Below are 282,368 nucleotides of genomic sequence, written 5' to 3'. Positions count from 1 at the left end.
CCTAATAAGGAAAAAAGAAAAAAGCTTCCACTATTTATCATCTAATTATGCCACCTTATGTCAACATTATTAAGCTGTTTTAGTACCACATAATATAAAAGCTATAAAAAATATATAAAACATGTCAGAATCCATTCTGTGGATGTTTTTTTTATTGTTTTGAGAATTTCCAGAAGCCACATACTGGAGGTTGTTTTAAAATTTGGAAAGACTTCTAGGCAACAGCATCAAAAGCTTTCTTTTGAAACTCAGTAGATATCTGTTGTTTGAGCTTCAACTCATGCTGTTGGTGTGCTCAAGATCTTCTATTGCAAATTAATTATTCCACATAGTCTGCTGAAACCTCACAGATCTGGCACGGTAGTCTCCAGTTCTCTTATGTCCCTGCTCATGCTTCATTTACAGCTGCACATCCCCATTATCATACCAAGATTAGTCCAAGACAATGGAAATCCAGAGCAAGAAAAACTGGGATAGATCATTTTAAAAAGGATATATCTTTATGCTTTGTTGTTCAGCAAAAGTCTTCAAGCTCTGATTTGTGTCAGCCCGCATCATTTAGCGCACTAGAACTGGCATAGCGATACCCAATCGATCAATTTGTTCTAAAGACATTTGATGTATTGTCTCTGTTTGATTAGATGCTGGGGGTGGATAGATGTGTTGCAGTGCCAGATTTACTAAGGCTTGCTAATGAGTTTGTATTCCCAAGTCACTTATCCCAGAAACACTAAGACCATTCAAACAAGTGAAGAGGTGGAAGGGGTGTTCATGTCTTTCTCTTAAGCAGAAGTATTAACATATCTATCTGAAATACAGATTTTTAAATAAAGGTCCTTTAAGTAAAGTCTATTATGAAAGATAAACAGGACTACGCAGGAGCCTATGACTCCCAGGGATGTGTTGGGGTGACCTTGGACTGGACAGGACTCCATACCTCTCGGTCTCCCAGGGTTTGGCGGTAATGTGCCCTCCCTGTCCCGGTCCCTCTGAGTTCTGGCTGCTTTAGTGGGTTAGTTTCTGCCGGCATGATGGAGGCTTCAGGCAGGAAGCAAGGAAAGAAGGCTTAGTTTGTAATTATTTGCTGTGTATTTAAATCCTATTACTGGATTGGTTGTGTAAGAATTTTGTCTTACGCTGTTAAAAAGATACACAGTTCCCAAATCATCAAATGTGGCAGATGGAGCAAAAGAAAACCAAAGAAGCCAAATTTGATGAAGTTGAATGAATGCTGGAATAAATATGATTTTTTCTTTTTTTTCACCAGAAAAGCACATGCTGGGTTATCCCAAATTGTATGATCAAATTGTTCAGTCCTGCAACAAGCTGTCATTTGTTTTTCCACACTATCATTATTGCAATCTGGAAACTTAGAACTTTTTTGTTCGGTAGTTGCAATAAATTCAAAATAATTGTTTATAATAATTACTTTTCCTGGGATTCATATAAGAGAATATGTCCTTGTGGGTTTATAATATTCTATAATGCTATGTCTGCTTTGCAAAACACTCACTAGATGTGACATAAAATAAAATACGATCATAGTGAGATCTGGCACTTGGTTAACATGTGGACGGATTAAATTGGTCATAGCTAAAGGAAGTGACTGAGTTTGATTATGTGCATACAGACCTAGATTTTCTTTTCACTGCTTACTCATACTGTAAGCTATCCTCACACTTCCCACATGCTCTGCTGGTCTACATTGTATAGAGATAACCAAACCATGGAGTACAAAGCCCATTTGGTCAGGGGGAATAACACTAAAGTCATTTCAGGATAAATAAATGGGATTGACAAAAACAGCAATTGTATTGGTTGTGATAAAGAATTTCTCTAGAAGAGAGAGGATACTGGAGGAGAGTCAGAGTGAGCACAATGTAGCAAGGGGGTTTCAATGGTGTGAGCAAACATTTGTAGGAGCCATTACATGCTTTGGGACGTCTCTGGGAGCCATTAGCTTAGGTAATTCTTCCATGTGGCTCTCTTCATTGATTTGCAGATAATCTGTTTTGCTCCTCATAGTTTTAGTAACTAAATGGAACTTGTTTGATCATGGAGTTAGTAGGTGTTCAAATGTAGCTAAAGGTGTCTTGAGCAGCTTTCATTTTGGTAAATTAGGTGCAATTGTTATGAATTTAAGAAATAAAGTTCTTGAACTGATGCAGCTGATTAATTTGTAGTATAAGCAGTGGCTAAATGTACCAGCACAGTGTTTAAAAATGTGAATATATAAAATATATTTTATGAATGTCAGTTGCTTTTCTCCAGTGATGCTATGACATCTTATATATTCTCTACTACACAAACACTCTGCATGGAGCCCATGTGCAACTTGTCATATAAACTATGCTACACTGTAATTTACCAGAAGCCTTTTCATCTATCTATGGTTTAAAAATCTGTAGAGACCAACTGAACATTAGAATCTATTGATAGCTAATGTAGCTTCCCAAAGGCTTCATTCTGATAGATTTAATTTAAGACCAAGAACTCTTCTGGATAAATCTTTATACTATGTGCACTCTGGGAACACACAGAGAATAACAACTTGTAGTTTTAATGGGCATAATATGGTATGTTATTTTTTGATCTTTCAACATGCTTCTGTGTTTTTTAACAAAACACAATTCTTACACACACACACATATCACATTTTTTTCTTTTATTAAATATTTTAATTCATCCTATAATTGACTCCCACCCAGTTCAATCCACAAAAAAATTTAGATATAGGTGTTTGTAGTACTTAGTAAGATCATTCTATATTTTCTCATTAGTGAAAGTCAACCGAACAGTTTAAGATATTTGGAAAAGTTATTATTAATATTGGCCTACATGGATACAAGGAGCAAGAAGGTTGGTATAGCAACTATTAATCCCATAATGAATTGTTTCAATCAACCTTCAGTTTAAGAAGGAATAGGAGTAGATTCATTGCATGAAAATGTTACTGTGTTAGCAAAGAGGAGCCACTGAAGGAAGTTGTTCTCTTTTGCAACCCGAGGCCACCATTGGGGACACGGCATGTAAATTTATTCGGCTTTGCTGGTGAAGGGAGGACTTTTCTGGATCCAGAATATATGTAGTCTTCTGTCTGCATATCCATTAACTCTATCCCAGGCTAGCCATATAAATAACTCAATATAAATTAGACCTCATTCACAAATTCCTTTTAAATAAACCTAATTTTTCCAAATTTACAGTTCATATTTAGCTATGACATCCTTGAATTATTTTATTGATCCCATTATTTTACTAGTATATTCTTACTGTTTGCCTTTTAGTAGCTTTAGTTTTCCTCATCCTCCACCTTTTACTTAGTTTATTTTAGTTGAGTGTTACTAAGCAATAATTGCTCTTTTTGGGACAACATTATTTACATATTGTTTGTGATTAACACCTAGTAAAAATTAGGTTAAAAAGAAAGAGCTCCTTTTACTCAATATGATCGATGTTGAAATTTGAGATTCACATGATTTCAGGTTCAGTCCAGAGCATATCAGAAATGTTCATTTTAGCAACCTCCAAACAATATATTAATTGTGTTTTGGTTTAAAAAAATGATTAGAACAGTTAATCCAAACTGTAAAACCCTCTACTAATCAGACAGAGAAAGAGACACAAATCCCCTTTCAGAGGCTTAGTCCCAGGTTAGCTCAATATTTCAAAAAAGAGAGTGAAAAAAAAAACACTGTCAGTTGATTCAGTTTAATGATTTGGTGTTTTATTTGCTGTACTTTCTTGTCTCGTGGTTTTTCCTTAATTACCAGATTTTATGTTCTAATTTGCTGGCTGACAGAAATGAGAAAATATATGAGAACAAATGGATGGTCTGGTGGTGGTTTTCTGTATCTCCCTCTGAGTCATTGTGACCCAGAGCAATCTGGATGGAAGGAAGAAATCAACATCTCTGCTGACATCACAAGGTTCAAGCTATCCCAGCATGAAGCTGCAGAAAAATACTGCATATGTATCCACCAATGAAAACGCAGACTACTAGATCTGAGAGTGTGCTTGGGTCAAAATCAAAACAAATTAAGTCTGTTTAATTAGAGACACTATTGTATATTACAAAGTTTTATACAAAGTTTATTCAAAAGTTTATTTTTTTTTTTTAGAAATGAAACAAAATATGCATAGTGTATTTTGAAAATTCTCTTTTTATATATTGATGGCTGAAATTAACATTTTTATTTCTAGAAATTGTTTTACATCAAATGGGGACATAATTTTTTAAAACGTTAACTGCAGTTTAATTTGTTTTGACCTGTAGTGTTAGATTAGGTCATTAATTCTAAAGTTTGACATTGACTGATCTCAACTTGAGCTTTTCATTTAAAGAAAACAACTGGCATTGTTTATTTTTTTATTTAAAAATAGTTACAGTTTATAAATGGAAGGTTAATCTCACGGAAGTTATGGAATTACTCTATCTCACTTGCTGGCAGAGATTTTTCTTAACACCAGGAATGACAAATCACCACTCACTGTAATGCATTAGATATGATGATGGTCCTTTTTTTCTTTGTGAAACAAATATTTCTCTAAATGCAATTACAGTAGCAGAGAATTGAATGTTTGAATCAGTAAACTTAATGTCTTTAATGTCTCTCTCAAAAATAATCATATTTCTGTCATGTTTTGTGTGTCTTCTACCATACTCGCATTTTTTTTGCAAATGTGCAAATGGGAGACAGCAAAGAAGATTTGTGGGGGACATGGGAGAGAGCTGGGACATTGGGCAGAATAACCATTGTCATTTTAAAATTAAGGATGCATTAGGTTGAGATAATGATCCATACCCTGTGGGAGATTATTACCAGTCTCCAAGCTGCAAACTTCACATATCAAAACCCCGACTCTGCCTCACTGACTGTAATTGTTTATAAAATGAAAAATGTTGAAGTCTACTCTGATGCAAACTGAGACAGTCTTCTTGCTTTAAGTCTTAGCAGGTCATAAATTGACAGTATTTCAATTGTACCAGAGGTCTATACATTTGTGAAAAAGAGACGTTGCAGGGATTGCCATCTTCTTGATTTTATAAACTCAAGGTTTATAGTTTTATGAAATCCAATATTTCCTATATGTTCATGCAAGGATGTGAAACAAAAACCATTGCTGTACCTGTGCTTCTGCTTCATTTAGGATTACCTTTTTTTTTTCATTTGGATTTTGTGAAACAGAGAAGTTTCACAAAATCTGTCCAAATTTGGTATGCTCTATATCATTGTCTGTCTCAGAAGGACTTTGTGATTTCGTCTGTGAAAATGACTATATTGATAATCGTACGTACTTATTAAAACTTGTATATAAATGAAATGAAAGAAATTACGTACACTCCAAAACAAACAAAGGTTTAGTTTTTATGGTTTTTGCTCCAGGTAACCCTAACCCTAACCCTACCCACTGCAGCAGATCTGCCTTGCCTTTCAGTGGCATCTGACACTGCAGCATGCATAACTTGATATGCAAGTAAGCGGGGCTCTCAGAAATATTTTTTGTATGGAAAAGAAAAAAAATCACTCACAATTTTGATATATCTTAAATACCACACATACACTTTGCTGCTTCAAAATCGACAGAAGTTCAACTGAAATCTTTAAGCAGTGACCCGACAATAACATTACTAAATCACATGTTATGCAATCTGATGAAAATTCAACTCACCATGGGGTGTTGAATGCTCCGTGTGATACATCCTGACCTACTTTCTGATTATTTCAGTTAATGATTATGTGGCCTCTTAGGGTATTCATAGACTGTGCATTGAGTAGGAAACTTTCATCTCCAGATCATTAATTATAAAAAAAACGAGGTAACATCTTAGCAAATATCACATGCCCCATCCAAGTGCAGTTGAACACCAAACCTGGACGTACAACACAAAATATCAAAGGTAACACTTCGAGACATGACAGGATTCTCCACCAAATGAGAATTTAGATGTATGCAAGACATGCTTTTAGACAAACAACATAAGAAAAAGTGTGACCAATTGAATGATTACTCATCTACTCACAGACATAATGGTATAATAACTTGGATCACGGTTGCTTTACCAAACTCTGGCAGCAAAAAAAAAAAAATCTGTGATTTTTCTAATGAATGCCAAAATATACAACTGTGGCATATGATGCCAACTCATTGTGGGCCACAATGTCTTGTTTAAGACGACCTAGGTTGAAATAAAAGAAAGAAAAAAAGCTAAAATAGAAATAGGATCAGAATTTGGGTTAGCACTGTGGTCTGTACCCAGTATATAAATATTAATGAATGTGTTCACAGACAGAGGAAACTCATTATAATATCACAGTATTGTGGAGGGACTCATTACATAATCACTGTATTTGTTTGAGTTGGTTTTTAAGCCACATATTAGAGCAACAAATGGGTCAGATGACCAGGCACCTCCACAGGGCAACTTAGTAGAGCTTAAGGAGTTTCAAATTCTCTCAAAATCTAAAAATGATACGATTCATTTTCTTATTTTCTTAACCTATTCTACTCTCTAAGGCAGTTCTTTAACATCTCAGTCATGCTTGTAATGGTTCCCTTTGCCATGTCTCCATTGCTTGTGAAGTGTGTAGGCTTTCCCCATGTGTGGTTGTGTTGGCATGGAAACAGGAAAGGGATTGTGATATGCATTTTTTTAACCCCTGTCCCTGGGGCTGCAACATGAGGAAAGCCTGACACTCTCACCCTTCACTTCACATATTCTGCCCTTCAAAAAGAGAGAAGGGCAGAATATGTCCAGAGAACACATATATAAATAAATAAATAAATAAATAACTTATCATTTCTGGTTGAAAATGCATTTTATTTTTAAGACAAAAATAGCTTTGAGAAGTCCTCACATTCTGCCACAGTCCTTTGTAAAAATTTAGCTGTCTAAAATATGTTTTATATTTCTTTACCTATGTTTTGGTTAAGCTCAATCTCCACATAAAAATGTATTAATAATACAGTTGATTTTTTTGGATCTGCAGAGGTATTAAAACTATAAAAATCCAAAAGAAAATCTTCATAAATTACTTAAAAACTTGTAAGAACATATGATATAGATTTTTTTTAAATGCATATGGAGTAGTAATTATTAGAAATATATTTTAGTAGATCAAATTCTCAAGCATTTTCCACATTTGTGTTAAGCAGAAAAGTTACAGAGGCTCAGGGCTACAAAATAATTCCACTGGATTGTTAAATTGTAGCCTGGTAAAATCAAAACTTTGCTTTGTGCAGAGGGTCTGGGCTCTCAGCTGTGAGAAACGATTGCTTCCTGGAGGCATGGACTGTGTTGAGGTTTTAAATTTTGAGTTTGAAGTTTTTGTTTTAATTACTGAAAAGATAAGATAGAAACTGGTCAGATACTTTGCTAAGAGGCTGAAAAAATATTCTTAAATATGTTGAATGTCTCACAGCCAAAGTAAATTAACTGGGGAAGTTTTTTTTTTTTTTTTTTTTTTTTTACCACATCTCAAAAGTGTGTCTGGCATAAAAAACACCAACATGAGAAAAGATGCAGTCGCAGTTTGAGAAAAATATGCCCAAAGAATATTTTCCCAATTTTCTTTGGACAAACATTTGTTCAATATTTACCAATATTGGGGGAAATATTGTGAAGTTATGATGTGATATGCTGACAGACTTCTTCCTAAGATATCTGAATGCAGAAATCGAATCAAAGTTTCACAGACTCTTAGTCTTGTGTAAACTTTATTATTTCTTCCTAACAGATATATTTCTTGCTTAGTTTTATTATTAGGTTATGGGGCAATATAATTATAATTTTTTTTATTTGTATGTATCAAAAACATATCATTTTTAAAGGGGTATGTACAGTTGAGCGGGAGTATATATTGTGTAAATATTTAACATAACTTCACATTGTTTTTTGCTAACCCAGGAATGTTTTTATGAAAGAAGGTAATAGGCCTCCTGTCACCATCTAGTGGCAGCATAAGCACAAAGAAAAAGAAAAAAAAAAACAGAATGTGCAATACATCTTAAACGTGTGAACAAAAAGACAGATCCATGTTGGCATGTTCTCAAGTTGTCACATTTAATTTTATTGTAAAGGTAATATTATTCCAAAATATTAATATGTTAGCAGAACAGAAATAATGGAAAAAAGGAAAAAAACACAACTAGAAAACACCTACACAACACTTTGGTAAGAATCTTGACACATTGTTATAAAAAAATACACTGCAAAACGATACATACTCTAAAGATGTTCCAAATTATACAGTCTTCAATCATGATGCATCTAAAAGAACAACCATCAAGCTGGGTAAAAATAAAAAGTCAACATGGCTTCATGGGTCCTAAAAAGCACTGAACAACTAAAAGTGCATAAAAATCACTGGAATGGCTGGACACCTGTGCTTCATTATCTACTAATTATTTTGGGATACCACAGGTTAAAGAAGTTTTTTTTTTAATTCTTATCAACAAGTAATTTTATAATCATTTTCTCAACATATATATACCACAATAAGTTTACAGTAATGCTGCAAAAGAGATATATGTGTATCAGAGCTAGTTTTTGAAGCACAGCAGATTGAACAAAGTTCAATCAACAAATTTCCAGAGAGATCATAAAGTTCATTTTCTCTTAATAACAAATGACCTGAGCTCTGGATTCACACGTACAGATTCAAGAAAGTTGTTGTTTCAGCCCTAAACAGAGTGCATTGGATCATGGTGCGACAGTGTGCTCTGTCTTCTTCTTCTCAGACCGCGTCTCTTCCTGTTTCAGCCTTCCTCCCATTGATACATCTTAGCAGGGTTGGACATTACATGCCCTGATCTCTTTTCTGTCCTTGCAACTGGACAGCTGGGTAGTCTTAAACTTCTGCTTCACAGTCATAAGTCGTTCCTGTATACCTCCACCACAGAGCTTGGTGCATTCTGTCCAGCTGGACCAGGGCCTCATTCTGCAACCTAAAGGTAGAAATCCAGAAAAGAAGGAACAGTGGTTCAAGCAAATTATCAATCCTTAAAAATACTTCTATTGTATTGCAACGACTAGAGGTCAAATGCTAACCTGGATGCTCAGCGGCACTCTCAACTCTACCCTGTTTGCTCCTCTGTTTTTCACGCTGCTCCTTGCGTCGTCTCTTCTCGTCACTGTTGGCTTGTCCTCGACTGCACTTCCTAATTTTACACTTCTTCCTCTGGATTGTTTCAGTACAGGAGTCTCCACCAAACTGGGGCTCCATGGTGACAATGCGAGTCCGGATAGTGTGACCTTTACCACAGGACTTGTTGCATTCTGACCACTCAGTCCAATCTGACATGATGCAGTCTATGGCTAAAGATAAAGACATAAGCACAGCAAAATGAGAGGAAGGAAGCATGGGGTGTGGAGATCTTTAAGAAGCTGTTCTGATGTACTGACCTCGAGATCAATACATATTTGAAGTTAGCTCTCCAATGCCATCATCATAGAATTTATATATATATTTTTTTTTATTTAAAAAGCAAAATAAATTTAACAAACTGGCACAATTTGCACAACATTTTTTACATGCTTTAGACTGCAATACTATCCTCTGCTAAAACAGCTCTGAGCAGTATACACATATATGTGTAATGTCCTTTTTAAAATGTGTAAGAAATTAACACACACAGAAGCTCAAACTACTTTTTCAAATCTCAATTTACAAACGAATGCAGCAGAACCCACATTTTCGGTGTTGCGTCCTATGAAGTAATACTGCAGCAATGATTGCAGTGTCTTACAAATGTATTTTGAAATTATGTCAAATATCCCATGTAAATCACTTGTCTGTTTAAAGTATCCCAGCTAAATCTCATTTTAAAGTAACTCTTTTTCTCTTTTTGATGTTTTTTCTCTGCAAAATTTCAAGAACACAAGTTTACAGCATCTTACACCCTCAAAAAGATATTACTCTTTGTTCTGCATTTCTTGCTCTGCAAACATTTTTGAAAATGTATAGACTGTTTTACCTGAACTCAATTGGATTTGTACCAGTGTTACAGCTGAAACAAATACAATGTCATTATATTTTCTTGTTTAATACACAAAGTCTTTCAAGCTTTTTTTTTTTATTGCACTTGAGCAATTAGTTCATCTTACCTTTAACATGTACCAGCAAATTCTATAACTCCAAGATAATTTGGCAGCAGATGATGGACTAGAAATGTGAACAACTTCATCATTAAAGTACATGTGTACACAAAGTTATCAGAACTTGTTTCTAACAGATTTTGCATAAGCTACTATGAACTGTGAATGCATAGGTTCAGTGTGTGTTGGTGTTCAAGCGAGGACATTTGATACTTACGACACTCTGGTAACATGCATTTCTCCACCTGTTCCAACTCCTCTGTACAATCTCCAAGTTCCACAGGGGATTTAAGCATACGTTGGCGTGTTCTCAAACCCTTCCCGCATGTAACGCTGCAGTCACTCCACTCAGACCACGGAGTCAACAAGCATGGTATTGTATCTAGTTATTACAAAAAATAAAATACAAAATCTTTAAGGCGCAATATACATCTTGGTAAGAACTGCAAATAAAGGCTAATCCCTAAGTTATAAGCGTTGGTGCCAAATGGAGACAGTTTTCAGCATGCTTATGGTTTGACAGGTTGGGAAAGATTTGCTACTACAACTTACGACATTCTGGCATCATGCACTTCTCAACCTCTAGAACCTCTGCACCACAAATGGAGCCATCTGCAGGAGGCATCTTCACCATGCGCTCTCTCCTCTTCATGCCAAGACCACAAGTTGCACTGCAGACATCCCATTCACCCCACTCAGTAACCAGGCAACTGCTGGGAGCTAAAGTTAAGAAGGTTAAGACAGGGAAAGTGAAATTTTTAGATTAGGTCTACAGTGTACATTAAAACAAAATATTACATTCCATGTGCTGAAGAATTTTTAGATATGCTGGAAAGAAAACCTTACAGCATTCTTCATTAACCACACAGTTCTCGTTCTCCTGTGTGGGCAAAGTGCACACTGAGCCGTCGTCAGGGAACTGTTTGACATAACGTTCTCGGGAGCGTGTGCCTGTCCCACAGGAAACACTACATGGAGACCATGTGATCCACTCAGACATCATACAGGTGGAGGCATCTGAACAGAACAGGGACAAAGCCAAAATGTCAGTCTTTGAAAGTGCCAATGACTCCGTGTAGGTGAAAAAGAGAAATTAAAAACTTATTTTAAAAATGTGTTTCATCAAATCCAAAGTCAGCACAGCTGTCTCCTAGGAATTTTACTGGACTTCATACTTCTATCTGCAGAAAATCTTTATAGATATGATTTTGTTTTCTAGCAGTCCTTATCCCTACTTCCAAAAGAATCAATGCCTTCATCAAAAATCATGAGTGAGTTTGATTGGCCAGTGAACAGTCCTGACTTAAACCCCACAGAAAATCTATGCCACGCTGCGCAGTTGAAGTAACTGATTCATAAACATACTTTCAGCAGGTCAACTGTTTTGGCTAAAATAAATGTTTGCCCTAATTGTTTTTCCATATAGTCACATTTTCTGAGGAATTACATTATGATTTTTATCAGCTATGAACCATAATCATCAAAGTGAACAAAATAAACATTTAAAATGCGATGCACTGAGTTGAATTGATCTATATATGAGTTTCATTATTTAATAAATCAATATTAACAATATTCTAAAACAGCTAAGATTTGATGTAACTCTGTTGTGGGCAATATTAAATGTATGTTTCTTTTATCTGCTAAAAAATCAGTTTTTTAGTTGCTCACTTTTTAGAAAACTATTATAAGACAGTGCATTGTGCATGCATTGCATATTTTTCTAGACAATTCACACTGACCTTCATCGCTGCATCCAGGCCCCATACACGGCTCAAAATCTTGAGTATGTGGGCAGGGGACACTCAGGTCCAGCTGGGCCTTCAGCATCCTCTGCCTCATCCGCTTCCCCTTCTCACAGGTGGCTGAGCTGCAGGCAGACCATGGAGACCAGTTGGAGTAGATACAGGTTTCTGGGGTATCATCTGCAACACAGAAAAATTAGAAAACATATTTACACATTTGTCTAACACAACTAAGTTTATTTCAGTGTGTGCTTGGAGGAGACGCAGAGGGGTGTAACAAAAGAGAGAGAGAAAAAAGGTATTAATACCTTCCTCTTTTTCCTCCTGGGCAATGTCTGCTACAATGTCATCAACATTGTCCGGAACAATGTTGCACTGCTCACCCTGGGGTAAAAAAACATATTACTACATAAGCAAACTGCTCTGTGAAATGTATAATGCTCTACACATTATTATGCATAAGGTGACCTGTAAAAGTCTCCCCTCCTGAAAAAAACAGGAATGCTTTCTGCATGTGTAATTTGTGTTGATGCCATAAATTACAAAGTAATGTCCCCACAGCTGCCTCTAGATGCCGCTAGAGGACAACAACTGTTGTGTCAGTTTCTGCAAAGCAGTTGGATTTTCTGGTAAAAATGAATTAACAACAAACCAAATTAAAATAGAATCATTTTTTTTTTTTTTTCCTGTGAGCATTTTAATTTAAATTCTTTAAAATAAAAGATTTAGGCAACCAATTAAATTATCTGAGATATGTTAGGAAATTTAAATATTTTATTCAGTGGTTTATTTATTTATTTTCCAAAGAAATAGGCACAAATAGTAAAAATACAGATGGTTTACAGTAAATAAATTGTTCCCTGCCGGATCTCTAAAATGTTACAATAGTTAAAAACCACAGTAAAGAAGAAACAGCTCATATTGTTTTGTATCTATTTTGGTCAATCACATCACGAGAGGAACAAGAATTGAACGGATCAGTTGGCCTTAGTAAACACAAAGCAACTTTTAACAGATATTGACAGATTCTGATGCATTTTAAATTCAATTGTACTCAGTTAATTTTAATAGAACCAATTCAGAACACATGTCTTTTCAAGGCACTTTACCAAAAATATTGAAAATATGTACAGAAATTTGAAGAAAATCAATCCATTTAAACAGGCTGGCAGAGCAGCTATATATGATTTGCAAACTTTCATGTCTTCATCTCAATTTAACATTAAATACCCCCAAGCCATTTATTTATCTTTTTTCTTCTTCTTCTTCTTCTTATTATTATTTTTATTTATTTATTTATTTATTTTTTGCATATTTGCCAGTCATGCGATCATTAATTTTTTGAGAAGGCGCTCTGGTTCTTTTCATATAAAACTTCCATGTATTTCATTGTTGCCTATTATTTTCTATAATCAAAGCATTTTACTGACAAAAGTCTCAAATGTCAAAAAAGTTTGAATGAGGAATCTGATTAAGGTTTTGCAAATCCATAGGGACAAGAACTAGAAAAATTAAAATATGCACTCAAAACAACTCTGATCATTAGTCGTTTATGAATTGTGTTGTCTCCAGAGGCATGTACTTGTTCTGAGATTTCATATGTCATCATATTTATATTACAAACAAAAAACACTGAGCCTGGCATATTTTCTATAGATGAGAAACCATTTCTGAAGTGAGTCTGATTTACCAAACAGTCTAGCTAGTAGCTTTAGCTGAACATGTTATAATAGTAATATTTTTGTTTTACTTTCAGCCTATATGTATTCAGTTGGAAAGTGGATATTAAAAATGTGCGGTGAAGAACTAAAGTTCTTCATTAAGTCTTCATAAATTACACAAAGACAAGTCAGTTGACATAAGAAGCATAAAGTATCACTTCTACATCTTCTATAGCTCAATAAAGTTTTTAATTTTATGCAGTTTATTACTTGGTGGATCTTACAAACTTGAGTGAAAAGAAAGAAAATTGCTGACCCAACATTTCTTTGTTGCCTGAAAGATGAGTAACTGCAGCCCAGCAAAGAACTCCTATAAAATGGAGTTTTCTCACAAAGCTGACATTGGGCGTGCCGTGGTGGCGTAGCGGTTAGCGTGACCCGTATTTGGAGGCCTTGAGTCCTCGACGCGGGTTCGACTCCCGGACCCGACAACATTTGCCGCATGTCTTCCCCCCTCTCCTTCCCCGTTTTCTGTCAGCCTACTATCATATAAGGGACACTAGAGCCCACAAAAATACCCCCTGGAGGGGTAAAAAAAAAAAAAGCTGACATTAAACATTACATTAGTCCAACAAAACTGGTTGACTGGATGAGTTAAAATACTGCTGCATAATCTGAGAAAATTGATTTAAATGCATTTATAGGTGATAGCAGAATCCATGCCAGTCTAGAAACTAGAGGATATCATTTTATTTTCAAATCATGCTGCTCTTTTTCTGTTTTTTAACTTTCAAATGCAAAACAAACCTAAAGGTTTTTACAAAAGATTTTTTTTTTTTTTACTGATTTACAGTGTCTTTCTTTAGAGGTGATATAGTAAAAAGAATAAAACTGCAGAGATTGTAATGCTGAATTTTCTGCCTGTTAAATCAACTTTGGCTCAACAAGAAAGTCTGATTTCGTTTTGATAATTTCAGTTGAAAATGTCAGTGCTAATGCACACTCTCTATCATAAAACATTCAACAATAGTTTTTCTGTCTTGACAATACTTCTATAGTTAGACCTACGAAATGAGCAACAGTGGAATGGACCAACCATAACATTTTCTAAGCCCAAGTCCAAGTCCCAAGCCCTAAATTCATGACTCATGACAAAACTGTGTCCAAAACTCTGTCTAGCCAAACATCAGGATGAAGAAAATCTGCATAAGAGGTGGTTGGGGTGAAGTAGTTCATTCTGCCCCGTGAAGTAAGCCGTGTTTAAAATAAAGAAACTCATGATGGAAAATTGGGCTGTTGCTATTTGGTATCATGGGAAAAACCATGAGATTTCAGGAAATATATCTATAGGGAAGGCAAAAAGACCTTTCTGGCGATACGCTCCACTATGACCCTTGCCACAGAAGTGATGGCACCTCCCTCAGGATCATAAAACGGGCTTTGAGGGTGATCCAGACTGGTAAGAGGGCGGATTTTGTCCGGGGGTGCAGTTGGATTGTTGGGAGCCTGAAACAAAAGGGGAAAAAAAACATTACATGGGCAACAAAGGATTTCTAAAATAACCCACTGTCAGGATTTTGAGAATAATAATAATAATAAAAAAACATTTGCACAAGTATAACAAGTACAGAGTTTCAAAGTGACACTAACAAAAGTCACCCAAAGTAAAAGTTTCAAAGTCAAAGAGCAGCAGCAGAAGAGCAGCATACTTTACAGGGGAGATTCTCTTATTAGTCAACAGTAAAGGTCTGCCAGCATGGGGTTGATAGAAGCAATGCCAGAGGCAGTCTGGAGGAATAAGACCAGCCCATTCCTCACCCCCCAACCGAGGCTACTCAGAGGGGGAAAAAAAAGAGAGCAGCTTTGTTTGGGTCAGTGAGAAGGAGAACGATGGGGGAAATGGTAGTGAGTGGCCACTGATTAAAAGATATAGTAAAAGTAATGACACAAAGGATAGATCTCATTACTCTGTCACAGGCCTGTGCCTTTAATGACTTTGTCCCAGATAGCCAAAGTCCCCACACTTTTTAATAGCCACAACTTCCCAATGCTCTGCTTCACTACGCATTTGTGGATATAGGACTTCTCTAGAATGATACAGCTATGTTTTGTGGTCACCCCGATAAAGGGGCTGCAGCTACAGTTGACATTTTATTTAATATGAAAAAATATAAAAATATTTGGGATGGAGGTTAATGTCACCTTATAGTACTGAGCATAACTCCTGCAATCTGAAAGCCTTGATAATTCTTTAAAGGTAACTGAGAATGTCGGAGTATCCTGAATTAAAACTACATTAATGATACCACAATCCTTTGACGAACTGCAACATCTCGCTCACAACAAACGTGCGAAAGAAAGGAAGGGTTTCAATTAATCAATTAAAAGTGGTGAAGAAAATTGACATAATTGTACGCTTAATTTATTAGAATTCTGAAAACAAATACTGGTTCACACACTTTTATTTATTTTGGATCTTTTCTATCTGAAAAGGGTTTACCACACATATTTTTATTAAACTTGCCTTAAGAAAGTTGCATCCTTACCAGTTGGTTTCCTTTTCATCATAGGAAACTTTTTTTATTTTTTTTTTTTAATTAGGGCTTTGGGAAGGTCAGTTGAGAAGCTTAATGTTAGCATGTTTTATTTATCCCAAAACCATTTGGATATGTACAGTATGTGGGTGTATTACTCTATTGGAAAATGAAACTGTATCAACATTTCAAAACGCCAAACAAAACTGGATCATGATTCCCAATCACAAATCAAAACTGTACTTTGAAGGATTAAGGCACATTAACAAGCATCTGCACCCAGTTTTGTTGGCTGTATGTTACATAACTGATTTTTCCTAGCAGTGAACATATAGCCCTAAAATTTGACTGTCCGTAAAAGCTGGCTCTCCGCCTATGGCAGTATTCCTGAAAGGTTCCTCAAAGCTGGAATGTATGATTTTTTATGTTCACAAAAAAATAGTTTAGCAGACCAAAGGAATGCAGACCAGCAGTGAAGGTGGACTGGGGGTATACATGGTGACAGGGGCAGTTAGGTACAAATCCACAGTTTTAAGAGGTAAGTGACTGTAACATGGAATCTGAAGTTAGACGTAAAATGTATCTGTGTTTTAGCAATTATTTTGTCCTTTACACCTGGATTGAAAATGACAGAATAAAGCAACAACACAGATGTTTCTTGTTGAAGTGACTGCATCACTTTTATGGACAAATTACTTCTTCTGGGGGCCTGAGTACTGGCAGTAAAAAGCAATATCAGTGGGTCAAGCTATAATATTTAACTGCAGGTTTTCAGAACACTTGTCTTTTATTATACATGTTTCACAAAGGCATAAAACATTTGAATTTAACAATCAGGACGTAAAAGGTTTTTAGATCCAAAACTGCTGCTCAAAGTAGTGTGAGTGTGTATGGGGTAGCTGGAGTTACATGTGTCTGCCTATGAGCCCCACGGGATCAGCCAGAGGCACACACATGTGGTCACAAAACCTACAGACTAATCTGTTAGTGCTGACTGGAGAGTACAGCTGAAAGCACCTCAGAGTGACTTCTGTGAGGGAGGAGGAGCAGTGCTTACGGCTGTTATGGGTAGACTGGATGGCGGAATAAACTATAATTTATTTTTTTATACCAGAAGTGAACAAACCTTTGCAAAACAACTGACTTTGAATGAGGTCGGACAGACTGATGAAGAAGTAGCGGTCGATATAATGGCAAGGTCAAAGTCAGACTTACTTTGTGATGTGAGAGAGGAGGGAGGTTATAAGAAGGGTAGAATAAATGTGAAAAACAGTTTGAGAAAGACTGAAAAGAAAGGAAAAATGATGGCTTTTAACCTAAGGTGAGCCACAAGTTTGATCACGAGAAATTATTGAAAAACAAACAGATAATTGTTCCCTTTTATTAAGGAAAGATCATAGTTATTTGTTAAAGTGAGTATAATCTCCTAGGTTGTTTGCTTATTTTTGCCAGACAGTGAATAGCCAAGGCTTTAAGTAATAAATGCTAATATTTTGACTGTATTTTTAAGTCAATTGGCTCAGGCTGTCCCTGAACAAGTGCAGCCTTTTGCACTGCAGACTGGAAAAAAAATCTGAGATCTGTAATTGTTTCAAATAACTTATGTCTCATATTTGATTTGTTGCAACTTTAGAAATTACAACTAAAAAAACTTTTCTTTTTTTTTTTTCATTTTGTGTTCACGGTAAGACCCCTTCAGCAATGCAATGCATCATTCTTGCAATTAACATTCACATAAACAAATGTTTGCACTGACCTCATATGACACACCGCTATCAGTGCCGGCATCCCATGGGATCAGATCCTGGACTACCCTCTGGGCCCAACCACACTCTTTGGTACAAAGGTCCTCAGCAGACAGTCCCACGTTCCAGTCTGGACTGGGTCCCATCATGGTTAGGAAAGACATAAGGTGGCGGCTTCGGTCCACAGAGAATTCAGCCGAGGGGGCAGCACGCCTGATTAAGAGAGTTAGCACTAAGTGAACCAGTGCAGTTTTTTGGATTTGAGTGGGGGGAAAAAGAAGCAGCAGCTGTTAGCTGCATCCTAACAGAGAGCTGAAATAATTCCAAAGGCATTGGCATAACAAATGCGGTGTCCCTCATGCATCCTGAGGCTATGCTGCACTGGAGCAACTAATGAGAGATGGTTGCCCCAAACAACCCAAATGATGCATTTAGTTAAACCTAATGCATTTTGAAAGGTACACATTTCCTATGTTTGTCACAATAAAGATTCCCTGACATAGACTGCTGGAGTTTTAGAAGTTCACAAATGTACAAATCAAGTAAACAGATAACACGTATTCATAGCCTAAATAATTTATAAATCAGCTTTTTTCACATAAAGGATAAATGAAAAACGCAATTAAGGAAAATTCCAGCTTAAATAACAGCAATTTTTAGAAGCACAACCTGACTCAAATGTAAAAAAGGCTAAATGACCAACAGAGGTACATGAGACAACATACAGTACGTTAAGGTGATCAATTAAATCAATCAAATTAGCTCAGTGGTTGTTATTTAATGTTAAACTTATAGGTTGTATGCATTTTTGAAACATCAGTAATAGTTAAAGTTGAGATCATTACAGTAAATATGAAACTAAACAATGCTCTCTTGCAATGTGGAACATTTCAAGACATCATATATTTAGATGCCATATTTTACACTCCCTGTACCAGACCGCATGAATCCCATTTTGTTCTGTTCCAGCACAAGAGCAAAATGCACACACACACACACACACGCACACACAGATGAGCACGCACACACATATCCTTGGCCATCTGTCTTGCTCAATGATTGACAGCTAAACTAATTACAAGACATTTCCCAGCCAATACAGGATTAATTAGAAATGGGAAGCTTCTTGTTGAAACATAGACAATTAGACAGTCACTCCTTGGCTTTCATCATGCCCATTTACATCCACGTGACCAGCTTAGCCCTGTCCTTGCATAGTCCATTAATGATTGTCTTGGAGGACGTGAAATGGGCATTACTGCCTAGAAACACACTTCTTTACTCCACTCTAGTGAACACTCAAGCTTTATGTCAATCTTAAAGATAAATGATAGAAAAGTAGACAAAAACTAAGCCCTGGAACAAACAAGTCTGTAACAAATAAGTGAGATAATTAGACAAGTGAGCCCAAATAAAATGGTTCTTAATTTTAAGATGTAATAACTTCAAAAGCTTGCTTAGACTTTTGTGGAGAGTGCTGATACAGAAATTAGAAACTATGATATTCCTATGTGAAAATACAGACAACTCTTGTGAGAATGTCAAAGCTATCTTTTCTTTTTACCATTAATAAAGACAACATTAACTGCATAGTGAAAGACTAATTCTGAGGACAACATACAGTATCAGGCAAGGTCACTAGTATTGACAATTCTTTATTTAAAAAGTATTTTTGCCATGGATTAAGGATTACCAAAGAACTGTCTTTTTTATGATAATTTTCAATTATAGCACTCACTGGAAAACTTTTCATTTTTTTCAAAAAGTGGAGCAGTGTTTGATGTACTACTCTGCACAGATAGGATCCACTGCTATCAACCCCAAAACGCTGAATGTTGCTCATTAAGGCTGCGTTCTGTTCTTCAAAGAAGATCTTTACTTTGCATTGTTGACAGCTTACTTCCTCTCCTTTTTAGCGGCTAACCACATATAAATCAGGGAACACCAAAGCAGTCTTTGGGTTATTAGGATGACGCCTGACATAGCAGAGTGGGAGAGAACAGGGAGTCAGCATGAGTGTCGGGAAGGCACTCAGGCTGTCAGGAAACTAGTTTAATCGTTAAAAACGGAGGAAGCTGTGGTGCACACAGAGGGTAGATAAATGAAAAAAGCTTCAGTGATGAAACTAAAAGAGGAAAATAATATTATGATGAGAGAGAAGATATGGGGCAAAAATGAAAGTGGTTGTCAGAGGCAGTGCTTTCTCAAGATTGAGTTTATCACTCCACTTTGACAAATTTCTGATTTTCACAGAACTGATAAAGAAAAGTAACAAACTGGCCAGATCATTTTTGAATCAACTGTGTAGTCAAGGGAGCTATTTCTGCACTGTATCTGCTACACAAGAATGTGCACAGGTCACAGTGCTAAAGATAATTTATTTAAAACTCAAATCGTTTGGACGATGACTGATCTGATCGACTATTCGGTCAGATTTATAGCTGTCGGTTGAATTTCTGCAGCACTAAAAAGACAAAATGTATTCAACGCTTTTTTCTGAAAGGAGTCAAATTAAGAAATCTATGACAAAGTTCAGGACAAGATTGAATTCTTCTGCTGTCAAGAAAAAAGGGGATGGATGGATGTATGGATGGATGTATGGATGGATGGATGGATGGATGGATGGATGGATGGATGGATGGATGGATGACAGGTGTTTACATGACAGTTATATATTTGACAAAAAACATTTTAGTAAATTATTAAGATTGTCTGCTAAACATAAAAATTTAAGAGTTCTTTCATTGTAACCTTTTTAATAGACATGTTGCTAAGAAGTAACTAATTAAATGTTGTTTTGGGGGGTTTTTTTGTTTCTAGACAGACTGCCGGGCAATAAAACTTTAACACTGTTTGGTTACATAATTTATTGCAATACATATTGTCATATTCACCGACATTAACACAAATCCCATGTTTTAATATGCACCCCTAATAACCCCCCCCCCCCACCCACCCCCCCTACACACACAAAAAATCATACATTTATTTGTGCTACTTACACTGTTATATACATAAGTATGTCCAGTTTTAGAGATTGCAGATATGAATATGAAACAGCAATTTTAAATGCAGGACAGACAAGAAGGTAATGGACTCAACTGCTTACGACTCAATTTTTTAACATGTTTTTCATTCAGGTAAACAAAATGTCAATTTGACCCGTTCCTCAGACGTTTGTTGGGGAAAGAAATCCTCCATTTAATTACAGACACGAAATATTCATACCTTTCCTTGTGTCTAACTAACCTTTCTCACACTACAATCACTTTTGTATGCTGCATACGGTCCCTGTGGAAAGTTATTATTGAAAGCATATGGACCACATCACATAGCTCACTTGTTAGCCCAGGTTTTTCTAATTAGGCTGTTTTCTTCAGATTGGAGACTGATCTCGTGGCCCTGACAGAGCCCCCTGCAGTTGAGGAAACAACGCTGTGCTCGCATTCTCAAACTTCTCCCCACAAACTGAGTCAGAAAAGGTTTTTGTTTTTCTCATGAATAAAAAATTAAATGGCTCCTATGAACCTGGGAGAAAATTAACGTGCACCCTGAAAACCAGCGTAGCTGGCAGTTTCAAGGCTCTACTGAGTTTTTACTAATCAGCAAACTTTGGAGGCAACTTTGAAAACAACTGCAGTTTTAAAAAGTGGATGTTATAGATATTTTTGAGGGGGAAAAACAAACTATACAGCCTCAAATTTACTTTTAAAAGTTAACTTATTATAGAGTTTTTCATAATAAGACCAATTCACTTAGTAGCATTCTAAAATGTTCTGTGGTTTACCCAGATTCAGTATAAATAACATACTTGTTTTGACCTCAAATCAATTCAAAGTAATCACCTGAAAATAGGCAAGATGTCAAATATATTTCTGAGATACACACCTCGATTAAAATCTGCATATATATCATTATCACTTTGTTTTATCAAGTTGTTAGATATTTCCAATCAAAGATATGTTATAAATAAGCTAAACATATCCAAAATACTGCTGGTCAGATAGGTAGAGAGAAAGAGGCTTGCAATTTTAATAAAACCTATAAAACTGGAAATAGAGTGAAAAGCAATTTACTTTCAAGGCCTAATTTTACTCACACATTAAGAGGCTGCCAGGCCGGCCACTGAGCCTTCATCTTGATGACTGTCAGGACTTCATCACCCTTTGACGAGAAAGAAATACAAGCTGGGTCAAGAACAAAGAAGTTATTTTTTGAACAAAAGTGACAGTGGAGGACTGGTCAATCAATGTTTACACTTCATAAGCTGATGGTGAAGTAACAATAGAGAAGGAGCAGATGAGGCATCTTAGCCATTCAAATATTGTGACATATTATTTAACAAACAAAACTGAACATTAACAGCCACCTGAAACCAGAGAACCATCATGCTGCAGGAAAATAAAAAAAGTCACACATCTGGTAGATGCATGTAGAACAGTTAAAATATGAACAGATTGTGTGGACAGTCACTGCAAAATCCCTGCAGGGGTCCCTACAATAAAGTATTCTGGAGCTTAACCATGGTTGTTGAAACTGGTGTTACACCTTCCTCCAATCCAAAAAGTTCACTTAACTTTTGTTAAGTGAACCATAAATGTGTGAACAACTGAAAAATAAAGCTGCAAAATGTAGAACATATGCCAAATATAAACATAAACTATGAGTTTTGTTTGTCGGTTTACAATGTTTCTATGAAGCCCCCTGGACTCAGTCGTGATATATGTTTAACTAGATCAAAGTAGCAGAAGAAGAAAAGTAAGAATTTTGAAAAACACCAATTAAATGAAGAAAACATTTTTTATGCACAAAGGTCTTACAACTAGATCAAGAAAATCCCTTAAAATGAAATGTGTTATTTTAATTCAGTAGAGGTTGTAATCCTGTGGGCTTCTGCTAGAATAAAATTTACAGGTTTGGGGGCTCCTTAAACTTATGAAGTATTCTCATTCAAACTGGACACTTCATGAAAGAAAAAGTGAAAAGAGCAAAACTCTGATGTATTAGAACAAATAGATTAATGCATTAGGAAGTGACTAAAGGATAAAAAAGTTAAGCAAACAAGAAAAAAATCCATCACTGTTTTGTAATAAGTATTAGCTGTAATGGCTGTAATTTTACATATTTACCACCATGATATGAATACATGCAACAGATCATTAAGCTTGTACAAAAGCGAAAACTCACAAATTGAAAAAGATAGCAATGGCATAACCATTATTTTCATCTGTCACTTTTCTTCTTGTCTTTTTCCAAATCTTCTGCACATATTAATTTTTTATTTTTGCTACAAATCTCAATGGAACAAGAGCCATTGTTGTGCTGGCTGCATATATTAATACTACTTCAGGCTTTTTAAAGTCTTCTAATACATTATGCTTAAATCTTGTCTACTACATTTTCTTTCAGGTATTTGTTCACTTAATCACTCAGTGTTGAGTTCGATAATTTTAACTGTCTAAAGTCCTACTTCTTTATCTCGTATCCAATGGACAGATTGGCTAAACTCTTTATTTAACAAAGTTACAGTTAGTTATATTTAATCGCTATCCTTACCATAACATTTGCTTTTAAGTAATAATATAAATGTCACTACTCACTAATTATACTGTAGAGGTTAAAACCTTTTCATCAGTTAAATGAATAAATTGTAAAGTGATTCATGTCTATTCTGACAATGAGAAGCAAATGTTTTGCCTTGTATACACAGATGTATTTAACTGGTTTTCAATTAAGGAATCAGGAACGAATTAAGTGATAAAAAATAGCTTTCTATTGTGTTGGTGCGTCTTGTAAAGTAGAACCGATGAGTCATTTTTCATTTTGCCATTGACAGCAGACAAACACTGCAGCTCAAATCATTATTTAAAATAGCATCCATATCAATTTTGTACACAAAAGTGATCATCTTGATATTGAAAGCCATTCGTCACCATCATAAAATGGTTTAATTCACCTTCTGGTTTTAGTGTTGCTTTTTCATTTAGGACAGTTATCTCCTGAACTGACTTCGTTTTGACAGGAAATACAAAATGTCTTCTATTGCAAATTAAACATCCAATCAGATTCCTAAAAATCACATCACCATAGATCAAAAGTGACTTAGAATTAGCATATCCAGATAGGAATACAACCCATGAAATCCTTCACAGAACTTGTGATTTTATTCCAGTTAAAAAATATTGTCTACGTAGAAATAGACATAAAAAGCTTGTTTTAGAATGTTTTAGCACTTTTGGAAAATATACACACCCGTCAGGGACCGAAGAATGAACCTTTACATTTATGTACATGTGTTTAGTTTAAATTATGCACAATTTTGATGCTGACCTTTTTAAATAGAAACACCATGAGCTGGAAGTGAACCTTTTGTCAGAGTCCCCCGAAGCCACAAGTCCAAATCTTTCCTGCTGGGGGAGAATTGACCTGTCGTACTCCCTCACACTGGGGATATCAGCCATGAAATTGGCTCACAGTGAGCTGAGGGTAAATTCTTTAAAGGTAATAGCCAAGTAGTGCATGGTTCTCCCTTTGGCACAGAAAACCTTAGCAACCCTCACATATTTTCTTTTTCTGTCATTACCAGGACAACTGTGCATGGTGGTCATACTTTAGTTCCGTCAAGAATCCCTCTGCATGGCCAATTCACATTCACCACTCATCTGGACTTTTTAAACTGCTTGTGTCGTAGTTGTGAGGTTTCCTCAGATGCTGCCAAAACATCATGAAAATGAATAAGACATCTGAGCTGCATTAGAACCACTAAAGTGGAATCGTTAGCTTTTCAGGACTGCAGTGTCAAGTGCAAGTCAACTTAATCCTACAAATGTTTGATCATACTAGAGATACTAGTAAGTCATAACAAAAGTGGAGTTCATTTTATTCTACAAGCTTGCAACTTGACCATCTCCTACCCTGTGATTGAGCTCCTCCAGATCTTTATGAAAAAGTGAAAGAACCGAATGGCTGTCAGGTAAATTTGGATTTGTTTTTACATCTTACAATCTTACAAATAAATTAGCTTGATCCTTTAACCTCTTTCAATTTAAAAATTATATTACAGGCTATGCATTTTACCTTCACTTAGAATCAACAGACATAAGTTACTGTAAGTGGAAGACTGTTGGGAAAACTTAAAATAAGAGCTTATTTTATCAAGAAACACCATAAAAAACATATTCAGACAGGGAAGGAAACCAGAATTGTTTCTCATAACAGTTGTTGGCATTATGCTGCCAATTTGACTGCAAAGCTTACTGTGGACAGACAGAAAGAAATCGTATAAGAACACATCACAATTTCAAACATTTAACAAACAAAAACAAATCTATCTTTTCTCATAGTTTGAGCATGTACACAAAGAGATTTTTGGTAGCTGAGTCATTTCCAGAATATAGAACTGCTTGAATCTATTAGTGAAGACACATCAAGCAGTGGAAATGGCATCATTTTGTAGGGAACAGATTCATATTGCATGAATAATTCCCATCTAATCTTGACAAGCGCAGTGAACCTTCATTTGTGATGCTTGATTTAGCATGTGTAATTCCCTGTTAGGCAAGAAACTACATTTAAACTGACATCATTGCAAATAAGAAACTGTTAGGGATAGAGTTGAAGTGCTGATATGGTTAATTTTGCCCTTTTGCACTAACTACAATTAGAGGTTTAATATGCATATGCCCTGATTAATATGAATAAAGTTTGTTTATACAGATTTAAACCACAAAATTTATGAGCTGAGCTGCAACTTTTCTATCACTGTGTCAACAATTTGTAATTCCCCTGTACAACAGCAACATGGATTTTGAAGTCACTTAAAATTTGGTAGCATCCTTTATGTTTAGTGGCAAGATGTGTGAAAAGCCTCAATATACATCAAACTTTCAAATTGATAAAATAAGAAAAATCCTCCTTTTTATTTCTATACACTTACTGGGTAAAAAACTGTGACACAATCAAACATATTTATGTTTGAAAAAAAATCACAGGTTACATTATTATTACAATACTCTCATTATTTTTTACCCACATTTTCCAGACTTTGTTTGGTTGTAGAAAATTTCAAAAAGTTTGAACTCACAGAGAAAGGGATTTTGACCATTCATCTGTGCAATCTCTCTAGATTATTAATTCACTCATGCGCTTTCTCCTATTCAGCTCATGGCACAAGTTTTCTATAGGATTTAGGTTTGAGCGCTGACATAGCCATGGAGGAAGGTTGATTTTATGTCTGGCTAAAAAGATTTTGTTATATGTTTTGAAAATGTTTTTTTTTTGTTGGTAGATCCAATAATGATCCATTTGTAACTGTCTGATAGAGATCACCAGAGGTCTAATTCACATATTATTTATGACCCATGCACTCTGACAGGGTCTGCAGTGCCTTTGGAAGAAAAACAAGAATACAGCAACACCAACCCATACTCAACAGGAAGCATTTGATTCCTTTCTACATATTCATAGTTGTTTTACATCAATCCACTCCATTGTTTCTTGCTGAAAAGCCCAACCTTAGTCTCATCTGAGCAAAGCACAGAGTTCCTGTTAAAGCATTAGAACTTGGAAAACTGCACGTTAAAACTATTGTAGGGACAATAGGACAGGAGTGTTTTTTTTACTAGCTCGGCGCCCAACCAACTGGTTTTTAATGTACATGGTGTCTATATTGGTTGCTAGAAAAATTTGGTGACCCAAGGAAGACACTGGAGATGGAATAAAATATCTTTCCACTGTATTCCAATATGCTTTTTCAACATACAACTGCATTATTGTAATTTTTCTAACATAACTGGCCCCTGACCTCTATGCTTTGTTGAGATCTGAGAAAAGTCCAATAATTTGATTGGTATTTTGCCTACAGCAATGTTCTTTCCAAGTGCTTTCACATGCATGGAATAATACAAAAGTACAAAACAGCTGAGATGTCATTCAGATGACTTCTTAACGACTCAGAGAGGATTTCTCATTTTTTCACTGAACACTTTCTGGGTGGAAATATCTGAAAAACAATATTACATTTTTCCAAAAAGAAAAAGAAAATCGCAGCCGATCTGTCACAACCATTCTAATGTGAAAACACCACCCAGCCCTCGAGCTGCTATCCCTGCCAGCAGTCTTCACTGTGGAAAACAAAAACGGCCACACATCCACATGTATGCTCTCTACTACTAAACTGTTAAACATCAAATAGCCATTAGTGTAAGAAATCATTCTAATTTTGCGTTATCAATCAATCAAATTTTATTTGTGTAGCACATTTCAGCAGCAAGGCATTTCAAAGTGCTTTACATCATATCAAACACAGAAACACAACGCAACATAGAATCAACAATCAAAACACGACATTAAGTCAAGTTTCATCAATAAATTTGTAATTGATTACGTTTCAAATACAATTCTATCGGGATTTTATTACTTATTTGCTTTCCATTGTGTCATTATGTTTGTATTACAACAAAAGATTTAAGGCAACCAATTTGCAAAACTGTCAAGCAACATAAAAGTGTAAGAGTTTGTACAGCTAAAGCTACTCCCATGAATGTTTACTTCTTGTGTATTGTATTTGGAGATGATGCATGCATCCATTTAATTTTTTTAATTAATTAATACTTTTTCCTCTGTCTATATTCGAGTCTCTTCTTTTTAGAGCTGAATTTTAATTCATTAAAATGTTAATTTTCTAGAAGCTTGCTTCAGAAAAGAGATGAAGCAGCAAGCTTCCCAATGCAAATAAAACCATATTAGCATCTTTCATGTCAGTGAAGCCCGACTGTCACTGAAGCAGAAGTAGGGAGGGTATTTCTGTGGAAATTGCTCATATTATTCACCCTGTCTCTGTGAAAAAATTATACTAATGGCCATTCCCAGTTCCTGGTGGCAGAGCTGAAATGAGGAAGGTGAAAGAAACCATGAAACAGTAGCAGCAAGAACTCAGACACGCTTGGGATATTAAATAAAATCACCCACTTGTGGAATTTGTTAAAATATAACAAAATAAAAATGTACAATTAAATTAGTAATGTTAACATTAAGCCGGTGTGACATGACCAGAGATTGTGGATTACTTTCACCTTTGTTTTTTACTAATACAAATTGGATAATTTTATAAAACCTTTATCAGCAAGAACAGCTATAAACCGAACAGCCTCTTCATTAGATACGCCATTCTATTAGCTGGTTGGATGGCCTTTTGCTCTTAGACCTGCCCAGACATTTTTGCAGCACAGATTCACCAGGGTTTCAGAAAGAGCCTAATGAGATATTAGTCCATATTTAAACAAATGTGTAGATATGTTACTTCTGAATTTAGAAAAGCCCCAAAAGACAGTGATCAAGTAAACACAATAGCAGATTTTGATGATGGAGGATTTGAGGCAGGCAGGGAGAGTAGAAAACTGCAGGGACAGATTAAAAATGCCTAAAAGGACAAATTGGTCAGCACATGAGCTCAGAGTCGTTCCCAACACTGTCAGGTCCTGTGGTTTTGTTGGGGTTAATCCTAATCAGAGAAGACGTCAACTGGTTGAGCTGAAGTGTAGAGACTGATACTGCTCCTGTAATCTGGAACAAACTTCCAGAAAATGGCAAAGCTGCTGAAAAACTGAGTTCATTTAAATCAAAGCTAAAAACAAATTTCTTTAGAGTTGCTTTTGGTTGATAGGATTAATTCTAGTCTGGACTGAAACTTTTCAGTATTTCTCTTTATTAAAATATGTTTTTTGGTTGTTTATTGTGTTATGTTTTTATTATGCAAAAGAATTGCCTTGTTGCTGAAATGTATACAGATAAACTTGGCTTGATTTATGACTGAGTAGTTGTGCCAAGAAAATATACCCCATGTCATTATACCACCAGGAGCAATCTAAAGCATTGATACAAGCCAAGATCGATCTATAATTCCTGTTTTTTGTGCCAAATTCTGGCCGTGCCATCTGACTGTCATAGCTGAAATTGAGACTCACATAACCAGGCAATATTTCTTCAGTCTTCAGTTTCCAATTTTGGTAACTTATCTGGTTCAATGTCCGACATATTGAAGCCTTGTTATAATCCAGGTATTCTATACACTGTGGTATAATGAGTAGGTTTCTTTTAGGTATTGTTACCTTTCAATCATCTCAAACCCGTCTTCACCTCAAACATCCGCAAGTTATTTTTGTCGATAAACTGCCACTCACTGTATATTTTCTCTTTTTTGAACGTTCTAGACGTTCTATGTACTAGAACGTCTACATGCCTAAATGCTTTGGGCCACTGCCATGTGATTGGGTGAGTCACTATTTGAGTTAATAAGCAGTGGAACAAGTGTGCCAAATGGAGTAGCTGGTTAGCATAAGGCGGGCAGCGAATAAATTTTGAACATGTCATTTTATAATAAAAAATAGTCAAACGAATCCCTGCAGCACAATCAGAAGCAATTATGTGAGTTGTTTCTGCCTGCGAGCCAAAGCCCCATTAAGCTTGAGAAAGCTTTTTCCTATGTTGCGATAGCAGCTTCTCTGATGTTGTAATCAATGTTCTGCTAAAGAATCTCTGATCTGTCTGTCCTTGCAAACACTTCACACTATTAATAGACATAGAAAATTGCTTCAAAATTCCAACTGGATGCAAGCTGGCTGTTATCAGCATGTGCTGTGAAAGGCTTACACAGCCTTCAGGTGTTAATTAAATCTCCACTGACATTCCCATATCCTGCTTGACAGAATGGGCTGCAGTTCAGATATTGTGTAGATGAAGTCTCTTCAGTCAGACCAATCTCGTGCAAAAATAGAAAGGAGAACATCCAACGGGCAGGGGAGACAGAGTGATGACAAGAGATTTGTCCATGCTAAAGGTAGATGGGTTTGCAAGCACTGAATACTTCTCTAGAGAGCCGTGAACTGATTTGCTGACCATGATTGTCCTCGGTGGCACACTCTTAGCCCCGCAGTGAAGCCTGGCAGATTCATTCATCAAGCAGCCTGAACCATCATACAGGCAACCAGTCCTGGGTCCACGGCTAGGAGGTATTATTAGAGATGAACTTAGATAACTGTTGTTGATGACCCAGTTCAGCATGACTGTTGCTCTAAAAGTATTTTTTCCCTCTTTCTATTATGATTCTTACTTTACAACAATGTCGATGAGGACTTGTTATTTTTTGAAATGCTTTGCAGTAGAATAGCTGATGATCCTAAAACTGCCCAGAAAATAACCTTAATCTCCATGTCTTCAGAAAGCAATGTAAGATCCTGGCATCACAAACAGCTTTCCATCAGGAGAAGAAATTAGTCTAAAACCAACTCGACATTAACTGAACTCTTTGTATGATAACTTTCAAAATTAATGAATAAAAACAATAAAGCAAAAGACAAAATGTCCTTAACAGACATACAGAGGATTTATAGAAACGGCAACTGTCAACAATCTAATGAACAATATGGCAGAACATAATGACCAGACAGTGCCAAACTCCACTACAACCAGGAAAGTACTAGCTTAACAGCATATCATTTAACTTCTGAAGTTTGTGAGGCAAGGCTTCAATGAATGGATATGACTCGTTTCTACAACTCATCTCACAATTGAGATTGAGAGACATCATTGCAATATGAAGATCCACTCAACACATCAAACTAAATGTCGTGTTCCTAAGAAACAGGCTTCCTCCATTGGCTTGCCTTCTTTCAACAGTTCAACATGTGGTGATACACCATGTGTCTGCTCACTGTAAGAAAACCAAGTTTCTTTATCATTACCCATCCACTCACTCTGTACATCTTAGAGGTCAGAACCTTAATCCAGGTGAAATTAGGAAGTGGAGGAGCAAACCATGGACCATTTGTCAGTTAACCAAATGACTAAAATGAGACAGCAAGCAATGCAAACTCAAAGTAAAGGACGAGGGAAAATGGAGCATGAAACTTAATCAGGCACATAGAGAATATGGTAACTGAACACGGCAGAAAACTTTCAGCTTCAGAACAGGTTGGACCAAACATGCTGCGCCACGCTCACGTTGAAAGTTTAGCATATATACTCATTTAACAATCATCATTCATAAATGCGCATGAAAGTTATTGCATAAATTAACAGACACAAGCAAAAGACAACAAGTTTTGAAAAAAAAAACTAGCTGCATGTTTTTCATCAGACATTACAATCCATCTAATAAAGGTATGAGCAAAACAGAAAACATAATGTTGTGTATTTGTAAGCTTTTTGTTGCAAAATATTGATGTACATTATGGTGTTTGACTATGTGATGTGCACATTAACACACTAAGAAAGAAGAGAAAAAGAGTAATGAGGTTTTTAATGCAGTTGTTGTAAAGCAACTCATTTTCATTAAAAATGAAAGATGTGATCCAAAAGTTAATAGAATGAGCCTTAACCTGGAATTAACTAATGTTACTGTCATACAAAAACAGTAAATCTGGACAATAAATCACAACCAAGTTCCAGCTTCTTGCAAAACTCTACTGTAGACTAATATTAGCGAAGAGCATAGATAAGAATGAAAATGTTTGCTTCTGACACTTGAAAATTTATTGTTATGTGTCTTTGGGCACAAAAACATAAACCCATAAAATACAAACCTAGTTTCATTTTTGTACACTTAGCTTCTTTTTTAAGCATAGCATTTAAAAAGAGGAAAGATCCCTAATAGGACACGGCAAACGCCTTATGACTTTCAAAGCCAGTGAAAGGTTCTGTTAAGATAAAACGTTGAGACTCACAGTGCTTCTGTAATATGATTTCATCTGACAGTGGTTCTCAGGAATAATAAATATAATTCACTTTTAATATCTCTGAAAAAAACTGCCCTCATCTCACTTATGAGCCAGAAGTCAACTCTAAGACCAAAAACAACTTGCTCACCAAGTGGCACTGAAAAGAAAAAGGACAAAAAAATAATAGAAATCAATAACATAGGAAAATTGAGATGAGGTGCAACTTTTTCTGGAAATATATTTTACATAACGAATACAGTGTATAATCTTATATACATGATATTGTGCAATTTGGTGTATTTTGATTTCAACCACACCTTTACTCTTAAAATAAAATGGTTTGATCCCTCAACCACGCTTCAGTCTCTTACAAACAGTAGATAAATGTATGCAGCACTTACTCATTTAGAAATAAAAAATAAAAATTTTGATGAATAAATTAACTAAATAATTTTATTTTATTGTTTAATGAAATAATATATATATATTTTTTTATATTCAGATGTTCTTGTAGGTTTGGGGAATGTGTCAGGACCTCACTTGTTAGAAGGTGGAGATTCTGGATTTCATTTTTCTCCCTCTTTTCTATTTCTACACCTGTAGTGTTTATGGTGGAAGGTCACATTTGGATTATGCTGTGAAACAAATAATGATGTGATGGGGGCACCACAACAAGATGGTTGGTTCCAGTCACTGTACTACAACATAGTTTGCATATTTACTGCAATACTCTGCGTAGACACATGACATATTTATGTCTATGAACGTACTAGTTTTGTGGCAGATGTAACGTTATCACTGTTTTAACATCAATTTTAATCAATAACTTTTTAGACAACCTATAAAATCTGTTTAATATAGAAAATTATTCATACATTATATACTATGATGTAAATATGAATTACACTTAGTTTTTGAGTCTATTACGAATATGTAAGAGGTTGCATCTGAATCCTTTGTCCTTATCCTACTCTATCAGACAGTGTCTCTTTCCATCTGTTTGACCCTCTCATGAGCCTCTAGTTCTGTAAGTTACCAAATGATATGAAGACTGTAGTGAATTTCAAGTAGCAGTGCTAGAGTGTTATTTACACTGAGCCAGAAAAACAAGTATCGCCATTTTTGAGAACAGATTTATCAGGTCATCTCATGAATCAAACATTAAAAATATTTATTAAGATGGCTCATTGCATTTAGAGAGCCAGATTAACTGCTCATGAAGATTTGAAAAGATGTTGCCTTATGGACAAGGAGTTTATTATTATTTGCAATTGACCATATTACACTTAGAATTTAAACCTAACAGACCAAATCACTGTTAATAAACAGTCTTGTCAGTGTTTGATTAGTCTTGCCACAGTCTGTGAAATAAAAATGAAGCAATTCACAGCTGAGTAATCATACAGCTGAATGAAAAGCAAATAGCTTCATTTAAATTTCAGTATCCATATATACTACACAGTTGCTTGGTGTTTAGATTCTGTAATATAGATTTCACTCAATCTGCTTCCCAACCTGTTACTGACTGTTTCTCATGGTTTGCACAGCAAAAGTAGGGGTGGGGGGACTCAAAATGTTGCAAATTCTTTCACACACACACTTTAATCTGCAAAATATAAATTTGCAAACTTGGATTCACCAATAAACATAGTCAAAAGCAATCATGCACATCAAAAGAAAAGCGATCCAGCCTTGATTATCGACTGATAAGAGGGGGAGTCACGATCCTGGAGAATACAGATCCAGAGCTTAGTAAAAACACTTTTTGATGTTTAGCATTAATCTTAATTTTAATTTCCATAAACTGTGTCATCTCAAGCTCATAGAGAATAACAATCATTCACCAAGAAGTTCTTACATACCCAAACAAGATAAACAGTTCTGGAGCTAACCTGTAACAAAACCAAAGAATATTTAGCCTGGAATTGGCCTCCTACACAATTCCGCTCAATTCTCATCTCCCCTCAGTGCTACATTTAGGATTTCTTCCATCAGCTTAACAGAATGAAGAGTTGTGAATTAAGATGCTGATTTTCTGCGCACTGCGAGATCTGGGCCACCAATAAACAAATAAATTAATATTACGGAGACATACATTCCAACAAAGATATTTTTCATTGTTTCTTTGGTGAATGAAGAAAATATATCAGGTTGTGATGTATTTAAGTACTTGGGACTTGTCATATTCTGTATGACTGAAAATCTACACCAATGCAACTTCCCATGGGTACACTTCATTGACTTTGATCTTAACCAGCACAACTGCATCATTGAGGATCAATACCCATTGTATCAGGTATTCTTGTTTGCTGTATAATCAATACATACCTACAAAAAACAAAAGAAATGCACAAGATGCAGCTGGATTAACACAAACAAGTATTTAAGTCATTCATATAAAACTGTTTGAATGGAAACACCCAACTGCATTGCAACCTGGGTGTTTAATAACAAAAAGATAATCAATTCAAAATCCACTCAGATAAATAAATTACCTGTGTTTAAAGGTATATGCACTTAAAAACTCACAGAAAGCACACACTAGGTTTCCTGTTGCATTTGAAATTCTACTTTCATCTGGCAGTTCTGATCACTTTAACCAGTTATAATAACAGTCCTATGAGCCAAGACAGGCATAAAGGTTTTTGAGAGCATTCTTTTCCAATACAGGAATAGCTCAGCAGTGCTCAAAGAGCTGACTTGACAGTCTGAGAGAAATCTGCCAGCTAAATTTAAAGAATGATTCTTTTTTCATATACACACATATAAGCTTTCATTAAAACTAAGAAAAAACAGCAAGTAAAACCATAGGCAAACAAAAGAGCAGTGCCATAAGAAAAGTTGTAATGCGAATCTCTGGTCACTTTTCAGACAATGTAGTGTTTATCTTATTGACCATCGTGGCTTGGGAAGCATGAATACAGAGCTAGGGTTAAGATGTCAGGCCTCATTTTAGCATATGGTATGTCTATGAAACTGAGATAAAAAAAAATGCAATAGACCCATGGGAAGTAAAAAAGAAATGCAAGGAACATGACAAAATGGTTTCTGAAAGAGAAGAGAGTGGTGACAACAGTGAAGCCTGTGAGATAAAAGCAGCCCGTCGCAGACGTGGGTACTATGCTGTTGACATGTTGTGCATCTAAGTGTTTTGTGTTTTGCGTCTAGAGGGCAGCATGAGGTAGAAAAAAAAATAGTCTTAAGAATCATATGTTGAGAAGTCCTACATGGCCCTGAGATGTGTGATTCATCACATTGATTTCTTGATTGACCAAATGATAGCAACATGTTAATGTGGAGATACAGACACAGAAATCTATGTTGCTAGTTTGGTGTGTGTTAGATTGCTAAATACACATTTAAATGTAAATATTTTTCTCTTACAAATAAAGGATATGACACTTAAAAAAACCCAAAAAACTAAAAGTGTACTGCCATTTTGAATTCAGATATTGATTAAACAATTTGACCCTTTTAAAAAAGCACTTGTCTTAGAGGCTTTATACAACAAATTTATAATCCAGTGTGAATAGCTAAATTTTTCTTAGTGGGTTTTAAAAGTATTTTACAGTATTTTTACTTCCTGCAAGTGAAAGCTAAGTTTACACCTCTTTGTTGTCAAAAGGAGGTCTATAAACTATGCCCTGCCTTGTATTTCACTTTTCAATCATAGACTGAAAACATTTCTGTCACACTGTGAAATATTTAGGTTGGAAAGTTGACAACATTTGTTATGACATTACCACTGCATAAACTTAGGTTCAAATGAATCAGCATTTTCTTCACTCATCAATAGGATGCTTCCAGCACTATGCGACCTTTAATATGTGGGGCACTGTGATCTGTTTCAGCTGTGAGCATTTACTGCAGCAACAGTCCATCCAACAGGATAGATATCATGTTTACATGCAAAACATGAGTTTGTGACCAAGAAAATTGTATCCAATAAATACTGCCTTCTAAAAGTGTGAGGTTATTGTTACAGACACTGATTAGTCATAATATTTTTGATTGACTATCAAATAGTATGAGGAACATAATAAAGCTAAGTACTGTAACTAAAGAACTGAAATAGGGTAAAACAGGGAAAAAATTATGAAATCAAAGAAAATCTTTTGAACACATAAATAATAAGCAAACAACACAATATCCTGACACTTATTTGGTCAAGGAAATTCAAAAGAAATTTTGTAATTTCTTTTTTAGCTCAGGGTAGCAATACCCTGCAATCATTCAAAATTAGCGCAGGGTACATTTGTTTGGCCATACAAATGTATGGCCAAACTATTAACTTGGTAATCCTGGTTTGCACTAATTTTGCTTGAGCAAATAGTTTTGTGAATGTGTTCCATTAAGAATATTTACAACAGTGAGCTAACTTCAATTTATGGCTCGTCAGCTTCATTTTGCATTATTTCTTATGTAAAATTGCTGTACATACATCTGCACCGGCAAGGAGTCAAGATGGGACTCTCCAATGTTCTTTACACTGGACTAAACCTATCTTTATTTTCTTAGAGTTTTAGTGATGCTCTGCAGCATCAACCACAAAAGCATAGGAAATAGTTGTGCTCATGATAACTATGTTTAAGTAATTTTTAATTTTGTATAGTCTTGTGTTTTTTCTTACTCGTCCTCCTACTACTTTCCATGCAAAGTAATATTTTCTTTTTACTTTATACAGACAATATAAGAATTAGCAAAATTCACATAATGTAGTGAAAGTTTTTCTTTAGATGTATTAAGGAAGAGCACAAGATGATGGCATCTAATAAGATAGCAGACAGCGCTGTTTATTAATGTAAGTGGTTATTTTTTTGTTCTTGTCTGTAAGGATATTTGATGGCTTAGAGTGGTGAGCTGCCAGTTTTTATAACTACTAAACAGTCACTACAAGAATTCTACTAAATAGATGTGGCAAATTTCTGCGTCATCTAATCTTCACAACAAAGCCAAAAAAATAGCATTTAATGGTCAAAACAACAAAATGTTTAGGAGTTCTCAAACATAAGACCAGGCCATTTTTAAAAACCAAAAGATGAGTCAAAGGGAAAAAATGTAAAACAGAAGTGTGTGTTTGTGTGTATTCTCAGGAACTATGTGAACCACATTTCCTCTTATAACATAAAAGAGCCTGAATTTCATTGATGTTTCATACATGCTTTCAGGCTATGCAGCATATAGTGCTCTCCTTAAACCAGTGCAAAAATAATTAGTTGGTCAAGAACTTTAATGAACTGTGAGTTGAAAATCTAAATTCTGAATGGCATCAAGGTGAGCAGCAATTCGATTTCTAATAGTGTGATGAGAGACTGAATCTTTTCATGAAATGAGAAATCTCTTGAAGAACATAAAAGTCAGTGTAAATTCCTTAGTTTGCATCTAACAGATGTTCATATACAGTGGGAGAAAACTATTTCCCTCTTAAAAAGCCTATTTACCAAAAAGTATTAAAACAGTGTGAGGTTGAAAGAATTCTTGTAATGTGCCTTTTGTTTATATTTTTTTTATTCACCTGACAACAACAGATTTGTACTGTAAAAACGTAACTTTTTAACATTAAAACATAAATTAGATCCATTTACACTCCTAGTCTATCACAGATTGGAATCTATAATCTAAAATAAAGTTGTAGTCACCTACCTTGTCCTGTGGGTGTAAAACAAGCCAAGCTAATCAACATCTCTACCTTCATGCTTGACAGTCAGTACAAGGGGTCTGTTCTTTTTGTGCTCCTAGAAACATTGTTTCACTGAGAAGTTAAATAACTGGCTTTAGTACTTGTCTGATCAAATGAGTTTTGCTGAAAGGCCGTTTTGCTTTTTCCAGTTTAACTTTATAAAACTGATGTGCACTGACGTGTCGTTTTTAGAGAGAATATCTTTCTCCTGGCTGCATGCCATACTTATTTCATTTAATCTATTTTTTCATTTTATGAACTTTAACATTTGAATACTAAACCAAGGTAGTTACAGTCTGGGATGTGGATGAGGAGATCACTTTTGTCTTCATATTTAAAATTAGCAGATAATTGTACAGAATTGCAATGTTGCAAAAAAAACTTGTTCAAAAATGTACTCAGAACTATTTATAGATATATCTGAAATATCAATCTTAAAAATTAGAATTAAGCAAAATACACATGACAATTAAATTTCAGAGCAACAATGTGAACTAATTCCACAGGTATAAGCTGAAACACATATATCTACCTGTTTACTCAGAGTTAAAGACTCAATGTAATCTTCTATTAGTTGTTTTCTGTTTGTGTTAACTGTTCTCCTATTTAAATATGGCAAAAATAATCACACTAATACTAACTGAGCTACACAAAAAGAACAGAATTACTAATTCCGCTCATGTTATTCTGGTATTTACATATAGTTCAACTTTTATCAGACTTTGAAAGACAAAAAACAGCATGAGGCTCAGAGCTGTATTAACGGGCATCCATATGTATTTCCTGCCTTTAATCTGCCATTCTGGCTATGACCTGAGGAGGGTTGGTTGTGCTCTCTAGTGCAGCTGTGTGGCTCATGATATTAGAGGATTCTGTGTGTGTTCGTACTGTGTAATAATGAAAAACACCCCACGCTGCGAGAGGAAATAGGAGATTTCATAATCCGTCTGAGGCCTTGGCCCTGGTTACTCGTCCATGGAGGGAGTCTCATTAAACTTCTCATTAGTGACACACTGAGCTTCTGTAATGACTAAATGCATATATAAATCACCTCAAACATGAAACGAGGGACGGCAACAATGAGCTCTGGCTGCATCCCGGTGCTGCCTACTACACTGATAAGAGCAATTGTACATGAACAATGGAATAATATTTGACATCTGTTTACTCTGCAAAGCCTTTTCAAAAAAATAGATGCGTTTCCTATTAACTTTGACAGCTAACCTACTCAAACTGTAGGCATGTAGCCTTTCGACATTTAAAAAGATGTTTCCTCTGCTTACAATTCAAATAAAAGCACCATTTTTTAAAATGTGAATGGTCACTTCATGATTCTTCTTATAAAGGAATCTGAAAAAGAAAGAAGGTTTTCTTATTAATTGTCTGTTTTATGACTTGGTACATCAGACATGAAACTGAATGACTGAATTGTCAGACATGAGATTAACTTCGAAAGAAAGGTCTAAAAAGTTTGTTTGGTCGACATGCAAGTCTACATATGATATAGGCATCATAAATCTACCCTACTATATCAAATATTCTTTCTTCTTATTACAATACAAATACATTTCAAGACAATATATATGTATATAGGTGACCCTATATACTCAATGTAATAAACCTCCAATTCTAAAAATATATTGAACCTTGGACATGTATATTTTTTTACGACACATCTGATGGAGGCACAGCAAGACAAATTGCCAAGCACAACCTGGTACCAGGTCTTAAAGAATGACAAATCCAAACACAAAATAAACCCATCACACTCTGAATTGACATAGGTAGGACTAAAAAAAGGCTGTGCTTGTAAGGGTGTGTGACAGCATGTGTGTGTGGTCTGCATGCCTGCTTGGCTTTACAAATGAAACTTTGTATGAACACTCAACAATCAGTGCACCCTGTGGCTGGAGAGAAGCTGGGCTATGAATATCAATTTTGCATTCATCACTAGCTGCTCCCCTTGACGCCTTCACAAAGCGAGTCATCTTTCTGTTTGTGTCAGCACTTCCTAAGCAGCGCTGCACGGCTCAAAGCAGGGACACTCTTTTGCCCAGTCTTCTTACCGCAAGGACAAGGACTATGTTTTACGAGTCAGAAAAAGTAGATAAAGTGAAAATGCAAGATGCTTGTTTTAGGAAATATAATTATCCATTTTTAGACAAATGTAAAGAAACTATAAACATGTTTTAAATTAAACTGATGTTAACAGATTCAAAAAAGGTTAAAGTGCTTTTAAGTGGGGTTTTTTTAGCATTTAAAAAGTACAGACAAGAGAAACACTGAAATTGAAATCAGTAATATGACAATGAAAATGTAATTTATTATTGATCAATCTTAATTTACTTCATCTGGTGGGAAGCCAAACCTGTATTCTGTGTTTACTTGTGTTGTCTTTGACTACTATAATTGTCTTCGAAAAGTGACAAACATGCAAAAATAGTTAATTAGGAGGGGCAAACACTTTTCACACCATTGCAAATGCCATGCTGTCTTTTTGGGGGATTGTCTCTTCTTGTAAGAAAATATTGAATTCCTCTGACAAAAATCTAAGCATTAATGGAAATTTTTAAAAACTTATCATAGTTTGTGAACTACTACAAGGTCACAAACACTGGAGATATTTGCAGAGGAATTCATAAGGGCCTTTTTGCTAAAATACATTACTTTTCATGGTTGTTACCAACTCGTTTTATTTATTTTTTTCTCTCATAATTAAGTATCAACTGACCATCTGGAAATGTAATTTAATGAACAATTAGTAGAGAAAGTGTGGACTCTGTTCAAAGATAATTCTAGTTCTTTTACTAATAAGCATCCCCCAGTCAAGAATCAACATGTAAGAAAATCGCATCAGCGCCTGGTTCCCCAAAGATCGAGCTTCTATTACAAATGAAACCATTCTTGTGCCAGTTACAGAGTACAAGCACTTTTATTCACAGTTCATTGTCCTTCATCACATTAACACGCTTCAAACTAAGGTCAAAGCAAAACTTGGCTTCCTGTACAGAAACCACTCATCTTTTACATTCTCAGCTAAAAGAGCCATTATTGAAATGTGTACTCTTTGATTATTCGATTATGCTGACAGAACTTATGCAAAAGAAGTCTTCCAAAAATTGGATACAATCTATTATTTCCCCATCCGATTTATTATCAATGACCCTTATAAAACACACCACTCACTGTTGTACTCTCAGGTTAATTGACATTCATTGCTGTCTCGTTGGAACATTCACTGTCTCTTGTTCATTTATAAAACTCTACTAGGTCTTTCACCTCCTTCTTTAAATCAGCTACTGCAGAAGATTCCTACTCAAGATACAATGCTCATTCATTCCAACTTATTAAACTGAAAATCCTTAAATGGTTTCTATTGGCCATTTGTCTTTTTGTTTTGCGACTGCAATGATTCAAACTTTTATCAAAATACACTACATCTTGACACTTTGATTTAATTTTCTGCTTTGAAAGACGGACTAAATTACTTTTTCAAGGAGTTATGTAATTGTTTTGCAGAATGAACGCATTGTCCTTTATATGTATGCATATATTGGTATCCTCTCCCCTTCGCTTCCCTTTTAGATGTTCTAACACTTTCAGGCTAATATTGTAAATGAGAAATTGTTCTTAATGTTTTGCCTGTTGAAGAAAAGGTTTTTGACCAGTACTACCAGTAATCATATACTTATTTCCCAAATTAATCAGACAGCAAATTATAGCTTTAATAAATCCACTGCAATTTCACTCTCATTTCTAAGGTTAGAGATAACTTGTATACCTTGTAATGATGTCGGCTTAGAGTTCAAGCCAAATATAAAAGAGTGCATTAACAGCAGTAGGGAAATAGAAACCAACCAAGAAATTCACAGCTTTTACTGTGCTCTCATTATGTACACTAGGTCTTTAGCATCAGCAAAGAATAAAAACTCTGTTGAACCATCTGCTCCTCCAGCAGGGGTTATTTTAAGACAAAGTGAGCAAGTCATAAAGAAAACGAAAAAAGAAAAATATGCCAAACTATTAGCTGGGATAATATAGACAGCGTAAGAAGTATGTGAAGGATGAGAGGTGGAAGGCCAGAACTTTAACAAAACTAAATACACTTTTTGTGTGTTTTTGAATCCATGGCACCTCACAGTTTCATACTAAATCAATCTGATAAAATATTAACCCAGCATGTAGAATTTTTAGGGCTCAATTTAATATTTTTTTAGCTGATTTTCATGTAGAATATTTTACTGTCCATAGCAGATCCAAAAGAGGTGGTAGTGATCCATATCCTTTGTCATTATTACTACTACTACTACTGTATTTATAAAGCACTTTAAAACAACAATAGCTGTGACAAAGTGCTATACAGATAATAATCAATAAACATTTAAAATGTGGAAAGGGCAGAAAACAACAATAGAAACAATAAAATGTGATAACAGAGGTAAGAACACAAGTCTCAACACGTGTTAAAAGCCAAATAATAAAAATGTTTCTTAAGATGAATTTTAAAACCAGACAATGAAGGGGCACTTCTATATGTCACGGCAAATCGTTCCATAATTTGGGAGCTGCAAGAGTAAAAGCTCTGCCTCCTCTGAGCTTCAGGTTTGACCGTGGTACCTCTAAGACCAGCTGATCAGCTCGAGGGTAGGGGTTAAGCAGCTCAGAGAGTTAAGACGGGACAAGCCTATGTAAACTTTTAAAAATATATAAAATAATCTTAAAATCTTCTATTTAAATCTAAATAGAAGATCTGTAGCTAAGATAACATAGATGCTTGAAATAACTCATAGGATGGGATGGGACACTAATCACTGAATAGTGAACTCATAGGGTTTATTTAGCACTTTTGCAAGACAGTCTCCTCTACAAACACATAATTCTTACCTTTTGCCTGATCTCTTCTTCCATTTTGACTGGTGAGCCCAGCTCAGCTACCTGTTTTACTCCTTCGCTGGCTAAGCCACCAAATTCCCAGAGCACATAATTCTTTGAGTGGGAGGCACCGATGATGGCTGACCAGTGATTGGTGCGACCTGTAGAGTCAGACAGTAAAATATCTCATTACCTGGATTTCTCAACCATTTGCTTTACATTATCTTCAGTTTTCCTCTTCCATTGTGTTTTACTTTAGGAACTCTGGTTAGTAGAGCTCTTTAAATGCCTCTTTTACTTTTAATTGACAGACATTCTGAAAAAAAATATTTGCTGCAATTCGCAATTTGCCGGGAGCCATTTGTTTCAATCAAAATATACTTAATTTTTACCTCCTACAGTTATATAATAAGTGTCACTCGTGCCTTTGATTGTCTTTTATCCAGGACAAAAGTATGTAGGCTTGAGAAACTGTAAAATGTTGGTTTTAGGATCTGTACATGCAGGCGTAGAGATTATGCAGCTGTGCTGGTATCAATACTAAGAAACAGTTAGTACTGACAGGATTAATATCACAACAATGGAAACTAAAAATCAGCTGCACCTTCTAAACCAGAACTTCACAAGATGTGGAGTATTGGTTACCATCTAAGGATTTATTGACATCTTTGTGATGTTTATGGATAAGTTTTGCATCATCCCTGCAGTCTCTGGGATTGAAAAGCAACCACAACTTTATTGCCCAATGCTTTTACGTTCTTTCATCATGCACTCTGCTTTCCTATTATGGCCTTTCCATACATGTGACATGTATGCTGTTTAACTGCTGCAACATCAAGCACTGGCTTGAGTGTGTGAATATAAATCTCGGAGATTTATATTCACACAAGACTGTAGGCTAGGGGGGCAGATCAAAGAAGAAATACTGGCTGAGCTATGTTTCCTTGGATTCATGAAAGAAATCAAACAAAAAAAAGTTACTAAAGTCCAACACTTAATTTAAATGTATTCTTTTGATCTTTTAAACGTAAGCCAATGACATAATAAAAACAAACCAAAACAGTATACCCCCTCCAAGGAACCACGCTAATACATGAAGTTAATACAAAGTTAGATGTTTAGCCAGCTGGGAGGGGGTAAGACTAGAGGTCTAACAAAAAGTGTTGCATGTCCGACAAACAATTTATAAATGTGGCCACAGGGTGGTGAATCTCAATAGTGCTGCTTTACAATGGGGTGACTGATAGACAGTTTATGAAGGTGGCCAGTGAGCAACCGAACAGGCATATTGCATATATGAGAACCACAGGAATGAGTCAGTCAGGTGACATGCATAGCAGGTTAAAACTATTTATAAGCAGTAACTTAAGGGGTCAGAGTTTACCTGAATGACTAGCACTTGGGCAGTTGATGACAAAAACAAACTTTAATGTTTGTTATGAAAATAATGTTAACAAGGTAATTGATCTAATGGATTTTCTGGTTAAATTGAAAATGTACAAAAATTAAAAACTTTTATTTAGTTTTCTGAACAGCAAAATATTTTTGGTTTTATATGTCAAATCCTTGTAAAATAATTCAAATCTACTTCTATTTACAGAGTACAGGGCAGCCTCAGCCTTATCAGCTTGGTATCACATACTAAACAGTTTGATGTGAACACCGTTTCCTGCCAAGTATCTTACTGTGTGACACTGAGTACAAATACCCGCCAATAAACATGTTCAATTAAGCAGACGTGTCCAGCAGGCGTCAGCTTTAAGTTCAAACTGAGTCCGCTTTGAGCACTCTTGGTCACTGGGCAACATAATCATGGGGAAGACTGCTGACTTGACAAGAGAGAGAGAAAAACTCCTCTTGCAACAAAAAATGCTAATTCAAGGTCAGGAGTTGGGAAAGAAAAGGTGCCAGAATGGCCATAAGTCTGTGTTTGGTACCACCGAATAACACTGTCCAGTGCAATATGTGCAGTGTTATAATAACTATTTACCAAGGAAATGACTTTGTGCAAGGAGAAATCAATCTGTAGAGCCCCAAGAGTCAGGATGAAACATAAGCCACACAGCTTGCCCTCTCTTCCACTAAGTTGATCCATCTATGAATTGTGTGAGTGCACGCCTACACTTGTGAGAGAGTGGATCATACACCAGCTACTTCCTGCCTAGGATAGTGAATTAGGGCTTTCTTCAATTCCAGGGTTTATCTCATTCCACTGTAATCAGTATATTGATCTGACTGGGGGAGAGGCAGATTTAGACAGGAGAGGCATTGTAAGCCGAAGGTCTATTCACATCCTGATAGTTTGGCTGAAGGTTATATGTGCATCACACCCAACTAGGTAGCAATAGCCTGCCACCCATATCACTATTGAAAGGGACGTGCAAAGTCTAAGTTACATGATTTAACCATCAAAATCCTTTCTTGTGTGGTTTTGGTTTCCACAGAATCATTATCCAGATCTGTTAAGATAAGCTCAGTAATAAAACAAGTTTGGAAAAAAGGCTACCATCTTTTTATTGTTTGGTACAACACAGATTGACAACTGACACTGTAATAGCTCCAATGTATGCCAATTAGTAGCAACAAAACAACATTAAATAAGATCAAATCCTGTGCAGCTTTTTATCAGAATACATTTCTTACTAGCTTAGATAATCGCAGGGTTTCCGCACTTGTACTGATGGGCTGCCAGGTTTTACCTGTTCCGCCGCCAGGCTAAGCGTTTCTTGTTCTTATTTTAAATAGATGTTTTTGTACACCAGCAGCTCTGACTTATATGACTCTTTGTTGCGCCCTGCTGCACACTTCACCAGCAGAGGGTGATTTTAACAACATTTTTCTTCTAACTACAATATTATTGTTTTGGAGTGACTCAGCCAGAGTCCTCAAAACAGATAGAAAATCTTTTTAGGGAGCTAACGAGTAGGTTGGAGAGCCTTCTAATCTCAAACCACTTGGAACTCATCAACAACAACAAATGGTCAAAATACCAGTGGAAAGATGCTGGTCAGTAGTTATAATAAGAGTTTAATTGCTGCCATACACATAATGATTTTCCCCTGAATGTAAAGAAGGATCTAAATATTTTTTCAAATGTTAATAAAAACAGATTAGCTACTTATTTTCTTCAATTTTAGATTATATTAAAATACCAGAAGTACAATTGTTCTTACGAGGAAAGTCTTTGGGGTGAATCTTCTCTGACCAGTTCCCATGGAAGGTGACTCTGTACTTTGCTGTTCCACAAGCACAACAATCAAGTAAAGGCTTATCTGTGCTATCTCCATACAAGGATTCTGTTCAGAAATGACAAAGCAGAGGACAATGAGATATAGATATCGCTCATAACTATAAAGAGAAGACAATGATGCCCACCATCTGGAAGATGAGTGGTTAAAAGAGTCGGAAGCAAGAGAAGGAGAAGAGGAACGTGGAAATAGCATAAATTGTACTGTACAGTTCTTTTTGAGGTGCTGCTGCATGCCAACCAATACCATGCAAAGCCAGGAGAATTATGTAGCTATTCATTATAGTATTTATAACAGCAAACAAAAAATCCCCTGCAATTAAATTAAAACAGAAAGAAAATACACACATAAATAGCACAGTGGGGAAAGATCACTACCAGTATGGTAATAAAAAGGAAACTAAATGTTCAGTAAACATTTATTCCATGCCAGTAAATTAAGCTTACCTTTCTCACACATTCGCTTCGTCAATGCACCTTCATCCTGAAAATAGATAATTCTCTTCTGTACAATGCTTGCCCTAAAAGCAATCACAAGAAGAAGAAGGAATTGAGACAAAATATTGTTAAGGTAGCTCCAACATTAAAATCCTCTTCTAGAAGAGTAAATAAGTTGACTTTTCCTACAGCATACACCTTTCTTTTTCTTTGCTGTGTATATAATTATGATAAATATGCTGGTAAGGTGGAAGCCTTACATTAAGTTCAATATAACACAGCTTGCATGTTAGTAAAAACACAAAAAGTGAAAGTAAAACTATGAAAATTCAGATGATAACAAAATAAGGAATAAGAGTAAATGTAAGATTGAGCTTAAAAAAGAAAGAATGCATCATATTGTGTGCCGGGAGTTGGAATGAGACGAATGAGAGGGCAAAAGCAATGCTCCTAAAAAATGAGGCCTGGCAAAGGGGAGGTTTCCCAAATTGAGCTGTCTCCGAATCTTGTTGCACTCTGTGGTGGGGAACGCAGGTTTAAGAGGGCTCTTGACATGTAAATTGGTCAAAAGAAATTCCCAGAGGCCATAGGACTTGAGAAAATAACAACAGAAAATAAGCCTCCGGAGACCTGAATTCTTTACAAACGCCAGTCTTGGCTGCAGGAAAGTTTCCATGGGGATAAACCCTGACAAGGTGGAGCTGATGATGGTACCATGGGAGCCAGATGGGCTGAGTCCAGCTGGAATCGTTCTTCGTGGAGACGAAGTTGAACTGTGCCACGGCGTGTAAAGCGTCTATCTATCTATCTATCTATCTATCTATCTATCTATCTATCTATCTATCTATCTATCTATCTATCTATCTATCTATCTATCTATCTATCTATCTATCTATCTATCTATCTATCTATCTATCTATCTATCTATCTATCTATCTGTTTACCATTCAAACAACATAAATAAAATACGTTTTTCATATGTTACAAAACTCTCATTTTAAATAATATATGAAAAATAAATCTATATTTACCCATATACAGTATGTCACCAGTCCGTCTCAACTGCGCTACTATAAAATATAGTATTGCCGCATGTTTCTATATGCAGTTTATGGTTAGGATGGCCTCTCACACTCTGGATGAAATGGTTAAAGGTAAGCATCACCCGCACCACATCTCTAATTGTTCACGCTTTAATTCAATCTCACTCCAATTTCTCATATCTCCATGAGGAGGAGGAGCAAGCTCTTCCTCACCGCGTGCCCACTTTCCTTGGCTGGTCAGACAATCAGGAAGAGTAATGCTTATTTAACATCCAATTTAAATTCTATCTCACTTTTTTTGGATCCACACTACCACCGATTGCAATCATCCCGAAAGAGTACTGATTTGCATGTGGGTGTGTGTGTGTGTGCAAGTGGTGTTGGGTCTTGTTCCAGAGAAAAAATAGACTAAAAATGAGTAAGAGAAGATAAAAAAGCAAGATACAGGTCGTCAAATTTGTGTATAAGAACTTGTTTTGTTGTATCTCCTCTAAATATAACCTTCAATCAAATTATTCTCTTAGCTCTTTCATCTTTTACAACAACCCAGGGGAACAAAATGGAATTATTTTGTTAGCTCAGTTAAGTTGAATGAAATAAGCATTTTGGGCATAAGAACACATTCAATTTCAATTTATATGTCCTTTTGATTATCATGTAATTTTATTACAATAAACAGACTATGACAACTGTATGTGCTTATAGAACTCGTGTAATCAATGATGCACGCAGACTGCCTATTAAAGTGCATCACACAAACATCCATGCTAGAGAAGAAAATTACAAATAAATTGCTTCTCACCTACAAAATGGAAATATAAAAGAACTTTTAATGGTGACAGCAATGTGCTTCATTCTGGTCGTGTGAAGCAACAAAGAGATAATTAACCACGGGGATTTAGTACCTCTTGACATGACTAGCTGGACATGCTCTTTATGCTCTTAATTAGATCTGCTTGATTTTATAGCGTACCAAAACAAAAACCCTATTAAGCACCTTGAGAAATGCTGTTCATCCAACGAGTTTGTTTTATTGTGAGGACATTGTCATTGCCTTAAAATGTTGTCTCTGCATTTGGTATTAATAGCCTGTCTCAACTCAAACCATGTTTTTAGCTGCTAAAACATATTGACATGTTGAAGAAAAGCATAAAAATTGAGAACTGATAATAACAGGGCGGGTAGCTTTAGAGCACTTGAGTCAACTAACAGTGGATTATGTCATGAACAAAAGTTCTATGTCATGTTTTAATTGATATCTCTAGCAACAAAATGCTGAAAAGGTTTCTTCAGTTTGCAAAAATGCACACTAGCCAAATATATAAAGTTTCCTTCTCATAAAAAAAGAAACAATATTTTTGACTGTGAATCATGTCCAGAGATATCTAGTCTCTTCACCTTGAACACTTGCAGTTTCCTTTCCCTCTCACACAAACACATTTTATACCAACTTTAGAAGCCTGCTGTTGGTAAAATTGAAAAACTCAAAAAATATTTTAAAACTGAAGGGAATTGAAAGAAATTGAAACTGCAACTTATGCACCCCAGAAGTGTTATTTTTAAAACATGAAAAGCCCAAAAAGGATAGGACTTTAAGTATGACTTTCAAAGACACTTGCTGCATTAAACTAACCAACATCTGTTCTGGGAACCTACAAAAGTCCTGGTCAAAAAATCCTTATGTAAAACAGAACACTCATCATTTTGCATAGCTGACATAGGTCTAACTGTACAATAGAAATATTTTCTCTTAGTCCAATTGCACTTCCATATATACTGTAGATGGCCAGCTTTGCACCATTTATATTTCCAGGTTACTATGAGTATGATGATTACTGTCACTCAAACAGGATAAGAAACCAACTGAAAAGAAAGAAACATTTTAGAAGCAAACAAGCTGTTTGCAAGGAAAAAGACATGAAGCTTAAAAAGGAGCTCATTTCTTACCAAAAGCTATCTGATCTTGCATTAGTACATATTATGTCCTATGTTTAAGTGCACAGGATGACAAATGCAACATATTCACACACATGCTGACAACTGTGATTACTCTTAATCTGTTTTATATTTTATGGACGGTGTGATCTTTCCCATTAGAGAAACACTTTTAAAAATGTGTATCTGCATGCACTGTTTTGTTATTTAGACAATAAAACATAAAGATTGAAATAAAAATAATAATAATTCTGAAATGTAATGTCAGTTTTTAGACAGTTACAAAAATATGATTTCTCAATATCTTTTTAATTTTAGCACTGGCATTTGTTTCATCCCTCTTTGGCAGTTTTAAGCTATGTTTAAACATCTTACTGTGGACATGCTCTCTGCCAGCTGGCGTTTCTACTGTTCTTACCCAAACTGTTTAGCCAAAAAGACCAGCGCCTTGTCTAACATTTCTGTTAAACTGTGACTGAACCCTGTGTTTTATGCCTTATCAAGAACAGAACAACACTAATAAAGTGTCAAAATACCCAGACAACTGTAACAGAAAAATTGAAGAAGTGTCCGTATAAATCAATATCTATAACATTGAAGAGCTAAAGATGATGGTATAGCTGGCACATGATGAAGAAAGGCTTGCCCCACCTTACTGCAACACATCAGAGATCTTAAAATAGATTTGAAACTTTTAGCGTCTATTCTCTGAGTTTATGATGTAGAATGTGCACCCAGGCCTGGCCCTATCATCATGGACAAAGTCATACCACAAGGCTCGTGTTTTTCCATCTGAAAGCGCAATAACAGCAATAATTATACTGTCAAACAGCAAAGTTTAGGGTACAACATGTCAGTCAGGGAAGCTTTTAGAAACACACAAACCTACTCATTGTGTAGACATTTGCAATTTTCAGTGCAGGTCTTCTGTTGATAACCAATAATATTCTAGAGGCAGGCACCCTGACTGGCATTGACAAAGTGCTTGAGATATGTGAAGTAAAATTAAAAACAAACATTTACATGAGTCTTATGTCCTTTTACTAATCTCAAGTCACTTTTTTTCCGATTTTTGTGTATATGTTGATCATAAGGTGTTTCTATACAGCTGATTGCTTTAGTCATATATATGCTGTATTTATGAGTCTGAAATACCCAGTTTTATTTAAAAACATCCTTCACTTTACAAACACAGAAGATGGACTTTTCTAATCAATGTCACTACTGAGATTTTTGAGCGGTTGCAATGCAGAGTCTTTGGAAAACTTTACTATCATCATAATTGTCTTGCAGGTAAGCGCTGAGACAAATAATTACTGCCAGCCTGTAATTATGATTGAGGCAAACTCTTTTTAATGCAGAGGCTTCTCTGTGTCTTTGTCCCCATTTCTCTCTGCACTCGTATTAAAGCTGAAGCTCTTCATGAGCTGAATGCAGTGTCACACTTCTGAACCATTTTCCCCTCTGTCCTTGCATTTTACTGAATCCATTGCCATCTCCCCACTGGTCTCTGTGTAAATGAGGTGAACACCACAGCAAAAAGGGGTGTGCATGAAAAATAAAGTAAGAGGACAGGAAAAAAGAGCAGCAAGCAAATTGAGGAAAAACTCAGAGGTTATTTATAGGGAGAAAGAAAAAAACAGAGAACAAAGAAAACTTGTCATACCACAACATTCAAATCATAGTATGCATTAGTAAAAGTGCAACATTGTTATTGTTCCTTTGTATCATCAGACAGCATAACAGAAAAACAGTATGCATTAGCACTTAAATAACGCATTGATCTCAGTCTTTGAGATCCCACGCTATCTTTCCACCACCTGCATTAGTTTTGCATCAGAAACCAAAGGAAAAAAAAAAAAAAACAGGATTTCTGTCATCCAGCTTTAAAGCAGCCAAGCCCATGAAGGTTTAAAGCTTCCAGATTATTTTATGACACTCAGTTTTGCAATGAAAAATGGCAATTAGTTAATTTTGCCAAAGAAATTAAATTTTGATTGAAAAGTTAGCATTTTTATGCGTTTTGCATTGGGAGGTGTCCGATTAAAACAGGATCAAAAGTGATAAAAAAAAAACTAAAGAACTAAAGGCCAGAAGTTTAGTAATATTTAGCAGATTTTATTTTACCTCTAAAAACTATTTTTATTTAATCATGAGAAAGATTTTAGAGTGTACAATTGTTATGAGAATGCATATTTTCATTTCCTCCACAAAACCTGAAAGCTGAAATTATAACATTTTTGATAACTTCAATGCATGCAGCACTGGGACAGCATTTTTCTTCTGCTGCCCATACCATTATCACTCAAAACATGTCCATTTGGTTGACAGAGTTTTATATATGCTGTTTTTTATCTTTTACAGTTATGATCCTTTAGAGTTAAATGTTTTTTGTTTTTGTTTTTTTTTTTGTGTGTCTATGTACCTTTTTCTGAAAATACTTTTTGTTAAATAGCTTGGAGTTATTCTGAAATTTCAGGAGCTTTAGTTATTATAATGTATTTGTTCTTGTTGTTTATTTAATTATCTGCTCCTAATGCCAGTAATGCAAGAGAGGCATTTTTCCTGCTTTCACAAAGAAAACCCTTGGTACGACATAATTGTGATTTCAATTATATCTGTCCAGTGTAGAATAATTCAGTTCAATTTTGATTCGCCAAAAAGTCAAAAATTTGAGAAAAATAATATCAAAAGCAACCCAGATTCCCACAGGAAATGTCTTAAACAGCGTTTAGGTATCAGCTTCAATGCCATTAACAACTTGATTTTTATTATTTTTTACACTACTTACTCTACGTTTAACCTGTCCACTGAGTGAACTTACAAAGAGAAAAACAACAAAAGATCCACTTTAGCTGGCAATGACGTCCCTCACAAAAAGGAACTCCTCTCAAGTTCATGAAGCCCTGGGTGGTAAGTCATGCACAACACAATATAGTGAAACCAGACACAGCCTCAACCTGAACGCTCAGTGGCTGTGGTTAACTCTCCGCTGATGTTTGCAGCGACACTCAGCGATGGAGAACCTCAAAGTTTTGGCTCTGATGCACTCAAATAAACCCATATATTTCATCTGGCCTCATAGAAATTCATTGTTGACCCAAAGATAATGACAAAGACTCAGATCAGCTGGTTATTTCACTGTACATATAAATATAATTGCATTCTGGCACTTTAACTTTAACTTTTTGAATTTAGGTAATGCAGTCAAAAGATGTAAATTGATGAACTTTATATATATTTTTGCAAATCTAAAGAAAAATTAAAATTCACATTACAAGCTAATATTATGTAGTTCCGATGTTTCACACTGTTGGCACAAAACTGCAGCTCTGACAGAACTCTGACCATAGCTGCATCGCTTCGCTCTTTTTTTATTGCTGTCCGTTCTTCTGAAAGACAAGCTGATAGCAGGTCTGCTAAATTATGGTCATTCTGCACCAAAACCTAAAGCATGTGTTCCTGGCGCTGGTCACGATTAAACACATAATTATGCTCCTCTGTACTAAGCAGCTCTCTAATAGCAGACGGCATGTCCACAGTCCAAGCTCCAAACTATAATATTGTATGGAGTTTGCCAGAGGTAATCACTAGCCAATGAGGTAATGTGGTCAACTGTCACTCAAATCACTATGGTGTCATACCTGGCTCGGTGAGGCTAGTACTACCCCTGAAGCAGGCACAAAAATCTGAGAACCGCCAGGCAGAGCCTCACCAGATCTGCTAATGGAAAATGGATCTGGCCAGGGTGGACCGGGTCCATACCGGTAAGAGGCGTTCTAGTGGAAAAGCGCCTCTAGAGTGCAATGTGTCTGTAAGTATTGGAGCTGAGGACTTGCCTCTGCTAGACAAGCTCAACATCCCCTGCTGTTTACATACTTTAGAAGAACACAGCCGGTGCCACTAGGGGGCGCAGTCCAAAACACCTGGATATTGCTCCGCCTACGAGGAGTGCTCTCTGTCACTGCAGGAGGGCAATTGGTCATGAACTGTGTTTCTTCCTCGTCAATTATCTGCAACACAACCAAACACAAATAAATCAGCAATCAACACAAATACACTCAGACAAGAATTCAACAACATCATGTCAGTGGATTTGGCCACTAGTCAGACAAAAACCCTTCTGACAAAAGGATTTGCTGCAGGAAAGGGAAAATAATATGGCAATCTGATCAAATAACATTCTAAAACATTGGGAATTTTTGTTTAGTATAGCATATTTCAGCAACAGGGCAAATGAGTGTTTTAAATGATTAAAAATAAAATGAAGTTACAAAAAAATAAAACATCATTGCCATGGCAAAATAAAGGAAAGCCTTGAAAAGTTGAAGAACAGACTACAATATATAATGTTTGAGTTATTAATAAACAATGACAACTATACAAATACATTTGAAGGAACTTGTTTTTTTCAGCATTTTTGCAGTTTTCAAGAAGTTTGTTCCCAATCAGAGTAGACCTGAACCAGAGGAATTGAGTGGTCTGGAAGGTTGATACAGCAAAAGACCTTTAATGTGTTATGAAGCCAGTGTAAATTCAAACTGGAGGACTCTCGTCATCTCACCTGGTCAGCCAATCACCTCCTCATGCACCTCCTTCATAGATTATTGAGGAGATGAGAAGGGTTAAGGTTAGCCCAACTTTGTACTTGTCATATGTCAGATAATAGTTCGCATATTTTCTGTCTTATTGTCATAAACATGGAAGACCAAAATATGTTTACGTTTAAGTGTTGTGAGAAATGAGAGAGTCTCAACTGGTCAGACTTGCATTTTCACCAGTTTCTACTAATGTTTCATCAATGTAATAGCATGGAAAATCTTGTGTTTTCAACAACAGTACTCAGATTTAGCCATCCTGTTTTCCTCTCATTTTACTTCTCCACGTGTTGAAGACTTGGGAATTTTCCTTTTAGAGAGCTTTATGGTCATCTTCTGACACTTTAATTATTGCTAATGGTCAAAGTGGATTACCCCTTACATCCCTAAACTGTGTTGTCTACATTGCATGTACTGAAATCATTTTGTCAAAGCTAGCACAAAGGTAGTCAAAATGTTGTGCTATGGCAGCTGCTCTTTGTGATCAGAATACTTTCCTTGCCTTTACTCCTCATGTGTATTAATTATGCTGCTGTGCTCTTGACCCTGCGCTGATTTATTGATTGACCCTGAACTGAGTAATTTCACAGATACTATCAATTAGATACCTGAAAACCCACAAAATATGTGCAGTGATCTACTCATTACAATGCAATCATCATCTATGACACCATACCACTGCCTTTTGGAGTATATTTGCATAAATTTCAGAAACAGATGCCAAGGCTATAGGCATACTTTAGCAATAGCAAATGAAAACCTCCTCTATCCTTGTATAAGTCAGTTGGGAGTATATATAAAAGGTCATGTCAAATCTCTCAATGCATGCCGTCCAGTTTACCCTACATTGCCATAGGCTATGAATTCACATTATGTTTTGTACTTCATGAAAGACATGAAAATGAAACAATTCTCTTTCTTTTCAGTTACATACTATATTTATTGGGAGCAATGTTTCCCTTGCAATCAAGACAGACATGCATTAATGTAAAAAAACAATGTAAAAAATTTATTAATTTGGCTAATATTTAATAGAAAGCACTTTTCTATTAAAAGCAGGTCTTTGTAATGGATCCATATTTTCCAAATATCCACTCCTTCCTTATGCATTGAGCAATATTGAGTTTGAGGCTTTTCTTCTACCCTGACTTGGAGAACTTGCAAGATTATTAGATACATTTTTCACTAAAACTAAGGCAGTGGTATTTACTAGAATAATTGTTCATTTTTATTTTGGTGCCAAAAGATACAAGTCAAATAAAAATAAATGTCATTGACCCAAGAGGCCAATTTCTTTTGCAGTTGGCAGGAAATAAAAACGTTTTTTTTTTCCTTTCTGGTTAATTAGAACTTCACACTTACAAATGTGCTCTTAGATTGTAATGACTCCTGGCTGAACAAGAAAAATGGAGCCCATGCTTTCAAAAGTCAAACCAAGATGGTCATACAAAAAATTAGGCGCGAGTCAACATAGTCACTGATATGGCAGGTATTTACCGACAGGTGGTCAGTACCAAACATACCATGAATGACATACAACATAAAAAAAACCAAAATGACAAAGGTGAGACACAGCAAAGGGGCAAAATGACTTGCATCCTCAGCAGCAGCTTTGTTTAACAAGGAAGACTGCTAATGGACTAAGAAAACACAGATAAGACTAAAAACTTGTTAAATTTAATATAAAACATAGAAATGGATTAAACAGACCAGTTTTCTATGCTAAATGATCTAATCCTTCACAGTTTAAAATCTACATATTGTTTATCCCTATCATTACCCTAGTCTTAAAGTCTTAAGTCATTTACTTTTGTTCAGCCCCAGGATAGTGAGGTATTTCAAGGCAGCCAACACATATACTGTCAGTTTTATCTTCTGAGTAAAATATAAAGAAGATATCTAAAAGGTTTTCAAGTCAGATGCTTGAAAACCTCTTCAAAGTGCTTCTGATGCTGCAGATGGCCAAAAACTCCATCTAAGTCACGCCAGGATGAATGACCTCCTCACCATATATCAATCTTTGAGTCCAGGAACCATTTTGAAAACTTTACTTTTAGTCATTGCATAAGCAACTTCATGAGGTCGCTCAGTACAGCTTGTAGTCATAGTACCATTAGATTTGCATCAGCTTTCCTTACCAGGTCAAAATAGTGCATCATCTAAAATTGCATCATAACAAGGGTTTCCATGATCTTTTTTTGTTTGTTTGCTTTTTATTTGCATGAGGGCTGAAAGGCGATGACAGAAAAACATCACCCAGCCAGGCAGACAAGCTTCAAAATGCATGATGGTCTCTCTTCTATGGCAACCGCTTTATGTGTTGAATTTCTTGCTGATTTTAACTGCACACAAAACTACATAAGCTGTGCCAGTGAGCTAATATTCACTCCCTAGAAACCAAATATGTGTTTGATAGGACAAGACATCAGGGCAGTAGAGATGAGGAACTTTCTCACTCCATAAAGCTGTCAGCAGAGAATTTCTTTTGTCATGCCAGGTTATGAACGAGTTCCCTTCAAAAGTTGGTGGGTGTGTGTCTGTGTGTTAGAATAAGTCAAAGGAAGAGTAAGTTTAGCAGTCTGTGAGCTGTGTGAGTGTGTGTGTGTGTGTGTCCATGCATTTTCTGTGTATTTAGCCTGTCTGGGTCTAACAGATTACACCCCCACTTCTGTGTATGTTCCCATGGTTTCAAAGAGGCATCCTCAACCAGTCTGGTAGAGCCACAACATATGTTAAAACCAGCAGAGTCTTATGGAAATGTATTGAACACCATCTTCACAAAGACCCAACTAATTTGCTGTAAAATGACCCATGACTCTTTTATTATTATTACTCTGTTTTAGAATATTCTTAGTTTTGCTGGTCAAGCCTTAGCAAAACTATCAAACCCAATACGAAAAACCAAATATGGTGAAGCAAAAAGCAGACTTTCAACCCAAGAGGCAAATCTTCTAAAGCCAGATCATGTCAATTATGTCATCCTTTTATGCAGTCACAAAACAATTTTCCTTTCCTTGTCGAATTTTGTCAGCCTGCTGAGAAGTAATGTCTCACCAGACATCGCCAACATTCCGTGCTGCTTTACAGTCTTGCCAAAAACCACACAGACACACACAGTGGCAACTGACCTCCCCAGAGAGCCCAATAAAAGTGCTTTTCATCAAGTCAGGAGCTGTTCAGAGATGGCTGGGATCGGGCACACCAGCAGATTTCAAATGAGCTGTATGTTAAATAAACCTTGACGTCTTCTGTTGAAGCATCTCTCTTCGTTCCTTTCTTTCCACAACTAAACCCCAGTCAACTCAACTTCTTTTGAAAATAATGAATTTGTGTTGTTTTGTTTTTTTTTGTATGGAATAAAGGACGTCAAACATGAAAGACTGATTGGCCAGTTGATAGAGAGATATGTTTTTTTATTTTATTTTTGAAGCTCTGTCCTATATTGACAGAAAAAAAGACAGGTTACTTTGAAGGAGGGCCGTAGCTTCTAAAATCCTGGCAGGAGTATAATCAAAAGCAGGTCCCAGCAATATCTTTTCATACTTGCATCTAAAAAGCTTTGGTCACACATCTGCTTATTTCATCTCACCTTCTCAACACTCCACACTCAAACATGTGTGCAGCAGTATGACTGTTTCAGCAGAGAAATCTACTCATTTTTAACCTGATGTTTCTGACATAAGGTTAGGAAGATGCACACTGAAAACTGCCACCACATATAAACAGCACAAAATCTGTTGCAAATAGTAATAAAAACTAGATTTTCTAACATTAGCACTGAATAATGAGAAATGATGTGTACATAAGACAAAAATAAAATATTCCTCTCCTTTAAGTCAAAGTTCACAGAAGCCACAGCACAGCAGTGAGTTTTACTACAGCTACTGGGGGACTGCTGTGCAAATTTCCACATGAATTATACTGCAGGTTCTTTTTAAAAGGATAGCAGCTAAAAATCTCAAAGCCCCACAAGCTTCAACATGTGATTTCTCCATTTCTCCACTGATAAAAACAATTGTTTTGTATCCGTGAGGGCTGAAAGGCAATGACGTTTTGATTTATCTGCACAATAATAAAATCTCAGGTCCCATTGCAATGCCAACAACATTACAACCACAAATGCATTCTTTGCTAGTTTATTGTATATATTTTTAAGTGCGACATATTCACATCCTAGAATTCAACAACATAAAAAGCTAATTGTATGGACTTTCACAACATTATTTCATAAACTGAGATTAAAGTGACTGAGATGCTGAAGCTTACAGCAGTGGTTATTCACAACCAGTACCATAAATACAATATTAATAAATAACAGTGCAGTTGCATTTTTCTGATATTGTACAGCCCTAAAAAAATAAATTAAAGTTCTATGTAGAGGTATACTAGATTGTAAATTTGATTTCATTTTTTTTTGCTCTATGTCTAGTAATTCTGTCACTTTTAGAATGATGCAGCCTAAAATACTGATTCAGTTCTCATCAAACCCTTGAAAATAACATCTTTATACGAATTTTTTTGTCTACCTAATGATCAAGCTGGAAACAGGAGGTTCTAAAGGTTGATTTACCAACCACCTGACAGATGGATAACCACTCCAAAACCTTGATCGGTATTGCAACACTGGGTCAGTGAAGTAAATTCGAGGAACAAGTCATTTTTGTCAAGCTGATTTGTCAGTTATCAAATTTTAATGTTGGAGATGAGCACTCTAGCCAAATAAGCTTATATTTGAAATGAAATCGACTACCTTAGCAATTTTATCTCTCATATAATTATACACAGGCAGCAAGAAGATATTTTCTAGACTACACACCACATCTTGCACTGCATTATAATTACAAAAGCCCCACGCATTTGTCCAGCAACACATTAGCATACGGTGGCGGCACCAGTTCTCTTCTAATTTTTTTCTTCTTTTTGAACTTCTGGCTCTCTCTGATGCCTGCCTCTTCCATTTATTACTCAGGCTGAACCTGGTTTCATAAAACTCTAATTATACTGTGGACAGTTCTAATTGTACACTACACCCAATACATCATCACATATCAAAAAAGAAAAGAAAAGATTTATTAGACTTTACACGCGTCAAGACCAACAGACCTGGCATATGAGAAGAGCCAGCTAAATCTAGCCTGTTGCAACATGTGAGGTGGAACCATCCAGATCAAACCATTTAAAAGCAAGACAACTGAAGTCAAACACAGTGCTTGCTTTGGAGCGCAGATGAAAGATGGTGCAATTTTCAGTTCCAACATGTGGGTAGCATTTTCAGCCACTGACAGTAAATGTAATATATTACACATATATCTTCCACAGAATACAGTATCATCCTTTAGTTGTGCAATATTTTTTTAAATAGATTCTTTTTTTTTTTTTTTTTTCTTGAGTACTGTCTATCAGCGTCTTTATTTTCAGCTTATCCCATACCTGGAAATTCCCAGCGTAGTCTTCATCCTTGTCTCCTTCTGCACCTTCCTTCAGGGCAATGAGGGTAAATCCTCTAAAGTAAGACGGGCTGGTTGCAGTCAGACTCACTTGATGAGAAAAAACAAGAGTAACAGCAACCATCAATTTACAGAGAATTGGGGTAAACGACAGTCTTGAATCCAAACAGAAACGGTGGGCTCAGTTAACAATCTATCTTCTAAGACTACAGAATAACACATTTCCATTATCTGGAGATTCAGATTTACTTTATTTTGGTAAGTTAACAACATTACAAAAAAGATTGTTACAAGTAGACTGGCAGCTATGCAAAGCCTTCATGACAAATCTTTGTGCATTTTAAATCAGGGGTAAGATTCTTATCCATTTAGATGTCACTTTCAAGAAATATATTATGGACACGTAGTAATTTTCATAGTAGGTGGTGATTTACATGACGCATTTTTTTTACAATTCAGGTATTCTCAGAATTAAAAGCTACAGAAATGATCACTTATGATACGTTTCTCAGAATGGCTTTAGTAACAGTCACAGAGCAGATGGCATATGTTTGCAGTGTGCACTTTGGCTGCAGACAAAAAACAAGTAGAACAGGTCAGATCTGGGGCTGTTAAAGTCACTCTCATAAGCACAGGAGTTTGGAGAGTGACATAATTTTACTAGCTATTAAGGATGCTCAAATTTAAAAGAAATCAACCGACGTTGATGCAACCGTATCCGTTTCGAGCCGACTTCTTTGTGAAACAGCATCTTGTTATGCACTGGAACTAAATCGCAAGTGAACTTGTTTCAAGTTTTGCAGACGGAGTTGTTCTCCGTTGATCACCCACCTCTGTATGTGCTGCCCGGCTGGTACCGCTCCGGCTCCCCCTCAACCTGGAGTTGAAACTCGTTGTTGGTCTCCTTCCGATTGCTCTGAGCCCGTAAAACCCGACTGCAGTAGCTGTCCGCCTTCACGGCTCTGTCGAAGGGCTCCTCGGTGAACGCGAACGTGTTGCAGGTGGCGGAAGAGATAAAGCAGAGCAGGAGGACAGCCCGTGGATATAGTCGGGCTACTATCATTTTCTTAATTTTACGACTCCGAAATTAAAGAGAAGACAAAAATGAATGTCTGAGATCCGAGTACAGGTCTGCTCGGGTACTCACTCAAACTTGCCACCTGCTGAAGTGGACTTGTGCGCTCTTAGCGGGGCAAATCCATCCTGATATGAATGAGCCCGAAGAGGAGGAGGACTGGCTGGGATGCGCTGTGCGCTCTCTCTACATGAGCGGCACACTGAGCAGGACAGCAGGGGCACGGGCAAGTGGCAGAGCGTAATGAACGTTGCGTGGCTGTCTCTAAGGCCACGGACACTTACAAACCTATCGGCGGTTCTCACCAACCAACAGGAGCGCCAAGACATCCACTGAGTTTGACTGACTCGAACGGTAGTCTGCATCACTTGATACCCTGAAGGATAGCATGGACGCACAAAGCCATAGAAAAGAAAAACTCTAGGTTGCTGCTTTCAGTGACTAAACAAGTCTTCATTTATTGGCTCTTCTGAACCGTCAGCAGGAGGACGGAGGTTTAAGCGAACTTTGCTGCCTCCTTTCCTGTCTCATTCCCACCTTATTTTACTAATGTTGACAAATGTCTCAGTTGTAGATAAAAGTTAAATGGGCAGCTGCTTTCAGAAGCTTCTTTTCCAACACTGCACCTTAAGAAAGTTATAACAACATTGCTACTCCATTTTAAAGCTTACAACCATTCTTAGGAGCATGGAACTAAGGTAGTTCACAATAAGCTCAGCAGATGTGCAGTTCCACCAGATGTTTGCTGATTCCTGCTGCCACTAATGTGATGGAGCTGTGTGGAAAAGCTGTGGGGGAGTAGCTTTCTGAGCTACGGAAGACTACATCTCCAAGCACGTCTTTAGGTACCTCCGAATGGTTCCCTTGGGAGACTTGTGGACTCCTCAAACATGCATGAAAGAATCAAAGCACCATCCCTTGTATGTTTTTGATGAAGGAATAACATAATAGCTTGATATTAAGCTCAACAAAGTCAAATTTTAGTTAAACCCCCTCAGCTTTTGTAATGTAACAGTGTTCTACTTCTAAATTAGGAATATTTATTTACAGTGTAGCATCTCATCCCTGGAAAGCAGCCAGCGAGGCTTCTGAAAAGATAATTTAGTCCAATAGAATTTCAAAACTGTTTGATCACCTTACTTGACATTTTGTGCAGAAATCTGCAGATGAAACCCACAAGACTTGTAATTTCCTGACATTTACTCTTCTGCAACCAGCAAATTGACATTTTACATGTAGATGAAAAGATGTTATAATGACTGAGTGCATTAAAACAAAAGTTAATGTTGCACCCATGGGTCCTGAAAATGTGACCAATGATTTTTAATGCTTTCGGTGAAAACAATGTTTGAAAATATTCATGTTATAGCTAACTTTTACCATATGGTCCAAACATTAAAATCACCTGCTTGGCTTCATTTAAACCCCTGCAGGATAGCATATACACACAAAAACACACTTTTTTTCATAAGAAATTACTTTTGAAATATTCTGTAGTTGACTTCTATTTAGTATCCACTTTTCCTTACTGCCCTTTTCCTCTACTATTTTAATTTTTCCTTGTCTAAAGCACATAAATAATAAATACTTTCTGTTAGACACTAGCTCTTCAATCACTAGAGTAGCCGTGCAGACAACAAACAAGACACTGTACACTCCCTGGAAGTGTAAGTGCTGAAGAACTTTCCCAGTTACTTTGGATCCTGCTTAGTAGGTATGGCAATATTTATTCCTATTTGACATTTTCCTGCACTTTCCCTACCCTCTGAGTTTATTTTAGTCCTCAGGCAGGTCAGGAGGAGCATAAAGGGAATGAAAAACCTTCTAATTAACACCAACAATTTGAGTGGTTCCACCTTGTGCATTTACCACTGGGCTGATTAATAAATGAGCCCAACACCAGAAAGCGTCATGACAGGATTCTGTTTCTCTCCTTCAGCTTACCTAAATGTAATAATGGTAGAAAAATTAGGGCTAACGTCTATCAATTCTCAAAACGGTCACTCAACGTGTCCTGAACTCTGAGAATCAAATTAGAAATGTTTTTTCATCAGATGCTGAAGAGACAGACCAAGATGATCTTCTGAGCTCTGTTGTTTAAAAAGCAAAGCCATATCGCCGTAGTAGCATCTACAATGTTAGATTTTAAAGAGATGTCAATTTCAAGTGTAACAGGCAAGAGACCCTTTATACAATTGTGTTTGACCCACATTATAATTTTGTGTTTTTATTATATATGGCCCACCAGTGTATAACAATCATGCTACATATCCCAATAACGCAACAGCACCGCAGCTCATCGCTCAAGGCAAGAATGTACAAGCTGCACGTATGGGAGAGTCAGATTCAACAAGGAAACATTCGTCATTGCCAAGTCAGCCCTGCTGTGTTCCCAAGTGCATATTATGTACAATGAGTTCACGTGGCATTTGCTGACTTTGAAACTCAACAAAAATAGCCTGGAACCGTTTTATAAAACATTTGCTTTTGACGTGGAGAAAGCACCTGGAACCAACCAGGCTGAGCTTACAGAACTGCAGTACAACAACACACCCAGAGAGGGCAAAGAATGAGTCTCGGGGTCCTACGCCATATCCTCCCTTTTAATCCCTGTGAGATTGTCCCGAATCTGCCTCCAAGATGCATGCTCTGCATGTTTAGAAATACCTGTTCAAGCAATTATTCTCTGTGATGAAAACAGCACAGAGAAGTCACCTTACTGATGTGCACCTCTAAAGAGTCCAGTGTTTTCACAGCTTGAAAAGCAACACTGGCAATTAAAGAACTTGTCACTACAGAAATGATTGTAGAAATTCACCTCAGAAACCTTTGGTTGTAAGGTACATGTGTCTACCTTAAAAGGTTATCTGAGCTATTTGTGAATTTTGCATTTACATCTTGTTTCTGTATAACTGCAAAAGTCTTGCAAATTACAATTGTTATTTAAAGAAGGTAGGCATTGGCAAAAGTTTGACATACCTTCTGTTTTCAAGGGCATATCATTCTTCCTGTCTTCACACACGTGTGAAATTCACAACTGCTGCATCAACCTTTAATAAATCCCCTGGGCTTTGTTTTCAGTGAGGAATAGAGGTCAAGAGGGAAAATCAAATTAGGTTCTCATTTGATCGCGATAGAGGAGAAGAGCCTGCTCATTAAACAACCAAGCCTCCTGCTGTGGAGTCATTAGGGCCATATTTACCATGCAATAGGAATATAACTAGGAAGACTAGAGAGGATTTACTATGTTTTTGTCCACATAATTTGAAGAAGAATTGAGAGAATTTGAAAGATATTGACTAAAAATAAAAACAGAGAAAAACTTGATTGACTTTGTTGGAAAGTTGTGAACTTTGAAGGTTTTTGTTCATTAATATAAGTCATACATTTCTAATATCTAATGTATATATAATATCTAGCACAATATTCTAATGTGTTCTGGGGAGCCTAGAGCCCAGCACATGAATAACTAGACATTATTGTCTTGATGTTAATGTCCCACGTTCTGTAACGTCACACAGCACAGATCCTGGTGCAGGCGTTCGTTTTTACTTCCACTCTGGCTTCTTGCATTCAACACCCCACTCACTGCTTTGAAGATAATCCATTTTGATGTCCATCTAAAGGTTTGAGTGTAACACGTGCTGTTCAGAGGCCAGAAAGCGAACAGAGGCTATCAGAAATGATCACAGTCAACTAGAAGGTGACGGAAACCGCAAGGTCTGCAGAGGCCGTACTTACTGAAGCCTGTCTTCAGTGCTGAAGAGACCCCAGCCATATAAATGGCTTTGAAGAAATCACACTCTCTGTCATAAACTATTAAGGCTCTGTCACAGATACAAAACTACTTGAGTTTAAGTTTGCTGCTGACATACTGGAGGAAAAATACAATGCTGAGGTGATAAAAAACATTGTTCAGTACACTCTTTTTTGACTATGTGAAGGAGTAAAATGTATTATTGGAAGTTAATGTAAATATATGTACAGTTTTATTTTAGAATATATTAATGTCCTTGTGTCATGGTGTGTTTGTTGGTTGATGGGAAACCCAAATGCAGAACAGCAAACAAGTGGAGTATATGATGAAAAGGTGTTTAATGAGAAATGATGAACAATAAACTTACAAAAAAATCCACAGAGAGCCAGGCGGAATGCAAATCATAATCCAAGGAAGCAATAACTAGTTAACATAAGGAGACATTAGGGAATCGGAATAGATCAGGAAAGTAACAGAAGAAACCAGAGAAGAGTGAATGACAGAGGTGTGATTAAATACTGGGAGAGTGAATGCTGGAACAATAGAACTGAGTTAACTGGTTGCAGGTGTGAGGGAAGAGAGCAGAAGGCTGGCTGAGGAGATGGAGAAAGAGAGAGAGAGACATTCACCAGATCCACATTGTCTTTTCATGTTTGCATGAAAGCATTCTACTCAGGAATCCACACAAATACAAAAACCATAAAAATTTAAAACAAAATCTTGAACTGAAACTTGCAAATGTTGCCTAGGTGATCTAATGCCTCTGGCACAATGCATTCAGTAAATAACCTTTCCTATAATTTAGAGACATAAAAAAGACACCCAGCTGTGTGGTCCCCTTTAAATGTCACATTAACAAGTATGCTGACATTGCAGAAGTGGTGTGACCTTCTGTTTAAGTGTGTGCCACAACAGGTTTGTTTAAGTTATCGTTTCATAATCTTTCCATTTCAATTCTTATTGTGCAATGATTTCTTCTAAAAATAAGTTTAATTTACAAAATATCCAGTAGAAAGACCTGAAATATTCTAGCTGTTTACAAAACTTTTTTTTTTCTTTTTTTTTACCAGCGTTTTCAAAGAGGCCGTGGCCTTTTCTCAGCCACAACATCCCACTTGTTCCTGACCTTTGGCTATTAAAACACAAGCTGAAGATCCTCATGGTTTTTTTTTAATGTTACGCCTAATAGCACTAGATGTCTGTGTACATCATATAAGCGTCCTATTTTAATGGAAAACATACTACAGATTCAACTACTGGTAATTAAAAAAAACTGGGAAAAAAATTACAAAGCAAACATATCACTCTTTTATATTTCTATTAGTCAAGATATTGCTAAATGAATTGTTGCAAATAATTTAAAAATGTACATTTTTGTTTTACTTAGATATTTAATTTAATTTATATATATATATATATATATATATATATATATCTCCAAGTACGGTAAATCCAGTCAATTGTCTCATCTGTCATGCTGCCTTCTGATATGCAGCCGGCACCACAAGCCAACCTTACCTTATCTTTCAATCTTCCCCTAGAGGCAGCTACAAAATTCCTATATACTGTGAGAGTGAAGGTTGGCTTGTGTGGCCTGATCCAACAGATGAGCTCCTATAGCTCAAATTGTTGAGGATGTCATTGCTTGTTCTGACAGAAAAGTGTTAGAATGCACAGAGCATCACAGTTTGTTGCATTTAATACTGCCCCCCTGTACAAAAACAAACGCACCAACAATGAAAGCAGCAATGATCCCAGAGAACAGGAAGATGGATGAATGAATCATATATATTTTACATAAATTGCACAAAGATGTACTGTGAGAAGAAGGCAACCCAGTGGAGGCAGTATGATGCTAATGAGGGATGGCTGATGCAAATGTTTTGGTCCTGGCATTGAGATGGATGGATGGATGGATCCAGGCATGGTTGCAGACCAGGCGCACTTTTTCATGGAAACTATGGAAATCCATTGCTGCAGGACTCTAAGCTCTACCATGAATAGTTTGAGGAGCACAACAACAAAGCTTGAGGTGTTGACTTGGCCTCCAAATTTCACAGATGGCAATCTAATGAAGCATCTGTGGGATGACTTTGATAAACTAATACAATCCACGTAGGCCCCACCACACCACTGTCAGGAATTAAAGGTTCCACTGCTGGCATTATTGTGCTGGATGCCACAACACACCATCAGGAGCAAGAGCAGAAATTCACTAACAACTTCTACAATATCTGGAGAAAACAAGGAATTGGCTGGATCAATAATTATGCATACCATATTCTTCTTCTTATTATTATTTATTCAGAATAAATTCATGAAACAATGTTTTATTTTCCTCACACTTCAGTCCTACTGATGCACTAATTTGTGTTGGTCAAACAAAAATATCAAGAAAAATATATTGTAACTTGGGATTGCAAAATGTTAAGATCTTAACATATTACAGTGTCGTTATTATAAAAAATACTGTTTTTTTTTTCATAAATAGAAAACAGTGTTCGTTTTCAACAATATTATATAAATATTGCTAATATCTGACCAAGGCAGAGACGACAGATGGTAACTGTAAACCATGTTTACTTCTTAGAACCCAGAAGCCTCAGGTGTTGGAGGGGGAAAAAATCCTTAAATCGCATTCACAGTTCAGAGCTTTCCAATTAGCACAAACAAGTCTAGAAAAACTATGCAAGCCAAAAGAATGGACAAAAACTAATTACTCAAAGTTGAGAGGATCATTGGAAAGACATCAAATACCAAGCTTCTAATTAGAACCAGACTCCAACAAGACTGGAATCGGGCACTTAACTCTTCAGGTAGACATTGCTATTTGGATTCCATGGCTTAGAAAGAGTTATGTATGCAGAAACAAGTTAAATAGAGAAACACAGCTGCAGTACTTTAGACATTACAATCAATTCACATAGTTTTTATTTATTGGGAAACTGATAACACCTCAGCTACGTGCCCATCATCAACAAACATTAAGATAATGAGCTTACAAATAGATTTTTAAAAAATCCATTAGGTTGTCGACTTGTGTTTCCTATGATTTCTGCAATTAAACTAGTTGTGCATTTTAAGTGCAGAAATAGTTCGAGAGTAAGTAGCAGTGGATATTATGGGCAATTTTTACATGGACTCGAGCACATGCTATCATTTACAAACAGAGCTTTCTTATTTTTATTTCTAGCCAGATTATGTGCATGGACCATTAATCCTTTCTTCTCTTTGTACTATCATTCTTCATTCTGTTCCTATGAAGTAGGCATGCTTCACATAGTGGTCAATTTCTAATATAAATTATCATAAAAATGAAATCTACAGGACCACAAGTGTTTTCCACAATGAGAAAGGGAATATCCATCAGCTCGCATACAACTCCACCCCCCGGAGTCCAACACACACTAACAAACAGACAGGATATCACAATAGCCTTCAGGCTATGAGCAGATGTATTCCTCTCTATCTTATAACTTCTGTTATCCACGGGGATAGCTTTTAGTCTTAGAGATCATCACAACATCAGGATATTATCTCTCCATCACACTATTCACATCCCCCAAATCCCAACACTTGCTCATAAAACCATTCCTCCCATCTTTTTTCCCCAAAATAATCTCTGCTTCAGGCGTTACTCATTCCTGCCTGCCATGTTGGGGGTGTTTCTCAATAGACTACGGACAAAAGAAGAGCATGTGTGTGTCTCTCAGATACTGATCTGCTGCAGCAGCGTATGAGCACAGACTGGATGTGATTGGTGTGCAGGCAACCTAGTACAATCACACTGATGATCACTCACCCGGTTTGATAATGGACCATTTCATGGGGTCATGATAAAGCTTGGTAGGTTATACATTGAGTAAACTAAAATGTTCAGCATTTTCAATCAGAGGTGTTTCATTGTGGCAAAAATTGGGTTTACATACAGAAATCTTGTTCAAGTCTTTGTTTTGGAGACAGTGTCAGCTACAGTAAATCTGTGCTATGTTGAATAACATGTAACTAAATCCAGTTACTTATGTATACATTGAAACAGAGATGATCTGAATATATTATTTGTCTTTCCAAATAAAAGATGTAGGATTATGAAAATATGGCATATCTGATCCAAATTGTTTCAGCTTTCTGCCTGTCAAAGATATTAAATGAGATGAGGTTACACTTGCAATCTCTCTGGTGGTAGAAACCCAATGATACGACTGAATCAAACTTAATCTTAGTTGGTCAAAAATGCTTAATGGAAAAAGAGGAAAATATCTATCTACTGCTTTTTTTAAAAGTCTGAGGTTTGCAGAGTGTGACTTCCATAAATCAGACTTGATGTCCAGCACATATTATAGATGTCAGGGCCAATTATCCAGCTGAGAAAGGACATGACTGTTCTCACAGAAAGTTTGTACATGGCCTACAATGATGGTAAGTTAGATATCAGTCAAAGTAACAGTGATGCCAGAACTCAAAGTTTCCCAGAAAAACTCTTCTCAATTTGTCACACTCCCAACACTAGCTCTTTTGATTTTCGAATATTTGAGATTTAGTTTTCATTTGTGTTTTGATCGTTTCTTTGTTTATTTAATTTTGAAAAGTTTTTCCATATTACACTCGTTTCTCTGCGATCACTTTGGCTAGAAAGTTGTTGCCATATAGATTCTTTATCTTATGTTTATTTTCTTTCTGAATTTATTTTGTTCTGTTCTGTGTACATTAGTTCATTTTCTTAGATTAGTGTTAGTCTTTTTCCTCTTTGGTTTATCTAGTTTAGTTCCACCAGTGCTAATTGTTTACGTTTTGTCAGTCTCCCTGTTTTGCTCTCCATCACAGCTGTTCCAAAACCTCCAGATTAATTCATGTGCATTCAATGTCATTTTACCCTCAGTATGTAAGCTTATTGATTAGCTCTTGCTACTCTGCCATACTCCATTTCCTGTTTATCCTTTAGGAAACACAGAAAGCTTCAATCCTATTGGTCCAGTCATGAGCCAAAGCTTCAAGATGCTTCATTTGGTCTACTGTGCCATCAAGTGGACAACAAACAGACTGATTGATAACAATGACATGACTTTGGTGTGAGAAGCTTTAAATTTTAATAACGAAATGAATTGTGTTTGTGATAGATACATTCTGAATGTGGTCTGAATATGATCTAAATCCATCTTTATCTTTGCTGGATGAAAGGGAAAATGGAAACAAATAAGGGGACGTGTGTAATGCTTTGAGGCTTTTGAGGAAGACCAAAGTTGCAGCAGAAAGGCAGGCACATAGCAGAGTGAGGATTGAAGGGCTTTAATAATGAAATAATACATTTGTAGAACCTGGGTCGACATGAAAGAACAATAATGACAGGAAAAATTGAACAGAAGATTCCAGCAGTGAATAAAACCAAGAAGCTTAAATACTCTGGAGATGTGATTGTGGCATGGAAACCAGGTAACTTCAATGAACAGATTGCAGAGTAACTGGGGAAATGCTAAGGAGAGAGCTAAGTGAAGGTAAAATAATTGACACAAGAAACACAGGAATCTAATCTAATACACAAATGAACAACAATTTAGCAATAGACATAAAGAGATCCACTAATTAAATAAGGAGGAGTGCCAGGAAATTAATAATCTAAAAGAGTAGAAGTATTACATTACTTTCAGGCTAAAGGTTCCGACAGAAATAATCCAAAACATACAGGGATAAACTAAGAAACCCAGAACAAAATGAGACACTGGAAAATACTATAATCATCTAAACAGAAACACCACAGAGAAAAAATACACAAACACCCAGGGGCAAAGAGTTGTGCTGAGTATACAAAGTGATGTGAATATGCCCGTATTACTTTGTTTGTAACCATGCTTATGTTACTAGGGACAAATGTTGTTTTTCCACTGTATTGGGCTTCGGGCTGTTTCTGCTTTTTGATTTGATTTTGCCTGCTTTGGAAAAAGCCATTTTTTAGAAAAGAAACCAGGGTAGGCAATAAATAAAGGAACATCAAGTTTACAAAGAACGTGAAAAACATTTTTTCTGTCTTTCTCAATACTCTAGACAGGCGATTCTCCAGTCTCTCAGTGTTTGGTTCGTTCGGGTTAGGACATCCACGTTTTTGTCTGCAGTAACATTTTGGGTCCATTATTGCCAGACTGTGTTGTCTTAAGGACGATACAGTTTGTTTCCTTATATAGCATAAATGACTATAAAAATGACTATTGCAACAGACTGGCGACCTGTCCAAGGTGTACCCCGCCTCTCGCCCAGAACGTTAGCTGGAGATAGGCACCAGCAACCCTCCCGACCCCACTAGAGGACAAGGGTGTTAAAAAATGGATGAATAGATGGAAAATGACTATTCAATAGCAATATTAGAATGTGAACAATGGGTCTGAGAAGCTTCTGATGATGAAACGGAAGCTGAAACAGCGGCACGTTCAGAAGTAAGCCTTTATTTTGGGTGATGATCTCTACATTTTTAACCTAGGACTGAGCAAGAGATTGCTAAAACACATCCAATAAAATCCCAAGATAAGAAAATGTGACAGGGGAATCAGCAGTGTTAGGTTGCCCTTTATATTTTGAATCACACACAAACCTGCAACCCAATTCCTGAATCATTATTGTTACATATGACTTGCAAGGCTTCGAACTTCACCACATAGGTCATTAACATAACTTTCAATACACACTTCACAAACATCTACCTGGATTACTCAACACACTCTTTGAAGCCTCGACACAGCAGGACACATCACTAGTGATTTCCCCAGTAAGCTTTCTTGTTGTATATTATTAAAAACTGTTCTTTGTCAGACTCTCTGACAAAATCTCAAACGAAAACCCAGCTCCACCAGCCTTCTTCCCATGTTGCATCCTGCATGCCATGTGTTCCCCAGGTAGGTGACACACTTCATCCACCTGATGTAAATGAAAAGATGTTTCATCAGACCAGATCTTCTTCTGTTAGCTGTTCTTATTTGTGATTCAATGCATCCTACTCTAAATGAAAAAATATGTAAATTAATTTACCAACCTTTTCCCATAACTGTGAGCTAAAGAGGCATGTTTTTTTTTTTTTTTTTACAGTTTTCTGCACATTACTCTTTGCCAAGCAGTGGTTCTTAAGCACAGTGTAAGAAAAACAATTTACTGGGAATTACAAAATATCGCAGTCTGGCAAGCTGAAAAAATAAGAAACTTCTTAGGTTCTCAATAGCTCTTTGTATGACCCGGGCTCTAGCCAGAGTGGAGGCCCACTCTGCTCCAGAGTGATGTCCCACAGCTGAATACTAATGATAAGCCTCTGATCTCACCCTGACTTTGACTTTTGCAATTAGGGACACATGTGAAGCACTCTGGTGGTCTCAGACAGGAATTTTCCAAAAGATGGCTGTCCCACAGAGGGATGTAAAACACCAACATGAGACGGGTTGAGGAGGGAGTAAGTTTATGATGTTCCTCATTCTGTTATATCTTTGATCAAATGTATGATGATCTAATAATTTCTTCTGTTTCTGGTTTTAATTTTTATTATTACTTCAGCATGCCTTTCATTTCATATTCCATAATCTTCTTGTTTCCCAGAAACCATGAAGTTCTTGTTTTCTTCTGAAACTGGAATAAAAATAAGCATCAGAGAGGGGAGTTTAGAAAGCACTGGATTCAGCACTGAATGTGTAGGGTTGACTGGTCTCCCTGGAACTGGAGGAGGGAAGAGCACTATGGGGAGCAATAGCTGTTTTATTATTGGAAGCAGAAAAATGGAGGACTATCAGGGATCAGAGGAAGCTGAAGTACACTATGAAAGAAGCATCAAAGTATATGTGTACAGTTGTTTGTTGCTTAGAAACCTGCACAAATCTCTTAATGTTGTTTTGTGGTGGGTCTCAGCTGCTGGCCACAATGGCTCCCACTTCCTCCCACTGCACTCAAGACTATGCTTTCTAATCAGCCTTTAATTGATCAAATTAATGGAGATCAAATCTCCATTAAACTTTTGGTTGTTCCTTCAGATTTGACCGATGCCAACAGGGACACCAACTCCTATACTGTTCTATAATTACATGACTTTCGATGTTTTGCAAAAGAAAGAACAACCTTTACCACATATTTTTATCTTGATTACTGTGATTGATTCTGGTACAACATTTATTTTGTACCAGAATAAATGGTACAAAATAAATGTACCATTTATTTTGGATTTGTAGCACAGAAGTACGGAGCCCCTAAGGGGACATGGAGAGAAAAAAAAAGGAAAGAAATCCCGACTTATTATCTCGAGATCCCGACTTATTATCTCGAGATCCCGACTTATTATCTCGAGATCCCGAGATCCCGACTTATTATCTCGAGATCCCGACTTATTATCTCGAGATCCCGACTTATTATCCCGACTTATTATCTCGAGATCCCGAGATCCCGACTTATTATCTCGAGATCCCGACTTATTATCCCGACTTATTATCTCGAGATCCCGACTTATTATCCCGACTTATTATCTCGAGATCCCGACTTATTATCTCGAGATCCCGACATCAGTACATAACGACCTAATCACAGTGATGGCGGACACCCACCCATGGGGTAGATATATAGATTTTTATTTCGAGCTTGGGCTTGAGTATAAACACATTAAATCAGTGCTTGACAGCAGACATGGATTTAGTATTAGTGAGAGACATCTGAAGAGAGTTTTCAGAGCACGGGGACTCATTCGGCGCAAGTCCTTTTCCGACTTGGCAGTTTTGGTAGAATTCATTAATAACCAGCTACAGTCCTCTGGACAGCTTCACGGTTACCGATGGATGTACGCTAAATTGCATGTGCATGATATCCTCCTCTGGGACATCTCTGGACCGCAGAAAATGATATAAGTCGTCCTCCATAATCAATGTAGACACACTCCCCCACGTTTACCGCATAAAAACATGCCTTTCCCCCCAAAAAAAGTAACTCGCGATTTTTCAGAAATGTCGCGGGATCTCGAGATAATAAGTCGGGATAATAAGTCGGGATCTCGAGATAATAAGTCGGGATCTCGGGATCTCGAGATAATAAGTCGGGATAATAAGTCGGGATCTCGAGATAATAAGTCGGGATCTCGGGATCTCGAGATAATAAGTCGGGATCTCGAGATAATAAGTCGGGATTTCTTTCCCTTTTTTTTTTCTCTCCATGTCCCCTTAGGGGCTCCGTACAGAAGAGACTCTAAAAAAAAAAAAATAAAAAAAAAAAAAGGTAAAGTTTGCTGTCTCACTGAGGGAACAGTTTCATTATGCTTTTGTGTTTAGGGTCTAAAACACAGGCCCAAAAATGTAATTGCTCTCACATTCTGCAAGTTTTAAATTGTGTAATTATGAAAGAAAACATCAGTCAACTCAATCAGTCAACCACAAAGAACAGAAGAGAAATAAAATCCCAACAGAACAATGATTTTAAATATAACAATCTCTCTCTCACATACTCATCATCTTTGAAATGTTGGAGCTCATCAGGGCTGACAAAATCACTTCCCATTGAACAGGTAAAACAGCCTGTCCCTTAGAAAGAAATTACGTCGTTTTCTGCAATTTTCGTCTTTATCAAAGTGATGCAGGGAAATAGATTGCTGCCTGAAGAGAAACAAACTTACACAGGCTAATTTGCTTCACAACTTTGAGATAAATCTGAAGGTCAGAGCTGTAAGATTAGACACAGTAATGTCAGTGTTTTAAGAGACATTTATTTGAGACGTTTTTGTTTTTCTGCTCAGTAACAGTAAGCAAATAAATGATCAGTCGATTCCTTTACACAACATTAAAATAAAACTTGTTAATAATCCTCGTTTGTTTAAGAATGGCAGAATATTTGCAAAGATTTTAATATGCGGGAGCAAAGACTCTAGTTGTATTATGGTTGAAAGCGTCAAAGGAGCACAAAGAGTTGACAAATGAATATCTGCTATTTCACAATTATGTGTCCAACAGGGATGTTCATATCAGATAGGAGTTGAGCAAAATCCAATTATTATTATTACAAATATTCTACTTTATTCCTTTAGACACAGTATTTATATTAAAAAGAATTAATACAAAAAGCACCACATGACTAAACTGGAAGTGTGAACCATAAAACTGATATTGGTAAAGAGACCAAACATAATGAACCTTTTCTTCATAGGAAGTAGTATATGTGGTAAGTCTCCTTATATTAACAACATAATTCTCGGGAGTGTGATTAAGTACAAAAATAACTGCAACTAAAAACAAATAAAAGCAATTATATTAAAAACTCCAGCTTTAAAAGCCATTGAAGTTGTAGTTTGACAAGCACAAGTTCACATGTTTTTCTTCCCTCTTTGATCTTAATTTCTGATGAGTTCTCCAGAAGAATTTAAAGTGACTTTAATTACTTTAAACAAATTCAGAACCACACAACTCATTTAAGATAACTGATGAGTTTTTGAAGTATGTATTACCAAGACAATTCATCAAGACTAAGGAATTTTGTTTGACATCTTAGCTGTCGTTGTCTGAGAGAATGAGTGCTCTGAATTTTATTATTTTACCAAATCGTATGTGACTGAAAGCACAGAAATAATTGGAGCACATTGATTTGCTTGTTGTCCTTTTGTAAAGATATAGAAATATTTGAGTTCCAGAACATATAAAACATTGCTGAGGCACTTTGTCTGTCCACAATCGCTGTTAAGGAAGTATTTTATGTTCATTACAGGAGGAAAGCAAAGAATATTTTAAGCAAAGATATTTAATTATTTTCATGTTATTGTACATATTGGTTATGTTGGCATCTTACTGCCTTTTTGTGAGATCTTGGAGAAAGGACATTGTAATCAAATACTCAAAAAAATCTGTTTGACAGCTCTTTATAGGAAGATGCTGGTTCAGCCTGCAGCCGTCATATATCAAAAATGTTATTTCCTTTTAATCAAACCCTCAAACCCTTGCATATAAAATGTAAAAGCATCCAAAATTTGAAGCACATTCTCCATACCTTCTTTAAATTTGGTTAATTTCAGTTGAATGTAAAACGGTTAGTAGGACAAAAGTACATAGTAAGTAGAGATATTTTAAATTCTTTCATCAAAAACATTAAAAAAACTAAAGAAACTAGAGGTTGAGTTAGAATTTTATTTGTCTGTTATTTTGACTGACTGAGTCAAAAAAATTGATCATAATCAGTTTTTACCCATCAGTTTTTAAAATAATAATAATGATGCCAATTCTCATCAGTATCATACTCAGTACAGCTGCAAGCAAAGACAGAGTAAAAAACCAATCCAGTGGGTCCACATTTATTCTTCATTCCCCAGTAGGACGCTCGTGTCCTTCAAACCACCTTAGCACGTGTGGTGCACTTGAGACGTGTGGTAATGAGATAAATGGCAGCACGGCTTTGTTTAAGGTACCTTTTCTCAGTTTAATTTAGCATGTGGAATGAACTGTGACTCTACAGGGGATCAATAACCTCTTTGGCGAGGAGGCCAGTTCAATTGTGATTTTTTTTTTTTTAACCAAACCATAAACTCATTTACTCATTACAAAATTATAAGTGTCTACTATATGAGAAAAATGCATAAGTTATACCATGAATACATATAAAATGCCTTGCAAAAATACTTATACCCTTTGATCCTTTTCATATTTCATGATACAGCCACAATTGTAAATGTTAAATTGCAAAGTGCAATTGAAATGATATATTACAAAATATATTACAAAGACATACCCAAAGGATTGGGTAACTTCCATTTGTGGTCAACTCCAATTGCCACTTTGTGAAAACTTTCAACACACAACAGTTTTCCTAATGTTTTTATTTTGCACATTGAGCTCAGTCAAAATGAATGGAGAGCACAAGAATTCAAATTTAAGGTTAATTCAGGCACAAAATTATATGTGGGTAAAGTACTCAATCTTTTTCAAAATAAGGGGAATATAGAGGCTTGACTGAAAACTACTTTTTTTTAACCATCTGATCTTGTTTTAAGATCAAAGGCAAAACAAGGTTTGTAAAAATTATTGAAAAAAAAAAAAGAATTCAACATTTTTCATCAAATAGAAGAAGAGCGTTGGCTGTTCCCTAATTCTGTGTTTAATAACAGTTTTGAGCATAATATCAAAAACAGCGGGAAACAAACAAGTCATTAAAACAGAACAGAACATCCATTCATGGAGGGAGTTTATTTGTGCAGTTTATAGTAAAAATATTTGTGAATACAGTTTCAGCATCAGAGTCAGTTTCTAAGTGCTCATTACAGGGCTCCATTTTGATCTCAGATGTGGTGAGCCTGCTGGGTTTGCAGTAGGCGAAACTGGATGGCCGCAGCTGGAGGCAAGGAAAAGTAATGACTTGTTTTATTTACACAAGACCAAGTTGGAAAGGAGTTTTACATTAACTGAAAACATTATAATTAACCCAGTTTTTTTCTCCTTACAGAAAAAAAAGTTTTAGTTGCTTTCTGCATCTGTAGTTTTAACTGGAACAGCTACCAAAACTATAGAGAAAAATCTTAAATATTTATTCACCTCCTGGAAGTGTGTTACGAAGAGATGATTACCTGTTCACATCTGGTCACAACACCCTTGTATATATTTTACTTTAGTGATTCTAGTTGAATATGTTTATTTATTGCGTGTAGTTTTTCTTAGTTACTTTAGTTTGTTATGTTCTGATGTTTAGTTTACTGTTTTCTTCACAAAAACATACAACCTGTAAATTTTATCTGCCATTATTTATCTATAATCCATTCCCTAACATTCTTGTATATTCTGTATAATCTGTATAATCTGTGCATATAGCTCCCATATTTATATTTATACACAATATCTACAGTATATCTCTTGCTATAACCCCTTATAGTCCATACATACATAGTCTTGTACATCTGTAAATAAATATTAATATCTTGTAGAGCACTTCTGGGTAGATGCAAACTACATCTCGTTGCTTGTACTTGTGACAGTGCAATGACAATAAAGTTGAATTCTATTCTATTCTATTCTGTTCTATTCTATTCTATTTCTTAGTCCCGAGTGTGATCTCCCTTACCCCCGACATTGCTGCAATGCCTTCGTATCAATTTTCTTTCCTTTTTGTGTTATGTGTATCACCTTGTGGATTCATAATAAGTCTTTTCAACATTTCAAATGTCTTAACGGGGCTTTGGACAGTTTTTAGGATTGCCTTTTGAACATTTCTAATACTTGTTCTGTTCCATCTTTACGAAACAGAACAAATTGTCATGACACAAAATATAAATAAATTGATATAAATCAACTGACCCTGTGGTGAAACCACTTACATGTCAAAATACTGACCAGAAACAATGTTTTCAATTTATTTCAATAATTAGAAAAATATTTTAATGAAAGCTATAATGAATAACATTTATAATCTTCTTCATTGTGTGAAATTCAGTTAATGACTAAATACTATACTATGGTAAATGCAGTGACTCGCCTGCACATCCATGCAAACCTTAATCTACATACTGTCAGTGTCAGGCACCAAATACAAATGGCACATGACTGTTAATAGCCTGTCACAGAGAGAGAACATAATGGGTATGCCAAGTATGCAATGACTTTGACAGGAGTCACCTCAAAGTTTTAATTTAAAAAGTTGTGTTTTTTTCTATGCTTTCTGACCAGCTATTCAGCACAATGGAATTCCAATTAAATGGAGAATCTCACTGTACTTTCACCCCATGTTCAAGGTTATTTCTTTCCCTTTGGTTTTACATGGACAGGATAAATGGGGAAGGCAAACGAAGTAAAAGTACATTTTATCTGCCAACACGAGTAACTGGAATATTCCAAATAGCACCATAAATAAATATTTTATTATTTTTCTCAAAACTAAAAAGCAGGGAAAATGTACATGTCTTCTGAGCCAAGGCCTATTCTTTAGTTTTTCTTTAATATTAGTGTACTTTAAAAACATTTCCCTGTTTTTAAATTACAGTTTGTGGATGCTGCTAAAAGCTTTACAATGTTATGATGAACATCTGTCACAGTCTTTTAAACAAAATTTTACACAAGAAGGACCTAATTTATGTCACAAAGGATTTCTGTGACTTAGCATTGGCGCCATACTTGAAACTAATAAATAATTGTGTGCACCTTACACAAGACACCACAATGCACAATGCTTAATAACACATGATGGTTCAGGACATTCATCTCAGCGGCCCTTACAGTGGCGATAGGCTCAACTGGAAAATGGCTTTCATGACCTTTTATATTAGTTTTAAAGAAAAATCTGTGGATTCTCAGACCTTTCATTGGCCATGCTACAGCCCACATGTATCTCTGAGGGGAGAAAAAGATGTTACATGAAGTGAATTTATATAGCCCTTTATTAAATCACGCTTTCCACTCATGATGCTGTAAACTAGAGAAACATCTTCCCAATGGCACTCAGATTCACAACCTGATAAGCAGACCGGTAGAAAGCTTGGGGTTAAATTGGGAATCATCGACATGTGGCTGGAGGAAGCTGAAATAAAACTCGCAACTTTCCGATTGTAAAGACAGTTACTCTACCCACTGAACTACAGTTGCCCCAGATCAGAGTAATCTGTGGCTGAAGTAAAACCTGGTCGTAAGATGGTTGCACATAAATCCCGTTGCGCTCACTCTGAGTATTTCTGTGCTTTCATCTGGTTTGGATTAAGGATTAAGAGTTTACGACTTAAAATCGTAAACTCTTCTATTTCCTTTTCATTAAATTTTGTTGAGTTTTTTTGTTTTTCAACTGCAAGTACTTTAACTAATGCTAAGTTTTTGTATCATCTAAAATAGCAAGAAGGTTTAGCCACTTAAAAAACTTGTTCCTGGATTATTGAGTGCCAAAAACTACTGTGTATTGTTTGAAAGTTGTATTATGTGTGCTTGTAAAAGAGAGAGAGAAAAAAGGACAAAAACAATCAAAAACATTTCACAGGTTGTGAGTTCTTCTTTGATCCATTATTGCAATGTTTGCTGAAGTGGTCATTGCTTTATTTTCTAGCAAATGGAATCAAGAATTTTACAATACATAAGTAACTTTTATTACGTTTTCACTATAAATACTGTGCGAAGTCTGAATCTAAAGTCTCTAAGATCTGAAAAGAAATAAAGCAAAACATGATGACATATAAAACACCTCGAAGGAGGATTAAGTGAACAGTAAAGAAAGAAATTACTTTCAATGTGTCGTCCTTAAAACATCCACAAGGACACCGCAGTATCAACTAATCTCTTTGATACCAAATTCACTCACATTTACACCCTTCCTATTCTACTCAATTTAGTAACATCCATTTGCTTGAGTGTAAGATACGAGCTTGTCAGTATTCACGTCTGCATGTGCTTGTATGATAAAGCTTCAATTTCCAAGCTGTGGGCTACGTAGAAATTGGAAATCATTCTTTCCCTCGTGGAAACAGGCCACCAACAGCTTTCTATAAATGACTGTCTACCTGACCCTGAGATCTCCGAAGCATTATTGTGCTGATGGAGGACAGACATTTTCAAACTATTTAGACAGAGGCCCAGTGCTACCATTTAACTCGAAGACATTTTTTAAGAGAAAAAAGAAAAGACATGAAGAATTAGTAAGTAATGTCTCCAAAGTTCTAACAAAGAATAGAGGATAAGTAGTGCATGTGTAAGCTGTTTTTCAAATAGTCCACCAAGAAAAAAATTGCTGCTTCAGTGGAATCACATTTTCTTCATGGAAAACACAATATTTAGCTCGGTATCTTCACAAAAACGCAATGACAGTTGTTCATTGTGAGCTGAAATCTTCGAATAAATCCCATTTCTTATTTTGTTTCTGCCCCTGACCCTCGCCTCATCCATTGCTGCTTAATTCAAATATGGTTATTAGTACTCAATATTCCTCAGACAAATGGGACAGTCTTTTGCCACTATATCCGTGCTGCCCAACTAAACTGCTCGGGGGGCCACATTTTCTGAAATCCAACAGCTCTAGTGCCAGGCATCCAGCAATAAAGTATTGTGCATAAAACATAACCAAGTATTAAGATGTACGTATTAAAATGATTTGTTTCATTTATCATTTATATATTTTTACTGCATTAAAGCATAAATGCTGGATGCACAGAACACTCTGGGGCAGTGGACTCATCTGCGGTGCCACAACTGAGCCAAAAACCTGCACCGTTTTCCTGCCATTGATGGCGCATTGTCAACCACAAGCATGTTTACACTGTCCAAATTTAAAACATTATTGTAAAAAAAAAAACACACACACACAATTAGATAATATTGAGAAGATCCTAATCCTTTGTCTCATATGTGACCCCTGAAAAATGTTATTTTCTTATCAAAAGCTATAATTAGCTATAAAGCTACTTTCCTAAACCCGACCAAAGCAGAGATCAGATGTTTCTCTCTACCCAGTGATTATTTCTTTCATGCCAAACATCAGAAATTCACTTATTATGGACATGAAGGCCAGGTGGCCTGCAGCTCTGAATAAATGCCCTCGAGAGAAAATCCAAACTAATACAACAGATTAAATCTTACGATCCACACTCATTTGCTTTTGTAAGTTGGACATCAAGATATAAAACGCCTGCAAATCTAAATAATGCAAAAGGTTTAAACTTTACTAATAAAAGTTCATTGAGCAATTTTACATTATACATCAGATTAAATCATACACCACTCTGAATTTAACACATTAAATCGGTATAATGTAAATCAGAATAGTGCATGAATTATTCTGAAATTTGTACAAAAATTTAAATTCTAAAACTAATCAAAGAAAAAGCACCATTTCAAACCTGCCCTGAAATGAGCTATTAACTGCTTTGTCCTTGCAAAGCCAGAGCAAATCCGGTTCTCATTCTAGCAACTCAAAATGTCAGGAATTATTTTTCTCTCTGAAAGGCATAGTTCATGTCCGTCTCACACAGAGTACAAATCTGTTCCATTTTTCTTTTCTTTTTATTTTCAACAGCAGTTCAATTAAAGTGACTATAAGTTTTAACCTGAGCCTTGAAATTTTTTATTTTCAGAAATAAAAAAGGTTTACATATCAGCAGAGAGATTTGTTTTCCCCAATATGTAGATAATAATTTAGATTTTAAAGGCTCAAATGATCAACACTGATGAACATAATAAGTAATTTGGGGGGGGGATTTGTGTGTGTTTGAGTAACAAACGTGCTCGTTGCAGAAGGAGAGACACAGTACAAAGTAATGTTATTAGAACACAGTCATGCATGAACAACTCAGCTAATTTTACCATGGCTGCAGTAGCTTGCTAAAGAAAATTGAACATTATTATTACTCTCCATAAAGAAATATTGCACAGGTAGCTCAGTTATACATCCTTAATGAACACACAGCTTTCTGTCAAAGACTGCCTTTCATATTTTCTTACAGTCCATAGATGAATAAGAGTGAGAAAACAGATTTCATAAATTGCCCTTTTATGTCAAATTTATCTTTCTAAAAACAGGAATTATGTCTGACATTAAAGAGAGATGAAGGAGTTATAAAAATGCTGTGGGCAGAAAGTCAAAGCTCACCACTATTTTTCTCTGCTAATAAATCTTTTTTCAAAGTTTTTTTGTTCACTATCTGCAGTACTCCTGGACTCTTAAAAAACACAAACTGTTGCTTCATATACAGAGAATAATTTTAGTACTTCTGACTGAGTGATTAAGTGGGTGATTTTTACCCATTGTATTCCTATTTGAATAAAATCATATTTTATGTTTGTTTAACCAAGAGCATGTGTCTCAGTGAGATTTAGATGAATATATAAAAAGAATGTAAAACAGAAAAATATGCTCTAATAATTACCATAAGTGACATAATAATAAAAATGTTATAAAAGATAAATAGTTTAAATCAAATCAAAAGAAAAACAGCCAAAAAAACAAACTATTTAATTATGCAACTCTTGCATACAATCAAGAGTAATAAATAATAGCACTGAATAATAAATTTATTCGGCTCATGGACTGCAGATGTGGTAGGGTCAAGAGGGTCAAGCTGAACTGAGTTCTAGGGATCAAATGTGAAAACAAAAGGAAAGAAAAGGAAAAAACAAGATATTTAATCAAAAAATAATGAAATTCCTTTCACACTCTGTATTAAAATACCACAAAGTTTCCACACAGCCTACCTGAAATCATCAAACAGCCATTTAAGATATTTGACATACATCAAAGTGTGCCTTCTAAACAAATAGTAATCCTTCAGTAAGCTAAAATGATTTAACTTAATCATTTTCTGTCACAGATTGATAAAATGTAGAAAAACCATGAAAACTAAAAACCCTTAGCCAATAATAACTGCCATCAGTCAACCAACATTAAAAACGAAACATAACTCCAGATCAGCTGCCGCTCCATCTAACCAGTGTGTCTGGGTACTTCTGGAGTGTTAATGGGTGCTGTGCCTTTGATTCAGATAATGGGATCCACCCACAGGTTGGTGCTGCTGCACTAACCATTGCTGCTGCTGCTGCCTTGTTTTCAACTGACACAAGTGACTCTATCTGTTTGTCAGCACATTTTCTAAAGATGTTGACTTTAAAATTTCCCGTGGACTTTTCCTGATTAAACTGCCTGGATGCAAATTAGACGTCTAGTTAGTGGTGTAAATGATGTGGATTGGAGTGTTGTACAATAGACCCCGAATCTACGTTTATTTTGGTCTAAATGTTAGTTTGTAGGAATTACTCACATGTCTTCCATGATTACATTTGCATAGAAGGATAACACTTCTTCCTTAGTGGGATTTGAATATTTCAAAAACAAATGTGCAAACAAAAAATAAAATAGACTATCTACCTTTCAAACTGTGCATTAGTAATTGTTATTAATTTAATTTACTTATAAGTTGTTTTTCATTTGTTTTTTTGTTTGTTTTTAACCACAACACCTTTTTATCCTGGAATAACACTTTAATAATTATTGCCTGATGTTCTTGGGAATAATGTATGAGGTTATTATAGCTGCCTAGTTAGATCTGAACTCTTTGTGACTTTCTTCAGCATAAGGGATTAGAGCCACCCCTACGGAGTACAGTAAGTACTCATTTGTCCAAGGAGAACATAAGGGGAGGTATGAGAAGTAAAACTAAAAGCCATGTGTTTTACAATTCTGAGTACCAAAAACCCCTTAGAAGGAAAGGTAATAAAAGGTAGAAACCAAACTATAAAAGACTCTATAATGTCCTCCAGCTCATTTTGTCCAGAGAGTCCAGTCTGGTTGTACAGTGATGTGATTTACGGAGAAGTGGTGGAGATCCATTAGTAATGAAACAACATATCCTCTATCTAGAAAGTGATTTATGTATTCAATAAATCTCCTTTCATTCCCTCTATTGCCTTTTTCCACTCCCTTACCCCTGACACCAGAATTAAGACAAGTCACATTATGGAGGGCAAGATTTACCAACAGCAGTGTCCTACAGTATGAAGGTAAAACTAAATAATGAACCTGCTGTAACGGAAATTTGCGTTGGCTTCACAGTAATTGTGTTGTCATATCTGAATTACTGCAGATGAGTAGTGCGACAAAGTAGCATACTTTAATTAAATGAAAGTAATGTAAAGGAAAGTTTTCAAAGCAACTGTAATTACTCTTATAACTGTAAACTGGTTGTGGAAACATCTAAAATGCCTAAAGTGTAAGCATATATTTATATATGTCAATTGAATATTGGCAGCTTCCGGATCAGCTGATTTGTATATTTATTACTATTATTTATGAATGTTAATCTAATGACTCACAGTCATCTAGACTAATTAAACAATTCATATAAATCAGGTAAACAGTATGAGCAATTTGAATTATGTTAAATATTCTCAATAAAACTCGTACGATTTATGTTTTACTTCAATAACTAGTTTGTAAAGTGACTGCAGAAACGTCAATGATGAAACGTGGAAGCACCATGCTATCACTACTTTTCAATTTGTCAGCAAAGCAGCAGATAAATGACAAAAATAAGACGACAAGAATTTTTGGAAAAGTGGATGGAGCAGACGTGACACCAGAAAAGAGGAGTATCAGGTCAGAGATGCTGAGCCTGGATGACTGCTGTAGCTTTACACTACAGTACACATATTAGCAGGGGACCTCACAGCAATGTTTAGCAGAAGCTATCACTTGGCAATTAATTTACAAAGTGAAAATATAGTGAGGTCATCAGAGAGAAGTAGGAAGGCTTGCCAGAAGGGGTCCAGAAAGTTAGAAATCAGCAGAAAAGGCTGTGAGGAGGAAAGAAAGCTGCTTACAGTAACACCCATTAATTTCCCTGAAGACAGGTGCTGAGGATATTAAGCCAAATAAAAGAGCTAAGCTCTGTGAGCTTCACTGATCCTGCTCCAACCAAAGCTTTACACAGCATGCTTCACCTTGGCAAACACACGCATAACCAAGACAGAGCTGTAATTAAATACCTATAGAGTAACTCAACCGGGCTTTCACCACATTTAAGACATTAACAGAACAGCACAGTTTCTCCAAAATCAGTGATATGTGCATTGATGCCCAGGTTTTCTCCATGTGTGAAGTTAGCGCAGAGAGCGATTATTTCCAAAGCCTTTCCATAACTTTTCTATTTACCATATTAGCAGCTGGATAGTTAAAATCCCAAAAGATTTTAAATATCTTTTGGGATAGTTAAGCTGTGAAGATAGTGATTTCAACAGAATAACAGACCTGTGCTGAAAATTAAAGAGCTATAAGTGCTAGCTGGAACAGCAGGAGCTTTATTACACATCTGAGCCTTAACAGCACAGATGTTTCAGCGTTGATTGAGCCGAATCAGACACTTGAATCACGCACCCCAAAGGTGTGAGGGTTCGGGCTGCACTTTTTCACAGACTTGGCATGCTGAAAGCTCCTATTACATATTGACTTTCAGCCATGTCATTGTAACAGTGGCATGCTCAAAAGCTAAATCTATTTTTTAGAACGATTAGTTAGACAATAGTTGCAGAAACATAGGGCAAATGAGCATGATATGGTATGCAGTTATTTTATTTAACTAGAAATGTTAGTAAAGTTACCTAGTTACAAAATAGTAACCATGGTGAAAATGTAGTATGATAGATTTACATAATTAGTCAAATTAACTAAACTAAAACTGTTGATGAAAACACCCCCACACTTTATCTACATGACCCAGAAAGTAACTGTCATTATGCATTAATTACTCTTAGTTCAAGAATTATTTGAACCAGAGCATGAATTGTTGAGGTTCAACATGCTGCCAAGATAAATTGCAAATACAAACTGGTTAAGTTTTATCTGGATTTTTGTTTCACATCAAATTTATATTGACCAATCAAAGGGTGGTGTGATTAAAATTAACTCTAATTTAGGACTAATACTAAAATATGCAAATAACCCCCTCTCACAAGTCATCTTTGGTCTCAAATGTTTTGTTAAATATGATTGTTTCCTCTCTTGCCTTGTCCTTGCTTTGACCTCTGTGATTTATTGGATCTGTGTCCTGATTTTTACTCAGAGGTTTGTTTCATAATTACTCTAAGTAGCCTTCATCAGCAATAATGAACCTTCAGAGATGGATCACATTTAATTACAACAATCAAATTAGGCTCTAACCATGTCTTACTCCTACCTGGGTAAGGAGACATTTAGAAAGCACAACTCTTCGCAGCTGTTCTCAGCATTAAATGAGACCATATTATATTGAGATAAAGTGACACACAGAGAGTAGTTCAAGTAGGTTGATGTAAACGATGGTCTCTAAATCAGTACTTGTGGGGTACTTCAAGAAAAACTATTATTTCTTGTTTCCTTGGAGCGGTATACTAAGAATGTATCATCAGTGTGTGAATTAGGTGATTTCTAAAGGCAATTGGTGCCATAGAATTTTATTTAGGGGTGTCCAAGTAAACACGGTTATATGCATGCCATGCTTTTTAGATTGTATATGTAAAAAAGAATTAACCATGTATGCTTTTGCTGACACTAGCCAACTATTACAACCAATGATGTAATACAATGCTTGCTTCAAGTTTTCTTACAGTATAAGACAGTTGAATGACTTCTGCACAGATTATTTAATGATATTGTCAAACGCTGACCAAAGATAGATTTTAATGCAATATGACTTTTGAAGTAACTGGGAAAACCTAAAACTGTCTTTGTTTTGAAGGGGAGGCAACTCATCAAATCTTTTGTATGGATTTTTCAAAGGTTTTCATGCAAGCTTTAACTTTCCTCCAAACCAGTACATCTGATGATGTATCGTTTACTTGATCATTTTACAGCTTAGATAAGGACAAAATGTTTGTGCCTGGGAAAAAAACAGGAGTTCTTCTCATGGCTTTAGGCTGAGCCCTGGTGGAAAAATTATGAATTACAGCTATAGTAAAATGAGAGAAGACACAGGTAAAAATTAAAAACAAACATATATATAGCACAAGATACGTATCTAGTGTCCATACACACAGTATATGTCCAACATATATTGTGTCCATACACAATGTTTGACTTTTTAAACTTTATGCATTAATACTTCTGAGATTCACTGGGCTACTTTTATAGATGGAGAAAAGAAGGAGCTTGAATACCTTTAACAAACTTAAACAAGAACAATTTTCCAGGTTTTCTTTGTAGTTATTGTAAATTCTATTCATAATCTTTACCTAAAACCTGTCTCCATTAAAAAAATAAAACAAAGTTGAGTTCCTTAGTGAATTTTCACTTTCTTTTTATAATAACATTTCTGAGAGAAATTGGTGTAGCAAAGTTACCCTTCTGCTTTTGATATCTTAGGCAGCCTGGGTTCCTGGGAAACCTGACTATTCAGTGCATTATTTAAATTATGTACGTACAAGCAAGTCCTCTTTTCCTATTGGCTTTTTCCCTTTAGTTCATCTTCATGGTCCCCTTTCAGAAAGTTGGGTTAGTGAAAATTCAGAGGAAGTTCAGGGATAAGTCTGTGCACACCCTCAGTATTTGGTTTCAGAAAGCCAGGTAGCCAACTCTATGAGTCAATTTACTACTGCAAAATATTCTGTGAATCTGCTCAGTGGCAGGGTTGCCTAAACAAATTCACAGACTGTCCTACCTTTATACTGAAACTTGGCTTGAAGAAAGTGTCAAAAAATGTCGTGTCCCTTTCTTTAGGAACTTGTAGATGTTGGAGCATTAATACTCCGCAGAAATCTAAGCTGTGGGGAAAGTGACCAAACCACGATTAAACGTCTTATCATTTCTGGATGAATATCTATTAGAGTTATACCGTTTTTCACCTGTTTTAATAACATATCTCAATTACTACGCATATTATTAATGATGTAAAAGTGATGGTGGTCACAAATTGTATACCTACAAGAGCATCGGTATCAACTGCAGTTTAAGATGGATGGGTGGGTGGGTTCAAGCCAGCTATTATCAGCTATTATTTTAAGAACTGTCCTCTAATGTAATTGTTGTTCTGGAGAATGGTTGGGTCAGAAAACGTCCCCCAGAGATGACCTCAGCAATAAGTCGCCTGCTAGGCCATCTCTTCTTTGCCTCATAGTGCTGGTGGTCTTCACCTGTCCTTCTGGCCTCTGCCTTTCTCACATTTGCTAAAATGGAGGTCAAACTTCATGTTGTACAGCAAACAGTAATTAGACACTTATCCAAGAATTATTGTGTTAATTTTAAGTGTACAATTATATTGGCATATGAAAATAGGGTGCTAGGCCTTTTTTGGGGCAACACATAATTAACTGCGTATGTTCAGGACAGCCAGTGAATTCTCTGTAATTCAGCTGGAAAAGGTTGCACAAACACTGGAACCTTATCTGATTTAACTGTACCTTTATATTTAATCTATTTTTCTGCCACATTCTTTTTTGTGCCTGCTTTGTTGCTTCTAGATTCATTTAATGCACACACAAATGTTAAACAGGTGTAGTGTCAAAAATACAAATGTAGGTTTTTGTGAAATCATACTCACGCATTAACTTGGTCAGCAATTCTTTCCCACACTGACTCTATTTTGTTTGTGGCAGCAACAATATTGCTATTCTTCTGAAATATGTTGATGTCCATATGCCATTATTCATTTTTCATTTTCCATTGGCGAGAAATATGGACTTTGAGACTTCTAATTTCCTCCCATTGCCATGGAGTTATCTGCCTTCCATTGGTGAAAGCTCTTTTTATACATCTCACTCAACCTGCTTGACTAAGGGCTGACTTGACTCAGAGTTGAAATAAAATAAGTAAGTACAGTTTCTGTTTGCAGCAGTTATGCATGAAATATATTTAGGACCCCTTAATGTAACACACCAACCTTGGTATTTATAACAACTTAGCTCAACCGCTTTTTCAAAGATTTTTTTTCCAGATGTCCTTGCTCCTCTTTCCAAACCACTTCCATTTAATTTATTGTTGACAATTTTTCTGGAAATCCACACACTCTGATATATCCAAAAGCTTTTTGCAGTAGCAATACAGAATGCAAATAACCTTTGAAGGAGGTTAATTAAAAAATATTAAATAAAAAATATGTATAAGCATGAGGACATAAAAATAACAAAAAATGTACAAATAGAGAAGTCTGAATGTCGGCCTTAAACATTGTGTTTCTTTTGTGTATTTGTTATTTTGTTTGTTGAAGAACTTTGTAATTTTTATCTTGTAAAGTGCTATATGAATAAAGTTTTACTGATGTCACCATCAGAATGTGTCAGCCAGAACTGGCATTATTAAAGTAATAATGATTAAAAGCATATAACCCTTTGTTATTTAAGGTGGTAATGGAGGCGGTGGTAGAAGTTCGCCCTGAAATTGGTGGGCCACCGGTTCAATTTCAGCTTCATCCACTTCTGTCTTTGGGCAAGACACTTCACACACCTTGGCGGATGGTTGTGATATGTCAGGCTTGCTTCTGTCAGTCTTGCTTCTGCTTATTTAACGACTTGAAGTATAAAAAAGTAACACTGTCCAGAAGGCTTTAAGCGCCTCAGTGCATCAATGGCTTTGAGTCCTTTACCAACGGCATTTTGGAAAATGTGACATGTGGAAACTAAAAAAAGGCATGAATCAACTGTTGTTTATTTGATAAAATCATTTATTTAATTTGAAATATTTAGGTTAACATTTCCCTCAATTCCCATCTTTTTTCCAGTGTTAGATTCATCCCTAAATAACACCAGTGAAAATAAAATCAAGCAACAGATGAAAAGAAAATGAGGGAATGCCACACGAGGACAAAAAGACATTGATTTTCCGATAGAGTTAGCTCACTTTTAACTTTATTGAATAAATTCTCACGTTTCATTCAATAAACACCCTCAGATACTTTTATTTAATACTGTAGTTATCCAGCATGAGAATGTAGAAAGGTGTTCACATAAAAATGGTTTTCAGTACTGTTTTTAAGACAAAGGTGCCTCGCCAAACAAGTAACGGCCGAGTTCTTGGTGAGTTTGAGAACAAGAGGCTTCATGTATCTACTTACACATGGAGTCATATGATAAATAAACAGTTACTTGAGTTGACAAAGGATTTGTTCAACAGTTAAAAGGCTAACTTCATCCAGGACTGATAAAAAAAAGCAGCCTGCTGTTCCATGAAAGAGAAATAGTCAAAGGCAACTTCACTCATACATATCTCTCTGGCGTCAAAGCTGACAACTTCCCAGCACTGATTATATAATAATCCACATTTTTAAGGTTATTAGAAATCATACAGTACAAGTTGGCAATCTCAGTGTTAATGCAAGTCACACAACCCCTGCTACAGGTCAATACTACATGCACTTCTCTGCAGAAAATCTAAGTTTTTTCTTTCTCAGAGCTGGAATATTTTCACACACATAAACAAACAAACCATGTTTGAATTGATTTTCCTATGTGCGCCTTACTTGACTGGATAGTTTATGCAGCTGATTTGGATCCCCTGTATTGTAATGCTCTGATCTTCAAGTCATAAAACGCAATTAGCTAGCTCCTTTTAAGGACTCCTAAAAAACCTTCCTCATTTGTGTCCCTGCTCAAAGTGCTATTACCTCTAAAAATGAAATCTTATTTCCAGTGCGAGAACTTGATTTTTACCAGAACATGAACTGCAGAGACATTACACCCGAGGAATATTGCACGCTGCCCAGCATTTCCATTAAATGCATCACTTTGTTTGTGATGAATTTAGAAATTATGAGTTTTGCATTTTGAAACGAATTACTGAAATAAATCAATTTTACAATGATTTTCTAACTTAAAGATCCGCTGGTATATCTTACACAAAATAATTTATTAGGTCAACATTTCACATGTGAAGAACTTATTTCATGTGTCCATCACCATTTTGAAGACATCTTCCTATATAAGGTATCTATAAATAATACATTGATGAATTCCAATATATTTCCACCAACAAGTAAAGGCAATGACAAGGTTCACTGTGTTGCAATGCATTATTTTAGACACAATGTAAAGACCCGATTTTACAATCCACTGGGCCTGAAGGTTTTGCTGCAGGTGTCTTAGTATCAGACATCTCAACAAAGTCTGACATGTTCATAGTTTATACCATTGCTAATTAGAGGTGTTTGACTGGCAAAAGAACATTTTACTTAAAATTAGCCATGGAGTCACAGACTTATGACTGGTGAGTAAAAATATCGACTACAAACAGCATAAAAAAGAATTGTACATTTTCATTACTTTGGCTGTTTGTAAACAAAATTGTTTGAGCAGCACCCAAAACTCATAAACCTGCCAGACTGTTGACCTTGTTGTGGACAGAAGCTCACTGGAGACTTTCCTGAAGTATTCAAACATTTAACTCTAATAAAGTATTGTATTGCAATCTGTATTCAGAGTATTCCCCAAGCCTGCATCCTTTGAAAAGACCTTAATTCACCAACAAATCCAATTTAGCAATCAAATATCTCAACTGCACCTTACATCATCATATGTAAACCCAAATAAATCCTGTTAGATTGATTTAAAATAAGATTTAAAGAAGAAGTTTTAAATTGTATTTTGTCCATTTGTTAATTTCCAGTTACTAAACCTTTAAAGCAGAACCATCAGATTATCAAGGAAGGCTGTAGTTTGTGTTGTTGATATGCTATTTTTCTCAGACATGTAAAGAAACTACAGAAAGCAAAATGAAAAATGAAAGTGTTTTTCGTTCTGAGATTAATGTTTAAAAGAGTATATCCTGATCTTGCCCATCTTGTTTAAGCTGATGCTTAATAACAGGCTTGGTTAGATACACAATGTCCTTAAACTGTACATGCTCATATACACTGTGAGTTATACTTACCCATCTGACAGGAAGAATTTGGTCCTCTCAGTACAGACGATTACATTAATGGATTTTCTCTTGTAAGTCCCACTAAGATCCTAATCTGGTCCAGAAAAAATATGTCTTTGACCTTTAGTTTTATCCTATTGATATATCTACATAGATATGTGCATAATTACCTGGGACATCATTGACAGAGAATGGAATTATTATTTTCTAAAATTAAACAAATCTTTAGAAGTTTCCTTAATTGACGAGCTGACATACACCAGTTGTGTGCAAAAAGAGGTGGATAATCAGCAATTAAAGATCAGTCTGTTGGCGAGTACAAATATTAAAAACGGAGCTGAAGTAGCATCACCTTTGTGTGCCCCTTTCGAAGACCCAAACACGTCTGTATGTTAAAACTCAAAAATGTCATTCTGTTTCTTTGCTAGCTTGGCCACCTCCTGTCTTATAGCCTGCACAAGTGCAGAGGTGGAGAGGCTGCTCAGAGGCATGCTGTCCATGTCCTTCAGCACCTGGGGAAGACTTTGCTCAGATACTGTGCGAGGGGCAGTGGGCGGCTGCTCCAGTGTCTGGCTATACTGCAGGGGTAGCCTGGTGGGACTCCCCTGTGGGTAACGAGGATTAGGAAAAGCTTCAGCATACCCAGGTAAGGGTACCTGAAAACAGAGTGCACAGGAAGGGAAAGAAAAACACAATCTTTATAGTAAAGCAGGAGCATATAAGTGTACAAATTAGTGCATGATTATGAATTGAAATCACTTTTACAGACCTAAATACGAAAAAGTATTTATAACAAGTCTAAAAACGTGATGCTCATGGACGATCATAGGGCACCAACATTGGTTTCTAGATGTGCAAAACTTAGAAACACAAAGATTCGCAGCTATAACTGCAACAAACAGAAGGTGTTAATTTATTGGGGACTGAACACGTATGGAGCTGCACAGTGGCGCAGTTCTTGCCTTGCAGCAAGAAGGTCCTGGGTTCAATTCCCGGCTCGGGGTCTTTTTGCACAGAGTTTGCATGTTCTCCCTGTGCATGCGTGGGTTCTCTCCGGGTACTCCGGCATCCTCCCACAGTCCAAAAACATGACTGTTAAGTTAATTGGTCTCTCTAAATTCTTCCTATGTGTAGGCGGGGGTGTGTGTGTGTATGTGTGTGCATGGTTGTTTGTCCTGTCTATCTCTGTGTTGCCCTGCGACAGATTGGCGACCTGTCCAGGGTGAACCACGCCTCTCGTCAGGAACGTTAGCTGGAAATAGGCACCAGCACCCCTCCTGACCCCACTAGGGACAAGGGTGTTAGAAAATGGATGGATGGATGAACACACCTACTCACTAAACTTATATGTATTCTCAACATTTGATATTATTGTTTTAGTAGGGTTTTTTTGAGTGAGCCTTGTTGGGCCACAAACAGGATAAATGAGGTTCCTTACAGAGTCTGTCCACTGCGGCTGGACATCCTCAGGTTCTGGTGGGTAGGACATCCAAGAGGGACTGTGGTAGGACGTAGGGGATGTGGGAACAAAATACTCTGAGTACCCTGGCTTTGCAGCAGGGATGGCGTAGACAGCAGTAATAGGGTTTCCTGTTTAAATACAAACAGTCAGTGATTGTTTTGTTTTTTTGTCAAAATGCTGCTATTACATAAAGACTCAGTGTAAGCATTTTAAATTCTGAATCACCTTCTCGTCTGCTTACCTGAGTAGTTTGGGACAGGCTGTTCTGCAGTGATAGATGGAAGTGCTGCTCGTGTGAATGGCCCATATGGGTTTTTCTCACGTTGACTCCGCATTTCAGTGACAGATGTTTCTGAGCTCCTTCCCTTAGGCCCCAAGTCCGAGGTGGAACTAAGTCAAGATATTAGAGGCATAAACAAAAAACTGCAGAAAGACACCACAAGATGGCACACACACTCCATGTAAAAAAATTAACACATCATTAGTATTCTTGCCATCTCTCTATACACAAGTTCATTATAAAAATTTATACAAGGCCTTAAATCACCCTCACCACAACAAATCTCCTTATACAGTCCCTGAATATGAATGTTAATGTGATTTTTAGAAAAGGAACATCCAAAAGGTTAGCAAACGAAAGATGGTCATTTGTCTCCACCAGTGTCTGTATTTGTGTTATCCGTTTTGCTAATCTTTCACGTCTTCCAATTCTTACCAAGTGCCTGTTTAAGGAAAGATTCTTGTGTTTTCCTTTACAAGGTGCCATACATTGGCTTTTGTGTATTTTGCTAAGCTTGTGCTCCAATTTTTAATCATCTGTCTTTTTATCTTTGTCATCCATGACATTTTCTGAAATTTTGAAAATGAACTTCTCTTTTTATTTATGGGTGTCTTCATTTTTTACCGTCTTAAGGAGGTTCTGTGAGGAGGTCCAGTGCGAGGTGGTAAAGGAGGCGGAGAACCCACGGTCATCTCAGGAAGCTGGGTGAAGCGAAAGGCCTTAAACGACAGTAAGAACTCTTTTGATTAAAGGACTTGTTTCTGGATTGGTCACTTGAAAAGATAAAATTGTTTTTCCAACTCACAGGTTTAGGCAGGCTGCACTGATAAATATCTGCTCCGTAAGATGGCACCCAGTGGAGTCCACCCCGCCCCGAGCTCATAGTGCCTGGAACGCTGCTGACCACGTCTGCGTATGGGAGAGGAGGCGCAGGGCTGTATTGGTCAGGAGGGGGCTGCTGGTGGTGGCCATGCCTTCCAGATGTGGACTGGCCCCCAGAAGCCAGGCTGAAGGCCTCCTCCAGCAGCAGGTGCATCTGCTGTCGCACTTCATCAATGGATGGCTGTGAGCTCAGAGTGGATGTCTCTGAGTGGCCTTTAAGGCCACGACCATACATGTACCTTCGCGGCCCCAGAAGATGATCAACATTTGTCTCCTCGATTAGCTCTGGCTCAGTCTGTGAAATGTATACACAACATCATATATTTTATATATTTAAAAGATTAGACTCAAGTGACTCTTCAAAACTATGAGAACTGAAAACAAAAAGAAAAGAGTTAAATGGGACAAAAAATCCAGAGAAAGATGGTATTATCACAACAAAGTTTCAATGTGGGCATAGTTTTCATCTCACAATTTTCAGTGTTTGTTTTGGGTAAAACCTTGAACATTTTCTAGAAAAAGGTCCAGTCTGGTTTCATCGGACCACATGACATTTTACTACAAGGTTTCAGATTTTTTTTTTTTTTTTTTGTCAGAACCGAAATGTTTTATTTACAGTAACCCTACTTCTTAGTCTGGGCACAATAAAGATAAAGGAGAGCGGTGTAAAATATTTCCAGTGCTTAGAAGAAATTCCTGTAGACCCTTAAGAATTGATGTTACCCTAACCTTCATTGTGCCGTGTTGGATTTACACCACAGAGGAGTTTTTGAAGCCTTCTCCTGAATGATACTTTATACAATGAGTTTATTTTATATTCCTTTGAAATTTCTTTGCTGTTATCAGGATTTGAACCTAAGTTCTGATTCAGGTGATTTATTATCACTGGTGACAAAGAGAAGACTGAATACTTTACATTTGTTTGTTTTGGGGGGTTTTGCAGGGGGTAGGAGGGTGTTGTTTCTCTAAAGGGTGCTTAAATTAAGTATTTTTAAAGACTGATTACCTGTGATGTTTTTTTTTTAGCAAAATTGTTTTTCATTTGTTGTGTACAGAGTAAATGCAACATTGTAAGTACAAAAAAGTCAAATTTTTATGGGGTGTGTACACTTTTGAGAGCAGTATTTATTGTCCTAATATTTTTTATCTTTTAACATACTTTTTTGTAACTATGTCCATCTATTCAGTAGTCCAGCACAGTAACAAATTTATATAATTTGAGGCTGCCCTACATCCTGTGCAAAAAGAGGGCAGCCACAGTAGAGCCAGCACAGAGTAACTCATAAATCAGCCCTCTTGAAAAAGAGAAGAGACTTAAATCTGCAGCCAGACCAGTCCCTTTGTATTCAACAAGGCCAGGACTCATGAAAAAACACAGTGCAAATCAACACATGGTCATAGAAGTATAAGAATTGTATTTTTTTTTCTCAGAGGACGAGTCATACTTTCTCTGCAATTCAACCCCCTTGTGATGGTGAGGTGAATGCTTGTCACTGGACCAATGTGAGATTTCTGATGCTGTTTTTGTGTAGGCCAAAAAGAGCCAAAGCACCACCAGTTTGCACAAATGCTCCATTTAACTATGCGTGTACTTTTCTAATGAAATAGAAATTTTAAAAAATTTTTTGAATTTCTTTGACGCTAAAAATATTCTGTCTTCAGGACCATAAAAGCATATTAGATGAATAGTAAAATAGCTATACATCACCCAGCAGTGTTTTATAAATCTTTACATTTAATTATAAATCACCCATTTCTCTGCTCCCAGTTTGCAGAACACGTCAAACCGCACTTGAGTAGAACAGGTCTAATGTATAGCTCTGTTCGTACACCAGGTCTCACAGTAAGGAGAGAGGAATTTCACAGAATCTTCATAATTCTTATAATCAAGGTTCCCATTTAATTGCAAATGTTGCGGTTGTGGAGCCTACATTTTTAGCGTTGCTCAGTTAATTGATCTGTGAAATTTGGTCACATTTGTTTTTAGAAAAACAAAATGAGAACTTATGTTATATTTCTGCAACAAGAGTCTGCATTTCCTAAAGGTCTTGGTATTTGCCAAAGTTGGAGTATAATTAATCCAAAGTCCCTCTGTTAACTACACCTCTACAGTATCACATTTCTATGCCAATACCTTTAACAATGTAAATGTACACACAAGCTCTTCTGGACAAGTGTTGTTGTCCAGTAGGTTTTGGGAACTGTTAGCCCTAATGAGAGGAACTGTGCATTTTCTCCCCTATATTCTTCTCCCATTGCCCATTGAAACAACACATTTCTTTAAAGTGACTTTTTTTTATCACCAGTAGAGTGAGCCTTTAAGCTATAGCTCTGAAAAAAATGAGATGCCTTTGAGCTGCTAATTGGCTGATTAGGTTTGGTCGAAACGGTTGGTGGGTGTTGACATGGGACTCACATCGTAGCCACTGTTGCGGATACCTCTTCTGGGCCTCTCTCTCATCACAAGGAGGTCCATCTCAGTTCCTCCGGGACTTGGACTGCTTAGGCTTTGTCTGCTGCGATAGGCCATCTGTCCGACCTGGGAATGCCTGCCAATTAGAGTAAACCGAGTGAGTGCAGCACAAATCAAACCTGCAGCAAAGCAATTCTTTACTCAAAGTGTTCAAATTATTCAGTCAGTCTTTAATGTGCCTTCGGCAGAAGAAGTAGAAGATAAACCTCGTTGGTTTATTGCTTGAGGCATGATGAACAAGGTAAGGAAAATAATTGGACTCCTACTTGAAAGATGTGGTGCTGACAAAATAGGTGTTAAATTAGAACAGGACAAAGATAAAAATAAAAATGTTGGTCACACATTAGTGACCACATACAAGAGCTTAAGATTTTAATATTCTTTTGATCTCTTAATATAGTCAGTGTGTGTCATTACACACCGTAAAACACCGTACTAGGGAAAATATTAACAGATGCCATGACACATGTTAGTAGAGGTGGGCAGATCAATCCAAAATATCAATAATCAGTATCAGTATCACACTGATACTAGTGTGGTAAGCAACACTGGTTTTTATTTGTAAAAAAAAAAAAAGAAATGTGGCAACAATGTATGATTTTCATTCCAACTCACAATTGTGTGGCACTTTGTGTTGTGTTGTAAAATTTCAATAAACACATATTAAAGTTTATGACTATATTTTCATAAGTTATTTTAAAAATGAGTGCTGGGAAGTGTAGTTGTACTTTTTTTATTATTTGAAAGCAACAAAAGATTGTGACCATAAAAACCTTGAACAGAATCATGTTGGCAGAGTTCATCAGCTCCCAGAACCAGATTTGGCTCTGGTTGCACAAGCACTGTATGACCCACAGCAAGGTTCCAGCATGCCATGGAAAAGGTAGTAATTCCCTTTTCCAAGTCCAAAAGGTCCATTAAGCTTTGTTGGGCAAGGTGTAATATCTGGTAGATACAAAAAAAACTAAATAGTTACGATGTTTTATATCCATGTTTCCCTTTATATACTTCAGAAGAGGGAACAGAAGGAATCCACTGATGCAGCAAATTACAAATCAGTCACTGTGTGGTAGAATGATGAAACAGATGCCAAAGTGATGAAGATGGATCTATGGTGGAGTGAAATTTATATCATTATTGACACAAATTGAACTGTGTGATAACTCAAAACAGAAGGCGTAGAAGCATCCAAGCCTTTGGCATTCTTTCCATGATACCTTTAAAAATGTGAAAAAAACCCAGCAACGATAATTTTGTGCAAGACGAGTTGAGGGTACTGTCAAGACACAGGGAGGGAGACGGATACAAATATGATTATAAATATGTTCCTGAGTGTAAACCCTAACAACCACAACCATATTTCTGGGAAAATGACTCAGGAAACGTCCCAGTCTGGACCTGAAGGATTTTGTATTCTCAGGAAGATAAAACTGGAAATCCAATACAAATCCTAAAGAATCTGGTTGAATTTATTTCTGCCAAGAACAATGGGAAAACGTCCATTCAAAGGTGACATGCAATTGCAAGATCAGTTTTTGGGTGACAGACATACCAATATATTCTTGAAACTTGTTATTTCCTGGGTGAAGAACTGTGTGTCGATTAATGAGACAGTCTGATACAAAGAGCCGAAATTTTCTGACAGCAACGGAATGCAAGCAATGTCAAAACATGCTAACAGATTTTGCAAAAATCTGCCAGCAAAAAGTCTCTATGTAAATATATATTAATACATATCGTCTCTATCTAGTCTCCTCTTACCTTCTGTGAGACTTGACGTATGTGGACCCTTGTTCATCATCTGGCTCCAGAGGTCTGCCATGCTCACCGACTTCCCTCTCATAGTCGCTCCGTTGTTTATGCACCAGGGCTCGACCTCCACTGCTGCTGCTGCCGTTGGTGGACGGGAAATCATAATACCCTTTCTTCTTAGCTTTTAGCCTCAGCTTGTTTCTGTAGTGCTCAATGTCTGATTTCTGCTTCAACGCCAAGCTAACCTGAAGAGCGGGCATACCGACAAATGCAACTCAACACAAGACGATCAAACTTAAAAATGAGAAGAGTATTCATCTTGCTTCCTCTACTGTGGTACAGATTGTGGGGTGAATATGATATAAATTTAAGATCAGCCATGAAAGAAGTGTTTTTATTTTCTTGTTAAGCATAGGAAGTTTTGGCATGGTGATACTATTTAATACCCTTTACAGGGAGACAATTAAGCCTCAGCAATTGTTTTGACATATAGCAATTGTATTCGGCAGCTACCACAATGCAAACACAACAAATAAAGTCAAACGTATTCTAAATGAAAGGAAATCATACAGTCTGTCTTCTACAATGACAAAACAAGAAAATCAAGGTGATAGTGAGGACATTAGGCGTCTTGTCCGTTGTGAGCAGAAGGAATGCATGTCGATCGGCATAAAAAGTGAACATCTATGCAGCCACTCCTGGTGAATTGTTATTAAAATATTTTCTATGATAAAGAAATCTTATATTCCAACAGTGTGTAGAAAGGTAAATTATCTTCTATATCTGCCATGAGCGAAATACTTGGTGAGAGCAAACACACAAGTTCATGGCAGGGTGAGAAGGGTTTTTTTCATAAGGCTTAAGTAATGAAAGAAGAGATTAAAATTTAAAGTATGAAAGTTGCATAAAACCGCTAATTCAGAGTATCCAAAATAACCAAAGACAGAGATTTTTTAAACTGATGGTGCTTCAGGGTTTCCAGAGGCATGGAAATTCTCTGTGGGATAACCTAATTAAATAAGAAGCTATAACATAATTTCTAAACTGTATAGGTTCAGTTCAAAATAAGCTATTTTCACAGAGGAAAATCCATAATAGTGTTGAGCAATGGAAATTGCCACAAAGGTTTGTCAAAGTAAAGAAAGAAGTCGAATAACTGGAGGAAAGATTCAAATATGTCATTTACATATCCAGGTAGCTCCAGACCATCATAATGCTACCACTGTGTAAGTCAACATGATGTTAATTTTCTAAGATGCAGTTTTGAGTTTTAACAGATGGTCACACATTCAAAATATTTCCTGTGTCTTGCATCAGTCCGCAAAATAGTTTATGGCAAATTGGAAACAAGCCTTAATGTTCTTTTTGGACATCATTGTTATTTTTCCCAGTTTCTTTTTCATTTTTAAAAAGTTTTCCTTAATGGAGGCAAGAGAGTTAAGCAGTTCTTAAGATGTTATTCTGGATTTTTGTTATGACTTCTTCAATTAGTTATTATTGGAGGATTGGTCATCTCATGGGAAGTTTTGCTACTTTTCCACATTGTCTTTATTTATGGATAATCCTTCTCACTGTGGGTAGCTGAAGTCCAAAATCCTACCAGAACGGCTTTGTAACCCAATTCAGACTTAGAGACTTTAATCAATTTATTTCTCATCTGTGTTTTAATTTAGATCAGGACATAATTTGTTGCTGTTTAGGCTACTTCATCATGTCAGGCAGTTTATACTCCAGTCATTTCTTGGTTCTAGAAGCCTGAACAAGATGTGATCATTCATACTGAAGTAAAGAAATATGGTTGATCTCAATGATTTGACAATAAAAATATATTTTTATGATATAAAAATGTGTTTGATAATTTAAATCATTCAAGTGCGACAAAAAAAGAGAAATCTGTAAGAGGCACTGTTTTACAGCACTGTATCTCCAAGTGATGTTCTGGCCCAATAAAAACCAACATCTCTCAAAGTGCAGATGTGGGTGTAAATCACCTCTCCGTTGACGATGGCTGAGTCCTGGCTGCGGTCGGAAAATGCAGGGTGGGAGCAATTTGTCTGTGCAGTTACAGGCTTTATGGAAATTAGCTGCAGGGAGCCAGAAGATGTGTCGTATGGATCTGAAGACAAGAGCAGAAGTTTACAAACAAAGAGACAGCAAATACCGATAATCACTACCGCATCAATCAATGCGGGAAGAGTTGTCATCCTGCCTGTCTGGCCACCCTCTTCCCTTACTTCCATCCCCCCAAAAAAGAAGAATGTGAACCAACAGTTTCTGAATTGTATCACACAAAAGTCATCTGTCTCAGTAAATGAAGTTGTGGATAGCAACAATAGATCACAAGGACAGCTTTGGCTTCCAGTGTTGTGGTAATGCATCTGCGTGATAAATGAAAGAAACTGACTCTGCACTTTTGTCCGTTATCCAGCATCAGAAAAAACTGGACTCAGTTCCAGTTTCGCCGAACTCAGCTGTTGAATTATTCAAATCTAGCCGTTAGGAAAATCAGAATCTGACAAATTTGATCCAATTTACAAGCAGAGAGACGGAACTGGAGGAATTTTACTCATGTCCACCACATGTGGACAAAACAAGACATTATTCAAAGTAGAACAAAATTTAATGGAACACGAGTTATGAGATTTCACAAGGTATTTCTGGACTTATAGGAGTTGAGTATTAGAGGGTGTATGTGTGCTAATCTTGGTTCGTCACAGTAGCCAGCAGTCAAACACACCATACCGTCTCAGTAAAGTGTCTGCCTCATGCATATTCATTTGGTCCATCTCCACCTACTGCTGGGGGGAAGAGGGGTGGTTACCTTTCTGACTACAAAAAAGCTGCAGTGCCAGTGCATTCCTTTTAACTGACCCGTTGTGTGATGGAAAACCTTAGACAGTGCAAACATCTTTATCCCAAAAAGGAAAAATATATTTTTGTTTTGCTTTTTTGGAAGCCCTTGACCTTGCCAGCGAAGAAGCGGTAAAATGACTCGTTTTTATTTGCATCTACGTGCGACTCTCACCGTCCCTCCTGCGGGCCTCCTCCTTTGTCGATTTCTGCTGCGCTGTGACTTTCGGCACCGTCAGGCCCCTCTTAGAATTCAGCTTCTCTGATTCGTCGCTGATGACGGAACCGTCTTCACTTGGCAACTTGCTGCGAGTAACCATAGCAACAGGAAAGGCGGTAAGTTCCCAGGAAGCTGGGCTGGCAGCCAGGTTATGTCATCCCTTCCTTTTTACAACCTCACCTTTTCCCTCCTATCCACTAAAGCTCTTGTAAATTTATTATAATGTGTTTAACAAAATTAAATAAAATTGCTAAACTATTATCCATGTTTACAGAATACTTCTTGCACGGTCAAGCTGTCTTACCGGATTTAACCTAAATAGCATAAAACAGACAAATGCTCAGCTTTATAGACAAATGCTTCTCAAGAAACAAAAGAAATATTATTTAAAACAAAAAACAACGAAGTCCATCTGAAGGATTTGACAGTGCATGACGGAGTTGACACAGAACAGAAGGTGGTGACAAACTAGTAAGTAAAAAGAAATACTTGATACATGTGAAGTAATGTCATTTATTTAAAATACATTAAGATGAATTAACTGCACATTTAAGTGAGATTTGTCAACACTATCACTGAAAGAGTCAGGCTGTCAGTTAAAACTCTGATGGAGTTGACAAAATGCCAAACTACTGCAATTTATATGATGTTATTCTGAAAGAGGCCATATTGTAGCTCATCAGGTCCATGAAATCTTTACAATATACTAAAAGTAAGCATTTATTTCACAAAATTTCATCAAAGTTTTGTAAATTGTCAGTTATGGTGTTGACACATCATGGTTGTGTTGAACAACGTAAGAATAAAACAGAAGAAACAACTAAAGAATAACATAAGCTAACCAGAGCTGCCTATCCCTCTTGGCAAAAGAAGAGAAAGAAAGACGTCATGGGGTCCTCAGAAGTTCTGATGCCCCCCAATAATGCCTGATTTTTTGCATTCTTTTTATGTCTGATGGTGTTGACAAAAACTTGGGACAAATTTCAAGGGAATTGTAAAATATATAAAAATTATTTTTCATTCAATTTATTGATACTTTTATAATTATTTATTTGAACACTTATACTTCATTGTCATAATATATGACCTTAGTATTCCTTTATTTGTTTTAAACTATTATAATGTATTGAGTTCTGCTCCAGGACAAGGGATTTTACAGACACCATCCACCTACTACAATGTTTAAAATAAAAAATATTCAGCAAACACCAGGAAAACGTACATTATTGTGCTCACATGGGCCATGTTAGTTTAGTCAGATATTTGAAAAAATTATATTTTGTGTATATTTTATACAAATTTTGTGCTTTATCCATAGGACATGTTTTGTCCCTCTTCTCAAGTGTTACTGTTTATTACACACAAATTTTGCTTGTATGTTTAAAAACATTGGTAGAGCTAAATATAATTTCACTTGTGTCAAATTCATTTATCTTAGGTATATTTTTATAAGCAACTAAAAAAACTGCAAAATAAGAAAATGATCTCCAAAATACACCGCTGTTTTTGTTTTGTTTTTTCTGTGTGAATGAATGTGCGTTTTTAAAGATTTTGTGGAACTGATCATCTTCATCCACATTTGTCAGGCGGAAAGCAAGCAGAGAGAGGGAATGGAGAATGCAGCAAATGTCCTCAGGTTGGCATTTGAACCCTTGCTGTGTCGAAGGCCAGTAGCTTCTCACCCACTGTATATTGATTACTCATTTATGTCACATACTGTAGCTGGAGAAACAAGCAAATCCTGGAAGTAAAATAGGAGAAACATTTGCTAATTTCAACATTTTTAAAAGCTTTAGAGATTATGACTTTTATTACTCTAATAGAACTGCAACAAATTCTGCAATTTCTTTGAATAAATATGTCAGAAAATTACAGTGAGTTTAAGATTTGCTTTTTCAACCTATAGTGCAATACGCATTTCGTATTGTATGGTTGAGCATATGTTGAGTATGTTTCTAACAATGTGTATTCATGTCTAAAGTGAGCCACGACTACTTTACAAATTAACTGTACAGTTGTATTCATACTTGTTCCCATGACTTCAAACACTGCAGTGTTTGCTGGATTTACAGCTAATCAGTCCTTAGCTGAAAATAAAACTACAAGACTGGCTGTGAGATCAAAGAATTATGGTATAACCCCTAATAGTCTGTTAAAATTGATAACAGCAATGAAAAACTCTAAAGCAGGCAATGCTGCAGAGAGAAAGACACAAAGAAGTATAACGAGTTTAGTCTAAAGGAGGTGTGTAGTTCACTTTCACTGAATGAAAACTGTGAATAGAAGACAAATGAAGTGCGGGATTTTGTATCCACCAAGTATGAATGCATGGATTCTTTTATTAGTGTGTTCGTCAAATATTGCAGCTGAAACTTGGTGTAACTTTAAATAAAACTGAATTAGGAAATTAAGAAACTTTAAAGTATAATCTGAGCAATTTGGTATCAACAGCTGCTGCTTGAGAAAAATAAAATTGATCAATTTGATTTAAAAAAAATCTACCTTTTAATGTCAACCATAATACATACTAAACAATAAATAAATAAACAATATTCGATGAACTTTGAGTTCTCATTTTTATTGCTAATCTTAAACAGGGGCACCCTCTGTTGGGGGGTCATAAGCAGCCGTATACATTTGCTAAACCCCTAACAAATCTTTCTGAGTGGCAAAACTTATTTCTCTGTTTATCTGTTTTTTATTCATTTATTTATTCATTCATTCTTAATATCTGTCTCTCATTACTAGCCTCTTCCATCAACAATACCAGAATTAGTAATTTAGGTCAAAAAGTAGGTGTGTTGAAGTATTTCAAGGTCAACATTTCTGAGGGGCTGAGAAGTACCTTTTACATATCAAATTTAGTACCATATCAAAACTTAAAGAAAATGTTTAGGATATTTAAAGAAATACATCTTATCTTTTGTTTTTCATCAAACATTCATTTTTGATTCGGCCAAATGGCTTTTGACATCACTTTACTACTACTATATTACTAGTGCAGTGTCCACAATGGCTAAATATCAAATGCAAAATCACTTTCTCTTCAGTGCAAGATCCTTCCACTTGTTGGTCTGTCTTTCCCCACATTTAGTTATAAGCATGCCACTTACAAAAGTATATAGAGTATTTTAATAGAAAGCAAATGTTATTTATATGTGTTTATAACATTCTTGTATTGTTATGCTTTCTGGCCAGTATTCTAGGTTGCAAAATACATATTTGTTTCAAAAGACGTTTTACACTGTAGAAAAATAAATAAAAAAAGCTTTTTAACTGCACAGTATTGAAAACACCAGTTGCTTTGGCCATGCTCTCAATATGCTATGATGCACAAATCAAAATGATATTTCCAACTAGACTGAGGTATTGCTTCATCTTCATTTTTAAAAAACATTTTTAGGCTCTAGTGTCCTCTTTTGAACAGTGAGGAAAAAGGGAGGAGAAAGACAGGAAACGACATCAAATAGCCTGAGATAGGGAATCAAACCCGAGATAACCATGTAGAGAAATATAGCCTCTGCAAATTGTGCGAGTGCTCTAACAACTGAACGGCCCAGCAGCCCTGCTTCATCTTTTTTCAAAAAGACTAAACCAAAGCTATTGATATAATATTCAACATTATAGCTTTGACACAGTTTTGGAAAATAAAAGGGTAACATAGATCATAGCTTGAAGGGAGGAACGGTGGGAGTATCTTACCTTTTGTGTTTGTCAGCAGTGTGACTTTTTTTGTTGGCTGTCCCATCTTGTTGCAGAGCCTTTTCTAGCGACAGTGATGTATCCCGAATTTGTAGGGACATCACTAAAGTATCCTGACTGACAGGCAGCGTCTCCTCATCTCCTCCCTGCTGGCCCAGGTGCTGCTTGGCATAGTCAAATCCCTGGACTGGCTGATGGACGTGTTAGGTAGGAATAAAGAGTGACAGAGAGTTTATATAACTAATTTCTCCCCTTCTGCGAATGCAATTCAGTATAAAAAAATGCAAAGATATGTATGAGTCCGTCCCAAGATTCGCACAGACAAGCATCTCAGCATAGTTGCCAAGTACATCCTTAAAAGTTAGAGGGATTTAAAAAGCGGAACTGGGATTACTGCTCGTCATGCCTTTGAATAGATAAGCCCAGATTTAACTGTGACTTTTCTTCGTGTTCTTCATGGACTTCCTGTCTCTGGTTAAATAAATAAAAAACAGCAGTAGTCAACAAGATGAGATACACCGGTCTTTGTTAAAATGCAGTGATTAAGTTCAGCAGAATACAAGATAAGATAAAGGTGTAAAACCAAGTTGGTCTAAAATTTGGTATCGGTATGCTTATAAATAGAAGACCACTCACACAAATATATGCTGAAAAATTTACGACAGTTGTCATCTCAGAGTCATAAATTGTCTGACACATATCACAGCCCAAGAGCAGCCGGGCCAAACTGCAAAATCAATGTGTTATACTCCCGTTGAACGTTCATCTTCTTTAGCACACACTCACACCCACACTCCGAGAGTTTTATCGAAAGTGCTGCTGTTGCTAGTCTTTAAAGAAGAAGCACTAACAAGTAAGTATGATAAAAGGGTTCGGTTTGCACATTCCGTATTGCGGAGGGCTTGATGTGAGGGCCCTTTTAAAATTTTAGGAGTCACTATCTTTGAGCATTTCAAGAGCTTTCCTTTGCTTTCATATTCCTTAGTAGCAAGTATTCACAGTGTACTCTGAAAATGAAATATGTTAAATGTCCTGGCAGACCACACATGATATTTAATGAAAATGATTTTAGAGGTCTCTGTTTTATAAAATGAGATAGCAAGATCTTCCTCTGTGTGTGATAACTGCTTAGAATCTGAGTACCTCTTTGGTTTAATGCATACGATTTTACTGCACTCTTTCCTATGAACGAGTCAACAGAGAAAGCGATGGGGTCTGCTGTTAGTTATAATCTGCATTTTAATTTGTCTGCTCCAATATATGCAAACACCAAAACAAGATAAACAAGCATATCATCTCAATGTGAAAGCACTTAGACTTAGTTGACTATAAGGATTTGCATGTACCCAGGCAGAAATGATCTTTCTGCTTAAAACATCCTGCATAACACTGTTGCTCTACAAGGCCTAACCTTTTAAATCCTGCTATCTAGAGACAGCTACAAGAAGAAGAAAGGACAATATTAGCCTTGCTTCCCAGAAAATTGCTTTTTGAAAGCTTTGTTACTCTGAAGTGCTGTTATATCCTTGGTTTTCATCAGCACAGCTGGATTTACTGAACTATCCCAGCAGTGTTCTCTGAACAGAATCCCATTCAAATCCCACGGCAGGCTCAGCTGAGCCTTGGAAATAAAAACACAGATTACTAATGAGAAGAATTACAGAGTAATAGATACCTGGTGATAATAGCTCACGTCTCTCCGATACGCCATCTGAAAACACAAAGGCAGCTGTTTAAAAGATGCTAGTGAGATCTAAGTTTGGCTTCCAGATTATCTGAGATTCTCCCAAAAAAGACTGAAAGAATTAAAAGGATTTAGGTAATGTGCCAAAAAAAAGAAGAATTCAAGGCAGTAATCTCTGCATTATAGACTCTTCATTGGGTTTGGGTTATTTGGTTCAAATCAGTCATATTAACTGTCATTTCTGACATCGGGAACTATTTTAAAAAATAATAAATGAAACAAAGCAAGAACAAGGGACCTAAGAATCCAACCAAAATTTGCATGAGAGTGATGAAGTTACATTTGGAATGACAGACCAGTGCATTAACACACTGTACAATATCCAACAATCACAAAATAACTCACAAGAAAGGGTACAATTTACACTCATGAAGTCAAGATTTATATGATGATTCATCAACTTAGGTGGAGAAGGTCAAGAGAAATGTTGTGTAAGAGCAGTAGCTCGGAAACTTAAAAACTGAGGAATTTATAAACATTCTGTGGCAAGTCCAGTGTAATCATGGTTCACCACAATAGTGAATGTGACAATATCTGCAATTCGAAAATCTAACCAACGTTGTTTCTCTGATGTGGTTGGCTGTTAGCCAGCACTGTCATTTCTGCCAATAACTGTGCGGTCAGAATAGCCTAAATTATATTGGTGGGTCAAGGAGTGATTGTGCAACTCAAACTGAGAGTTTGAGTAATAAAAAGTCTCTTCAAATGAATGTTACACATGTCATGTATGGAGGGTAAACTGGTCAGACAACATCTGACGTCAAAAATGATCTCCATCACACAGGACGAAAACTCACTGCTACAGATATTTATTGTTGGTAAACATGCCCAAGGAGGTTTGGAGAAATCATTTAGTGATATATTCAATAATATGACCCATGAACAGTAGATCTTTTACATTGACACACAAAGCACAAAAACACAAATAGAGCATATTTTCTTAGCTGATTAACTTTATACTAACAAACAACAAATAATTATAATATTTAGTAAGCATGGAAATTGATAGACCTAGCTGCATAACTAAAGACAAAGGACTGACAGAAGGAAACTTGCCTTGGCTCTGGGATTGAGGTTACCAATGGCGTCAGCTTTAAAGTCGTTCTTGTTCTTTTTGCACAGCACAGCTGTGATGATAATAATGATGAGTGTTACCACTGAGATCGGGGCCAAAACTGCAGCAATAATCCAGAGGTTATTTGGAGGGTTCTTGACCACAGCTGAAAAAGCAGAAAGACGTTTTACCGTTTCTTAATTAAGTAGACTATAAGACTGTGACAGAAACATTTGGTCCACAAGTGAATTACTGTAATTTCTGGACTAGTGTGCGCACCTGCATATCAGCCTCATTCAATAACTTTAAAAACATTTTTTTTAACTTTTATATAGGCTACACTTGTGTATCGGCCACAAGTATCCATGTTGTAACATGAGATATTTATACAGAAAGATGTTACACAGAAAGATCTTTGTTAAAGTATTATTCACAGCTTTTTTATTTCAGTACTATACACAAATATGTACTAAATGTTTTTCTGAACATGGCTGCTTAAGACAAAATAAAATACAGTAGCCTACCAGGAACAGTCACTGATTGCTATCTTCATCTTCCTCCTGTGCACTAAAACTAGTAAAGTCGCCTTCTTCAGTGTTGGAATCGAACAACCTCAGAATTACTTTGTCACACGCTTCCTCAGTCTCTTTCATTTTCCCTCTCAATGTCTCTTTCGTCTCTAGTCAAACATCCATATATTGGCCGCATCATTGTTGCCATAGTGTTCAAAATGTGTGAAAAAAGTAGTGGGTTATAGTCCGGACATTTACGGTAGTTGCAAAGATTACATAAGAATAGAGATTTTACAGCAATAACAAAAGGCGACATTCTAAAACATGCGGAATCATTAATCGCCCTCGCCAAGTGACATTGTGCAGCTCAATCTGATATACAGAGGCCCTGACTCAGCTATTGAAGGCTACAATCTATGAGAAAACCCTGCGTGTGTGCACCCTTTCTCCTCTTCTCTTTCCCTCTTAGCATTGAGCAGATCTGCAGCCCCAAACAAACACTGTCCCACTGGGAGCATTTCAAGGAGATTACAGAGCAACCCTTTTTTCTGGGCCCTTCACCCCAGCGCCGGCTCTTCTTTCCAAACCGAGGGTGAATCACATGTTTTCATTTACCTTACTGTGAAGGGTTCGTTAAAAAGTTCTTTATGGTCAAACATGGAAGAGAGGAAATGTGCTTACGTTCTGCTTGCACCTGGACAAAGTAGCCCAGGGTGAGTGCCATGGTCTGAGAGTCCACTGTGTTCAGGACCTTGGCAGCTGACGTGCCAGACAGAGGAATCCCATTATGCTGGACGTAGTAAGTCATCTCTGCTGGATTCTTTAACCCGGACGCTCTGCGGATGCTCACCATCTGGTTGAAGACAACATGTCTTACGCCATAGTCATCCGAAATGATACAGTAGGTCAAGCAGTTAATTACATTTTTGTGCAATTCTGCTTTAATGACTAAACTGAAATGTTAAGAGCAGTTGTTTAGTGAAAAGTCTCTGGCTTGTTTTGATGGGCAATTAGTAAATGATGAGCTAAGAAGCTCCCTAATTATGAGGCACTGGCCACAAGTACTCATCTCGAGTGATATAAACGTGTTTATCAAAGTGTACGTCTTATGAAATATTCATAGCATTTGAAAGAAGCCAACATAAACAATTTCATTTCACTGACTTCTCATAAACATGCAAGGGCAGTCTGATAAAATATCAGAGAAGACAAAATAAGCTGATGCCTGCTGTTTTAGTACCTGGACGGTGAAGCTGCCCACAGTTGTGGCTCGTCTAAAACGAGTGCCCTGTTGCCCTGCCAACACAAACAAGTCGGCCAACCGCTGCTCCATTAGACTGGCAAAGCTTTGGTACTGTCCCTCCAGGCTGGCATTATCAACATCCTGGATCACTGCAAGTTCAGTCATAAGGCAGAGTGGAGAGATGGTTAAGACAGATAGTAAGCTGTTCTTCAGGGCAAAAAATAAAAAAGAACAAGAAGAAGGTAAAAAAATTTGCATGTGTCCTTCTGGTTTATACAGCCTAAAATGTGTAGAGAAAACTTAAAAGGGACAAGCAAAATAAGTTGAGTGTTCTCACGTTTGGGGAAAATAAGTGATACTAAAAGTGTTACGTCCTGACAACTTACAACGTTCAAACAGAACTGCAAAGAACTTATGAATTAGGATATGTGGATGCTTCATAAACTTCTTGATTCCTGCATCAGAGAAGACAACAGCAAAACCCTAAATGCGCTTTCTGCTGGGAAACTGGATCCATAAACACGTTTTATTAAGTATGCCTCACTACTAGGACAGGTTTGGGCCTAGTTTTGACTATAGATCTGCCTTAATTCCTCATTTCCCCATTCTAATATTCGATTTAACTTAAAGTTGTCCTTAACATGTTTAGGTTCCTGTATGCATTGACTTGTTGCCATATAACATGCGATTTAAGCTATTAATTATAAACATTTCCAGTTATTTTGGCATTATCTGAGTCACTGAAAACTTTCTCATTATCATCAAAATCATTTACCAAATTCAACCAAGGAGTTAAAACCTAAGCAAGAATATACTTTTTTTTTTTTTTTATCTTAAAGAAGAAATGTTGAGCTTTATCTCCAAAGACTTGTGGATCAGATTCCATATTCTCCCAGACTATCATGTTCTGGTAACAAAAAATATATAAATTACTGTATAAAATTGGCATAATATATGTTTGAATTTTAAGATTTTAAGCAAACATTGTATTTTGAGAAACCAAAATGTGTTCAAATCTAATAATTTAACATTCAAAGGTCTGTTAAAATCTATGAATTTGATGTGATCTAACAAGTAAAAAAAGACAAGCTGGCACAGAAAAATAAAGTGGGTTTTATTTACCTTTCTTACTAATGCTAAACAAAAGAAAGAAAGAAACCTCCACACAGGTGCTCCACTTTATCGAAAACTGAAAAAGCATTTCTGTTGATTGTATGTCGTGTTGAGTGGGAGTAGATCTCATTACGGCGGTGCTGACCTTGTATTGACTCAGCCTAATATTGCAGCATGTGCAGATTAAAAGCCACAAAATCTGATCTGAGACTCATACCTGAAGCCAACGTACAAATATGCATTCGAACATTGAGATTTATTCTTTGATAATATTATTTTGGAACAGTAGAAGATACATTAGAAAATTAGACACCACTCTCCCAAAAGAGAATATTTAAATTAAATTAAAATATTTAAAATAATCAAATAAAAAATAATTAATTTTAGATTTGTTAAAGTTAATTTAAATATCATATCAGTATGCTACATCCTGTAATTATATAATTAGAAAAATCCAAAATATTCCTATCACTTCCAGAAAGAAGAAAGATTGTTCAATTTAAAAAGTTACTTTAAACCTGCATGTGCAAATGTATGTATAACTTTGGCTTTAACTGTCAGACCAAAGTGAAAAAAAAATGAACACAAGCAGACTTTTCTCAAGTTTTAACAAATTATGCTTTAATTCCATCATGTAAATAATACAACATTACTTCAATAATGGATGCATGCCTGATAAATGCATTTTGAGACACTTCAGAAAGTTTCAGAAGATGATTTTTTTTTCTTTACCCAATTAGAGCAATGACATCCTTACCTGTGACAACCCAGAAGTCTCTGGTTTCAACAGACGTGTTCAGATTGTGGTATTCAAGTGCTGCAAAGACAAAGAAACGTTAGCATAACATCCTATTTTAAAGCTTTAATCTTGTGCACTTTGACTTTATAAAGCTTTTCTTATGCCAAGTGATACATATTTGATTTGAGTGATTAAAAGGAAACATTTAGAATAATTAAATGGTTTTGATTACCCTGTCTCTGAGATGAAATGGTTGACACATATTTTGTATTTGAGAAAGAGTCCTGTCAAAATTTCCAGAAACATCACAAGGGTAGGCAACAGTTTACACTTTTCCCCCTTTTTTTTTTTCTTGTCTGTGGTTGAGATATCTGTTCAAAGCCTCGTTATCTCTGGATGTCAGACAAATAGAGACGAGACGATGTGCTTAAAGTCGTATGAGTTCTAGTTGTGTCTATTCTCTTACATGTATTTCCTGCCTGATTAAGCTCCTGTGCCAGTGGGGCTTGGCACAGTGGTGTTTGGAGGGAATGCTGCATCAGTGGCCTCTTAAAGCAGACTTGCATAAGTGCACACTCAGGCATGTCAGGGGGAGATGGGCGAGGAGCGAAAGGGTGAGAAGAAGAGCAATGGTAATAGATAGGTCGGAAAAACTGTCAGCAAAATCTGCTGTAGGCAAGCTTAGTTGGACCATCAGAGACAGGGATTCAAATCAAACTGTTTACAATAAGGGGCGGAGGAATAAACCATTAAAGGGCTTTAGTACTTTTTTTTTTAAAGCAAAAAATATATATTTTGATCCATAAAACAATTTTTAAAACAATAATTCATTTTCCACCTATAATTGCTTTTTAATTGCAGACAAAAAAAAATTCCTGCAGCTTTACTCATGTTCTTGAGAGAAATAGATTAAGAGTGGCGAGGGAGTAAAAGAGCTGAAACATGCAGTCCAGCTTACACAAGAGTCACACAGCAACACAGAGCTGCAGGCATGCACTTTCGAGTCATGTGAGATCCCAGGTCTGTTCTGTAGGACCAGAGCTCAGGGTGGTGGAAAATCACCCACTGTTTATTATTTGTTGCAATAATTGCCTTTGAAATGAGGGCGCAACGTCTGCCAGAATATGCTTGTGCCACCCATATAGAGAATAACATTATGAATAGTTAAGGTATAGCAAAAACAAGTACAATAAATGATAGCTATCCAAAGTATTTGTGGTATTTCATTTGTGTTTGAGTTTCTTTCTATATCAGTTCCTGCATCTTTTTCAGGGGAGATTGTCTTCATCTCTTTGCTTGGAAAACGAAATGGATCTGTAGTTAACCAGATCTTTCAGATTAATTTCACCAACAAAGTACAAAAAGAAACTAAAGAGGCTCTTCATTTTGGCTCTATCAGACATCCAATTTATCTTCATTTAACCAGAAAATAAACTAAAAATCAAGATCATAAGAAAAATTATTTCCAGATTGAATTTTGGCGACAAATCTTCTGTTCTTCTCAGATTGGAAAACAAAACCTCCATATGTTTTTAAATAAATATCTATCTTCTTGCCTTGTCTGCCTCTTATAATCCACCACAAGTTCCACACACTCATCTCATAAAGTCAGGGAAAACTTATGCAACCACAATTTATTTACCAGGCTGAGCTGCTTATCCACCATTTACAAATAAATCACATATCTACAGTGATGAAAAATATGCAACCAAGACAGTAAATGATTAGTGATACACTCCAGATTACTTTTAGTAAGACACTGTAGAGATTCATAGCAATGAAGCATAAATGTTTCTGCCAAGGACACACCAGCTGCAAATCAAGACATAAAATGCTTTCAGATAAACACATTTTATTTAAAGTAACATTACTGATTAAAAATAAACTTGTTTCTCAATCCTGACAAATGTTATCCATTCAGTCTGGAGTGCCAGGGGAAATAATAAAACAATACAATATAGGTTAAGCTACAAAATATACCATGAGTTATTCATTCTTTAATGCAAATAACTGTCTCTAAATGTTTTTGATTTTGATTTCAATTTTTCAAAAAAACAAATATTCAGAGTTCTCGTTTGTATTTCTTCTGTTAGTATATTTGTGAAGATTATATATGTATAAGTTTTATGATCTTGTACATTTTTAATTTTAATGAAAGCTTGTTATCTCCAAATCATTCAAGCAGACTCATCATTCAACAAACTTTTATAATCTACAGCATAATGTTTCCAACACGAAGATGTTTTAACAAGCCTCCAGTTTTCTGTTACTCAAAACGATGGTAAAATATGGTCTTTAATCACTACATTTCATCAGTTTTATGTGTGGTTCGAGAAAGAACAACTATAACCTAATGTAAAGAAATAGGAGCTGGATGTGATGGGCATGCTTCCATCTGCATGCATTAAAAGCATCCAATATCCAGAATTTTTCTTGTTCAGTTTTGGCAAAGTCACAAAGTCTCAGAGACATTGTTTTTATAGATTTTCTGCCTGGAAGTAGACTCAAACATGAAAAGACAAAATTAGCTGGTCTTTTTTTTTTTTTTTACCACAACCCTAGACTGTTGCAAGCCAGAATCTGAGGTTTGCATCATGATGGATGTCAAGTGGTAAAAGTATTCAACCATTAAAAATTCTCATTTTGCACAACAGTTTCCTCTTGCGACAACTATGCGACAAATAATTGTAGCATTCATGATTTTCTCCTGTTAGATGTTGGCAAAAGTTTGTTTCAACTGGACTTAAGTCAGAGGTTTCACATATTTACCAATCTTCTCAGTGAAAGTCTCAGTTCTAAAGACACCATCTCAGGGCATTTCTTCGAAATATCACATCTGTCACAGGACTGTGACAGACACATTGCTCCAAGTGCTGTCTGTTGCCAGAGGCAGGAAAAAAATGCTCTCAAGGCTGTGATCAGCCACAAGGTATAACAGAAAAGCAAGTCTCGGTTGTGACTCATGCTGCTCAAATGTCTCAAGCATCAAGTCCTTTGTGATTTTGAGCGTTATTCTACACATAGCAAAAGTCCAGTTTTGCAAAAGCTGGGGAAATACAGGCAGCACAGAGGAAAATAGCACAAACAGACAATTAAAAAGGTGTAGTGACCGACATTATACCTTTACAACTGTATATTATCTTGAGATAGGTTTTAGTTTATCAGTCCAGCTAATAAGTACGGGATTACATTTTACCAAAAAGAGGGCAAACTATGCACAGAGTTTCAATGTGAGTCTATGTTGCAATATTGAGTACAGCTCACCGGCATGATGGGAAACCTTAGAGCCTAATCAGAGTAGGTTCATGTAAGGTAAATATGTTTGGCAGACTGACTTCTTTACAGTGGGGACTACAATGCATTAATTTAAATTAATTAATCACATATATTTTAACATGTTACAAATATTAAAGTAATTATTTGCATCAGGGTTTTTTTTACATGCAAAGGTTCTGGCCGGAAACAGTAGCAGTGGACTACCAACCCGCTTCTTTTGGCTCATTGGGGGTTCATTTTTGCTATTTGATGGGATGCTGGAAAAGGCTATTGTTGTTTGCGAGTGGGGAAAACAGCGTCGGAGCATCCAAAATATAATCACAACATAACACATGCTGCAGCAAGCACAGACATCCCAACGCTAGAGCCCACAGTCCACATTTCAAAAGAAATATTTCTTTGAAGAATTTGCATGAATTATCATCGGATCCTGAAACACTTGAAAGCTGAATGCGTATAATTTTACTTTCCACAACATTGATGGTTGAATAAGCTAAATAATAGATTAAAAAGAGTAATATATTTGTTGTTGAGCTCATATGTTGAGTCATTCAATAATTTGGCAGTAAAAAGGGTTTTTAAATTGAAAAGGTTGCTTATTTTGTCAACATACAGCTTTCTATTAAAATGCGATTAATTGCGTTCAATTAGGCACAGACACTGAAATTAACTCGATTAAAGTTTTAATCGAACCCCAACACAATTCTTTTGGCAAGAAATGCACCTGAACAGCTAGCTTCTCTTTACCCTTCCAAATCTAGAGTTTGTAATATAAAATAAAATCCGAATAGCTTATCAAGATTGCATGGCTGTTATGTTTACAAAAAGTATTAGGAAAGTCTTTATGAGAAAAGAAACAATTTCTGTAAACATTCTAAATTTTAACACAGCATCTTAGTGAAATTATTTAACTAAAACAAGTGGAAATTCTTGATTAAAAAAACGATATATAGACGAATGTAGTGCAGTAGAAATGTATCATGTATTCATTCATGATGTCTCGCTTTAAGAGATGGTAATTTAAAGCATTAACTTTGAAAAGCTAATTACAGAAAATAATATATATTTTTAAATTGCGTTAATGTGTTTTGTAAATGAAAATGACGCAGTGTTTAAATAATAAATATCAAATGTAAAAAGGCAAGTGAGTGGTCTACTAGTGTCGAAAATGAAAATGAGAGGAGTACCACTTGATGAGAGAGTTAAAGTATAAACAGTGCACGATACAGGAAATGTGGAAAAAAAACAACATTTTTGAGAGCATACTTTATGTCTACAGAGCTTCAACATTTAAAACCTAAAATTAGAGAATATCTGTGGTTGTATGGGGCATGCAGACAAGATGAGAAAACTATCAGATGAAAATGTGATCAGAGAGCTCTCAATCCAGATGTTTTATCTTTGCTTTTATTTCCACCATTTAGGTAATAATGCTGTATTTATACTCATTGGAGAGGAATGTTAAGAAAAAATAAATTTCATATAAAGAAAATGTAACAGCGGCTGCATCTTAAAGGTAGGAAGAACCACAGCATCATAGGATAACTACAATATACCAGTTCTTAATAAACCAAGACAGGTTCCTTTGTTAGTGTATATGTTACTTTTCATTTATGACTATTATGGACTCATTCATTTAAAAAAAACATTTGCTCAAATTGAATAACTTTTCTTCTTTTCATACATTGCTTTTTGAAAAAAAATGTGATTAATCACAATTAGCTAAACACAAAGCCTCTTATTAATTAGATTCTTTTCATCGCATCCAACCACTACTTGCTTCTTTTTTTTTAAATCTTAGACCTTTGCCTGTCGTATTTCTTTTTGCGGAGACACACTGGACTCCCACTGGGACTACTGTTTAGTCTCCTGCTGATTCCTGTCACTGCTTATTTATCTTTGCACTTTTAAACAGATGAAGACTGAATATTTCCTCAAAAGCTGCAGAACAGTCGCGAACACGGGATTACTGGAAACCAGCAGTCATTTAGGCTGACGGGCACTTTACAAGACGGACTCAGAGGCTCCATGTAGACCACAGCTCATAAAAGCTTTCTCTAAATTAACACAATAGATTTGAAGCTACCAAAGAAACACTCCCTAATGAAATGCATGCACTCTTTGCAGCAGCTGAATTTGGTATTAACACATTTATTTCAGACTAGAAAAAAAACTGCAACTTACGCTCAGCAATAATAAGAGGAGGATAGAAGAGGAAGTAGCCCACCAGCTCAGCAGAAAACTGACCAAGAAGGTTGGAGGCAACTGTTCCATTAAGAAATACAGTCCCGTTCTTTACAGTGTAGACTAAAGACACAGCAGGAGAGCCTGGTGTCTGAGAAACACTCAGAATCTAGGAAAAGATGAAAAAAATCCCAGATATCAGTTTAGCAAGAAAACAAGGTGCAGACATAGGAAACGACAGAAAGGAATTGAAAACTACAGAGCAGTTAGCTACTTTAAAAGCCAGTAAAAAAGAAAAAAGCAGCATATTTTTTACTTAAACGTGTCAGTGTCACATTAGCTTTAATACATGGTGCACTTCAATGTGGCAGCGCATTAAAATTAGTAAAAACAGTGGTTCACTGGCATAATTACCATGCATCTGAAAATCAGCCAGTGAAAAAAACAGAAACACCCCAATTCACGAGGGGAGAATTTTGCACAAATGGTGAGCAATTTGCATCTGTTTGAAGCTGCCAAATCTTATAAAACGCCAGATGACTAACAGTAGCAGAGCAGCCCAGCCCAGGCAAATTAAGGTCACTGCATTACCTGAACTGCAAGTCGGCTTTTAGCGCTGAGAACTTTGGCCTGCGCCTCAGAAAAGACCTTCTCAAGTCTCTGTTCCATCGTTTGTAAGAAGCGACAGGATCGGGGGTCGTCACCTGAACCCACAAACTGCAACACTGCAACACAAAGAATGGCACAATGTAAAACTTCATGGGCTGCTAGAACTTAGTTTAGATGTACTGTGTATGGTTATAAACTTTACTTTACACACATGTAATGTGTCATTTTAGTCTCTGATGTGGTGTGACAAACGAGCATTTTTCTCTTTTCAGGGCAAAGTCACAGCAGGGGGAAAAAACACTATGAAGTCTCAAGCTGCTCTGTGACATGCTTGTTTTCACCCTGAGTGAGAGTTGGCTGACCTGTTTTCAGCTGGAAGCCAGTGGCGGGGCTGGATCTCCACAAAGCAACAGGAAGAGGCAGGGCTGTCACCATGGGGAGGTACTGTCGCAGGTCTGCAATCAGCTTATCACGGCCGTAGGACATCAAACCCTCTGCTACTACAGAGGGAGGGTAAACTGTCTCCCCTCCTGTCACGTGATAAGCCACCGTCATGTTGGGAGAGCCAAAAACCGTCTCCACCTGAGATAGTTGAGTTTAAAAAACAGGAGACGGCTGTTTACAGATATACCAAACATAATTCACATATAGCTACTTATGTAAGCAATGTGAGTTGGTGAAGTGTCCCTTCGTTAGGTTGAACAACAGCTCAATAGTTTAAAAAAATTAAGTTAAAAATGTGCGGGCAGTGTAGAAGGCACAGCTGTGATCCCCACTTTTTAAGGATTCTTTATCTTACTGTTATGGAGTGTTATGGTATAGACGTACTCTATTATCAAATGGAATTTGTCTAAAGTTATCTTGCCACGTCAGTAAAATAACAAAATCTCAGAGGGAAGATTCGTATGGAAAAAAAAGACTGCTAAGATTTTACATGATTGTTTACCATTTACTGACAAGGGTACAGATTTAAAAAACCTATAGATTAAAATAAAACAACTAGAATCAAAACGTGAATTGATTCAAACTTTATCAAAATGTTCAAGCATATTAATGCAAACTTGAAAGGTATTTTGAACCACTCAGACCTTCATCCATTCTGATTGAAAACCTTAGCTCTATCTGAAGAAAAGACACCCAGGTCATGATGCAACTACCACCATCACTTACTCTGGATATGCTGTTCTTGTGGTGATATTTGATGTGTTTTTATTACCAAATAAATCATTTTGAATGTTAACAATTTGAGGCTCCATTGTATTCTGCTGAGGTCTAAAATGTCCTTGTTCGGGCTCATATATTGTGCAGTCTACATTATCAGATATTTTAGAGGCTAATTCTAAAACATCAACAAATAAAATGGAGTTGGAAAATTACAGTTGTGGCAAAATGAAAGTAGGTTCAATTTTCAGCTTCATGATTAGCTTACCGTGGATACTGACCCAACATCACATACAAATTTTACACTGAAATGTATGCGCCTATAATTTGAGAGAGAAAATGGGAACAAAAATCAAATGCAAGTCTCTTAAATGTTACCAAATGCCAGTAGGAATCTGTTTATCCACAGTACTGCTGGTACCTCTATTCACAACAAATGTCACATAAATGAAAGAATACTGCAGGCTGTGTGGGATCCAAAATTTCTGTTGTAATTTATCATTTTTGACTACACAGAATAAATCAGGCCACACACTGATACACTAATGGGTACATTGAGTATATCTATCATCATTCAGTTGAAACTATGTTGGCTTTATCTATAGGGTTTTCATGTGCAATGTACTGGTTATTAAATGTGCTTCTTTGAAGAAAAATTGTGATGTTTCAATCCAAGCAAGCCTTTAGCGTATTAACTGCAGTGTGAATAAAAGTGGGTAGCCAGGTGTTATATCCCCATCAAATCCAAGTGGGCTCTTTAAATATCCATAAATATCCATATTTATGGATATTTATGAGTAGATGTGGAGTAAATAGATAGAACACATTTCCCACAGCACCAATTAACCAACTGCTGGGCAATGGTTCGGGTTTTTACACCAGAATGTAATGAAGTACCTGAGTTGTAGGAAATGCTATTATGTCAAACATCTGCTTTTCTTGCTGTGATACAAGCTCTAGTCCAATAAAAAAATAAATGAAGTCAAATTGAATTAGCAAAAACAGTTAGTTATGATATCTGAAAATGTTAAAATCTAATAAAAAGACCAAGGTCTCCTAAAAACTATTCTGATAGTCACAGACGAGCACAGGAGGAAAAGACAGTGGATGAAAAATACAGATATGTCACAAGAACCGGTAAGAACTGAGAGGTTGCTGAGAGAAGAACAAAGAGCAAAAAAATAATAATAATTATGATAAGGAGACTGTAAACTCCTTAAGTCTTTTAAGAGATGGCTTTTGTTATGAGACCAAGTGTCTAAGTGCTCGAGCTAGAGCTGAAAAATAAATGTGTGCTTTTGCATTTGTGCATCGACACAGAGAGTGTCAATGCGTTTTATCAGGAAGAGTTAGACTTTTTCCTGAGTCCTCTTCATCATAAAAGCTGGGACAGGAGAGATGATGGAACTAGGTGTTTTTGTAGGAGAGGTAGAACCATTCACATCTGTTATTGAAACCCATCAAAGAGCCCGAATTGACGATGAGGCCAAAACACTGAGAGCCTCTTGTCTCCGTAGCTGAAAGTTACGACTCTGCCTCCACACAATTCAGCCTTGTTACAAGATCTATGAATAGAGCTCTGTATCATCCCTTCATCCTCTCAGGATCAACCCATGTGAAGGTGCTATTAGGAACAAACCTGCTATTTCCTTCGTGAAGAGTAGGACAGACAGATGGAAAAATAAAACAACTACCAAAAAAAGAAACATGTAGATCTTTAAATTGGCACTGAAAATTCAAAAATAGTTTTTCAAAATGTTTTTAATCTTTAGTCTTGTGTCATTAAGCTAATTCATAAAATCAGCTCGGCACATTTGTCTCCTCCCAACCGTTTTAGTCTATAATTAAATGCAAAGGCAATTTCCCCAGCTATCAGCTGCTTTAAAGGACCCATGCATTGTTCAAATAGGTGACCAAAGTGCACTGAAGCAAAACACCTTTCAAGAACACTGAGAGACACTGAGGGAGAACATGAGCTTCACATATTCAGCAGCCATGTAGAGGCAGAAACACTTATTTCTGCCTCTGCATTTCTGGGTTAAGAAATGCAAAGAAAAGAGAGAAAAATGTTATAGCACTGCCCACAATAACTGCAACTTATTACAGACAGAGGGATATTGCTTTTCACACCTGATACAGTTAATTATTACCGAAATATTAAACAACAGGAGCTAAACTCAAGCTCTCTCTGTAGGTAAAACTGATAACACTGATATCCTTGATTGTAAATGAAATCAGTCTAATAGTTCGGCTTTCAGATATTTGCTTGTATATTCAAATAAGACTAAAGTTATTGCATTTAGGCTTTTAACGCCACAGAAAAGCAAACTTCCACTTTATTTACCGTGGAAGGTTTTATGTTGGCGAGTCACTTTTAAATTGCATATGTGTCCTTTACCAACAAAACATTCCCAAACTTGCAGTAAAACATTTCCATTTACACTCAATGACTTTGATTTGTTAGCGTAAAGACAGACAGAAATGCTTGGTAGAAACTATTTGCATCCTGAAGTATTCAACCTTTTTACACAAACCAGCACAACCAGTGCTGGTTTGATTAATCAAACCATAGATTAATCAACTGTTTAAGCACTTTAACATTTGCTACAAACTACTTAAAATTGAGTAGTGGAGAAAATCTTTCTTGCTTTCTCAACTGAACTTGGGACATCTTTCCCAAGCTGATTTTTCAAATTGAAATTTAAAAATCTTCGGAATAAAAATGGAGCATGTAGTTAAATTGCATCGTTCAAGCACTCTCACAGGATCAGTGAGTAAGAATATTTGAATGGGGTTTTTTTTCATTGTTATTTCATTTTTTATTGTTTTTTTTTTTTTGCCTTGTTTTGATATCTGAAATATTAAACAGATAAATAAATTACCCGAAGAGATTATATCTGGCAGTTCTAGCTTTGTTAAATTTGCTCCCTGTAAAATATGGATGTAAAATGTTCCCCTGATAAATATCCTTATTAATTGCATAATATTTTCCAGACTGGAAACTCTGCATCTCTATGACAAGAGTACTTGTAGTTCCAGGATTGTGCATAAGAAGAGATGAGAGTTTTTAGCTTTTGAGTCCCATCCTCATGAATATCAGCTCAAGTTCTCAAGAATAGGCCTATTTCCCTTTCTGGAGCTTACAGTGAAAGATTGTTTGTTTGTTTGTTTGTTTTTCCTGAGCCTGCCCTTTAGTTATGCTGCTGTAATTACATTCCACTGAGAGTATGTATATGGAAACTGGCACTATACAAAAACAATGAACCAAAATGATCCACAAGATTTTTTTTTTATGTCTTGTATATGTAAAACAGGGGGAGGAAGGAAATAACTACACTAAACCCATTGCTGAGTTTAACTGCTTTTTCCAAAAGAAATTTTTCACATATTTCTATCTGGCTGTGTTCAGTAATAACCTTGCATAGTTAAGAGGTGCTCTTAATACAAATTCACATCGAGCTGAGGTTTTAGAGGGCTGCAGGAGAGCGGGGAGTTAGGATGCTTTTTGGCACATTGGGAAACATAATTTGTTCCACAAAAAGCTAATCCGAACACAAAGGTCATTTTGTGCATGCACTGGATTTATTATTGGGGAAACACTGAGTGGTTTCATTTAAACTTTATCCCCCCCCCTTTTTTTTTGACCAGATCCAATGTATGCAAAATGTTGCTGCAATACCAGCAATATTGCTGCAGATTGTTTATAAAGATGTGACTCTGGTCATCCATAAAAAACTAAATGACATCATTTTCAATGTTGGTACAGTAACTCAAATTTGTGACACCACACTGTGTCTTCTGGGAGCCAGTCAACCTAATTTCTATATTAATCTTCATCTCTTCTGTAATAGCCTACATCAGGGTCCTTGGTATGATTACACACAAGATAACACGCAAGATCCAGTTTTCTTGCAAGGGTAAAATGAGGAACAACTCACCATTGCTTCACTGAACAACTGTTTCTCAAATAGTGAAAAAAATATTCAGCACAAGTAGATTTAGTTCTGCAAAAAATGTAAATACTCCCAACCTGCTGCTGCCATTACATTACATGGGAGCCGTTTCTTTTCTATGAATTCATCTGGTAAATCACATCCAAAGCTTTTTTTAAGCTGCTTCATCCTGTTGACCTTTGCTTCTTCCTCCACAGGCTACGGTTTAACCTCGCCTTCATCCCTGCTGCCCCCCCTTAAATCTGACTTAATCAGTGTCATGTACATCAGTGATGTTGCTCTGTCTGCTGTTTAGTGTGCGTGGAGGGCTGGGTGAGGGGGGTCTTCCTGCTGCTCTCCCTACCGCAGGCATTTTACATTTGCATGAGGAAGGTCAGGGAGGTCCCTAACAGACGAACACCAAAAATAAAAAGAACTTTGGAGACAGGAGGCTGGTGTAAGCACACAGTAATGCACAGTAATCGTTTGATTTGTTTGATCATTTATTGGTGTGATCTGCAGATTCTTTCAACTTCTGTGTTATCAGTGAATGTAACAAATCTCTGCAGCCAAACACCAAACACTTCTTCACACACACATAAAACTACACACACATTGTCATATTATGTACTGTAGAATAAGCATTCTTACCTGTGCTTGGGCTGATGTGTCATTCAAAGCTTTTCTGAGGCCTTGACTCAGTCCCCTTCGCAAGTTCTGTCTCTGAATGCTATCCAGCCTATTCCGTCTTACGTAGATTGACACAACTAAAACAGACAAAGAAGAAAAGTCAATTTGGAAACAAAGCATGAGAGAAAATAATATTCTTCTTCTCCAGAGTTTTACCTGTTTTCACCCATAACCTCTCAGTTATATTGCACTGTGGCTGTGGAGCCTCTGTGGTCGTGGTGAAAGGTGAGACGAAGACGGCGGTGGCCCCCCTCGGGGGGTTTGCTCTTTGGTTGGGTAATGTGAACGTTCTTCTGCTGGTATAAGTCCTGATGGTTGTGATGGTTCTTCTGGTAACAGGTTTGGGCTGCAGAGTGGTCGTGGTGGTCGACGCCATCATTACTTTCGGAGAAGGCGTGCTAGTGGTAGTGGTGGGAGTTTTTGTAGGCGGCGATGCGGTTGTTATGGTGAGCTTCACAGGGGCTGTCGGGGTATCGTGTTGCGGGGTCACCAGTGATACCTGAGATGTGTTCTCGATGGGCCCAGCAGAAAGGATTATCCTTTCTGACTGAGAAGAGCTTAGACTAACCTCATTTTCTTTGGGGAAAGTGGACACAACTGATTTAGATGTTCCAGCTGTAAGATCATCCATTTCTGACTCTGCAAGAACAAACGCCTCAGTCACTTGTGAGTGATCAGAACCTAATCTTAAGGTCAAAGCTGGTGAAAACCAAAGGAATGATACTTTCGATGGGTGTAAGTTTGGTGGTGTTGACAATATGTTAGTTGAATAAAACACTGAAGAGATTTTTTATAAGTATGAGGAGGACAACTGAGAGAATGAAGGTGATGGAAAAGCAATTGACTATGATGGAGATTGACATAAGAATGAAGGAAGAAGTGGGTTGATTGTAAAGCTGACCTCTTTGGTTCGGCATTAAAAGTAATGTTTGAAAATGTGACAGCCAAGTCAAAGGCATACTTGGGAAACTGAGTATGGGGCTTTCATGCTCTCATACCTCAATACAAGAAAAGTAGCTTGGGATAGTATTTCATAGTTAGTATTTATAGAAAAGAAAAGTAGAGACACATCTGCACTCCAGACAGATGTAGCAGAAGTTCCTATAATAACTCTGGCAGTCCACTGGAAGACACGGCAGATCTAGCATGAGCCAAAGGCAAATCAGGACTTTAGTTCTTATAGTTTGAAGTCCCTTGAGCCAAGGTAGAAAATGTATGCCCTCCAAAGGTGAGATACTTTGGAAATGGACTACTGGTGACAGCTGTTGAATCATCCAAATTCAATAAATGCACATTATGCTCTTGTCGCCTTCCAGTTTTTGATGTTCATGTGATGAGCCATCTGCTGCTAAATTAGATTTAGCACTGTCAAAGCTGCTAGATGCGTTTCCTGCTTTAAAAGCACTGCTTTGAACCAGAACTGGCTTGGTGGCTTTCCGCTTTGTATACAGAGCCATTAGTTTTTTGCCAGAGCTGAAAATAGCACTCGATGTCTCCACGCTGTTGTGTCCATCACTAAAAGAGGTAGTTACTGCAAAGGGAGCGGCTAAGGCAATGGTTTTTTGCTGGCTCAAAATTGAATTTGATTCCTCTCTGCTCATGCTAGTGATTGATCTCACAGCAGAGAAATTAATGTCATTAGTGTCAGGAGGAGTTTTGCTAAAGAGGAAGAAGAATGACTGGCATAGAATTCGATTGAAGGGTTTTTAACAGGTTTTAACACACAATCAAAATTTTCAGGTGAGGGCAATTTAGCAGAAGACATTCTGCTACTGTCTATATAAAAGAAAAAGAAACAAAGGTGTCTTTTAAAGTCATAAAAGATAGAAGACTGTAAACTGCCCTGTCTTGTAAAATGCTGAATCTCTGATCATCATAGACTCTTCATTTCTATTGAAAAAAGGGAGTAACATAAATACTTTTGGTATTTCGGTGGAAGTCTTTTGAAGACTGGTTTTTACGTGACATGTCTGACGTTATGTGATTTTGTTTTCTTTCTTGGTAGTCATCTTCGTTCTCTAATCTTCTAGAAGTTGGGGTTAAAGCAGGATCCTCAACGGGAACTTTATTTTAGGAGGTTGTTTTGAGGATGTCTACTACAAAATCACCCTCTCTACATAGAGTTTTATTCAGATTTCTAGATTGTTATTTAACTCTTTAATGTTCAGTCATTCAGGTTGTTTTCCTTGCATCCACTCTCTGCTGAAAAGAAGATTTTGCCCTTTTGTTGGGTGTAAATATCGTTAGAGCTGTCCAGCCTGTGTGGGCTACATCCTTGAAAGTGCCGTTATTGTTACAAATTCCTCAACATCTGACTTTGATGTGGACGAGGCTGAGGGGGCGAAAGCGTTGGCGGGGTCATGTCTCAGCTGAGTAAGTGAAAGTGAGTTATTCAGGTGAGATGGCACGTAAGCAGATCCCAGCTCAGCCCCCGCTATCCCTCCCTGGTTGTAATTTATATTGATAGCAGGAAGTCTGGGACTGCTTTGACCTGCTGCCATCAGTAAATCACCAGGGTTAGATCATGCATCTTCTTAGGAGGAAGCTACAAAAACGTGGGTTTGTGCTGGCTTGGCGGCCGTGGTTTGAGAGGGAGGCATTCGATCTGATGAAGATTGGGAGAAAAAGAAAAACTATTTGCTGGTTGTGAAGGTTGTTGCTGGTGTTACAGTTGGATTACCAACATGTGAAATGATTGATGACATGCCTTTGCTACTTTTACAGGATAAAGTGTGACTATCAGCTACAGTCTTGTCTTGATTCCTAATAAAGGCTGTTCGGTGTAACATCTGCTGTGTGACATGACTAGAAAGTGAATGGCCTTTAGCACGGGCAGACAGCAGTGCTGATGTGGGATTATGTGAAACTCCCTGCTGCCTCTGAACTGCATGACTCCTTTGATTGGATGAAATTGGAGAGCTGTTTTTAAGGTTATCAGCAGATACAGAGTTCAGGCTTATGTTCAGATTTTGAATGAATCCATATAAATTAACTAAATGATTCAGACCATTGTTTGGAGTAGAATAAAAAGTGTTGGTCATCGGCCCAAGTAAGACAAAATGACTGTTTGTCATTTTATTGCTATCTTCTCTGCTGGGCTTACTTAGGAACATTGATGACTGGCTTGTGGCGTTTTGTGTATCCCATTAAACAACATATATTGTAGGTCACCAACCCTATAAGAGGTGGATTTTGCTCTCAATGCTGTCTACCCAAGCCCGAGGCTCAGCAGGTAATAACGTTGCTACCTCTATCTGAGAAGCAGGCTGTGTTTGACGCACTCCCCTGACCCTAAGATGAAACCGCTTTGTTTATCTGCTCAGTGGAAGATGACTGAAAAAATAAAGATAAGAAGAATGATAGCACAAAGAAGAAAGATGGTGCTGGGTCGACACTGATGTCAATGATAAAATTTAAATGATGACAAGTTCTGCTTTCCATCTATAAATGACACATAATGGCTTGGAGGCATGGTATGTAGGGTATTTCTTAGAACGGCTAAAAATCAGACCTGAGCGTGCTCTGAAGCTGTCTCCGACTGACGATGATGAGGAGGACATGTCTGAATCTTGGCTGGAACTATGTGAAGGCCATTGGGTGGTGAGTGTATCATCCTTACTGACAGTTGGCAAGGTTCTACTTTGATCAAGGCTCACTGGATGTTTGACAGTTCCTGCCATCACAGTTAAGATGGAGGAAAAAGCCGGCTGTCCCGATAAACCTTCGCCCTCTACATCTGCGTTGCTGTCCGAATGAACCACTTGGAAAGGCACCTCCCCCATCGCTGACACCTCAGCCATTGGTTGGACATGAGGACTTGTGAATGCGGAGCTCCTCGGTGGGGAGCCAGAGGCATCATAGGTGGGTTTTTCTGCAAAAAGAACATAAAGAGAAGATTATCTATTTTTACTTTTACGTATAGCCCTATTTAGATGCCATTTCTCTGTTGAAAGTTCTTGTCAATTATGAGTCAACTCATCCACCACTAACACTATGTATATCTATCTGGCATAAAAATCTATCTATCATCAATACCAACTTTGTTGTGCAGGGACATGAGGCGGAAACATACCACCAGGGAGGTTGGCCTCAACCTGCTTTGACAGCCAATAAAGGAAAGTAATTAAATATATCACAATTATAGTAAATTCTTAGGAAACGCTGTTAGATTGCTGCAATAAATACCTGTCAGTCAAAGGTTGCACATTCTTTTATGAGTAATTTTAGATTGATTAGAAGTTGTTTTCTGTTATTTCTCTATCATTTCATAGGTGTCAACTGGCTCAAAAATGTATTAAAGCCAAAAATAAATGAAAATGAAGTATAATACAAAGTTTTCAGAAATTATATGACTATTAAATTATACATTAGATCTAAGCATTTATATGGCTATAACCTTGATTTATGAAAATACTTAAATAGAAAGAAATTGTTACACGTGTACCAAAGGGTTTGCTGTGGGTTTCCATTTCTACTTCCATGATATGGAAGTAGGGGTGGGAGTGGTTCTGGAGGGAGGTAAAGCTTTATACAAATGCAAGTCAATTACCATTTACCATGTAGGATGGGGCGAAATGTTTCAAACTCAAATTGGTCAGCAATTAAATAGAGCACTGAGGATGACAGTCAATGGTTAATAAGGATCTAAACTAAGGACAGATAAGAGGACTCAGCCTTGATTTAATAAAAAGGACAGTTCTGCAGCACTGTCACAATCTTAATGTTACTTACATAGTGTATACTGACTAAATTATATTACGATATTCCTCAATAAAGATATAACAGATAACAACCATTGCTCAATTTTACATTGATTAACTCTGATCTTTGTCTGAAAATAGAAATTTTTTCAGCATTTAAATATGTCAATAAACAACATGATCTCTGAGGAATTTTGTTTTGAGTTTAGTAAAAATCAAAAAAGGCAAGAAACATTGCCTTAACTTACCACATTAACCATTAACTTACCACATTAACTTTGGTAAGTTAATATTTTGTAAGTCCCTGTAACTCTTCTTTTCCCAATTTTTTGAACAGGAACAAAGGTAACAACAGTGAGTCTGTTTCTATCATAGTCCTCAATAAAAAAAAAATCAGAAGTCAGTGCATAAAAAAAGTGCCTGATTAGCACATCGTGTTGCCTTAACCTTGACAGTTAATGCCAGCATAAAGTTTGCTTACATACGCTATATACACAACATTTTGCCTTGAAGGATTTTCAGATTAACAAGCGTCACAGTGTCACTGTGGACAAAGCAAAAGCAGCTCATCTACTCCCCTTCACACACACACACACACACACACACACACACACACAGACAAGCACTGAACCGTGTAAGGTACAAATGATGTGTTACTCGAGGCTGGCAAGTATTTTTGCTTAACTACTGCTATGATGAGGGAGAATTTGTGGTTTGACCAAGCACTCAAGTAAACATAAAAAAATCAAATAGTATTCATTTTATGCCGTTTTTCTTCTATTAAGTATGAAACTCACTTTGTTCATTTCTTATTTTTGTCTTTATGGGGAATGTTTCAAAGCTGTAGTTAAGGCTTTTTTTTACATTATTATAAAGATACTTCTTGAAAATAAAATGTTACTTTAAGTTGTTTGCTCTGGTGCACTGAACAATTGAAATGTTTCTTTTTCCTTGTGCAAATGTTAAGACCTTCATAAACACTGCTCTGAGCCTAGGTTTGGGGTGTAAATGCATTTTTCTGACATTCCCCGACAGCATACCAAGGGCAGACAGTGGTGCATTCCCTAACGAAAGAAAACAGAGGCAATCCTTAAAGTAGAACAAATGGAATTATTCAAGAGATTGCAGCCACCTGAAATCTGACTTCCTGAAAATCACAAAATCACAAAACTCCTGGCTCAAAGCTGTTTGCATTTGCAAAAATCACAGCTCAGAAATAGGTAGCATGATGGATGTGGAGAGCAGAAACTAACCAACAAGATGCTGGTGGTGATTACCAGACTGAATTCAGCTGAAGTGGATTTGTCTTTCGTCCTTTTCCGTCCTCTTAGCTGGCCTTATTTGTGGCACGTTATCGACTCGACCAAACAGGGTTTCTTTCTTCCATTTTTAAAACTTAGCAGTCGTGTCACATCTGCCGCCCCCTTAGCAAGTTTCCACCGCTGAACTGCAGCAGTTCACACACTCATGTACGACTGCCGTTTCTGAGCAGACATGAGCAATGGTGTTTGAGGAAACCTTATAATGTCTGCAAGACGATTCAGCTTTATTTTATTTGTTTCATAAATCTCTAATTAGTTAAAATGTGAAATTGCTTTTCACATTTTGAAATGTTGAATATGTTCTGACAACCGGTTGATATGAACAGAAATTACAATTACACACTCACAAAATGACCACTAACAAAACAAAGGACATGAGTCCTGCTTCAAGGCCACAAAGAGGTCAGTGAGATCTTTTAAAGCCAATTAGTAAGCCCAGCGGCATCATAAATGTGACTGTATGCAAAAGATGCCAGCACAAGTGGAGGTGTGAGGTTCACCTGCGGTTTGCCACCTGCTCTGACGGTACGGAGCATAAGGGAACATTCTCAGCAGCAAACAAGAGGACAAGGTGTGCAGATGAAAAGGAGAGAGGAGGAAGTAAATGATGAGTTGGGGATTAAAGAGAAATTAATGAGAGATGACACATGATTGAACTCAGGCTCTCTGAGTATGAAAATCACATTTCTTTCCAAGTTTGCAGGTAAAAAAAGTAATATAAACAACTGTTTTTGTCTTTAAAATGTATTAAAACACAATAATACAGTAAGTTTTTATGTTGATGTTTTTTACAGTGACCACACTAAATGAAAACAGTGGAATTTTAATCATTGTACCAACACAGTTTAGCTAAAGTGAATTAACAAGGTTTTAAGTTAGGGTTAGGGTTGGGTCATATCTCACTTTTGAGATATAAATCTCAAAAGTGACATGCATTCACCTTCACACTCCTTTTACTTTTCACTCCTAAGGAAAAATGTGTGCAGTCAGGTTCCTTCTGAAGTCACCTAATAAGAAAATGATACCCTACTTCTGAAAATTTTATCTCAGTATAAATACAGCTTTTCCACAAAGGCCTCAAGTTTATCAGAGAAGACTTTTGAATAAACATGTGAAAACCAAGGAAGACATGGGGATATAAAACAATATTTGTAGCTACAAACTTATGGCCAAACACACAAAACAGTAGGTCGGGGTAAGAGCACACTAGCCATAGAGGCAGTCAAGAGGGCTACTATAAGGAGCTGCAGAGATTCACAACTCCAATGAGAGAATTTGTTGACAGAACATCCATTAGTTGCAAACTTCATAAATCTGTTTTTTTTTATGGAAGTACAAAAAGCTAAAAGTCCACAACCCATGTTGGCAGCCCTGACAGTCAAGGTGGTCTGGTCAGATGTGTCAGGATCTGTGTTTTTCTGTATTTATTTAGAGTTTTCTGTGTCCTTAAGTTTCTTCGTTGTCCTGTCCTCCCCTTGATTGTTCCCAGGTGTGTCTCGTCTCTGTGATTACCCTCCCGTGTATTTAACTCCACCTGTGTTCCTTGTTCCTCGTCGGGTCCTCGTCAATGTCGAGTCTAGTTGTCGTCAGTGTTTCCATGTGCTTGCTGTTCGTTGTTTGGACTGTGCTTCGTCATTAAAACCATCATTATTCATCATACCTGGGTCCGCTGCGTCTGCCTCACCAACCCTCACCACCCGCACTTCATGACAAGATGTTTCCAAAACTGAGCCTTTTTGTCCACATGCAGAAGATTGTGTTAAAGAAAATGAACATAACACATCAACCTGGTCACACCAGTCCAATGGCATCATGATGTGCCTTATTTCTCCAGGAATCAGGCAAATCAGAATAGAATGGAAAACTGATGTAGTCAATACAGGGCAATCCTGCAGGGGAACTGTTTGAAGCGGCAGAAGTCACAAAATGTGCAAAAAAAATGGAATTAATAACTTTGTTAGGAACCATAAAGTCAATTAGAACAGAAGTGCATTTAAGCTGAGCTTTGTTTCAAGTTAAATACCAGAATGCATTGACAAAACATGGAGAACAAGAATAAGTATATAATTCAAAGATTCAATGTAACATTTCCCTGTTATTTCTCATTTAAATGGATGTTGTAGAGATTAAATGTATATAAAAAATTTAATTTGCTCACAGTGGTGCTTGTCATCTGTTTACCTTTGCAATAAAATCAAAGACTTGAATATTAATGTAAATGTTGGTTATTAAACATATACTGTAAGTATCTTGAGATAAACAATCAATTCAATGTAAACTTCAAAAGCAACAACCTTTGTCAGCTTTCATTTGAGCAAGGACACATAAACTGTCTTAAGTTTTGATTTAAAAGTGCCTGTAAATATCTTCGGTCAATTGCTCTTATTTATATCAGTGGAACACTTTATTAAGTGTGTCAAAAATTATTCACATTTGTTATTGAAACAAAGAGTTGTTATACGCAGGACATATTGGTCACCGTTAAATAAAAATATCCATTCTACTCTTAACACAACACCCAATACCACAGGCTCCTGAAAGAAATTAACATATGATCAGTAGGTCATTTATTCATTACAAAACATTTGGTTTTAGTGTACTTTTTAAAAAAATAAAAACAAGGCTCTATGACCCTGCCTTGTATTTAAAACCTTCTTCTTCCCAACCCTGGTCCTCAAGGCCCACTGTCCTACATGTTTTAGAGGTTTCCCTGCTTTAATGTGCCTGATTCAACTGATTGCAGTTCACCAAACGCCTGTTAATCAGTCATCAATTAAAATCAGCTGGACTGAAGCAAGGAAATACCTAAAGCATGCAGGGCAGTGTGCCTTGAGGACCAGGGTTGGGAAACGCAGACCCAAACCACAGACCTCATTTTCACACTGATTTTCCACCCTCTGCAGCCAGCATTATCTTTGTGCTACCAGGGCGCAGACGTGACACTAGTGGGGCCTGCACTGCTCCACTCTTATTATGCACACACTTTCTTTTTGCTTTGAGCTGTTTTTGTTCTCTCATGTGCAGAAAACAGTAAACAAGACAGTATAATTCAAATAGTAGCCTATCGGTCCGCTGCAAGCACAGAAACACGCTGAAGAGGCCGGGTCGAGCTGTTTTTTTGATTTTAATGGAAAGTGCCTGAAAAGTATATTTTACGCATTGGCTCGTATAGAAAAGCAGTACCACACGCAACTGCTTTGAGCTGTTGTTCTTTTGAAATTATAAACTAATGCGGCTGAACGTATGCATTTTCATCTGGTTTCAAGCTTGGAGAAGAAAAACCTGCAGGTTGTGGCCGAGATGGACCACTGGGCCAACAGGATAGTTGTAAAGTATGTTACACAGGCTGAACCTTTTCATTTTTCTGCATATGTTTTCATGAACCATGAACCTGAGTCCAGTTTTTTTGGAATTTTATCTGATAGGCCATCACAAAGTAGAGCATGAAAAAAAGAAAAGAAATGTGTTGTGTGCATTTCCATGAGTCCTCTTTCAGACAACTCTGTGCATAAACTTCATTTGCTGCAAACAGGGTTTCACATCATTTGGTGCATTTTAATACCAGCTTTACACATCTAGAAGCAGAAATATTCCATCATTATTCCACCATTGGGCAACAGGCATGGGATAGGTCACCAGTTCATCACTAGGCAACAAAAGACAAACAAACATGTACACACTCACACCTAGAACAATTCACGTTATGGACTGTGGGAAAAATCCGGAGTACACAGAGAGAAGCCATGCATGCGCAGGGAGAACATTAAAACTCCATGCACAAAGAACCCAGAATTCAAACCCAGAATGTGTTTAGCTTGTTGGTGATGTTCTCTGTCAGGTCATGCATCACTGGATTCATCATTCACAAGTCATTAGATTTGTAGTTCAGCAATGGTTTTCTTTCTCCACACTTCCATAAATTTCAGATTTTGAAGACCACAACTAATAATTGTTATTTCAGCAACTTCAATTACATCCCTGTGCGACAATCAAATCTGGGAACATTGTTTTATAACCATTCTCATTTTTTCATCTGTTATGAAATTTCATATGTGGCATTTAATGGCAGCAAATTATTAACATTTGGCCTGGAATTCACTGTTGCTGATGCTTAGGACATTTCTGGTCAAAAGAAGCTCTGCAGTGGTCAAATCAATCAATCAATAAATCAAGTTTAATTGTACAGTACTTTTCAGCAACAAGGCAGTTCAAAGTGTTTCATAAAACACAAAGAGAAAAAGTCATAAACACATCATAGTTATTAATTTTGAAACCAGTAACAATTATTACATTTTATTGAGTGCCATCATCAAAATCCTCAGTGCACATCAGATATCTTTGGTGAATGTTCCAGTGATTATCTGTTGAAAGGAATGCTACAGAGGTGGGCTTTTAGCCTTGATCTAAAGGAACAAAGAAGGCAAAAAAAAATGGGCTCACTTTAAGTTATATCCTATGACCACATGATTATTAGTAATAAAAATGTACACAGGAAATGTAAATGCTCTGTTTAAATTAACCCATTTTGCATGCATTATTTTATTAATGATGGGGTAAGTGAAAAAAAACTCTGTAACAGCAAACAGAACAGTGACTCAGAGGAAGAGATGCTCTCACCATCTTTCTCTCTTTCTCCTGCCCCGTCTTCCTTTCCCTCCAGATGAACATGCAGCCACTTTTCAGCCTGACAAGTCAACAGAGTGACTCCTGTGCTGCAGCAGCTCAGGACACTCTAGTTATTAAGGCTTATGTTGTTGCAGTCATGTCCGCTCCTATTACAGTTTATAGAGCATGTTCTCTGCTGCCCGTGTTCCAATGTTACAACTCGAATTATTTGGGATTCAGTGAGAAAAAAATAAATAAATTGCATTCTGGTCATATTATAGACATCTCTTCTTAAATGTTCCAAATACAAGGAGCTCACTACTTGTTTCAGTCATATAGAAGCAAAAAAAACCATCTAAGCAGGCATAGTCATGTCTAGTAGGATGAGTCCAGTCATGAAATTATGGATGGTACACTGTGCTCTCTAAACTAAATGTTACAATCATTTCCTCCTGTATTTGCACCTCTGTGTGGTGCATTAGACCAATCATCCCATTGAGAGTCTCTTCTTGTTTGTCACTGCCGGTACTGGTTGAGTACAGGATACTCACAGTCCTCTAATTCTTGGCTTTTAGCAAAGCCTTTTTTTGGAAGCGACAACGTTCACGTTCTCTCCGGGCTCAGATAAGTGATCACATATCAGATTTCTCAGACTGTTCAGCGAATACAGAGGAACAAAGGTCAGCATGAAGAGATCATGTAATTCCACAATTTCTATCATGTTTAAAACCTATAAATGGCATCCAGCTGCTTTTGCGTCTTTGATAATGTTGGGATTAAGACTGGTTTAAGAACTAGCATCTTCAGAGCTGCTTATTTTTCTCCAAACTAAACAGGCGAGTGGAGTGTAGTCAAAGAAAAAAACAGGTAAGCTTTGATGTGTCCGCCTCGAGCAATGTAGCACCACCTACAGCTCAAAGGGCAAGATGCCTGTGACTAATGAAGCTGGATTTAATTTGGCATTAGTTCAGCAAAAACAGCAATGTGAAATTCAACCAAAATTTATTTCATTTTTTGAAGATATAAATATATACTCACTCTCATCAAAGTCAAATCCAACATTAGATAAAAGTTTGATAAAGTTCTCCTGTATTTGTTTGTTTTTATGAAAAATAAAATAAAAAAAGGTGTGGTTCCCTGAATCTTGGTGTTCTCTTCCATCTCAAGGTTTCAGTGATCCAAAGAGCGTCAGTAAAAAGTAATACAATTTAGAATCAAATGAAAAAAATGCAGATTGTTTCAAGTAGATGGCTGATACAGTGACTCACATTTTGACTTAGCTTCAACAATCTTCTTGAGTTCACTCCTATCAGTTATTATGAATCAGGTTAACCAGACATGAAGGAATAGCAAGACTTTTTCATCGTATAGCTAAAGTTAGAGCATCCATCCATCCATCCATCTTCTAACACCCTTGTCCCTAGAGGGGTTGGGAGGGGTTAGGCGGGGTACACTCTGGACAGGTCACCAGTCTGTCGCAGGGCAACACAGAGACAGACAGGACAAACAACCATGCACACACACACCTAGGGAGAATTTAGAGAGACCAATTTACCTAACAGTCATGTTTTTGGACTGTGGGAGGAAGCCGGAGTACCCGGAGAGAACTTCACCCACCATGCAGAAAGACCCCAGGCCGGGAATTGAACCCAGGACCTTCTTGCTGCAAGGCAACAGTGCTATCAATTGCACCAACGTGCAGCCTTAGAGCTGAGCAGAAAGGTTAAAATTATCAAAAGGATCTTACTGTAAATTAGTCAGCAAAAGGGGGAAACAAAAAACGTGCAGAACTTTACACCATAACACAGTAATGACAGTCTGCAATCACTGGAGAAAATATGAGATAACAGTGACTGGGCCTGAACAATACCAGTAAAACATGCTTGTGTTGGTGAATGGCACAATTATGATGTAATATAAAAGCAAATAATTAAAATGTGTTAATGTCTTTCTGCTTTGGGTACAATGAAGGAGACCCTCGATAATGAGTAGTCTTTCCAGGTGATGAAAGAACTAAATTCATCATTTATTTCTCAATAACAAGACTCAGTTAAAAAATAGCTCTGCACAAGTATCTGCTGTTTATGCAAGGACAGAATTTTATATTCTTAATGACTTGACTAAGTTGCCACCTGTTTACCTGATAAAAACTTTACTACTTAATTACCTCATGCGAAATCGATATACAGTAAGGTTGAAGTTACTCCTCATCAATAAAATGAAAAGTTGTCAGTAAAACAAGCTGAGTTCCATTAACAAACACTCTGATCTGTAAAGATGTATGAGCATGTCTGAGCAAAATATTCTTTTGATGACTGAAGTGATCCAAAGAACCTCGTTGAGCCAGACATGATGACTGAAAGTCAGAAGCCTCAGAGAGCTTCTTCAGGCAATTGCAGACCAGTAAAGATAAGATTTTTCTTTACTTCCTACACCATGTCCAGAGGCAAAGCTGGCCTCTCAATCGAGAGATAAAAGAAAAGGTAGCAACTCACCATGGAAATTTCACAGGAATTAAATCTATGCATTAGATTTCATTTCTTTCAGTTGCTTTTTTTATCTAAATGTTGTAATTCTCATCATTTTGCAAGAAATAAGATACATATTTGTTCACAAAACTGGGCTCCCAGAGATGTTTTCAATAGACTGGCAGGAATTCTATCATCATTGTACCTATTTCCTGATATCTTCTGATAAATGAACAGAGAGGAGGCTGTGTCAAACCAGGCTAACGGCTGTCTAATGGAGACATACATATCAAAGCGAACAGGCGACAAGTGTAGAAGCATCACTCTATGCTCGGGGCGGTGATGGGCTGGGAAATTACAGCAGCCATTTCACATGCCAGGCTGTTGAGAAAAGGCAACAGATAGTGACAGCAAATGATGAATAAGGCAAATACAAATGCCCCATACTGTAAATGACATTTTGTTTTCAAAAATGGTACTTTGGCAGAAGGAAAAACCTGAAAGGTACAAATGTTGACATAACTGGAAAGGTATAAAACAGATAACTGCAATGAACATGTGACAACTGTGCTGCTCTGTACAGTCTGATCGTATCAACCTGGCCTACATAGCAGGCTCAGTTGTGACTGGTTTGGTCTGGGAAAAGACACGTGAAAGTGTGTTTGAATATGAGGAGGTCCAGATTCCTCCTCATATTCAACTGGGAAGCAGTTAAAACCATTAGATTTACCTGCTTCCCAGAGCAGTTAAATCTAATAGTTTATGCTATTAGAATTAAGCTCATATAATATTTAAAGCAGTAACTTCAAATAACTGTTACTTTGACATTTTAATGTATATTTGTGTAGGTTTTTGTCATAACTAGGTTAGCATTTGAAAATTATTTGAAAATAACTTAAAGGAACAATAAAATGGTAGGAAGTACACAATGCCCAATGAATAATATTACCAAAATTAAAATGTATAAACTGGACAAAATACTTTAATTTTGACATTGTGAGCCCAGTTTATGAACTTTTTTCTGGGTGGAATCAGTCGTTTTTTTGCACTAAAAATTATTTTATGCATTAAATTAGGCTATGTTTGTTTGATAATGATCGAAAATTTTGAAGTGTAACCAAACAGTAAAAAACACACAACTGGATTAAAAGTAAAAAATACATATATTAAAAACTATAGCTCCAACTAAGTTGGCAATTTCAAGGTGTTTTACTGTAGAAGATGTGTAATATCCAAATTAGACCATTTTTGAAGTGGGATTAATATATTTTTTAATATTCATACCTCCAAACTACTTGCTCAGTAAAACTCATAAAAACTTCAGATATGCACAAAACATAACAAAGCCTTCTGTAATAAACAAATAATAAAAACATAGAATGCCCTCAGGTGTCTGTGGAGAGATGTCACACAGGAGAGAGCCGTCATATCAGGTGGAGCTCAGCATGGTCAGAAGCTACTTCTCCGTTCTGCTGTCATTGGTGAGAAGTTTCCATACCCCTCTGTCTGACCGTTTAATTGGACCCTCAGAGAGACTTCAAAGGAAATCAAAGCTCTTCTTTTGGTGTGGCAGAATGCTGACTGTATTTGTGTTTTATTTGCCCTGTGCTGATCTCCTGTCTCTGTCCCTGTCGGACCAGTTGTGCTTCAGTGATACAACTACAAGTCCCCAAAACACATTTTGAAGAATATATTTTGTCTTAGTTAACTTTTGGGGGAATACCACCAAATTATTGACCCCCAAGTAATTGTGATCATAAATGAAATCCAAAATGAGCACAATTAAAGCAAACCTAATCTTACATTCTAGACTTTCAGACATTGCACCTAGCTCATGTAGTTGTTAAACCACGACCGCTAAGCAGTATTTTTTGATTAAAGAGGCTTGATACTGTCAGAGCAGATCATTCTTTCCACTCTGATTTGCCACAAAAACCCATGCTGACAATTTACAGGCTAGTTAAGAGAAAAAAAAAAAAAAAAACTGTGCCTAAATTCTGTATAAAGAGAGTATATTTATTTCTATGAGGATGGTGCAACAACATAAACTCCAAAGCACTCATTTTAAATGTGTCAATCACCATCTCACAAGTAAAAGCACAACAAAAGGAGAATCTGACAACCAAAAAAGAGAGATAATATATTTTTAATTTTAATTCAATGATGCACACAACCTCGCAACTGACTCACAATGGTTCCTATGTTGAAAACTGTTAACCTCTGAAAGCTGTTCAAATCACAATCATATTTATTCCCTGACAGTGTACCACAGTGTAGTTTGAGGCCTATAAAATAGGGAGGACAACCATGACAAATAATAAGGTGGGATAAGTCAGTTAAGCTTCCAGGATTCCCCCCTGAACTCGACATTAGAGTCAAGTACAAGAATGTCTAAATCTTTTTAATACTGTCACACAGCTTTGTAATCTGGGGTCAGTATAGCAAAGGGCCACAAAGTAGCTTATTCTGGCTAGGATTCACAGGGATTGAGGAATCAAAGTTTCCGAAACTCATTGATGGATTACAAATATGACACCATACATTGCATTCAGTATTCAGACGCTTGAACTTTTAACATTTTATTACATTACAATACAAATTCTATGTATTTTATCTTCAGTTTTACTTGATAGACAAAGCAGTACACAACTACAGTGCATAACTGTGAGTTGAATGGAAATGTATAGGGCTCAGAGGTTTGAACATATATTTGTAGTTTGCTACAAGTCTTGTAATTGCCACACTAAACATGTGGAAGGAGGTGTTTTAAAAAAAACACACACACACACACAACTTTTTGGCCTTCATGCAAAATGCTGTTCGTAAAACACTTGCTGATTTTCCTCAGCAAGAACATAAAAGGCAGTCAGAGTTTATAGAAAAATGAATGAAGATGAGCACAATCCTAGAAGAAAAAGCTGTACACACTAGATATTCAGTCCAAGGCAGATAGTTGTTATGGAGGTCATGGTGATTATTTTTTTATGTTGTGTGTACATAAAGGTTGTTCTAAAAATACTATAAGAAGCATTGAGACCTTGCTGGATGGAAACAACATTGTGTTTGCTATACTGAGAGTTAGTTCTTTAGATCCCAAAGACTCAGGTGTGAAGTGTTTCACTTTTTAAATACTATTGTTTTAAGAATTATGTCTGTGTTTTACATGCTTTGCTGTAAAGCCCAAAACAATAACACATCTTTACCTTGCTCATGTACTCCAGAGAAGTTAAACCTTTATGACTTTATGGTGAAAGTGAGGCTAAATCTTTATATCACAATAGAAAGACTACACAATTGTTTATACCCACAATGATAACCCGAGCAAAATGTTACAACTAACGCTCTGATAATAAAAAAAAAATAGAAGCTGCATTATTGCTCAGCCATACACCGGGACTGTCTTCCAGGTCAAACAACATGTTTGTAGCACAACACAGACACTGGTTGTGATTCCCATCAAAGTGATCAGATATTCAACCTGGACCCAACCCTCAAACAGGCAAACCAGCAAAGAGATCACCACTCCTTCCAGCAGGCAGAGTGATGGATGAGCTCTCAGGGAAACACATCCTAAATTCAGCCAATCTCTGCAGGATAACAACTGTTACACTGCAGCAGCCTCTGAGGCTGATAACTCACAAATACCAAACATCAATTGCAGACCTGAATTTTGAAAATATTCACTATACCACAGAGTTAGAGAGGACTGTGCTTTGAATAGATCATCAGTATTGCAGGGTCTCCGGTACTTAAAATACTGTATTATAAACTAATGCTTTTCCTGCCACGACATGTCAACACTTCCACTGTGAAAAAGGTTTAATTTATGTCACTGTGGTTGTGAAAACCATTTGCCTGCAGGGCCGTTGTTAGTTAGTTCATGCTGCTGCTGCTGCAATACAATGCAGCTTTAATTGTAATTTTAAAACTGACATGCAATTAAATGATTTAGAAGTAATTATGTAATAATGCTTCAGCCTCCTAAAAACGAACATTAAATTAGAAGCTCATTATAGATGACAAAAGCTAGGAAAACAACAGGCTTTTAAACAGCATATTGCCTAATTTATAACCATAAATTTAACTATTTTAGTCTGTCACAATAGTTGCAAAACATGCTTCATGTAACTTGAACTGTGGCATCTCTAGATTCAATCTTTTCAGTGTTTATTTTGACAAAACAAAAGTTGCACACGAATCATTTAGATAAGGCTGAGATGGAGTGAGATCATGCACGTTAATATTTTTCTGACATCAAAGCAGAAAATATTTGCTTTGATGTCAGACTCATATTTCGCTATTCTACAGTGAAATATGATGGTATGACGTTAAACTTTCTGGATTGTGAATATGTACTTACACAAAAAACACATTTAAGCAAAAGGGAAGGTTTTTTGTGGGGACAAATGAGAACATGTTCCTGGTCATCATTTTTTTGATTGTACTGAGCTCTGCTAGTTTTGGGTCAATAAAATTTTGATTAAAGTTTGCGTTGTGAGTATAATGGTAATGAATAGGCATAAATGCAGTTACTAAGCTAAATGGAAGTCAATACAAAGTCCTCAGATCGATAGAATTACAAGGATGAGTGTGTGTGGCAGGGGGAGTTGTAAAACAAATGGATGCGAGTGTGGGTGTGGGTGTGCGTAATAGATGTATGCAAATACTTCATCTGGAATTTTAAGGAAGTTATGTTGAGAAGATCATACACATCATAGCACTCAACACCCAAACACAGCTGAGGGCAGGTAGGAAATCCCCCAGAAAGACCAATGAGGGGCGGTGCATCATGTCATCCAATTATTTGCATAATTCTAGAAAACAATTAATAAGCAATAATTTTGTTTCTGACAGGAAATGACACCAGCATCTTGAAAAGATAATCAAAGTACAAGGCATATCATTTAATAAAAATCTGTTTTTGTTTACATATTAAGAGAAAAAGACATGGCATGTGGCCAATCCTTTCTACCTTCCTCAAAAAGCAATGGAAAGGCTATTACCATGTCTCCACAAGTTTTTTTTTTTTTTTTTTGCTGAATCAACCTCAAAGTTTAATGTTGGAAGGCCTCCTTGTCATCACCCTTTCTTTACCTCCAATGATTTTCAATCAGATTCAGGATTCAAGTTGGGACTCTGGTTAGACCACAGCAAAATGCTAAGTTACTTTCGTCAGAGGAAACATGTTAGTAAAATTGAAAGAATACTTTGAGTCTAAATCTGCCAAAGATATGAATAGTTTTGGGACAATTACAATTATTCAAAGTACTTCAGGGACTTTCCATCATTGGGTGTTTTGGATGTCTGTGCATTATTAGTTATGACTGGTTTTTGTGCAGTGACATTTTAAAACATGGGCTATGAGGCAGTAGAGCTGTTGCCATCATGCTGTTGTCGTATTTTTTGATGTGCACCATAACAACACTTATTACCACTGGTTGCTTTCTATGCCAGCCTACTTGATGTGTTTTGATGTTTTGAAGAGACCTGAGAGGATATTCAAAATGTCTAGCCCTGTTCTACTTATCCCAAAAAAATTAGATTTTTTTACACAGTGTCTCTGTGTAAAAACACATTAGCTAGGTCTCTTTACGGACGTGAAGTACATTTAAAGCGGATTTTTAAAATAATATTTCACTACTGACAGAAGGGTGTCAGCCGGGTTTCCCTTACCCTATATTAGAATTAATAAACTGGGTTATATATTGCATGCTGCAGAGCAAGTTATATTACACATAGTTCCAACAGAGTGAAAAATAGTAAATTTACTATTTCCTAGACTTTTTTAACTTTTTCAAAAGAGCATGTAAAGTTTTCTGAAACCTAGAAAAAAAGATTATTATTTCTAATATGTCATTTACATCTAGTTTTATTGACAGTTTCAACATGTAAAGTCTTTATTGAAAATATAGATTTGCATTTATCATCAAAAATTTAAAAATTTAGAAAGTTATCTCTAAACATAGAATTAATAAATATTCATTTAGAAATTAAATCCAGAGGAATATTTAAGTTCATTGGCTGTGCAATGTACAGTATGTCAAAATTTGCTTGACAATAGCAGGATTATGCAAGGATATGGTTTCTCTTAATTTTCTTTGTTTTTTTAGAAAAGAAAAGGTTCTTCCATTCCAGACAATGAGACACTAAAGATTTGTAATGAAATAATCTACTGTATCTGCTGTAATTTTTTGGCAGGCAATGTACCGCCCTGCAAAATCTTACCTATTCCCAGTTTGATTGTTGATCAGATTTACACACAGATTGCAGAACAGCTAAGAGGCTAGACGTCTCCATGGAAGCCATCTATTCAGGATGAATAGCTCAGCTAGGATATGTCTTTTGAACACTGTCCTTTCAGAATTAGAAATGGGACAGCTATGCTGTAGAACAAGTATGTGTATCTACTGCATTATATAAATGTTGGTATAAGTGCGTACAGCAAAGATTGCATGGCCTGGTCTATTTTGATTTGTTCTGTCACAATTTGGTGGCTTTTGAAGGAACAAACAGAATTCCAATGTTAGTTTGACTCTACTTCTGGACTTAAATCTATAATTATTAAGCTCTAATTAGTTGTCTTCCTAATTAGAGGACAACAAGCCCATTTTAAACTCTGAACTTCTTTTGATTTCTTTTATGGTCTTAACAGTCCCACCTGTTGTGCATTTACAGTCTACCCTCCACCGGATACTGACCATGTCTTAGAATGGCATCCATTGACTTTGATAAGCCTTTGAAAATAGAATTATTGTGAATAAACTCGTTTCATGATTTTATCCTGAGGAGAGCTGCTTCACCTTCAATGATCGTCTAAAATGGTGCAGGGCTGCAGGCAACAAAGACACATGGAGAACAAGGTAGACAGTAACACTCCTGTTCCTGCTATACAGTAAAACTGTTTGTTTCTCATCTGTGAAATTGCTATAGAGCCACAACTCTCCTGAGGAAAATATCAGATCATCTATAGTGCTGCAGCCCACTTCACCTTAAAAAATCTGATGTAATACAGGTAATATCAAGAAACCAGCTGACAAGATCCTGACCACTTTCTGCTTCACTCAAAAGTCTACGACAGGCAAACATATTCTAAAGCCAGCTAATGCTAATTACTTATAAAGATCAGCTATTATGTCATGATTATCACAGGCAAAGTTAGTTAAACCGTTTTATCTTGTTGCATGTGTAGCCCGGGAATTACTTAGCCTCACAGGACACAATAACTGGGGTCCTTAATGTGCAGTATAATTTATTTCCAGTTGAGACAGATTAAACAAAGCTGTCTTATTTCCTACGTTTTGTTCAGAAATCAGAACATATACGTACCAAACATTAGGTAGCTACTGCTGAAATGTGGCAATCTCTAAAATTACAGAGTAAAGGCACAAAAAGGATAATACAACGTATAAAAAGCAAGAAAAGAAATACGGCAGTGGCCTCTGGCTGCACAAACAAAATACAGAGAGCTGCCTTACACCACACTGATTTAGAGCACGTGATTGTGATATGACTTATTTTATTAACACTTACATTCCACAGTAACGTCTCAGTTCACTCTTAATACTGGAGCGCATCGATGATCAGACATCTTATCATCACGTACGTGCAGGAAATGGCCGCCCTGCACATACGGGTTCCCTGAACCATCCGTTTCACAAACACACCATCTCATTAAAATACTGACTGCTTATCGCATAAATGATAATGTACCGACATATTTCAAGAAGTGATGTATACATTTACCGATTTTCTGCCAAATCTGTCTATTTTATGTTTCAGCCTCATTCCAAATTGTATTAAATAAATTGTTTTTTCCTCAAAATTCTGCACATATATTTTTGTATATATATATATATATATATATATATATATATATATATATATATATATATAAGGTTGTAACATCATAAAAAATGAGAAAAAGTGAAACGGTATAAACACTTTCCAGATGCACTGCACATTTTGAGTATGAATCCTTTTGAACTGAATATTTCTCCTATAGAGCCAAGACAAAACTGAAATGATCCATGATGGTATGTTCTAAAGAAACCAAGGCATTTCAAAACCAAATCTGTTCAGCTGTGTCATTTTGTACTGCAGATCAGCTGCTGATGAAGCTAAAAAGGAACCCTCCTCTGTGCTGGTGATGAAACTGATGGTGGTAGAGCAGAAGCCTCCCATGCATATGGTTAATTCTGTAGATTGTGACAAGGTCATTGAAGCAAACTAGTGTAATACCATGGTCTGTAGACCGTACAGCACTTAGCTGTATCCTGACCTAGACAGATAAACTTAAGCTGCCCCAAACCCTGGGGCATTGTGCTATTATGGGCACACACGTCAGAATCATATTGGGAGGGCACTGCTGACATATACAGCAGGTGCACTATTTGGCAAATACTAAGAATGTAGCAGCATCATGACTGCTTTCACATTGAACAAAGTTTTCCAAATTAGATGCTATTCAGCCACAATCTAATGGGATATGTTGGCGACTGAAAGCATAGATTGTGAGCATCTGCCCTTAGCACAAGTAAATGGAAAGGTCTTTTGCGTGTGTGCCTGTAGAAGGTAAAATCTCCAGAGGCGGCACAGCTACACACTGCTTGATTATGTGAGTAATGATTTGATGAAATGGGTTCTGGAGAACAGCCTGTCTCATTTCAAGACTTAAAGACTGGCTCCATCGCTCTAACAAGAGATAAAGATCCATCAACTGTAACGCAGATTAAAAAATGCACTCAAGCATAGTTAAAGTAAATGTGTTTAGTATAAAGTGTTTAAAGTTTTAAATAAGAATTGTATGGAGTTTTTAAGTGTGTGACTTCAAAAGTCATGATTCTGTCCAAAGAGTATTATTTAAAGTCCGTATAGAGTTTAGCTGAGTGAGACTTAAATATTGTTTAAATATTCACTCAGTGCTCTGTGAGTTTAAATTACTCTTGATGCTTCACTGTTTCTGACATCTCTGCTGCAGAAAGACTGCCTCCAACTTGTTTTACAAAAGCTAAAATCAGAGGGAGTTCTCTGAATCAGAGAATTGGGTGAGCTACAGTATCAAAGGCTTTTCTATAAGCTGAAAATGAGAAACACTCATTTATTCAGAGCTAGAACAGGCAGCCTTTTTTTCTGCTTAAACCAGACATTGGCCCATGCCAGGTGATGAATGGTTTGTTTATATTTTCTTCAAAGATGAATGCAGTGTGCTAATGTGCTGTTAATACCATCACATACCTGGGATTTGTGGAATCTGAAGGTAAGAAAATGCTCCTAATGTCAAGTTAAATGTAAGGAATATTTTTATATCGTTCATTTTTGGTTGTTGGTTTCTTTATTCTGTTAAATTCCTTCATGTGGAATTCCTACTCTGCTCCTTCTACCATGATGTAATTGTGTTAATGGTTGATTACTTATTGGTTCAAACCCACAACATACAATAATTAGAGGACACAAAAGATCAAACAAAAGAATAAGTATTTAAATTTACATAACAATTAAAATGCACTGATGGAACAAGCTGATGAAAATTCCCACAACCAAAAAAGGGGTCAACACACAAAAATAAATGACACATTCAGATCTTTTGTAATACAACTATTTATTTTATCAACAAATTGTGTATTTTGAGTTTCCTTTGTTTTAATTTATTTTATTTTATTCATTTTTATTGAGAAAATATTTTATGTCTCAAATTAATATTTAGTAAGCATCAATCACATTTGTTATATTAATGCAAGTTACCACTTTGTTTATAACTAAGTAAATAAACATAGAGATAAAGATAAAAAATCAAAACACTAACACTAATTATACTGTTCATTATCATTATTATCTGCCACATTCTTTAGGCAATATGATCCAATTAATATTCAGGTTGAAACTATTTTTTTTTATTTTATTTCAAGTTTCAAACATGTTATTCTTTTAAATAAAACCACAAATTCACTACAGAGTTCATTTAATTTTAAAGTGAATTCAAACTAGACTTAGCAGTGCAACACTGATGTGTAGAAAACATACTTGGAAGATTCATAAGGTTATCTGTGTGGGACAAAAGTTTAACACTAATCTAAAAGGTCCAACAGAGTCATTTTAAAGGGCCTTTGATTGTGACAGCTGAAGTACAGTAAGTAAAAGGTCAAACAGAGGTATTTGCATACAATGTTTTACAGCCAGGTTGTTTTTATTTTATTTTTGCTTTATTCAAGCAAAAAATAAAAACCCAGAATTTTTTTGCATCCAGTGTTTTCTGTTAGCAGTCTAGCTAGCCCACGAGACATTAAACAGTTGCCTTCTGAACAAACTAAATACTTAAAAGAAATGTATTATTTTGGTTTAATGTTTACGTGTTCACCTAATTAGTTTCAAATAACATTGTAGTATAAAATCACAAGGTAGTTAGCCAAAAAAGCAGCTGACAGACACAAGAATGTTTCGCTCTCTAATTAAAAATGATAACTAGAGTTATTAACAACTCTGTGAAAAAATGAACGTTAAACATTAGTTTCTGTGGCCGACCACAACTGATTGACTTGTAACTTACAAGCATTTGTGGGTCAAAACAACATTAAGAAGACAAGCCAGTGTGTCATGAATGTTTTTCTCTTTATGTTATGCAGATAAATTCTGCTGGAGACTAATAATAAGAAACACGATCAAACAAAACAGCAGGGTTGTTTGGTACCTTGACACAGTACTGATATTCACTGTTCTCACAATTGTTAATGATGATATTTGCAATGAACATCCCTTGTACTCCAAATAAAGAATTTTAACAATGCTACAATCAAACACTTCTTTTAGACAGGACATATGCTGTCCTTCTTGTACTCAAACAATTTTTTTTACAATGGTTTTGGAATTTACTTAAATTAGTTTTACCCATTGCGCCAGCAACTTACATAACGATCCAGTTCCTCCCAAAACATCCATGGTGCCGCCCCCCCATTTGCCTGCTATTAATCTGTAACATTTTGAATGAATGTCTGATGAATGTGCTTGTATGTCTTTCTAATCTCACATTCCCTCCTCCAGTGGTTCAAAGGGATTTGGTTAAATGCCACGGTCCACAGAGGCGCCTGTGCTGAAATGCAAAGCAAAGCTTTTCAGTACACTTAGTGCTTCCATTTATAATGAGCACAGCTTCCTATTAAAAGCGCTCAATGACTATGTCTCTAGCCACTTGTCTCTTTTGTTTTTGGACACTAAAGATCCAAAATCTTGTCTGATCAAGCGAAAGAGAGCTTTAATTTTTTTCTATCGGCAACATCTGATTTTATAATGAAGGCACATTGCTAAACAATCAAGAACTCTTCTTAGAGGTGAACCCTTTGATTTACATTTTTTAATATAAGTATTAGATTAGTATTTTCTCTCAGGTACAGAGATGAAATTTACTCAATGTTCTATGAACCACCAAAGAGTCAGAAGGGCGTTTTGAAAACTAATGGGAATTATATTTAAACATAGTAGGAAAGTTCTAAACAAGAACATAAAATTAATTTAAGCTATATTAAATAGTAGTCCTAAAGTTAATACGCTTATTGTGCATAAAGTTAAGTCATTTGTGCTGTTCTGCTCTTCATTAAGTATCACTGAGAGACCCTGATTTATGATGTCAGTGAGTAGAGTAGAGGTTCGCAGTCTGGATTTTCTGAAAGCATAAATCTAAGGAAAGATAGAAGAAATATTTCAGTAGCACTAAATGTTTTAGGAAAGAACTGAGGAGTCCATTATTTGGAACCAGAAATCTCCCTAGAAACTGAGCAATTATGGAAAGTAGGCTGTGACCAGAGGGGTGAGCAAGAAAACAACCATCACTAAAGGTGATTTCAAGTGCTCCCTTGTGGAGGTAGACTCATCAAGAAGGTTAATCTTAGCTAATGCTCTCCACCAATCAGCTCCTTACATTACAGTGGCCAGAAACACACTTTAGAGACTGTCAGACTAGGAGAAACAAAATCCTCTGGCCTGAAGTACAAGCATATCTGGACAGCATCCCAACTGGGATGAATGGTGGTGGTGGTATAATGCTGTGGGGATGTTTTTTTGTTTTTTTCTTTGAGCACAGTTGGATTCAATGAGACCTTTTAAGACTTCTTACCACACAGTGCTCCAAAGCTCTGACTAAGGCAACGACTCATCTCATCAACACGACATTGACTCTAAGCACACAGCCAAGATGACAAAGGTATTGCTTTGGTGTATGAATGTCCTCATGTGCCCCAGTCAGAGCTTAGACTAAAATCCAATGAAGTATTTCTAGAACAATTTTAAGTCCCCAAAATACCAAAGCTCAGGATTGTGAGAAACAAGACAAGCCAGTGTTGATGCAAGGGTTTAACTGATATGATTGATGATTGTTGAATGAATAGACATTGCAACTGAATATTTTGTTGTCATTTATTCACCCACAAGTAGGAACCTAATTACACTTTCTTTTTTTAATCATGTTCTTAAGCAACCTGCACAATCGGTGTTTGGGATCTTTTGCAGTGGTTCTGTGTACTGCTGTGTGATTAACAACAGCTCTGTGCAGAGCAGCCTGCAATATAGCGTGTCCCAGTAAATCAGCCAGCCTGCTGCCCTTTCTCAAGCAGCAGCAGAGCCAAGCCCTTCATCTGCCATCAGCCTCCGCCAAACAGCCGGAGAAACGCAGGGAAACAAAAGAACGCAGAGGCTCAAAGGTACAGAGGGAAACATGGAGATAACCCGTCGCACAATAGCAATATTCCCTGATTGTACCAAACTTAATGCAAGGCAGATGGTACACGATGCTAATTAGAAGCCTTTCCTATCTTTATCTTTAGCAGCAGGTCAATGTGAGATTGACCTGCTGCTTGCTTTCTATACAGCTGTGAGGTACATAAAATGTCTTTGACTTTTACAATCTGTCAGAAAGCAAAAGACCATAGGAGTGACTTACAATCAGATCAGACAAAAAATGGTCTAAGTCTCACTGAATGATTGCCGACACTAATATATTTTTCATCACCTAACAATGCAGTTTCTTCTGTTTCCCTTTCTTGCTTTCAAGTTCTTTCACAGCTTCTAAATAGAAGCTGCATTTTTTTTTTCTACCAAAACAAATGTATCCCACAATGAAATTACACATTTAGAAAACTGTTTTAGGCACACATCTTTTTTGGGAGAAAATCCCGATTGTGCGTTTGTATTAACTTCTCAGCTTGACAAGTCTTCACTAAGACAAATGTTTGAGCCTCCAGTGGACGCCGAAACAGCTGAACCCAAACCTGTGGGGAAAAGAAAATCACACGCATAGAAAAGAATCGTCGCATACATCTCAAGACTCTCTTACAGGTTTACAAATGGAATAATTAACTGCCATTAAGTGTACAACTGCAATAAGGCAAGACTAGCAAAAACTAACATTAAAACATCTTCAAGCAGGTCACCAAAGAAACACTGAAACATGATTTTTTTTTTTTTACTTCAACATAAATGTTCTCGGAAGCCCGAAAAAGAGTAGAAAAAAGCAACATCAATTATCTTCACAAACACATGAAAAAGGCCAAGAAGAGGCTGTAAACAGAGAAAACCCACAGAGCATGTCACAAGTCAACTAATGCATTCACAAGTAAAAAAAGGTAAAAAGTGCAGTCTGATGAAAAAACAGTTTTCAGCCGTCTCTTAGGTCTATTTCAATAAATCTCTGGGCAGGAAGTGATGACTTGCAGCAGCTTAGGGACAGCGTTTTGAATCGAGAGCTCTATGAGGTCAGTCCCCTCCAAAGTTGTCAGCACTCATAAGTAACTGTAAGGTTCTGCTCTGACATCAGAGGACTGATAGCTTCCTCTGGTTCAGCTCCTCCAACTATTACTGAGTCTCATTTGAGTCTAGCACAACTGTGTAAGCTGCAAATTAGTTTTGAGTGAGTATAATAGGAGGATTCTGTACATTGCATTGTTCTCTAAACAGTGGTAAGGTAAAATGTGATTGTACCAAAATTGCTTTGACCTTAGAAAATTCTGATACAAGATTTTTTAAACTCTGTTGTGGTTCTCAGCATACTGAGAACCGGAACAGCAATCATTCTTTTGCTGCACAAAACAAATGATGTGATGCAAACCGCATGTTTAGGTTTAACTGTGAAACTTTTATTGTGTTTTTGTTTGATAAACAATGCAAAGAAGGTCTCAAGGTGTTGAAAGTGCAAGTATAATGCAAAAAATATTGGGTCACCCGCCAAATGATAGAATGTATAATTTCCAACCACTTCAGTGACCACATGGGTATAAAATCAGTTGCCTAAGTATGCAGACGGCTTCTACAAATATTTTCCAGTGAATTAATATTTTTCAGGGGCTCGGAGAAATCCACCTGTGTAATAAGTCTCAATGTGACATTTCCTTCCTACTAAATATTCCACAGTTAGTTGTTAATGGATATATAAAACACAAAGTGGTGGGCCACATTTAATCATAAGTTATGGGATAATGAGGCACATCCTATCCAGAAGTTGCTACCTGTCTGTATAGTCAGTATCATCCAAACTCCATGTGGCCTTCAGATTAATTTGGGAATAGAGCAGAGAAAACTTAATGAAATGGGTTTTTATGGCCGAGCAGCCGCATCCAAGTCTTACGTCACTAAGTGAAATGCAAAGTGTCAGATGCAGTGGTGCAAAGCATGCTGCCACTGCCGGACTCTTGAGCAGCAGCGGAGACGTGTTCTATGTAGAGATTAATCATGACTCTGTCTGGCAATCCAGAGTCTGGTTTTAGCAGTTGCAAGAAGCTTGCAACTTGTCTGACTGCAACAGAGTTAAGTCAAGTCAAGGTTATTTGTGCAGCACATTTCAGCAACGAGGCAGTACAAAGTGCTTTGCATGACAAAAACATATGAACCATGGAACAAACATTACATTTTGTCAATGCCATCATAAAAATCATCAAGAATAATCATCATCAAATATAATAATAAACAATCCAGCTATTAATCTCAGGCAACTCTTAACAAGAGAGGTTTTGGCCTTTGTGGGAAGGAACTCAATTTTCCAGCTGTGTTGCAGTTTTCTGGAAGTTTGTTCCAGATTAGAGGAGCATAAAAACTGAATGCTGCTTCTTCATGTTTGACTCTGACTCTAGGGATGCAGAGTACACTCTGCATGTGCAGTATCATATATAATGGTTGGTGCAGAGTAAATTATGGTATGGGAGCTGAGCAAAGCCCTTTAGTGAAAAGAACTCTTCGTGCTGCTGTATACCACCAACACAATTTGAACAATTTCATAATCTTGATTTTGTGGGGATAGTCTGCGGACTGGTCCTTTATTTTCAACATAACTGTCAACTAGTACACAAAGCACAGTTCAGAAATACTTCAAGCAGCAACTCTGTTGTGAAATATTTGTCTGAAGTGCACAGGCTCCTGATTTCAATCTAACATTACGCCTTTGGGATCAAGTTGGCAGGTCTTCTCATCCAACATCAGTGCCTGACCTCACAAATACTTTCCTGGAAGAAGGGACAATAATTCCTATAAACACATATCTAAACCTTGCTGATGCTTTTATTGCTGCCAAGAGCAACCTAAAGCCAAGTTAGAGAAATACTAGGAAGGCTCTGTCATTAAAGTCCTGTAGTGATCCAAAACTAATCCAGAAATTCATTAAAGTATCCATGCGTTTGTGAATAGTAAGCTTTGCTTTGCTGAACAGTTTTATTCTGTTCTTTCAGAGAGGCTCTTCAAGCTTTATCAGATTAGATGAGGCATGTGTAAACTGCCACCTTCATGTTTTTCCTCAGATCTTGGAAGAAGGTTATGTGTGTGCGAGTGTTTATTATTATTATTATTATTATTATTATTATTATTGTGGGGACGGGTGTGCAATAACAGAAGCGTGAGAGGTTGGGGGTCAGTCTCTGCCTTAGGAAGAGGAGTACTTTTCTAGTTATACCCACTCACTGTGGTTTTACACAGCCAGACTTACAAATGTGCACATACACTGATATGCAGATCAGTAGGTAACCTATATGTAAGCACTCTTTGGCAATGCCCCTATTATAGATCCATGTGGGACAAAAACCAACAACAAAAAACCCCAAATGAGCCAAAATTTAATTCAAATTTTCGACTAATGGAAAGGTTTTTGTGTCTAATATAATAGCCACTTTATTTTTCACAGTCCCGAAAATCTAAATGAACCTTTGTTTATATGTAGCGCTTATTCTACATTCTTGAATCTGGATTCGGGGACTATTAAAAGGACTTGTGTGGTACCATCACCAAATATTTAGCAGCTCAGGTGCTGCTGCACTTATGTTTAAGAATGGATGTGCTGACTGCAAAGAGGAAGAAGAGGAAGAGATGGGAGGAAGAGGAGAAGGAGGAGGAGACTGTGCTACTGTAGCAGTGCATCACCAAGAGGTGAGACTACAGCCACGACACCACAGTTTGCAGCCCGGAAAAGGGTAAGAGCGCCACTGTTGGCTTAGTACCTGCAAAGGAGCATCTTGTTTTGTTCTCCTTTTAGTTGTGGATGCATACAGAGACCTTCAGGGCCATCTGTGCTGAAGTGGCAGAAAGAATTGCACGAACAAAGTGGAATACTGCCAAATTAGTGCACTTGCAGAGAGGAACTGTCCTTTACAGGAAAAGACTTGCTCAAAATGTTGAAGGAAGAACGGCAGCAAAGTGACTTACCTCAGCTGCCTCGCGTGCCCACTGAGACAAACAGACCCACAATGGGCATGAGAATGTGTGTCATTAGTGCTGTCCCAGATGCTCTGAAAACAGACTGCCCTGTAAATGCACTGCATTCCCAGAATAACTCCCTGCAGCTCGCTACAAACAATGATACTGTTTAATAACCCCTGTAGTGGAAATGCAACTTAAATGGAACTGTAACAATTTGCTCTGATAACAACTCAAGTACAATGAGGTAGTAAAGTTGGACTGAGGGAAAGGGATGATGATGAAATGGCTGTGAGTGCAGCTTGTCTAGGTCTGTGCAGTGCAATCAGATCAGTGAGACAAAGAAGTTAAATGGCTGCAGGTGTAGGAGAGAGGTAGCCAGAATCACCACAATCTGAAATACTGACATGTCAGGGTCCTTAAGATATTTTACCAGCCAATAGGTCAGTCAATAACAGCAGTCAATCTTATGTCAACAGCAACGTCTTCCAGCATATGAAAAACACATTGAGATGGTTAAATGATAGAAGTTTTTTTTTTTTACCCCTTCCTTTTAAAAAATGATTTATCAAGCTATTTATCCAGCCGCAGCTCCATCTGCACAGCCCAGGATTCATGCACCCTGCAGTGGGTTACAAAACGCTGCCTGTGTAAAACAAAAGCTCCATTTTCCACCCAGTGTGCTCTTTTTTTTTCATCCTGCTCACAGTAAATACCACATGCAGGGCAGGTTTAATGCAGAAAGACGTTGGTGCAACAGATCAGCATGCGCCTCAGCGTGTTTGGAGCGCATTGCTCGGCGTTGAGCTTACCCTCTGCGGCCACAGCGCACCGGACAAGGAGTGAAAGCAGAGCCAAAGACAGCAGGCAGTATGAGAGCATCCCCGCTGCTCCGGCTCGCAAACCGCTCCTCAAACACCTCCTCCCCCTGTCTCCTCCGGCTTCCCTCCTGCGCGGTGAGCATCCATCATAGGCGTCTGCCCCGCAGGCTCCCGGTACTTCGGGATGACCCGCCCGCCCATCACTCCTCACACCGGGAGCCATATCCAGTGGACAAGTTGCTGAAGTTTCGCTCGTAAATAATGCATTGGATCAATCCACGTGTGTGAACGGGGGGAAACACGGCCGTCACTGGGTCACGTCGTGTGTCCAGGGCTGGATAGAAGGACGAGGGGAAGTGGGGAACGCGACGTTGAAGGGAAATTAAGAAATGCGCCCTTATCGCTCCGCTGCGCTTGGTCCACCCATCATCACCGTGTGGCGCAGAGTGGCGCTCTCACTTTGCCCAGAGGTTTGACATTTAGCCGCTGGAGGTGAAGTGGCTCTCTCAGACCCGCTCCTGATGGATGACGGTCACTGAGTTGAGTGTAGAGGACATTCAGTCACCACCAAAGTAAGCATATTTCCACGGAGCTCGGCGAGTGGGTGGCTCATTTAGGTCTTGTACTCCTCTGGCCAGGCTGAAACAAAATAGCATCTGTATAGAAAGTCAAAGCTGACCTGTCTGCAGGGCGCCCTCTGCTGGCTGTGTTTGGATCAAACTGGCCATTTTTTGTTTTGAACTACTGGCCTCTTTCATCTATGAAGTAAGCCACACACACAAAAGCCACACTTCTACTATGAATGTCATTTCAAAGTTTAGCTACTGTCAACCTCATCAGGCTTGTTGTTGGCATAATGAGAGAAGGCATTTACAGCCGTGGTTGTTGTACCGTTTTAACTCCACAAGATGGCACCCTTGACTCAAAAGACACAAGTTGATGACACACTTCTAATTCACAGCAACACATAGAAACTTATGGAATACGTATTTTTTCAGATTCTAACACTATAAATATTACTACTAAGACTTATTTAGTTAACTTTATTTACAATTGTATATGAACATATTATAAAACTTATTGTATAATATTCAAATGTTATTTAATTATTAACACATGCCCATGGATAGGGACACACAATAAACATTAATGGTCTTCTGATCTATTTAATTCCATAATTTCTAACATTATCTTAAAACTAGCATAACATTAACACTGCAAATATTACTAACTTTGTGTTTAAAAAGTAATTTATCTCAATATTATTAAAATACAATAATATAAACATGTATGCAAATAGTGACCAAAACATAATTTGAGTGTATTAAAACCTCCCAAAAACGAAATTAAATTCTAATTTAATTTTATAAATGTGCTTTATAAATGGTATTTTCATTATTGAAAGTTTAGTACTAAATACACATCCATGAATATTTTTCTAAACTAAATGTATAAATAATGATATTTAGATAATTGCTCTGTCATACAAAAACAATTCAAAACTATAAACAATTATATAATTTGTCTTGTCAACTTTTGTGCTCCTTGCCCTAGTAAAATAAACTGACCATGAAAGTGGGTGATGGAGGAAGAGTCAGGACACAGAAAGGGCTGAATCAATAGATTTTTTTTAATTCAAAGTGAATTTTAACAATAATACACCATAAAGTCTTATTTTGACACTCACCAAAAGAGTCACCTGGAAAACCCGCTTAATGTGACAAAGTAGAGAAGGCTTGGTCACACCTAAATCACTGAGAACTAGAGGAAACACTATCGCAAACTGTATAAGAGACATCACATCCATAGAGTTAGTTTTCCCAGTCCTCATACTGTAAATATTGCACAGTGCAATTGCTACATGGCAAACTAGTGTAGCACAAAATCAAAAAATAAAAGAAAAAAAGCAAACAAAACATAAAAACAAAGCCACAAAAAATCTACAGGTATTAAAACAGTAACAGTTCAGATTTCATAATAAAGTCTAATTAAAGAGCAATCTAAACAGGTGATTCCATAACTTGCAGTGTGAATTAACTCTGAAATTGAGAGAGATGACCAGAAGACTGAAAAGAAGAACTTGAGAAAAACAATCCTTGTTCAATCAAATCAAAGAGTTACATAGTAGCACATTTAGATCAATAAGAGACCCTGAAGAAAAAGTTCTAAAGGACAATAATGTCATTACCAAAATCAGTAATTTCAACAACTGGACATTTTACAGATAGCTGTTTTATCTGCTAAACGTGACCACAAGCCTCCAAAATCCATGAACAAAGATTTCAATCAATTAAAATAAAATGGAAAAGAGTGTAAAGATTTCTCTCCTCTTGCATCCATTGTTTTGTGTGACAAATACGGGAGAGTTGATGCAGGCGTGTTGCTGGTGAATAAGCTTTGAAGGAGTCAAAACACAGATTACATTTCACATGCTTATTATTGGGGACCTATCTCAAGCACTAATGTATCTAGTTCATGCCTCATCATCACAAGATTTCTTTCCCAAAGTGACATTTGAATGTGATCAGTAAAACAAACGGCTAAGAAAAAAAAAAATCTCTAAAAACACAAAGATGCATCAGGGTCGTTGTTTGAATGTAGAGGGCAGTTTCCACCTGGAGCACGAAATCAACAACCAGACGAAAAAAAACCAAACAAAAACACTTTAGCTTCTTTGATTTTAAAAGACCAGTGTTGTCAGCTGTGCTCTAGTTGCTCCAACTTAGCCTCAATCTGCATGACAGAAGACAAAAGTGAAGCGAAGTGTGCATGTGTTCATGCAAGGTAACGTAAAGCGTGGAGATTATCTAAGAACACTTTGTGGTGCAACGACCGCACAATGGAAAGTATTGCATCTGCTGTTCAGCCAGAGTGACTATCTGAAGACCACCATGCATCATATCATTCAGTCTAACTGTGGGTTATTTTATCAGCCTGTTGTCACACAGAGGCTTTTTTGTGGACTATCTGAGAGAGGAGCGGATCACATTCTCTGGCATGACTCTATGACAAAGTCGTACTTTTGAATTTGTTTCCCCTCTCCCTTTGGTAGAGCGGCCGCTAAGAGACTTTCTACATGATTGTGGGGTTGGATTCTCTGCCTTCTTCGTTCGTTCGCTTTTCTGGATCTCAAGGCACATACACAGTGCTGCTTACACTGTCGCAGTTTCAGTAAAGGACACATAACAACGGCCACCGCCTCGCACTGACAAAAACACTTTGATATGAGTCACTCATAAAGGGGAGAGCGATCTAAACGCAAGGCAGGTTAGAATATCCAACTGATATTCTAAGCAGATAGAACATTGAACAGATACAAAAGGTTGCAATAAATACTTGTAATCATTTTTGACATAAAACAAGTTGTGAAAATTGTTTTGGAGCAAAAGCATTGGGGGTACATTTATGTTTCTTACTTTAATCAAACATTTCCAAGCCTCACTAGCTGTAAGTGCTTCACGACAAGTATGAAAGGGGCACACTGGACTCGTAGTTTGTTTTTTTTTGGTGTTGTTTGTTTTCTGGCATCTCACAGTGCTCCCATGACTCAGAAAAAGAGTACTGGTAATACACGGTGTTCGTGCAATGAGAAAGTTAAATCAATCCTGCAAGCTACAGCTTCAGATGTGTACAAAACATCGATATGAAAACATAGAAAACTTAAGTTACATCGATACATCATTTATATGCAGTGACGAGCCCAAGAGGTTAATAAGGATAAAATACTGATGCTGAAAAAACACGCACCCCGAGGAACAACAAATCCAACTAATGATCATCATCAGCAAATACAGTAGTTACAGTGACACTCCGAAAATGAATGCAAACACAGAAATCAAAACCACTTCTATTTCAGATAATTAGGGACCTATACAAAACGCTAGGTTTAAACTCAGAGAGAAATCACCTAATTTCACAGCTATTGAAGTGGCAATCATCATATAGCAGCTTATCTATGATACATTCAAGAAAGAAATGATACGACTTGTTAATTGCCCAATAAGCTAGACAAAACATCAGCTGTTTTTTTCGGTTTTTTCTTTTTAAATATAACTTTTTTTTTTCTTTGAACAAAACCTCATTCTACAACTACAGTATAACTGAGGTCTCTGCAAACAGAATAGCTACCTTGCTCAATATATGAATTACAGTCTTTGGTGCTGCACAAGCAACGTCATTTGAAAAACAAAAGACAGAAGAAAAGGGAAAAAAAAAATAAATACACACAACAAATTAAAACATTGGCTCCCAAAAGAGAACACACCCATGTTAAAAGGTCTGGGTTGAGTAAAATTTAACTAAAAGACAACCTGCCTGCCAAAATATCCACACCCTTAAAAGAATACGTTGTGGAAACATCTTTGGATTCAATGTCAGTATTCAGTCTCCCTCAGTCCATCAGTATGCCACGTCTTGACTAATCTATGCCCACGATAGCAAGCTAAACTTGTCAGATTATGAAAACATCTCTTATCCCCATCCGTCTTCCCTCAGATTAACCCCCACAGATTTTTTGTCAAATTTAACTTCCAGACTAAGCCTTTCAGATTTTCTTTTTGTTACGGTGAAGTCATTTTTTTGTTGATTAGGGTGCATGCTAACGTTCACTATGGTGCTGAAAAACAAACTCAGTCTTCATCTTCAACTTTCTGGATGAACATTTAGGGATTTTTTTACTATTTATAGTTTTATCAACTTCTACACATCAGTTCCATTTAAGAGGAAACCCTACAGTATGATGCCGCCGCCGCCATCTTTCACTGTTGGTACAATGTTCTTTTGATCTCTTTGATATGTTGAACATGACATTTGGAGTCACAGAAGAAAAGTGGAAATATAGTTTCATCAGACTAATTGATTCTGTGACAAGAAATGCAGCCACTATTTTTGACAATTCCTGCAGCTCCTTTAGTGTTGTTAGTCTCTTGACAGACTCTGTGTCCAGTTTCAGTTTCTTCTTTTCATTAGTTTTGATAAAAACTTCAGTTTATGTAAAGTCCTTATTGCCCTATTTATTCTCCAACCATCAGTGAACACCTCCACTATGGTGATCTGATATCCTGGTAGATAAATGTTCTTTCCAGGTAACTTGTCTGCAAATTAGGGATTTACCTATTGGATGTAAATGACCAAACAAAGGTAAAATCCTACAAGGCAGCTGAATTTCATTTCTGGTTTGTCCAACTCACTTGAGTAAACTTAGGAAGACTGAAAATGACTGACAAGGTGCTTCAACAAAATGAATCAATTAGAGATATGCAATCAAGTTACAAGAGGTTTTTAGCTTTCACATTTTTTCCACTTTGTCATTAAAGATGATACACGTTTAGGGCAGTTGTTCATCATAATTCATCATACACTTATTTTTGCACATCACAAAATCTGCCATTTGAACAGAGGTGTGTGCATTTTTTGAGGACCACTCTAAATGAATAAAGAAAATAAAAACACAGCACTTTATAAATATATATATATATATATATATATATATATATATATATATATATATTTTCTCCCTGACGGAATGTATAAAATACGTAGTTGACACTGATAAGCATTAAGCCTTTAACAAATGGTATCAATGTAAAGGGGAAAAGTTAACTTTGTCACACATGCATAAACGAGAGAATTGCACACAATTACCTCACACCTTAACAAGCATCTGTACTAAATATTCTAGCTCTATAATATATGTCATATATGTGTGTATATCAAATACTGCATGGTTTGCTCAGGCTAAGAATATTCCATACCGTAAAACAAATTTGCATTTTTTTTTTAAAATCTTACCTAATCAAAGCCATGCCCGTCACACTTCTAAACATCTAAAAACAAAGTGAAAACACTCCAAATAAAATTAGAAAGACAAAAAAGCAAAGAAATATATAACAGACAACTATTTAGATTGTATTGCCGTTTTTAAACAGTACAAATACTGTTAGTAGTAAGAGTTTCACTAAATAGAAAGTGATTATCAAATGTTAAGCAATATCCAGTACTTGCACTTTGTACACTAGTTCATTCGGAAACAGAGGACAAAAAAAACAAAAAACAAACGTGTTTAAGGAAACAGCAGGCATTCGCAACAGCAAAGCATGCCGTTCTTCTTGAAAGAACAGAAAAGGAACTCACTACACACTGAAATATACAAAGACTCCGAAAAATAAGCACCGCTGTCCGCGATACATCACATCCATGCAGGCTATGCATGGAACATATACACATGTGCATATATATACTCACACATAGGATGCATCGACTGATTGGAATTTCAAGTGCTGCAGTCCAGTACATTAATATTCATGAATATAGTCATATATAAGTAGTAACATTAACAACCTCAAATATGTAAGGCACTATGGCTGGGGACAGTTATACAATGCAGCGAGTCTTGTGACACAAATAATAAGAGCAACGTCTATGCATCTTTCCGTTTACATTTTTGCTCATGCAAGACCACATGCAGCGTGATGAACAACCCTATTTAAATCGGATAATTGACTTGACATTGCGAACATCAAAAGACACCGAAAAGGTACAAATACTTCAAACGCAGTACAACATACACCGTGGACAACATGTGCATCTGTCGATCTAGAGCTAGAGACTGGGATGGCTTTACAAATATGGATGTGTCTTGCACACATAAGAAGGCAATGTAGAAAAATAGCTGGGACCGGGGGGTTTTCTAACTATTCAACAACACCCCAATTATTCATCTGTCTTGAGGAGTATTCGTAGAAGATCCAATGCAAAGATATATCAAATGTGCAAAACACATTAAGTGTGAGTTTAACTACTCATTCATTCTATCATTCAATCATTCATACATTATTTCCTTCTTAATTTTTGCCAGATCATCTCCACCGTTGGAACTCTTTTTTTTTCTTCTTCTTTTTTTAAAGCTTAAAAGTTCAATTACAACCAAGTCGACATGATTCAAAAAATAGCTTGTTTTCTCTGTGGTTGTGCCATGGTTTTTTTATTAGAAATGAAAACCATGTTGTTTGTGGTTTAGGATGGGATGCTGCCCTGCTTAGCCCCCAGGTGGTAGGAAAGGTACCAGAGCCACACTCAGATGTAGGGGTACTGGTTTAGTTTGGTGGGGCTGAGGGGGAAACTGCCATAAGCAGGCGAGGCGATGTAAGAGTGCGGGGGGAAAAGGGGCTTGAACTGGCTCTGTGGATGCAAGGTGGGGGAGGGGAGCAGCCGGGGGTTGATACCCACTGCCACTTGGTGCACAATGCCTGCCGGGTGGGATATGCCATACGTGGGCTGGAGGACGGGGCGGGAGGTGCCAGGGGAAGCCAGCAGGTGGGCCACGGGGGCCGCTGTAACCAGAGGGCCAGACGGAGGGTACGACAACAGGGTAGGCTGAGAATGCGGGTGGCCCCCAAGGTGGGGGTGGGCGCCTGTTGTGTGGTTTGGACTGCTGTGGGAAAGTGTGAAGGTGTGCCCATGCATGGTGGGAGGGATGTACGCCTGTGGTCGCCGGTTGGCAAAGTTCCCGTTCCATTCTTGGTGGCATGAAGTGAAATGCTGGACCTGAGGGAGAGAAGAACATATCTGTAGTTTATTGCACATAATCTTGGCTTCTATTTATTATTTATGCAGGCGACAGTGCTAGTTTTCAATACGAGAAGTGCTGGTATAAAAAAAGACTAAATTAACTGGGACTGCCATTTGCAGAACCCAGCAGGACAAATGTTCCTGTTATCATTTTAATGATAAAATAAATGGTGATGATATTTAGAAAGATTGCTGTAGCTTCTGTTCAGTTCCACTAAAGCTGCTTTGTGCTTGCACGTTTAAAACACTCCCAACAATGTAAACTTCATAAAACCTTTGATCTGTCCTGCAAACAATATCGTTGTAGTGATCAAAAAATGCACTGATTCCTTTCATTCAGTTTCAGGATGCACTGTTTGTTTTTAAATTGATCAATTTAAATTATGTTTTGCATGTGTTTTTGTACGTGTGTTCTTAGATTCTATTATATATTTTGCGTGTTATTGTGCAGAAGAGTCTGTTATAAAGTTTAATTGATTGATTGAGATTTTTGTGGATGTTTACTACTTTAAGTATGGAGCCATCATCATAATGGTTTACTTTACAGGCTTCTCACACTGATCCAGAATTTCAGTTTCAGTCTTTGCTCAAGTCAAAAAAAGTTACAATGCAATAAATCTGTTTAAAAAGTTTGTTTTAGTTGAGAGTTGTTCATTTTGATTCATTTAATACATAGAAAACAACATTTCCTATTTTACTCAGTTTTTGATTTTACAATCGCAGATCATGGCAAACATCGTCTGATTTTTACACTTAAAACAAGCAAGACACAGTACTATACAGTGGAACTGTTCAATAATTAGGAGTGTGTACATCAGAACAGATAGTGGAGTGAATAAAGTTCCATTGATAACATGAAGTTGAAAACTAATCACACGCACTGGCACAAAAAGACAACATTTGCGATTCAAATGTTTTCCTTACGGCTCTTGATTGCCCACATGCAGTCACAACCACCCAAGTATCTTCAGAAGTCACCCTTCGTAACAAACTGCCAGCTTCTTGTCAGATTCAATGCCTCCCCTCAAAATACACAGATGCTAAATGTTAATACCCTAAACTGGCAGTGGTATAAAAAGAAAAAGATGACAAGCAAAAATCAGCACTACATTTGCAAGGAAGTACAGCAGCTTTCTGCGAGCTAGAGTATGTGCACTCCTGTCATTGATCTATTTAAGAAGGTGAAACATGTCTTTCTACCAAGAGATACTAAGCTCATCATAACAAAACTGCACTCAATAAAATCTAATTAGCTCTCATCAGACCGATGCCAATGCTGCAAAATTAAGCTCGACTGATGAAGTGCAACTGTTTTCTGCATTTAATAACCCTTTAACAGTGTAGAAGCGCAACCATTACTCTCCTTTTAAATACTGATTTTCTTTGTGAATTTCCTCACCTGCCCAAAGCCTATAGGCTGCTGTTGCTGGGGCTGGAACACAGGGCCGATTTTCTGAGGCCTGTTGAGGAGCGGTGTCAAGTGGTGATGCTGTCGCCCAGGAATGCCTCGCCCTTTGGAGTGGCACGAAGACTCTAAAACCGAGAGAGGTCATGTAACAGGAGACAGAGAGAGAGAGAGACAGAGATAGGGGATAACACGTGAATACAGAAATACTGGTGCTCAGGTCTTGGTGTCAGAAAGGATATAACAAGCAAACAGGACTTGAGTTGGAGCATGTATCCAACTGCAACAACTGCAAATGCACAGCATATCTCGGTACCCACTTGGAAACATTTGCAGCTCTGTGGGCTTATCTGAGATTTCAGCTGGGTGGGATCAGTTCCAAAGCTTAAAGCATAGATGAGTATAAATAGAAGTATTTTTGAAGAAGAGGAGAGGTTTCTAACTAAGCTTGATCATAAAGCTTATGTTGAGGGTCAGATTGTTTGCTATAAATAAATCTTTCAGGACTAAAATAGAGAGATCTGCCCTTTTATGTTGGGCTTCATTTGTAGTAGTTTAAAGGCAGGGGAGAGATACGCCATTGACACAAAAGCAAAATGAGTCTATATGACTTTCTTTTAGGATTTAAAGCCAAACACTTCACTTTCTAAACTCAGAAAAAAGTCATACTTAAATTACTCTTCACAGCAGTTACAAAGCCCACAGAGATAATGCGTAGCAGCATAAAAGCTACACTTCAAACATTAGTTTTTTTAAAATAGCAAGAAAATAGTAAACTTTTACCTAATTTTTTTCAGAGCATTGAAAATTTGCTGGTTATTACACATGTACTACGCAGATTTGAGAAGTGCAGATCCACACAGTTTCAGCAGATCTCAGATTTAGAGAAATGCAGTCATCATGCAAGTGTTCACATCAGAAATCAGAGCAGATTCGTCACAGCAGTTAACCCATAATCACCTGTGAGAACCTCTGTGGCCTACTAACACAGCATAATCCCAGGCCATCTGACCTGTGGAGCAGACAGCAGCACTGTTGACCAGACCTTTGACCTCGCATAACGTACTTAAGCACTTGGTAGCTGTCTGAGTGGATAATACCATCAAAAACAACATAGCAACAAGATGGAAAGATGTCCCATTATTTCAGTTATTGCAAGCTGTAATTTATATTAGAGGGAAAATAAGTTTCCATCAAACCACACTGATTCCTTCAGACAATTTTGGAAATTGTACCTGACTCCTATTCCACAACAATGGATAAATTCAAATTTAAAGGACATGTAACATATTTTAGTGCCAGAAATGTTAGTTTGAAACACAAATAAATAAAATCAACCTTTAGGTATTCAAACACGTTCTTCATAAACAAGAGGAAGCTTTTGAGTCATGCCCTGTTAAGATTGTGGCTTTGCATCCGTGAAGCCTGACATATTGTTTCAAACCAAAATGCCTGTACATCTCTCGGAAATCACAGAACAAATTGTTTTCCAGGTAAAAGAACAGATAAATTAATGTAGTGAGTAATTCTTCCATAGAAATCATCTATGTAGTGAAACATGGGTGTACTTCATGGACGAAATCAAAGGTCAGGGGGATGGAGTTCTCTTCACTCAGCCAAAACCAGTCTGTTTCAAACAATTTGTTCCAAGACTATAAAACAACTGAAATCTTAAATTAATAGAAGAAAGAAACCAAAACTGAGGGACGCAGACATAACAGTTTAAGTGTATGACTGATAATTCAAGTGGTCAACATCCAAATGACCAAAAACACCTGAACTTTTGTTTGTGAACTATAAGTTTATCATGGCAAAAAAAAATGTTATTCATTGAATATTTGCTGAAGCAGCACATTTTTTTCTACTGTGCCTGAGTCAAAGGAAGGATAACATTTGACATTAGATATCTTCGAGTATTTTGACTAGCTACATACAGTTATAAAGAGCTCTTGAGAGCTCTGATGGAGAGGAATGACGTTTTGTCAGCTTCATCACTGTAGTGGAGAAAAACCCTCATGACTAAAACACGGGCAGATTATGTGGAGAAAAAGTGAGACTTGCTCAATCACTGCAAGTCTCTGTTGTCAGGAGAAACAGGAGGGCTGATGGCCTTGGGGTTAAGAGTAACAATGGTAGTCAATGGTTAGGCGCAAAAATAATGATATATGTCCTTTAAGGAAACAAACATTTAAATGCATTTCTGTTATAAAAACCTTAGACTTCAAGATTTACCTGTGTTTCCAGGTGTTTCGCTGATAGAACAGTTGTTGTTATTGTTCTGCACCCGCATTGGAGGCACCACAACAGTGCGTACTGTAGGCTTGCTGGGCTCAGTTTCAGGGGCAATGCATGCCACACGCGGCTCACAGTTCTGGTTGCTGTCGGCGATGTAGCGGCGCTCGGTAAAGGGACTGCTGCTGTGGCCGGAGTTGTGCGAGGCAGGCGAGCTCTCCACCGTGTCACAACCGCTCTCCTGTTCGTCATCTGACATGCTGGAAAAGGTTGGTAAATCAGCTGTTTCTGTTGAATTCAAAATGTCTAAATGCCCTGGATGTAAAAACGTGACCAAAAGTAGAGCTTTACCTATTGGGTTGTTTGCATGGGGAGTTGTTGGACTGGGCTGAAGCTGAAGAGCTGGTGCTGAGCGTGCTGTCTGGACTGCTAAGAGAACATACTCTCTCCATACTGATGGTGCTCTGACATGCTTCACAATCTGCACTGCCCTTACACCTGTGTTGGTAAGCAGAGTAAAAATAAGATGCAAAAGCCTTTAGAACGAGAAACAGAAAACTGAGCCTGATGCTCAGTACTTACTCCCCCATTGAGTGTCTTTGTGCATCCTCCTCTTCATCGCTGCTGATACTGATGACACTAACAGTTGGACTGGCAAGGCCAGAGATCAACATTTCCTGCCGCTGTTCCTGCGAAACCGAGAGCTCCTCGCAGTCTGGCTCCACTTTACAGCAGCTCTCCTCATCGTCCTCCTCGACCTGATCCTCCGCTCGCCCCTCTCCTAGGGCGCGCCCTTCTTCTTGACATCTGGCTCCCTCCTCCTCAATTTCCTCCACATTCTTTGCTGTGTCGGCCATTTTTGGGGACTGGCATGCCACATTTTGGATGTTTGTGTTTTGGGAGGTGTTGCTGCCCCTGCACAACGAATAGAAAAAAGGTTGTCAGTTCCCATAGGTGCATGTTTTCATGTCTTTCTTAAGGATGAATTCCATGTGAAGTACCTGTTCACACAAGGCTTTGCTCGCTTGTTTGCCGCTGGCTGTGGCCACACCACATGTGCGATGCCTATGTTGACTGGCTGGTGGGTGGACATGGTCATTTGGTTGGTTAGGAATGGCTGAGGGTGTGCAATCATGGAGCTGAAATGGTTACCATGGGGACGCACTTTCCTGCAATAAGAAAATAAAAGCCGAAAGCTTTCAGCACAAATTCTGAATGTCAAAGGTCAGCTTTGAGTCAGGCATCATTAACATCAAGAGGAGGAAACAATACAGCTTCAGCCTACTACATCCATTCCTTAAGTATGGCAACCAAAGTAAAAAAAAAAATAAAAAATACATCAAATAAAAAGCTATACACATAAGGCTTTACAATGAAAGTATGTTACATCAAGGATATGTAATACTAAAGTAGAAAGATTTCTCACCCCCAGTCACTTAATCTCTGTGTGCCAGTCACAGTGTCAGAAGCCAGTGTGGTTGATGGTGGGGGGACAGACGTAACCTGCTGCCAAGTGGGCACCAAGATCTGCTGGGCACGGCTCGACCAGGCCTGTCAGTGTGTCGGAAAATAGCAACTGAATGTTTGACCTACTTCAATTAGGGATACACTTTACCTCAGTCTCTCAGCCTAAATACTAGTGTCTTGGGAATATATTCACAGCATTTTAACATGTTGTCAGATCACAACCAAACAGCTTAATATTTTTATGAAAATTTTATGTGACAGAGCAACACAAAGCAGCACAGAGATGGGAAAAGGAAGAAAACAATATGCAAGATTTTCAAAACTTTTGCAGGTAAATGTCTGAGTGTGCGATGTGCACATGAGTTCAGCCTCTTTTAATTGAATACCTCTAAATAAAATCCAGTGCAAAACAACCTCCTTCAGAAGTCACTTATTTGCAAAAATAGAGCCTGTGTGAAAGATAATCTAAGTATAAATGCAGCTGTTCTCTGTTGGCTACGGGCACTTGTTAGAGAGCATTACAGAGAAGTGTCACATCTTGTGTAGGGGACACAGCAAACATGTGATACAATTTTTTTTTTTTTGTCAGATTAGACCAAAATGCTACACATGGAGCAAAAGTAGCACAGCACATCACTGTGAACACACCATCCCAACAATGAAATGTGGGAGTGGCAGAATTATGATGTTGGGATGTTTTTCTTCAGACTATTAGTGGCCACAAAAGACTTGAAAGTAGGGTCAAAGTTAACCTTCCAGAAGGGCAATGACTCTAGATATACAGCCAGAGTTACAATGGAACGGTTTAGATCAAGGTATTTTCATGTGCTAGAATGGGTCAGTCTAGACTAGACTGAGACCAAAATGTGAGAATTTGAGAAGGCTTGCAAAGAGTGGGCATTAATTCAGTCTCAAAATGTGAGAGCAAATTATATTTTCATAACACTTTGAATCAGGGAAGTTGAATATATATGCATGGCACACCTTTCCCATTTTATTTGTGAAAAAATAAATAAATTACAACTATGTATCCTCTCCTTCCACTTTACACTTATGCACCATTTTACATTGCTACACACCAGAAAATAAAACAGCTGAAACGTTTTGGTTTGTGATGCAATGAAACAAATGTTAAAAGAAAAGTTTACAGGGTATGAATACTTTAAGTTATTAGTGTAATCCGTATCCACCCCCTACCTGAGTGATGACTCCAGGTCTGATCTGCAACGGCTGGATTGATGTTGTTTGAGTGACCAGAGGTACAGAGGCCTCCATTCGGACAGAGTAGCCAGCTGGTTTAGCAGTATTAGTGGGGATACCTGAAGATGCAATTAACAGGATATTTGACCTTTAGATATTTACCAAAAAAAACACAAGTTATAAAAGTGAAATCAAGACCGACAGTCGCAGGTGTACCTGGTATTGTCGGGGGACACAGAATAAGAGCTTGTTGAAACGAATCATTGCATCCAAACTGACCACCACCAGTCTGCAGCGGTATCCCATGGTGCATTACTGACGGCGCAGATGGAACTAAACCCTAAGAAAAGGATAAAAGCAACATAAATATTTTATTCTGCCAGTAGGTGGCGACAGCTCTATGAACAGTTTGATTTTCAGTTGGACAGAATTGAGGAGAATGTGTTGGACTTTGAATATATGCTGACAACAAAGTCACTGTTCTGACAAATTTAAAATTCAGACAAAAAACATACCCAGAGTCCACTTCTTTAGGATAAAGTTATCAAGTTAAGGCTTTGCTACTATCATCGCATGTCCAGGCTCATAAAAATGACTTCTTTTGGGATTGATTTATCCAGGCTGGCCTGCCGAGGTCAGCCTTGTTTGTTGAATCTGGATACTTACCAGGAGAGCTAACAATGCCGAGCGGAAACAGGTCAGACCCTTTAAATAGTGGAACATTTGCTTTTGCTTCTCTGCTAACCCTGCTCTCGTGCCTGGGTATAATCACATTTAAAGGATAACGAGAACTAGGGCTATATTGTTCTGCTACTGCTACTGCGTGTAGCCAAGCCCCCCATACACATGATGGTGAACACAAAGCAGGCTTTCATATGGGTTAGACCAAATCAGTTACGACCTTCTCCTATAAACGCCTTCTCAGCAGTATTAGATACTGCTTAAAATTGGAAGTGATCAAACCTATTTAGTTATGCATGTGGAAAGCAACATGAAACTTCTAATATTTCTAGCTGCCCGCAAACATTTATATGTAAATATTTGTATCTTTCTAGTTTTTAAACTCAGCATGATTGCTTTTAGGTAGAGCTGTTGAGACGTTTAGCACTATAAAAATCCAAAACAAAATAGGTTGGGGGGCCTTGTCTCATCTTTTCTTCTCGGCAACAACAGTGATTTGTACTGTTGCCATGACCTCAGAAACATGACGTGATTTTGTTGCCATGACAGCAGTGCTAGGACGCAATAAGACAGGCAAGACGGCATACAAAATGGGTAATAAAAGCAAGAAATCAGTCTCTGTTGGAACAAATGAAAGGAACAGAACATTGGATGTCAGGAACGTGCAGCATTTGCTATTCCGTCATTCTGTTTCCAAGAATTGTTTTTTACTCATTTGTTATCTACCAAAAGACATTATTAATCTTCTGAGAACATGCATATTTGTTGGCTGATCTAATAATTATTCTTGCGAGGGTTTGTAAAACACAAATGCACATGCACAGAAGTGGAAGTTGCTACTAAAACACTCTGGACAACTTACTTGAGTGTGAACAGCTGGGATCTTACTGAAGGGGAGGTTGGTTGAGGCAGCAGTGGTTGTAGTTACAGGTCTAACGAAAGGACCTGTATTTCTGTTGGCAGCCTCATACCCAGTGGGACGGGTCCAACAAACGTCCATGATGTGGAAACACGACTTCACACTACGGACAGGAAAGCGGTATGTGAAACAATCATAATAATTTGCAGAATGTCTTAAAACGTGAGGCCCAGCTGACTCACTGGTTGCTGTGGGGGAAGTCGAGCAGGTGCTGCATCGTCACAAATGGGTGAATGAGCGCTTCAGCAGGGGCGATCCTCTCTTCTGCATCGATCAGCAACATCTTTTTGAGCAGGCCCACGAACTCCCGCCGGTCAGCCTTCTCCGCTAACAAGTCACAACCTTCCAGATTCATCATCAAGTTCACCTGTAATACAAAGGGTTGCTTTTTTTTTTTTTTTTTAAGCAAAATGTGCAGTTAGCACAACTGGCGTCAAAACTCATAGTCTGTGTGCTCTCCCAAGAGAACATAAACCTTGTTGTAGCCATAACATTTTTTTAAAGCTGCCAATATTACAAGATCCAAATTTGCAGAAAAGAGGTAGCAAGCTCAAAGGGATCAGAGGACTCCGATTTGCTGCAGTCCGTTCAGCTTTCCTGCTATTTGCTGAAAGTTTGCCCTCTCATAGCATGAATGAAGGGCAGACACACTCAACATGTCAGAAAATACAAATTTAATTTCTCTGACTTCCTTTTAACCAACTTAGCATCATGGATACGAGACACACACAGATCCAACTAGGATCAAATTTTTCAATTTCCGACCAGCCAGTCATGGATTTACGGCAAAACCATTTTGGACAATTGCTGGTGAATCTCTAATAAGAATAAAACATTACAATAAATTTTGTGACATGGAAAAAAAATTATGGTAATTTATGACAAATTGTATATGAATTTCCTACAATCTAAAAAAAAAAAAAAAAAAAAAAATTAAAAAAGTACTGAGAGAAAACAGGGGAATTTGCCAGTTCTGAGGAAGTTCATTGGAAGCTTACGTTATAAACCTTAAGCTTGGAATTTCAGAAGGGGAAAGAGTTTTCTTCAAAATGATTTCAGTCATTTTCTTCTTATGACCTAACAGAAAGTCCTGCCGTGTACATTTCAGTCCAAAGAGCTAAACATACGTGCGCTATGTCATCCAAACAGCTGAAGATGTACTTCCTCGCTTCCTTTGATTTCATTCCCGTCTCCGTCTCGTGTTCATCTGTTGACTACAGAACGAGAAATCATTCAATGAGAATCCTAGACAGAAATGTGGTGAAACAGTTCCTGCACATGCTGCTGGCACACATTTAGAAATGGCTTGTTGATGATAATAACATTACATTAACATTGAGAATCTTTGATTCAGACCATCATGGGTAGTTGATTTTAGGCAGTAAATAATAATAAATAAGCAAATAAGCAGCAACCATGTCAAACAGACTGTGAACAAATGTTTTCTATAAAAACTCTTATGTATCTTGACGCCATAATATCCTGTTCTACTGGATTTGCAAGCAAAGTAGAGTACAATTTTAAAAGCAGTTAAGGTTTGATCTATGACATTCATCTTTAGCAGTAAGCAAAATAGGACCACAATCTGTTGCTTTAGGTAGAGAGTTATGCTGTTCTATGTTTTGTCAGTTCCCACCTTCAGTCTCCATGCTGCATAAGGCGAGTCCGGCTCTTTGCAAAAGAACCGTGCTGTCTTTGTCCCTGTATTCAGTAACTGTTCGCCTGGCAAACCTTGTGTCTGCGAGATGTAGCGAATCTACAGGACAAAAAACAGAGAGAATCAAAGAAAGATGAGCAATCCTCAAACATTTAGCAATAAAAGAACTATTAAATTGTCTGGTTTAAAGTTTGATAATGTCGCTTTATCAAAGCATTTTATAACAGATGCACTTTACAAACTTACAAGCAGGGACCATTCTCCAAAACCTCCATTAAATTACTCTGGATGGAAGTTTGCAGAACCATTTAAGATGCCCTTTTCCTGTGAAAAGTCTGAACCTGTCATGCAAAAGAACACCAGTATATTGCAGTTTGTGCAGATAATGCCTGAAAAATGCCAGATAAACTCTGATATCAAGGCTCCCACAGTTCGAGTGCTTTCCACGGCAACAGCGGATAGCAGTCAGATGCTGTGGTACAAGAATGTCACACGCAGATTTTTTAAATGAGAGTGGCAAGAATCCTGGCTGACGTCAATCACACCCAAGTGTAGAGAACAACAATCATTAGAGATTCGGCACAGCTTATAAACACAGAGACCCACCTAGAGAAGGATGAGGGGTATGGAAAAAGTCCTAACAGCCACATAGTCACACATTTGATCCTTACAGATCTACCTAACAGAATGTTTAGAAGACAAATAGAAATGATGTTCCATTCATTTCAACTCTTTTGCTCTGTCATCCATTGTACACATACCTTTTTTGTTTTTCAATTTAATAAAAGCATCTTCATTGAAAATGTTTGCTAGGCACCATTCAATGTGTGTTTTCACAATGCTGGTGCAAAAACTGCAATTTGTTTTAGTGTGGGTGGGACCGTTTGCTCAGGTTGGCTTGTCACAAACCCACTATATAGCTAAAAGTTTTGGGAACACATCAAGAACCTTACTGACATCTCAAGGCTCCAATACAGCTTTAATATGAGGCTGATCTGCAACAATTTCAACACTTCTGGAAAAACTGTCTACAAGTTTTAGACTCTGTTCATGAGAAAATCTGATCATTCTTCCAGGAGAGCATTAGTGAGGACACACACTGATGTTGGATGAGAAGGTCTGACTCTGCGATAATGTCGATGACTCATTTCAACGAGACCTATGATTAATAATAAAACACTGTTAATGTCGTTCTGCTTCGGTTCAAAACAAATGTAGACCCAAGATAATGAGTAGTCTAACCAGCTAATGGGAAAATTATTATTATTGTTGTTGTAATATGGTCCTTACTGTACAATTTGTTGTTCTGTTTTCATTTATTTTAATACTTTCATCCTTCTGTGAACCTGCATGTCTCAACATCCTGTCACTTTGCTGCTGACTTTCCCCACTGTGGGACAATAAAGGGGATTTCTATTCTATTCTGTTTTATTGAATGCTTCAGGCAGAGATATTCTGGGTTGAGTTTAAGTTCCTTTGGGATTTTACCACCTTACCACCACTTTACCTTCCAAAATATTTTCATCATTCTGCACCAGGAAATTCTTCTGCTTTGTGACAACCTAAAAAAAACATCTAGTAAATGGATGTTAGTAAATGGGAAAATAAATGGGAAAGTGGAAATCCTCAAAACTTTCAATGCGTATAAACATTGTGCGCTCTCTTTTCTTTTTTTGCAAATTCCCCTATATTTATATTTTTCCTCAGCAGTGGTGGATTTGAACACACAGCATAATTCTTCCTTTCATTTTCTGCGTCAAATATTTACATCTGTTTAAAAAAAAAACCCAAGAGAAAACAGAAACAGAAAGTATTTTCTATGGAACATAGTAGCTGCACAACAGCAACAAAAGGATATGAATCCTTGTGGGTGGAAATTCTTGCTACAGAAAAACCCTAACTTTTCCTCGAAGGCTTATTTGCTCAGAAAGCTCACAGTTCAGTGAGATGTGGCGCGAAGCTTCGACTTCACAAAACAACTATCTGTTGGGCTGGACCTGCTGCTAAACAGACAGTGAGCTCAGACTGTACAGATAGCACTACATGCCTAATATATGCAGGCCAAAGCCATTCCACATAATAAAAGTATTACAATCACACAATCTGTCTTTTACGTGCCTGATGTCAATGTGTCACATGTGACGTCAAGAGACAACTGTGCCACCTTCCAATTAGGATAATTCCCTCGGCGGCCTTTACACTTCTAACCTCACTTAACTTCTTTATTTTTTTTTACAAGCTGAGTAGTGACAAAGACAAAAGAAACAGCTGCATCACTTGCAGTTTTTTTCTTTTTAAGCTACAAGGCAGAACGATGATCTATAACTGCTTACAGAATCGCAGTTTGTCATGTCATGAGAAGCCTTGTATCCTTGTAAAGTATAAGATAGTGAGACCAGGCAATGAGGTAAGAAGAGGAGGACCGAGAGAAGAGGAAGAGCCAAAGTTATAAATATAATATGCTGCGTGGGATGGAACAAGACCCCAAAATGAAAGGTAAGAAGAAAGGGGGAAGACGGGCTGCAGAAACTTCACGAGCTGCAGCCAAATCATCCGGTGACCCCGGGATGACCAGCAGGCAGCTGCTTGGCAAATTAAAATAAGTTTAAATTAGTTATCATTCCAACGTTGCTTCTTTTAAACTCATCTATTGTACTTAAAGGCACAAAGTGATGTGAAAAAAGTATTTATCCTGCTCCTGTTTAGTTAGAACATCAACAAAAGGTAATGCTAGATAAAAAAAATTCCTGGGTAAATACAAACCACAAATTTCAAATCAAGACCAGAATACTGCCAGGTGGAACAAAACAAAAAACAAAAATCACCCTGAAAGAAACTGCCTGAAAACACAAGTAAGGCTAAAAGGTTTTATGAAGCAGCTGAGCTATACAAATAAAAAAAACATAGATGAGACGCAAAAACCACAGACACCTGTCAGACTGAAAAGGGTTACAAAGTCACAATACACAAATGGAGAAAATCAACATCTCATCCAAGAGTTTCCAGATGAAAAGACATCTGCTGACCAAAAGGAGTATAAAGGCTCCACTTTGATGATGCCCAAGGTGAGAAAATATTCCGTGGACTAACGAGATGAAGTGGAACGTTTACGAGTGTCTGGACGGATCCCATCTGCTGTAAAACTAACACTGCATTTTATAAAACAGATCTAAAGCAAGAGCCGAACATGATGGCAGTGGGATGGTCTGGGACTGATTTGCTTCTTCAAGGCCTGGACTTCATTGATGGAACCATAAAGAAGAGTCCAGCCATCAGTTTCTGACCAAATATGGCTGAAATAAAACAACTTTGTCAAGAAAAGTGGTCCAAAATTCCTTCCAAGTGATGTAAAAGACTATTGCCAGCTATCAGAAATGCTTGATGGCCATTGTTGCTGCCAAGGGTGACCCAATTGGTTATTAGATTCAGGGGGAGCAATTACTTTTTCACAGAGACTCACAGCGGCTTAGATTTACCCGGTTTGTCTTTGTTTAACAGTAAATGTGTGCGATGATGAGAAGTAGCTTTAAAAAAAAGCAAACAGAAGCAACATATTAGGGAGCAAATATTTTTTTACAGTTTATTTCAAAGATCATTTGTGCCACTGAGAACTTTACAATGCACAAATAATTTTGCTCTTTGATGGCTTCGATTGACCACTGTGGACATTTCCATAACCTCTTGCTGCACTCTGCTTTACGACAGCAGTCAGGACTTGGCAGAGGTAGACATGTGGGACAGGTGTCGCATAGCACAGGTTACTCAGAACATTTCAACAAAGAATAACAAGGAAGCCCACTCCAACTTTCCATTTCTGTCACTGATTTACATTTGGTGGGTTTTGATCTCTAGCCAATAAATTTACACACGCCTTTCTCTAACTTCTACTAGTTTTCAAAGTCATTGTCTCCTACAGTGGCAATCTATTCCAATATATTTTTTGTAGAATTTTTTTGCTCTGTCCTCATCTTATCAACTCCAGACAGTCCCATATTAAATTTAGAAGGTCCCCCCGAGATATTTCAAAAGCAGCTTTGCCGACAGACCGACTTGTTCTTATGAAAACAGATTAATCATCTTTAGACTTTGGTGCCACTGTGCTCAAGTCAAATCTCCTTTCGGAGATGTTGAGTTATCTCTTCTGTCGCAGTTCTGTGGAGGGTGAAAAATGATGCCAGAGCACAAAAATACATCGCTGTGAGTGCAGCGTTGTAATATAGGATGCTGCAAGGGACAAAAGAGGATCTAACTGAGACTCTGTTGGCAGGTTGTGAGTATACACGGCTCTGCAGTGGGAGGGGGTGGGGAAAGCCGCTCAACATAAGCCCGATCTGTCTAGTCCAAGGAAGATAAGATCAGGGGTCCGCTGAGAGGGGGAGGCATTAAAACAGCTCCCAGCATACATACCATCATTCACTAGAATGTGCTGTTCTGCTCACTGTAGCAAACACCAATCCTTCAGGTAAGTATGTCACCAAGAAACATGTTTACACCTTCTGCATTTTTCTCACTGTAAGTTACATGAGCAGTGTATCTTCATTGGTTTAATAAGCTATCACCATGTTTGTTTTACAATACTTTCCATAAAATGTCACTATTTTAAAAGTTTAAATACTGTAATAAATGTCATAAGTAAATGTTACACTTTGACATTTATTTATGATTTAAGTTGATTGACATTGCACTGAACTTCATTTACATTTCAATGAAAACATGCTTTTTGGAAAAAAAAAGCATGTTTACTGGCATAAAATGGAGAGAACTTAAACAGGGGAAAACTGGCTAATAGGAAAGCTTCTTTGTAAGTAAACCCAGAAACAAATACAATGAACTCCATCCTTTGTAGGTGAATAGAAAAGAAGAAAAAGTAAGAGAGGAGAGATGATGGACGCAATCAGCCTCTCCAGTTTCAAGGTGGAAATAGGAGACGGAGAGGCTGTAGATATGGGTGTAGCTTCAAAGGAAGGAAAGTCCACTTAAAAACATTAAAGCCCAGAAGAAAACAGGACCCAAAAAAAGAGACTGAGTCATGAAAGATGGGTGCAAAAAAAGGAGAAAATCCTGAATGAGTCATATAACAACATAAGCTCTGTGCGGGGATGACAAAATCTTGACAAATATAGCGGCCAAAAAAACGTGAGAGGTGAGAAGAAGGTTGTTTACCTGGTCGTACTCCAAGGCCCCGGGGTAAAGAGGCCAGCCCAGAAAAAGCTCAGCAATCACACAACCAAGGGACCACATGTCTATGGCTTCACAAAACGGCAATCCCAAAATGATCTCTGGAGCCCTGTGGGACAGATAATACACACACCTGTGAGTCCAAAGCAAAGTGCAATAGAAAAAACTTAGACATTTTAATCACAAAATACCGACATGTTTAAAACGTGTTATTTAAAAAACATTTTTACACACAGAAAGGGTGTGCAGCGGGACGGCATTATGAAAAATCTTTGTAAAAGTCTACACAAAAACAGAAGTTACAGTATTAAAATAGAATACAAAATAAAAGAAAAGTCCTTCATTTTGAAATAAATTCTATAAGCACACATTAGGCTTTTTGTATTTGTGCAGTTAACACCTGTTTGATAAAGCTGTGTGATTCCTGATGACGTTCGCTTCGATGGGATTGTCGTAGATGTGTAATAGAGCTAACCGATGCATAAGCCGGTGTTGTGTGTGTGACAGAGCCAAGTTGCAGCCTGCTGTGGCAGTGGGTAAGCAGGTCAGTCACAGTGGGACCAAAACTTTGACAGACCTTCCTGTCTGGAAACAAAGTAAGTCCTTTTTTTCCTATGAGGCGCCTCATTGTGACTTCATAGCTAATCATTTTATTACTTCACTGGGATTATGAAAGGAGGCTCTAAGAACCAGTAAGATGTGTGTAAAAAAGATGCAACGTCTCATTGTTCATTTAACAAAAGTCAACCAAGACTGATAAGTATAATCAGAATATTATTTTGTCTGTTAAATCATAATTACATAAAAAAGCAAAGAACTGACATTTATTTCAAGTTCAGTATTCCTTTCTCAACTTGCATAGGTGACAGTAATAGAAAAGCAAACGGGGAAACTTGAGGAATGGAGATCTGTTTCACTTCTGTTCAGCAAATAAATGTGAAACTGTTTACCAGCATGAAACAATCCAGAGGATATAAATGATCTAAAGAGTGACGCAGGATCTTCTGTTACATCCTGTGTTTGCTGTTCCACAAAGCTCAGCATACCAACCAAGAGAGTCCTGCACTTTCATGTTGGACATATTTAAAGTGACCCAGGAAATGCCTCCTCCATGACATCCTTCGAGCCATATGGGGCTTAAAGCATGCGGGGCGTGTACAGCAACAGCAAGTCTGAGGCTTGCTAAATTGGGTTTTAGATCATTTTATCACTCAGCAAAGACAATTGCAAGCAACAGTTGGCGGGTTTAGCCAACACTGCTTTAGAAAAGCACTCAGGAAGTTATGCTGGCTATTTCAATCTCACAAGCATGTTTTAAATATATATTATTTTTTCAGGACAATTTTGTTATTTTTAATTTCATAGAATGAAAGTTTTATTAAATCAAAACAGCTTGGCATATTTTCCATGTCATTACATAATAAACGTGCTATATTTGTTGGAAAAAAAAAAGTCAGCTGCTTTGCTTATACACTAAACTTCCCTTATCACACACCACTGGACAAGAGCTCTTTACGGCTGTTTCTTAATCCGACTCCCGCTCACTTTATGACCATTATCCTGCTTTGGCAGAGTGGATATTTATTTTGGAAAAATATCTTCCATAGTATTTAATGAGAGCCACTGAGTCTTTTAGTGAGACACTGGAGTGACAGATGTTTTGTAATCAGCCCCTAACAGTCATTGATTCTGTTGCACTTTAAGCAACTTCCTCACTGAAAGTCTTGTCTGACGGTGGATGAATGCATACAGTTTTCCAGCGTATGAATCCTGACTTAATCCTACTTTCCTTGTATTCTGTGGTCCTCACTCCTCACAGCTGCATCCATCAAATTAGTGCAACAGTGAAACTAAAATGAAGCAAAAATAAACTAGAAAACAGCACATCTTTGTAGTATAGCCTGAAGAAATAAGTGGAGGTTGCCATAGTTGCATGGTTCCATCCAGATCAACCCAAGGAAGGCTTTGTCTCCCTCCTTTCAAATCAAACCTGTTTTTCATTCTAAGAATATGACGTAAAACCCCAGGAGCCAATGAACGGCAGAGTAGCAGAAGCTTTGTGATGTTTCCACCATGTGCAAAAACCACAGAACAGATACTGTAGATGGAAACAAATTCAAACGCTGACGTATCTCGTCTTCCTCAGGTGCGTCGCACAGTTGTGTCATGACAGATAATACAGAAGGAAGGCGAGTATTGTTTTACTGCAAAATTCATCAATTCATCAAAGCAACACCTAAAGGAAGAATTATAAAAAAAAAAAAAAAACTATTCAGTCTATTTGTTACAGTCAATTCAATTGTGATGCTTTTGAGATCGGCAAAATCACAAAGGATCTACAAATGAAAGGTGAATCCTATCAGATCTGCTGACTAACAACATTGAAAGTGAATGACTAAGAACCAGACATTAGTTCTCAGCAATGTTACTTTCGCCTCATACCTATAAAGGTTCCCGCACTGTCTCTTGTGTTATGTAAGAAACACTTAATAAAACCCATTAATAACAATAAAGAGAGATTTTAAATAACAAGAAACACAAATGTTCCAAATGCAAGCAGTAAACACAGACTCGGTTTATATCAATTGTCTCAAGTATGACGCCAATCCCAGAGTGAAACCAAAACAAGCTCAATCAGCGGTATCATGCTTTTGCTTCTTTGGCAAAAAAACAAAGTAGCTCAATAAAACTCCCTGGAAACACATCATCTCTCTCTCTATCTGTGCTCAGTTGTTTTAGTATCTGCAGCTGCCACACAAACACATCTCGCTGCCTACTGCTCAGTTACATATTGTAAGGAAATGTTTTGTTTGTAAAACAATGCAAACATGATGGTTTTTGTATGCACTAAATTACTGACTGAGGTTTGGAGGGACATATCAAATAATGTAATGAGTCAGCTCCTCTATCCTGATATCCTGAGTATGAGCAAGTACTCAAACATGTCTGCCTTTCTGTCTTTATTATTAATACATTTATGTATGATGAAGTCCAATCTATCTCCTGTTGCTTTAAATCACCAGAGGTAGAAGAGGCTGAATAAAAACCTGAGAAAAAAAAATATACATGAAACTTTACTTAAAAACCTAACCACATGAAACAAACTTACTTTTTGCCAACTAAAGAAACAACTAATTTCCGCATGGCTTTGTTTGCATTAGGAGACATGTTAGTGGGCATAATTTAACTTCATCATCATTTTTTATTCATGGCCATTATACCAATGTCCAGAAATAGCCCTGTAATTCGCCCTGTTCTGTCCTCGAAGGGAGAGGTGGTGTGTAAACTGCCCACAGCACAGCAAACATGGCTGGCCACACCTTCAGAGCTGATCAGTGTGTGCAGCGTGCTCACACAGGTCTTTAACCGAAACTGAGAATCCGAGAAACTCAGCAGGACTCAGACAAAAGTATGCTTTAAAGCTCAGTCACAACGAGAGACCGACAACATGGCTGCTTCATAATGAGAGAGCAGAGGCTTAAAGCATGTCTCTTCCAGGAACTGTAATTCCACACACTCTCTGGGCATCCTGCATTATTAAGTGTAACACAAAGGCAGCTTTGCAAAGGGAGGAAGAGGCGCATGCACTCTGTTGCACTCTGATCTGCCCAGACTTTAGATTAAAGACACAAAACTTTAGACACGTTTTACTGATTTAAACTAAGCTCTGTGTCAACATGGAGGTTACTTCCCCCAGGTTAGGTATAAACTCGTTTCTGTTGTTTTGAGGTTTAATACAATTAATGCTTGAAAGCTTATGAGTCTAATTCTGTTATTCAGGTCATTCTAAAGTAGAGAGTAGACAAAGAACATTTAATCATTTGCATTCTTTGAAAATTGAAACACATTTCTTAGGCATTAAAATTGCTGCAATGAGTCAACTTTGAAATTTTAATATGGAGATTTTGTGTATCCATAAAGTTAAGCTACAAATCTAGCAAATAAAGACAATAACAATTAAGATATCCTTGACATCCTTGAAAGTGAAGCATCATGGCCTCAGTCTCAAAATATACCATCTCAAGTCATTTTATTCAAATGAATATGAAATGCACAGCATGAGGTTCATTTTAATCACTGAATGATGCTTTCATCTTCTCCAGCAGTTATACTACCAGCTTCAATGGGCATGCTGAAAAGATTAGCTTTTACTGTAAAGTAGCAATGTAAGACCACTTAATGTTCCTGGACCTCAGCTTGCAGCTGGAATAACATCAATAATCTTGCAAGAGACAGGATAATTATGTTTTCATTGAGCTCATATTTGTTCATTTTTTCTGTTATGAATAATATCTAACCCTAAAACGCCATGTGGAATTAATAGCTGACAACTGAAATGTAATGTTTAATTTATAGATTTTGTTTTTACTGCAACATTGGCATCAAAGTATATACACAGAACTTCACTATTTTCCCAATACCAGCAGAGACATTTTTAGCTAGAATGGTGAAGTAGAGCAGATGTTTGTCGTGGACACGGGACAAAAGTTGGCTGCACAATGTAATAAAAGTGCAATAAAATTTACAACAGACGGGAGAACACAATCAATGCATTATACTAGGATTTGTTTCACCTCTTTTCCAAGTTTTAAACGGTGCGCAAGAGCTTAAGACCAAAAAATATAAAAAGAGAGCAGTAAAAGGTTTTAAAAAAGCGTCTGTACTCTTCATTAGCCAACACACAAAACAAGTTTGTGAGGCTGTCTGAAGCGCTACCTAATCACAGAGCTACTTTGCAAAGAGAGGTTTGCAAAGTAGCTTTCACAAACATCTGCATAAACCCAGTTATATCTAGTAGGATGTCCTTGTATGATATTGTTTATAAAGGGTTATTTTTTTAAGAATAAGAGCATATCCTAAATCAAAGAATGTAGCATGCACAGATCCCAAAACATAAGGAAGCACAGATTGCCCAGCAGGTGACCGATTAGGCTGGTTATCAATCTGGCTAGATAGACTGACCCACGTATCAGGCGCTCAAATACACGATGCTTTTTTTTTTCTTACTCTGGTCAGTGAACAGACAATAGAGACACATTTCCACTCACTTCCACTAACCAGAGATCTCTCCGATATAAAAGTATCTGCTCAGAAAAACCCAACGTTAGCAGAGATAATAAATAAAAAGTAACAGGTTGAACAAAATGCATTAAAAGCAAAATAAACAATTCATCTAATGTATTAATAGGTAAGATTTTACTTTTCAACATTTTCTGTTTCTCCTAAATACTCAATGCTGCTGACATTGAGGAAGCACTGATAAAAATGTTTGCCCTGTATCTGGTTCTTTATCTTTATTTTTTATTTAATTTACATATCTGTAAACATAAAGTATCTTGTTGTTCATAAAAGATGAGTAGTATAGTACCGTTTTATCTATAACTAGAAATAAATTTGGTCACTAGTCAAGAGAATTTTATTTTTAAACTTCTAAGGGGATGGTGAAAATAGAATATAACATTCCGAAAATTCAGTTCAGCTAAAATAGATTAACATATTTTTAATATTTTGTTTATGTCACCTGAAGCTCCAAAAAATAGACTTGTCCAAAGTGTAACAATGTAACTACAAAAATACAGAAATCAAAATAATAACACAATAAATAACACAACTAACAAAAAAAGTCTAATAAAAAAACCAAACAAGTACAACATAGCTTTACTAAACAAAACTAAATGCAACGTGGCATTAAAAATAGACTAAAAACAGATGAGCTGGCTGACCTTGAGTTAGTAGGTGGGAGGTCTCTAGTGTTTCAGGCTGTCTGTTTTAGACTTTGGATGCCGACGTGTTTCACCATCTATAGAAGTCAAAGCAAACTGGCCAGAGTCCCATGAACTATTTTAAGTCATCCTCTCCTCTCGGCCTCAGCAACGCTGCTCCTTCACAGTATGCTTTGCGTATTCTTGCCAATGATGCAGAGTGCAAGTTAAATGGCGGTAGGCTACATGTATTTGGTTTTGAGTCATTGCTGCATTTCTGTCCCAACACTGCAGTCAAGTCAAAGCCACCACACATGCTATTGATAAAATGTATGACCTGTAAAAATATACAGAAGTTGCACAAGACTATTTCATACAGTTATTTTGACTGATGGGGTCAAAAAAATCTAGTTATAATCTATTTCATCCATCAATTTGTGATGATAATGATGAAATATTTAACTGGTTTTATTTATTTTTTTTTAGTTTAACTAATATGCAACCCACACAAGTTGAACTGAGAATCCACATTGTGCCATAACACATCAAGCTTATGAGTTTATAAAACCTTTTCTCCAAGGAGATAAAAAACACTGACTGTAGCCCCAGGAACTACATAAACAATTAAATGATTACAATGGAGACTGGAATTACAAGCGCCACTTCAAACCAAGTTGTGAAATCAAGGAACATTTTTCTTTAAGTGTAGAGATCAGAAGTCCCGACACATCTCTAACTCTTCAACGCATAGTCAGCTCCCAGATAGCAAGATGTTAAGAGTACTCTTAGCAGGTCAGAAATTATGCTCTAATAGGAATATTTTTTGATTGATTGATTGAATGCATTTTTAAAACTAAGCCATAAAAACTACAATGATGTTTTCAAGAAAAATATGAACTAAAATAGCATGATAAGCTGGTGGCCAACGAACTTTTACATCACATGGCACAAAACAATAAAGTCTTCATGTTTCTAATCACTTCGCAGTGCCAGCACAAGTGTGACAGTTTCTATCTCAACTGAGTGCAAATATTATACAATGTATGCATGCCTAATGAATATATAATAAGTTTGTTGCATGGAGTCTGAATTTAGTTATTTATTTTTGACTGCAGGAAGTATCTGAAGCGCTTAGTCGTCATCATCACACACAAACAATGTTTAAATTCATTTGTGCAAAGAGATTGTCATAAACTCATTCAGAGCATCATTCTCTTTGGTGCTTACTTGTAAACTCATTTGGATCAATGCACGTACTAAATCAAAATGATGCAACAAATCCACAAAAGAAACACAACAGTGGTTAGACATCAATCTATATCATCACAGCTTTACAAACATTGCATTTAGAAGCAACAGGCGTCTGCAGCTGATAATGCAAACAGAAGATTTGAATTGTGTTGTATCGTACAGTATCAAGTCATAACAGTAGAAGATGTATCTATAAGCAGGGGCTTCGCCGTTATTCTGCTGACAGGAACAGGGTTTGTCTTGGTTATCCAGGGTTTTTCCCAGTGTATCATCACTGGGAAAAACCCAGTTATGATACATAACTGGGTTTTGTATCTGCCAGGCTTTACTCGCTCCCCCCACCAGGCTAAGTGTAATTTCTTTACTCTAAATAGGGCTTTTTATACACGAACAACAGTGACAGTCATGACTGATTAAACTAGGTTTATAGCTGACTCATTGAACTAGGCATGAGGGGGTGTGCGCCAATTGTGCTGTCCCTTCACCTGCCCGTTGGCCTCACATGCTATTATTTCCAAATTAATAGCTTCTAAATTTTTTGCAACTTTCAACATTTTTTAACACAAAAACTTGGTGGGCCACTGGTGGTAGTGCCCCTACAATGAGATTAGCAGGTTTTCTGAGGGAAACCCTGCCATCATAATCAGCCAGAACAGTCGCTGACCTCAAAGGGTGCCCTATGAACTGTCGAGCATCTAATGCCCTGGAAAACTTTATCCTCCGATTACTTCTGCACATTGTAACTCTAGTTTCCATAATGTAAACAACCACTTCCCCCAATGAAGCACTCTGTATTTTATGTCAAACTAAATTTAAGCAGACATCCCTGTGAGACCATGCTTAGTGGGTAAGCACTGCAGTTCAACATTCCAAGAGCAGTTCAATCATTTCTTTATGAGCCTGTTTCCGCAGCACATTATTCAACTTCAGTGAAATCAGACAGACCCCTGACTGACATTATTACCAAGTCAGCAGAGGTATTGATGTATGTTGTATCAAAATACAGCACCACGCATGACGTGAGAAGCGGCTGTTCACCAAAGTTTGAGGCTGACAGCTTGACGAATGCCAGCAGCTATGGTGTTCACTTCCTCCAACCACAAAAGCACAGAAAACTATGACAGCTCTATTTTGAGCGACTTCCTGAAATAAAGAGCGTTCACAACAACGCTAATAGCTTCTACAGAAACAGCTCATTGAATGAGAAAGGATTAATGAAAATGTCCCCAGAAAAAATTTTTCCACTGCTCACGTGTAGCTCAATGAAAGTATTCTCTGCTCACTTTGAACAATGAGAAAATCGACTGGAAATGCAAATGCAGACAGTTATCAACTCTCTTTTGCATCAATTTTCATTGATAATCTGAATTCCCAGCAAAGCATGCTGATTCATTTCCTTAGTGTGGAGGCAATGAAAATTATTCAAATATTATGTAAATGATGCTCACAATGACAGCTAGCACTTTATGCCACTGTCTTCTACCCAGACAGAGAACCCAAATTTAAACTGCCAACCACACATATGCATATAGGGGATAAGTGGGAGTTTAACTGTAGACAGGTCTGATAATACCTCACTCAGTGTAATTCTCTAGTGACCATAAAATATCCTACTGCATGCTAACCATCTATTAAAGTGTTTTCCACAATGTAAAATCAATAATTTCAGTGACTGCATGGCTCTTTAATATGACAGAATCTGTCTGATTTGCTATTGAGCATAAAATTTAATTTACCTAACATTTTAAGCAGAGAATGGTGTTTATTATTTTAATAAAAAAAGGTCTAAAGCTAAGCTTATAAAAAATATCATTCTGCATTTAAAGCTCTGTAAAGCTGTTTTAGTGTATATTTCACGCAATTCACAATAATAAGTCAACTGTTGACTTATTGTCAACTTTTACTGGTAAAATGAAATTCTAAAAAGAGAGTAGTGACGCACTGGACAAACTAGAAAAAAAAACTTTGGGTTAACTATAGTCCTCAAAAACTTGGTCACAACTCTGGTAACTAAATAAATGTTCAATCCAGCATGTATTTTTCACTCTTCTTTTGACATAATAATATTTTTCTTACAGTAGATGAATGTCATGCGCCATTGTCAGGCTCCTGACAAAGGCACTTTGGGTCTTTCCATGAAGAGAGCAATGAGCCTGAAGCAGAAAAACACTTCTAAGAGGTGCCTTGCAAAAGATAAAAATCACCCAATTAGAGAAGCACAGAGGAATTGACTGGTGCCAGACTGAGTAGTCAGAAACTCAAAATTATATTCTTCTCCTTTTGTGCTTACAGCCTCTGTTTCACATGGAACATGCAACATTCAGAAATGTTGGGAATTTGTATAGGTGAGGCAAGGTAAATGTCATATATACTCTGAAAAATATACATACAGCCTTGTGCTTTACCAATGCTAACCAGGCTAAGTGATATTATAAGACACATTTACAACTGGTTTGTATCTGACATATGAACTTAGTAACTACAAGTATCAAGTTGTTTTGCTCAAGTTGTTGTTTTTTGCTGGTGAATTACAATATAACTTTCATAAATATAATCAGCAACACAGACTGGATAAAATTTTCACAAAATCTGTCAAGTGTGATTGTTATATTTACAAGAACCAAGGACATCAGAAATCAGTTAGCTGTAAGGTCACATGTTTAATCCAAAGAAGGCGTCTCTTAAATATGAAGGTTGTTGTAGAATATATGGATGAGATTTCATTAAAAGAGAACAATTGGAATTTCCAAATTAAATGTGTTTACTATGTACTGAGCAAGAAACCTTTATCCTTGTACTCACCTATAGTACCGAGACTGAAGGTACGTCGAACACACAGCTTTGGACACGTGACTGGCTGAGCCAAAGTCTATGACCTTCACCCTATAGGGCTGCCTCACTGGGTCCACCAGCATTATGTTCTCTGGTTTTAAGTCTGCATGAATCAGACCCATGCTCTTTAATTTTTTCAGAGCTGTAGCTACCTGCTGTAGCACCGGTCTTATCACCTTCAATGGCAGCGGGCTGAACTTATTCTGCTTCAGGAAATCATACAAATTTTGCTCAAGCATCTCAAATACGAGGCAAGTGTGGCTGCGGTGCTGGAAGCATTCAAAGGCCCGCACCAGGTTGTGCTCATCAGCGTTCTCCCCACTCAGGCGAGCAAGGATCCCAACTTCAATCTGACCCTGCCTTGCGTATGAAGGGTGGTTCTTCAGGATCTTCACAGCCACAACCTCCCCAGTTCCCCTCTTCCAGCACTTCACTACCTGGCCGAATGTGCCTCGACCCAAGAAATCTAGCACTTCGTAAGTATTCTTCATGGAACACAGGACTTCGTGCTGTACTACCTGATAGTCCCCATCACCTCCTCCTGTCCCTCCAGTTGCACATACACCCCCATGCCCTACACCCTGTTTGGAGGGGCCTCCCCCAGCCCCAACAGCCGTCGGCGCAGTAACGGCTGCATTCCCCACATTCGTCGTTTGCAACATGGCAGGCAACATAGACAGTTCCTCCACAATCTGCATGGTGCTCCCTCGGTTATCCAGGTCCTCACTTTTACGTTTCAGCCCACATCGTTGAGAGCTGTCAGCTGAGTTCAAACTTTCACAGTTCTCCTCTCTGTCACCCTTCTCCCGCTCTCCTTCTTCCTCAACTCCCCCACTGCAGCCCTCTCCCCTTCCCCCTCCTCCTGCTCCTGTTGCTCCACCGCTGCTCCCACTTTCTTCAACCGCCTGATGCTGCTGCTCCTTGCCCTGTGAGTCGACGACCCTCGCCTCCTGTTGCTGCTGCTGGGCTGCAAGTGGGCCTGGTCCCCCTCTTCTTTTACCAGGCTGCTGTCTTTGTACACCACGAACCACAACCGTCTGCACGGGATACTGCTGTCCTCCACGTACTCTCAGGCCCACTGCTAAGTCTCGGTTCACAAACGAATGGGCTTGTTTGGTCGCGTGTGCAATGCCAACGGTTCTGCTGTTCAGAAGGGTTCGCGGATGTGCCCTCTCATGGTACACACAGCTGCTGGGCTCAACTTTGAGTTTCTTCACACTGCTAAAGGCACTTGTCTGGGTTTGATAAATGTGTGGTGGGTAGACCAAGACTTGTGAGGCCATACCTGCAAAAAGAGAACAGAGCAACATGTTACTAGTGTCCAGGATGTCATTAAGACACAACCAAAAACAAACAAGCGAGAGTAAAAACTGGAAAAGGCATAAATAGAGTAAAATATAATGTTCAAATTAAGTTGCTGTTTTCAGGATGTAGAGCTCTCTTAATTTCATTTTCTGTGTTTGTTTGGTCAAGCAATCTTTAACAAAGATGAGTTAAAGATTGCAACACTGAAGTGGTTTATTCTCTGGGCATATAAATCAACGTAATAAAGGAAGTCGACAGTGGCTCAGGACCTAAGAGTTTGTCCAGTAACCAGAGGGTTGCCAGTTCAAACACTTCACCCACCTTGCCTGCTAGTGGTAGTCACAGGGTCACAGCCTCGCCTCTGTCAGTCTGCATCAGGGCAGCTGAGGCTACAATCCTAACTTGCCACCATCAGCGTGTGAATGTGTGTGTGAATCAGGCATATTGTAGTGTGAAGTGTTTTGAGGTCCTCTGCACCTGTTAAAGCGCTATACAAGTCCAGACAATTTACAGTTTTAAGTGCATCCTTATCAACAGCTGAAACATAGTCTTTATCAATTTATCTTCTTTATCCCTTCTTAATTGTATTGACTTTTTGATCAAATGGAACAGTTTTAAACCAGACGTAACATTTACAAGTTATTATTAGTTTAATTAAAATATCAGTAACCAGTATGCCATTCTATGTAAAGGGTTCCATATAAACACATTCTCTTTCCTTGAGATTTCTACTCATGATTACAGATAACACTGGATTGTTGTCTGTAAATAGATATAAATACTAATAAAAAGCTTTATTTATTAATTTGCTCATGGAGGTGGAGGTGGCATTTTAAATATTTCATACTTATTTCATAGAAGGAGTGCATGTAGAGGAGAGCATGACACCTTCAGCATTATGTCATACCAACTGCATTCCCAGCAACACCTCCACACAGCAAATGACTAACTTCACAAAGGTTTGTCTGACCTAATCCTGCCATTTTCATGCATCCTACAGCAGGTTTCTAGGCAACCAATTCTGAGAGGATAGGAGGGAGATAAAGAGAGTAGAACAAAGTTAAAAATCATCATTAGCCCCACATGTCTAATTACATGAGGCATGCTTTATTCTTATACTCCTCCTTTTAATCAGAGTGTATGTTTGATCGAGAAAAAGATCACTCTCAAATGATATAAAAGCTACATTAGGCTTGTGGGCATACATGGACACATTTTGCTGTTTTTCCTAAAAGGCGATACAAACATTGTGTCTGTGGTGGCAAGTCATGTATTATTCAGATTATTCAGGACTTTAGTCAACACAGTAAAACTGACACGACTCTGAATGTACTCATACATCAAACACAAACTCCTTCCTAATGTATTTCTAGCTTTACTTTTACCAAACTATATTTGAGACTCTCATCGATCCTGCAGGAGGTTTACAATTTGGCTGGTTTTAAATTACATTTGAAGATGAACAAATCATACTTTTTCTGGCTGATATTGATTTCCAACTTTTTTTTTTTTATCTGATCTGCTGGTTCTAATTCTGACTTATTCAAATGTTTCTTTTTCTAAGGACTATAACATATATAAAGTAAAGAATGTACCCATTTTCTGTGAGTACATCAGAAAACAAAAAGAAAATTACAAGATTTTTTCCATGCCCTGGGATGTTCTATAATTTATCAAATATATCGGGACTATAAACATGATCGGTTTAAAGGTCGAAAATGTTGGGAACCCTTAGTTTTGATATATTTAAAGTAGAAGGGAAAATCCAACAGTTCACTATGAGAACCAATCAAGACACAATTGGCCAATTATAATCTCTGGCCAATGGTTTGGTACATCGCGGTGTTACTCAGAATAACTGCAATATGTATGTCTTATGAAACTAATTTAATCAATAAAAAAAACAACCATAACGTGAAACAAGGTTTGTCAACTGGTCATTAACTGAATTTAGTTTGATTTTAAGGCATAAAAATTATTTCACTCAAAGAAAATGCAGACTTATTTATACATTTGGGGTTTCTCTGTAATTTTTCAGAAAACAAATGTGTGTTAGAAGGACTATAAGGCAAAAATAAGCAGATGACCAGTTTTAAACAGAATGCTCCATTGTGATAACATGTGCCAAGTCTGCTTACATTTTATTAGAAATAAGTAAGCAGAAGTAGACTTGTGCACAACTCCTTTTTTGGTCTTTGCTGCACAAAGAAAAAAGGTCATCAACCTTTTTTGTGAGCTCAGCTCCCCACAGTAGCTTTGAGTAGTGACTGGATCTAATAGCGTAGATAAGTTTATGTCTTTCAGACTGATTTTCTATCTTTTACAAAACATAAAGGTAGTCAAGCCAGGACTAAGAGTGTTCTAACCGTACCACAGATTTTATTATAAGAAGCAAAGAAAAGTAGGGAAATAAATAGGGAAGCTTCATAATAATGGTCTTGTTCAAAAACCATCTTCAAAAGAAGGAGCATTACTTTAATAAGCATCTTCTACGTGCTGTGCAGCACTGGAACTTATGACCTACTTTCATCTAGGGGGGAGGTATTCAATTATGTAGCAAGGCTTCAGAAGCTTCCAAACTTTAATCAATACTATATTTACAAATCTATTTTTACTTTCTAGTATTCTTTCTGAAGAGTATCCTAAAATAAATTCTTGATGGCGAGCCTACTTGGGTTATTACAGAGCACCATCAACTTTCCCTTTCACTCTGTTCACAGGAGCTTGATAAGATATTGTCTCGACAACTCTTTGCAGAGAGACATGTAAGAATAATTCAAATTCTAAAACTGATGTGATCAGAGGTGTATAAAATTTTGCCTGGTAGCATTGGTTTTACACACTTGCAGCACATTCCCTCTCCAAAATATTATAGTTGAATCTGGCTTCTCTAGGTTCCATTGTTCTGTTTCAGCCAAATGTGAAAACATTTCTAAGAAATCAGCACATCCCCTTCACCGCATTCAAAATAAACCACCTCTACTAGATAGGCTGGTTAGGAAACCACATGAGAACATAACAAAGAATCTAGTCAGACTCAAACATCACAACACCTTCCTCCCACCAATGCAGATTAAAAAATGTGCAAGTAACTACATTAATAAAGCTGAGGTAATAAGCCAAAGAAGTGCATCAATGTATACCACAAAGTATTATAAATTTACATCTGTGGTTGACTGAAATTTAGAACAGCCTCTTTTATCACAAAGCCAAAGCTTAATAAATGATTAAAAAAATATATTAAAAAAAGAATGGATTACCAACTGCCATACAAATAAAGATTCAAAATTATTAGAAAAATCTTAATTAAAGCCAACACAACAAATTGTTCCAGATATTCCCAAAACAGGACACATGTTATGGAATAACATGCATGTGCATCAGCTGAGCTGAGCATTTATGCAAAGATATGCTAAATAATCACTGAAAACAGCTAAGAACTTCCAAAACTAAGGAAACATTTGGCAGATAACTGCAAAAAAAGTGTAATTGGCAAGAAAACTATCTCACATAAATTCATTGTGCTTTTGACTCACACTGACATTTCATTACAACTATAACAAAGGTGACCCGCTAAAGCTCCTTCGCTCTCCCTTCACAGTGGGACAGACAGTCGGCTGCAAGCTACCAACTGAAAAGTTAAGTGGATCTACTGCCTTTCTTTTGATCACAGCGTTGCTGTTCGTGTCGGTGACTGAGCCTTCGCCTGAGACACGCTGGTGCTTTTAAAAACTTTAAATGGGCTTCTGTTTTGCAGCCCCAAGGGCAGAACACTGGACAGAAATGCGTGTGTGTGTGTGTGTGTGTGTGTGTGTGTGTCCATCATAGTGTCATTTTAAAATACACAAGCCAACACTATCTCTGATCATTGAAGGCAAAAATTAATAATTTTATTATTTTTTTATTATAAATGTATATAATATAAATTTATAATTTATATTATATAAATTAAATAGGTAACACAGTGCAAAGATTAGTCCTGTAAGTACAATTATAAAATCAGTTTTTAATTCAGTAATAAACAGCTAGATATCAAGATTTAAATATCTGCCTTTCAATTAAAGACAACAGGACTGAGTTGGTTAGCACAAAGTGACTGTTATGGATTCAAGTCTGTTTCAGGAAAGAGCTTTAAGTCACACAGAGGAACATCAAGCAGAGAGTCAGAGGTATTCAGGACACACCCAAACAATCTACGGTCCATTCAAAATAGACACGCCACGCATGAGGGCTACTTTGAAAATCACTTAGTTGACTGAGTGCTTTATGATTTTTAAAAAACTGTAAGATAAGCTCTTAAACCCACCATTTCTCAACCTTTGGAGTTCTAAATCACACTGAAAGATAATAATGTACGAACTACCAAACACAAAGAAATTTTGTGGACTTGGGGGACAGAAAACACTGAGAGCCCTTGACCAAAGAAACATGATGGGGTTAATAAGTTATGTCAATTTTTACATCAACATATTTCCATAGAACTGCAATGATTTCTTAAATGACTTGAATAATTTAATAAAAACAAGCAAAGTGAAATCTGTTGCCCTAATTCTTTGTTAATTGTGCAGAATGTCATACTGTCCACCAACTATTTTTGTCCCCCACGTGGTCACGTGTTTCACATGGGACGGTTATTGCCATTACACAACCTGCGTCTGTTTACATGAACTGTGATGAAAAGAAAACCAGAGGAAACAGACACCAAACATAACAAGTTTAGCTCTCCGTCAAAACAGAGAGAAGCAGTAAAACGATTTACTGTAGAGGATTTACAGCCTCTACAGTAAATCGAGTTAGCTTAGCATGTTATGTTATTATAATATACTAATATATTATTACATTTTAAGGGTCATTCATAGAAATGGGCTGTCAGAAAATATTTGTAAAAACTAAACTCTTTAAGCTTGGCATACCTTGATACAGGTAACCAGTTTATGCCAGGCCGACTGTAAGGAAATGTGGTCATGAGACTCCTATAAATAATATCTATAAGCACTTAAATTTACTTTGGTTTGATCAGGGATCCTGATCGGTCATATTCATTTCCAAGTTAACTGTTCCAAATAGGAGTGGGTTGAACTAAAAAGACTTTGGAAAACATAATGAAAAAATTTAAATTATCTGTGCGGTTGAAGAATTAATGCATCTATTTGTCTCTAAATGTGTATCATAATACTTAGATGCAAATAAAAACAGATGACGATGAATGTTTTGCTTTATGGGTAAGCATAAAGCAAAACTAGAAAAGTGTGCATGAATGTTAAAAAAGCAAAGTTAAAACCTAACCAACACACAATTCCCACATGGCATTGTTTATATTCTACAATTATATTTATTTTGCAAAGACATTTTATTTTTACGACAATTTACAAAGGCTGTCTACATTTACTAAAATTAATAACCATTTAGAGTCGAATAGCTTTACTTTATAACTCAAAGCAGAACTGAGCTGCAATGATCACCACAGCTTAGGATCCACATCTCGGAGCTACAAATGTCTGCCATCTTACAACACTTTACAACAGGCCAATAAGGCTTTCACACTTTTGTCAGATGATCTGGAAAGCTGTTTGTGTGATGCTTTGTTGTCACACGTTCATCCAGAGTGCATTCTGCTAGGCTGCACTGCTTCCTACACCAAAATCTGCCCTAAAATGCAGTAAGGCATCTCTGGCTCCTGTTGACCTTAAATAATCAGACCTAATGATGGAAGCCCTAATCCACCCCGATGCTGTTCCCATGCTTTTAATACCACACAAAGGTTACTGTCTTAGACCACATGGCCACAACCTATCTGCGGTGCTTTCCTTGAGTCTCGTGAACTTGATTTTTCATACTCTCCGGATAAAAGGCTCCTTATTTTCTCAAGCATGTGATCTCGTGCTATCTTGACTGAGAAAGTCTGACATTTTATGTGCAGTTTTCTTTTAGTGTCATAAGCTACCGTTTACTGAGAATGTCTACTAGCATAGAAGTAGAACACTGATGATCAAATGTAGTGATAGAGTCCTTTGACTACGGTTTAATTTCTACAATAACATTATCACATTCAGAACTGCCTCAGCAGGACTGGTGCAAACCTAGCCAATAACGTTAAGTCGTTATCTCATAAAGTGATCACATGCAGAACATAATAAAAAGGTTTTACTAAAACATAAGACTGTCTCTAATAAAAGCCTCAAATCAAAGCAATAAAAACGGGAATAAAATTTTAAAGCAACAAAAGCATCATGCCTTCTCATTAGCATTTATGCTTTCTGGAAAGACACCCAAAACAATACGAGTACAACAGAAGTCCTTTCAGATGCACATATGTTTAAAAAGCAAATGTGATATATCTAGATCTGTTACAAATTATCATCAACTGAGAAACAATACTCCTCCCTGTCCATCTTTGAAAAGCAACACTAATGCTATTGTTAGTCTTCAACATCCTGCAGCAAGGTATGAGTGACTGACTGAACGACACGGTGAGATGTTATACCCACAAACAGGAATTTTGATCGATCTGCAAAGCACTGATCACAGCACTACATAAACTGATATTAAACGATTGCGGAACACAAGCGAGACGGCTGTTTTACCGCATCTGTTTCTAAACAAAATCGTCTTGGGTCAGAAGTGAACAAATTACTGAATTACAGCAAAATAAGGTCTATGAGCTGAAGTCATCACATGGCTCAGGAGATAAAAGAAACTAGCCAAAAATCACTTTTGCAATCTTCGCTAGAGCACAACAAGGCCCTGTCACTGTACTTCCCCTATAAACTCTCACTCTGTTTTGTTTACTGCTGTGCATCTGTAGGCGTACGACCAGATGACATCACTCAGATAACAGCTATTTACGCCTGCCTCAAAGCAACTGATGACCAGAAGTTCCAGGCAATAAAATGACTGACACAAGTAAACACATGCAAGTTGGAAAGGTACAGCAGGCAGTAATGACTTTCTCGACATAAGAGAGCGCGAAAAATAGCTGCATGTTTAAATGATCGGCCTATAATTAAAGCTTGAGTTTGAAAATGACTTCATGCCTAAATCCTCAACCACATTAATTCCAGCAAAACCCAAACATATCATTTAAGCTAAGCATGTGTGATTACCTTAGCATTAGGCTTAAGTTGTTTTTGTTTGGGATGTGTTTATGTTTCATAGGGCAGTAGGTTAAAAGAAAAACAGATTAGAAAAACACAAAAACATTGCTTTTAGTTGTGTTTCTACAAAACATTGTTGAAAAATGCAACTTAACTCTGTACTGGATAACAGCCACTGTCACAACTATATTTTAAACTCAAATCCCCCTCGATGTTAACCAGCATTTTAAATGAGGTCAACATATTGTTTTTCTTTAATAGAAAGAGGGTTGCAAGTTCCACACTGGATTTCAGTTATGATTTTAATCTTCTTTTGCTGTAAAGTCTATTTTAAAACATACCACTGTATTAAACACCTTGAGCAGGACTTTAGATGAGTTAAAAACAGAATGTTTACCAGTGTGAACTGAGTCAAACATGCTTTAATAATTCCGTGATCTGTAAAAGACTGTGTGGCACCAATATTTGCTGTTATGTTTGTTTGCCAACTTGGGCTGAATGCATTAAAATAAACAGGAACATTTTGCTGAGGTTATTATTTTAAATGGCCAAGTTAAGCCCACAATTACTCACAATCCTGGCAGGTTTAAAGTAATCCTTTAATTTTACCAACATGTTTCTTCTGACTGGAGGTAATAGTAATGTTTTGTGTTTTGAGTGGTCCAGCCAGGAACACAACATGAATCAAGCTGGGAATCCGTGGAGGAAGCCAAAGATTATGGTTATGGCAAGGAGGCCTTTCAGTCTCAAAGACCTGAAGCTCATTAGCAAAGACAATTCTTTGAGAGATATCTACCTCATTTTCTATCAACAATAATCTGGTTTAATGTAAATAACTTAACAAGTAACTACAAAACTATTTTGGGCCTATGTGGTTCAAGGTAAGCCAAAGATATATACGTTTCATTTAAACCTTCCACAAATGGTCTTTACCAATATCCCTTTGATTTAAATTCCTTTCGATGACATGCCAGAAAAAGTGCTAGAGTAGTGAGTTTATCCTTTGTTGGATGAAGCATAAAGTAACGCAGCACCGACTGCTTGCAGCCTGATAGAAACCTGCAACACCTCTGCGTCCCTCACTGAGATAGATCAATTTTACTGTTTCCAAACATTTCAAAACTCGTAAAAAGGCAGGCAGTCATGGCGCAACGCTGCAGAGCCAACCCATCACTCCCACAAGGTTAACCAAAAATGGCAAGCTATGCAGCATGTCTGCTAAGCAGCTGATTGTAGTCTGCCTGAGCAGATAGCCCAACTAATTAACTAGCTAGCATCAGTATAATACATGTTTTACTTTATAAATATCATAGGAGCCAAAAGGTTTAATGTTCACTGTGATAGCCATTAAAAATTACCATAAAATGTATTTTTTTTATTTACATGCTTACAATATTCAAATAACAAACAAATGTTATACTGCATTACTTTATCAACAGTGGGAATAATTGTAGCTTTTCTATTTTAGACAAGTAATTATATAATGTAATGCATCTATGTTTTACATATTAAACTGGTCTCAAATTGTGCTACATTTACTCAGGGTTATTATACCTGAGCTTAACAGGTATACTCAGGTATACCTTCTAACTAAGCATATGTCTAATGCCTAGTTAGGAGCCATATAATATATATAAACATAAAATACATTTTTAAACTAAAAGTAAAACGAAAATGAGAAGTTAGTTATTCGGATTATATTTGAATAATCTTTATAAATAGGTCATTCTATGTTGTGTTAATGCCTGTAATAGGAGTTAAATATCCTTTTAAAAAAACTTCAAAATTTGTTCAGAAGTCTAGCATCGCTTCTGATAGGTAGTCTTTTCTGTGCCTGAGTCAAGAGGTAATTGAAATAAAGTAAAACAGAACTTACCAGTGAATTCACTAGATCCATACTGTTCAATGAAGTTAGTTTTAAGTTAGATGAATCCATAAAATAGCTCTGAAGGGCTATTTTATCCGACGTAAAATATCGAAAACAACCTTAACTCGTCGCCGTGACAACACTTGTGTTTTCAAGGCAGTTGCGTTACAATAAATCACCTTAGACGACATCGTCATCACCATTTGGCACGAAAGGGAAAAAATATTTACCTCAATTAAACCGACTACTTAAAGTGTAGCCTGTTTTACTCACGTTTGACGTTGAAGAGACATCCAAAATTGGTTAAGTTTACAGCTAAGTTATGACAGAGTAATACGTCACATCCAAACCTACGTTTCAAATGTTTAGCTTGGAAACTGACAGCTTTCAGTCCGCCACTTACCTTCACATAGAGTCACTTTAAGTATAATCCAGGGCTTCTCTGAGCATGTTATGGACTTATAAATCCATCCCATGCACAGTTCGCCTGCATTGCTGCCATCTTGTCCTAGACGACAGGAAGGGAGAGCTCGCTCCTGGTAACGCCACCATCTCCCACATTTCAAACATGAAATAACTCTTGCATATGGACGTCCGGGAGCAATACACCAAGTCCGGCTTGTAGCTACTCAGCTCAGATCCGCGTCCTTTCTCGTTGGGCGCCGTTGCCCATCTCTGAAAGGGTGCCCGTTACCCCCTGTCTAGACGAGCAGCTCCGCGGCCCTGCCAGCCTCTAACATGTCCCTTCTCTCTCTCTAGCAACTGGAAGCAAATGTTTGTGAACTGACGGCATCAGTCAGACCTAAGTAATCCATTGCAGATTACCTAAAAAAATAGAACGTATTTGGAATATAATGCAAAACCGCCCAAATGTAGGCATCGTGACTTCTTTGCTCAGACATAATGAATACCTCACACTACTATAATAAAATAATATAAATAAACTTATGTTTTCCAAGCTTACACAATTGTTCAGTGTGTAGTTTCTACGGCTAAAATCACACATATGATTAGGTTAAACATATAGAAGGAATTTGTATAGGGGAACTTGTACATAATTAAACAAATATATATAGATATATATAGGTAATACTGGTAAAAACTGGTTTGAGAACAGAAAAATAAAACTAAATATGTCGACACGTGAACGATAACTGCTGCACTCTATTACTCTAGTCTGTTGGCCAGGCTAGACAGACTCGCTCAAGCGCGCGCTCTCTGTGGCTGTGATTTGCTTCCCCCTGTTGTCCAGCAGGATCATCAGTGTCATTTGGTACAAAATCACTTGTTCCTGTTTCTGCTGAACAGTCTTCCTTAATTGTAACGCATGCACTACATCTCACACATCACACGATATTTGCTTAGAGACATACTATGCTTTAATTCATTCTAGAAGTGCGGTTTCATCATAGTGATTTCTCATCTTGGTGTAATTTAACCAAACGTGAATGTAAATCATAGTATATCAAACTGATTTTAAAAATATGAATGACTTTTTTAAATCCGTAATGCTGCAGCGAGTGCTTTTATTTTGAAGAAACTCTGACAGCCGGTAGTAGCTTTGTTGTTCCTGCACGCGCAACGGAACACTACTGCCTGCCTTCTCGCCATTTTAGTCATCGGCCAGTCCAGCCGTTGAGCTGTTAGCTGCTCGAAGGCAACGTAAAAAAATCACCCTAAAACTATGCCGATGACCTAGTAGTTTTAAAGAAAATTCCTGCATCTTGCTTATTTCGGTGTTAGTTGCAGTGGTTGTTAACTTTTGAGGCAGATACTCTTCAGCCATGTCGACGGAGGGAACCGCCGAGCAGGTAGCAACACGCAGTTCTATTCATGGCCAAGCTAGAGGGATATCTGTGTCATAGCTAATGTTTTATCATGCAGCGTTGTTAGGCACGTAAATTAGTTCGGAATGTTCACTGTGTGCAGCTTTATCGGGGGAATCAAACGCGTATAAGTCATGTACTTAGGGGTTTTTTTTGTGGCGTGGTCGTGCGCCATATTGATTCAGCTGCTTTTGTCGCAACGTGAAGCTAACCGATACTAACACTACGAGCTAACATTAGTTCACAGTCGTGTTACTTTGCAGTTTCTGATAGTTAATGCATTATTTTTACCCTAGATATTTCTGTGTAAGGTTCCATTTAATGGCGCCAGCTAGAAAAACCAAGCTACCCAGGGAAATCGCGTATTTCAGCCGATTTATCTCGATTTTGTGCTGCTTTTCGTTTTTATGATGTTTAATGTCTGATAATGAATAACACGAATACCTCCTGTGTGAGTGTCCAGCCCCATGTGGGCCCTCGCATCACATTACTACAAGCATTTTGAGTTGGCTAACAACATTGCTTGTTGCTTTTTTTGTGTTGCAGACAGCAGCTGAGTATATTCCTGAGAAGGTGAAGAAAGCAGAGAAGAAGTTGGAAGAAAACCCATATGACCTTGACGCATGGAGCATTCTGATTCGAGAAGCACAGGTTTAGTGACACCGAGTTGTATTACTGGGGATAAGGAAACTGGGAATGAGGGTGGTGGGCTTGGGGTTAGAATTTAGTCCAATAGGAAACTTTCGATTTCGTCTTCCACCTCATGATTGGCAAGATTGCCATTGTTATGTTAAATAGTGAGTGGAATGTAAATGCAATCTTCTCCTGTAGAATCAACCCATAGATAAAGCAAGGAAGACCCATGAGCGACTTGTCTCACAGTTCCCGAGTTCTGGCAGATTCTGGAAACTGTTCATTGAAGCCGAGGTTAATACTTTTTTATTCTTTTCCCTTGTGTGCATGGCTGAGACTTATTCTAACATAATCAACTATGTGATTTTCACACAATCCAAATGTATCTGACTTCAATGGAGTTTAAAGTCACAATTCTTGTTTTGAGCCTTTTTGTCTAATCTCAAAGATGTTCTTCGAAAGCTAAAGAATTCTCACAGTTTCCTAAAACAAAGTGTACAAAGTGAGAAACCTTCTAATGAACCATTTATAAAAATTGATACAAAACACTTTGCAGTTGGGCTCTACTAATGCTCATTAAGAATTGTGCCTTTAAGCAAGAAGGGGTTATTATCTATAATTATTTAAGGGTAATTCCTCATGTTTCCAGGTTAAACGAAAGATTACATATCATCTGCGGCATATTAAATATGGGGTAAAGTGCATTTGTTGCATGTTTGGTCTGCAACAGTATTAAAACTATTTTAATGGTATTGGAGTGCATTAGCCTTTTATTCACTTGTCGTGTCAATTTATTGCCTCCTGTGTCATTTCTTTTGGGTTATTTTCATAAAGGACGATCTTTATTGTGTGGGCCATTCTTTTCTTGAGACCTTTCGCCCCACTTCTCCTGAACACACAAACTGTGACCCTTTGCTTATTTTTTTTTTTTTTTAGTTTGCCAAGAATAAGTTTTACTTTCATCCAACCAGCAGTTTGACCAGATTTAATTTCCCTTACACCCAATGATTAGTTCTAACAAAAATGTCAGTGTATTTAGATTGTAGAGTTTCCTCCAAATAAAACGTCCTCATGTATTCTGCCTCACACTAACTTTCTGCCATTGCTCTATGAATTTGGGAAAACAAATTTTCTCTTTTTCACGATAGACCTCAACCCTTAAATATTTTTCTTATTTGCATCAAAGTTGTTATAGCAGTGACGATGTTAGCAGCAAATACAACCATAAAGATAATATAGTGTGATCCAAGTCATTATTTGTTACCATAAAACAGAACAAGACAAATAAACCAGAAGGATATTATTGGTGTTTATTTATTTTAAAGATAAGTGTAGAGTTGACAGTATCAAAGAAATGCAACTTTAGTGTGATTTATGACCCTTATGGATTGTTAAACAGATGATTTGGGATTCTTAGCCAGAAAGAACTGAAATATTTTTCAGAAAAGGACAAATATGTTTAGCTGTTTGTACATATTGCCACTTCAAATTGTTAATGTTTGATATAAAAAATAAAATTGACAAAGCTTATACAAAGACAATTAAAAAGGTTACACAAATCCAGCATCAAAGTCTACAAATCCAGCATCAACATTTTGTTTTGTTTTTTACAGAGTGCCTTGCAAAAGTATTTATTTCCATAAACCTTTTACCATTTTTGTTACAGTTGTGAACTTTTACATTTTTATAAGAATTTTAAGTGAAAGACCTACACAAAGCAGCATGTAATTATAAAGGGGAAGGAAAATGCATGATTTTCAATATTTGTTGAAAATAAAGACCTGTAAATTTGGCGTCTATATTCAGTCCCTGTGGCTGAGATCTTTTAACCACTTTTCACTACAATTACATTTTGGCACCTCTACTAGCATGCTCTAAATATAACTTTTTTTTTCCCCTTTGTTTTTTTATCTACACTATTCCATTGTTTATATATTCTGTCATCTGCTTTAAGATCAATCTCTTCCCCTGTCTTAAGTACTTGAGGTTTTAGCAAGTTTCTTTTTTCAAGTCTAACCAGATCACACTTCTCTTGCTTCAGAAAAGTATCGCTACAGCATGAGGCTTTGTCTGTCCCTCTTTTTCCCTATAAAGTCTTCCTTGACATTTTCTGATGAAGCATTGCTCACTCCAGTGTGACATCATGCATGACTTTCTGCTTCTTTATTACATAAATTCCCAATAACACGTTCTAAGGTTTGGTTGTAACGTGTCAAAATTCAAACAAGCTTAATGGGTGTGAATACTTTTGCCAGATACTTTTTCTGTCCTCCATTTAACTCCAAATACCTGCATTTCCTCAAATCAGCTGTATTAGTTAGATTTGAACAATCACAAAGATTACATTTTTGAAATAACACTATTAGAATTATCAAACCAATTAAAGTCTCCTAGGATTATAATCAATGACATACACAAAGCCATTCTTAGTATAGCTGCTCCCCCTTGTGGTAAGTATATGTATGTGCTAATTTCTTGGTATTCAAACAGAACAGCTGAGGACCACATTGGAAATTCCCCAAAATGTACAAAATAAAAAATTTCTCTGCATATTATTGCCATTTGCCTGCTAGGCCATCTATACATACAAGAGACCCAGCTTAGCTTGAGTCGTTTCCCCTGCCGCATTATAAAATATGGATTTGGGGGCGAGACAAGTCCTACGAAGATTCATTTATTAGGTGCCCAAGACTGGAGTTAGTAGATATACTAATATAGACTCATGGTGCTGTAAACAACTAATATTCATTGAGGAAACTTCTCTAAACCTAATCAATACTTTTTTAAAGATTTACACTCCTTGTGTTCTTAACACATTTGGTAGATAAACTTTGAGAAAGGTGATTGGAAATAGCCCTCTGTAAATATTTTCCTGCAGTAATGTGTGTAAGATTATACTCTTGACTATCAAAGGCTGTTGAGTTTGGGCATTGCCAGCTGAACTGGAGCTTTACTGCACGTCTCTGCAAACCACACAAAGGCTTAGGAGCCAGCTGTAGCCATCGCTGAGAAGTGGACTCGGAGAAACTGGAGCTCAGTTTTTAATTTGAAGAAGTTAAATTTGTCCTTTTCACTAATGACAACCTATTGTGAAGAAAAACTGCTTTTACATAAAAACTTCTTGAAAGTATTTTGACAAAATGTTTGGAGGTTTAAATCTGTGCTTTTCTTTAGTGCGAAGATGGAATCGTCTTGACCTGAATTTGAAATGCTAAATTTAAGCGGGCAAGACTGTTTTAGTTTGTGTGCAGTAGGGCCAGAATTTCAAGTTGTTCTGACTCTCCTATGACACATTTATGCCAAATAAGGTCGCTTGTAAGTTATGATGCAGATTTCAAGTCTAGTTTGACTAAAAACACTTCTTTTGTGGTGTACCTCGAAACACTATGTCAACTGTAACATTCTGTATTAAAAACTTAAAGATTAAGGTTCTATGCTGTATTTCTTGCATTTTATGAAATGTGAACTAAATATTTGCAGGATGTGTTCAGGATTTTCTTATTCCTATTCTTCTAGTCTGTATACCCTACCACGCCTCTCAGCCTTGTATTCAGTTTTTTTTAAGGAGTAGGATACCTGAAAAGATGAAACCATTTCACTAATATCCCTATCTCTGCCCATTTGCAGTTTCACAAGGATGAGACTTTAATCTTAAACCCACACATAATTTAAAGATTTGTGTCCAAAAAAATCCCAATGATTTTAAATGTTTAGCAGGAAGGATTTAAGTGAGATAAGATGGTATGTAGGATGTGAAGAGGCAGGGATGTTATACTAATGTACAACATTTTTTACTTGGGTTTATTATGATACAATTATTGCTCAAAATTATGTGTGGCATTAAAATGTTTATTTTTACTTATTAGCAAAACTTTTCAATCAGTGTTGTTACTGGAAAGGGCCAAAAGATTCTTTAAAGGCAGAAGATTATCATCAGTGAACTAATTTTTTAGCCATGCACCCCTAAAATTTATTGTAGGATGGTTATTTAATATTTCAGATATTTTTGATTTTAAAAGCTCGGCTTACTACAGTTAAATTAATTTTGACAATATGAATTGTTTGTTTTTCTATTGCGTTTTCTTGGCTTATGTGGCGCAAGTGGAAAGAAAATAAAATAAACCCCTTTCTAAAAGTTAGTTGTCATTCTTGTGTGAATATCACTGTTGATTTTTAGCGTTGTGTGGATGTGTGTGTTTGAATTATTAAAACTGCATGAATGCATGTTTCCTTTGAGCTTTACATTTATAAGTTTTTACACTTTTATTTGCAGATAAAGGCTAAAAACTATGACAAGGTAGAGAAGGTAAGTGCCCAAAACTGAAAGCTCGTTTTCAGTGTTGTAGCTCTGTTTAATTGTAGGCTGAATATGTAAGAATAGATTTTTTTTTAAAAAGTTCAACTAGTATCTTTTGGCGTGCCTTTTCAATAACCTTTGAACTATCCGTCTTCAATGTTGATGCAAGGAGTAGTTATTTTCACATATTTTCATCTATATGTAATATGCTTGATGTTGCGTGTACCTTTTATGTTGCTTCACTTTAATCAAGTCTTCAAATGTTTAAGTGCCTGCTCATTTCTGATTTTAACCATTTATTTCAGCATATAATCAAAAGTTCTGCAAGCGTCGAACTGTAGCTTGAAGATCGGATAGATAAAAAATTTAAAAAATATATTAATGATGGAAACAGTTTTTGCCTCATGGGACATTTGACCAGCTATTTGGTTGCTACATAAGTCAGATTGTATATGTGATTTATTTCTTATAGAGTAAATGTAAAATGTTTTTTTCTGCATGTTCTCGCATCTTGTTGCAGCTGTTTCAGAGATGCCTGATGAAAGTGTTGCACATTGACTTGTGGAAATGCTACCTTGCATATGTTCGAGAGACCAAAGGGAAGCTTCCCAGCTACAAGTAAGACATTCTGAATTATGAGATCCAACATGTGAAGAGAATGTAAATAATTTCATTCCCTTATTCTCAGAGAGAAGATGGCCCAGGCGTATGATTTCGCCCTTGATAAAATTGGGATGGAAATTATGTCCTATCAGGTCTGCAAATATGAACTTTTATCAGGTTGTTTTAGTTTCTATTCAGCGCTCTTATCTGACTTACTATTATTTCTTTCTCTCAGATTTGGGTCGACTACATAAATTTCCTAAAAGGAGTGTAAGTGGGTTTTTTTGTTGTTGTTTTTTTTTTTTTTCAATTTGTTGACCTTAATTTTATCGTAACCTGCATTAAAAACTATAATCTTGTTTGTTTTGTGTCTTCTATTAGTGAGGCAGTGGGCTCGTACGCAGAAAATCAAAGAATCACTGCGGTTCGGAGAGTCTACCAAAGAGGTTGCGTGAACCCAATGATAAACATTGAACAGCTCTGGAGAGATTATAGCAAATATGAAGAGGCAAGTGAGCCAATCAATGTTTAGTATTTTTCTTCTGCATGTAATTGTGTTTTTTTTTTTTTTTTTTTAAATGAGCTTAAAAGCTTCACTTACAACAGTTGCAAAGGAGAACATAAGAACATATTTATCCATGTAAACTACATAAAATAGTTTAAAGATTATTGAACTGTCAGGATTAGAGTTCAGTTTTAAAGTGAAATTGTAATTAAGAGTTATCAACCAACTTGATCAGTTGGAAGGAGGTCCCTTGTTTTATAATAGCATAAACTAGTCAAACATCTTCATTTTGTTTGGGCACCTAATGCATTTTACGTTATGAGTGTGCATATTTGCCATTCTGTCATCCAAAGCAAATGCTGCTGCCTGGTACTAAGAGCTGTGAAAAATCACATGGTTGTTTCCTTTAGCTGACATACATATTTACTGGCTAGACACTCCCAAAGAAGAAGCATAATGAAACATGGTGGTGGTAGTATTTTGGTTTCCATCTGGATTGGCTTTCTGTTGAAGGCAAAGAAAATCACAAAGCAATAATTACACATTTATATCAATTCATTCTAAATACATACTTTTTTCTCAGCAGAATCTAGATCAGTCAGCAAAATGCCCCAATGCTTTCCAGAGTGGCTTTAATTCAAAGTATTTGATCTAAAACCATAAAATCAAAAGTTCTGATATTAGTACTGCAGGAGATTAGGTGTTGAATTTTGGAAAACAAATCACAATTCCAGAACAGAAATAGTTTTGGACACATTCATGCAAGCAGGGTGTATGAAAGTTACCGTACTTGAAATATAAAAAGACTGACATGAGTTAGAGTGTTTGGTCTTATTAGCGATGTAGGAATTCCGTTATTTTGAACAAAGTTGAGCAAGTTTTTCTGTGTAAACGTTACACAGAAACTTACAATGGCTGCCAAAAGCTATCAAGCAAAATATATGTAGATTTAGAGTTTCAACAGGAACAAAAGCAGGATTAATCTATGGGTTTTATTTACAGGGTATCAATGTGCATTTGGCTAAAAAGATGATTGAAGATCGCAGCAGGGATTACATGAATGCAAGGAGAGTGGCAAAGGTGAGAAATCAGATTCCCACTGAATAATGTACCAAATACTGTTCTGGGTAACTGACACAGGCTGTTGGGTGGTTTTTGTAATGCAGGAGTATGAGACAGTAATGAAAGGGCTTGACAGAAACGCACCTTCAGTTCCACCACAGAACTCCCCTCAGGAGGCCCAGCAAGTGGAAATGTGGAAAAAGTACATTCAGTGGGAAAAAAGCAACCCACTCCGCACAGAAGACCAGACCCTCATCACAAAGAGAGGTAAAACTAAGTGCAATGTTAAATGTTGGTGGTCTTGTCTCAAAACAGTTTTTTGGTTGTCATATGTAGTTTCTTACCTGCAGATACGACACTAGAGGGCAGAGTTTTACTCTTTTCTGACACAAATCCCTTTATTTTACTGTTGCGCTGCAGGAACATTTTTATTTAATTGCTTTTTAATTTGATTGGATGCAGTGATGTTTGCCTATGAGCAGTGCCTGCTGGTTCTGGGCCACCATCCCGACATTTGGTACGAGGCAGCTCAGTACCTGGAGCAGTCCAGCAAGCTGCTGGCAGAGAAAGGAGTAAGACACACCTATACTTTCAAGACTGAGCCTGAATAATTTTCAGATATTAAATATCAGATAAATCTTATGTCTTAATTCCTAATTTTTTGTTCTTTTACTTTCTTTCAGGACATGAATAATTCAAAGCTGTTCAGCGACGAGGCAGCTAACATCTATGAACGTGCCATTGGGACTCTCCTCAAAAAGAACATGCTCCTCTACTTTGCGTTTGCTGATTACGAAGAAGTGAGTGTCCAGTTACGTGTTCAGAACAAACTAACCAATTCATTATGTACCTCCCCATCAGCGTTATTTTTGTGTCACTCTCTCAGAGTCGCATGAAGTACGAGAAAGTGCACAGCATCTACAACAAACTGCTTGCGATCGAGGACATCGACCCCACGCTGGTCTACATCCAGTACATGAAGTTCGCCAGGAGGGCGGAGGGAATCAAATCAGGTCGCGCCATCTTCAAAAAGGCTCGAGAGGACCTGCGCACGCGTCACCACGTCTACGTGTCTGCAGCTCTGATGGAATACTACTGCAGCAAAGTAAGACGAAGCAGAAGTTCGGTGCGTGGTTTGAGGAGTGGCTGGACACACAGATGCTTCAAAATCTTGCTTGTGTTTTTCTCAACAGGATAAATCAGTGGCCTTTAAGATTTTTGAGCTGGGTTTGAAGAAGTATGGAGACATTCCAGAGTACATACTTGCCTACATTGATTACCTCTCCCACCTTAATGGTTTGTGCCATTCTCTAAATTGTTCACCTTCCTGTAGCTTTGCTGCTTGCTTTTACAGACGTTTTTTTAATGTGTCTGATTCTTTTCTCAGAGGATAACAACACTAGGGTTTTGTTCGAACGGGTCCTCACCTCTGGAAGCCTATCCCCAGAGAAATCAGGGTAATGTCAAGCATTTGGCTGTGTTGTCTGTGGACGTCTGAGTTTAAGATATCGGTCCAAACCAGTGAACTGTGACATGCATCTGCTCCTCAGTGAGATCTGGGCTCGGTTCTTGGCGTTCGAGAGCAACATCGGAGACCTGGCCAGTATTCTGAAAGTAGAGCGCCGACGTTTCACAGCCTTCAAAGACGAGTATGAGGGGAAAGAAACGGCTTTGCTTGTAGATAGATACAAGTTCATGGACCTTTATCCCTGCTCTACCAGTGAACTCAAAGCCCTTGGTTACAAGGTGTGTTTTTCTTCCTGATACATGACTTTGAATCGTGACTGCCAGTGCAGTTGAGCCAAGAAAGACTTTGTGATCAGGTGTGATGATGTTTGACACGTCTTTCTGCTTGTTTATAGGATGTGTCTCGTGCCAAACTGGCAGCAATGCTCCCTGAAGCTGTGGTGGCTCCCTCTGTGCCTACACTAAAGGACGATCCTGATCGTAAACCAGAGTATCCCAAACCAGACACCAATCAGATGATCCCGTATCAGCCACGTCACCTCGCTCGTACGTAATCCCAAATATTTCAGGCAGGGTTAATTTTTGTGTGTTGAGTTCTATTTTCAGTGGCCTGCTGCTGTCTTTCCACTGTTTTCCCTCTAAATAGACCTAATGTGTAAATGGATTCATCTTTGATCATACCTCTGTTCCTCCCCACAGCTCCAGGTCTACACCCGGTCCCTGGTGGAGTTTTCCCAGTCCCTCCAGCTGCTGTTGTCCTAATGAAGCTGCTCCCTCCACCTACGTGTTTCACTGTAAGTTACGGCCGGTTAACGCTACCAGGCTCATCTTTAATGAGTTGTCAGCAGCAGTGTTCAGTTTTCAATTGTTTCTGTCCATAGGGTCCCTTTGTTCAAGTGGATGAGCTCATGGAAACTTTTAGGAGATGTACACTTCCTGAGAGTAAGTTTGTTTGTTGTCTCTGTTCGAGAAGCAACAGAAATGTTGTCCAGTAATTAGCTGAATACTTTCAGTCTAAAGGAAAAGACTTTCAGCACCTCACAAAAATGTTCAGACCTCTTGAATTTTACGTTTTTGTTTAAGGTGTGTTATGTTACAAGCACATAGAAGTATATAATAGTGAGGTGGAAGTCAATGAGGCAGATGAGACAAAAGTTCAGTTTTTGCCTCATCTGACCAGAAGACCTCCTTCCATATGTTTTCTCTGTCCCCCAACATGAACTTCGACTGTCTTTACAGTGCTTATTACATTATTTTTATTTGAACAATTATTTTCTTTATACCACTCCTCCTTGAAAAGTTGAAAACTTGACATAATGTTTTACTTTGTTCCTTGGTCTTGGAACAATGTAAAACATGTTCTCCAGCTTGGATTTAGACTGAGATTAAATTACACACAGGTGGACTCTTATTTACTAATCTAATGATGTCTGAAAGCCAACTGGTTGCAGTTAATTTTATTTAGGGCCATCAAAATAAAAGGGGCTGCATTCACATGCAAGCCACACTTTTCAGGTTTAGAATTTTAAATTCTTATGGAAATACTGCCTCTTTCTCCCCAAGCTAGTCTCTGTTGCTTTATTCACATAAAATCCAAACAAAAGACATTGAGTTGTATCATCCCATTAAAATATTCTCTTAGTTTTTCATTGTCCTGCTTACAATACGACTGATTGTGTTCAGGTGTTGATGCTGCTGTGGAGCTCATCACCGGCAGACAGCCTGAGGCGGCAGGGGAGGGCAACGGCCCCATGGAGAACCACGCTACCGCTAAGTCCCTCAAGAGGCCAAACGCCGACTCCGATGAGGAGGACGACAAGGGAGCCATAGCTCCACCCATTCACGACATCTACCGCGCGCGCCAGCAGAAGAGGATTCGATAAACCGAAACCGCTGGAAGAATGTAATCTTAACAGACTGTCATAGAGAATAAAAACGCACGTCCACAGGACTGGTTTTTACATCTGTACAAATAACCATACACGCGCTCACACAGATGCTTTAGCACACAAAAGTGTTTTAGTGTTTTGTTTTGTTTTTTCTGTTCCGTCAAGAGTTTTTTTTATTTTGAAAGACTGATAATTATACTGTACAAAGTTTTTAATTCTACTGTGGACTTTGGGATACACTTCAGTTCTGATCTTATGTTTCAGCTGTTCCAAGGATAGCGAAGTGGAAGCTTTTTTTTTTAGATATCCGGAGGAAACACTGTTCCTTTCAATAAAATTGGAAAACAATTTGGGCAGCTTGTGTTTTTATTTGAGCATGAAATATTGCTGATGCTTCAATTCTAGCTTTTCAGTGAATCAGCAGAAGTGGGACCTATTTGAGAACAGACTGGGCTCTCTCTGTTTACGAGTGTTTCTAATGGGAGATTGAAACGGTTTACATGCTTCCTTTTAGTGTTTACATCTTGATATTTAAACCAGTTAAGCCAACGGCACCGTCGTGTCTTGCAGTAAGTGTGTTTGCATCCTGGAAATGGTTCTCTGTGTCTCTGTGGTAGTTTGAAGTAACGGGTAACAGCTGGAGCACAGTGGAAGCATACGAAGGAGTCTGTGGTTTTGACTCCTCGGAACAAAAGGATTTCCGTCACAAACAGGACCATGAACTTAGAAAAAGGGAAGAAAACTCAGACATATCTTATTTCACAGAAACAAATTCACAAGTTTATTTTTCTTAAATTTACATGCAGAGAATTGCTTTGTCTTTCACAATTATCCGCTCTGAATCCGTTTATAGCTGCCATACCAGATGCCATTGTCTTCTTAGAGCTGATGCAAAAGATGCATGAAATCTTCTCAATTTTACCTTAGATGACATAAAATACAAACAACATGTTTCAAACCAGCAGGAAACACTCCAGTCATTTCCCGTAAGCCAATTAGAAGGGTTATTTTTTCCTGATTTAAACAACCCTGAAGAGACCACTAAAACGTGGCCATTAAAAAAAAAACCTCTCCAACATCTGTTTTAATTTTTTAGAAAACAAAACAAGCCAGAGTCAGGAGCATGTCTCCACTGTCACTACAGCAGAATAAGGGACTTCTAAAATTTCCAATGTCAAATTTTCACATTTTTATCTGATGCTGTTGCACAAGAAAAACTGAAACAGCCAACCTACAGGTTTGCTTTTGACTGAATCAGACCTATATTTGACCTTAAAAAATAACTTTTTTCTATTTCAGAGGATGAATCAGTGGTTTTCACATCAAAGGGAGCATTTTGCCATAGTGACCTGCACCAAATAAAACAGTTAAATAGATCATTAAATATTGTAGCTTACATTTTTGCTCAGTCATCTGTTACTATCTGCACAACTCCATTTGAACATAGTTTTTTTTTTTTTTAACTCTTTGATATATAACTTGTATAAATATTACTGCAACAACATATTGATACTAGACAATTTAGTTCCAAAGTACTGAACAAAAGTCTCAGGGTGAGCTTTATAAAACTGTCCCAGCAGCCGCCTCTTCTCCTTCCTGGAGAATTTGGGGTTCTCATAAACTGTCCTCAGTAGAGAAAGGATCTCCTCCTGAGTGGCTTTCTGTGCACTTTCTGAATATTCCTTAGCACTAACCCTTGAGCAGTATGTTGTGCCTGCAGCGGAGGAGCAGAGAATAGAAATGAATTTACTGCAGAGCAAGTCGTTCCTGTTAATCTACAACAGCAGATAAACCAGCAAACCTGTTATCACATCCGGATCCTTCCCCATGACGATATTCCTCAATCTTTCACTCACCATCTTGTGCAAGGAGATGGGAATCTGGTAGAAAAATTCAACTCAATTCAGTTCAATTGAACTCCTTTATATCAACTCCAATTTGTTATCTCAACACCAAAGACATTACCTTTCTAAGAAACACACCGTTAGCACTTACTTTGAACATATCACAGTAGTTATCCATCATGAACAGAACCATCAAGTCCACCTTGCCCTTCGAGAGCCTCCCGCTGTACACAATGGAGCGGGAGAAAGCCCTCTTTACCGCCATCCTGTTCTCAATCTGGGAAGAGCATTTAGAGTTAATGAGGAGCAAAAACGAACACAGAGCGGCACCCAGGATGAACAGGAGTGCTGACCTCTTTGTGCAGCTTCACCTCCTGAGGTTTGGCTGCAGTGGCCATGAATCTCAGGAGTCTCCGGAGTTCCTCCTGGCTGTGGGAGTCCTGCAGCCTCAGGCTCAGCTGCAGCGCCTCTAAAGCTAGCTCCAGCTTCCCGTTAACTGGCAACGCAACAGTAACAATTATAAACTTTAAACTGACTGAAAATAGTCATCGCTTCGACACTAGAAATTGATCCATGATGATCCAAAAACAGACAGGGAATAATTTCTGCTGCTGTTGAACTGAGCTGCTTTAGTTTCCACACAATTATTATGGATTATGCTTTTCTTGTAAAGGAAGTAAGTAGTATAGAAATCTTCTTTTAGCCAGTTGACCATCAGGCACCTTCTCTGACACAACATTAAAAATGATTTTGAAAGGTAGGAACTGAAAAAAAAAGACTGCTTACCAAGTAGTTCTGAGATCCCAGAGTGGATATCAAAGATATAGTTGTTAAGCAGAGGTGGCCGCTGCGTCTGTCCGTAATGCCTGACCAGGACCTGGTAAAGCAACCTCTTGCACTGAACAAGGTCATCCGCACAAGCAGCCAAACCTCGACTGACTTCCACCACCAGCTCATCAGGCAGAAACTCCAGACAGTCCACCGCCACTGACATCCACTCATCAGCCCTGAGGCAGAGGGAAGGGGAGGAATTAGTTTTATACATTGATTTTATTTCTTGTACTTTAGTACACAAATTTTTTTTCTTATTTAAGTAACCATACATAGAAACAAAATGTAAATGTCAATGTCAATGTCAAATTTATTTATATAGCACCTTACAGCAGACAAGACTGCACCAAAGTGCTGTACAAAACAACAACACAAAAACAACAACACAAATGACAAAACAGAACACACATCATTTAAATGCCAGAGAGTAAAAGTGAGTTGATGCGACTTGCCCAGATGGCTTAGAGTTTAACTGTGGACACTGCAGTTTTTGCATATGGCTCCTAATCTACTTATCCCACTGTGTGTAATTGTTCTATAATCACAGCCTTAGATGTGAAGGATTTCAGGCCAGTTATAGGTTCAGTTGTGACTCATGATAAAAATAAGGAAAAATAAATTTCTTCTGATTTTGACATGATTTCTCATCAAAAGGTAATTATTTTAGGCTTTCGATCTGGGAAGTAGTTTTAGAAGCTCATAGATTATAACTATAAGTCGAGAAAATTACAATGAAAAGCTGACCTTTTCACAAGTCACAGTTAGGACTTACTGTGCTTCACTGAAAGCTTTCAGAACTTCTCTGTCCAGGTAGCTTGTTGGACACAGCAGGTCTGGGTCGCTGTCCATGCCATGCAGAGAGGATCGTGAAGCGACCTCGCCTTCTAACAAGCTCTCCAGCAGGGGGAGCTCTATGAGCTGCAGCAGCCTGGACACTGCCTGCTGGTGCCACACTTCATACAAACCTGCCAAAGCCAAACAGCAGTTTTACAAGCAGCAGCAATCAGCAGTTTTACAGTGTTTACAGATGAAAACATTTAGACTGGTTTGTTTTACGACACGCTTGGGTGTCTGGTTGGTCAGGACAGAAGCTTACACTCCTGTGAGAGGCCGAGGTGGCTCATCTGGGGGATGATGGTGGCGCTGAGGTTCAGGTTCCCCAGCACCTCCTCCAGCAGCTTCTCTCTCTTTACTGGGGAGTGGGTGGAGTAGCTTGGGACCCCTTGGCTGATAGGTCACATAAAGAGAGCAATCAATGGACGTGATTCAGAAACTCGTTACAGGAACAGACACAATCAATACAGCAAAAAAATAAATAAAAGCTTCCTTATACCTGTCTTTCATTCACATGGTGGTTTACAGGAATTGGTTTTCAATAAATGAAGTATGTATTGCTTGTATAAAAAGGATAATAAACTTTGTCTCGTGAAGTCTTGATTTTTTCCACGAATACTGTATCTGTTTTATCGCCCATTCATTCCAGAGGCAGAGACTGCAGAATATCTCACACTACTCATTAGGCAGGATGATAGTTTAAAGTATATTTTTGTAAGTTGAAATCACCCATCATTGTTTATTTTACTTTCTTAATTTCCTGCCAATTGCCTTCCTACAGATAAGACCAGATAAAACCAAACTATAGCATGTTTCATAATGTCTCATTACTCACAACCACAGATTTTGCTTTGTTTTTTTAATAGATTTTTTTCCTACTGAGTTTTGACATTTCATGAAAGTGTTATTAATCTTCTTTCTTTGTGTTTTTAAATTTTTGTAGTTTTTTTTGTTTTTTTTTTGTACCACCTTTGAGCAGTGTTTTGTCCTTGCTGGTATTTTGTAGTTTACCACTCATTTTATTTAGCTTCTTTATTTTATATTACAAATAAAACTTGAGTCCTGGACTATTTTTGAGCTTTCTTTTTTTCTTTTTTGTACATATAAGATGTTACAATATGATTCCATACCTTTCGCTTGTTAGTGAGCAGCTGCTCATGTTCATGTTCGGCGAGCCATAGCCACTCTTGATGGCACCAGTGGACTGAGAGTTGGTATTGGTCAGAGCTAAGGAGGAGCTGGTTACTGGACCCAGGAACCTGTACAAACTGACGCTGCTGTCCTCGAACTTGTCTCTTTTCTTCTCCTTTCCAAACACTTTACCCCCAACTGGCTCAAACACCTTAGAGTCCATGAGGACCTGACAGAGACGGACGGCCTTGTGTCGAGGCACCGCCTCATCGCCAAAGAAGCGGGTGAGGGTGATGTGCGACAGAACCACATCCACAGCTTCTGAGCCCAGGAAGCAGTCATGGTACGACTTCAGGTTGTGGCGCCTGTGCTTCACCTCGACTTGACCTTGGAGATTGGAAATGATGCTGTTCCAGATGTAGGTGGCCCGAAAAGGCTTCCCAGCCATGCTTTGTTCTGATGGGGAAAACAAAAGAAGACGGAAAATATAAGGGACTGCCAGAGATGTAAAAAAGATAAGCTGCGAAACCTGCCGTGAAAAGCTGAAAGATGAAAGCAGTCTGGACGCTCTGGAAAATGTTTCTGTGCTGCAAGTTTTGCAGCTTGTCGTGTGAAATTAAATAAAAACGCACACAACCACAAAACTTCCTCAGTCCCTTGAATTTCTAGCAAGTTGAGACAAGTAAACTTTTATGTTAGACAAAATGGCGGAAAATAACTAAAAACGTATCACGTTGAATAATCACAGCTGTAGCACAGTTAAATCCATTGACATGAGATGAAGTAGCTACCAGAGGCTTACGCTGCTTCTTCGTACAAAAAAAGTTTCACCGAATTTAAAAACAAGACACCCATTTGTAATTTATTGTTGATTTACTCTAAACTACTCCTGGTAAAATGTTTACACAAGTGATTCTTACACCCAATGTGTGTTTCTCTGCAGCTCCTCCAAAGTAAGAATTATCTACACTGCTCCCGAATAAAGCACTTGTTCCAGTCAGTCAGTGTAAGGCGACCGTGCGTTGGCAGATTTGCGGTTGTGCTGTGCTTGTTAATTTTCAAATGATGGGTTGAACAGAGCTCTGTGAAATGTTCAAAGCTTTTTTTTTAAAAAACCTAACCCTAATTTGAACATCTCCACAAATTTCCACCTCCACCTGCTGCACTATTTCGATTTTTATTTGTCAAATGATGTTAAAAAGGACACGTTAGACAACATGATGGCCCTCTCAAGTAAAATAACTGGATGGAAAATGACAGAAGAAATCAGCTAAACAACAAAGAGAGAACTCTAAAAGACCACTGATTAAGATCTTTTTAAGATATTAAAAAGACATTCTGACTCTTAGAGGGAGGATGAAATAACATGAAGTTACTTCAGTGCAAAATCTCTGAACAATAGAAAAAAATTGAATGAATGTCTGAATTAGTTTCTCTTCGGCGTTCCAGAGGTCAAGTCTGTTTTGTGACCTACTTTTTATCCCTCAGTTAGTTTGTTCTGCTCTGTTTGAGCCAAATTTTCAGAAAACCCAGGAACTGTGTTTTCCTCTGTCTCTACCCTACACGCTCCCTTTCCCCTGAGTTCCTGCATGTGGGTGTGCAGAATCAGGATGAAAGTTAAGTAACAGAGTCTATATCACTAATGTGTAATAGCCTTTTTTTTTTGGTCAACATGAGCTTGAAATCATAGTGAATTCAAGATTAAACACTCACCTCACGGTAAAAACCTTAAAAAACAAATAGTAGAGTGTGTCCCTGTTGCTGCTACCTCAAGAACACCAATCAGTATACTGTACGATTCAGATATATGTTCAGTATTGTGTAATTTGTGAGCCGTGGTGGAAAAGCGACTTGTGTCATCCCTCGGGACTCAGATCTGAAAAAAAAAAGCAGGGCAGGCCTCGGTGAGATCTTAGCATCTCACAACAGGAAGCGTTTAAAGCCTGCTGAGCAAATGTTAGGGAGGGATGTGAGGGGTTCGGCGAGGACATAAATCAGGCTCTGACAGACTGTGTGTTTTGATAACACAACCTGACAAATGCAATTACAGACCCATCTGTGAAACTTGAAGACAGAAGAAAGACCCCTGGAACAGCGCAGCAGGAAAAGCAGATGTTCCCGTATCAAAGGTGCAGAGGATGGGGATTGTGGGTGATCTGCTGATTAATGAGATAAATCTCCGTCAAACTGTGTCTCCCTCTGGGGAGAAGAAACGGTCCTGGACTGAGGATTTGCATATTAGGAAAGAACATTTTGGACTGCAGCAGCTGTTCAAGGGAGGACACTTTGCAACAGTTCGCATTAGAAAACTAAACCTGAACCCAACAGAATGGTGTTACGATGAGTGAAAGAAACTCAAACTGAACTGTCTAGGTTATGGTGGAGAAAATCAGAAAAGACTCTAAGGGAAGACCAGCTGGGGGTCTGAAGATTACAGTACGTGGTTATAAATCTGGTTGTTATTAATACCTGAAAAGGCTTGTTAAAAAATACAGTGCAGTGGAAAAAATCGCCCTGTTACAGCAAAAAGCATTAATGTGTGCTTTTTGTCAATGTTTCAGATGATTTCACATCAAACATTACCTGGTAAAATACAGAAGGCAGTTTAGAGGTGAGCGTCTAGTGTTTAAAAGAAGAGGGGAAAAAAACTGCTATTCAAAATGATCAAAACCAAAATTGCAAAAAACAAAATGCCCCTTAAACATCGCTGTGGTGAAAGAGTTTATTTTTGTGACCTGCTGGATCAGTTATTGATGCACTCTTGTAGTGTTGTAAGTCATGCCAATCAGTAATTAAAGATAGAGAGGTGATGCATTTTCTTTTTTGGTTTGAATTTCTTTTTATGCAATCAATATAGTCATTTAAAGTTTTTTGTTTTTTTACTCATTCAAGGTTATTAATATTAAAATAAACTTCATTATCTGCAACTTTTAAGTGTGACAATAATCAAAAACATAAAGAGATATGCGAAAGGGCAAAACTTTTTCACGTTGTTATCAGTAAAACATTGGAGCAGGTCAAGTTGGTCAAAACAATCCTGGGAACTCTGCTGAGCTCTGTCACCTCTAGTTTTTTTTTTTTTGTTGTTGTTGTTTTGCGCCAGTTTGAGACTAAGCTCAGTTTGCACAGTCGAAACCAGTTTCTCTTCACAGTTATGACTTCTTTTCTGTGTCCGTGGAAAAAAAAGAAAAAGAAACAGGAAAAATCCGAGCAGACTGCGCTGGGATGGGCAAATGGCCCAACCTTTCATCCAATGCACAACATCGCGCCATGTGTTTGCACACATCAGCGGAGGTAAATAATCGCACAGGGAGCGGCGTCGTTCCCACATGGGTGACCTTTTTTTCGCTGTTGCTTTAACTCGATGCATTGCGACTGTTAAACACTAAGCGGAGAATAAGAAAGGGACAAATCCGGCCGATGAAGACGCAGCGTGGCACAGTCAAATCACAGCCGGTGGAAGATAATATCGTCCTTCCATCTGCAAGTTAAAACCAGTCAGATTAACCGATCTGCCTTCAGGGCGCAGCTTGAACCTCGGTGGGTTATTGGCACTCATGAATTTAAACCCTCATATCCTGTATGGCGTGTTATGCTAAATCATCTTTTTGTAGTCATGTTGTGACACAAACACGCCGCAGACTGAGACTGCTGAGTCCGCACAGAGCAAATGTCAAACGGACCACTTATAAAAACTGAGTACTTATGAAAGGCGTTTTGATTATTAGATAAACGCAAAAATATACCTAAATATTTCCATTCGATGTAAAGCCTTACTAAAATACTTTTCCCATGTAAACTTTTGAAAACTGAAGAAAAAAAAATGCTTATAGAGATAAATCCGTTTATTCTGCTCAGTCACCAGCAATCTGTCCAAGTTAATTACAAACAGAGTAACGTTATGTGAGAGGAGTCAAGAGCGACTGAGATTATTACTGTGCGTAAAATGATTCGACAAAATCTTCGTTTTTACGCAGCAACAGTTTATTAAACAATCAGTCACCGTGTTCCATTAGAAAAAGACCAACGAAATAATGAATAAAAATAAAATAAAAAACCCCAATAATGTTTCATAATCAAAATCAATAAATCGCGATTACCTGGTCCTCTTGTGGCCGTGTGGACAGCCATCCATCCGCACCATGTCCCTGCGTTTTCCAAATCAAAAGGTGACGCACGGAGTCGCCAGCAGACAGCGCCGAAACTGTTGCTCCTCCCTCCCTCAACTCTATCATGCATTATTTATGTCGCTCTCACTCCCCGACCCCGCAATGAGCCGTCCCACTGACTCCCAGAAATCTAACAAAAGGAGCATTACTGCGATTGTTTCTTCATTTTGGAGACTTCTGTCAGAGTTGAAACTATGGTAAAAAAATAATAATAATAAATTAAAGAGGGCATTTCTACTACAACAGCTTGAAGAATTGTATTTATTTGTTACAGATGAGTTACAATCACGTCCCCTGTCTTCTAACAGGCTTTATTGTGCCTAATGAAGCCTATTTATTAGGCTTTATTAGGCCTAATAATAAAGCCTAACAATTTAGGCTTTATTGTGCTAAAAAAGAATAACACTAATGAGGAAATACAAGAAGAAAAAAAATCCAGTCGGATTTTTCATAGCTTTTCACAAAGTCACACCTCCAATTATGGGAACACATTTGACCAGGTTACACCTTTAAATAAGAAGGTCCTGACCAGTGGATCCATCAAAGGTAAAAAAATAAATAAACAAACAAACACAGTCAAGCAGTTTCAGATTCAAACTGTAAAACACAAAATGGACACAAGACATGTTGGAATTTTTTTTTCTTTCCTCCTTCAGCCAAAGCAACTACATGTACTGTATGTGCGTCACAGAGGTTTGGAGCAGGTGACTGAAGATGTCTCAGGTGACAATGCTATGTGTTGATGCCCTCTATGTTTCAGGTGACATGGGCTGAGAAAACTCAAGATCTGGATTTATTTCATTGCCTGAAAATCCTTAGACGCAGCAGTAAGATGGAGCTGTAAGGACGGTGTTCCTCAGGGAGACTGAAGCTCTTATCAGGGGGGAATGAGTTGTAAAGGGTGAGGCATTCAACAGCGACAAACTGGTTAGATCACAATCCTTTAGGCATTTTCACAGAAGAATAAACATTGAGCCGTCTTTCATTCCATGATCATGTTGAACATGTTGGATTTTAATACGCCTGCCTTCGTGCCTTGTCAGTGAATTGACAATTTATTAATCATTCCTATGATTAACAGCTTCATATTGCTGCCTGTCCTGAAAACGCAAGCTGGATTATAATTCCATCCCAATGACGGATTCTGAAACTCAGAGAGAAAGTAAAGCCTGACGCTTGGGTAAATGAACAGGAGTCATTTTGAGGACTGGCTTCAGGGTCAAGAGGCACTTTAAATAAAAAAACTGGATTTATTCATCAGAAAAATATTTGCATAATGTCAGACATGGTTTTTCTAAGCTAATGCCAACAATGTAGTTGTACTGGATTGTTGTGATGCTCTTTTCTCTAGTTAAAAAAACAAAACAAAAAAAAATCCCAATTGAAACTGCTTCAAAACTCTGCTGTAAAAACATTAACCAGGTTTCTGGTATTAGGTTTTTAAATATTCTAATTGTCATAAATGAGACATACTTTTATTTAGTTGTTGGATTATTTATCATTTTTATTTTCCACTAAATATTTTATTAGTTTTACGAAAAGTCAAATTGTATATTGTGTCCGTATGTTTTGTCTTCTTCACTGTTTTTTGTAAACATGGGGGCCGCGGCAATGTTTTCTCCTCAACAGTTGTGCTGATTTTTTTGTCACAGTTGACCCTGTAGCGCATATTGACCTTGGTAACATGTCTTTGTGTCTCCTAGATAGGGAGGAAGGTACTGTTTTCAACCCTTACAGTGTTATCCACAACACTTTAAGGTGTGTTACCAATTAAAGGGTGATTTAATAATACTATTATACCATTTTTTGTAATCTTTTACCTCTTTGAAGAGGATCAAACTGCTGGCATCTAATCACGCAAATTGCATTTCAAATGTGTTATAAGTGAAGAATTTTTCTAATTAATGTGTTGCTGTGATTTTATCTAGAATGAGAACAGGAAAAACGGAAACATTATTTTATGGGAGCGAGAAGCTCTCATATTTTCTCATGGAAACAAAGGGAACAACAGAATACATCAGAGATATTGTCAAAGCCAGTAGAGGAAATATAGACACTCGTAAAGATAAAAACTGTTAATGGTTAGTTGTAAACATCTAACTCGATGTGTAAAGAGTAAAGTTCTATAAAACCTGCATATGCTCTGTTGCTTTACAGAGCAAGTAGGATGCCTCTGTTGCTGCATATTTCTATTGTTTACACATACTGGAGGAAATGTAACCCAGTCAGTGCCGGGAATCTCAAGCAGAGGGTTGAACTGGTTTGCCGGCTCCTCATCCGAATGTGCTGCTGCGTGATATGCTGGTGTTTTGTAAACTTGACACAAAGCGTCTCCACCTGCTGCGTTCGATGTGCCTGGGAGGCTTTGCATCCTTCCTTTTGTTTCTCCTGCTTATTAGTCATGAAATTCTGCATGAAACGAAGATGATGACGAATATCCTGGGGAATGTTCTCAGAAGGTGGCATTCAAATGCAAAGTGCAAGGCCTTAAAAAGTAATTACACATTCAGACTGTCATTTTGGTTTTGCCCATTCGCAGGACAATAAATCTAACTCATTTGGAACGAATGAAAAGCATTTGTTGTGACAAGAGTCTTTAAGTCTTGTCACAACTTTTTGAATGCACTTATATCTGGACTTTGACTGGACCTTTCTAACAGATAAAAATGCTTTCATAGGAGCCATTTTATTGTAGTGCTCCCTGTAAGTCAACAAATCTTTGACCTGTTGCAAGGTGAACAACAGGCCACAGTCTTTTGAAGCCTCTAATAATCCGTCCATATTCCCAGAAACTCCAACATCATGACACTGTCAAGACTCAAGACCATGTTTCATTGTGGAAAAACTCAGCTATGTTGTGCTTGTAAGGTGTTGAAATGTGGAAACGTTGAAGGGGTGTCTTCAGTCAGAGGCTTCTTCAAATTCGTGGTAATACAGACAGCTACAGGAGACCTTTCCTGCCCACAGCCATCACCATCTACGATATCTTTTAATAAAATTATTTTCCAACATTTAATTTCTCTTCATGATCAAAAGAGTATATATATATATATACTGTATATATATATATATATATATGTGTGTGTGTGTGTGTGTACCTTATGACAATATTATGTTGAAGCTATCAGCAGAATCTGATTTGTTGAAACCAATCTGATGTTTAAGGACATGTAATAACAATGTAACTACAGGTCTAAGTCTTGCATAGCAAAGAATGTTTTACGAAGAAGTAAAACTTTCAGTGCGTTTCCACACATGATGAAACATAAAACTACATCATCACTCAGCAGATAATGTCTCATGAAGAGAAATTTTAAAAGCCAAGAATGTGTTTCAGTCCAATGCAACAGAGAGCAATCGTGTTTCTGTGCCCTCCTCACATCGTCACACAGCCTGAAGGTCCCCTCAGTCTGACTCCCACATATGGAATGATACAAGGCATTAGCAATTCATATGATTTTCATCTGGAGAGCAGACTCTTAGAGTCCATCCGTTCCAGTTGTGCCCCGGCTGGAATCCAAAGTGCATGCCTAACTGGACTATCCTCCACCCCCATTCCACTGTCCGGCTCTAAAGGACAGAGGACAGTGCTGTAACTGCACCACAGAAGCACTTTTGTGTTTTGTGGATCGCCAGTAATTTTTTCCCCCTGCATTGTTGCTTCTCTGTCACATTTTATTCAACAGCCCCGAGACCCTTTTGGTCCGCCAGCCGGTCGCTGTTGGGTTATGAGAGTTTGGTGGGCGAGCGTCGCTGTTGCTTTCTCTCCTTGCTGTGCCCCATTGAAGAATGTAAGCCAACATTTGCATGAAAACACTCAACAATTTGGTAAAGTTTAACTTTAACTGACCCCTGTGGACTGAGCTACAAAGGCAAAACAAGAATAATGTATTGCTGACAGTTTTTTAAACCAAGTGCCAAAGCGTTTGCAAAAAAAAAGTACAACTCACTACGATTTTCTGGGTAAAACAGTTCTAATGAAATTGTTTACACCACAGTGGACTATACTTAGAATCTCCATTTCCAAGAGTTCTCACTCCCAAAAGAGGATCAGTGGTGTGTAAATTTTCTAGTATATTCCTGCTGACACAGAGGAATGACAGTTTTATTACTGCATGTGAATTAAAACCACTTCATTGCTGTTCAATTGTTAAGGCAGTCTAATCTTGTGTTTTTACTTTTAATCATCTGATAAATTCATATATATAAAACACAAGATATTTACTGACACGCTGCGTTTCCTGTGGAGAAAAACCCCAGATTATAAAAATAGTTTATTTTTACAAATCACCTGCAACAACTTTAGAGACGCTCTTTCGTTAGTAGAATGCTCTTTATCCTATTCCATTTCACACTTTTATCAGCACTGATTTGGATTTCTGAGCATTCCTCTTTGCACGATGTTGCTAGATTGTCCAGAGTCGGCGCCCCGGTCAAATGTGTCGTCCTCTTTAGTTCATAGGATTTTTTTTAGCTTTGTACTGCAAAGAATCAGGAGAAAGATGAGCCTGTTTTCACATTTCTATATTGATTTAGTCATAATTTGAATCATCACCATATGAAAAACACAATGAGGACCCATTTTCTGGTTCCCCAGAGTTCAAGTGAACCACTCTAAAAGTACCTAGAGACTACAGAAAAGAAAACAAAAAGTTTTACTGGCATCATCTCCAAACAAGCAGCTGTTACGAAGACTTTGCGACACCAAGACGTCACAGTTTCCTAAAATTGAGATTCATTGATTTGTTTTCATTATTTTCCTCTGACCTGATCATGGTGCAACATGACGGTGACAATGAGAAGCTGCCAGTTTCATCTTCCTCCATGGAGTTTGTGTGTTCTTGTGTATGAGTGATTCCTCCTCTCACAATCTAAAACCATCCACATTCGTTTAACTGTTTACTCTAAATTGCCTTCAGGGATGCCAGTATTTTTATCAGCGCTGATTTGAATCAGCACTTATACTACTATATAGTAGTATATGAGTGGCAACCGGTAAAGGTAAAAAAACAGACCTCTGCCTTACTTAAATGGCTTGTTGTCCTTTCTATCTTACAGAGGGACTAAGAGAAACTTTTAAAGCCCAGAAAAACAAACATGTCAAGGATTGAAGTTATTAGACACTCTTGTCAACAGAAACGGTGTAGTATGAATTACAAAATGATTAGGTTCCATTTATTGTACAAGGGTTGTTATGAATGACAAAGATTTTGCATAAATATTTTGGAAGGACAATAAAAAAAAAATAAAAAAATCAAACGCAGATTTTTTTCTAGACAGTTCAACATGGAAATATGCTACTGTAGTGAGAGATTAATTAACCTCAATATGTTAACACATCTTTACCTTGTATGAAAGATGCTGTACTCCGTTATGTAATCTGGTAACAAATATAACATTTTCCCTAGACTTTAAGAAGTAAGCCCAGTGCGAAACACACCAAAACACATTTAGCATATGTGCCATTTTATTTATAAACTGCATCTGCAAGCAACGAGAATTAGTGATAGCAACATTTCTGCCTCACATTCATTTGTGAGGAGAAATGTAAAAAAGACAATGAAAAAAAACCAATGTCTCCTAAGAATAACAATTGCATCTGTGAAAAATATATATTTGTCATAAAATGTGGGCTTTGTATATAAAACAATATAAAGACAACTACCAGTTATTTCATTTTACCTTGAAATAATTCAAGGTAATTCAAGGTATTTCTGTTAGAGGAAACCAGTAGCTGGTGCTGGTTCCATGAAAACGCATCTCAGGAGGGGAAAAGGCGTCCGATGCATTAAAGTTAGACACGCATCATTTGCAGTCGCTCAGCTCCACAAGAGAACGGCTGCAGGTCTCACCTCTCGCTTTTCTTTCCACAAAATGTACATTGGACATGGAGAAGTTGGCACTCCATTAAACAATGGATGTTTATCTAACAGTATGAACTACAGTAATACTTTATATATACTCAATTTTGTACAATATATCAACTCTGTATGTAAGCCTACTTAAATGATTGATGAAGGCTTGTTAAAATGGTACTTAATCAGATTTCTGCCTTTTATTTGTCCCACTCTACTTCCTCTATCAATTGTTTTCTATCTAGAACACAATTAAGGGTTATCACATGGCATTTAGCCCAAAATAAAGGAGCGTAGAAAAGCCAATAGAAACCTATAAAAAAAAGGCTCATAAAAACATGGCTTTTAAAACTATAAAAACATACAAAGAAAAGGAGTCGCACTACGTGGAATTGTTCCGAAGTGCCTCCCGAAACAAAGTCTTTTGTTGATCAAGTTATAGCTCCTGACATCTCTGTGGCTAGAGGGGAATCCACTCCACACTCAATCTCTGCTGCTGTGACTTCAAGGCATCCATTTGAGTTTAAACGACGAACTTTGCAGTAGCTTCCCCTTGTACTTCTTTTTAAGTCAAGACTGCCAAGGCTAAATCATCTGCAGACCTGCTGCACTTGACTGATTAGCTCTCCAAAGCGATCAAAGAGCCCGTCCACCCAGGCTCCGTTCTCCAGGCACTTTTGGACGATCTCTTCCTGTCCCAGGTTGCCAGCCCGCACCCGCAGCGATGCAATCTAGACGACAGACACAAACAGACTCTGAGGAGCAGCATGCAGGAAATGTCTCCAGATCAATTTGTATCGGTTAGATCAAAATCGCATAATAATAAACAAATTTAGCAACCAGCAGAAACTGTGGGCGATTCCTCACCTCGTCCTTACACATGAGGTATGTGTGGTATTTGTAATGCTGCAAAGAGTGGTACAGAGAGAACCACTGGGTTTTCTGCTGCTCCACTGTATACTCCTAGAAGGGGAAAAGATGATGTAAGGAGAACAATACAGAGCAAAAATAGGAAAATATTGGCTTCTGTATTAAATAATCTAGAACAGCAACAAATTCACAACTCAAAACTTAGAACCTCCTGGATGATTACAATGTTATTAAAAGCAGTTATCAAATACATATACATTTTTAAAAAATCTGTTTAAAACTGAAACTCATTGAGGTTCCTTACATTTACAGTGTCACATTTCAATAATTTCCTTAAATTTTGATAACTTTGGCTTGCTGCTAATGAAACATTGATATTTTTAGAAATTAAGAATATCATAAACCAACAATAGGAAAAGGGCTCTTAATACACAAATGTTACTATTTAGCCTGCACCATCTTTTGGGCAAAGCGTTAACACCTTCCATAACAAGGTTAAACCAAAATGTTGACGGCAAAAACAAAACTCACACTGTTATTTATATGCATATTAATGGAAAATTGAGTGGAAGAACAAAAGGTGCACAAGCAATAGTATTAGTACACCACTCTTACACCTGAGATGTCAAAAGCGTCTTATTATGAAGAAGGGTTGGAGGACAGGAATGCAGAAGGACAACTGATGATGCTGCGCCCTCTCCTGGACAAATCACGTAATAAAACATTCTGATAAAGGATGAACATACCTGAGGCACTTTGTTTGGCAACTTGTAGGACTTCATCGTCTTCTTGTTGTAAGCCCTCCCACTGAGACGTACCTTAAAGGCTGGGGTTTCCCCATCCTTCTTCAGCTCAGTCACCACTGAGATCTCCGGGAAGCTGTCTAGAGCTGTCTGGAAAACAACAATAAAAAAATAACTCAGCCAAGTTAAAAAGACAAAACAGGTTTGTATATGTGCCTTTTAGCTTTGTTCACTAAGGCAGATGTGTAAGGTTAATAGAAAAACTCACCTTTAAGACCTGCCCTATGTGCAGTTTGTTAAGCAAGCGTTTCCTGATATCAGTGATTATCCCATCTACTTTCTTCATATGCGGCAGAAGCAACTCATCTGTTGTAAAAAACATGAACAATGCTCTAAACCCCAACACAGAGTAGTCAGATGACATAGGAAATGTAGATCACAAACCATTTGCCCTCTCCAGTGCTGCCATCACATCTTCATCCAAAGCAACACTAATAAGAAGCTCAACAAAGCTTTTGAAAGTCTCTTTCGTAGTACGTGTGTTGAGGAGCCTTGAAGCAACTGGAGGGTTTAACTCTGAAGTGTAACAGAGACAGAACAATTCAGGAAACAGCAAAGAGAAATAGACGAATACAGATTCAAGTAAAAGTTAAATGAGAAATCCAAATATTTCTGTAAAACAAAAGTATTTTCTCAAATCCTCCTCAGTACCTTCTTCTGCAGATGATCCTGAGAGGGTGGGTGAAAACTCCTCCTTCCATTTCTTCCTCTTCTTGGGCGGCGGTTCTGCCCGTGGCTTCACTTGTTTGGGGCGGGGCTTATGGTTCTGGGGAGCTGCTGAAGGTGGATCTGTCAGGCCCAGCAAAGCTTTCATCTGAATAGCCCTGTGAGACAGACAGAGAGAGAGAAAGAAAGAGAGAAGTTACACAACTGAAAAGTCACTCTAACAAATGTATGATATTAGATTTATCAACTTACTTTAGCGAACTCATAGGCTTGCTGCGTGGTTTCCGACTACAAACTCTCACGTACTCCCTTTTGTTAACCGTTTCCAGAAATTTCACATACACTCTCTTATACATCGTCTTTGCATCACCAAAGTATCCAAGGTACTGCAGTGCCAAGGAAAAAAGGTCACATGTTGAGAGGAGACAGAGTATTCGAATCCTCGTGCATCCAGAGACAGATTTAACTCACACTGTTTGTGGCAGAAAACACTCTCTTCCCATCTTTCAGCTCAGGCACAAATTTCTGCAGCAGTGCTTTCTGGACCTTCCAAATAGCTGGAGGCTCCACTCCTGCCCTCATTGTGGCCTGAAGTCGTGCAAAAGATGTAAAAGAAGAGGGACTTCAAGACTTCACAGTAAATTAAATTATGACATGTAATTAATTGAATCTCATTAACCTTAGATAAGCTTTTGATGTACAAACACTTAGCTGAAGCCATGATGACTAAAAGAACTTTAACAAGGTAGACTAGCCAAAATGTGGGTGGCTGATAGACTCACACCAAACAACAATAAAAGATGAAGCTTAAACACACTTACGCAATCTTGTTAGTGTAACTTTTAATTTTTTTCTCCATAGCAGATTTGTTAAGTTTTTCTGTTGAATTATACTGGATATTTGTCACAAAAAGAGTGGAACAAATTTTGAAATCATATGACCTAATTTTTTTCCACATAATCTAAACTATTCTGTGCTATCAGGGGTGTGTCAATGCTGTGATCTAATGTGCTATAACACAACAAATCTTTGCAGTTTATACATTAACTGGGAGAAGGTGAATGTAATACATTTTCTTAAATATTCTCTGTTTATGATTCTATAAATTCCACCAGATATAGCTGGTGTTTAGTCAGCACCGGACTGGTCAAAGGTCCAGCATGGTGTCTGGATGCCTCTTAAGTTTGTGGAGACCAGTTTTTTGGATGCCAGATCTCTGATGAGAGTTATTAAACAGAGAGGCAGGCAGGAGTCACATGCATAGTTTGTAATACTAAAGGAGCAGAAGCACAACTCTGATTCTCACTGTTGAACTTCAAATACCTTAAAGGTTTCAATGTCCTCATTCCTGATGACAAACTCGTCTCTCTCTCGATACATCCCTTCTCCCCCGCTGTCAGACGGCTCATCGTCAGTCAGCCCCTCCAGGGCCACGCTCATAAGCTGCACAGCTAACTCGCCTGACGCAGTCTCTTTTGATTTCTCTTTGGTCATAAACTCCTTCTCTCCTGAGACTGTGGTTGGCGCAGGGGTCACCACAGCAGGGGCAGATACCGGTGGCAGGTAAATCTGGGTGATTGTGAGAGGCATGGTGGGAAGCTGGACAGGCTTCATCACTGTAACCTGAATTTGGTTATCTGAAGAGGGAACAGAAAGGTATAATAATAATAATAATAATGAGGAGGAGTTAACTTATTTTTGAATTAATTAGTCAATCAAGAGTTTAGCAAATTTGTGCAAAGCTTTTCCTGTCTGTGATAAAAAAACAATTTTCCATTACAGCAAAAACAGCATGAAAGATTTCAATATAAGCTGGATAGTCAAGTTTAGGTAGGATGCCATTACCCATAGTCGTTTTCTGATCTGAAGTCTCATCCAGAGCTGAGAGAGCTGAGCTGATGCTGTTCCTCAGAGCTTGATTCTTCCCAGTACTCTCCTCTTCGTCTGAGCTGAACGATGGCAACGTCTCCAGGTTCTTGTGTAGATCCTCTTCCAGGCGTTTCTGCTGGGAGCTCAAACCTGGATTCTTCTGGGGAAGCAACGGTCCAGGAAGAGTGGGCACTTTGGGTGGCAAAGGAGGCAAAGTGCACGGTTTGGAAGAGGAGGATGGTTTTCTTGGACGACTGCTACTTCTTGTAGAGCTTGGGGAGTACTGCTGTTTGGGGCCAGATTTGATAAAGTCTAGGAAGGAGCCAAGGAATCCGGTTTTGACCTCTGGCTGCTTCTCTTCTACTTCACGGATCTTCTGCCTGATCCTTTCATGCTGAGGACAACTGTCCTGTGTGCTACTTGAGGCAGACGGAGGAGTGGCATCACTGCCCCGTGAGTTTTGACGCTTAGTTTGTCCACTGCGCTTAGCCGGTCTAGTCAGTCCCTCACTGTCCTCAGAACTCCCCGGTTTGGTTAAGGACTTGGAGCGTGCTTTCTTTTTTGGCGAGTCATCACTACCCGGACATCCTTGTGTTTCTGCACATTTTGTAGTCTCTTGAACTCCATTGTGGACACCTGGAGAGTTGAACACCTGTCTGGCTGAGTGGTAGCCACTCTCAGAGGTCATTCCATCTCCATTCATGACAAGATTAATGTTGCTGTTGTGGCGAGCAGCCTGATCTTGGCTGTCTGTAGCCATCTGAGCACCATTTAGAGTCATGCTGATAGTTTGGCAGTGAGTGTTGGTGATGGCAGGATGTTGTGATGAGGAAAAACTGGGCGACATCTGGCTTATATCCACAGTCAGGAGCTGACCTTTGGAATCAACGGGACTTGCCCTTGCAGTCATTTCAGCCTCAGCGGACGATGCAGCTTTGACAAAATCTTGAGGTGTGACACCACAAGCCGCCACAGTGGCAGCCAAGATGTCATCAACATTTGACAAAATATTTCTTTCATCTGCCAGGAGCATAGAGTCTGGAAAGCAAATAGAATTAAGAGCAAACTGGTTCTTGCCATCATTTGGCTGCTGACTTGCTGTCTGGCTGTAATGGTGTTTAGAGGAAGAGCATTCTGAACTTGGTTCAGACATGACCACAGTCTGCTGACTCTGGTTTTCATTAGAGACATTTGTGCAAAGCAGGCCTCGATCCATCTGGAGGTACTGTACGTGAACTGGACTCAAACACTGGGCTGGTTGGACACCCTGCATTGATGCTAGCTTTGAAGAGTTCTGGCTTTGGTGGACAAGAGGTTGCTGGACCAGAATCATCTGGTTGGGCTCAAGAAGCACCTGAGAGCTGGGGACTGACATAAACTGAGAGCGGGTAGCTGGAATTTGACCCTGGGACTGAGAGTGGGTTTGCTGATTTTGTTGGTGTGGTTCAGGAGATCTGAGTTGTTGGTTAAGATGCTCTGAACTGAGAGGTCCATGTGATGAAACAGAGGTATTTGAACCCTCTGAGTTAGCAACTTCATGACCATCATGACTGCCTAAACAAACCTGCTGCTGGGTCATGCAACCTACATGTTCATCCTTTGCCTGTGCCGAATTTGCGTGGCCAAGTCCCAAGAATTGTTCGTCAGAGCGAGAATTGCTTCGTATAACACTCTGTGGTTTGTGATCATCCATTTTTGAAACCACGTAGATGACATTGTTGTGAGAAGCCATGCTATTATCAGCAACAGAGACCATGGACACCTGCTGTAGAGCCTCGATATCCTGGGATGGAAGTTCTTCAAGCTTTTGTTTGGCATATGTTGGATCTGTTTCTTGCATGGAGGATCTTATGTCATTCTGTATGGGTTGAGCAGGTGAAGAGTATGTAGGCAAAGATACGGATAAAACACTGTGAGGCTGTGTCTGTTGGTGGGACACACTGGTATGCGCTGTACCTGCCACTGAGTCCTGCATGTGGGTATAATCCACCAAAGAATTAGACGTAGGAAGACTTTGCACACATGTGGATTGGAACACAGTATTGAGGGATTGTCCCATGTTGTAACTTTGAGAATGTGTTGCTGAAGCTTGCTCCTGCGACTGAGAGGTAAACGTCAGATTTGGGGCCCCCTGAGAGTGGGCACTGGAGAAGCTGTCTGAGAAATTTTCTTGACAGAATCTCTGAACCTGGTCTCCGTACTGGATCTGCTCTTGGTTCAGCCCAGGAGTGGTTGTATAAATAAGAGCTTGGCTAACGGGAGCCACGTTGTCACAGTGACTCGAGTGGGATGCCAAAGTACTGTAAAGTGAGGAGAGTTTCTCTGAGGGGGAATGGGAGGTCTGTGACTGTGTTTGTGGAGCTATGTAATTTTGAGATAAACTATCTGACATTAGGCCAGACAGCTGGACCGCTTGTTGATTAGCAATGACAGAGTTCTGCTTCTCAGTAGGAGAAGAATAACGCTCCGGAGACCTTGTTCTCAAGTTCTGAGTGTGATTCTCTTCATCTCCAGCAGAATGTGAATTCAGTCGGGAAGAAGTGTCTTTATTTTTCAGCAAAGAAGTGGATGAGTACGGTTGTGTTCCACAGTCGCTTTTAGATTGTGGAGACCCATTGACTCCTTGAGTGGAGTCTGTTCTTGAAGACGGACTGCAGGACACTGGTGTGTGACGAGACGAGTCCTGCTGGTAAGACATATCCGTTTCACTGCCAGAGCCAAAATACCCCTGCAGGGAATCCTCTGAATTGGGCATGTGCTCTGAGGGCATGTGGCTACTTGAAGGCCTCTGGTGGTGCTTTATTACACTACATTCACGCTGAAGAGCTCTTTCAATAGAGCCAGAGAAAATTGTGGCCCCATAGGACTGTGAGGCACCATGAGTGGCGGGCAGAGCAGAAGGAAGAAGACCAAACTGGGGCTGTAGTAGGTGGGGGGCTGACTCCTGGGCTGAGCGGTAAGTGGAGGACTGCACAGGCAGAGCTGAGCCCAGAGAGGGTGTAGAGAGGTGATTGAAGGTCAGGGCAGTGGGAATCACAGCTTGGCTGGGTTTAAGATTAAGCAGTGGGTCATGGTGAGGAAACAGCCCATTGGTGGAAGTGCTGAAGGCAGAATCTGGAAGTGTAAGGGATGTGTTGGCAGCATAGCTCCTGGGTGGGTAGGCACCTGTGTGCTGAAAGGAGGACAGAGCAGCAGGAGAGGGGAAACTGGCTGTGGAAGGCAGAGCACCAGTTAGATACAGCTCTGTGGTGGAAGAGTTGGCACCTACAAAGAAGAAATCAAAGTTTGTAATAAGCCCAGCATGCATAAAGCAAAGGGACACATTGTGCATAATTTGTGAGCTTACAAAAAAGAACAACTTCTAAAATCATCAAGCAGATTAGGTTTGTTTATACACAAACTCAATTTTCTGTGTTCTTACCAGTAGTCCAAGATGGTGGTCTAAAAGGAGGAAGCAAAGAGGCACTAACAGGACCAGTCTGAAGACTTCTTGACTCCATGGCTGACAGGAAGCTCATGATTGAGGTCGCAGGATTATTACCACTTGACTCAAGTGTGCCTACCAATCAAAATGAAGAAAAATTTAATTTAAATTAAAATCATCCTCAAAGATTGAGGCCTTCGATACTGTTAGCCATTTAGCTGACTGGTCCCACTTATGAACAAAACTTGCAGCATCTAAAACTCACGTGCAGCTGCTGGGATGTGTGCTGTAGTGTAAGTGGGGAGCTGCTGCGTTGTAGTGTAGCTTTGCTGTTGGAGAAGCTCCCCATCGAGGTTTGGTGCAACATAATTGGGACTGTGTGCACAAAACAAACAAAAAGTTAATTTTTCCAATTGCTTTTATTTTTCAGAAGCAACACAGATCCACCCTGTGAAGGCTGAGCAGACAGAGAATTCAAAATTTCCATTGGCCACCTTCTAAAAATGAATTTTTAGGAAAGTTTTAAGTCAGGAGCGTAATAGGTCTGGATAATTTAGTGCTGAAGTTTTATTTCTGGCTCCGTCTCAAGACTTCAGTAACATAGATAATTTCTTGGTCACGTCACAAGACAGGGATGCCCAACTCCGGCCCTCAAGGGTCGATGTTCTGAATACGTCCATGCACTAACACCGATTCAAATGACCAAATTATCTCTTTAGCCTGCTGTCACGTTTTGCCATAGACTGCTAATGACACATTTCTCTAACTAAGGTATGTTTAGAATCACCTAATTAATGTAGGACACAAGCCTCTGAAGGCTGACTTTGGTCACAACTGGTAAAGAGTAGCAGATATCTGTCTACACCTATATCAGATAAATTACTGTTTCTCTATTTACTCTCAAATAAGTTTCAGAATAAAGATGAGCCCCATTGCAAAAATACTGAGATTTTAGGAAAACATGCAGACGTCTTTGCTTTCTTCAAACTGGGTTAAACAATTTATCCACAACTTGCCTCTGTCGACAAATAATTAAAACTAGTTACTGAATATCCTTATTATAGCTAAGCCTGGCGCACTAAGCAATAAATCAATTAATCACATGATAAATTAAAATGAGCTCAATAATTTCCATAAATGGAAATTATTGAGCATGATTTGCATGATTTGCAAATTTGCATGATTTATTGTTTTTCTTGTCTCTCTCTTTCTACCAAAAGTTGGATGACAAAAGTCTTGTGTCTTGTGCATTATTGGTCTCAACTAGTTTATTTTGTCTCAGAGACTTCAAAATTAATTTTATTTGTTGTTTCTGTTGTCTTGCTTATTTATTTTGGAGATTTTAAATGTCTTCCAGTTACAGTGTTAAATATAGAATTTAATGTTCATTTATCTCTGAGAATGTGTCCTTGCGTTATTATGCCACTATCATTATATTACTTGAATATGGTCTAAAACAACAATATTATCAGTTATTGCAATAACTTCTGGCATAATTTATTGTCCAGCAACATTTGTTATTGTGACGGGCCTAATTATAGCTGCAAGATATGACATTATTGGTGTGTTTGGCAGCCAATGACAAAGTCTGCTGCAGGTTTCCAAACAGTGGGAAGTACTAATTTCAAAAGGATTTTATCCGTTTGCCAAGAGAAAGAACCTGATTGATCTGAGTTCTTGTCTATTGGGTTTCTTTCTAAAAATATCACCCTTTGTTTGTCTTTTTTGCTTTTGCAAAAATTACTCTACAAATTTGCTTCAAAATGTGCTACACAAATAAAAAAGTAAAACAAATTTGCATCAGTTAGTCAACAGAAACAGTCCTTTATTCTCAAATATAATTAAATCAACTAGTCAACCAGATTTAAAGTACTGACCTTCAGCCAGAAGGTAAACATCTGTGAATGGAAAGATCCTAACTAAGGTTATTCTGGCTTTTTACTGATTCCTTTAACAAATACAAAGTGCCAGAAATCCTGCAGCTGTTTGCTGATAAGCTGACTTCAAAGAACCCAGAATTCTATAAAGTAGATAACTAAATCATATACCTGGCTTCCTTGGGTGTTTAAATAGTGGGAGCCAAAAACCAATGATACTTGGATCGTTTTTAAAAGAAACAAGCCTGATATATTTAGAAAAACAAATTTACTTAGAAAAAAAGCACTACAAAATGAACAAATAAGCCATTAATCGCCAAGTTTGGTGAGAAGACCCTTCAGTGTTTCACTAACTTATTCTCAATGAATAAGCAGCAAAAACCATGGCATGAATCTACACAGAGCGACACGAAACACTTTCCACAACTGTCATACAGTAACTAGCTCTGGCTGCTAACAGTCCAATTTGCTTTGGTTTCAACTATTAACCACGAGTGGAGAAAATACATTAATACAATGAAAGTAATACACACACCTGGTCAGCTCATAATACAGATACAAAAACACTTTATTCTCTAACTACCTGCAGTCCACGGACGTGATAGGGGACTGTTTTGCTAACGTAAATTAGCGAGGGGTTACATATCAACATACGGCTCAAAAATCCCAACAAGTTAGACTCTACAGCTGTGTTTATGTCGCGAAATATATCCACATATTTCAGTGTCCCCCCCTAAGCAAAATAACCTCTGTACTTCTCTCCAAAAGCAAACACTAGGCCCTCCATCACCGATATTTCCTTCGGAAGGTGACCCGCCCTCTCCTTCAACTCCTACCTTGGTTTGATAGCGACTGAGCCGCGCTCATAGGCCCATGAAGCTACGGTCTGTGGTGGTACAGCCAGCGCGTCCGCGAAGCTGGAGCTCGGGTAGTTCCTGTCCATCATCCGGTGAAAGGTTCACTTCCACACAGGAGCTTCGTGAAGCAGCGGGAGCACATCGTAGCAGCCCCGGGTCGTACCCACCGGACCCCGGGAAAAGCGGTGTACGGTCCGCAGAGGGAAAACAAACCCGACGCCAGGCTGTCCTGTGTCCTAGATAAAGTGTCTCCTCTCTCTACGTGATTTATTTTTCCTTCATTTCCCGTCACGTTAGTTTGTTAGTTTACAAGAAGTCTTCGGTGTTTGAGGCAGGGACACATGGCTGCACCTAGCGGGCTACATGAAACTTCTTTTAGGGATGGATTGTGTTGCACTGCACACAGAAACACATACACACACAAACACACAGCAGGGAAATTTTAATCCGAAAAATCGACTCCAGATGTCCCCCCCAAAAAAACTATGTGACCATGTTTGAATAAACAAGTAAATAAATAAAGGTAGTGTATTTATATAATTAAGGTAAATGTATTTAATCGTATTCAAAATGATTCATGAAACAAAGTAATTATATTTTCTAATATTGATGGTTATGGTATAACCCAACATGTTTCTCAAAAAATAAAAGCCATTAGGCTACTAATATTGTGTTAGAAAAATATTACTTATGAACCAAAACAAAGTCCAATTTAAACCAACTAACGTTTAGCAATTTGTAAATTGTGTCAAAGTATCATTTAAATGTGCTCTAACAAAGACGGTAGTGCAAAACGTAGGGGTTAAACAAAATACATTTTTTTGGTAAACTTCAAATGGAAAGTGAATTTATCTGTCCAATAAGAATTGGACTGCAAGATTGTGTATTTCTTTATGACTGAGAAAGCCCTAAAATATGGCATTGCAATACAATTAGACAAACATAATTAAAATAGAATTTTATTTAAAAATGCAGAAAAGATTTTAATTCAAATTACAGCTGTGTGTGGTACAACCTTGAAAAACACAGTTGCTAATGAAGTGCAAATACTCGCATTTTGAAAAAATAAATCTGTCTTGAAAATAAGAGTTCAGTAAGTATTTACAAGTACATAACTTATTTGCATCTGCACTTTTAAAACAACTAGATTCTCAAACTACAACTTTTGGTTCTGATGAAGCAAATTGTTGCATTTTTTTAACAATCCACTACTATTGGTTTTGTTGTACTTTTCAACTGAATAAATTGTTTGCAATCATTTTAAAAGAAAGAGCATCAGTTACATAATTTTGTAATGTACATAATAAATTATGTGCACAATTGAATGTACATAATTTATTATAATTAAATAAATTAGGTATAAATGTGATCATTTATCTCAGCATAGACTATGACAGGAAAATAGGAAATCAGCATATAATTGGTGCTGTGTACATTCTTCAAATTGTAAGAAAAAAAAAATCACAGTTTATAAAAAGCACCCCAAAAAAAAAAAAAAACAGTGAATCACCAGGTACCAAGCTGGTAGTTCAGTCCATAACAAATGCTTAGCCCGTTTCTTTGACCGCAGTTTTTACCATCAAGGAAATTAAAGCAGTGTCTGACTTTTACTATGAGGAACTCATACAAGCCAAGTCATGTCTGTCAGATTAATATGCCCTGTTCCTTGGCATGGGATCCATAGAAATTCCACTTTTATGCACTGCTTCATACCGTCTCTGCTCCTTCGAGGAAAAATTAGATTTTCATTAACTTAAATCAAACACCCATCATTCAGATAAAAATCAGTAAACCATAACAACTGCAATATAAAGCTCATCCACGGCTCATAAATCCCAACAAGTTAGACTCTACAGTTGTGTTTATGTCGCGAAATATATCCACATATTTCAGTGTTCCTCAGAAGCAAAATAACCTCTGTACTTCTCTCCAAAAGCAAACACTAGACCTACCAAGACCTACACTAGAGGGGTAGATCAGGAAAGGAACCAAAAACTAAGGTTTTATAACTGGAGTAAGACTTACTTTAATAGATTATCGAAAACAAGCAAACAAACTGCTCCCCGTCCCAAAGATGCGGTTTGGTCCATACTGACACGTTTTAACAGAATTTTTTTCTTTCCTGAAACTTTCTGTTAAACAGTAACAATGTTTTCATTTTCATCAATTTTATATGGAAAAGCGTCGAATTTTCTTCACTAACTCCTGTACACTAACTCTTTGGGAACTATTTCAAAGTCTTAAAGTTTAAAAACATATTTGCCACATCTCTGTCAGGCTTTAAATCCCACTGAAGATTTGTGGACGACACTGAACATGATGCTCAGCAAATCCACCTCAAAAAGAAAAGTATAATTGCAGAAAACATTCATACTGGACGAAAACTGGTAACTCCAAAAATTTAACTTTTCAGTAAATAAAAAATTTTTTTCTTACTTCTACGTTAATTATAACAGGAAAACCCAAAATTAAATTCATGCTTTTGCACACTTTTGAACTTCCATTCTGTCTATGTAGGGAAAAACAGCTTCATAATGGAGCAAGAGGTACAAAACCACTATTATAAATCTTATGATGTAAAAATAGATACAGTATTATGATGTAGATGCTACTTATAAATTACATTTTAATTTCACAGTCATTATCTTGCATTGTTATTTATATATATATATATATATATATATATTTTTTTTTTTTTTTTAAAGATTATCGTCGAACACTCCCTGGTCTTGAGCTGAAACCAAAAAAAAAAAAGAGTTACAATGACATGGTTTTTGTGAAATGGGTTCATAAAATTATTAAAAGTATCAGTTCACATGGATTACCCAGGATACGGAGGAGGTGGCGCGTCGTGTTGTCCACTTGCTGAGATCGCCTGCTCGTATGAGGGTAGGCCAGGAGGGTCTTCTACATCCAAAGTTGGCCCGGATGTTGGAGAGAGCGCAGTCTGTCTGGAGACATCGTCCAACCTTCGCATTATTAGGGAGGCATTGCTCCTCCTAGGATGTCCTCGGATGGAACTGTGAGGAGAGGCAAATGTTTACATTAGGGCATACTTAGTGCAACAAGAGAACAAATTGGAAACTGAGTGTCAAACTTAGTCGTAACGGAACACGCATTTATGGCTGCAGATTTCGCAAGAGGCATAGATGGAGAGTTCAAACAAACAGAAATCCCAGTTATGTGCTAGTCTAACTTTTCTCTTTGCAAGTCAAAAGTCAATAATTTTATGCTTTTAAAAAGTGACTGTTTGATGTTTTTCTGTGAGACAGAGAGAAAGTACACTGTTATTATGAAGTACTTGAAGATGTGTTGTGCTTATATTACAAGATCGTGTTACATAAGAGTTAAGTTTGTTTCTTCTTGTCAGTCGTATAGAAGAAGCCTTCTTCACTTAAATTTTTCTCTCAACATCCAAGCATTTAACCATAGTTTAAATCCATTGTGGGTCTGGTATTTGGGAAAATCTTCCTTGAATCTTAATATCAGTCTGGTTTTTCCTTTTCAAATATGTTCGATGTGTTTGAGATTAGTGTCTGTTTGGAACACTGAATCATGTCCAAATATGCGTCAAATGTCAAGAGAAATCGATCAGAATGTTGTTTTTTTTTTTAAAAAAACAAACAAAAAAAAAAAGACAAGGCCCCAAACTGTATTAACTACCAATATAAAGCGGTGGTAGCATTATGCTGTGGAGCTGTCTCATTGCCAATTTTACTGGTGCATAAAGTTGATATAGTATCTAAAGACCGGTTAAATTTCTAACTACTTGACCTTACCAAGTGTGAATGAAGCTGACTTACCTTGGACGACGGCTGAAGCCACTCTTAAAAGTGGATCGACACAAATACCAGATCAAGACACCAAGAATAACAACCACCACTCCAGCACAGATGAGTCCCACTAGAAGTCCAGTTACATCCACCCTTGAGGAAGTCCCCACTGTGTATTGACAAAACCACAGAAAGTATATAACAACTATATAACTTAAAAGCTGAACAGGACATTGTTCTAGCTTGGAGAACTCATCTAACTTGTCTTTATGTACAACTGAAAGTTATTAGCATTTATCCCCCAGATCAAGTAATGAAGGTAATTATAGGATTGATTAGTCATGAGAAAAACATGTGAAATCAGCTTGTGATCTGCACTGACAAAACAAATAACACGCACATCAAAATATGCAAAACATTCTGCAGGTTAAAAGGCTGCTGACAGACTAACGCAGTGACACTACGCTGACCAACAGGAAACATAGTTGCCAGGAAGAGAGCTGTAAGTCAAGTCTAGTAGATCTTATTGGGATCCTACCTAAATATCCTCTAATGGTAGGTGTAATGTTCAAATGTACAACCTCTAGTTCATTCAATATGTTTGACAGCATAAACACAAGTAATATTGTTTTTTGCACAACTGGATACCCATCAGACATTAAGGGGTTAAAGCACATTACCAAAGATAAATGATCAAAACACCAGTGTAAACATACAAAAAAGCTGATCAGTTATAGGAAAGATAATGCCAATCTTTTTTTGGCATTATTGGTAATTATGATTATTGACATGATGTAATGATGTAAAGTCGCCATTTTACATCATCTAATACATTCCTATCTAATTCCCTATCAGACACAAACTTCCTGACTGAATGGAAATAATTAAAAATTCTTAAACTATAAAGGGGTCTGAAATTTTTATCTTAACTCTACACAGCTTTACATCAAAACTCTTTATTTGTATTGCAAGACCTAAGTGAGCTATACCCACTTTTGGACTGATGTTGCAAATTTGCCTCAAACCACCACAAGCTAAGGTGGATCATGTATTACACATACCAAGAATCATACTGGAAACATTTTGCTGACATATAATGGTCGATATGGTCTATAGTAATTTAACTAATATGCATATTTAATACCCAATTTAAGATCTATTGCATGTGCTACACTCAAATGAGCAATCTTAACTCAAGCCAAAACAGTAATAACATAATATCCAAAATATTATTGACATTAATTATTTATTTCTTACCTTTGGTGTATTCTTTCCAAAAGGCATCCTAAAAAAAACACAAGCAATCAGAAACACTAACTAGAAAAGGCACTTTGATAAACAGTCCTAAGTATCAACACTTAACTGTTTGTGGTATGTTTTCAAAGACTTCCCTTGCTTCCTCATAATTGCAGACTTCTTCCCTGCACTCCCTCTCCAGGTTGCCAGGAACAAACATTTCAAAGTCAAAGCGATTGGCCAGCAGATGGCGACCCAGGAACAACTTCGCGTCTGACTCACCTGCAAACACTTTGACCAGATACAAACAAGTTAAGAAAGGACATGTTTGGAACAAGAGCCAGGCCACAAATAAAGCTGTTGGTAGCCTAAAGTATGTCTCACCTTGATCTTCTGACACTTCATTTTGGGACATTAACTTCCTCGCAGAGGCCGGGTTTCCAGCGCTCAACAGCTGAAGGAACACGAACAGACCGAATAACATGATGAATCCACGTACGAACTGTCCGTAAACTGTCTGTCCTTTCACACCACAAACACTGCTCCCAAACTTTTACAGCGAAAAATAGTAATCACAATCAAAGATCTTCATTATAAAGTAAAAAAACAAAAAACGCAGCACATATTAATGTCCAGAGTTCAGTAACAACAAAATGAAAGTTATCGGAGGGAGCGGTAGGTGTCCCAAGCTGTCGTTCGTGACGCTGATAAAGGCGAAAATGGAAACGTCCGATTTCACTCATTAAAACTCAATTCTCTGTCTCTTCCCCATAACGAACTTCAACTCCTAAACTGAGTAGCCAAAACTGAGGTTAAAGATGAAACCAGCTCCAGAGACTTAACAAGAAACGACTTGTGTTACTTCCCAGCAGGTACGGTTCTGTAGCTACTCCGAAACTGTAGAGCAAGGCTTTACCTTTACCTTGACTACATTTCATCAAGGTGAACGCTAGATGGCAGGAGAAACACACCGAACTGGGAATACTCATGCTAATATATTAAATACGTGGGATTAAAATATGTCCTCTGACTAAGAACCTTATGATGCTTTTAAGCTATCGCCCCACCCAGGGACAAATCATATTTTTGGCTTTAATCACACATTTCTGTTGTAATCTTATGTAATCGAGCCATTAAATGTCCGGCATCCTAAAAAACTTTTGTTTTTGTAAAAGAAAAGAAAACATATGCCAAAATAAATACCTCTGGTATAGAAATGCACAAAGTTAGAGATCTAAATGAGTTGGTGTAGTGTATGAAATAATACACAGTTTCTCAATTTTAAAATGTAAAAGGTGCTTTCTAAGAAACTCGGCCATGAGCGTACATTGAGAAAGTTGCCTCAAGGTAAGTTTTCACTCAAGTTATTAGAAAGTTGTTAAGCCTGTTCAGCATGGTCTCTTGAAGGATCACTGCGTTGTTTTCTAAAAAGTGTGAATTCAAACGGCATATGATTCAATGTGAATCATGCCCTGGTGTTTACTGTAACCTGACATCAACATGGACATCCGAAGGATGTTTTGGACTGCTGTGGTTTGGTAGTACTTTGGAACCATTGGCATCCCTAGCAGAGCTGTGTAAAAGTCTTAAAATAAAATATATATACGGTATATTTTATTTTTATCGTTCAAGTAGCAGATTCAAACAAACATTTTGGAATCTTCAAATCTTTCATTTGTGTAAACCTATTTAACAAGGTTCACAGCACCTTTAGTAGAAAAACAGACCCACAGCTGTGAACATGTGGCTCCACCATGCTTAACAGAGGGCATGGTATGCTTTTCCACATATTTATATATTTTTTCCAAATCAGATCCACCTGTGGTGTTTGTGGCTGAAAAAGCACAATCTTGTTCTCATTCAACCAAAGCATACAGTAAAATTCTCAGTTCTACAAACCTATATACTAGGTTAACATTTTTACACATCTTTTCTGGGTGTGCTAATATAGCATGTAAAGCACTGAAGAAAAACATTATGCAAAGATGTATCATTGTTCAATTGAACTTTAAAAGCAGTGACAACTTTGAGTCCAGAATCTGTTGTTACCGATTAATTCCCCCTCTTCTTGTACCTGATTTTATATATATATATAACATTCTCATGAGTTATCTTTGAACATGTGGCTCAATTTTATGCAGTGCAATTAATTTAACGGGACCATCTTGTTGTGTGAACATTCTAATGAGTACATGCATTAACGTTTCCCAAACAACATAACAGTTTTATGCCTTTTATACAGTATACTGTAGCATCTTTTGAGATCCTTCAAGTCAAAGCACTTAATCTACTTCAGTCAGCATTTTCATAGCTGTTTGGCTGAATGCTGCACTGTTAACAGCTTCTATAGCAAGCTTTCTATACAGAAAACTGTAAATTAAGCTGAAATAGTTGGCAGGATTTAGGGCAATCCTCCCCTAAGTTGATTAAAAGAAATGCATCTTGAGTAATAGTCTCTGTGTTTCTCTATGCTTAAATTTGGTTTGGTAACTATGGAGATATTTGGGGTTTGTGGGGCTTTTGGTTTTTGTTTACATATCTATGTTATCTAACTGTCTTCTGGTTGGTGCTAATTGAAGTTCAGTTGGAGTCCCACTTCTGTAGTTGTCTGCATCTCTTAAGTATTGTAAGATTGCTTATTTATGTGGTATTGCAAAATAATATGTTACTGTAAGATGAGCTGCAATAAGTTTCGGATGATATTGTCTTAATGCATAATAATTAATGGTAAATACTAGTTGATGGGAGAGAAATGTCTGTGCTTGTTGGTGTTATAATCATCTGCAATAAATTAAATCAACCAATGTTTCATTCTTAAAGACTACAAGTTTGGCTTTATTAGATTATGACCACACCACTCACTTACTGTAAATGACCTCAGCTTTGAGCAAACAGGGGTCGGTTAACCAGAAATGTCTTTATATGTTATGGTGGGAAAGAACAGATCATCCACCAAAACACACCTAAAACACAAGTGGGAAAAACTGCAGAAGTCATCTGAATCAAAGCTGAAAAAAAATATAGAAACTGAAACCAAATCTAAACTTGAGCTTGAGTCAAAAGTAGTTTCCATCTGCTCTGCTCTCTTCCTTGCAGGTCACTATGATGAGATTGTGCTCCAGAGAATGTGTTTTGTGATTTACACCCTGATAGTGGGTAGAGATGCTGGTCTGCTGTGGAAAACTGGACACAAGTGTGCAGTGAGATTAAGCAGACCCCTGAAATGACAGAACAATTTACTAACAGATTGTAGTAGTGAATGGCACTCCAATGGTCTAATTAATCTAAAAGAAATACTTCAGTGTCTGGACTAAAATACTAAAACTGCAAATCAGTGGCATCCGAGACGTCCAACATTGGTCTACATCAATTAAACGGAAAGTTTAGCTGTCAAGGAAATGAGCACGACGGATGAAAGCTGAGGAGAGCCAGAGTGCAACGCCAATAATCTGCACTACGTCGGTCACTGCTGATTTCATCACTTACCCCGAGGAGAAAAACTGAAACAAATCCCTTTTACACCTAATCTCTATGACATAAATCATGAGATTAACATCATAATATGCTAGAGGCCACCTGAAAATGGATTATAGTTCTTAAGAAATTGGTATTTAATTTACAAAAATGTGAAACAGCTCCAATATATTTTTCCCATTTCACTGACATTAAACATATTGAAGAAAGAAACATTTGCTTGAATGACCTCTTACTGACGAAACATTTATTGTATCTAGTCCAGTTTTTTTTTAATTTTTTTATCTCCATCAGTGCAAAAAACCCAAAACTCTCAGGGCCAAACTTGGCAGCAACATGAAGAAACGGCTTGAAATAAAAGTAGCAACATCTTTCCTGATACCATTTTCCTCCCCAAACAAGCAAACTGATCTCTACTGTTCCTTAATCTTTCTAAAGCCAGAAGTACTCAGAGAGGTGATCTGATCACACTGTGCTTCCCTGTGGCTCTAGTGTGGTGCTACAAATTATTTCTCTGCTGCATTTGTCAAGTGGCTCACTTCTGAATTAAAGTGCTGCATAGAACAACATCTATGGTTGAGGTCGAAGTAAAGCCAGTTCAACTTTTCTAACCATATCACTGTGTTGGGAAGAAATTAGGTTTACTACAGTGACAGAACCAACATGCTGCTGGTTGTGTGTGACTGAATCATTAACCGAAAGGGCCTGATCAAACTGATAGCAGTATGTAGTTAAACCAGTGAGGTCAGACATTTTGTTAAAACCATGTGGTTAGAGGCGAAGGCAAACACTTTCCACACAGTACAGTCTAGTTCTTAGTTTGTCAAATGACCTCCATATACTTCATTCAAGCCTGACTGTTAAGACAGGTCAGGCATGATATGTTTCTCATACTCCACAGATTTTGGATCAGTTTGAAATATTTGAAGAGGTCATGTTACCTTATGCTGAGAAGGAAATACCCTCGAGTGTTTATGACATCTCCTAACATTGTGATTAACATGGCGGATCAGCCCACCCCCTCCGGACCTTAATCCAACAGAACGTTAGTAACATGACATCAAGAGTACGGTTTCTGGCAAAACTAATAAATGGAGAGGAATTATTCCAATAGTTCCGGGCAGGAATACATGTTCACAGGGGAAAGAACTTGGATGACTCGACACAAACGCAAATGTGATGCTGTTCGTCAGAACGAAACTTATTAATAGCATGATGACTCATAGAAAGACTATATCTGGAAGCATGTTTCAGGTTTACAGAAAATGTTTGCGTTTGTAGAGAAATGAAGACACTTTATTTTTATTTTACAGATGAACTTTGATTTTCCTCAACTTCTACAGAGGGATTAGTGTCCTAATCAAAACACACATTCTTGTGTTTTGATTTCGACAACAATGTTCACCAATAATGCATGGTTTAAGTATAAACTTTTTTTTTACTAGAAATTGCATAAAAAATAAATATATCAGCTGTCTTGCAAAACCCTTTTGATTTCCAGAACAGAATTTTCAATGAAAGAAAAAGATACTTTTTAATGTCCATTAAAAAGTATCACCTAGATAGTAATTCATACAGTTTGGTCAAAGTCACATAGTGTTTTTGATACTTTTTAAATGTCAATTCATCAGTAACTATTGAGCATAGACAGTTGAAGCATGATCAATAGATGATTTTAAAAAAAAAAAAACAAAAGTCAATAAAAATGGAAACAAAAGGTTTTGCCCAACAGCAACAACTGAACCATCTATATTTTAGGACTATAACAACTCATGGCATTTCTTTAAAATGCTGTCCCAGACTTTAAAGTTTGTTGTAGAATTATTGCTAGACTGCTTTTGCCACAGATCATTAGTAACCTAATCCTACATTTCTGCTTCAAAAAAATCCCCAAACATTTGAAGTTCTTCATTTCAGTTTTAGGGGGATTGCAGACAGTGAATCATGCTGACTGCAGCTGAGCAGACACTGTATCAACCCAGCTGAACGTTTCATAGTTGCAACAGCAGGGAAGGAGCCGTCAGCACAATGCAGCTTTGACCGGAACATGGAGGGTCATCTTAAGTTCACATGAAAATTGTTATATCTGTATAGATGACAAACTGACCCACATGCTGAGGGTTATTTCTCACCCCCAGTCGCAGCTCATCTACTACACTGGCAAGCTGTCTTGTAACTGGAAGCAGATGTTAAGAGCTGCTAGAGGAGACGTTCCAATTGGGGACCCTGAATGTTTTTGTTAAAACGATGAACACTATATTATTATTCATTGAAATTAAGAAAGAAAACAAATATATATCAACACAAAAGCCCTCATTGGTCACCTTCACTTTTTTATTTGACGAATATAAAAACTGATCTTTTCAGTCAGAGATTCGGTGAAGCAGTGAAGATCTGAGAGTCAGGTCCATGTTGGAGTTATGCAGAAGGGGACAAGGTCTGCAGACTGGTCTTGACGGTTGCTAGGTTAGCCTTCCAGGAGCTCAGGGTGTCATACAGCTGCTGCCACTGCTGCTTGCCAAAGGTGCGGTGTGTGCTGTGGCTGAGAGAATGGAGACAGGAAAGCAAGGCCAAGGTCACACTTCATGGCAAAAGCAGGTTCAGCTATGAAAAACATGCAAGACCGTTTCTGTACACAGACCTGAGATCATTTAGGGGCATAATCACTTGGAAAAAGAAAAACACAAAAACAAACAAACATTGTATATATTTGTATCCGATCTAATGTTTTTACTACACTACACTTCTCCAGACGCAAGTACTGGACTGCAAAAGTGTTTGGAGTTCATCCTTGCAGTCTAAATTATTTAATTTATACACATTCATGATACTTCAGGAAACGTCTTTAGAAAATGTTTACAAAGGGGAAACTTTATGTACAAAGAAATGGACCATTTCTTCATCCCGTTTCAGTTTTAATATCCAGTTTAAACCAGTCAGTTACCAAAAAGCCATGGGAAAGAAAGGGAATGCACAAGCACAGCAAAATAGGTGAAGATAACAATGTTGTATGATTATGAAAGTGCATAATGCAGTAGATTACAGACCAGTCAAGTTGTTTCTATTTTAATAACTGAAGATAGTTTTACTGAGTAAAACACAAAACTTTAATAAATCTCTTACAAAATATTTCTGTAAAGCAGGTAATCTTATGACGTCCATTCAATTCTTTATGTAAATTGGATCCGTTTTGTGAAGTGGCTTTAGGTAGCAAATGTTGTGAATTGCTGCTGCATATTATAAATAAGCTGAACTGGAATAATTTGAAGGGAAGAATAGGCAAAATGAAATCGATGAATAGAGAAAAATATGAATTATGAATAAATAGATTAATCAGATTGTAAGTAGGTCAGTTTGTGAATTCAGTGATTCTTGAGACGAGGGGCAAAATGGGTTTTAATCCCTCCTCCCCCCAAAAAATATTATTATTCCTCAAGCTTATGTATTCAAATATGACAAATAATGGTTTGAAAATGTAAAGATGCTAAGGCTCCCAGTTGCAACATTTTTTTTTAAATTACATTTTAAATGGACCTGACCCAGAACTTTGTCAACACCATCTGACAAAAAAATATTAAATTATTTTTAATGACCCTATTAGTGATATTTTTTACAGACAAATGCTTCTCAAGAAACAAAAGAAATATTATTTAAAACAAAAAACAACAAAGTCCACCTGACAGAGTTGACAGTGCATGACGGAGTTGACAGAACTGAAGGTGGTGACAAACTAGTAAGTAAAAAGAAATACTTCATACATGTGAAGTAATGCCATTAATGTAAAATACATTAAAATGAATTAACTGCATATAAGTGAGATTTGTCAACACTATCACTGAAAGAGTCAGGCTGTCAGTTAAAACTCTGATGGAGTTGACAAAATGCCAAACTACCACAATTTATATGATGTTATTCTGAAAGAGGCCATATTGTAGCTCATCAGGTCCATGAAATCTTTACAGTTTACTAAAATTAAGCATTTATTTCACAAATTTTATCAAAGTTTTGTAAATTGTCAGTTATGGTGTTGACACATCATGGTTGTGACTTAACTTAGGAATAAAACGGAAGAAAAAACTAAAGAATAACGTAAGTTAACCAGAGCTGCCTATCCCTCTTAGCAAAAGAAGAGAACGAAAGACGTCATGGGGTCCTCAGAAGTTCTGATGCCCCCCAATAATGCCTGATTTTTTTGCATTCTTTTTATGTCTAATGGTGTTGACAAAAACGTGGAACAAATTTCAATGGAGTAGTAAAATATATAAAAATGATTTTTACTCAATTTATTGATACTTTTATAATTATTTATTTTAATACTTATACTTAACTGTCATAATATATGACCTTAGTATTCCTTTATTTGTTTTAAACTATTATAATGTATTGAGTTCTGCTCCAGGACAAGGGATTTTACAGACACCATCCACCTACTACAATGTTTAAAATAAAAAATATTCAGCAAACACCAGGAAAACGTACATTATTGTGCTCACATGGGCCATGTTAGTTTAGTCAGATATTTGAAAAAATTATATTTTGTGTATATTTCATTCAAATTTTGTACTTTATCCATAGGACATGTTTTGTCCCTCTTCTCAAGAATCACTGAATTGATGAATCCATCATCCATTTAGATGATGGATTTCCTGATCCATCATCTAAATGGATGATGGTTTCATCCATTTAGATGAAAATAAAAACTTTATTTTTTCCCCTATATCTATCCAGGCCAGAAAAAATACCAAAATCAAATTCCATACTTTTCCAGACTGCCAAGAATATTACTTGCTCTCTTGGTTATCAGAGACCAAACATCTTTTCCACAAAGCAAACTGCAGCATATTGCCATTTTAATTCCACATTTTTTCCCCAGTTATTGCTTAAAACAAATACGCTTAACTGTAGACAGCTTAAAATAATCTTTTTCTTCACTAGCTACATACTCATGTTAACTTATGTATGGCACAATATTGAAAGAACTTACCTCACGACAACTTTTCTTTGCGTCTGGTCAATTTTGCAGTAGACCATTTTGGTCCGAACAGCTGGGGGGGGAAAAAAAGGCAAGACAAGAAGAAAGGTGATGAGAGAACAAGAGCTTCAACAAAAATCAACAGGATATAAGAAAGACACAAAAGGAATCGTCAAGTCCATGTAGATTAACTGATCAGGATGGAAATATTATTTTTTATTCTGTCAGCTAGAGCAGGGGTGCCCAAAGTCGGTCCTTGGGGGCCGGCATCCTGCACGTTTTAGTTCTCTCCCTGGTGGCACCAACAACCTTTTCAGCATGTCAGTGTTCTACTTAGGCCTTCTAACGAGCCATCATTTGATCCAGGTGGGTTAAACCAGGGAGAGAACTAAAACATGCAGGATGCCGCCCCTCGAGGACCGACTTTGGGGACCCCTGAGCTAGAGACATTTTTAGTATCGTTGGATGTGCCCAACAGTATCGTCTACTGTAGATTATTTTATTGTATCCAACTATCACAGCCTGGTTTATCATTCGTGTTACTTGCATTCCCAACAAACTTTTGTCTTTGATTTTCTCTCTGGTTTATTTTAATCAGTGCTTACACCGATAAGTTGAGCTAGATAAAGTCGGTACATTACCACAAACTGGCACAAAGTTAACCATAGTTTAGCACAAAAATCTTGTTCAAAATTTCCTGTAACATTATTCATTGAGAAGCAGCAGAAAGATGATGCGTCTTAACATCGTAGCATGCCTTTAGCAGCTTAAAGATCCTAGCGGTCTTGTCTTTTTCTGTCGGTCAATCATTACGTCTCATTCAAGCGTCGCACTGTGATTCTGTGTTAAACCTAAACCTTTCGGAGCGTCTAAACCCCATACATCACCTTCGAACCTGAAGCAACCCCAAACTGTAGCTCCCCTTTAGAAAGCTTTAGAAAGTTGAGTGAATAATTCGTCACAGATACTGACACTATGATTGTTTTTAAAGTACAGTTTGGATGGAGCTCACCCATTAGTGCAGTCAAACTTGACTGATGCACAGAGCAAACGGAAACAGGCAGGATGCCAACAGGCTGCAGCTGTGGGCAGCTCTAATAACATCCATGTATTTGGGTGTCAGACAGCAAAAAACACAATGCTTTAAAATGGGGTCATATTGCAAGTAGACTGGAGACATGGATCTAAGACACCCTAACTGCATTTAAATAGTCTTGAGTATATATTTCTCTGAACTGCGATGAGTGTTTGAAGGACATGGATGGACAAGATTCATTTGAAGTTTATACCATCAATGACAAAAGCCTCGACGTCATCAGCTCCGATCTGCAGTTCCTGCTGTATGGTATCAAAGGAGATCTCTTTGAATTCCACCGCCATGCCCATGAACGTCAGCAGGCGCATCTTGGCCATGTTCTGCTCGTGAGAGAGGCCTGAGGACCAAAACGCAGGGATCATTAAGCACAAAACAGTCACAGGCAATTACTCTCCGCTCAGGGAGTTTCCCTGTAATAAAGCTCAGGACGTTTAGGACCAGTCAGGGATTCTACTCATTAACAAAAACATCTCTCTGTGTTGGCTGTTTTGAGAGCCCATCCTACACATGTTTTAATTGAATTTCATTCATAATGTAGTTGGGGGGGAGAAAAAAGAAAGTACTGCTGATACAAACATTCTTGGTCTGCATCAACACAAGCAGACACTCTTGGGGAATAAAATACCCCTCAAGAGTTCATTGTCTTGCCACAAACATAGAAAAAAAAAACTTGGAATAAATAATATTCTTATTCACATTATAAAATACAAGTACTTACCAAGAGAATCAATAAAGTCTTTGTTACTCTGGTAGAATTTGACATATGATGCTAGTTTTGCACTCACAAAGATGGTTAAAAGCTGAGAAGACAGATGGCAAGAAAAAACGCCAATGAATAATGAGTCAGATGGACTTATACAAACTAAAATCATTAAGTTTCTGGACTGACATCATGCACTTAAGCTATCAAAGCTCTTGTAAACTGTGAAATCACAAAAGGCACAATTCAGCAAACAATTTTAAGCTTAATTTAGCTCCTGCTGATGAAGCATGACAAAATATTTTATCGATAAGATTTAAAAAGGAAAGAAGAGATGTAATCCCCCAAATCCTTAAAATGCAAAATGCAACTAATGAGAGATATTGGATGAATCTGTCTTATTAAAAATAATCTACATCCTGGTAAATTCCCTGCCTGGATTGAGCTATGCAGAGAATCTTTAAGCACTTACATCATGGATGAGCTCTCCCTCCAAAAAGCGAACAGGTTTCAGGGTGAGCAGGTGGTCAAACAGGAAGGTGTTCGGGTCTTTGAGAGCACGAACAATACATCTGAAAACGATGGAAACGGGTTGGAAAGAGGGACACCGTTTCAAATTTCAACAAGCGTGAAACCAGTTTTAATAATGCACCTGTGAGCATCAACGCGTGCTTGCGAAGCATTGTCCTCTGTGTAACTTCCCAGCAGCTCAACCATCACTTTCGCTGCAGCTTCACTGCAAAGTCGAAAATTAAAAAGGTTAAAGTCCTTTTAACATGCATGCACTAATTAACATAGACGAGCGATGCGCTAAAACACACCATCAACCCACTGAGTAATAAAGCACACACTGCACTGCAACATTGTTACATTGCAACGTTCCTGAGTGGCACAATGTGTCGAATTACAATCCTCATCTCAAAATAAATGTGTGCAATACTTGAAAAGCAAAATCTTCTTGGGTGCAGTACTTGGTAGGATTTCATATTAATCTTCAATGCATTCAAATTTCACCACTGCTCTCTTAATATATACTTGTCCAGCAGTAATGTCACAGTAATATCCTGCATTGCTCCAATAAAGTAGAATGCATTTGACAATTTGTATTTCTGCATCTGCTGATTTTGAAATAGTCACAAGAAACACCAAATACTGTGTACAGTTACCTTTAAATACTGTGTACAGTTACCTTTTTTTGCAGTCCACCAATGCTTCATACACCAGCCTCAGCATTGTGTGCTTCTTCTCTGTGTTCAGGTTCCAGTCAACAATCCACTTGCGTACCTATTCAGCGACACCAACGCGAATCAAGCCAAAGAAACACACCTTTAAACCGACACCGCTTTTAAGATGGAGAATGGAGATACCTGATCAAGATCGGTGGGGATGAAAGAAATGGCATTACAGGTTGCAGCCACCTTGACGAGGCTGCAGAACACTGTGTACCTCACCGGAGTGTTCTCGTCCATGCCATGGAACAAGTTGCTCAGCCTGAAAAAGCAACTCAAACGTTGGCATGGACCTTTCTCTTTTAATTATTGGAAATCGACATGTTTTTTTTTGACAGGACTCACAGCTGCAGGCGAAGGGAGGGTCGCTCTCCCTCACGGAACTTTACCAGCTTCTCACACAAACTTTCAATCAGAGCTTCTTGCTTCTCTGGCTCCAGGATTAACAGCAGAGACACGATGCTGTTCATTACGCTCTCAACATCTACAAAGACACAGAAAGCAGACAAACAACTGAACTTAAGTTTTTTTTCTCCTCCTATTAAAATGAAACCAATTTAACTTTCTTGCTAAAAGGTAACAAGAGTCAGTGTGTGAGACATAGAAGCGTTCTTCCTCACCCACCTTTATCATCATCCTTCAGACAGACATCACAGGCCTCAATTATCTGAGCCAAATCAATATGAAGTCCACCTTCAGCATTCTCCTCTGAGATATCAGCTCCTTTAGCCTTGATGTAGGACCTCAGCTCCAAAGCCTGAAATATTACAGTGACATTGTTAATGTCAAGGATGCTTCCACTGCAGAATATTGAACTATAGGTCCAACAAGAGCAAGCTGTATTTTAGGTAAGAATTTAATAAACATCCTGTTTGTCTATCTATGCTCTGAAATATCAAAATGCTGGAACCTTCTTACTTAGTCTAGATCAGGAGTGTCCAAACTAAAAAAATTATTTTTTTAAAAAAAAGGGTTGTTTTCTTTTTTTTTACCTGCTCAACAATAAACTAAGCATGCAATATGTTAATTAAAAGGTTTTTTGGTTGAGAAGGCGAGAGAAGTATAAATTGTTCTTTTAGGTTTGATTTAAAATAAAAAATAAGCCAAACAATTTGTCTAATGCCAACAATAGGGATATGATTTGGTGTCATGCTCTCTCTGTCTGGAAATGCTAAATGAATTTAGCCATGTCTAATAGATTAATTAAGAGCAGACTTGGATAAAACAAAAAAAAAAATCTCCTTTTAAATAAAATTTACTAGGTAGATATTGTCTCATTTACTAGGAAATTAAAGAGAATGCAAATAAAGCCTGGTTATTAAAAGCAAAACGCTATGCTACCAGTATTTTCTGTTGTAACAAAATTTTAAATTGTATGTAATAAATTTGCCCCAATTAAAAACAAAATGTCTTTATCTGCATCAACCACCTGTGCTGGTGGCCCTACTCTGTGTCATTCTTGTGAAAAGAGTGCTGCACTGTGGACATCTCTACATGTTATATCATTTGTATAATTTAAGACATTTCAACTAAGTCAAACGCCAATCATTTGTGCCGATATTAAACCTGTTTGAAAGTTAGATCACATACATTGTACAACATGTAAAAACACGCAGTGTTAGAAAAAGCCCTGCTAAAGCATGAAACTACAGCGCCTAGAAGTATTAGTTTAAAGAAATATGTAAACACCCGCTTAATCCCCACCACAAAAAATTATAGTTTGAATTTAGTGACATAAGCTAAAGGGAAATTGAATGAATAATTTTAATGCCTTGCTTATTTCATTTATTTTTTGCAACTTTGTTTATGTCGCCATGTATGTAGGTGGCTAGCGTTTGCTAGTCAAGCGTTACTTTTCCGACTGCAAATATTTTGATCTAGAATAAATTAAAATCAACATATCTCAACGAAATTCTATGTTACTAATCCAAAATTTAAATAATTATTAATTATTTCTGAGTTTGCCAACATACACATCTTTACCATCACATGCTAAGTACGGAGCTAGCATTGCAGGTAGCTAGCACATGCTAACTTATTTAAATGCTTAGCTTTAATTCTACAGTTAATCTAAACAACGCAGTTTTAACGTCCTCAGAAAACGTAGGTCACACCTGGTCTTCTTCTGTTATGTCGATAAACGCTGGGACGCTCATTTTGGTGATACGGTGAGCCTAGATGATGAAATCCACGCTCTCACCAACTCCGAGATCAGAGCGGAAAAGAAAGTCCAGCATCGCCGGGGAGACTGATGCTCATCCGGGTCATTTTCTTAAAGCCACAGCAGCCGGCTGAACTCATTTAGGAGGCTTGTGACTCTGTATTTATTCACCGTTTTGTCTCCGTCGTTTTGGAGACTGGGAAATAGCGACACTTCAACTTTAATTATGCTACAAATAAATCGAACTTTAACTTGATAAAATAACACTGGTGTATGTGAAAAAGTGTTGAGTAAAAATAAATTAATAAAAAGGCCCTAGCTCTCAAAAAGACTCATCAACTATCCTGGAAAGTTTATTGCATTGCATTTATTTTGTGAAACAAGCATCGAGTTTATTAGTAGCAGTGGTCTGCAACCTTTGCAGACCAAAGAGCCATTTTGCCCCTATTCGAGCTGAGTGAAGAGAGTTGCTGTACTCATTACTATTGGGTAAAAGGAGGAAGAAGCCATTATTCTAAAAGCAACATAAAACCCAAGATTACAGATTGCATTCAGGGACAATGACCTTAATTTTTGGAGACAAATCCTATACCTGAAATGTTTGACCATAATGATTGCTATTAATGTCTTTGGGGAAAAAAGGTGAACAAATGTCTGATTTATTTTTTTATAATCACAATCAGTATCCCCTCTGAGTTTGGTAAATATTGCAGTTAGACATGTTAATTTTGTGCATGGTCTCTAAACCCTTGTTCCAATGATTTTTGAATCTTTATTCATTTTTGTCCAGGCGCCATTCTAAAAAAAGCACAGCATAGCACCTGCTACTTATAGAAGCTAATGTTATAACTGTGTGACTTGCCAAACTAAAGTTTTTATTGCAAATATGAATATACAGTTTACAATGGAACTGATTTGCACAATCCGTAACTATTTACAGCATCTGACTCTTATTGAGCTCAACAGAAAGATGTGTCATAGCTTCATAACACCAGATATTCTGAGCTATGATACTGAAAAACTAAGTGCCCGCTATAAAGGTGAGAATTTGGCTTCCTTAACTCAGCATAAGGCTAAATGTGTGTGAAAATTCCCTTTTGCTCTTTATCACTTGAAAACAAAAAAACTCGAACTTTCTTAATATTTTTTCAGTTTTTATTCTTCTTTCAGGAAATGTCTCCTCTTCGGAAGATTAACGTTAAATGTTATGGATTCAAGTAGAGAGTCATTCTGTGTTGAGGTTATCATATTAAGCTATAGTTCATTTTTGCAGACTAACACAGAAACTGTGACCCAGAGATGGCGAATGTGGACATACTGTCAGTGTCAGAGGGCACGTCTCCCCCACCACATACCCGCTATGTGAACATGTGTTGGGCCCCTGCACCAAAGGGGATCCTGTGTATTGTTGCAATGGCAGGTCACTCAATGATTAAGGTGAGCAGGGCAAGTGAAGCAAGAGGTCATCTTAAAACTATGGAGTCGGGTTACTGATGTTTGGGTGGTGAGGAGGCTCATCCCAGGGTAAGGATACTGTGGGGTGTTTTTCATTTCCCTGCCTCACTGCTCACAGTTCATCTGTCAGGAAAATATGTGTATTTTGAGGATTCATGGGCTATGGAGACACCTCATGCCATGTCATAATTTCTTGAAAGTCCTCTTGTCACATATTTCTTTTAGCAGTTACAGAAAGGGAACTTAACTCTGCTACATTCATCAGATCATCCACTGCCTGAAAATAGTGTGCTGAGGGGAAATGGCTGATTGAGTGTTTCACCACAGAGCTCATTTGATGCGTCATTGTGTTAGGAAGGAAGGCGCCTGGTACCAAATCCCACCTTCACTCTCTCCCCGCCCTTGTACACTGTCATGTCAAAGAATTTATGGGTGTTTCTCCACAAGAGTGCTTGTGTAAATCTGAGGCTTCTATTATCTGATTAACAGCTGTTGTCAAGTGTCTGGTGTATTTCAAGTCCCAAATAAGGGTTTTGCAGACTTTGAAGCACCAGGTGCCTATGAGACATTGGTCGTTGTTTATTAAAATAAGTGTTCAAAAAGTCACAAAGCATTGCGGTACACTGATCTTTTTATGTTGAGCGTCAAAGTATGCTTAAAAAATAGAAATGCAGTTATTTGATAAAGGCTTATGATAGGGTTGGATGTGTTTGTTTTTATTCTGTTACATTAGACATGTTATATCATTTGGGATTTTCCTTTTTATCTAGGTTCAAGATTTTCAAACTGCTGTGCAAGAAATACTGAGATTACATGTTGTGCCATCAGTAACACTAACAGAAAATTTTTGCTGACAACTGTTTACAAGGTTAAAATAAAGCAAATTAGCTGTAGAAGGCAGCAGAAAAGCCCCAAACACTCATAAGGAGTTGTTCAAGCATGTGAACCCATGTCTAACAATATAAACTGTCTCTTGAAAATACATACAATCTAACAGAAAAAAGCTAATATGTATAAGCCAACAGTTAGCTGCACTGGAAAATATTTTGAGGATCCTGCAGGGGAAACTGATACAGTATGACAGCGAACCAGAGCATGCTGATAGTTTCTTATGCTGCATTATGTTTACTTCTTAAGTTAGAATTTGGTAATATTATCAAACCCAACTTTTTCAGGTTTTAAACTCAAATGTTATTGTCAGTTAATTAGTATTAATAAGACAAGCTAGTACTAATTTAGAGTGATGGCAAAACTCCTGTGTTCCCTTAGATATCCCTCTATTTTTGGTTAGCATCAAACTTAAATTACTGGATCATTAAAACAAATTTTATACTACAGAAATAGAGCCTGATAAAGTGTAAAATTCATTTTTCAAATCTTGCTTTCATTCATTAAAAAGATGAAAATAGAAAGAACAATTTGTACTCTCCAAAAGAATGTTTTGATGATCTCAACAACTCTTAGAAAAATGTACTGCAGACTGATGAAATCGAGTGGAACTCTTTAAAAGAAGAGCATTCTGTTCCATCCACATTTCAGAAAAATAACTTCATACATGATGGTGGTATGATCATCTGTGGCTGGTTAGCAGCGACGGTATTTGAACAACATGTTGTTATTGATGGAATCATGAATTTTGCTCTCTACCAGAAATCCTTAAAGTACAAAAAAGCTCTTGGATTATGTAGCAAGACAAGAAGCTAAAAAAGGTCAGCAATCCACCTCTAACTGTTATTTCTCACTTAGTAACTGCATTTATGATTTGAAAGCAACATTTCACATGTACTCAGTTTATATGCTGCTTATCTTTTGGTGATCTGACATATGTAACTGTAAAAAAAATCTAATAAATAACAGCACAAAAACAAAGAAATTAAAATATGGGCAAAACTTTTCTCATAGCACTGCATGTCTATGCATTTTATGCACTAAAACTGCTTTGCAAAGGGATGTTTCTGGGGGTGGGGGGTGGAAGAAAAAAGAAAGAGCCCAACTCCAGTTGTAGCACTATTATAAAGATAACATGTTGGTAATTAGAAAATGTAGCAGTTAGTGAAGTGGTTTTTATATAAAATCTTGGCACTGCTGGTTTCATTGAGACAGCAAAATATTGACAGATCTTTCTAGATATAACTCATATCATCTAAGCAGAAGAATTTAATGTTTCTAATTTATGATCCAACTTTTTTTTTCTTTGCCTCTTTTTTCTCTGGGATTCAGCATTCTGAGAACCAGAATACTGTATATTTTCTCCTCATTGTAAAAACTGCAGCTCTAGTATAACATATTAGATGCTCAATATATATTTACACATGCATTGTTTATATATTAACCAATAGCTACTGTTCTGTTCCCTTATATATTTTCTGGTGTGAACATTCCAGATATCAATGTTTTGGTCAGTTGGGCTTCATCGACTCATCTCTGCTTGATGGGAATGAGCACATGCTCTTCCTCAAATGCTGGCAAACTGCCCGATCAGCCTCCTCAAAGATAAATGACAGTGTGTTAGGAGCTGCTTGAACCCAGGTGTTGGGCTCTCTCCCTTCCAGTCAGCCAAGTGGTGAGTATTCATGTAAACTAGTCTCATGGTCGTCATCCAGCACGGCTGCCTACCCTTCCTCCGACTAATTGTCTGGTTCCCACAGTTCTGGCTGCCTTCACAATCTCTGAAAAATCCCCTCGCTCTAGCTCATCTATCAGTCGGTGACCTTGTCAGGGTGCAATGCATGAGTAACATCCCCATTTCTCTAGATGGACCAAATTACTTGTTAATTACTTATAAGCTAACCCCCTTAACCCCCCCCCCCCCCCCCCCCCCCCCCCCCAAGATGTAGTCTAATTAACAAATAAACAAATAAAGCCAACAAAAATGTGTCCAGAACCTTCCACATCCCATGGGGACACTTCTAATGGACTATCATGGTCAACATCTACAAGGAAATTGATTAATTTTGTACTTTTTTAGCAATCAGAAAATGATAGACTGTTATTGAACTGAAAAATCAAGTTGTCTAAAGATATTTTTTCCAAGTTTGGTTGCCTCAATCTAGGCTTTGGAGCTTGTGATGATTTGTGATAATTTATGGTATTCCAGTTAAATCATTATAAATCATTAAATCATTATTTATTGTTAGTAAGCACTGTTTTTCTGCCACCTACTGGCAAGATATTTGTTCATACAATTTTAATAATTCAAAAACTCATTCCAGATACAATCAGTTAAAATTCCCTTTCCAATGGGGTAGCACTGTGCGTGTGCAAGCTTGTAATCTATGGACTATTCTAATAGCTCTTCGGTTCCTGTGGTGACCTTCTACCCCAAGTGATCAATAATACAGTGGAGTTCAAGTCAGATGTCTTGACTTAGAGAAGTTATTAAATGATTAAATGATTAGGTTCTTGTTATCAACACATCTGAATCAATTATCAAAATTCTAAAGCAAGGTCGCCAAAATTAGCTTTATTCTGTTGTCACCAAATTAGAACAAGTTTGTTGCATTGAGTTTTTTGAACAACCCACCATCTCTGGGGCAGAAATTAATCTGAAAGATATAACTCACTGCTCAGGGTAGCATCAAACCGGGACAACATGAGAACAATCTATAGTTTAATATCTAAAACTGTGCAGAGATTTGTCAAAATGCTGTTTTAGATTTCTGAAACCTTCTTTGTATTAGAAAAAACTCTCAAAAAAGAGTGTGCTCAGTGTCTTATGTAAGTTTAGGTCACCTTAGATTGTAATGACCATAAAGAATCCAATATATACACCGATTAAATCCAGATTGAAATTTTCAATGATCTGAAAACAGATATTTTGTAAATAATAATATGAAGGAAATGTGATAGTAATAGCTGTTAGCTGAACTTGATAATATAAAAGCTTTGATTGTTAAACTTTTACATTTTTTTAGACAACTTCATTTCAAGAAGACAACCTCTAACAATCTGGGAGCAGTATTTAACAATAAGACCAGGTTTGTTGCATAAAACTATTTTGCCATCCAGAAAATCTGTGTTTACAATTTACTTAAGACTGAAATGTCTTGCTGCATTAATCCTGAGGATGAGGGTTGGTAAAGCAACACTTTCCCTTAAATGTAGAGTCAGATGTTATGGTTACATTCTGTACTGATTGTGGTGATTTTCATATTTTCCCAACACTGTGCACGTACCTCCGAGTCATACCGGTAACTTTTGCTCGCTTAGCCTCAAAATGAGGCTCAAGGGTATGACAACAGATATTAACCACTAGAGATATCTGAAATGTTTTCTGATGACTGTTTACACCCCAGCCACAGCTGTCAGGGTGTGGCGATGAGGAAGAGGCTGCGGTTTACTGTAAAGACCTGATAAGGGCCGGCCTTGATCCTGACATAAAGCCACCTGCTGGGATGAGAAAAGATTATTCAGCAACAATCAAATATGTTACGTGACACATAGTAAATGAACCACTCCCAAGAATGCAATTTTTGTGTTCAACACATTTGGTCAACGCAAGTTTGATGATGACAGTGTGTCACACACCTCCGATAATAATGAAAACAAGCCCTTGCTTAAGCAAAGTAATCACTGCTCAGAAATAATATAGCTATGAGTCACGGCATCTGAATTTGGACATCCACTAGAAGAGAAGAGGACTTATCCATAAAATCACACATTCTAGATCTGTTTAAAATTTGTAATCAATACACATTAATTAATTCTTCCCCGACCTATTTAGAGAAGTAATCACCAAATAACTGGTAAACTTGTTTATGAATTAATTTATATATCAAATAAAAGGGTTTTCCAAGAACCTGTCTTCCATGTTTAAACAAAACACACGGTTTTATGTCATAAATGCTGTCCAAAGATTTTTGTCCAAATAATTTTCTGTCCTTTATCAGATGGCAGTCAGGGTAAATTTAGCCTTTAAATGTCCAAAACACTTGGTGATGACATCTTGGTGATGACCTGAACCTTTCGTTGTTAGGCTATGGACATCCTGTTAGTGACAGTTCCAGTTAGGAATAGCTGTTGCAATGAACATAGCCGTCACTGTTACAGTAAGTTATTGCACACATATTATCCTAGCAACTTGTTGTTCTTATTTACTCCTGAGGAAAGAAGGACTATAAGTTAATTCACAACTTAAACTTAATTGGAAGGAGTCTTATGGTAACAAGTTTGGCTATTTTAGCTACTTATTTAGCTCTTTGGAAAATGTTCAATTTAAATTCACTCCAAATGAGAAGAGCTGTAACATGAAGCAATAAAACCACCAGAAAATATGAAAGAAAGAGGAACTTACGTGTCATTTTTGAGACTACAGTCTGAATCAGTAGCACTGTTTGGCAGAAAAAAAAGTTTATTGATGGCAACTAAAATAAAGAAGTTCACAAATTGACAGATAAAACTTGGATTTCTGCTTTAAGCAGGAGTTAAAAAGTTTGACACGTTAATAATTGTTTTCATGTTTTCAGAAGATTTTGCGATTGAAGTTTTATTTACCTTTTATTTCCTATTTAAGATTGCACTTGAAATAAATTAGTGAGGATGACTCATCAAGAGAGCAGTTCTCACCATAAACGTTTGCTCTCTCACGTATTGTGATTTTCAATACTTTTCCCATCAAGTCTGATATGCCACACCTTGAGGGATGTTCAGAATGGCACAACTAAGACAAAACAAAAACAAAACCTTTGATATGCAGTTTTATGATTATGCGTTGCACCACGGATGGTTCAAAGCTTCATAAGGACACACAAGATGTAAACAACTGCACTGGTGTGTTGTGAATGATGGGTTCCATAGCAAGGTGCTTGTCAAAAGTGATTTTGAGAAAGATTAATTTTACATGGAAATTATAGGAACTTCAAGTGCTCCTTTTTGTGTTTAGACAAAAGGTGCTGACGATGTGTAATCAGTGACAGCCGTAAAGAAAATTTACTGTCATGTGTAAAATAAGGACACTCGTACAGAAATTGACTTTGGCAAAAAGGGTTTTTTTTAACAACAACACAGAAACGTACTGGAGAAATTGCAAGACGAGCAGGACATGGAGCACAACAAAAATAATGAGAAACCAACAACTATGAAAATCAGTAAACTAGTAAAATCAGAAAAGAGTGAAGATTGATGCTGGATACAGCTACTCGGGGAAATGTGGAACAGCTGAGGCAAAGAACAAACAGGGAAGGAGATTAAATAACATGGAGTGGAACTACAACACAAAATGAAATTAGATTTGCAAACCAAGGGGGGAAAGACTAACACTCACATAAGAGCATATAACCAAAATCCCAAACAGCTGAGATTTGTTTTGATTCTGTCATAACTCTTAGATGTTTTCAGTTAACCAAAAAATCAGCATAGAAACTACAAAGTCAATCTGGCTCAATGTGGAAAGTCCCACCATTGGTAAATGATAAAAAATGTGACTAACTACTCTTTTTTTGTACAATTTCACAACCATGGCCCTGTTATTTTTACTAGTAAAACAAATTGATTATTTAAATAGAACATATCTGACAACATGAAGTAGACTGATGGAGCTCAAAAAGCAACACCTTATGCCCTGCTTGACTTTGGGGCTACAGCTGCAATAACAGCAATTGTAAACAAAAAGAGAAAACATGGAAGAGTGGTGAACTTTCCCTGGACTGGCCAACCAATCATAATTATTTCAAGAGTGATCTGACAAAAGAACCCAGAATAACATCTCAAGCATGGCAGACCTCAATGATCTCTGTTAAGTTTGTGTTCATGATCCAATGTTAAGAAAGGGAATGAGTAAATATGGCATCTATAGGTCAGGACTGATTGGATCACAAATTCTGCTCTCTATCAACAAAAACCTTAAAGGTAACTTTCATCTCAGGAGTGGAAAAGCCAGTTATTTTGATTAGAGGGTGATTTATTTATTTATTTACACAAGGTTAGGGGATTGTGTGGATAGTATTTTGTTAGTAAATGAAATGTACGTACAGCCTAAGGAAAATAGAAATGTTCTTCCCAACGTGTGTTCAGTCTTATCCATTTCCAAGAGATTAAGACAGATAGAAGGAAATGATGAAACATTTCAACACCACGTTGTTGGGTTTGTTATCAACTTGTTTCCATGCCCACAAAGAGAAGTGAAGGTCTGAGCTTTTATTAATGCTACTCTCAGCACATCCAAACACCACCTGTTGCTCTATTGTAGCACTCTCCTGCGCCACAAGTTGTCAGTTGTATTATGTTTTTTTAATTGTAAGTTAATCCTGCTTTCTCTCTCTTTTTTTTTGGATTCAGTAAACAGTTTTAAAAAAGCAGTAAACAACCTATCTTCAAATGCAGTAGCATGAATACAGATTGAAATGGAAAAAGTAATTCCCCTCTTTTGCCTCTGCCCGATCCCATTTTGTGTAGTTTATCATGCTTCTTCTTGGCTGAGCCATAACCTTCTCAAATTTCCTCTTACTCACTGTGCTGAAAGGCTTGTCTATTTCTTGTTAAGGGTCGGAGGCGGTGTTGACCGTTTCCCTTTTTCCTCCACTGAGATGTTGTTTTAAACCCTGAAGTAACCAGAGATTGATCTGAAGAATGGATGTATTTGGGGACTGCCATTCGTCATATGACCTGAAAGGGTCGTTTTCTCCCCCAACCCTGTCACCTTTGATGAATCCTCGCTAAAGACTCCTCTGCTTAAGGCAAGGCCAGCATTTGCGTTGGCTGAGAGGCCTCTCGCATTTTGTCTCTCCCTCTGATTTTTGGCAGCACACTTTGAACTGTACCACAACCTTTAATCCATACAGTACATTACTTTGTGTTTGTTTGTGATGAGTGGACCACAGAGGGCTTTTAATAATTGTTCTGGGAGAAATTAATTTTGTTTGTAACTATTTTCAAGTTGGCTATGTGAAAACGTTCTCCTTGGGGATGACAGTTTTGCCTTTTGCACTTGTTTATTTCTGAAAAAAAAAAAAAAAAAGTCAGGGATCACTTACTTTTCCATGTGGTCATAAAACCATACAGAAGAATTGCTGGAATGTTTCCAACTCAGTTTGTTAAGTTAAGTCTATTGGACTGAATTTTTAAGCTAATGCTACACTAAGACAATTCCTACAATTTTACAAAAATTAGAAATACTAAAACATTAAAATACTGAGACAAAAACTGTTTAATAAATTTCCAAAAAAGTCAGATTTGGCATTGGCTATGCAAAAATATTGAAGGTTACATGGTTAAAATTTTGCAATCGTGACCAAAAATTGTCTATGTGAAGCCAGCTCAGCAGTTTGTCTGCTGATTTCATCACTTTAAAAGTGACTTCTCTTCCCAGACACTTTGTTTCCCCCTCTTCCGTCACACAGCAGTGTTTTTAAGTTGATACTGGGGCCAGCGATGTTCACTGGAACCCTAAGCCATGTTCCAGATGGTGATGACAGACACTGGTTAATACTGTTCACCTCTCCAATACCAAACTCTAGTCTCCTGCATCAAATCTGATGGCCGTTTTAGTAGTTTGAACTCAGTCAAGCATGGAATTAATTAAATGTCTATTTTTATTAAGTTCAAACTAAATCTTGTGTGATTTGGAAAAAAAAAGCTTGAACCCTGAACTTCGAAAACACATAATTTTTATGAAGTTCAGTATCTTAACACCTTTTAACTGTGAGTGAATATTAGATATTGTATGATGTGTTAAAATGGGATGCAGTTGAGTTTGTGATTCCAGAACAAATGTCATGCTCTAGTAAATGTCTAAGGCTAAAAATCTTGGAGCCTAATAATCCAAGCTATTTAGGCTCAGAATATCTTGGATTAATTTATAAGTGCTTCTCAAAATACCTTCAGTTGTGATGAAGAACAATCATGAAAGAGCAAACATTTTATGAAACACCTGAATAGTCTTATCATTGCCACTTAAAAAGAAAAAATTATTGCATGTCCAAAAAACTCCACTTTGATTTTTTTCCCTTTCTCAGTTCAGTGCTACTAACTAACCTTTTTTTTCTGTTTTTCTGTATCGGATCGGTATCGGTCAGTATTAAAAGTCAGATATTTGTATCAGTACTGGAAGTGAAAAGGTAGATCACTACATTTCTACTATTAAGCAACTTTTCTAACTCTCAAAAAGCCTTATTAATACTGTTTTGAACTAAGATATCGAAAACCTTTCTAACTCATTTTGAATTAAACCGTAGAGGTTTTATGAAACACTACAATTTCATGTGGAGGTCCATCTATTCAGCTTTTTAACACTTAATGTCCACAGTTTCCTATGAAACTTTCATAACTTCATAATATAACATAAGTAAAAATGATCACACTGGATTGTCCTAGTTTTGTCCAACCTTCAACATTGAGGGAAAAGGGCCATAAGGCAACAATGTAATATTTAATACATTGCTTTAACTACTTTTACAAATAGGACATATTCAGCAACAAGTTATTTGACTCAGAATAAATGTAGTATGTTAGTTTATAACATGCTAAAGAGGAGATTGGAACCAAGGTTAATCTTGCATTCATAAGCAACCACATAAAAACAGAAAAATCTTGATGATTAATTTGCAGAAAGGGTACAAAACGGTTTCCATGCTGAGGCACAAACAATATGAATTAATAAATTAGCTTTGAATTAAGGCTCTGTGGGAATAACTGTTTACCTTAGTGTGTGTGCAGCTGTTGCGTTTGCCAACTATTCCTGAGGGAATTTAAATTCTCTAATGTTACCCAAGACAGGAAAGAGGACTCTGAGAAGACACAAACTCAGTTCTGATGCATTCAAACGCAGATAAAATGTAAAAACAATTATTTTTGCTGTGTCAGTTTAAACAATTGATTGAGGTTCTGTAATAATTCAAAAGTGGGTGGACAAAGTCACTGCCAGCTTTATAAAAGCAGCGATTACAAAAGAAACGTCCTATTCCTGTTTATCCTTGCCCTGTGATGGACTGGCGACCTGTCCAGGATTTTCTTGACCTCTCGCCCAGTGACCTCTGGAGATTGGCACCAGTCCCACTGTGACCCTTCAAGAACAAGGGGGTTTAGATGATGGATAGGTGTCTATTTTACAAATACCAGAATTTTGGTGATTTTCTTGCATCAAATTCAGGTAAGCATTATCATTTAGAAGCAGTATCTGTAAGACCTGGGTTAAAAGGTTGCTGAATTTTGGCCCATTTCTCCAGAGAGAACTGATATTCTTTGTTTCATTAAGTCACAGGACATGTCACTATATGTTTGTTTTTTCTTTTTGCTAACTTTGCAATGGATAGATGTACAAAATCTTTTTCCAGTAAGTTTCTAAACAGCACTAAAAAAAAGTAATCATTTAATCATGTTTCAATGTGCCTGCAAAATCATTTTAAATGTATTGTTATTGTGGGAATATAAAAAAAGGGTAGCCAGTTTGTTACAATTAACGTAGCAAACTTTCTTGCTTTAAATTAAATAAATAAACAGCAAAAACTTTGATTTGTATCGCTTTTTGATTGTTCTCGGCTTTGAGGGAAAGGAGGAACCCATGTGTTGATTTGAAAAATACCACAATGTTAAAAGATCCACAGCAGCTGGCTACTTTTTGCAGGCCTATTGAAGCTCCTGCATTCCTGCGTATAGCTCCACTTTGAGTAAAGTTAGAGTCGAAGCTGGAACCTCTGTGTCTGACACACACCCACACTGAACTCCCTCTCTCCTCTGCTAATAAATAATTATCCTTTTGTGTGATGTGGCTTTGCTCCAAGGCCGTGCACTTTATGTGAAATGCTTTTAGCAAAGGAGTCCAAAGGGGGGAAATTCACACAAAAACACTTTGACTTTTAGCGTTTATATTACACTTTTAGATGATACAATAAACAGTATTTTTTTCCACATTGTTGCATCAGCAAGCAAATACTCACCTCAACAAAACGGATCTTTTCTGTATCGTCTGACTGATTATTATGTTTTTTAAATCATATTTTCTTCACACTGTTTTCCTACTGTACTTAATTATTGTACATACTTATTGAAAATAGAATATATTTTTAAAAAACGACATGAACTTGAACATGATGTCCGATGACGCTCATTTGACAAAAAGAGCGTTTTTGACATATACTCAAAAACGTCCAGAAAAACTAGCAAGTTTTTTCGGGGACATAATTTTAATTCAAACATTTTCATTTCATTTTAAAGTTTTACAGCTAAAGACAATCGATTGCCTGCGATCACAAGAAGAAATACTGAACATCTAATTAACTCACTCAAACCCTCAACACTTCAGCTTGGATAAAGCACAGAGAGCAACACCCTCTAAAGCAAGGGTGACATTTGTCAGAATCTACTCAGATAGATGCAGCCTGTAGCTGGTGGGCCAAAGCAGAGGAGTCATCTGGCTCCTCCCCCCTGTTCAGAGTTATGCAGTATTTCAGGCTTCAGGAGAATAAGAAAAGCCAGACAATGTAGAGACACGGCATCCAGACACCATTAACTCAGCAGTCTTAATTCTTAATCTTAATTCTTCTGCAGGACTCCAAGTTTGTCATCCAGGTTTTTAATTTTCAATTAAGTGTTATTTTTTCCTCCATCATAACAGGCTGAAAAAATGACTTTGGAAGCGCACTGCGAGAACTTATGTTTGTTTCTGAAGAAGTTTTGGCTCCAAACGCTTTGTTTTTTCACGCACTCTTGCTGATAACCTCTTAGGATAACCTGAGTCTTTTTATTTATTGATTTATTTTTCCTGGAGTATCATCCATTTTTGTTTGGACTGCTTTAAACTGCATTCAGCAATGCTGACTGAGCTGAACTTCGGAGGTATGTCTGTGGGGTCAGATGTCTGCGATCTGACCCTCTTACCACCAGCACCCCCTGTGCCATCCCTACCAGGAGCTGGAGGGATACCTGTTGGCGGCGGCCAATGGACCCAGCTGCTTGACCTTCACCCTGGCTCTCCCTACAGCACCCTGAACTCCCACCACTCCCTGATAAAGCAGGAGCCCAGCTGGGGGGCCGCTGACCTAAATGAGGACCCGCACTGTGGACACGGGGCCTTTACCGTTCACTTCTCCGGCCAGTTCACAGGCTCGGGCCCTTGTCGGGTCGGCACCTTTGGGGAGACACCCGCGAGTCAAAGGATGTTTCCCACTGGGGCCTACCTGCCCGGCTGTGTGGACAGCCCACCTCCGACCAGGAATCAGGGTAAGGAACCCGTCACAAATCTGTCTTTAACAGAATCCGTTAAAGACAAACATATAATTATTTTATTACTGACTAAAGCACCGTACAGATTTTTATTCACCTTCATGGGTAAATGTTTTAGAGCAGAGTCTCAACAAGATCATTATGAACCATAACAGCTGTGACAGGGTCTGTAGTAGATTTCTCAGTTCTGGACTCAGTCAACACTTGCGGGAAAAATGTCTTAAACAGGATATTATGACTCAAGTATCAGCTGAGGCCTGAGTTGTTTTTATGAAGTGACTAAAAAGTAACCAGTTGAAAGCATGGCTGAAAATACAGGACAATCTTTGCCAAGTCCAGGAGTCTAACACACAAACGAATTTAAGTTTTAAAATACTTTAAATTTAACTTCAGTTGTACAAGGTCTTAGAGCACATATTTCACTCTGGTTATTTAGTTTGAAGCAAAAACAAAAACACCGGCTAAGCAACATGGAAACATTTTAAATTAGGTGTTAAATTTTACTGTGTATGAGAAAAATAACTCTCGATTTTTACTGCCTCATTTAGCGACAGGATATCTTCTTCGGTCAAAATTTAAATGTCAAATGGAAAAACATGCTATCACATCTTTTGACAAGCATGGTCAAAACAAGACTGCATTTAGACTACACAAATCATTAAATGAAATCTGGAGGGGAAAAAAAAACCAATATCTAGTTCACAAACTCCAACTCATATGCTTGTTTTAGAAACCTCTTAAAATCTCATATTCTTAATTTTATGACTCTGCTATCAGAATCCACAGTTTTAAATTAAGGTAGGCTGTTTGCCGATACAGTTTACAGTGGAAAGTGGTTTCTGATACAGCAATAAAACAGAAAACTATTTTCAAGATGCTTAAGGGATTTAAGACTTAATGAGTCATTTTTCTAACAAAGTATTTAACTTCCAGCTGGGCCTGACTCAGGATGTCCCTCATTGGTGTGTGTGGGGGCGTGAGTGTGTGTGTGTGTCAAATAAACATTTTAAGAATTTATAAAACAAAATTAAGCCTCCACTTAAAGTTGACATTAAAAGTGCTCTGTATTAAATGTGAAACTGCTGCTGTTTAAGACTGTTACCAACAGCATGAGTTGGGATTGATATTGTTCATTTCTTCTACTAAGCTTATCCAACAGTAGCTCATTGTCAGACTGTCTCTTGTGTTTTTGCCAGATTTCTTTTTCCACCTGCCATAAATTTTACAACCACAAGGCCAGAGATAGATGAGGGGAAAACGAATATGTTTCTGAGGAAAGAGGATTTAGTTGTGTGATGAATGTCTCTCCGCGGTAACCCTGCCAGGGACTAAGAGCTACTACCAGCAGAGTACAGATAACTGACCTAACAACTTCACAACCTTTAAGACATCACAAGTCATTTGTCAGATTGTGACCTTTAATGGCTCGAGCAGGAAAAATAACATTTTTTTTTTTTTTTTTTCTATTTCCATCACCATCTTCATTTGTTTTTCCTCTCAGGTTATGGAGCAGTCGGTTTAGACAGCAACCCCAGTTACGGTCACACACCCTCCCATCACACTCCCCAGCTCTCCAGCCTGTCCTTCAAACACGAGGACACGCTGTCACCGCCGAACAGTATAGGTAAATGTCTGCGCCGTGACGTGTCTTCACCAGACTGGAAAACTGTCGTGTCTCATCATCAAGGTTATATAAGAAGTAACCCATCATTTCTCAGATCACAAACACCATCGCTAATACCCACTTTCATTCAAGTGTCTCCATTTCTGGCACACATAAATACAGTTTCCCTTAATGACTTTGGAAATCATAACTTAAAGCGAATAACTCTGTTGGAATGTCAGAAACTGTCTGGGGAGTAGTATACTACATGAACCTGAAAACTACCACAGTTTCTCATCAAACTTCTTGAAAAGAGGAGATGTGCAAGCCATTTAAATTAACTATTATTTGTTTTACAAATATATTATGAAAGTGCATGCAGGTACAATAATATTTCTGGGTTCTCCCAGAATGAATGATGTTCATCTGGTTTTTGTTGGATCTTGCAGTGTTTTATAATACGCAAATTATACAGTGCACGTTCTTAATACTCAAGCTTTAACTTCAACTTTTTCTACCAAAAATGCCCCAATAAACTAACGTATGTGGCACAAAAGTTAGTTTTCTGTGCTACAAAACCAACAAAGCAAAGGTTAGTTTTGTGCTACAAAACTAACGTTTGTAGTTTGGAGGAAAACTAAAGTTAGTTTTTGCTTTGTTGTCTATTTGTTCTGATCTTTAGAAACTAGTAAGAGACGGCAACTACAGACTAAGGCTAAATCCTATTTCACAGGGTTGTTCCTGCCCCAAACGCTCTCTCTCTCCCTTCACTTGGTACTTCATTCTGGTGGGGGTTACATTGGAGAAATTGGATACTCTACTGAGAAGTGGATACATTATAAGTTATCAATGGCTTCTTGTGCATAATAATGTGAACTAACATGTCTGCAGCTGTCGTGTAAACAGATGCCATTATTATGTTTTTTTATGCTTGATTATAAGTAACAAAAAGGTAACACTACCCAGAAATTAGCACAGTATGAGTCTACTTTGATGTATTTAGACTGTGTTTAGGTTTTCATTACTGTATTGCCAACATGCTAACAAAAATACACAAAATTGATGCTATTTTATTTTATTTTTTTTTTTAAAAAAAGCAAACTGATTTCCAGGATTCCCTGTTTTTCTTTTCTATATCTTAAACAGAAAAATGTGTGGGTTTTATTTTTATTTTCTCCTTTTTTTAATAGACCTGAAAAGTAAAATAATACTGTTATTAACAAAACAACACATTCTAATGGTTGTAATTTTTTGTTGTCTTTTTGGATTTTTTGTGCTGGACAATATTTAAACATCACAACTAAACATGTAATCTATTGTAAAAATTCAACTGAGAACTGACATTTGAACTTGGGTCACACTATTAGTAGTTAGTTTGGGCATAGGTGGGTAAATGTTTGGTCTCAGCATAATGTTTCTACTGCCTACCTCACATGAATAGTAAATAAAATAACTTAATTTTGTTTACTTGCTTTCAGTACATACACACTATTCAAACCAGGCGTGCATCAAAAGTGAGACACACACACACTTCAAAGACATGGAAGGATTTGCAACACACATGGCAAAATATTGAACAGTCTGACAGCAGCTTTATATTTTTGAGTGTATTTAGAAGCATGTATACTACTGATTCCAAGTGATCCCAAAAAATATTTTTGTAAGGGCTAGAAAGCCCTCTTCCTTATTCTATTTCTGCACAATAGAAAAAGTAGGGTGAAGGGGTGAGAAAGGCAAACAGGGATCTCAGCCTGTCTTTTTTACAGGTCACGCAATGCTGACCTATTTTAAAATAACTTTTTACATCTCGTTTTTTCAGTTGACCAGCAGTATTCCACACCAAATCCCATGTTTGGCTGCCACAGTCCTCCAGAATCCTGTCCAAGCAATCAAGCTCTTCTGCTGAGAAACTACAACAGGTACAATTATCCCCTCTTCACGCATTTATTGCTCCTACTTCTCACTCTGTCTCCAATCACCCTTGAACAAAATTTTCCCTCTTACACCAACGTTTTTAGACTCCTCGCTCATCTGTCAACGTCAGATTGTTTCCACTTGCTTGACGATTTCTTGGTAATTTTTAGAAGTGTGAACTGGCTCTGCATTGGCTTCTGCGTTGTCTGTATCATGAATCCTCATTTGTACTGAGGTTAAGTGCTGCCCACTGGTGCTCAGCAGGCCAAAACAAACACAGTGTGACCTACCGCTGATGTGTCCGAGTCCTCATTGAGGAAAAAAGAAAAAACAAAAACGAGGAAGAAAGTACAACAGACAAAGTGTGAGACTTGGTTGGGGGGGTAATGGGAAATCTGCCTGTTTCAGACGCTAAATGTGTCTTCAGCTTGTGTTCGTTTTGATGTAAAGCATCTCAAGCAGTAAATTAGGAGGACATTCTTTAGATGCCGACTGGAGATGTTGTTGGAGAAAAGGAACATGTGCAACCCAAATATTGGGACAGCAGCAGATAAGCAGGAGGAAGAGTGTGCTGCTGTTAGAGCTCATGGCAGGAACTGGAAACCCTCAAGCGAGCACGCAGGCATGCACATGCATGCACAGACTCACACACACAGCAAGTACATGTCAGATATCAATGAGTCTTTCCATAGTTTACCATAGCTGAGGACTGATTAGCGAGCCATCGCGATCCTTCCCTCAAGGACTTCTCAAGGAATGCCGTCCAGAATTCCCCCGAAACTGTTTCCCGCCACTAATGATGCTGAGGACAGAGTGATGTCATGCTCTGGTCCAGGGTGTACTAGGCACGGAGGCGTTCACTCCCACAGAGAGTGCAATCGCATCTTTAAAAGTGTGCATGCCTGTGTGTGTGGGGGTGTGTGTGTGTGCGTGTGTTGGCAGTGGGTTCTGCCAAGGTAAAAACAGACTCAATGTGTTTTATAATGAGAGTACTATAGTTTGGCGGGTGGATGGAAAGAGTTAATGAGCAAACTATCAGCAGTTCCTTTAAACACAAGATCATCATCTGATCACCTTCATATCGTCTTATGATACTATTTTCTTTTAATGTCAGTGATAACCTGTACCAAATGGCATCTCAGCTGGAATGCGTCACATGGAACCAAATGAACTCACTGACATCAACAATGAAGGGGTGAGATCGCTTTTTGTGTTTTAACAGTATATTTTTAAAATGACATCTTCGTTAATCCTTGGACCAGGTTTTGTGGAGCTCTACAAAGGAGGAGGAAGAGGGTTTTAGCTGCAGAGCTAATGCCAATAATAAAAACAGGGCATAAAGAAAAGTTTCAATATATACTTAGTGTCTTTATCGGTATATTTTATGTTTGATGAGTTTTACCTTTGAATGTTTCAGGTATTATTTTGACCAAAGGATACATTTGTCTTTTTAGTCAAATGTATCTTTATGAATAAATGATTATATGATGATCAAACACAATCATTTCTGACTCAGATGTGGTTTAGTCAAGTGTAGCTCACATGACATGATATAACATGTTTCTGTTTCATGTAACAGAAATCTATTTAAAAGCTGCAAGATAAGTTTGTTGCAGTTTATGTTACAGTTAAGAAGCTTTTTCTTTTTTTGCTTTGTTGTAATTTGTTCTGAAACCTCACATCCAGCTCACTTACTTGCATTTTATTAATCTGCTCTTGCCAGCAGTCATGCGATCAGTTATGACAGCGACCCTCCAGCTCCAGCCCCGCCCATGCTCGTCAGCGCCCAGTACCACATTCACGCACATGGCGTTTTCAAAGGACTCCAGGTCAGACAGATAACTGAAATGCATACATGTACACTTGTAGTAAATAAGTAAATTACTTAACAAGTACCTCTGCTGTATTTTTCTGTCTTTCCAAGGATGTCAGACGGGTACCTGGCATTGCTCCTCCAGCGGCAAAGTCTGCAGAGGCCAACGAGAAGCGCCCTTTTGTGTGCACTCATCCCGGCTGCAACAAGAGATACTTCAAGCAGTCGCATCTGCAGATGCATGGCCGAAAACATTCAGGTAAGAGCTACAACAATATTTAAGTTGATTCTTGCACATTTGGGCTCCCAAAAGGGATAAAGAAATGCTAATGTCAGTGGCGTTGGGGGTTATTTTGCAGGAGAAAGGCCTTACCGGTGTGATTTCACGGATTGTGGCCGCAGGTTCTCTCGCTCAGATCAGTTAAAGAGACATCAACGCAGACACACAGGTAGATTCACTTAACCTGTTTTTCATATTGCCTCCAATCTGCATCATGATTGGAGACAGAAACCTGTCAAGATAAAAAGTTTCTACGTACATACATAATAATAAGGTGTCTCCACTTTGTGATAAATAAAACCCTATTGTTGCTAATTACTGTGAGATTTCTATCATGAATTACTACTATTAATATTAGGATGGCAATGTATTGCATAAGTTGGAACATTATATAATTAAATATGAACAATACACAAGAAACAAATCTGAATATATTTCTATGAATATATTCATATCTATCTATCTATCTATCTATCTATCTATCTATCTATCTATCTATCTATCTATCTATCTATCTACAAAAACAACAGAAATCCCTTCAAGTCATAAAAAACAAGGACATTGTTTTGAAATTGTAACCTCTCTAATACATGCCGTTTGCACCACAGCCAGTGTTCGACAGTGATTGCTCCATCTAATTGTACATTCATCCTCTGACTCCCCACCCTTCCTTTTGACATTTTTCCACTGTGACTGTGACCCTCACGTCTGCAGGAGTGAAGCCCTTTGAGTGTGAGACCTGTCAGAGAAAGTTCTCACGGTCAGATCACCTTAAGACTCACACTCGGACTCATACAGGTAAAACAAGTGCGTATACCTTTTATTTTCTTCCTCTCAATTGTTCTCAATTAGAGTTTGTCAACAAATTCAACTCATGCACTTTATTGCACCGCCTGTTATTCTAAAGCACTATCTTCTTCGTTTTTTTTTTTTTTTCTTCGTTTGTCCACTTTTTGTCAGGTGAGAAGCCGTTTACTTGCCGCTGGCCCAACTGTCAGAAGAAGTTTGCCCGCTCTGACGAGCTGGTGCGCCACAACAGCATGCACCAGAGGAACCTGACCAAGCTGCAGCCTGCCATCTGAGCAGCGAGAGGCTGGGGAGTAACATGAAGAAGAAGGTGACAATATGTTGTGCCAGCTCACAGAGAAACATGCCTGGAGCCTGGTCAGCAGTTTAGGGTGGACTGCCAGACTTGGTGAAGCGGTGAGCACAGCTGACGGCGGCATCAGTCAGACATCTGATGCCAGAAGAACAGACTGACTAAAATCATCAGGATACTCCTCAACCGCTGCTCGTTAAGGTTGTATCACATTAAATCTCAGACCTTGAGAGGATAGAGTGCCACACAAATTCTGAGCCAAGAATATTTTTTGCTGTTTATGGGCGATGAGGAAAACATTAATACACTATTCTATTGTCATGTACTTGCACTGTTTTATTTTTGTTTGACTTTGAAAATGTTATGGATTTTGCATTAAGATCACGAAAACGGACTTTTATTCCCACGTTTTTGTCTACATTTTTATATGCCTTAAAGTAGGTACTACTCACCAAAGTGCTTTGTATATATCGTATGTGGTGCCTTTCTGTGTAACACTCCAGACATTCCTTAGGCATTATCTGTGCTGTTTCATAAAACTGATTTGACATCAGTGTTCTGTGTGAAAGACTGTGTGTGAAAGACAAAGAGTACTGGGTGTTGTCAGAATAAGAGAGGCCACCTATGAGCAGTGTTAGTGTGCGATGGCGGTGAAAGACAGTAAAATGGTGCCCCTCTGTGACTCTGACAAGATGCAGGCCTGACCCTCTTAAATCTCTGACACACATCTTCATAACCAGTAACATCTGTGGCCCATTAAATCTCATTAGAGAACATGGAGGTATGGTTCAGGTCTACTAGACTTAAGCTACACTCCCCATCTACACAAGACAATCATCATAATCAGGACAGGTCCATCTCAATAAATTATATTATTGAACAGTCAATTTATTTCAGGAATTCAATTCAAAATCAGAAACTCATATATATTGATTACACACATAATAATGTTAGGTGCTTATTTCTTTCAGTGTTAAGATTTTGGCTACCAGCTAATGAAACACTTTTTTATAGCAAAATTTCAATATTACATAAAACCAAATAAAACACATACAGAAAATAGAATGAAAGACTGTTGCTATAGAAGGTAGCTGTTCAGACAGTTCCCTATCCAAGTATATCAATGGAAAGTTAAGTGGAAGGAAAGAGTGCGCTAGAAAACAGCAACATTGAATTGAGTGTAAATCAAAGTCCAGTAAAGGGCTGTCCATGCAATTTGAGGTAAGGACAGGGGCTACAATAGACATGTTCCTTGTGCTAAACCTCTTCTAAACTCAAGTTACTTTGGCACAGAACAATTGCCTTCCTGCGATGCCACATTGATGTGCTATTTAGGCGAGGGAGCCCCAACCAAGTACTGAGTACATGTACTATAGAGTACATAGATACACTTGTCAGTACGCTGCTGAAATTTCTATCATAAAAAGCTTATAATTGGTCTTTTTAAATAGAATTTTCTGAAATTGATTTTGGGGTTTCATCAGCTGCAGGCCATAATGACCAAACTTACCAGGAATAAAAACTTAAAATATATCATGATGTTTGTACAAAGTCAATGAAATGTTGACAGGCTTTTCTATTTTGAATAAAAATACTAACAAAATAAACTTTTAGATGATATTCTAACTTTTTGACAAAATAAATTTGTCAAAACTGTATTTTGTCAAGCTCATTTGAAGAACAAATAAGCTTGTCCTTCAAGCTGATCTGTCCACAGTTTGATTTCTACCACATTTGAGCCACATGGTGGCAGTGTCAGCATGTTCAGTCCAAATGGGATTTACTTCTCTCCACCTCGGACTTCAGACTGTACATGTCCACTCTGCTCTAGGCCTTCTTGGCACTGAAAATCCACAACACTTTTGGTGATGTCAGTGAAAGGGAGAAACAAGGGGGCCCATTCACAGTGAGCTGGGCATCATTAAATATAAATGTTGTGGATGGAGTTGTGTGTCAGCTTGTGTGCAAGAGATAAGATGATTCAGCCACAGCAGGTATGTTAATAAAACATGACTGAATGTGGGCAGAAAGAGCTGCTGCCCAGCTATCAGGGAAACTTTTGTCATATAACCGGAAAATCAATGTAAACACGCACATGCAGGATGGGTACATTTAGAAGTGGATTAACATATTTGATCCTTCAATACATACAAACACAACCTACAAACAGACATGCAAATAGAGGACATTCAGACCACTGTCACTATCTGCACTTGCTGTCAAGAACCAAAGAATTCAAGACAACTTCAAGCATTTTTTTCATCTGCTTCTTCTTTCATTTGTCTGACATTTGAAATGTAACAAACTATCTTGCTGCTTCTGGATCAGGGTGGCTTATCCTGAATTATGACTCATCTGCAGAGTCATGTATTTCAGAAAGTTTGGATTATGTACATTCAGGTAATTTCTCTTCTCCAAGATGTCTAATGATGCGATTATCTAGATATATAATTTGTTTTACTGGCTTCTCTTTCACTCTACTTTTCTGCAGTGGTGTCAGACTCTCAATCATCAACTTTATCTATTGAAGAGTGAATAAAAGTACATTTTTACTACAGTGTCTCCCCTTTTTGCACCTGCAGTGGCTAATTCCTGAGGCAGAACCTTACAGTTGCAGAGCTAACAAAGATTAAAATGTTTTCCTTCTGCTTCAGGGTCAGACTCGGTTCATTTTAGCCGTCCTTCAGGTTGTTTTCCAATCCACATAATGGCTGTGAGGCACTATCTCTGTGATGTTCGGTTTTCTTTCCTGTTTCTTAATCCCATGCACTTTGATTAGGAAGGGCTGCTCTTTGTTCTGGCTCGGCAGGGGCGTTGTGAATCATGGGGGAGATCACAGGAATCGCCGAGCTGAACATTTTACTCACTCCAGTTCCCTCTTAGCAGAGACTACAGACGAGAGCCAAATGCTTTAAACATCCTCAGTCATTACTACCATCATTATCACATGCTTCTGGAGAAACGCTGACCTCGACCCCAGCGCTGATCTACCTGATTCACTGCATTCCTCATGAATGAGGTTTCTGACCGAACGCTGTGGTAGATTTCTACTCTCCATCAACACAGCAAATGTGCGCCATGATTCTATCTCCTCCTGTGAAATGTTAGCTCCGATCTGAATGCATGAACACACTCGAACTTACATGCACACACGCCACCAGATGCCCCCTCAGCTGTACTGCTGGCTGTTTGCCTTTGAGGGGTGTCGGCGTGGGTAATCTCAGGTGACGTACACCTGGTAATGCACCATCCAAGACATCTGTAGGACAGCAGGCCTGCTAGCTTCACACACTCCGCAACCAAAGCATCTTGAAGCTTTTCCTTTTCAAGGCAAGCGCATTGTTTTAAGTCCTGCACAAATCACCAGGAGAACTGACAAAGCTTATTCGACAAGTTTAAACTTTTCTTTTCTTTGCAGTGCAGCAAATCAAAGGGAATTGTGTTTTAATATCTGGGTAAAAACCCATGTATATATCCTGCATCAACATCTGTCTCCTGTTGAGATTCTCCGGGTTAAAAAGCTGTTCTCCAACCTCTGGGAGCTGGAAAGGTCAGTGCACATGTAGCTCACACTGGCCCCTCTGACCCCAAGGGGACTGTTAACAAGGTCAAGGCCCAAGGGACAAAACTTCACTGAGTTACAAGGAGGCCTGTGTGCGAAAACAAAGCTATACCACCAGGAGGCGCTGTCAGGGGCTGTTTGACTGCTAAGTGAAGCATGTTCTTAGTTGTATTCCCAGACAGCTTTTACCCTCCCCTCGGGCTATAGCGCTCTTGTGCAGAGCTGCTGCTTTGCCGTCTGAGAGGCCTTGGGGTTCTTGGGGGGGTATTCCCTGTGGTCCAGCGTGGAGCCTGAGGGGCTCCTGTGTGTAGGGGGCTTTGGGAATGCGGAGGTCTTGGGGGGCCTGGAGCTCAGATGGGGCCTTGAGGGGAAACTTTCTCACTGAGGGAGCAAAGATGGAGCAGATACAGAAAGACAGCGAGAGGAAAACACCTTGAGAGGAGGCTGTCAGACATGCAGGCAGCAGCCGGGACGATCCCACGAGGGTACGCAGGCAAAGGAACACAAACACATGCATATGTACACTCCAAACTAAAAGAAATATGTGGGCCAGCAAATAAAGAAAAACATTCCGCTCCCTCCTCAAACGTTGCGGCTTTCATCCCCACCCCCTCCACCCTTCCTGTTGCCTCCTCTTTACCACAGGAAGATATTAAATCCTAACAGGATTAGATGTGTCTCTATCATGTGAGAAAAAAGATCACAAACCAACCCAAGCTCCCGAGAGAGCAGCGGGATGGGAACAGCGTCATCTCCTCACTTTCCACCTCTGCCCCAAAGGTATTCAGATGCTGTAACATGGGGAGAAAGAACCCGAGAAACAGGGAGACAAACGATGACAAATGGAGCGAGAGAGTCGTTTTGTCCAAAGATATGTAGTCTCTCTGGGACAGGTCTGTCTCCACCTTCTATTTTGCGGACTCCAAAAGGTTTGGAGAGGCTTGTCTTTTAATTAAAACTTGAAAAGTTTCTCTGAGAGTAAATCACATGAAATATGCATAAGCCTGTCAGAAGTGGATGACTGAAACAGCCTTGTAAAAGCTGTTTGAAACTGATTTTGAGTCACTCTGACCTCATTTGAAAGGGCCCTCCATTTCTCAAGAGGCAGTTACAATTAGTTCCCAACTCACTAGGTTTATGGTTCCTAAATTGAAACCTACCGCTCTTTAAAGCCTTCTCTCTAATTGTGTAGTCATTAATGGACGATTCCTTATCTACACCGTGTTGATGGTGCATAAAATGTCATGATGATAGATGAGCACAAAGTGTAGTTTTTGAAAGGAAAGAGATTTCTATCTCCTAGTGCCGTGTAACTGCCACTAGGAGGAGTAAAGCCCTGTGCTGCCAAAGGAGAGGGGAAAATCACTTTCCCAGGGATAACGTAAAAGATTGATGCCCTCCTTCAAGCTTCATTGTGCAGGAGTAGAAACATGCAAGGCGCTGAATTAGCCTACATATGCGACATGCACATACAACCGCACACCTTGCATAAACGCAGGGGGAGGCTTGTGCATCATCAGGGACAGCTTTTACCCAAATGCCCCATTTTTATTGCTGCAGGGCAAGCTTGATTTTTCACATATATTTACTTATTGGTCTACCACATAATAGTTTCATATGACTATGATTTCCCATTGAATTTCAAAGAATTTCAATAACGTTTTTTTTTCTAATAAATTGCCTGCAAACATGAAACTGTTTGCAGACAAACAAAGTCCAGAGTACCCCGAGAGAACCTATACATATGCAGGGAGAAAATGCAAACTCAATACAGAAACACCCCAGGCAAAGAGTCAAACCCAGGACCATCCTGTTGCAAGGCAACAGCTCAACCAACCACAGAGCAGCCTTGCTAATACAAATAACTTTGGAAATCGTAACTTACCTAACAGGGAAAAGGCTCACTCTGATTGAATGTCTGGCAGTGAGAAATAATGGTAAAGAATCTTTATGTGCAATTATGTAAATATCAGATTTCAGTTTCGTATATACTCGGAGTCTGGAGCTCTGCTTGAGAAAATGATGTGAGGATCCCTGTACTACAGAACAAAAGCTGCTTTTTTAAGAATGTATTCCCCTGAGGCCAAAACTGCAGAGTCCTCCAGTTTAGGTGCAGCGTAAACATTATCTTTTCTCTTTCTACATGTCCTTCTGTGCAACTCTTCCTACTATAAGAACCATAATAATATTCTAAAGTTATATGACAGAAGGAAAACAGTTGTAGTTCAGCATTATTTGACCTTTATACTGTGGTTTCTGCAGGAAATCTAATTTGTCCTGCAAGGAAAAGCAAATCCACAGCCTCTGCCTTCAGCTGTTACGTTAAGGCGCAATATCATTGTCCAAACATCAAAATAATGAATAAAATACTTTTTTAACTCTGCATACTATTATATAAAAGCCTCAGTGCAAGGTGGCGACAATAATAATAATAATTCATTTTATTTTGAAGCATCCTTCATAACTCTCAAGGTCACTTTAGAAAAAAAGTAAAAACAGCAGCAAGAAACATCAAACGTAACAGTGAATCACAAGGAGTAGGCAGTCTTGAACAGGTGGGTTTTATTTGTCCCAAAGATCATTGGAAATAACAACATGGAAAGTAAATCCACATGGGGCATTAAAATGACTAATATGAGTGAGTGGAGAAAGACTCAAACAAAAAATAGAGTATCATGATGATTGTATGAGACTGAAAGGAGGTAAGGGGAACTGACAGCAGATTGGATGGATTGTTTAGTTTGTTATGCAAGCTGTTTAATTGTTGTGGCTGTTTGGAGTTCGCTGCTGTTAATTTGTGATAAGGAAATGGAGGTAGAAAATGAGAAGAAGACAGTTGGTGGACAAGCCCAAGCGAGAATGATTCTTTGGGGTTGCTGAGTGGTGCACTTTGTGACCGTCTTCTCTGAGTGTATCCAGCCTGATCCTCACCCAGAGGGCTCATTATTATCAGAGAAAAAGGGCTGATCTACGCAGACACTCATATGAGACCCGTCTGAAGGCATTACTATGCGCACACTCCGCCTGCCCCCCCAACCCAGTGTGCATGATTAGTACCCTGGTGTAAACAGGAGGGGCAGACTGTTAAACATGGCCGCGAGGCAGCTAGCCTGTGCGCCCTCTCGCCACATCTTCAAGAGAACACACATTTGGTTCATTTACATCTCTGCACACCACTAATACCCATCCACCTTCAATCACACATTGGTTCTGACACACAGATTCAATATGACACATGACATACCTCATATGCCGTCTGGAGGAAGTGCATTGAGGAACTTTGGAGTTTCAGGCCTCCCAATTATTCAGATGCATGAAACTGGAACAACCCAACATGCTTAAGTCAACCAATGGAGAAGCCAATATATAATCTACATGAGACTGAAATGTTGATACTGTGAAACACCTTGAATCTGCTTTTCATTTGTGAAGAGAAAGGAAACAAGTGCTTTCGCTTGTTTCCTTTGATCATATAGAAAGATCAAATCTGTTCAATCAGTAACAGATGGAAAGACTAATAAAATATAATTTTGTACAGAACACTCCACGCTGGAACAGGAAGACAATAAAGCAACCAAAAACCATAAATAAAAAGCAAATAAAAACAACTTACAACCAAAACCACAAATAAAACAAATTCTGGTGTCTCTGTTAAAACTGTCTTTCAGAAAATATTAAGGTAATCACCAAGACATGCAAGAAAATAATTATTTTGAAGCTATCCTATTACTCCTAGTTGTCTAACCTTGCCAAGAAAACAATAAAAACATTCAAATGCAACATTACAGAGTAGCTTTTTGTGGAATTGTGGCCTCTGTTCTAAGATTAAAGTAATGGCTTAGGTTATAGCACAACAACATGGCCAACACATACATCCATCGCTCCATCCCTTGTTCCTAATGAGCTTTATCGCATTGGTCCCGCTTGACTTGTCTTGCTAACTGGCACACATATATCCGTATGTTCCACATGAGTAAGCAGAGGGGACAAGCTGGGTGGCAGCGCCGTTTTCTCAGTTACATCCGAGAGTTTTACTGCAACAGCCAGCAGCAACAGCAAGTCTTCTCAACTCCGTCTCTCCACAGTGCATGTGGACTGCAATTAGTCTAGAGAAATGTTAACAGTATATGCTTGTTTCTTATGTCCGTTGAATCAGAAGACAACATTGAGGATTTAATGTTTGAAAGACCTAGATTGGCTGTCTTAAACTGTAAGAAAATATTACAATACGACCCGGAAATACAAATAAAATCTTGTAGCTTTGTAAGCTGTTCATGTTTGTGGACTGATTGCAGGAGCTTAGAAGTACTTGAGAGATCCTTAAAGAGAAAGAGAGTACTTGAATAGGTCCATTATGCTTTGTTGGCTGTGATCCGGTCTTTGAATAGGAGTTCTCACATGTACCACAATACTAAATTCACAGGAAAACCAATCCATTTACCACAGATATCAATATCATGTTTGTAAGGACTTAAAACTGCCCCGGTTAAAAGTAGGAAAACAAGCAGTTTGTCCTCAATTACCGGGATAACTACAATTAGAAGAAAAACATAACTCAGTTCAACAGCCAATGTATTAGGTACTGATGCAGATAACACTGAGGTTGGCATACGGGATGGCACTGAATTTCAATGGATTTGCAGTATCTTGATGTGAAAGGTCAAAACCTGTGACTTTTGGGGGCTTGGATGTGTGTTTATGATCTAACAAACCACATTACAGGACATGGTTGACTTGTGTGATCGAGCATTAGAAGCCTGGGGTTCCCCAAAAAAAGAACCCAACCTTGGTCGTCGTTGTGAAAAACCCCAAACAATCCCTTGAACCACAAAACAAATCCAACTTTGAGGAATCAAGGAATGAGTAAAATTGTCTGTTTAAATAGAGAGGTGCCTAACCTCACCTATTTCCTCCAACCTCCTCCCTGTTTCAACCCAGACACCAAGAAACTTTATAGAATCACCTTTGTAATGTATCAAACAAGCCTAAAAGACAGGGCTATGACACAATTAAAATGGAAAAACATATTTATTACTTTTTTATGCATCTGGACAAGATTTGAAAACTTGTGCCATTTTTTTATATACCTCAGTGTTCTCATAAAATGTAATTTTTAGCAATGTTTTGATCAGAATAAACACCACTGTTAGGCTCTGTTCTTAGAAATAGTTTTTTTTTTTTACAGTAAGCTTCATAAACTCCCTGAAAACAAAAGGAATTTTAGAAAAATCAAACCATCCGGATGATTATGCTGAAAATACTTTTCCCAATTTTATTTACAACTTGTTGAAAAAAAAAGTTGTAAAATTTAATTGCGGAAAAGTAAAGTGTAAACTTAAATCTAAAACAATATAAAAGTAAAAACTAATATTTTTGCATACACTAATAAATACAGTAAAAACTAAATATGGAGGAAGAAAAAAAGATGTTCACAGGCTACATTAAAATCAAATGCGTGCAAAATTCATGCCATGTTTCATCAATATAAAAAGAAAATCATCAAAGCACTTTAGCTAAACAAAAACCCGTTACTAATTAGTACAAGTGTAATTAGACTGCAAACAAACATTTTCAGTAAAAAATCCTATTCCTCCCCAACTTTCATTATCGAAGTCATCTGATAAATATCTAAAAAAAAACATAGTAAATGCTCTAAGTTGAGGTTTCACATTATCATTTCTATCACAAACTGTTCATACAACTGATGTCTACAAACACTTTTAGAAATCTCAGAGGCAGCACAGCCTGATGCCGCCTGGCTGGAAGGCACTGATCAAAACAAAGAGCAAGACCCCTCTGGTTTCGTTCCTGAATGTCAGGAACAAAACTATCTGCAGGAGGACTAAAACACCGATCACAAAATCTTGGTAGGTCCATCTTCTACCCATCTCCTATGTGAGAAGCATCACTGTAAGGCCCATCCTGATTTCTGTTTTTTTAGGACACAGATAATCAGACATCAGAGCTCATCGTGGTTCCTGGTGAGGTCTTCACCATAATTCGTGGCCTGACTTCCAACAAACATGTTCCAGTTGTCAAGAATTTCCTGTTTGGTCAGTTTCTGATCCTGTTGACACAGAAAAGAGAAGATGAATAAACTGGATACATTTTAAAGCTTATTGCGGCAGCTGAAGCAGCATACCTTGTCCTGGTCGGACTCGTACACAAGATGTCTGGCCTCGGCCTGGGCGTGGTCATAGTCCTGTGGCATGATCCATTGCCGGATTTCATCCAGATCCATCTTTCCGTCTTTGTTCAGGTCTCGGAAGTCGGAGAACTGCTCTCGCTCAGTCCTGACCCAGTCAGGTTCAGGACCCCCGTCCTCGTGAGCAAACATGTCGGCTTCAGACAGAGAAACACTTATGTTGTTGTTTGGAGATGTTTTTTCCTCTTAAGTCACTTTTTAAAACTAAAAACACAACAATGCTCAAGCTATGAGCATAAATAAATATAGAAACACAAGCTTTTATTTTGAAATTTGTAGCAAAGGAAGTTATAATCCTGAGCGAGAGTTCAGGGTTCAGAAACAAAACTGTTTGCAAAAATGAAAGACAAAAACAACAACCAAACCTTAAGACTTGTTTCAAATTTTAATTCTGCTTCAAAGAAATTGAAAACTTCAGACATGAATAAGAATTAAAAGACGAAACTCCTCCCCTTGCCTTTACGTTCCTCATATTTTAACAGTTTCCTTTCAGTTCACAGAGCACACTGCCCAGCTGGCAGATGCCTTCAGTGCCGATTTCTCCAAAACTATTTTTTAAACCTAATTTGATTTAATATGATTTTATTTCTCCAAACTCACCAATGTACTCGTCTTCATCCACATGTCCATCGCCGTTGTTGTCGATGTCCTCCAGCGTTTCCTGCATTCAGAACGA

The 282,368-nt window shown here is 37.5% G+C and overlaps 10 protein-coding genes across 15 annotated transcripts in view; 2 read left to right on the top strand and 8 right to left on the bottom strand.

The window, feature by feature from the left end:
• Window positions 1-8,051: 8,051 nt before the first annotated feature.
• spon1a (spondin 1a) lies at window positions 8,052-60,361 on the bottom strand. The gene is made up of 16 exons (XM_028014047.1): window positions 59,591-60,361; window positions 58,743-58,849; window positions 52,594-52,727; window positions 45,746-45,819; window positions 45,225-45,347; window positions 42,064-42,212; window positions 21,884-21,948; window positions 17,796-17,997; window positions 14,871-15,011; window positions 12,153-12,228; window positions 11,842-12,024; window positions 10,946-11,116; window positions 10,652-10,819; window positions 10,317-10,481; window positions 9,053-9,319; window positions 8,052-8,949 (listed from the first exon to the last, which is right to left on the bottom strand). Exons 1-16 carry the CDS (start codon window positions 59,820-59,822, stop codon window positions 8,786-8,788), a joined length of 2,421 nt encoding a protein of 806 aa, XP_027869848.1. The 5' UTR covers window positions 59,823-60,361; the 3' UTR covers window positions 8,052-8,785.
• Window positions 60,362-88,633: 28,272 nt separating this feature from the next.
• On the bottom strand, window positions 88,634-153,956 carry kiaa1549lb (KIAA1549-like b). 2 transcript variants are annotated; one of them, XM_028015710.1, is made up of 22 exons: window positions 153,285-153,956; window positions 126,233-126,592; window positions 122,878-123,360; window positions 122,683-122,798; window positions 117,301-117,520; window positions 116,921-117,054; window positions 116,330-116,498; window positions 110,888-110,947; window positions 109,015-109,166; window positions 108,456-108,627; window positions 107,265-107,428; window positions 106,140-106,175; window positions 104,465-104,655; window positions 100,718-100,848; window positions 99,684-99,808; window positions 97,702-97,937; window positions 95,884-96,016; window positions 93,391-93,762; window positions 93,210-93,304; window positions 92,547-92,695; window positions 92,282-92,433; window positions 88,634-91,499 (listed from the first exon to the last, which is right to left on the bottom strand). In XM_028015710.1, the coding sequence occupies exons 1-22, from the start codon at window positions 153,514-153,516 to the stop codon at window positions 91,236-91,238; spliced, it is 4,146 nt and encodes a 1,381-aa protein (XP_027871511.1). In that variant the 5' UTR covers window positions 153,517-153,956; the 3' UTR covers window positions 88,634-91,235. The 2 variants fall into 2 exon arrangements, with proteins under 2 accessions (XP_027871511.1, XP_027871513.1); XM_028015712.1 differs by lacking the exon at window positions 153,285-153,956 and adding an exon at window positions 131,638-131,643.
• Window positions 153,957-154,904: 948 nt separating this feature from the next.
• hipk3b (homeodomain interacting protein kinase 3b) lies at window positions 154,905-196,406 on the bottom strand. Of its 2 annotated transcripts, XM_028013978.1 has the most exons (17): window positions 196,056-196,128; window positions 185,357-186,671; window positions 175,587-175,710; window positions 170,403-170,522; window positions 169,894-169,980; window positions 168,949-169,133; window positions 168,710-168,869; window positions 167,383-167,506; window positions 167,164-167,285; window positions 165,926-166,050; window positions 165,501-165,668; window positions 165,082-165,414; window positions 164,851-164,997; window positions 164,500-164,759; window positions 163,228-163,279; window positions 162,262-162,395; window positions 154,905-160,838 (listed from the first exon to the last, which is right to left on the bottom strand). In XM_028013978.1, the coding sequence occupies exons 1-17, from the start codon at window positions 196,126-196,128 to the stop codon at window positions 160,330-160,332; spliced, it is 4,038 nt and encodes a 1,345-aa protein (XP_027869779.1). In that variant the 3' UTR covers window positions 154,905-160,329. The 2 variants fall into 2 exon arrangements, with proteins under 2 accessions (XP_027869779.1, XP_027869780.1); XM_028013979.1 differs by lacking the exon at window positions 163,228-163,279 and having other exon boundaries at window positions 196,056-196,406.
• An 812-nt stretch (window positions 196,407-197,218) lies between these two features.
• On the top strand, window positions 197,219-208,287 carry cstf3 (cleavage stimulation factor, 3' pre-RNA, subunit 3). Its single transcript, XM_028015163.1, has 20 exons — window positions 197,219-197,463; window positions 198,025-198,129; window positions 198,310-198,405; window positions 202,385-202,417; window positions 202,929-203,026; window positions 203,097-203,163; window positions 203,247-203,281; window positions 203,393-203,519; window positions 204,519-204,596; window positions 204,683-204,845; window positions 205,041-205,150; window positions 205,262-205,378; window positions 205,465-205,683; window positions 205,772-205,874; window positions 205,966-206,035; window positions 206,129-206,324; window positions 206,441-206,591; window positions 206,745-206,839; window positions 206,927-206,987; window positions 207,729-208,287. Exons 1-20 carry the CDS (start codon window positions 197,437-197,439, stop codon window positions 207,926-207,928), a joined length of 2,151 nt encoding a protein of 716 aa, XP_027870964.1. The 5' UTR covers window positions 197,219-197,436; the 3' UTR covers window positions 207,929-208,287.
• Window positions 208,288-208,688: 401 nt separating this feature from the next.
• depdc7a (DEP domain containing 7, paralog a) lies at window positions 208,689-216,773 on the bottom strand. Its single transcript, XM_028016110.1, has 9 exons — window positions 216,675-216,773; window positions 212,574-213,030; window positions 211,706-211,836; window positions 211,382-211,574; window positions 210,565-210,785; window positions 210,132-210,274; window positions 209,930-210,055; window positions 209,736-209,814; window positions 208,689-209,648 (listed from the first exon to the last, which is right to left on the bottom strand). Exons 1-9 carry the CDS (start codon window positions 216,703-216,705, stop codon window positions 209,425-209,427), a joined length of 1,605 nt encoding a protein of 534 aa, XP_027871911.1. The 5' UTR covers window positions 216,706-216,773; the 3' UTR covers window positions 208,689-209,424.
• Window positions 216,774-221,892: 5,119 nt separating this feature from the next.
• Window positions 221,893-233,378, bottom strand: qser1 (glutamine and serine rich 1). Its single transcript, XM_028014771.1, has 13 exons — window positions 232,944-233,378; window positions 230,496-230,605; window positions 230,228-230,365; window positions 226,783-230,070; window positions 226,261-226,574; window positions 225,409-225,525; window positions 225,190-225,323; window positions 224,923-225,095; window positions 224,656-224,787; window positions 224,480-224,577; window positions 224,215-224,361; window positions 223,466-223,561; window positions 221,893-223,329 (listed from the first exon to the last, which is right to left on the bottom strand). Exons 1-13 carry the CDS (start codon window positions 233,051-233,053, stop codon window positions 223,189-223,191), a joined length of 4,998 nt encoding a protein of 1,665 aa, XP_027870572.1. The 5' UTR covers window positions 233,054-233,378; the 3' UTR covers window positions 221,893-223,188.
• A 529-nt stretch (window positions 233,379-233,907) lies between these two features.
• Window positions 233,908-238,913, bottom strand: prrg4 (proline rich Gla (G-carboxyglutamic acid) 4 (transmembrane)). The gene is made up of 6 exons (XM_028015807.1): window positions 238,358-238,913; window positions 238,101-238,264; window positions 237,995-238,022; window positions 236,768-236,906; window positions 235,790-235,984; window positions 233,908-235,698 (listed from the first exon to the last, which is right to left on the bottom strand). Exons 1-6 carry the CDS (start codon window positions 238,455-238,457, stop codon window positions 235,671-235,673), a joined length of 654 nt encoding a protein of 217 aa, XP_027871608.1. The 5' UTR covers window positions 238,458-238,913; the 3' UTR covers window positions 233,908-235,670.
• A 4,847-nt stretch (window positions 238,914-243,760) lies between these two features.
• Window positions 243,761-251,715, bottom strand: eif3m (eukaryotic translation initiation factor 3, subunit M). The gene is made up of 11 exons (XM_028015438.1): window positions 251,559-251,715; window positions 250,069-250,201; window positions 249,790-249,928; window positions 249,583-249,706; window positions 249,405-249,499; window positions 248,868-248,951; window positions 248,688-248,787; window positions 248,234-248,315; window positions 247,709-247,852; window positions 246,432-246,492; window positions 243,761-243,989 (listed from the first exon to the last, which is right to left on the bottom strand). Exons 1-11 carry the CDS (start codon window positions 251,598-251,600, stop codon window positions 243,866-243,868), a joined length of 1,128 nt encoding a protein of 375 aa, XP_027871239.1. The 5' UTR covers window positions 251,601-251,715; the 3' UTR covers window positions 243,761-243,865.
• Window positions 251,716-264,451: 12,736 nt separating this feature from the next.
• Window positions 264,452-273,581, top strand: wt1b (WT1 transcription factor b). Of its 4 annotated transcripts, none has more exons than XM_028013726.1 (9): window positions 264,452-265,213; window positions 266,718-266,840; window positions 268,639-268,738; window positions 269,848-269,928; window positions 270,460-270,562; window positions 270,658-270,805; window positions 270,906-270,995; window positions 271,541-271,624; window positions 271,787-273,581. In XM_028013726.1, the coding sequence occupies exons 1-9, from the start codon at window positions 264,805-264,807 to the stop codon at window positions 271,906-271,908; spliced, it is 1,260 nt and encodes a 419-aa protein (XP_027869527.1). In that variant the 5' UTR covers window positions 264,452-264,804; the 3' UTR covers window positions 271,909-273,581. The 4 variants fall into 4 exon arrangements, with proteins under 4 accessions (XP_027869527.1, XP_027869526.1, XP_027869525.1 ...); XM_028013725.1 differs by having other exon boundaries at window positions 270,457-270,562; XM_028013724.1 differs by having other exon boundaries at window positions 264,453-265,213; window positions 271,541-271,633.
• A 6,915-nt stretch (window positions 273,582-280,496) lies between these two features.
• Window positions 280,497-282,368, bottom strand: part of rcn1 (reticulocalbin 1, EF-hand calcium binding domain) — a 7,024-nt gene continuing 5,152 nt past the window's right edge. The window contains exons 4-6 of the mRNA XM_028015743.1: window positions 282,293-282,353; window positions 281,630-281,829; window positions 280,497-281,554 (exon numbers count right to left, since the gene is read on the bottom strand). Coding sequence (XP_027871544.1) covers window positions 281,447-281,554; window positions 281,630-281,829; window positions 282,293-282,353 — 369 coding nt within the window. The 3' untranslated portion in view covers window positions 280,497-281,446. The remainder of the gene's footprint in view (window positions 281,555-281,629; window positions 281,830-282,292; window positions 282,354-282,368) is intronic.

Source organism: Xiphophorus couchianus, chromosome 4 (genome assembly GCF_001444195.1).
Source record: "Xiphophorus couchianus chromosome 4, X_couchianus-1.0, whole genome shotgun sequence".
Classification (NCBI taxonomy): Eukaryota; Metazoa; Chordata; class Actinopteri; order Cyprinodontiformes; family Poeciliidae; genus Xiphophorus; species Xiphophorus couchianus.
The sequence above is the reverse complement of the archived record's forward strand: the minus strand, read 5'-3'. Positions and strand labels throughout refer to the sequence as shown.

What these genes read in the sequence shown, in the direction of transcription:
- spon1a (XM_028014047.1), bottom strand. Translation starts at nt 59,822, where the DNA reads ATGATAGTAGCCCGACTATATCCACGGGCTGTCCTCCTGCTCTGCTTT. An exon ending in TGTGGTTAATGAAGAATGCT is followed by an intron (nt 10,820 to 10,945) that starts GTAAGGTTTTCT and finishes TCTTAACTTTAG; the next exon opens with CTCCCAGCAGTTGCCTGGTT. An exon ending in GAGTGCCGCTGAGCATCCAG is followed by an intron (nt 8,950 to 9,052) that starts GTTAGCATTTGA and finishes TTCTACCTTTAG; the next exon opens with GTTGCAGAATGAGGCCCTGG.
- kiaa1549lb (XM_028015710.1), bottom strand. Translation starts at nt 153,516, where the DNA reads ATGGCTCCCGGTGTGAGGAGTGATGGGCGGGCGGGTCATCCCGAAGTA. An exon ending in GAGGTTATGGGTGAAAACAG is followed by an intron (nt 122,799 to 122,877) that starts GTAAAACTCTGG and finishes TGTCTGTTTTAG; the next exon opens with TTGTGTCAATCTACGTAAGA. An exon ending in ACCTCAATCCCAGAGCCAAG is followed by an intron (nt 106,176 to 107,264) that starts GCAAGTTTCCTT and finishes TTGTGTTTTCAG; the next exon opens with ATGGCGTATCGGAGAGACGT.
- hipk3b (XM_028013978.1), bottom strand. Translation starts at nt 196,128, where the DNA reads ATGGGATGGATTTATAAGTCCATAACATGCTCAGAGAAGCCCTGGATT. An exon ending in GCAAAGCCTTGTGTGAACAG is followed by an intron (nt 165,415 to 165,500) that starts GTACTTCACATG and finishes TTCGTTGTGCAG; the next exon opens with GGGCAGCAACACCTCCCAAA. An exon ending in CGAAACACCTGGAAACACAG is followed by an intron (nt 163,280 to 164,499) that starts GTAAATCTTGAA and finishes TCTGCTCCACAG; the next exon opens with GTCAGATGGCCTGGGATTAT.
- cstf3 (XM_028015163.1), top strand. Translation starts at nt 197,437, where the DNA reads ATGTCGACGGAGGGAACCGCCGAGCAG. An exon ending in TTCTGATTCGAGAAGCACAG is followed by an intron (nt 198,130 to 198,309) that starts GTTTAGTGACAC and finishes CTTCTCCTGTAG; the next exon opens with AATCAACCCATAGATAAAGC. An exon ending in GACCCTCATCACAAAGAGAG is followed by an intron (nt 204,846 to 205,040) that starts GTAAAACTAAGT and finishes GATTGGATGCAG; the next exon opens with TGATGTTTGCCTATGAGCAG.
- depdc7a (XM_028016110.1), bottom strand. Translation starts at nt 216,705, where the DNA reads ATGGCTGTCCACACGGCCACAAGAGGACCAG. An exon ending in CCTCGGCCTCTCACAGGAGT is followed by an intron (nt 211,575 to 211,705) that starts GTAAGCTTCTGT and finishes TGGCTTTGGCAG; the next exon opens with GTTTGTATGAAGTGTGGCAC. An exon ending in TGGGATCTCAGAACTACTTG is followed by an intron (nt 210,275 to 210,564) that starts GTAAGCAGTCTT and finishes TTGCGTTGCCAG; the next exon opens with TTAACGGGAAGCTGGAGCTA.
- qser1 (XM_028014771.1), bottom strand. Translation starts at nt 233,053, where the DNA reads ATGATGGACAGGAACTACCCGAGCTCCAGCTTCGCGGACGCGCTGGCT. An exon ending in AAGCCTATGAGTTCGCTAAA is followed by an intron (nt 225,096 to 225,189) that starts GTAAGTTGATAA and finishes TCTGTCTCACAG; the next exon opens with GGCTATTCAGATGAAAGCTT. An exon ending in TGCCAAACAAAGTGCCTCAG is followed by an intron (nt 223,562 to 224,214) that starts GTATGTTCATCC and finishes TTCCCCTTCTAG; the next exon opens with GAGTATACAGTGGAGCAGCA.
- prrg4 (XM_028015807.1), bottom strand. Translation starts at nt 238,457, where the DNA reads ATGTTATTCGGTCTGTTCGTGTTCCTTCAGCTGTTGAGCGCTGGAAAC. An exon ending in TGAAGTGTCAGAAGATCAAG is followed by an intron (nt 238,265 to 238,357) that starts GTGAGACATACT and finishes ATCTGGTCAAAG; the next exon opens with TGTTTGCAGGTGAGTCAGAC. An exon ending in GGCTTCAGCCGTCGTCCAAG is followed by an intron (nt 235,985 to 236,767) that starts GTAAGTCAGCTT and finishes CTCTCCTCACAG; the next exon opens with TTCCATCCGAGGACATCCTA.
- eif3m (XM_028015438.1), bottom strand. Translation starts at nt 251,600, where the DNA reads ATGAGCGTCCCAGCGTTTATCGACATAACAGAAGAAGACCAG. An exon ending in GCACGCGTTGATGCTCACAG is followed by an intron (nt 248,788 to 248,867) that starts GTGCATTATTAA and finishes CATCGTTTTCAG; the next exon opens with ATGTATTGTTCGTGCTCTCA. An exon ending in CGAGGCTTTTGTCATTGATG is followed by an intron (nt 246,493 to 247,708) that starts GTATAAACTTCA and finishes TTCCCCCCCCAG; the next exon opens with CTGTTCGGACCAAAATGGTC.
- wt1b (XM_028013723.1), top strand. Translation starts at nt 264,805, where the DNA reads ATGCTGACTGAGCTGAACTTCGGAGGTATGTCTGTGGGGTCAGATGTC. An exon ending in CTGACATCAACAATGAAGGG is followed by an intron (nt 269,929 to 270,456) that starts GTGAGATCGCTT and finishes TGCTCTTGCCAG; the next exon opens with CAGTCATGCGATCAGTTATG. An exon ending in GCGTTTTCAAAGGACTCCAG is followed by an intron (nt 270,563 to 270,657) that starts GTCAGACAGATA and finishes TGTCTTTCCAAG; the next exon opens with GATGTCAGACGGGTACCTGG.